The sequence below is a fragment of the Dasypus novemcinctus genome, chromosome 18 (genome assembly GCF_030445035.2).
Source record: "Dasypus novemcinctus isolate mDasNov1 chromosome 18, mDasNov1.1.hap2, whole genome shotgun sequence".
Lineage (NCBI taxonomy): Eukaryota > Metazoa > Chordata > Mammalia > Cingulata > Dasypodidae > Dasypus > Dasypus novemcinctus.
Window position 1 is genome coordinate 41,396,052 of NC_080690.1, and position 288,358 is coordinate 41,684,409.

The window sequence follows — 288,358 nt, forward strand, 5'->3', positions numbered from 1 at the left end:
GGGGGCCAGCGCCACACCAAGCAAAGCCCTGCACAAGGAATGCACCACATCTGTGGGGGGTGGAGTCCTCAACCAGCCTCAACCCGTTGTCCTCGGGTTCCCTCTGGGGACTCTGAGTTCCCTTTTTCTCACTCTTTCTAAGACACCATCCTTTAGAGTCTTTTTTGGGTTCAGATGGGGAGAAAAACAAGTCTCTCCTCAGTTGGTTCTAACTTGGATGGCGATGACAAACCCAATATCAGCACCGTGATGTTTGAGACCTAGGCTTGTTTTCTGATTGCTGGAGTCCTACAAGGGAGGCACTAAATTGGAAGGACCAGGAGTCATGTCAGGAGATGGTGCGTGGCAGGCCATGTCGCCAAGGGCAGGTGGAGAAGGGGACAGTGGGAAAGGAGTTGTTCAGAGGGCTATGCTGGGGTTGCGGGTGAACACTTTTTTTGCATCTATCTCTCCTTCAACCATGTGGGGGTGGACGTCCACGTTCAATCCTGCATCCTTGCACAGCTTCAGCAAGGTCCGAATGTTGTTCTTGGACAGTCTCAGGTATCTGTGCAAGAGAAGACCCAGGGGGTCAGTTGAAGGTGGGGTCACCACATCCTGAACTTTTTATTGAAGAGCGTTGATTTTAGCAGTAGCAAGTTTGGGCTTCCAGAAAGGGCTGCCTCTTCAGACATTGAGCTGAGAGAGAGACCCGATGAAACAGTGACAGAGAGTTGGTGGGAGTTCACACTAGTACAATATTTTGGAAATCAGTTTGGCAATATGTATATGCCAAGTACAAACCACTACCATCATCAACACCCACCCATTCATTAATCATTGACTTGGTAACTTGGGTCAAGTTCTCAACTTATCCCAGGAGAGAAGTCAACAGAAAGAAAATGCTATATACACAAGGGCTGTTCATTCTGGGGTTATGAACAACAGGAAAATGGGTAAACTCCATCAACAGAAGAATGGTTAAGCAAATAATGGAATATCCCATTTCAAGGATTATTCTGCTATAATTAAATCGGCATTAGGAAAAGGAAGGTGCAACGTGGTTGTGATGTTAGGCTGAGCAGAAAGGGAAAAAAACAGATTGCAAATTTTCCTGTGTTTCTGTCATCACTGTCATGTATGCATAATTTAAGTGGTGCCAAAGGCTGGAGGATACAGGAAAGTGGAAATAATGGCTGAGCAAAGATGTAGGATTAGAAGTGGTTATTTTACTTTAATAATATTATTATAAAATTGGGCCATTGGTTAAAAATATAAGCTGAAGTCCTATAATGGAACTGATCCCCTTAGCACTGTGAGGTCCAAAGAGTGCCTGTCACCATAACCAGAGAGCTTCTTATCTCACCATCAACCCTGCCCCAGTTTTGGTAGGAGGGGCAGGTCCTCCACTCAGGCTGTCTGCTGGCAGGTTACTTTGCTATAGATGGTATGGAGAGGAGCTACACGTTGATGGACCTCCTGTAGTCCACCCATCAGGAATGGCTTCTCTTCTCTTTCAGGATCTTCCCAGAGCTCCCTGCTCTCACGGCCAGCTCAGACAATTGCCAGTTGGACTGCCTTTCCTGACAACTCCAGCCACAGTAGACCCCTTCCTCCCTAACAGCCCATGTGGGCACTCTCTAGGATTCCATACTGGACAAATTGATCTTAGATGATTCTTTAATGGTTTCATAGATGCCATCTCTCCAAATACTCTATCTCCCTTCCCTGGGGGCTATGGGCCCTGTCCAAATATCTTTTCTCCCCATCATGGAGCCCAGTTAGGCTGCCTGTGGGCCAGAACCAGTCAAAATTGCCCTGACAACCTGAAAGCTGCAGCCAAAGTCTTCCATCCAGTGAACCAGCCAGCAAGGCTCAGAATCCTCAGTTAATCATTTTACCCAAGAGCGTGGCAGAACTTTGCCATGGGGCCGCTCAGATGCCAGGCATAGGAAACCATTGAAACTTACTGCTTTGAGTTTACTGCTGCCCACTCTACAAGGTTCACTATACTACTTTGTTGCCCTGTTTCCTTCTCCATGCAAGTTCTGAGCTTTATCAGTTATGTTATGCCTTTATAGCAAGGGCGAGGGAAAGGGATGACTGGAATTGGGGGTAAGCAGGCTGTCTGGTGTTGCTAAACACCACTAGGTCCTGATAAATAAGACAGAGCAAGCAAGAGGGGAGACCCTCTTCTAAGAGCAGTAAAATACCAAATGGTTTAACACTTTGTTCCTGGCCTCTTGGGGGTTTAAGGCTCCAAATCTATAGCAGTCCACTGGGGAGGGGGTTACTATCACAGCCTTCTTAGCCCCATCGGCCTAAAGCCACTCATCCATTCCTTTTTAAATAAATTCATAGTTTGTGTTGTGAAGCAGACTGAACTACTAGAAGAGTTGTGTAAGTGTCCACAGGCATGGCACAAATGGCAGCATCCAAACTGCATGTTCATCCAAGGGCTGGTGGTCCAGTGGTTGGTGAGCCTGCTCAGACACCCCAATATCTCCAGCCTGGAGCAGGGAACTCACTGGCAGAACTTCAGCCATGCTCAATCCATCCTCCCAGATCTCAGGGCTCAGTGGTGAAAGCCTGTTCTCCCAGGGTACCCCCTCCCCAACCCCAAGGGGCTTCTCACCGGCAGCTCAGCACCTCCTCCGGCTTCAGCAGTCTGACAGACTCGATCTTGGGCTCGGTGCCCTTCTCCATGAGGCTTTTCAGCTTGCGCTCATATGTGGAATCGGGAGCCTTAACTACCCATTCTCTTGAGAGGGTGGACCTCCGGTTAGAAAAGAAGCTATCCTGTAACATGGGCTCGAAACTTTGTCGACGGTATGAGTTTGACCGCTGAATGGACTCCAGGGTGAGCACATCCTTGATGTCTATATCTGAAATTAAACAGATGCTACCAAGGAGTTAGATGCTGCTAGAGGTGGGAAGTAGGAAAGGTTAGAAGGATGCTTGGGTTTCAAACAACTGTTCTGAGATATGAGTATATGGCCTGGCAGGTTTGTTTCTTAGCATTTGTTTAGTCCTTACTTGTCTTTTCCTCCCTCCTTTCTCACTGCCTTCCCACTTCCATCCTCTTCCCTAATTCTCTGCCTTCCTACTTCCTTCTATCACCTCTGCTCGATCTTTTCTCTCCACCCTCCACAGAGGGAGTTCGCCTACTGGAAATTACATAGAGTGAATTGGGAAGGCTTGAAAGGAGATGAGCTTTAAGCTGAGTTTTAAGGACAAATATTTTGCCACATGGAAAAGGGTGAAGAGTATTTCACACTGAAGGACCAGCATATGCAGGCAGAAAGAACAGCATGTGCAGGCAGAAAGGTACAGCATGTGCAAAGGCACAGATATATGAAATGAAGTGGTGAGTGTCTGGTGTGACCCAAATATGGGGTTAGTACTGAATGAAATACTGTTCGGGCTAGAACTCGGAGCCCTCATTTTTTTCTTCTGGTTAAATTTCTCCTACATATTGTACAGATTTTTCCTTATGAGTATGGAATATTTTCTGCCCAATTCTTTTTCTGGCTGGTTATGGTTAGTGTAGGGAAAAGTCTAAAGTTTTAAAAATACATATTTGTCTAACACTCTAACAACCATACCACATTTTATTTGTTTTTAACTAGGCTTTCTTGAGTTTTGTAGGTATGAAATTATATCATCAGGTGAAATGAAAATATCTTCTTAATATTTATAAAAACAATATACTCTTCTTGTCATATTACGTTGGATAGGTCCTCCAAAACAATCACGATGAAAAGAGTCATTCCCCATTTTGTTCCTAATCTTAATTTAAATGATTTTAGCATTTCACCATTTAGAGTGATATTTGCTGCAATTTTTGGTATATATTTTTATAATATTTTAGCAGTTTTAGGCCTGGTTTACATAGAGTTTTTATTAGTATTAAGTTTTTGATTATGCATAATGCTTTTCTATCATTTACTGTTATGATCACCTAGTTTTCTTCTTAATTTGTTGATGTGATAAATTATGCTGTTGAATATCTTGATGTCAAACCATTACTAATCTGCGAGAATAAATCCCACTTGGTCATGGTGTACTTCATACATTGATAGAATTTATTTGCTAAAATTTTATTTGGATCTTTTTAAAATATCAAATGATATTGGCCTATGGTTTGCATATAATACTTTAATATTAAGGTTATGCTGTCTTCTTAAATCAGTGCAAAAATGCCTATATTTTGCATGGTTTGCATTAGTTGAAGCAACCTTGTGATTATCTGCACTTTAAAGATTACATAGAGCCTAGTAACCATTTCATCTCATGCCTTTTTTAGGGGGAAGCTGTCAATCACCTCTTCAACCTTCACTAAAGTATCTGCTCAGTTCAACTTTTCTACTTTTTATTCTATCAGTTTTGATCATTTATATTTGTTACAAAATCATCCATTTCCTGTACATTTTCAAATATATTATATATTCATATACCTATCTTGTATATCAGTACAATTCTTTTAATGTATTATTTTTTGCTTATATGCTTTTTCTTATACAAAATCTTGTATATTTTTGTGCTTCTTTTAACAAGGCTCAAAGTAACATTTTATTTGTCAATGACTTTTTCAAAGCCATTTTTTAAATGGCTTTTTTTCAAAAAGTTAGCTTTAGATTTATCCTTTTGTTTATTTTTTCTTGCATTTGATTACTATCAGGTGGTGTCTAATGAATTATTTTTTGCTTATTCATATTAATTCATTCTTTATGTTTATTAAATTAACAAAAGTTAGTTCTTTCTTTTGCTTATTTTTTTGTTTTATAAAGACAAAAATAATTATTTACTTTTAATTTTCACTCTAAATGTTCCTCTGAACATAAATGTTGCCTCTATTCTGAAGGCTTCAGTATGAAACAGGTTTATTTTCATTAGTTTTTCTTTGATACAAGGGTAATTTGGGAGAATGTTGATTAATTTCTAATCGTTAAGTATCTTTTAATTTTATTTCTAATTATTGGCTTAGAATAACATAATGTGGTCCTGAATTTTTCACCTTGCTTAATGTTTTCTTTCTGGTGAAGTATATAGATGATTTTTGTAAATATTTTTTGCCATGTAAAAATACATGTTTTCTATTGAGAAGATGTAAAGCTATGGTTTGTTAATTGCATTGTTAGATTATACTACGTATCTCCTGATATTGTCTATTCAGTTCTGAAAAGGTACACAAAAATCTCCCCTATAATTATATTTTTAGCAGGTTCTCCTTGCAATTCTGTTTTTACTTTATTTCTTCAGTGACTATATTTTTTGGTGCATGTAGGCTTGCAGTTATTATTTATTCCTTTAAACATTTTAAAACATTGTTCTTTCTGTTAGCTTTAATTCTACCTCATCTAATATAAATATTGCCATGCAATCTTTTTTTTTTTTACATTTCCTTGCTATTTCTCTGCCTATTATTTTAGTCCATTATTTTATTTTCAACCTTTCTTTGTCACTTGGTTTTAAGTTCATATCAAGATTTTGCTTTTTAGACCAATTATTCCCATTTGGTGCCTCTACACTCTTCTGGAAAAGATGAGATACATGGCTGATAAAACCCTTAAGTGCAAATTCACAATATCACCCATTTATTTTCAGTGGTCTTTAGGTGTCAGTCCACTTCCAGATTAATGCCAATCTGATTCTCTTCGCTGTGTAAGTAAATTATTCTTGTTCCCTGTGAGCTTGCAAAATTTCATCAGTAAAGTTGAAGAATTTTACCAAGATATGCCTGGGCAGTCTAGATACCCTATAATTAAGTAAATGGAAGGACAGTGGCCTGGAGAGGGAATGTGACTTGCCCAAGTTTTCACAATATTTTAGTGGCCGAATTGGACCCCTTTATGCCCAGTATGGTAGTCTGACTTGGCACCTGGGTAATGGTGCCAGGTGGCTTCAGCATTCTTTGCCTGTGCATGGTGGGAATTGGTGCTATGTTCCAGGAAAATTATGAGCTGCATATCCCCTCTGACAAAAGTATAAATGGTAAGGACAATTACACATATTAGCAAATATTTGTTGAATGGCTTATGTGCCCAAGATCCCATAGCTAAATAATGGTGGATTCAGGATGTAAACCCAGGTTGTAAGAGTCAGAGATCTGGGAGCTTTGGGCAAAATGACCCACAGTCTTGGGTCTGTGGCTGAATGTAGAAGTTAGGTTTCTAGTGAGCCAGGTTTGGGCCTCCAGGGGCTAATTCTGTATTTATGGAGAAGGGGTGGGGTTAGTGCCCTCCAGCCGTCTTCATTAGGAATGTACCCTTGGCCTGGCATCTACAGAATGTTTTAGACACTGATGCCCAAGAAGGCAAAGCCAAACAATCTCATTTTCCAAAGTCTAGCTGCACAGACATTGCCAATATTTACTTCAGAAGTGCATTCCAATTATTTTCTCACTTTTACTTGCCTTCTAGCCAAAGTGACTTAAAATTCAAATCCAGCTCTTTAACATCTCTCTTAAAAATTTGAAATGGCATCCCATTGCACTCAATTAGGTTTTTGCTTCAGAAAGGCCAGTCTGAGACTTCTGCTTTCAGCTGATGTGGAGTAGCAGGGATTGGATTTACCCTCCCATCTTAAGCAAAAAAACGATGCGTTTTGTATAGGCACCATGGGACAGTGATCCCTGGGAGATGGTCAACAAGTGCAGTGTGCTCTATGATTGCTTCAGCTTATTGCTGAAAGATTTTTACATATTGCAGTACAGGGAGGGGGAAACCCAGGTAGAACCCAGTGGTCTCTCTGAGTAGGGTAGGGAAAATAATTTGGGTAGGTCACAGGAAGGAGCTGCACATAAAGCTCCAGAGATTGTATCAAAGGTTTCTCTCAGATGAGTACTCACCAGTACAGGCAGGTGAAGAAACTACCCAAGGATGGGGAAGGGACCATTAGAAAGGAGCAGGTAGAACCTTTCCTGGAGTTAGTATGGGGCTGGGAATAATTCACATTCCCAACAGTCATAGTTGAGAAACCTTGTATTTCACAGGAAGACTATTCAGAAGCTTATTGCCTCAGAAATAAGAATATATTATCCCTACACTACATACCACTCTGGCCATGCTTAACAAAGCTCAAGACAAAAGCTTCAAAAAGATTAAGCTGTTTCTAAGTAACTTACCTGCATCCCATAGCAAAGCTCAAAATAATTACAGGAATAAAAAAAGTAGCATCCAACAACATAATGTCTGACAACCAATAAAAAAATCACCAGGCATTCAAAGAAGCAGAAAACACGACCCATAATGAGGAGAAAAATCAATCAGTATAAGCAGACCCAGAAATGCCATAGATGATAGAATTGGTAGACAAGGACATGAAAACAGGTATAAATATACGTTGCATGCTCAACAAGCTGTGAACGTGTTAAGGAGAGACATAGAAGATGAAAAACAATCAAACTTGAACTTCTAGAGATGGAAATTATGATGTCTGAAATGAAAAATACCCTAGTTGTAATTAACAGCAAAATAAAACCAAGATAGAAGACTGGGAAAAAAATCAATCATGAGTTATGGAGCTTCAAATACATGAAAACTTGGTACCCTATAGAGTGGAGGACTAAGGAAAAAATGAAGAGATAATGACCAAAAGTTCCCAAATATAGTGAAAACTACAAACACATAAACCCAAGAAGCTCAAAGAACTCCAAAACACAAGAAAAATAAAGTGACATCAAGGGAAATCATAATGGAGTTACTTAAAAACAATAATCAAGAGAAAATCTTCAAAGTAGCCAGAAGAAAAACACATATTACCGCATTCACAGCTATCGCTTAAACATGTGACTTCTCTTGCTGATTTGGGTTTGGGTTGGGCCCACCTGGAGATTGGTCTGGGAGGAAAGCAAAGGAGCTAACAGATGTTTGTGGAGATTCTTGGGGTGAGTCCTCAGAGGGGCCTGACAGGGAGTGCTAAGAGAGGCTGGAGGAAACTGAGAAGTCAGAGAACTCAAGGGAGGAGAGACCATCAGGGAGAAAGGAGAGACCTGCTATATGGTTGTGACAGCAGACTGGGGCTGCGGACATAGTCATGTGGCAGTGATAGGGATGGTGTTTCTCAGTTCAAGGGGAGGGAGGGGGAGTTTTTGTGAAAATAAACTGAGATGAGCAAGATGAAATGGTCTGCTTTGAAAAGCAAAAAATTCTACCCACTGGAGGTGTTACTCTTGTTTCTATTAGTTAGGGCGATTCTGAAGCCAGGAGCATTACATGTCATCCATTCAAAACACTCTCAGGGGCTGGGATCCAGTCTAGATCTGCTTCCTGGAGGCAAATTCTGAAGAACATCCCCCACCTGCCTGGTCCAAAGTAAAGCGTGGTCTAGTAGGAGGTGGTGTACTTAAGGAAGAGAATGGCTGTGTTGTATAACACAGTGAGCTCTATTGTGGACTATGGACTACAGCTAATGGTACAAGTGTAAGAATGTTCTTTCATGAATTATAATGAATGTATGACACTGATACAAGGTGTTAATAATAGGGTGGTATATAGGAAAATACACCTAATGTAAACTATGAATGATAGTTAATAGTACTAGTTTGATAATCATTTATCAGTTATAACAAAGGTAAGTACTGTTAAAAAATAATGCAATTACAAAAAAGTGCTATCATCAATTGTAACAAATGTTCCACAGCAATGCAAGGAGTTGTATATGGGAATCTTCTGTATGATGTTCTCTAAACTCAACTTCTCTAATAAAAAAAGAATGGACTGTGTCGTCAGATCCCTGGAACTCAAACCCTATCCCTTAGCAGCAGTGTGACCTGGGATAGGCTCTTTCCTTGATTGTCTCAATTTTCTCATCTGTAACATGGGGATGTAGTATTTACTTTCTAGAGTTTATATGATGATTAAAAGTACTTCCATCCCTTTGTCAATGCTCAAAGAGTGTTTTTGTTGTTGTTGTATAAATATTGCTATTACCACCACCCATTGGCACCAATTTGAATCTGCTGTTGAATGCAGATTTTGGTAAAACACAAAAGAGCGGGAGTTAGCTAAGACTACACAGAGGGCTGCAGCACTTCCCTCTCAGACTGTTTTCCCTAAGTTGTCATGTAACTGTTCTGGGGGTGGCAGGGAATGTCCAATGGCACTGGATCATAGGTTCCTGCCTCCTAGGCCACAGAGAACTGTGGCATTTGAGAGTAAAAAGGGTTCACTCTGCAAGCAAGGCACCTGGGACACTAGGGGGTCTGGCTCTTGACAAGGACACCAGTGATTCAGGAGCTCTATGGGGGTGAACCCCCTGCTCTGCACTCCTTATCTCCTTTTGGACACCTACCTTAGCCCTTAATTGGCTCCATGACCTTCCTAAGGCCTGCTTTGTTGTCTACTTGACTCCCAACTCCAGACCTTGCCCGCTCTTTTTGGGTCTCTTGCCAGCTACACAGTAAGCTCCTCGCTGTGCCCAGGCTGAGCCCTGACTCAGTCCTGGGCGTGACACCTGGATGGCACAGGTGGTGCCTGGATGCCTCTGTGCCTCTGCTGCACTTGAGCTAGCCCATTTGCTGCCCCCAGTGGCCATTAGCTGTATTACATCGGGAGGAAAAAGTCCACTTTCTGAAAGAGTGGGTTTGCTTGGGGTTGGGGAGGGAGGGGACTGCAGTGGACCAAATATCTTATAAGTCAGCCTGCCCTGCTGGCATCCTTGTGCAGTGAGATGAAAATAATTATTTCATTTGCTGGTAGAAGAGTTACTCTTAGGGAAGGAACTACCTTTGGGAAAATATCTTGTTAGACTATTTTGAGTATGTAAGGACTTAGTGGAACAAATGAAATAAACAGAGGTCCCTAGGGTGCAAAGTTTAAGGAGGCCCTCACTCTCAGGCTGATGCAAGTGCAGGGTTGGCAGCTGAGAGTGAGGGCCTTCTTAAAATTTGCCTCCTGGGTGCCTGGCTTTCTTCTCCCTCATTTCAGTCCTGGAGTTGAGTGAAAACATCAGGAGGCTAGCCCTGCAGGGGAAATGTAGCCTGCAAAAACTCCTGGGGTCAGGGGACCAAAGGACTTTGAAGCATAAAGGTGTCTCATAACTGACTTCTAACATGGCTGATATATACTTCTGAGATGTAATTCTTACCTTCTCTTGCCCCAACACCTTCAGTAAAATTTGCTTACCTATAAAGGTGTCATGGGAGCAGTTTGGGGAAAACCCAAGGAAGGAGGGCTGTGTTCTGTGTCTGGGGTCCCTGGAGCAGGGAAAAGAGAACATCCACTGCAGGTGAGACTGATGGGGGCTCAGGGGTCCAGCAGGACCAGGACTGTGGAGCCAGCCAGGGCACTGGCAGTCACAGAAAACCTGGAAAGGTATGGGACTTCCCATGGGGCATAAACCAATCTAATTTTATTTTTTAAATAAACTTTTTAATTTGGAATTATTTTAAGAAAAGTTGCAAAGCTAGTATAGTCTCTGTATACCCTTCACCCAACTTCCCCTAATGTTAACTTCTTACATAACCAATGGGACATTTGTCAAAACTAAGAAACTAATACGGGTACAGTACAGAGTTTTGTTCCCTCCCCTCCCCCACCCAGGTTTTTTTTACTGAAGTCTTTTTACTTTTCCAGAATTGAGTCCAGGATCCCACATTGCCAATTCTTATTTAAATCTGATAGTTTGATTACAATAGCTTTGATGTATTAGATGAAAAGAGCAAAAAGGACTTTTTGTTGGGCAGTTTTGTCCAAGAGAACTGGCAGCTGCTGCTGGAAGGCTCTCATCCACAGTTTCATTGGGTTAATTGAAATCCCGTCCAGATTTCTCTTTACTGTCCCAAGGGGTCAGGTATAATAAATGCACCTATTTTTCAAACACCTGAGAATTTTAGCATATATTTTACTTAAAAATAGCTATTTGCTAACATTTATTGAGACCCTACTCTGGGGCGGGCATTGTGTTTTACCTGCATCACCTCAATAAATCCCCATAACTACACTAGGAGGTACTGTCCTCCTTTCATAAGGGAGAATAACTCAGAGCCTCAGAAAGGCGACTTGCGAAGGGTTATGCAGCTGGGAGTTAGCGATGGAGAGGCGGGACAGGGACAGGATTCAAACCCGTGCAGTCCTGGAGCCTGCCCCTCTCTCTGTGCAAGCCTCGCCTGACAGGCTTCAGGCCAGCAGGCTTGGAATTACAGCAGGTTCTGTAATTGACATTGTCACCACAGCATCTAATTGATGAGATCATTCGGAACTCATGAAGTCGGACCCCACCACGGTGGCTTGGGAAGCTGGGACGACCTATGCTGGCTCCCTGAGAGCGCGCGCCAGGCGCAGACCGAGCCTCGGTGTGCCCCGCCCCTGCCCAAGTCACCCAGCTTGCCAAGCCGACCCTTCGCCCCCAGTGTGACCCCCGTGGCACGGACTCCGGTGTCCGTAACGCAGCCAGGGGAGTCCGAGGGTCACGCGCTCCCCTCACCAGATTTCCTGGTGTAGTTGCTGGGGGATATGCTGAGGCGTTTCCCCTTTTTCTCTGATTTATAGCGCCTTCCGTGTGTGGCGGGGTCCCCATCTTTCCTGGACTTTCTCGCGGTGGTCTTGGAGGAGAATGGGAGAGAAGTTACCCCCCTGGTGAAAAGATCTGGCCTCGCCTCCCCCAACCCCAGACGGAGCCATTTCAAGGGTTTGCTTAAGGGACAGGCAAAGGGGAGAAAGGGGGCACCCGGAGAGGCGGCATGCGCTTGCAGACCCACTCCCGCCGGTATCCCCCGCCTCCCTGGGGGGCTGTGAGCAGCCGGGGGGCCGCAGCCCCGATAGCCAGTGAGGTCGGGGCTGCGCCGTGTGCTGTGCCACGGGGGAGGCTCCCGGAGGCCGTGGGGTCAGACGGCGTTCCTGAAGGTTTTGGGGGAGAGGTGAGAGGACAGAGATGAACCCCCGTGGAGAGCGGGACTCTACCTCGGGCACGTAGCTCTTCCCGCCGGGGTGGGCCGGTTTGGTGGGTGGGAGCTGCGTAGGGGGTGGCTCATTTGGGTGAGTGTGGGGCAGGAGTGGATTTTAAAGCCTTAAAGTGCAAAACTAGCTGGACCCTGAGTGGGAGAGGAGTGGGTGCCTCTCAGGTATGGGGACTCTAATGGGGGGGTGTGGTAAGGGGACTGTGCTTCCTTCCCAGGAAAGGATACCTGGCGGTTCCCCGCCTGCGGTTTCAGGATGCCTTTTACTTTCTTCATTTCCTTCACATTTTCTTTAGGGAATGGCTTCACAGGCTTTTTCTGCTTCTGAAAAGAAAAGGGAGGAAAGTGCTGTAGTCACCCCCATGGGCACGGGCCACCCTCTGCCCCCCAAAAGGAAGCCCTGGGCCTCAGGGAAGGGAAGATTCTCTGGGGAAGGGGCACCCTCCATCCAAACCCTGCTTTAGCCACACCCTGGTGCCTGTGTCCCCTCACTGTCCCTCTGTGGCCAGCCACACCCTGGTGTCTCTGACCTTCAGAATGACTTTCCAAACCCCAGATCTGGTCTGGTCCCTCCCCACCTCTGAATCCATCACTAGCTCCCTATTGCCCTCTATGTTAGGGTCCCACTTCCCAGCCTGGCAGAAACTCCTTTCAGCCGCCCAAACATCCCTTCTAACTGTGATTTCCCTGGTAGCCTGGGAGCACAGGAAGGCTGGCCTGTCTTCAGGCAGGTCCTACCTACCTATTCAACCTCTGTCCACCCAGGATGCTCCCTTTGCCCCTGACCCTACCTCCACCTCTGTCTTTCCAGTGTTCTTTTAGCAGAATTCATCTCCCTTTCTCCTAGCTGGGTGCGTCCTGCACGTGTCAAGGAGCTGAGCCCACCATGTCTTTAGTGCAGCCCTTGTGGATCTGCATGGACCTGCGGCAGAAGGAAGCCAGCCTCAAGACGCAGGGGTGGGCCAGCCAGAAAGACTCCCAAGGTGTGTGACCCCTAAAAGGGCATTTGTGTAGGGAGGCCTCGAGAGAAATGCAAAGAGATGGAGAGACTGCGGTGGACTCCACCTCCTCTGGGGCTCTGGCTGTGCAGAGGTAGTGCTAACAGGTAGCCTCCAGGTCAGACACCTGGGCTGGAATTCGGCACTTGCTTAGTGACTAGGTAAATGACTGCATTATGCTCTCTCTGTGGCTCAGTTTCCTTGTCTGAAAGATGGGGATAACAGATCTACTTCTGAGGGTTGTTGTGAGAAATAAATGAATTAAATCATCTTACTGCTAAGCCCTCTGTGAGTCTTAGCGATCATTATGGTGGGACAGAAGGAGTGTGTTGAGAAGTCACTTGGGGGTATGGACGGAAGCTGCCAAGGGCTTGATGTCTTGAACAGCCTTCTAAGGATAGGAGTTCTTGTGAATTTCTGGGCTTTTGTTTGGCTTAGGGGAAGAGGTGATGCAAGTTGGGGCCAGTGCTTAATTTTTGGGTTGAGAAGGGAGAGGATAAGGCCACCTCCAGGGGTCTCCTCTTCCAATGGTCCCCCCACAATCAGCCTCCCTGTATTTTGGGGGAAACTAAGGGGAATTGATGAGGTGATGCCTGAGACCCAAGGAAACTGCCACAGCTGCTGGCACAGCCTCTGTGGCTGAGACTTGGTGATAAAATAGGTAAATCTCAGGATGGCCAGACTTGAGCCCAGTAGAAGGCAGAGGAGGCTGCAGGGGATGGGCCCAAGAAGTGCAGACGATCCTGGTTGTCCCCAACTATCTCCCCCGAAAGGCTCCTGCCCACCCCCTACTGCTCAAAGCCTGCCAGAGAAGCATTACCCTCTTTCCTAGGGGCTTAAAAATGCCACAGGCTTCTTGGAAGGGTAATGGTGCTGCTTGGAGATTTCATTGTACTTCCAATTTAAATTTGTTCCCTTCCTGGGCCCAAAATTATGTACAATAAAAGCCACATATAAGGTAAACCTGTTAAAACATTGTTAGAATATAATCTTAGTGAAAGAAGGTGGGACCAGACATATTTACCATGAAAAGTAACATAATGACTCTGACATATTATTAAATTTAGTACTAAGCTACTCAAGTTGCCTAGAACCTTAGCATAAAATATATTTATCTTGATGTATTTCATTATGACAATTGAATTGGTAGATATACTCTTTCTGACTATAAATGATACATGAGCACATAAACAAAATGGGAGCTTTCCTGAAAGGCTGGAAGTGCTGAACTGGATAAAGCAGGGAAAGGGGAGTCGATTGGCAGACTTGGCCTGACAAAGCCCTTGAGCTTGGGAACTGGGTAAATCTCAGTGAGACCCCTGGCTCTGACTTTTATTAGCTATGAGATCCTGAGCACATGACTTCTCTTCACTTCAGCTGCCTTCTCCTTCAACTGAGGGGTAGTAATGGCACCTCCCTGTAGCCTCTCTGGGAGCAGTTGGTAAGTCATGTGTGGTGCTGAGCACAGTAAGTCCTTAATGAGAGTTAGCTCTGGGATGGGCCTCACCATTCCTACTGCTATTTTTCAGCCATTTTACTCTAGGGATCCAGGGAGTCAAGTTGGCATCCTCCACTGAGAGGGCACCACTTTCCATGGACAAGCTTCTCCACCCATGATAGGCCTTCTTCAGAGCCCAGGGAGGAGCTCTGGGGGAAACTGAAGCTGAATTGGTCGCCATAGTTCCTAGAGAAAGAGGGAAGGGCAGGTTAGAATTAGCTCAGATGCAGGGCTGTAAAGAAGAGATATGTTAGCAGATGTCCTGATGGGGATAGTGGCAGTGAGAATTGCCCTTTGACCTTGAAGCCATCAATGAAGAAGGAAGTGGCTGGGGGCAGTGGGAAGGATCCCATCCTGCCGGCGTGAGGACCCCAGCAGCTGCTGCCCTCGGCCCTTCTTGAATACATACCTGTTGAGTTTGCTTCTTCTTGCCTTGCCTCCGCTCCATCCACTCCAACACCCGCGTGAGGTCTGACATTCTCCTCTCCTCGGCAGTCTTCCACATGGACTTCCGTCCTATGGGCATCACATCCTTGGGGTCCTCTGGTTTTTCTAACATGATGGAGTCTTGTTCGTGCTTTTGGGTGGGGAACATCACTCTCACTCTTGGTCCTTCTGTCTCTACTTGCTCACTTGGCTGATAAACAAGGCAGGGTGTGGCCTCCAGCTGCTGGGGTGTTGACCTCTAAAGGGAGGAGAATCTGGAGGTGATTGTGAGGTCACTGTTAGGCTTGCTGCTGGCCTCTGGAGTCAGGGTGATGGTGGCCATTGGCTACCTTCCAGTTTTTCCCACCTGGCCACTGTCTCCCTTTTGATACCATCTCCCACCTGGACTGCCACAGCCTACCTTATGGCCTCTCCATCCCTACTGCCACAGATATGTGATTAAAAGAAAGGTCCGCTCACCCATTTCCCTTTCTCAAAAACTTTCAGTGGCTCCCTGCTGCCTATCAAAAAAACCAAATTCCTTAATTCAGCATCCACAATTTACATTAACTACAATGAAGTTTTTATAGGCTCAATTCCTTCAATTTCGATCATTCGTTTATTCATTTAACACATAGTTAGCAGACACCTACTATGTGGTGGGCACTGTACAGGACAAAAGCATATGCCCAGACCACTTAAAAAATTTGGGCAAGTGGGAAAGACAAGACAGCAGTCAAATAACAACCTATGAATGCATAATGGCAAATGAAGATGAGGGCTAGGAAGGAAAGGAATGCAATTCTGTGAAAACTTATAACAACACACTAGACCTGGATGGGTAGTGATGGGTCACATGAGCTTAGAGCAGAAAGGTAATAAGTAGGCTTCAATGGGGCTCTGCGCCCCAGGGACAAAACATGCAAAGGTCCTGTGGCAGGATGGAAGCACAGCACACTAGAGGGACACTAGAAGGCCAGCAGGGATGGAAAACCAAGTGTGAGACATGATTGTGGACCGGAGGGCAGAGGCCAGACATGCAGGACCTTGGAGGCCTAGTGAGGAGTCTGAGCAAAGGGAAGATGATAAAGGGAGTCAATTTTTTATTGAAGGAAACAGTATATATAGAAATGTGCAAAAATCACAAGTGAAGATACCTGTGTAACCAGTAATTAGAATTTCCCAGGGATAATCTGACTTATGACTTCACAGATTTGTTTTGCCTGATTTTTTTTAAATGGTAATTTTTAAAAAAATTTATTTATTTCTTCTCCCTCAGCCCCTGTTCTCTGTTCTCCGTGTCCATTCACTGTGTGTTCTTCTGTGTCTGATTGTATTCTCATCAGGCGCACTCGGGATCTGTGACTTTCATTGTTGTGTCATTTTGCTGCGTCAGCTCTCCGTGTGTGTGGCACCATTCCTGGGCAGGCTGTGGTTTTGCGCAGGGCAGCTCTCCTTGCATAGGGGCCATTCTTTGTGCAGGGGGCACCCTTATGTGGGGGTATCCCTGCGTGGGCTGGCACTCCTTGCATGCAGCAGCACTGTGCGTGGGCCAGCTCACCACACAGGTCAGGTGGCCCTGGGTTTGAACCTGTGCACCTTCTATATGGTAGGTGGATGCTCTATCAGCTGAGCCACATCTGCTTCCTTCGCCTGATTTTTAAATGTATTAATATGCCATGTAGTCTTTTGTATCTGGCTTCTTTTACTTTACAGTATTTTTGGGATATTCATCTACAAGCTTACTCTTTGAAAACATCACCTACGACATAAGCTCCAGCCAGCCTGTCTTGTGGCTATTTTTTCAACATTCTACGAACTTTTATGAGTTCAAGACTGTGCTGTTCTCTTAGGTTAGAATGTCCTCCTCTGATTCCTCTACTGTGGAAGCTTTCTTCATTCTCCCTTGTCAAGTTCCGCCTTCTCTGAGAAGCCTTCTTTGGCAACTCCCTTAGCAAAATGTATTTCTTCGCCCACTGTGTTCTTCTAATGCTTTGCTCTTGACTTTTTAAATGGAAACATTTATTTTTTTATGTCAATGTTACAAAATACTCACTTAACACAAGATAGTAACTACAATAATAATAAATCTGCTTAATTCAGCACCAAGGTCAAGAGTTAGTGGTTCTAACTTTTACTCTTAAACTCCTGGATACCAAGTTCCCTTCAGAATTAATCCCACTAGACTTTAACCTCCGTGAGCATGGGGCCTAGATCTTTTTCACTCCATACCTTATCCCAGGCCCCTAGTAAAGTCCTTGGCATACATATAGTAGGTGCTCAATGAATATGTGTTGAAAGAATGAAAGAGTAGATGAATGAACATATTTTAGATATTGCAAACAGATGTTTTAGAATTTAATAGAAATGTGCAAAAAAACCAGATTACTAAGACAGCACTGGAAAGAGCACAGGAAATAAGGCACTTATATGAAGCAGGTAAAGAGAGGGAATAAATTTTATTCATGTCAAATCCTCTTCAAAATGAACTGTCTTTTTTTGGGAGGGGCAAAATAACTTTCTAAGAGCTTAGAATAGAAGGTGGAACCTGGGGACATCTAAATTTTGGTGGACTTACTCTGCATGAGATAAGGGGGGAAGGATTTCTTTGTTGCTCTGAAGAGTTAAGGAAGAGAAAGGAGGAGGGAACCAATGATAAGAAGAAAGACCATACACACTATAATGTGATTGCCAACCCCAACCTCTAGTAAATTTATCAAACTTAATAAATGTTGGGGTGAGTGGATTTCAAATATGGATCAATTTGGGGAAGATGTGGAAGGACAGAAATGGGAAACAATGAAAAGTGTGAGCAGGATGTATTAGTTAGCCAAAGGGGTACTGCAAAGTACCAGAAATCTGTTGGGTTTTATAAAGGGTATTTATTTGGGGTAAAAGTTTACAATTACAACACCCTAAAGAATCCAACTCAAGGTACTGTAAGAAGTACTTCTTCATCGAACACTGCCATGTCTTGGAGCAAGTTGGCAGGTGATGTTTATGAAGTTCACAATGTGAAGTTCAGCCTTCCTCTTCCCTCTTAACACTCCATAGGCCCAGCTTCTTCCTATCTCAGCTGTAGGAGGGCTTATTTCTTTCTGGACCTTCTTAGCTGCTCAGGGTTCTGGTCTCTTCAGCTGCAAACTATCAGGCAAATGGTTCATCTCTCTCTGTGGCCACAGGATCTTCTTCTGTGTCTATGGAGTTCGCTCTCTTTCTCTTGTATCTTCTTCGTGTGTTTCTTCTTGAAGGGGGCTACATAAATGCATGCTCTAATGACATCGCCAAATCAAAGCCCTAATCTTGATTTAATCAAGTAAATGTAAAGCTTTTGAATTTAAATCAATCAAAAGATATTATGCTCGGAGGAACAGACCAGTTTACAAACATAATCTATATCTCCTTTTGGAATTCATAAGTAATATCAAACTCCCACATAGGTGAACCCAGGAACTCATGGAATCCAGGCGGGGCTCTAGATTTTCACATGGCAATGAAAGTGGAACTTGGGTCAAGTTCACCCAAATGTTTGAGGAAGGTGGGGACTTTCTCTGACATCTACACTACTAGGTGACAAATTTTCCAAAGAATAGTTTGATAAAATAAAAGCCCTGAAATGGGCATATTAATAAACCAATAATCCCACTTTTAAGGATTCATTCTATAGAAAATATTAAAGATTTATCAAAATTAAGCTATAAGGATGTTAATCATAGTATTTTTTTTTAAATGAAAAAGTTTTAAACCATAGTGTGCACTCTACTGTGTGGTCATTAAAATACTTTTTAGAAGAATATCTAGTCACAGGAAAGAGTCATCATACTATTAGATGAAAAATGAGTTATAACAAACACACACACCTATTTTCATAAAATGAAAAGTGGATGTGAACCTTCTGCTTCTGCACAAGATGAAGTAACAGGGGCCAAAATTATCCTTCCTGACTGAAACAACTGAAAAACTGGATAAAATATATGAAGCAACAATTTCCAAGACATTGTACATCAGGCCATGAAGGAAGCTTCATGAAAAACAGGACATGAACAAGGTGAGCCCTATGAGTACCTCAGCTCCTGCTGTAAGAGAGTGACCGCCAAGTTGTGGCACAGGAAGGGGAGTCATAGGTGGAGCATGACAAACTCCCTGAGTTGAGGAGAGGGGACTGAAAGTCTAGGGAGGTCAAGGTGGTTAAAGTTCACTGGAAAGAGGACTGGAGAAGAGAAAGCTGCACAGGAAGAGAAGTACGGAGTTCTTTGAGTAGTTAGCTGAATCAACGAACATGTGTGCGGGGAGTTTGTAAGGCCAGGGAAAGAACCCTCTGAAAGGGTAGAAGGAACAGCAGGTAGCACTCCCACAGGCCAGGAATGGTGCCTGTTCCAGGCAGACTGGAAACCTCACAATTCATTGGGCCTTGGGTAAAGTATCCCAAAGTGTCTTAGTAGTGGGAAACGACTAGCCCTACATGAAATGCTGCTCCTATCCTGCCTAACAAATCTGAAATACAAGACCGGATAAGTGGATTATCTCTCAATAAAGGTTTTATTAAAAATAATTCAGGGCCCAAAAGTATCGAACTATTTCTAAGTAATCTACTGCATCCCAGAATAAAGCTCGAGAATATTTATAGGAACACAAAAACCATCTAGCACCTAAGGCAGTAAAGTTTGCAATGTCTGGCACCCAATAAAAAATTACTAGGCATGCAAAATAGCAGGAAAATATGACTCATAACTAAGAATCAATCAGTAGAAATTGACTCAGGTTGACATAGATAATAGAATTAGCAAAAACAGTAAAACAGTTATTTAAAAAAATTTTTTTACAACTTTTTATCTTCCATAATATCTTTTAATTAATTAATTTATTTCTCCCCACTTCCCCCATTGTCTGCTCTCTGTGTCCATTCACTGTGTGTTCTTCTGTGTCTGCTTGTATTCTCATTAGGTGGCTCCTGGAACCGATCCTGGGACCTTCTGGAGTGGGAGAGAGGTGCTCATTCTCTTGTGCCACGTCAGCTCCCTTTAAAACAGTTCTTATAACTACACCTTATGGTCAAAAGCTAGAGATAATATTTAGCATGATTATTTTACATTTTTTAATGTAAGATAAAAAAGATCCAAATTGAACTTATGAAGAGGAAAACTACAGTATCTGAAATGAAATAATACACTGGGTAATAGTAATGGCAGATTGGGTATTGCAGAAGAATAGATTAGTGAACTTGAAGATATAGAAATGAATGAAAATAAAAACATTCATATTTTCAAATTTTTTGAGCCAGTTTTGGTAACTTGTGTCTTTCCAGGCCTTTTTCCATTTCCTATAAGTTTTCTAATTTGTTGGCACAAATTTATTCATTATATTCCTTTATAATTCTATTGGTCTGTAGTGAAGTCCTCCTTTTCAGTCCTAAATTTGATATGCCTTCTCTTTTTATTCCTCTGTCATTCTAGCTAAAGCTTTGTCAATTTTGTTGCTATTTCAAAGCACTCCATTTTTTTTTTTTTTTGGCTTTGATGATTCTTGTTTTTCTGTTTTCTGTTTTCTAGTTCATTGATTTAAGCTCTCATCTCCATTATTTTCTTTCTTCTGCTTGCTTTGGGTTTAGTTTGTACTTTTTTCCCTCAGGATGTATTTATTTCACCTTCTCCTTTTTTAAACAAATCAATTTTATTGATACATATTAATAAAGCATAAATCCATCCAAAGAGTACAATCAGAGTTGTGTATTCATCACTTCAATCATTTTTTGGGCATTTTCATTATTCCAGTAATAATAGTAATGCTCATCACTAATAAACAAAATCTCATCACTTCTTTTTTTTTTATTGACTTTGTAGTAATATTACATTAAAAAAATATATATATGAGGTCCCATTCAACCCCACCACCCCCACCCCACCCCTCCCCCCCCAGCAACACTCATTCCCATCATCATGACACATTCATTGCATTTGGTAAGTACATCTTTGGGCACCTCTGCACCTCATGGTCAATGGTCCACATCATGGCCCATACTCTCCCCCATTCCATTCAGTGGGCCCTGACTCATCCCTTCTTAATCTCTCTATGCTTCCCCATCATACATAGCTGCTATTCTGTATCCTTCTCTCTAGTTTATTTATATTTTGTAGAAACAGTCTTATCTATGCAAAATCACTCATATATGTATTTTACATGAGGTTTCACTATGTTATAGTTCCATGTTATCTTTTTAAGCTCTCCTTCTAGGAATATAAATGTCCTTAGGCTTTCCCTTTCAAGCACTGTCATAGCCATATAATAGCTCTGATAGTCACAAACACCATGATGTACTCTTACCATTTCCATTTATTTCCAAAGATTTACGAACAATTTTTTTAAACCAATTCTGCACAAATTAACCATTAGCTTTCCATTCTCTACCCTCATTTTATTTTCTGGTGACCTATAGTCTAATTATTAGTTCTGCGAGTTTACATAATATATTTAGTCCTTAATAGCACAGTCATACAGTATTTGTCCTTTTGTGTCTGGATTGCTTCACTCAACATAATGTCCTCCAGGTTCATCTATGTTATATGTTTCATGACTTTATTTCTTCTTACCATTGCATAATATTCCATTGTGTGTATGCACAACTATTTGTTTATCCATTCATCAGTTAATGGACACTTGGGTTGTTTCCAACTTTTGGCTATTGTGAATAATACCGCTGTGAACGTCAGTGTGCAGATGTCTATTTGTGTCACTGCTCTCAGTTCTTCTGGGTATGTACCTAGCAATGGTATTGCGGGATTCACGTGGCAAGTCTATATTCAACTTTCTTAAGAACTGCCAAAGAGTCCTCCACAGTGGCTGCACCATTCTACATTCCTACTAATAGTGAATAAGCATTCCTATCTCTCCACATTCTCTCCAATATTTACAGTTTTCTGACTTTTTAAACAGTGGCCAGTCTAATAGGTGTGAAATTATATCTCATTGTAGTTTTGATTTGCATTTCCTCAATCGCTAGTGATTTTGAACACTTTTTTTCATGTGTTTCTTTACTGTTTGTATTTCTTCTTTGGACAATTGTCTATTCAAGTCTTTTGCCCATATTAAACTCTTATTGGATAGGTGATTGTGAAATATTCTCTCCCATTGAACTGGCTGCCTTTTCACCCTTTTGACAAAGTCCTTTGAGGGGCAAAAGTGTTTAATTTTGAGGAGGTTCCATTTATTTTTTCTTTTGTTGTTCATGCTTTGGGTATAAAATTTAAGAAACTACTGCCTACCACAAGTCTTGAAGATGTTTTCTTATATTTTCTTCTTGGAGTTTTATGGTTGTCACTTTTATATGAAATATATTTTATATGTCCTTGATCCATTTTGAGTTGATTTTTGTATAAGGTGTGAGATAGGGGTCCTCTTTCTTTCTTTTGAATATGGATATCCAGTTCTCCCAGCACCATTTGTTGAATAGACTCTTGTGTCCAAGCTGGGTGGGCTTAACAGACTTGTCAAAAATCACTTGACTGTAGATGTGAGGGTCAATTTCTGAGTTCTTGATTTGGTTCCTTGGTCAATCTGTCTGTTTTTATGTCAGTACCATGCTGTTTTTGCCACTGTAGCTAAGTATTTTGAGGATTTTTGCATCTATATTATTAGAGATATTGATCTGTAATTTTCTTTTTTCATAGTATTTTTATCTGGTTTTTGTATTAGGGTGATGTTGGCTTCATATAATGAGTTTGGTGATTTTTTTCCTGTTTAACTTTTTGGATAAGCTTGAACAATATTGGTATTTGATCGTCTTTGAATGACTGGCAGAATTCAACTGTGAAGCCATCTGGTCCTGGGCTTTTCATCTGGGAGGTTTTTGATGACTGTTTCAATCTCTTCACTTGTGATTGGCTTATTGAGGTCTTCTATTTCTTCTAGGGTCATTGTAGGTGGTTTGTATGTTTCTAGGAATTTGCCCATCTCATCTACATTGTCTAGTTTTTTTGGCATATAGTTGTCCATAGTATCCCCTCATGATCTCTCTTATTTCTGTAGGGTCAGTGGTAATGTCCTCCTTCTCATTTCTGATTTTATTTGTTTGCATCTTCTCTCTTTTTTTCTTTATCAGTCCAGCTAAGGGTCTGCCGATTTTGTTGATCTTCTAAAAGAACCAACTTTGGGTTTGTTGATCCTATTTTTGTTGTTGTTGTTCTTGATTTCACTTATTTCTTCTCTCATCTTTACTATTTCTTTCCTTTGGCTTGGTTTGAGATCAGTTTGTTGTTCTTTTTTCTAGTTCCTCCAGGTGTGCATTTAGAACTTCAATTTTAGCTCTTTCATCTTCTTTAAATTTTTTTTTATTTTAAAGAAGCTTTAGATTACATAAATGTTACCTGAAAAATATAGGGGATTCCCATCTGCTCTGTTCCCTCCCCCTCACACACTTTCCCCCATTAACAATATCTTTTATTGTGTGGTATATTTGTTACAATTGATAAGCATATATTGAAGTATTGCTAGTAACCTTGGACTATAGTTTTCATTTAGTTTACCTCTGCCCTGCACAATTTTACAGGTTATGATAAAATGTATAATGGCCTGTATCCTTCATTGCAATGCCAAGCAGGACAATTCCATTGACCTCAAAATGCCCACCTGTTACACCTATTCTTCCCTCTACCTCCCCTTAGAAACTCTGGTGGCCAGTGCCTTTATATTAATGATATATAAATTTATCAATGATAAAAGTTCTTCCATTGCTAGAATAATAATGTCTACTTTAGTCCATTGTTCATTCCCCAGTCTTGAGGATTTGGGGATGGTGATGTCCACTCTGTTACTAATTGAGAGGGGGCTTAGATCATATGGTGCAGATGGATGGAACTATCTTGCTTGCAGTTGTAGACACTCTGTTCCTTGGGATAGGCATTGTCCATCATTATCTCCTTGTTAGTTGTCCTGAGTGAATCCAATTTACTGTAGAGTAGGTATTGCAACTCTGCTGAGATTCAGGGCTCAACTGGTACATGACCAGACTAAATCTATTCAATGTAAGCATTGGGTACTATAAATTTCCCTCTCAGCACTGCCCTTGTGGTGTCTCATAGATTTTGATAGGTTGTGTTCTCATTTGCATTCCTCTCAAGATATTTGCTGAATTCCCTTGCAATTTCTCCTTTGACCCACTGATTAAGAGTGTGTTGTTTGATCTCCATATATTTATGGCTTTTCTGTTTTTCCATTCATTATTGATTTACAACTTCATTCTGTTATGATCAGAGAAAGTGTCTTGTATGACTTCCATCTTTTTAAATTTATTGAGCCTTGTCTTGTGACCCAACATATGGTCTATCTTGGGGAAGGATCCATAAGCACTTGAAAAGAATGTATATCCTGATGTTTTGGGGTACAATGCTCTATACGGATCTTTATTTATCCTTTGTTCATATGTTCTATCCATGAATGACAGTGATATATTGAAGCCTTGAAATATTATTGTAGAGACATCACTTTCTCCTTTCAGCTTTTCTAGTGTGTATCATGTATCTTGGGGCACTCAGATTACATGCATAAATATTTAGTATAGTTATTTCTTCTCGATTAATTGCCCCTTTTATTAATATATAATGACATCTGTCATCCCTTATAACAGATTTAAAAAATTTATTTCTCCCCTCCTCCCTATCCTCCATATTGTTTGCTCTCTGTGTCCATTCACTGTGTGTTCTTCTTTGTCTATTGTATTCTCATCAGGCAGCTCCAGGAACTGATCCTGGGATCTTCCGGAGTGGAAGAGAAGCTATTACTCTCTTGCACCACCTCAGCTCCCCTGTTCTGCTACGTCTTCTTATTTTCTCTCATCTGTGTCTCTTGTTGTGTCATCTTGTTGTGTCAGCTCTCCATGTAGGGTGGCATTTCTGTGCGGGGTAGCTTTCCTGTGCAGGGTGACAGTCCCATGTGGGGTGGCACTCCTGCATGGGGCCGCATTCCTGAGTGGGCTGGCACTCTGTGTGGGTCATTTCAACACATGGGCCATCTTGCCCTCACCAGGAGGCCCTGGGGATTGAACCCTGGACCTCCTATATGGTATATGGGAGCCCAGTTGGTTGAGCCACATCCGTTCCCCCTAATTAACAGTTTTCCATTTAAAATCTATTTTGTCTGATATTAGTATCACTATTCCAGCTCTTTTTGGGTTACTATTTACATGGAATATCTTTTTCCAACATTTCACTTTTAACTGGTTGTGTCCTTACATCTGAGGTGAGTTTCTTATAGACAACATAGAGATGGGTCATATATATATATATATATATTTATCAATTCCATCAGTCTATTTTTTAAAAGATTTATTTACTTTTATTATTAAAATTTATCCCTTCCCCCACTGATGGTTCTCTTGTCTGTCTGTTCATTGTTTACTCACCATCTTCAGGAGGCACCAGGAACTGAACCTAGGACCTTCCACATGGGAGGTAAGTGCCAACAGATTGAGTCACATCCACTCCCCTTGGGCTGTGGCATCTGCTGGCTGGTGGCGTCTGCTTGTTTAGGCATCTGCTTATTGTGGCAGTGTGGTGTCTAGCTAGTTGTGGTGGGTGTGGCATCTGCTTGTCTTCTTTAGGAGACACTGGGACCTCCCATATGGTAGGTGGGTGCCCAACTGGTTGAGCCACATTGGCTTCCCAGTCTATATCTTTTGATTGAGGCATTCAAGTCATTAATATTCAGTGTTATTATTGTAAAGGCATTACTTACTTCATCCATTTTATCCTTTGGTTTTCTGTGTCATATTGTCTGTCTTTTTACCCTTTAATTTACCCTTCCTAATAATCTTCATTTCTACACTCTTCTCCAAGTCTCTTGCCCTTGTTTTTTCCTTTCAGGCTGCAGCACTCCCTTTAGTATCTCAGTAATTCTGGCCTTTTAGTAACATATTCTATCAATTTTTGTTTGTCTGTGAAGACTTTGAACTCACCCTCATTTTTTAATTTTTTAAAAAAATTATTGAAATACATTACTCATACACAAACATACATAAACAATAAGTGTATAATAGTTGTGAACTTACAAAACAAATATATATAACACCAAACAAACATATATAACATCTCACCTTGCTGCCAATAACTTGCATTGTTTTTAAATCTTTTACAGTAATAATTAAAGAGCATTGTCAAAATATTACCATTAAACAAAGTATTTTCCCCTAACCATCCGATTATTATCTTTACATCATTTTTATATGAACATACATAAACAATTAAGTGTATAGTAAAAGTTGTGAACTTACAAAGGAAACATACATCAATCTTGCATTGTCATGAGACGTTTGTTACAAACTATGAAAGAACACTCAAAATCTTACAACTAATCATAGTCCTTATCTTACATTTGGTGTGTTTTTCCCCCAACCCACTCTATTATTATTTTTTAAATATACTTTTTATGACAGAAGTTATAAACTTATAAAACAATCATGCACATGTGCAGAATTCCCAAACAACACCCCTCCACCAACACACCACAATGTGGTAAGTCATTTGCTACAGATAAAATAATATCATCTGATTATTAGCATGTCCATAGTGTACATTTGGCTCACATTTTCCAGGATCAACACAGGACATCTTTGGCATAGATGCAAGAATATTATAGTATTACTACTAACCCCAGTCCATACGTCACCCCAGCTGTATTTTTATCATTCTTCTCCACATTCCTAGCACCCTGCAGTAGTGATATACATTTGTTCTAGCTAACAAGGACACTCTTGCATCTGTACCATCAACCACAATTCTCACCCACCTCTTGGTTTACTGTGCTATCCAGATCCTAGATTATTCTCAAGCATTCTGTCAGTTGGCATTTACATAACTAGACTACCATTTTTAATCACATCCCCATTTATAAACTAGCTGTTACTCACCGTGTGTTACCATCCACTCTATACATTTTCACAATTTTACAGTAAAGCTAATTAAAACTTCTACACATATTAAACATCAGTAGTCCACTCAGTCCTTCTCACCCTCATTTTTGAAGGACAGTTTTGCCAGATACAGAATTCTTGGCTGACAGTTTTTCTCTTTCAGTACCTTAAATATATCATAACCATGTTCTTCTCACCTCCATGGTTTCTGAAGAGAGGTTGGCACTTAATCTTACTGAGATTCCCTTGTATGTGATGCTTTTCTTTTCTTTTGCTGTTTTCAGAATCCTCTCTATCTCTGATATTTGTCATTTTGAATAGTAGGTGTCTCGGGGGTAGGTCTATTCAGATTTATTCTGTTTGGGGTGTGCTGTCCTTCCTGGATATTGATATTCATGTCTTTCATAAGGATCGGGAAGTTTTCAGTCTTTATTTTCTCAAATATTCTTTCTACCCCTTCTTCATTCTTGCCACCTTCTGGGATACTGATAATGTGTATGTTTGTGGTTATGTCATTAGGTTCCCTGAGACCCTGTTTTATTTTTCCATTCTTGTCTCTTTCTGATCTTGTGTCTTTACCAGTTCAAGTGATGTCTTTGAAATTACTAATTCTGTCTTTGAGCAATTCAAATCTGCTCTTATGTGCCTCTAATGTATTTTTAATCTCATCCATTGTGTGTTTCATTCCCTTAAGGTCTGTTACTTTTCTTTGCAGGATTTCAGATTGTTCTTTATACTCACCCACTATCTTCTTAATATCTTTTATCTCTTTAGCCTTATTTTTGTTTGATTCTTTGAATTGACTTAAGAGAGTTTTGTGATTATCATTGATTAATTGATTTGTATTTCTCCAGGATATTTAGTTTGTTCCTTTGGTTGGGCCATCTCTTCCTGTTTCTTAGCATGGCTTGTAATTCTTTGCTGATGTCTAGGCATCTGAGTATGTTGGTAAATTAATTCCAATGGCCAATTTCTCTCTCTTATCTATTGTTTTTTTTTACAGCTCTTCTTTGATATTTGGTTCGACTTATTCTAAGTCTTTAAAATTTCCCAGCCTAAGTTATCAAAATTGTGCCAGGGACTCACTAACAGGGTGCAGATTTTTCCCCCAGGAGTTAGGGAACAGACAGAACCAAAAGCAGTTTTTGTCCATGCAATTTCCAGACAAGCCGGCAGATGGCATTTCGTGGTGCACATTTCCATGGTGGTGTTTCTTAACTTTATTTTGTACATTTAATAATTGAAAAGATAAACAATAATTTAAAAAGAAAAAGAAAACACAATTGAATAAAAATGTATATTTCTTAATTAAATGTACTAAATACATATACATGTTTTTTAAATCATACAATATGTTACACAATATATTTGGCTCATAATAACACAATCATATGGTATTTGCCCTTTTGTGTCTGGCCTGCTTTGCTCAAATGGATCTCCTCCAGGTTCATCCATGCTGTCTTATTCTTTACAATTCATTTCTTCTTACAGCTGCATAATATTTCTTCGTGTGAATACACCAGTTTGTTTTTCCACTCATTTGTTGATGCACACCTGGGTTGTATTCCAACTTTTGGCAATCGTGAAGAATGCCACTATGAAAATTGATGTGCAGATGTCTGTTTGTGTCACTGCTCTCGGTTCTTTTGGGTATATACCTAGTAGTGGTATTGTAGGGTCATGTGGCAAGTCTATATTCAACCTCATTAGGGGGAAGCAGATTTGGCTCAATGGATAGAGCATTTGCCTACCACATGAGAGCTCCAGGGTTCAAGCTCAGGACCTCCTGACCCATGTGATGAACTGGCCTATGCACAGTGCTGATGTGTTAAAGGAGTGCCGTGCCATGCAGGGGTGCCCCCACATAGGGAAGTTCCATGCACAAGGAGTGCACCCCGTAAGGAGAGCTGCCCAGCATGAAAAAAGTGCAGCCTGCCCAGGAGTGGCACCATATACACGGAGAGCTGACGCAGCAAGATGACACAACCAAAAGAGACACAGATTCCCTGTGCTGCTGACAAGAAAGAACACAAGTGGACACAGAAGAAGACACAGCAAATGGACACAGAGAGCAGACAATTTGGGGGGTGGAGAGAAGGGGAGAGAAATAAATAAATAATAAATCTTTAATAAAAACCAAAAACAAACTTCTTTAGAAACTGCCAAACAGTCCTCCACAGTGGTTGTACTATTCTGCATTCCCACCAATAGTGAATAAGTGTTCCTGTCTCTCCACATCCTCTCCAACACTTGGAGTTCTCTGTCTTTTTAATAGCAGCCATTCTGATAAGTGTGAAATGATATGTCATTGTAGTTTTTTGTTTTTGTTTTCTTGGTTTTGAATTTGATTAAACAATTTTTTTATTATCTTCTTTTAAAAAGAGACATAGATCATGCAAAATGTTACAATAAAATATATAAGAGGTTCCTATATACCCCACTCCTCCCACATGGACAACTTCTTTCATTACTGCAGTACATTCATTGCATTTGATGAGTACATTTTGGATCTCTGTTTTCCTGTTTTGACTGACCAGAGCGGAGATTCAAATCTGGCTCTGCTGGCTGAATTCACTAAGGAAAAGCACTGCCCCCTCCCCCCGCCGCTGACTCCCAATTTCTTTTCCCTTGTAACAGCTTACAGGGAGGAATATATCTGTTTCCCTCTCAGTCAGCTGCAGTGAGCCAGTGGTTTTGTCCCAGCTTAATATCTTGGGGTGGGGAAGGCGAGCCTTTCTCAACCACCTTGGGGGTTTGGTAACTCACGTTTGTTGTTTTGAGTTCTTCATCTCTCTATCCCTCACCTTCCTGGGAGTTGCAAAGGACTGTCCTGGTCTGCTGATCCCCAAAGCAGAGCTCTTTGGCAGCTTTTCGCTCTTTCTCCATTGTTTCTGTGAGAGAGTTGAGAGCCCTGCCTGCCTAATCTGATGCCATCTTCCCAAAATTCCTCTGCACTTCTTTTTGTAGTTTAAATTTAATTCTGATGGAATTAGAAAACATAATTTATATGATTCCAATCATTTCAAATTTACTGACTTGTTTTATGGCCTAGCATATGGTTTAACTGGAAAATGTTCCTGGTGCATTAGAAAAGAGTGTGTATTATGAAGTTGTTGAATGGAAAGTTCTATATATGATGGTTATGTAGAGTTGATTGTTCATGTCTTGTATGTCCTTGCTAATTTTCCTTCCTATTGTTTTAAGTATTGAACATAGGGTATTGAAATTTCCAGCTATAATTTTTGAATTATCTTTTTTTTACTTTCAAATTTGTTTTTACTTCATGAATTTTAATTTCTTGGTAGGCAGGTGAACATTTATAATGATATCTTCCTGAATTGATCCTTTTGTAGTTATGAAATGCCCCCTTGTTTTTAGCAATAGTTCTTAAAGTTTATTTTGTCTAATATTAATATAACTGCTCCTACTGTTTTAGCCTTGCTAGGTATATCTTTTTCCATTTTTTTTACTTCAGCCTATTTGTGTCATTGATTTAAGGTATGGTTTTCTTTCAGAATCACAAAGTTTGTGCATTTTTAATAAAATCTGACAACCTTTGTCTTTTTATTGGAATGTTTAGATTTTTGACATTCAATGTAATTATTGATATGGTTGGATTTATAGGCACTCTTTCGCTATTTGCTTCCCATTATGTTGTCATCTTTTTTTTTGTTCCTCTGTTCCTCGTTACCTAAAAAAACCACATGTTTTATACAAGGTATTTTAGTTCTTCTGTTGATTTTTTAACTATATGTTTGAGCAGTTTTCTTATTGATTGCTCTGGGGATTACAATATGCAACTTAATTTACCATAATGTACTTCATATTAATACTAATTTAATTTGAATAAAGTAGAGAAACCTTGTTCTAATGTTGCTGCATTCCCTATTCCCCTTCTTTGCTGTATCATTGTCTTATATATTACATCTATGCACATTATATACATAATGGTATAGTTTTAGAATGACTGTTTTACACAATACTATGTGGTTTAATGAAAAAAGAAGAGATGAAAAAAATTTGTTTGTAGAGTCTTTTATATTAATCCACCTAATTACAGTTTCCGTTACTCTAAATTTTTCATGTGGATTTGAATTAATTTCTGGTGTCACTTGATTTCAGAATGAAGGACTTCTAGTATTTCTCATAATGCAGATCTTCTAGCAAAGAATTTTTTAAGTCTATTTTTATGTGAGAATGTCTTCATTTTATCTAATTTTTGAAGAAAAATTGACTGGATATCTATAATTCTTGGTTAGCAGTTTTATTTTAAGCATTTTGTATGTGTCATATCACTTCCTTTTCTCCTTAATTGTTTTATATGAGAAATCAGCTGCTAATCATATTGTTGTTGCCTTGTATATAACAAATCATTTTCTCTTTCTGCTTTCTGGATGTTTTTGTCTTTATCTTTTAACTGTTGCTTATGGTGTATCTAGGTGTGTATTGTTTTGCATTTATCCCACTTGAGGTTTGTTGAACTTCTTGGATATGTATTTAATGTTTTTCATCAGATTTGGGAAGTTTTGGGCCATTCCTTCTTCCAATATTTTTTCTCCCCTTTTCTCTTTCTTTTATTCTCCTGGAACTCCCATTATATATATGTTGATATGTCTGATACTATTTCACTGTTCTTTGAGGCTATGTTAATTTTCTTTCAGTCTTTTTTTTCTTCTCACTGTTCTTCATACTGGATGATTTCCATTCATTTATTTCAAGTTCACTAATTATTTTCTCTGCCATCTATAATCTGCTGTTGGGTCTCTCTAGAAAAATTTTCATTTTACTTATTGTTCTTTTCAACTCCAAGATTTCCATTTGTTTCTTTTATATAATTTATATCTCCTTGTTTGAATCTCTCTTTGTTGATTCATTGCTGTTATACTTTTCATTACATATTAAAACATTGTTTCTTTTAGTTCTATGAACATATTTATAGTAGCTACTTCAAAGTCTTTGTTAAATCCAGTATCAGAGGACACTCAGAGTTTATATTGACTGCTATTTTTTCTGAGTGTATGTAATACTTTCCTGTGTCTTTGCATATCTTACACTTTTGTTGAAAACAGGATATTAAAAATATTGTAACTTTGGATTTTGACTTTCCCCTGTGAAGGTCATTGTTGCTTTTTTTTTTTTTTTTTCATTGGTTTTGTTTGTTTAGTTACTTACCTGGGCAAAGTCTCCCCTCCTATTTTTTTGTCAGATTTTTAATATTATTGCTTTTATTTTAAAGTCCAGCTTACTAGCAGTTTTCTCTGTGTCTGCATAGCTGATTGGATAGAGGTTGTACTCAAATATCTCAAGCCAATAAACCTGCCAACCATGCTGTTGGATTGGTGTGTGGGTAGTAGAGCTGTATTAGCTATCTGTCCTGCATAACAAATTATACCAAAGCTTAATGGCTTAAAACAATCTTTTTTATCTCACAGTTTCTGTGGGTCAGGAATCTGGGTATGGCTTAGGTGGGTCCACCCTGGGTCCCTCATAGGCTCTAATCAAGGTGTTGTCCAGGTGGCAATCATCTGAAGGCTTAACTGAAGAACCATCTGCTTCTGAGCTCCTCATGTAGTTTTTGGCAGGATTCAGTACCCTGCAGGCTGTTGGATTGAGGACCTCAGTTCTTTGCTGGCTTTTGGCACAAGGCTGCCCTCAGTTCCTTGCAACATGTGCCTATCAATAGGGAAGCTTACAATATGGCAGCTTTCTTTATCAGAGCATCAACTAAGAAGTGCCAGAGAGAGAGAAAGCAGGTAGAACGCACCTAACTTTGGAAGTGACTTCCCATCACTTATTAGAAGTGATATTCTATTTATTAGAAGCAAGTCACTACGTCTAGTCTACACCCAAAGGGAAGGGATTATACAAGGACACTAGTATCAGGAGGCAATGGTCATTGGGAGCCATTTCAGAAGCAGCTTACTTCAGGAACACATTCAAAGTTCAGGCCATTTCCAGTAGACCCCATCTTTTATTTTCTGTTGGATTCTTTCACATTTCCTATGCACATGTACATAGCCTCAGGGTTGTGTGTGCTAGATCGGGCCCTTTCCAGTTTCTGCTATGCATATGTGCAAGTTTAGCCACGAATATACTTGTGCCAAACACACGTGAGGTTGTGAGTAGACCTGTTCGCTCTCCCACTTGACTGCCTTGGAAACTTTCTCTTTAACCAACAATGCTGCCAAAAGTGGGTGTTGCCAACATCTTCAAATTGATGGATCCCCCTCGGAACACAACAGAGAAGTTGCCAGTTTTAGCAGCTTGCCCCATCCTGAGGAAACCTCCCTACTGACTGAGCTAGGGAGATGAGATGGGAGCAGTCTCTGGCTAGAACAGATTTTCACTGTTTTAGCAGTTTCTCAAGCATCCTGCTCCAAATATTGTAGGTCTTTGGTCAGTTTTCAGAGTGCTACAATGGTTGTTTTTGTCCATTTGTTTGCATTTATAGTTGTTTTTAGGAGTAAAGATTTGCTGATCTCTTTGCTCAGCCATAGGCAGAAGCTTTTTCACAATGTTCCTCTTTTAAAATAAATTTTATAACAGCCCCTTTGCTTCCTTTAAATGAAATTCATAAAATTTAATCTATATATGTATTTTTAAAAATTACTATTACTCTCTAAACCAATATAAAGGAGAAAAAAATAGTCTTCATTGGAAATATTTCAATATTTAAGTGCTCGACACAACTAAAAGAGAGGATAACCATCCTAAATTTCCAAAATTCTCCTTTGGGAATGGTACAACCCCACCAAGAAGCAGTGATGCAATCAGCACTGTCTAGACTCTTTATTTCCTGAATTCTGGTGGGGGCAAGTTCTTTTTTGAAATTTTCCATGACTGAAACTTTATCTCCCGTAGTAAAAACTTTCCAAAGCTCTCACCTCAAAAAATATAGAGTCACCTTCTGTATTTACTTCTTTCCCTCCTCTCATTCATCAATGTTCAGTTAATATCAAAGTTTATCCTTTGCTACCAGTCAAGGAAAATTTTGATAACCAGACTTTTTTCTGCTTAGCTTAATAAAAGTAGCAGGTTATTTTTCCTTTGAACGTTTGTATAAATTGATCAATTATTGAAACAGTAAACCATAGTTTTAAAAAGGATATTAAACTTGTAAGTGTAATGTCTTATTGCATCTTTCCTAACTAGAACATCTCAGAGATACCTGGGATGGAAGAGACACATGGAGCCCAGTTAAATTTCCCATTGGGAAGGTTGAAAAAGAGAAGGTCCAGGTTGGCCTTGCCCAGGGAAAAGGAAGTGTTTTTGTTGGGGTCCTGGGCACCTGGGATCAGGGAGTATTCAGAAGGCATCAAAGTTAAACCATGACCTAGGTATTCTTTCAATAGCAGAAATGTTCCTCCAATGATTTGGACTCTCAATTTCTAAGAGACTCTCCTAATTTCACAGATGGGTGTTTCTATGAAAACTTGTGACATCATCCTTGCTTTTCTTACACTTGTTTCTTTCTAATTTCCAATTTTCAAACTTTCTTATGTCAAGTTTCATTTTTTTCCCCAGGAAACCCCTTCTTGTCCTCATCCCCAAATCTTCTCCTGCCACAGAATACACAGAGCACATTTTGGGGTTTATAAACACCCTTGTAGATTAGTTGTTATGTCCATGTTGCAGTCCTGATTGCTTTGAGGATAAAGACCAAACCTGGTCCATTTTCACGTCCTTTCCAATGCTGATCCAAGTAGATGCTTGATAACCATTTTTAAGGTAAACAATTAGCAAATAAATTTGTAAAGAATGGGTGGTTGAATCGCCTAAATAAAACATTGAGTAGATAGAAAAGAGTGAGGGGTGGAATGAATCACAGTTTCAATTTCTGTTCTAGTTAAAGCAGTTTTAGGTACAAAGTACAGAAGCAAATTCAAGCCAGCTCAAGAGAAATGACACTACGGGGGGAAAGCCTTTTGATTAACAGCCCAACAGAATGTTTCTGTTGGGAGAGAGGGAGAATTCCCCAAAAGGAAGTTGAAGAGATGATATTAAATAACTGGACTGGGAAGCCCAAATCAATAAATGTCCCCCAGAAAGCTTTACTGCTTATCTGGAAACTCAAGGCAAGGAGGGACAGCTGGGCCTCAGGGGACAAGAATCAGCAAGTGAACAGATGGGAGCCAAGGCTGAGAGCTGCATCTACCAGGGACCATGTGGTCTTCTCTCATTTCTGTCCCTCTCTCTGTCTGTCTGTCCTTTCTTCTCTCCTTTTATTCTGGCTGCTTGATTTTCTTTGTCTCTATCAGAGCCAGTGTCCTTTCTAGATCATTTTGCCTAGATTGTTTTTACATGATGTTTCAGCTTAGGCATCTACCACTAACTGAATTTTCCTGTGTTTAAATTTCCAGGAAGAGAAATCTGATTGATTCAGGTAGTCTCTTTGGATCATCTCTGGCTTTTCTTGGATCTTATCAAAGATAGTGGGGTGGGTGGAGTCAGGTAGGATACAGCCACATGGTATACTCATGTTCAGCAGGACATGGGGCAGGTAATAATAAAGAGGCATCACTACACTGAGTAGGTGAGTGACTGGGTGGACAACACGTGGGGAATAATTTCAAGCCTCTGAACCTCATGCTTCTCTTTCCTCAAATCTGCAATAGAGACCAGTGGCCACATGTCTCTGGATGTCCTGCCCATGTTGCCACAGATTCCTACTGGGCACTCTTTTAAGGACTGGGGTGGAAATTCAGTTACCAGAACTCTACTGCTGCAAACACCATTAACTCTCACTTTCAGCTGATGGTCATCACTGTCATTTTGAAAGAGACCAGAAGCCAGGCCAAGCAATCCCTAGAGACTTTCTAGTGGGCAGTAGTGGATCCAAGGAACACTTATAGGTTTGCACTTGGTGCCAGGTATGGAGAGAGGGCAGTGCAGAGACTAATTAGAGTCAGCCCCTGCATTCAAGGAGATTATAATTTTCCTGGGAGTCATATGCCTACAAAGCTTAGTGCATGCTATGCATGCTGTGTTGTCTCCCCACATCCCACCCCTCTGCTTCCCCCATTTTAGTTAGGGTGAAAAAACGGCATTCTAATTTTCAGGAAGGGCCCAGATTGGTCTAAACCAATCAGGACATGGCATTCCCCAGGCTAGAATGATTTGCACAAAAGGGGTCCAAACAGCATGAAACTGAGAGCTTTTGCTAGGAATGTGAGAATATACTCTCCCCTGTGAATGGTGTGACATCTGGATGTGAAGTCTGGAATGATGACAGTCATTTTGCCTGATGAGGGAAGCTACTATGAAGAAACACCCCATTCAAAAAGGAGGGGAGGGCCAAGAGCCCCACTGAAAAATGGAGCTAGTGTGAGCTTTTAATGAGCAACCAAGTTTGAGTTATGTTTTCTGTTGCTTACAACTAAAATTTTTTATGTGAATCAAGTAACTAATACAGGTGATTGTAATAGTGCAATAGTGATTTTATAAAACAACACCTTGGGAGCACAAGGGAAGGCATGATGAAGTCTGCCTGGGGAGATAAAAGAAGTTGCCATCAAAAAAGTGTCATTTGAGGTAGGTCTTGAAGGCTGAAATGACCTTGACCAAAGGGGACTTGCACACCATCTGGAGGGCATGGCATGAGCCAAGACATAGAGCTGAGACAAGGCATGGTATATGCAGGGAGGAGGAAATTGTCTGATGTGTCTTAAAAGGGGGGCTCTGGAGACAGGGAGTGGGGAGGCAAGGCTGAGGAATCAGTTTGGAGCCAGAGATTGAAGGTACCTGAATGCCTGACAGACTTGCTTTTACAGTGGGGATTTGTTAGGTTGCAAGCTTACAGTTCTGAGGTTGTTGTCCAAACCAAGGCTTCATTAAGCAATGCTGTCTCCCCGAAGATGGGCTCCCCTTCTCTTCCAGGTTTCGTTGCTTCAGCTTCTGCCTCCCTCTCCCCCAGACTCCATTGATTTCAGGTACTTGCTCTCGTGGCTTTCTCTCACTGCTCCTGTGGCTTTTTCTCTCCTAGATTCTGGGGCTTCCTTTTTGTGTCTCTTGCGTATTCATTCCATTTATAAAGGACTCCAGGAAGAGGATCAGTACCCACCCTGGGTCATGCCTTACTGAAGTCATCTAACCAAAAGGCCCTTAACTGAAGTAACCCAATAAAGAAAGGTCCCACCTACAGTAGGTTTATTCCCACAGGAATGGGTTAGTTTTAAGAACATAATTTTCTGGGGCCCATTCAGTATCAAACTGTCACATAACTCTAAGTGATATAAGAAGAAATGAGGGAGGGGGAAGGAGAATGGGCAGGCTGAACCAGAGAGGCCCAGACATCCACGTGTATATATAGATCGCATCAGAGAGAGCAAAAGTGCTGAGAGGCCCTGGAGACCAAGTCCAGGTTTAGAGCTGGGGTCTAGCTGAGGGCTGGAAGAAAGAGATTTAGCATTGGGATATGGTGGTGGGGCGGAGGGCAAAGCCCCGTCCCCCTCCACCAAAGGGCACTTAGTGAAGCAAAATCACAAGGCAACTTACAGACCTGATGTTTATTGCGGCTTTGATGAAAGGATGTTAGGGGCAGCCGTGTGAAGGAGAGAAAGAGAAAGTGCAGTCCAAGGGAAGAACACTGTCTCTGGGTTTTCTGTCACCAGGACCAGCATGCAGCCCTGCCTGTGGCTGCCCGCACCCAGGCTGGCTCCTCCTGGCCTTGGAGCCTGTGTCTGCTGCTTCTGACAGGGGATGGGTGGGTTGGGGAGACGGAGGCTCGGCGTGCCTCGTGGATACAGGGAGACCGCAGCGCCTCCCCTCCGCCTCCTGGCCTCCTTGGCACCCTGATGGTAGTACACTGCCAGGCATGCAGGAAGGGGCCACTGAGGCACTCAGGGGTCAGGTGCTCTTGGAGGCCACCTCCTACCTGCTCTCATTTCACAGATGGGGGAGACTGAAGCCTAGAGGGCACAAAGGACTTACCCAAGGCCACGGGAAAATCACGGGGCAGCCAATAATTCCATTAATGGTCACGATGCCGGGAATGTGTCTAGGCCTCCCCAAGACTTTTCCTGTCATTTGCAGTAATGAGATCAGGGGTCTCAAATTCAAGCGCCAGGCAGGAAACATATCTCTCAGGGTTCAGGCAGGGACTTAGTAAGGGAAACAGTCTAAGGAAGCCAGGAGTGTGTGGACGGAGGTGCCTGTCCTTCCCGAAAGGGCAGCAGTCCCTCAGCGTCAGCCGATGGCAGCTGCGGGACGATGTGTCCAGAGCTTCTGATTTTTCAGAAAATTCCAGAATTTTATGTGAAAGGAGTTGGAAACCAATGAAAACGTAAAAAGGAAATGCTGATCAGCCTTTGGTCCTGTGGTGCTGGTTGCGGTCTCTGCCTTGTTTGACCCTCGCCCGGCTAGGAGGTGGGTCAAGCTGCTGATGGAATTGGAATCAGGCAGAGCAAGCACGGCTGCTGCTCAAGGCCCCTCGGCCGGGGATGGGAAGTCGGCTGGGACTTGAACCTGGACCTCCTGGCCCCAGCCCACGAGAGTGCTGTGGGGTTCCAAGGCAGAGAAAGCTTTGAGCACACCTCCACCTGTGCTAGCTGGCGAGGGGCGGAGGATAACGTGAGTGCTCGTCCACTTGGCGCTGCACAGTTCCTGGAGAGAAGGGGTGGCTCGCTGTTTTTATTTTGTCCTACTTTCTGGTATTTTACTACCCAGGATCACTGTCATACACGGGGGTCATTTAAAAAATATACAATCATATTAGTGAGAATCAGCTTCCGGGTGGCTGGTCAAAGTTGCAAGAAAACCCATCAGTCCCCAGTCTCAGCAGCCCATCTGGGGCGGTGGAGGGGTGGGGTGGCTCTGACTCTCGAAGTGCCACATCTGCCCTAGTTTTCCAGGACATTTCCGAACAAATGTCTCAATCAGGCTGCAGGATGGATGTGCTGCGGCATGGGTGGGGATTTCCATATTCAGAGCCCTGCAGCCTCCTTCGCCCTGGCAATGGCCTTCCCTTGCTCTGCAGGGCCCCAACAAGCCTTCCCTGGGGTGCCTGCTGGCTTCCCAGGGGTGCCGACCTCGGGGGACGGAGTGGCACTGAACTGCAGGAACGGGGCACGCTGGGGGCCGGGGGCCCAGGCTGCGGCCCACCCAGCTCTGCGTCCATTTGCCGGCTGACTCTGGGCTTGCTATTTGGCTCCTTTGGTCTTCCTCTTTCAACTATAATGTTGAACGGGACTTAGTGGGGGTTGCCAAGGGTGGCCCGCGAGCGAGGTTTGGCTGACTGATGTGTCTTATTCACCTGCAAAGTTTTAGAAATTGGGATATCTTGCCAGGAGTTCAGATTTCTGATGTTGTTATAATTGAATGATTTGTATTACTGGGTCTGAGGAGCACCAGCCCCTGGAGAGGGGGCACGTGCCATGTGCTGTCACCGTTCCCACCTGGCCGGCCTCACCCCTCCCCTCTGCGTGACCTGCCTGCCCGCAGGACTAGGTGAGGACTAATCCCTGGACAAAGTTGAAAACCAGCGCTCTCTCCTCTTAGTGGGGTGCTGGGGGCAGAGTAGATATTCTCATCCCATTTTACAGGTCTGTAGCCCAAGGCTGAAAGGCTCACCCAGGCCTCTGTGTAGTTACTATGGGGGAGGAGCCTGCCTCCAAGCCCACCCTCCCTCCAGGCCATTAAGTAGGGGATTTATCCCCTTTGGACATGCAGCCTGACTGAGGCTACCTCAGGGTCCTTCCATTTCTCACTGCCAAGGAATCCTGACTCTTCACTGCTCTCCCACTGGGACCAGACTACAAGGAAGGTCCCGGCACAGCTGTCCTTGCCCTAGAAGCTCCTCCCAGGGGAGGCCTTGGTGGTGAGTGACTTGCAGAGGGGCTGGCAGGGCAGAGGGCATTGCAGGGTTTGGTGCCAGGGATCCACTCCCTTCTCTGTGGCTTCCTGATCTCGGTTTCCTAATCTGTCAAAAGGTACCAACACCAGCCTTGCTTCACTTGGGGGGATGCTGAGAGGTGCTGATAAGACCACTGAGGACTTGGCAAAGTTGCAGAAACTCAGAGCACCTGATGGGACCCTATCGAGTGCATGGACGCTGGAAAGGAATCCAGCGTGCTTTATGTCTTAACCCCTCTCATCTCTAGATTAACCTCTATAAACCAAAAGTAGTTCCTACTCCAAATAACTTGAGGATTTGATGAGAGGAATGCTTAGCTTATCTAGATAAAGGCTTAGCAGGGTGCTGGGCACACAGTAGATTCTTAAAACATGGTAATAAATGTAATAAATACACCACATGGACAAACACGTACACTTATGGCGGCCAAGGTGTGAATGGTGTAGGAACACTGAGTGCTCAGAACCATGGCCAAGCAGGGCAGACCAGGGGCCCAATGCAGCAGCATAAGCACGGAAACCACTTCAGCCAAGTCCAGGCAATGCTGCCCTCTCCTTTTTCCCCCAGCAGGTCTCTGACACCAAGGCTGGAGCAGGAAGTCAAGGAACTGTAAGGAGGAGCTTTGGGCTTTGGCTTTGACTCTTGGAGGGCTCCTCCTGCTGCCCAAAATGATGGCTCAGGGCTCACTGCCATCCCCCCGGAGACAGCTCAGCCTGGAGGCCTGACCCTAGGGTGGTACAGAAAGTGACTGGTGCAAGACACTGAGTAACATGCTCAAGTGGGGGCCCTTGAGGTCTGGCCATGATGAACTAGCCTGTTTCACACTTGGGACCGCCGGCTGGCAAGTCCCAGCCTCCCTCTGCTGTCCCAGCCCAATTATTATCCTAAGTTTGGCCCTTGGGAATGTGTTGTGGGAAACTGGCTTACCTGTTTGTTATTGTAAATATTACACCTGTTAAATGTTGCAGTTGTTAGATGTTGCAGTTGTTCCCTGTTATATTGTAAATGATGTTGCAGTTCAGATAGCAAACAGCTGCTTAGGAGTTTCCTAATAACTTCGATCGGAAAACTAGAGTTGAGGCTCTCAGTTCCAGGAGTTGTGAGTCCCCTGGTCCCAAGTTTGTCTCCACCTTTATTTCTGCGTTGCCTTTCCTTCAAGCCAACCTATTGTGAGCTGGATGCAGCAGGAATGGGACATGGGGCATGTGGAGGAGGGGATGTGGCCCACTGCTTAGCACGGGGTGAGACTGTGTCAGAAGTGAGCCCTGCAGCACCTTGTCCTTCAGAGGCTGCAGAGCTGGCCTTGTGTCTCTCTCCCTGTAAAGATCCCTGGATGTGGAGTTGGCATGGGTGGGGTTGGGAGGGGAGGCTGGGCTGGCACCTGTCCCAGGGCACTGGCCATCTTGCCCCATGCGAGTTGAGGGGAGGGTGGCTGGACTCAGGCCTGCAGATGGATGGCTCAGTTGAGGTCCTAGGGCTGAGGGGGCTGGCTGCAATGACAAGTCCCACATGCTGGTGGCTAACACGCAGGAATTTATTAGCACACAGTTCTGGAGGCTGGAATCCCAAAACGAAGTGTTGGCAGGGCCATGCATTCTCCAGTCTGAAGTGTTCTGGGGATGGCAACCCTCTGTCACAAGGCGGTCTCTCTCTCTGGCTTCTCCTTCCGTGTCCAACTTCCTTTGTTGCAAGGACTTCAGCCATACTGGATTCACGCTGGCCTCAACTGACTAATAGGAACGTCTTCGAAGGTCCTATGTGGAAAAGGGTTCACAGCCACAGGACAGGGCTTAGACTGTGATCGCGTTTCTGTCGGGGGCATGATTCGATCCCAGCACCAGCTCTCAAGCACTGCCATCTTAGAAGCCTGGCATGCCAGTGATGGCAGGTGTTTTCTCATTTACTTCTCCCAGTGAACCAGCAAAGGAGGCTTATCACCCCCATGCTCCAGCTGGAGAAATCAAGGGTCAGAGAGCTAGTTTGCTCTCTTGCAAACCCCTTGCAGGCAGTGGAGCCTGGGTTCCACCTGATTCTCAGGAAATGGGGAATTCTTATTCTCATCTCACAGATGAAGAGACGGAGGCTAAAAGAAGCCATTGTCCCACAGTTCCAGCAAGTTTGAGGCAGAGTTGAGAATTCAGACAGGTTCTCAGGGGTGGAATCCAAAGCCCTTTCTAGTTAGCTGGTCCCTCCTCTCTGACAAGTTTCGCAGAGGTGCTTCTGCCTTTTCCTGCTCCTCAAGGCGCCTCGTCTGCAACAACCCACAAAGGCTGAGGACAGCCAGGGCTTCTCAGCCCCGTCCCAGGGGCCAAGGGGGTGGAGTGATAGAGGGTGTCCTGGGGCCAGACAGCTTGGGTTCTAATCCAGCTCTGCACTGGATTCCTTTGGCAAGTAAACAAACGACAACAAGAGAATCCTTTCTGTGCCTCAGCTTCCCCGTCTGTAGAATGGGGCCCACGTGACAACTATGCAGCTGGAGACTACTGTGGAGAGCTGTTCAGGCAGGCTCTAGGGCTGCAGTGCTTACCACAGTGTCTGGCATGTACCATGCCACCTGCTAGGAGTTCGGTATTTGCACATGAATAGCGATGGGGGTGGCAGGGCCCCCTCCCGCTCTGGACCTGAGCTTCCCTGCCCTGCTCAGTCTCTCAGCACCTGTTCACCTCCAGTTCCATGTCTGGGTTTTTTGTGTGTCAGGCAAATCCCTCAGGGACCCATTTACCCAGGAATGTGACATTGAGCCCCGTGTGCAGCTGCATGCACCAACACGAGGGCATGCTCTCCCTGCCTGCTCCCCACCACACCTCCTTTCTTGCCCTCCTCTTTCTTTTGCCCTTGAAGCATCTCTGAACTCAGGACATACACCAGGGGAGACAACCCTTCCCTGTCCCAGCGTCAACAGCAGTGGTTCTCATCTGCAGGCAATTGTGTGCCCAGCCCAGGGCTCCTTTAGCCATGCCTGGAGACACTTTTGGTAGTCAGAGGCTGGGAGGGTGTGCTAGTGGCACCTACTGGGCAGAGACCAAGGATTCTGCTAAACCTCCTGCAAGGCACAGACCAGCCCCCACAACAAAGGTTCGTCAAGTCCAAAACGTCACTAGTGCTGACGTGGGAAATCCTGGGCTCCTTGACAACACAGGCATCAGGCCAGATGGTGAAAATGAAAGGCGATAAGGCTGTGACAGAAGTAGAGCCAGGATCATTTGGAGGTCCAGAAGGGGAGGGACTTTTTTTTTTTTTCCAATTTGCAAAACTAGAACATTTATTAGACAATGGTTAGGGAGCATTAGGCACGGTGATGTAATATTAAGCAGGTGTGACTTATTACACATAAGAAAGCATAAATATATTGTAAGTAAGAGGTTTATAAGTACCCCAGCAGAGTATGTACAGATTAGTGCTGCTGTGCATCCGAGCAGGAATTCCTGCAGCAGATCACCAGCTAAAAGCAGTTTCACACACGACAGTTTGAAGGTAACAAATGCTGAGAACATGTGCTAACACTAAGCAGATATCCACGTATGTTGAGTCAGAGATGAGCAAGATAAAGCCTCTTTTTTAAGGGGCCAGGACTATACTTTTCAGGCTCCTTAAATATGTTTGCTACCTGGATTAACCCAGCATGCAGATTCAGTTCCAGTTCCATCCATGCTGGGAATTTCATTTGTACCCCTGGATCCAGCCATGCCTGAAGTCTTGTCCTCTCTGGTGATATGGAGCCGATAGGTTTCTTTATGCCTCACACTTGTTTGAATTGAGTTAGTTATCATATACAGGTAAGCATCACACCCAAACCGGGTGCACTCCCAGAACCCATGCAGCCTTCCTCACTCACACTCACACGCCTGATAGACCCCAACTGAGCGCTGCCTTCTTTCCTCCTTCCAGTGGCTGGTGGCTTCCATCAGGGCTGCAGTAGAGGCAGCGGCCGTGCCAGCAGCATCAAAATATCCCAGCATCAATTGAGTGATTGAAGTGTTCCATCAGCCCAGATTGGGGGAGCCGCGATCAGATGTGCTTGGTGGAACAGCTGCCCATGCAGGGCTGGCAGTTAATTAAAAGCCCCATGTACTTGGTGATTAACTAATCACAGCGTGGCGGCAGTCGGCGATGATGCGGGCGACTCCTCTGCTGGATGCAGCTGGGAAGCTCCAAATGTCTGCCTTGCGGGGGCCAGGGCAGCAGGAGGCTGGGGCGGCGCCTGGGTAGCTGTCCCAAGCAGCTTGCTGAGCCGATTCCCAGCTGTCTTTCCTGCTGAAAACTTACAGGAGAAAAAGTGAACAGGGCCCTCGTGGGCGGGCAAAGACAGGATGGCACTGGAGGGAGGCAGGTGGGAAGGGGCGAGAGAGGAAGGGAGGAGGTGCTGCCGGGATTTGGGAACTGTGGAGGCAAGATGGGGCGCTGGGAAGAGGTCGGGAGGCTGGCATCGGAGTGGGCAGAGTCCTGGATGAGCTTGGTGGGTGAGAGAGGACGCACTGGCGCTTTGTTCCAAGGCCAGGGTCACCTTGGTTAAGGGGGCACCAGGCGCAAGTCAGGGCCAGGCCACATCCAGCTGCATGACCTTGGACACCACTTCTAACTTTGTCAGCTGCAGTTTCCTCGCCAATAACACTTGGGGTTAGTAACAATATTTACCTCCCAGGGAGAATTCATCCACGTAAAGTTGTCTAACACAATAAGCAGATGAAAACTATTATCTAACATTATTAGCTTGCAAAGCAGAGGGTTATTTCCTCACAGGATGGAAATGAAGGACTATGAAAGAGAAAGGTGACTTTGATCCAATTGGTAGGTGCCTCCCAGCCCCCAACCCCAACCCCCTATCCACTAGGAGAGGGACGATGGGGACATTAAAAGCCACTGGCCCTTGAGGCTGGGTGGCACTCACAGGCAGCTTGGAGCTGCATCGGTGCTACCTTCTAAGTGAGCAGATTTGGGGGGCAACTCCAGGGTCTGTGCTGTCATGGGTGGGGGGGACGGGTGCCCTCGTAACTGTGCAGGGGGTGGTGGTGGCTGGGCAGGCACTTTAGGGCCTCTTCCCTGCTGGTGGGCCCAGCTCCCCGACTCCTGATTCTGACCCCACCCGTAATGGTGACTCTCCATGGCTGTGCATCGCTGTGACTTTGACATCACTATTGTCTTGAGATTCCTTATTCCCTAACAGGAAAGCGCCTATGTCTTTGCCTGGCTTTTGTGGTCCCCCTTGCCCCCTCATTATGCCCTTGTGCCCCTTTAGCTCTAGCCATGCTGGGCTGCCTTCCCTACCAAACCCACCCCTTCCTCCAGGGCCAGGCTCTCGAGCATGGTCTGCAGAGGCGAGCCGCTTCCACCTGACCCCGCTGGTTCCCGCCTCCCCGTGCTGCTCTCCGCAGGCCTGGGCCGGCTTGGTGAGTGGCAGCTCGGGGTGTCCTGGAAGCCTCTGCTGAGGACTGACATCTAGGGGGTGGACAGGACCGGCGGCTCCTGCGCGGATCAGGGAAGAGGAAGCAGCAGCAACGCAGGAACTGCGATGGGACCGCCTGGGGTGGCTGAGAACGGATGCAAGGGCGATGAGGCTGGCGGGAGGGGTGGAAGAGCAGGCGCAGGGGCGCTGATGCAGGCAGGATCGTCTCCGTGGGGGTGCAGCGAGGGCGGCCAGCTGGAGACCTGCTGGGTGCCCGGCCGGACACCATACACCTGCGCTTCTCCAAGTGCTTGCAGAAGGGGCTTCTTCAGCTGGGTTCCCCCAAATCGACCCGGCGACCGGGCTGGTTGGTTAGGACGTGTTTCCAGGGAAGATGAGTGGGGGCAGCGGCTGGGCCCGCTCCATGCGGAGGGGGTGGCCCTGCCCCGCGGAGGGGAGGCTGAGCCCACTGCCTGCCCCAGGGCCTGTGCCTGCGTCCTGCGGCAGCCGGAACCTCTCTGGGACCCCAGCCACTGCCTGGGGTTAAACAAAATGGACGTTTAGTGGAAGAATCTAGAGGAGCTTTCAGAGCTGGAGGAGATGGAGAAACAGGTTTTTGGAGCCCCCCGCTAGGGGAGGCCTGCTGGGTGAGGCTGTGCCAGGGGATGACTCGTGGGGGAGGCCCCCTGGGGGAGGCTGGCAGGCTGGCCTCTCCTTGCTCGGGCATGGCTCTCTGTGCCGTCAGGTGGAGATTCGGGTTCTGGGGAGGGCAGAGCTGATGGGCTGAGCTTCTCTCACTTGTCATTAGGAGAGGGCAGGGCACTTGACTCGGGGGTCTGGTTTGCAGAAGCAAGACTGGGGTGCTAGTAGCCAAAGAGTGAAGATTGGTCAAAAAGTGACCTGTGTGTCCCCGTCACAGAGCCAGGCCCAGGATTCTGGAGGAGCATGTGCTGTCCCTCTTGGTGAGGGGGTAATGGGGCCGGAGCCCAGGGGATGCCCTCTTCTCCCAATGCCTGTCCAGGCCCTTCCTCAAGGGGCCAGGTCCCAGCAGGGCAGTGGTCAGCAGGTGAATGCATCCCTTCATGTCCTTCCCGAGTCCACACCCTAGGACCCAAACGTCTGTGGTAGTCTCTGAGCTCTGAGAAACGCCAGTAGAGTTGCCTGGACCGGAGCACAAGGAGGGATCTCACGGTGACAGCTTTGCTGCCTCCTGACCTGGGCGAACTGAGCCTCTGTGTCCTTGCTGGCTGGAGGAGACATGACAGCAGAAAGGACTTTCGAAAGGTCAAGTGCTTGGCCACCACTGGGGAGGCTATCTGCTCACTGGTTTGGAGGGATGCGGTCACCCCTCGGGCTGAAGTGTGGTTTGCTGGCCTGGCAGGGGAGCGGCCGTGGTAGGCCTAATTCCAAGCCGCTGCCCCCATAATAGGGTGGCTGGTCGGACTCACCGCCACCCCTGAAGGGAGCTCGGCATGGGCGCAGAGTGCCCTCGGGTCTCCCCTTCTCGGCAGCCATGCTTCCGCGGCCGCCCCTCCTCCCGGATAGCGCCACACGATGCCTTATGAGGCAACACCCTTCTTCTTCTTTCTCCCTGCACAGGTGCAGGGTGGAAAAATCCAGTCTGCCCTTTTCCCTCCCCCCGACAGCAGCAACAGCCAGGCGTGGGCGGGGAAACTCCAGTCTGCCCTCTACCCCAGCAACAGCAGCCACCAATCCCTAAACCCTGCCCCTTCCCCCAGCAACAGCAACAGCCAATCCCTAATCACCACCCCTCCCCCATCCAGTACCGCCCACTGACCTTTCTCCGGCAACCAATCAGAACAGGGCGTGGCTTCGACCAATCAGCCTTCCCCAGCCCCTATAAAACTGTTGCCTCTCCCTCAATAAAGTGGACCTGCGTGTTTACCTCGTCTCCGCGGTAGTTCTTCTGCCGTGCGCCCTCCAGTCCTGAGAGCCCCTGACAAGGGCCTGGCCTCCCTTGTCCCCAGTTCATCGCCTGCTTCTCCGGGCGACCCCGTCAGCCGAACTGCGCAACCCCTGTGAGACCGACCCCTCGTCTGCTGCCGGACCGATCCCTTGTCCCAAGCGGGACCGACCCCTCGTCCTGAGCTGGACCGACCCCTCGTCCGCAGCCAGACCCCACCTCTACTGACCGAGCAAGCCGCCGCAGAGGGAGTTGTTTCATTTTGCGCCCATCGACCGCCCCTCTCATCCCTCCTTGCCGCGCCCTCGCTCTCCCTCCTGCTGAAGATGCTTCTCTTGGGCCTTCCCCAGTGCCTTGTCCCTTCTCCTGAGCCTGGAGAATGCGGATGTGCCATCAGCAGAAGAGGTGGGAGGCAGGGTGCCCAGGAGGCTGAGGGCCAAGGGGGTTGAGGGGTTGAGGAGTTGGGGGTGGGGGTGGGCAGGGGGCAGCTGTGATTTGATGATGGCTGTGGGTGGTGAGGGCAGACCCTCAGCCATCTCCAGATAAGCCAGTCACTGGTCCCCACAGCTGTGTTGCTGAGTCGAGGACGTCCAGGTCATATTCCCTGTAGAGAAGCTGGAGGGACCAAATTTCTCTGCCAGAATTGCTGGAAGTAAAGGAGACCCTGGAGCCAGGAGACCTGCAGTGATTTGGGAACTCTTGGTTTTAACAGGGCTGGTGACACACCACATATGATCATGTCCATTTTTCCATTTCACAGAGGAGAAATTTGAAGCCAGAGAGGCCAAGAGACTTGCCCAAGTTCACACAGGAGTGACTTAGTGTGATAGAAGTTTCTGTCTCATTTACAGAAATGTGCCTTGGGTGGTCCAGGACTGGCCCTGCCCACGCCAGGGACCCTTGTATCCTGTGTCCCACAATTTTCAGCACCAGGCTCTCTCCAATATGGCAGCTCATGCTCCAGCTATCACACCTGCCTTTCCTGCCAGCAAGATGGAGGAAAGGTAAAGAAGGGGTGCCCCTTCTTTACGGTCACTTCTTTGAGACTGCACATGATACCTCCACATCTAGGTTTGGGGCCGGATCTAAGGTCAGTGGGCACCCCCAGTTAGCAAGGGAAGCTAGGAGGGGAGGACTTCATTCTAAGCAGCCTCTGTCTAGCTAAAATCTGTTAGATCCAGTAGATGTCGGGAAACACATAACAGCTACTGTCACAGCCGGTGAGTGCCAGAAATGGCCTTGACCCCAGTCTGCCTACTCCATCTGTCTGACAGCTCAGTCCTGGAGCTTCCTCTGGGGGGAAGCAGAGAGGTGTACCTGCTGGGGGAGGGGTCCGATGTGAAGCCCAAGGACGTCTGTCTTCATTTACCAGGGTCCACTAAGGTCCTTCCCTGCGGGATGAGACTCTACCTGCGGAACAGGAGGTCCCAGAAGGGTGGTGGAACAGGCAGAGCTCCCTGGAAGGTGTTTTGAGGGATGGCAGGCAAGAGGAGCTTTATTGGACTAAGCTCTTGACTGACAGCTGGGGGCTTGGCTTCTGACTTCCAATGTCACATATAATTTTCTGAGTAAGCTTGGGCAGGTCTGGTAACTTCGAGTCTCCCTCAGGCTTAGTTCCTTCCATCTGTAAAATGGGAGCAATATGAGGAATATCCGTCCAGGACTAGGGGAAGGCATGAGACGTTGGCCTTAGGCATAAAAATTGGGGGGGGGGGGGTGTCACCAAAAAACTCAGCAGTAAAGACAAAAAATATTTTAATGCAATATATTTTAATGCAAAAAAGTCCATGATGAATAAAGTATCAAAACTTTCAATATGACAGGGTCAGTAACAGCACTGAGCTGAGCCATGTTGGAGCTTGAGGCAAAAGGAAAGTTTAGTAGCACTGATCCTGAATTCAGAGTGCCCCTTAAAATGTTGTGCCCGAGTGAGTGCCTCACTCACCTCACCTATCCTGGCCCTGGGGGGTGGGGGGAATTTGATGGGCCTGAACTGAGCAGGTGGGCATGGGAACCTCACCTCTCAGCTGCTGGGACTGGATTAGGAACTGGAGAGAAGGAGGAGGCCTCTAGGCTGAAACCTGGGAGCTGCTTTTCCTCTCCCCCTAATCTTAATTAGCTCCACCAGGTAACTGAGCCTCCTGGACGAGGCTGCTGGTTTATGGAGACAGTCACTGTCTTCATTTCCTTCAAGTTGGTTTGCCAAGTGACAAAGGCAAGCGATGTATGTCCTCACTCAGGCTGGGGATGCCAAGGGATGCCATCTCCGAAGCCACCGTGGTGGGCGGCGCAGCGCTGCGTGCAGGGCTGAGGGCTTCGCTCGAGGGCTGCACAGGCGCCGGAGTGTGGGCTTGGGTGACCCGTCCAGGAGGAAGCCCCTTTCCGGGGCCTGAGCTCAGAGGCCCTGCGGGATGAGACCCACTTAAATCCCGAAAGGAAGCGTCTTCTCCTAGTCAGTCAAGGAACGCTCGGAGCGCCCCTACTGTGCGCCAGACCCTGAGGGAGCAGGTGGGAACGAGAGGCGGACAAGGGTCAGCTGTGGTCCCGGCTCAGCAGCATCTAACTAACAGGTGTTTCTCCATAGGTCAGCTCCCCAGGGAATTGGGGAGTGTCTCAAGTTATTGGGATGGGGGAGGAAAGACGAGGGGTTGGGGAGCAGCTGTCTCAGCTCCCCCCGTCGGCTGGGGAGTGGGTGCGTGTGCGGAGGCTGCCTGAGGAGGGGGCTGCCCCCACCCCCTCCGCTCTGGACTTGTAGCCTGCTATCCTGCGATGGACCAGCAGATGGCGAGAGTGCTACGGGAAAGTGGGGACTGCACGAGGCTAGCAGAGGAGAGGGACTGAGAGGGAAGGAGGGGGAAGGGGACGGAGACGGGGTAAGAAGCAATGAGGGAGGGGAGAGAGAAAGAGACAGGGACGGAAACAGACAGGCAGAGGCAGCCAGGGCGATGAGGGACAGACAGGGACAGAACCTGAGCAAGGCATACATAGAGAGTAAGAGGGGAGGGCAGCGCAGGGCCAGGGCCAGGCACCAGAGGGTGGGGACAGGAAACACTGCCCCCAGGGGACTGGCCCCTCCTGAGCCAGGTGCATGGCCTGCTGGGCTGCTGACGCCCATGGACCCTGGGTGGGCAAGCAGGGTCGGTGGGAGCAGAGGGGCTGACCAAGGTGCTGCTGGCGGCGGGGACGGAACCAGGGCTGGAGGCTGGCCCCAGCGGTGCTCCAGTGCCCCTGCTGGGGGAGCCTGGAGGGCGCCCTCATTCTGACACAGGCTCCAGCGCTGAGCCAGCAGTGCAGGGTGAGGGCAACTTTGCCCAGGCCCCCTGGAATGATCAGTGGTCTCCTTTCCATCTGGAAGGAGCCAGCATTCCCACTTCGGGAACCAGCTGCAGGCTGAGGATGCTAATCCGTAATCGTAATAACAAGAACAATACCGATAGGTGGAACCCAGCCAGCCACCGCGGAGCCTCCTGGGGGTGGGGGGTGGGTGTTACTACCCCACTTTATGGATGATGAAACTGCAGCTCAAAGAACTCCAATGGCTTGTCCAAGCACACACAGCTAGTAAATGGTGGCGCTGGATTCAAATCCAGATCTGTTTGATTCTAAACCCTACATTCCTAATCATGACCCCTCACTGACCCAAAGGCCTTCAGCCACAGAATGAAAGCTGAGGGAGGGAGGGAGCAGGAGGGGAGGGAGGGAAACGGTTCCATGGCACTGCTAGGAATCAGGACTCCTGGTTCTAGGCCAAATTTGCCAGTAAGTTTATTGTGACCTCGAGCAAGTTACTTCTCTCTTTAAGACACTGCATCTTCACCTCCAAAAGCCCATCACTTCCCCCACCCACCAAAGTAGTGACAGACTCAGAGAGAACAGCTATCATGTGTTTTGCCCCTATTTTCTCACTAGGTGACACAGCAACCCTATGAGATGGGATCAGTGTTATTTCTATCCTTCAGAAGTGGAGACTGAGGGTCAGGGAAGTTAAGTGACCTGCCCAAGTTCACACAGAAAATTACTCCCCAGACACATGGTCACTAGATAAAGCTGTCCAGGATGGGACCTCCTCTGGCCTTGGGCCCCTGGTTGGCGGGGCCCTGAAATGCTCTTGGTTCGCACTGCATAGAGTATGCAGGACCGTATGCAGACAAGGGAGTCGCCTCCTTCCCTGTCGGAGACACATGAGGGACACCTAAATCTAATAAGCTAATCTAGACTCCTAGAAACAAGATTAAATTTTCAAATAAAGGCAGGCTCTGACAGCTAAGGCATAAATCTTTTATTTAAAATAGAGTCTAAACCCATTCAAATGCAATCATCGATGACAGATGCAGATAAAAACAAGCTCTGATAGAACAGACACAGCACAGATTTGCTCGCTCTTGGTGACATATCACAAAGGGTGACCTTAAGGACAGTTTACGAGTGTCAGCAAACAGTGGGGCCTTTGCATCCATTTCCATGTGGCCTGTTGGCCCACGGAGATGACGTGAGGAAGACGCTGATGGGCGCAGGAAGGAGTCAGTCTCCAAGGTCGTGGTCCCACTGCCACCTCCCTTGGCTGCCACAAGAGGGCAGGGAAGAAGGCTCAGCAGTATTTGGAGGTGTCTGGGTGTCAGCAAAGCTGCCAGAGGAAGATGGAGCAGGTTGGAGAAGGTGGAGGCAAGAGGAGAGGGTAAATGGGAAAGCGAGAGGCTTTCCCACAGCTGCCAGGGCAAAGGGTGTAGCTTTGCCGGCCCCAAACCAGCCCAGGTCCTCCTCTACCTTAGCCGCCAGTGGGTGGACATTTCTGAGTGCACGCTGTGCTTTCTCTATAAGATCACGGGTTTTTTTTGTTTTTTGTTTTGGTATAAACAACAGGAATTTATTAGCTAATGGTTTTTAGTCTAAAAAAAGTAAAAAATCAAGGCATCATCAAGGCAATGCTCTGTCCCGCAAGACTGGCATTCTGGGGCTGGGCTGCCAGCCATTCTTAGTCCTTGCCTTTTCTGTCACATGACCATGCACATGGTAATACCTTATCCTTTTTCCTCTTGTTCCATTGCCTGCCAGCTTCTTCACCTGGCTTTATCTCTCTACGTCTATACTTCATTCTGATTAAAAAGGACTACAGTGAACGGGTTTAAAGCCCAATCTTATTCACTTGAGCCACAGGTTAACTGAAGTAACAACTTCAAGAGATCCTATTTATAATTGGTCCACATCCACTAGAATGTAGACTAAGACCATGAACACACCCAAACTGGGGTATACAATTAATCCACCAAAGCATCAAATGTCAACTACTCTCTCAAATTCTACACTGAGTTGGGAATGTAAAATGAGCCAAAAGAACATCACTTAAATAGATAGACATCTTGTGTTGGTGATAGATCAAAATTCTTTTTTCTGTTTTTTTTTTTGTCTTTATTTTTTTAAATATTACATTCAAAAAATATGAGGTCCCCATATACCCCCCCACCTCCCCCCCACTCCTCCCCCCATAACAACAATCTCCTCCATCATCATGAGACATTCATTGTATTTGGTGAATACATCTCAGAGCACCACTGTACCTCATGGTCAATGGTCCACATTATAGTCCACACTCTACCACATTCCACCCAGTGGGCCATGGGAGGACATACAGTGTCCGGTAACTGTCCCTACAGCATCACCCAGGACAACTCCAAGTCCCCAAAACGCCCCCACATCTCATCGCTTCCTCCCATTCCCTACCCCCAGCAGCCACCATGGCCACTTTCTCCACACCAATGCCACATTTTCTTCGATTACTAATCACAATAGTTCATAAATAAATTATCAGTAAGTCCACTCTAATCCATACTCTATTCCTCCATCCTGTGGACCTTGGAATGGTTGTGTCCACCACATCTGTAATAAGAGGGGGCTTAGATTCCACACGGATGCTGGATGCAAATCCTTCTGCTTTCAGTTGTAGGCACTCTTGGCTCCATGGTGTGGTGGTTGACCTTCTTCAACTCCATGTGAGCTGAGTGGGGTAAGTCCAGTAAACCAGAGTGTAGGAGCTGAAGTCTGTTGAGGTTCAGGGCCTGGCTATCACATGATCAGTCCAGAGATTCAGGTCCCCTGGGTATATATTAAACCCCAGGACCATCTACAGTTCCGGTAGAAGTAACAGGAGAGGTTTGTGAACAAAGATCACATCTGAGTCCAGCTCCATCACACAGAAACATAAACTCCAAAGTAGGGCCAACTGATATGGCACTGAACTCCATCTGCCATGACCATAGAACCTGTGGGTCTCTGTAGCCCTCAGAAGAACCAATACCTGGGGCTGTATCTACTTTATCTGTCTCTGGGACTCTGCTGAGGTGTGCATAAGGGCAACCCCTCTGATAACCTCCCGGCTCTTTTTGGAGACTCATAGTCATGTAAACTCATTTGTCCTTTCCATTTCTCCCTTGATTCAGGTCAAAAAGCATTTTTAACTCCTGGTATTATATGTAGATTGAGATATTCTGCTGGTCCGAGTTGACCCTTTTATTCAAGGTCATTTTCCAGTTACATCATCAGCTGGTACTTGGTAGTAATCCCTTGGCACCAGGGAGGCTCATCCCTGGGAGTCATGTCCCACACTGGGGGAAGGCAATGCATTTACATGCTGAGTTTGGCTTCGAGACTGGCCACATTTGAGCAACACAGAGCTCTCAGGAGGGAACTCTTAGGCACCCTACAGCTCTAGGCCTTGTTCTTATTTCAGGTGCACGGGCTCACAAGCATAGTCATTAGTATCAAGGGCTCATTGTTGGACCTTCCTTCTTTTTTGGTCTTTGCCATTGCACTTGGGGGATTGTTGCTGTTCCCTTAGGGACTGTGAAGATCACGTTTAATCTTCACATCAAACCCTTTTTACAGATGCTGGATTAAGGCTCAGCCTTGTTACATGTTCACTTAGTTAGTGGCAGAGCTGAGACTCATCCTAAGAGGTGCTGACTCCACTGCCAGGCACTATGACTGACCATGGCTCACAAGCACCTAGAGACTCCAGGAGGCTTCGAGAAAAATACTGACATCTCATTTGTTCTATTAACGTAGAGAAAAGAGAATAATTTCTAAATATTTCCCCTTTTCAAAGTTGTGGATCCCTTCATAGCAGCGCAGATTCTTTGAAAGTCACCACTGCAAACCTACATCTCTTGAGGACAAGGGTTCCCAAATAGATAATCCATGAACTCCAGGGGAAATGTTTAATAGGGAGCTGCAAAAACAAAAGCTCTGATACAAAATAGTGCTTTGGTTAATTAAGTGTGGGAAACACTATCTATTAAAAACTCGGGAAGCAGATCTGGCTCAATGGATAGAGCATCTGTCTACCACATGGGAGGTCCAGGGTTCAAACCCAGGGTGAGCTGGCCCACATGCAGCGCAGATGCACGCAAGGAGTGCCACACCATGCAGGGGTGTCTCCTGTGTAGGGGAGCCCCATGCATGAGGAGTGCGCCCTGTAAGGAGAGCCGTCCAGTGCGAAAAAAGTGCAGCCTGCCCAGGAGTGGCGCCGCACACATGGAGAGCTGACGTGGCAAGATGATGCAAGAAAAAGATTCCCGGTGCCGCTGACAAGAATACAAGCAGACACAGAAGAACAAACAGCGAATGGAAGACACAGAGAGCAGACAACTGGGGGGGGGGGGCAAGGAATGGGAGAGAAATAAATGAAAAATAAATCTTTAAAACAAACAAACAAACAAAACCTCCTCTTGGAGAGCCACAATGGAATATTAAAATCCCTGAGAAGTCCCATAGAAAATAATCCTGTTTAACTTTTTTTAATCTAGCACTTCCCCAACTCATTTGAACATGAAAATATTTTTGTTTCCTTCACTGGACATAATATCGCAATAACCTATGCCCCAAGGAACCCACTTTGGGAAACATTGATATAGAAATATCATTTCACATTGGTCCAGGCATGGTGTCCTGCTTCTACAGAATGCATATTATTATGGTGCATGAAATTTTACCATTAAATACCTAGAACCATTATAGATATACCCAGGGAAGCCACAATTGACATTGGTGGTTCTTTAATTTCTTTGGGTAATTTGATGAGAGTTGTGGATTGTTTCCTGGGTGGAGAGGGGAAGTGCATACATGCACACACCTATACACAGAATGTCAAATTTGGATTTAGGGGATCATGGGTCCTCTGTTGCCCAAATAACTCAGGTCATATGAGTTGTGGGGACAAGTACACTGGAGAGGGAGAGTCATCAAGAAGTTCTGAGTGAAGGGGCCCCTGACCAAAGAGACCTGGAGTCAAAGAGACCTTGATGTGTTCAATGGATGGGGCACCTCATGGAGCCTGGAGGACAATAAAGAGCTTGGTGAGCAGATACTCATCTGCATTTCTGAGGGTCTGCTCCTTCCCACAGGAGCAATGGAGAGCCTCAAGCTCAGGGCTCCTGGGACTCCCAGTTACCGAGTGTAGGGAGGTCTGCTGTTGATGCCTTCCAGCACCCATCCCGTTCCCTTCTTCTGAGAATTGCACCCCAGTTTTCTTGGGGAACCACTCCTACCCCACTCCTAGTCTATTTGCAGTAGATGGAACAGAACTCACCCCAGCACATTATTCAGGGGCAGGGATAGAATGCAGACCTGGTCCACCAGAAAATATCACTTTTCTGGTCATGGCGATTAGTTTAGGGCATATGACTGAGGCCATAAAAATTAGTGCAAAGGTATAAATTATGGAACTTTTGATGAAAAAGAGAAATCCTCTTGGAGCTGTTGTTAGAAAGGTGTGTCTGGCCATTTTGCCCCATGAGGGGAGTCTGCCTGAAAATGGATCCTCCATGGAGGGTGTATTAGTCAGCCAAAGGGATACTGATGCTGTTGGGCTTTATAAAGGGTATTTATTTGGGGTAGAAGATTATAGTCATAAGGCCCTAAAAAGTCCAACTCAAAGTACCATAAGAGGTACATCCTCACCCAAAGTCTGTTGCCACATGTTGACACAAGACAGTGGATGATCTCTGTGAAGGTTCAGCCTTCCTTCTTCCTCTTAAGGCTCCGTGGTCCCTGCTTCTTCCTATCTCAGCTGTAGGCTGGCATAAGGCTTTGTCTCTCTCCTGGGGCTTGTTTCTCTCCTGGCTCAGCTGCTCAGGGCTCTGGTCTCTGAAGCTGCAAATTATCAGGCTAATGGCTCATCTCTCTTCCTGGGGCTGCAGGACCCTGTCTAATGAACTGTCTCTCTTCCTCTATGTTCTCTTTCTCTGTATTTGGTTCCTGGGGCGCCCGCATCAAAACTCCCACTCTCTCCTCTGTGGTGTAGTCCTCCTGACATGGCCCAATCAAAGCCCTAATTATAATTTAATCAAGTAAAAGTGAAACCTCTGAAGTTAATACAATCTAATACACCCAGAGGAACAGACCAGTTTATAAACATAATCCAATATTTATTTTTGGAATTCATGAACAATATCATACTACTACAGAGGATATCTGAGGTGAGAGATGGAGCACTTGGGTGTACCAATGAGACTGTTTGGATCTCTATATCCAGTTATGCCTGAAAATAGACCTACACCTGGCACAGTTACATGAGCCAATAAACTTTTTGCTTAAGGCCATGTGAGTTTAATTTCTGATGCTTGCAACTGAAAGGGCCAGATAATTCCCCTGTGGTAAAGCATATTTCCAGCCCTTTGCCAGGTATAAATCCCCAGGAATGTGGGGATTTTGTACCATGGAGGATGTAAGAATCCCAACTGAGGGATCCAAGATTACTCACCTGTACAACCCAAGCCAACAGAGAGACAGCTAAGGCCAAATGCCTGGCACAAGCCCAGGAGGGAAGATATTTTACATGGTCTGTCCTTAATTTATTCTCACTCTTAAGCTCTCGAATGGAACTAGCAATTATTGTGATCCTGAGAATACCTGTTTTTTTTTTTCATTGTTGTTGTTTGTTTGTTTTACAAGAGGGAGGGACTGCTCTGTGTTTTCCCTCACCTTCCTGTACCCATTGCTAGATGACACTTCCCAGCTCCCTTTATAGGTAGGCATAACCATGGGCTGGGTTCTTACGAAGACAATATGTGCCACACCCAGGTTCAGCTCATAAAAACCTCCTGTGGGTTTTTGTTTGTATTTTCTCTTCTGACTTGATCCAGTCAACACAATGATCTTAGAGTCATACTGGAAGATGGCACACCCATAAGGGGTAAGGAACCTGGGTACAGGATTGCTCTTGGAGGGCAGCTTGAGGATCATCAGAAATCCCTGCTTGGGGCTTTACACCAGTGAGAGACAAATGTCTACTGTGTTAGGTCACTGAGATTTGGGGTTTTATCTGTTCCAGCTCATTTATCTGTTACAGTTGTTCCCTTAACAGTGAATTTTTATAAATTCCAGATAACCTTTCCATCCATTGATTTATCTGTGCCTCACAAAAACTCTGGGTGGCAGTCTGGGAATGGCATTTTACAGATGACTATGGTTGTCCTATATTATGAAGTAGATGGGAGGATAAAAAATGGTTCTAAAAAAGACGATAGTGGAAAGTGGACTTGGTTCAATGAATAGGGCCTCTGCCTATCACATGGGAGATCCATGGTTCAAACCCAGGACCTCCTTGACCCATGTGGAGCTGGCCCATGCACAGTACTGATGAGCGCAAGGAGTGTCCTGCCATGCAGGGGTGTCCCCGTGTAGGGGAGCCCCACGTACAAGGAGTGTGCCCTGTAAGGAGAGCCATTCAGTGTGAAAGAAAGTGCAGTCTGCCCAGGAGTGGCGCCTCACACACGGAGAGCTGATACAGCAAGACGATGCAACAAAAAGAAACACAGATTCCCGTGCTGCTGACAAGAATAGAGGTGGACACAAAAGAACACACAGCAAATCGACACAGAGAGAAGACAACTGGGGGAGAGGGGAGAGAAATAAATACAAAATAAATAAATCTTTAAAAAAAGACGATAGTTTGATACAGATGTAGAGATTATTATGTGTCCTTTAACCTCTGTCCAAGGTCCTGAACACAGTTGTGTTGCCGAGTGGTACAATGGAGTGAGCCTGTACAGACCCGGGTTTTACATCTATGCATATATTACCCTGGAAAGTCTTTTAACTTCTCTGAATGTTATTCTTCTTATCTTTAACATAGGACAATTATACCTTCCCCATGAATTTGCTCTGATGACTAAATAACATGCAGAAACTACTGGTGTGTGGTAGGTGCTCAATTTATGTGTGTTTTTTTTCCCCTTCCCATATTGAACCTCTTCCAGCCCCTCTATACCAAGAGGAGCAGGTTAATTGATGACAATATCATACTTATGTGTAATACTAACTTCAAGGGCCAGCCCTCTCATTCAATGAAGTTTGACTGAATTGGGCGAAAAAACAAACAAGACTCTGGAGAAACTATACCATGATTATAGTTTCCACAGGCTACAGGAAGTTACAAAATATTCTAAGAGTTTAAGGAAAATCTGAGGCTTTAGGGGAAGTATGTTTTTTTTTGTCTCCCAGTTTCTTCATTTGTAAAATGGTGGGTAGGGGGCAGTAGCTTTGTGGTCTCCAACCCTGTAGAACAAGGACAGCTTTTAGTATTCTTGCCACTCATTGCTCCCCATCTTTGTAAAGATTTTTTTTCAACTAAACACGCTGCGCTTATTAAGGAATAACAAATTCATTCTCCCAATTTTATTAATAAAAGACATTTAGAAGTGATTGTGCAATAAAAATAGTATTAAGCTTCCCAGTTTAATGAGGTGGCTGATGCTTTAGTTAGTCTGTGTGGCCTCATTATCAGCTAATTTGTGGCTTCCCTTAGGTTTTCTGAACTTTTGCCAAAAACTCATAGAACCCATTGCTACTTCTGTGAACCTCAGAGCAAGAGTCTGCTTTCAATGGACCCTAAGGATCCTTTAAGTTCTGACCTGATTCAGTTGTGCTCTGATGTACTGAGAAGGGTGGAGCAGAGTGGTCACAGGAGATGTAGGAGGCAGGGATGTAGTAGGGGAAGCAACATTTACCTTGGGAATTGGCACCATAGACATGTTCCTGATATTTGGTTTAATCCACAAAACAGAGATGGACTTCATAATTGCCCCTTGTACAGTATCACCACAAAGTGCATCCTTCACAGTGAATGGAGATTTAGGAGTAGCAAGAGGCATTCTGAGTGTGTGTGTATGTTTAATTGGAAGGCCAGTTTGTTAATGAAAAATATTCCCTCCCTGTTGCACATGGCATGAGAAGCCAACTTGAAATAAGAAGGATACTTGTTGGGTATAAAATTAAAGCTAGGGGAGTTATTTGGATAGTTTTAATGGCATTGTCTTCCAACTATGATGGCCATTGGAATATAACTTTGTAGAGGCTTTATTCAGATTCATTCAGGAATCAAAGACCCCACTCTTCTCCAGCTAATGGTGGAGGCAATCCACAAACATCTTCCTTTGGGCTCTGCTTCCCCCTACTTGTCCCTGCTAGTAGGGGACTCAGCTGAGATACTGCATTTCTTATCTTCTTTGGAGTTCAGCAACAGTTGAGAGTCTATTCCCTTGGCGTGGTGGGGAACTTGGGCTGGCCTTCTAGCATTGGCTCAGAGGAAAGCAAGCCCCTTCCCCATCCTGCTGGACTTCTTTTGGAATATCTTGCTTGCTTCAGATTCAAAGAAGCCATATTCAAGTTTGGATGACAGCCATGGACAACTAAGCAGTAACTAGAAACCTGATCAAGCTTGTTGCAGATTGGAAAGTGAGTCATTTACACTGAAGGCTGGCATGCCTCATTCACGCCCTTCCCTACTCATAAGAGAGAATGCCACCAGGAGAGAAGTGAGGAGCAGGGAGAGAAAAATCAAGGCCTACTTGGAGGATATTGGCTACTGTCAGCAGGTAGTGTCTGTATCTTAAGTTCAGATTCACTTGCAAAGGTCCCAGACTTTCAGTGAGGGCATGCCTAATGCCACCTTCTTTCAAAAAGGACCTGTGATAATATATGCAAAAAAACCCCAGAACCATAAAACAAGATAAAGCAAGTAGATGAGGAAATCAAGACAAAAATAAAAGCAGGGGGAAAAAATAAGACCAGGGATAAGAGTAGCACATAGGTATTCATGACCTAAGACTAGGCCCTAAAACCTGAAAATTTGAGTCTGAGCTTCCCAGTAGCCAAAGGATAGATGAAAACATGATCAATTTCAGGATTTGTAGGATTATAAGGCAGTGTGGCAAGAGAGAGGAATGCAGGGAGTGCTTCTGTGGGCATATAGAGGAATGGCACCTGGCCTGGCTTGGAGGGCCCAGAAAGGCTCCCAGGAATAGGTGAGACCGAAACAGGAGACTCCCCAGGTTTCTTAGCACAAAATTAATTGGCCTCTGCTGGGCTCCCCAGAACAGTCCACGTGAAGGCTGGGAAAGAAGCCTGCATGTAGGTTCCTAAGAGATGGCCCTTGGCACCTTTAACGTGAGAAATTTTCAGAATGATATGTCTTCTATTGCTGCATAACAAAATACCCTAAAACGTAGTAATGGCTTAAATAATAAAAAAAAAAAACACCCAAACCTTTATGATCTCCCACTGTTTCAGTACCTGAGGTCAGGAATTCAGGAGCTGCTTAGCTGGAGGTTGCACACAAGATGTTGGCTGGGCCGCGTCATTTAGGGTTTGACCGAGCCTGGAGGATCTGCTTCCAACATGGCTCACTCACAAACCAGGCAAGTTGGTGCTGGTTGTTGGTGGGAAGCCTCAGTGTCTCGGCATGTGGGCCTCTCCCTAGGGATGTTTGAGTGTCCTCACACATGGCAGCAGGCTTCCCCCAGAGCAAGTGGTCCAAGAGAGAACATGGAAGCTGCAACGTCTTCTATGACCTAGCCTTGGAAATTGCACTCCGGCATTTCTGCAATTTCCTACTGGCTACATGGATCACCCCTACTCAACGTGGGAAGGTGTGACTACCAGGAGGAAGGGATCAGTGGGGGCCATCTTGGAGGCTGGCTACCATCATCATCATCATCACCATCATCACCACCATCATCAAGTAAACCACAGCCAATAAACATTGGGAGCCCTGACTGATCTAAATCTTTCATTGTATAATCCTTGCTGGATCCTCCCAATAACCTGTGGTTTGGGTCCTCTTATAAGCTCTAAACTAGGGAGGAGGAAATGAAGAATCAAGGCTGTAGATGCGTGGCTCAAGATCATGCAAAATAAGTGGATTTGAATTGATGTTCATAGAAATCCAATACTCATTCTCATTGCCTTGCTAAGGTGCCTTTTCCTCAAATTCTAGAGGTACAGCTCCTCCTGACCCATTCTCTATTTGGAAAGCTGAACCAGACGTCCCAAGTAGCTGGAGCTGGAGGGAGCACAGCAGAGAATTTACTCTCAGAGCTCAGCCTCTGCCCTGATTTGCTGAGCTGAGTAGGTGAAAGGCATATCTGGCCTTTTCAGTTACTTCTTCTCCATGTTCATTGTTACCATTGTAGAGAGTAAACTTCTGGTGTGTTTTTGCGACTACTGGCAAACATAGCAGCCCCTGCCTAGGGCTAGATATGTGATTTGCCATGAACCTGGAACTTCTTCATTCCTGTAGCCAGTACACAGCCCAGATACTAAGCAGAGGTGGGCCATGCTTCCTGGGCTTGGGATTGAAACTCTCCCCGCAGGAGTAGATGCTACCAGGGCCATGTGGGGCCATTTAACTTTAAATCTGTTCCCAATAGCCCTCCCTCCTCCCGAACTCCCAGCCCAAACCCCTGCCCCGGGTCTTCCCAGGCAACTTGCTGCATGCCCCCCTCCCACCATCCCAGGCTTCCCAGGGGAGGCACATTCCCTAACCTTGGGGGTCAATGCCCCTGAATCCTTCCAAGCCCGTGTTCACCTTCTCAAATTCTCTTACTAGGAATGAATGGCTCCCTCCTTTGTGATACTGCTCAGTTTGTATTGTAGCTACCCTTCTATCATGACCCCTTTCACTTTTGGCCGTGGGCTTTCTTTATTTGTAGGCTTTTCTTTTTTAAAAAAGCAAGGGGCAAGGTGCCATTGCTCATATTTTGAGAAACTGCAGAACCCACTTATCTTTTTTGCCTTGCTGGATACATTTCTTGTCCCTATCCAATGATGTGCCTAGCTGAGAATGTTAATTTATCTGAGTGGGAGTATGTCAACATCACCCCAAAATAAAGGTGCTGGGACTCTGAGCTGTACTTAGTACAAAACCCGAACTCCAGCCACATGATCTGTCCACCCACTCCCACCCTCACCTCTGACCACTCTCTCCATTATTCCCTAAACTCTGGTCCTCAGATGTGCCAGCAAGCTCTGGCTTCTGGCCTCCGCACCCGCCCTCCCCTCTGCCCAGTGACTCTTTCCTGGCATCTTGGCACAACTGGCTGCTCTCCATCATGTGGCTCTCAGCTCAGTCTTCCCTGACCTCTCCAGCTTGCTCTACCCCCACCCCGTGCCTCTCTGTTATGATACCATGATTTATTGTCCTTGTTACACTTATCAGTTTCAGGAATCATCCTCTTTTTTTTATTAGTTTCATTGTATTATCTTTATTTTTCACTAGGACATAAACTCTACAAGAACAAGGATTGGTTGCTGTACCCTCAGTGCTGGAAAAGAAGCCAAGCACACAGCAAGTACTTCCTTAGTGTGTGCTGGTGTCTACACAGTCAGAGTCCACACACAAAGTGCTCACCAGATGCAAACGTCTGCCCTTCCCCTGTGTCAGGAGTCTTTACCCCAGCCCCTAGCACCTTGCCTTTGGCATGCAATGCCAAATAATGAAATGAATTAAAGGACCCCTCGCCCACTAGGCTAAGCTGTATGTTTCTCTGACCCTCCAGCATCCCGAAGGGCAGCTGCTCAAGGGGCTTGTTGAATTGAACAGGATCCTTTGGAACTGTTGTGTCCACAACTTTGGTAATTGAAGAAGGGTCTGCCTGGGCCCTTCAAATGTGGCTTGTTGGGGAAGCTCGCCCCTGGAGCTCTCATTCTCAGTTGTGGGTTCCGGATTGTGTGAGTGTGAAGGTCGCACCTCGACACCAGACGTGTTGATGGGAAACAGGGAGAATCTGCTTTGGATGCCGAATGTCAGAAGAGTGGCACAATATCCTTCTGACACTTGAAAATTGCAAATTTGAAAGGTTCCTTCTCACTTGTCAGCTGCTCGGGGAGGCTCAGATGGATTCCTGGCTCTCCCTCCCACACTGGGTTTCCCTCTGCTGCCGAGACAACCCACAGGTATCTTGGAGAGCTCATGGAGGGCCCAACAACTGAAGGGTCCTGGCTCTCAAGCTTTAGGATGCTTTATCAGGACTTTTTCAGTTACAAGGGATCTTTCATAAAGGAATATATTTGTTCAAGCACTGAAAAGACACTGAGTGACTTCAGGCCTGGTTGGATCCAGGGGCTCTGCCCTTGCTTAGTTTATTCTATATCGAGGCTCTCCCCATGTAGTGGTGGTGGTGGTGGGGGGGGGGGGCAATGTGGCCCCAGAAACCTCAGGCTCAACCTTTTAGCTTAGTTGTCTAACCATTCTACTCACTCCTTTCCAGCCAGTCACTTTTTTCTGTTCCTTAAATAAATCAGGCATATCCCCTGCTTTAGGATGTTTGCACTGGCTGGAAACCTATCCCTCCCTCCATATCTGCATATCTCACTCTTTTACCTCTTACAGGTCCTTGCTCAAATTTATCTTTTCAGTGTGGCCAGACCTGACCACCCTATTTAAAACTGGAATCCATCCCCCAGCATCCTAGTGTCTCTTCCCTTGCTCACTTTTTTCTCCCCATAGCAATGACTGTCTTCTAACTCCCTCTCTAAGGTACTTAGATCTCCCTTGCCTAATATTCCCCTAGAAAGTCTGTTTTACTCACCAATGTGTCTTAAGAGCACTGCCACATAGGAGTAGCTCAATGTGGTGAATGAATGAGTGAAGTAGAAAGAGAAATTAATTCACTATCCAGACAAGGGAAATAGAGCAGTGAGCACAACAAACAAGACACCTAGCCCCTTAGGAGCTTCCCTTCTGGTGGGGGAGGCAGATAATAAATGAGATTTTTAGGAAGTACTAAACATGGGGTTTCAGGTGGCCACAGTACTGGACAGGAAAACACAGCAGATACCCATGCGCAGGTTGAGAGTGATCCTTGCGCATGTGGAGAACTTAACAAGGATGGAGAGCATTCAGATTTCTTCTGCTGGTTTAATTGTACTCTTTTTGAAAGTGAGAGAGAATGAGCACACTGCTAACAATAGTAATAAAACTTCTCCCAGATTTGTTTACAAGTCATGTTTGCTTTTATTTTCATTCCCTTCCTAATCCAGCAGTGGGCACAGGCAGGCCCTCTGCCAACGCACTGGTCCTCTGACATTTACACTCACATGAAGAAATGTGCAGATTGGCTGGGGTTGCTGGTGTCTGAAGCCAGCTGCGGCTTGGAGAAGCCACCAAACCAATAATCAGGGATTGACTTGCATCGGCATTAATGTCTTTTTGTATTGACATGAGTACTTCATCAAAACTTGCCTGGGGGGTACGTTCATCTTCATATTGAGCGAAAATAGAAGATCTTGTAAGTTGGCTGTGCTGTCCATGGTATAGATCTCTGCATACAGATATAGATGCATATTCAATATTGCATCATCAACTTATCATCTCAATGTTTTGCAAAATAGAACCTGGAGATAAGTAACAAGGCACAGTAATAACATAGAAAATGCAAAGATTTTATCTGTTTCAGTAAGCGCTGAGGGCTTCCTTCCACCGTCCTGTGTAGGCAGCAGGAAAACAACTCTAGTTGTAGGAGGGGTAAAGTAAAAACTTTTGCTGGTGCCCACCCCCATCCTTTTTGGTCCCTTTTATCTCTTATGTGCACCTTCAGTTTCCCTATATTTTTGCCTCTAGTAGTCACCCTTGGGCTTCTGGAACCAGTTCAAGTACAAGAGCAGAGAGTTGGAAGTGCCCGGAAGGGTATGTCTTCCTGGGTGACCCTTAGCCAGAGACCAATGGGTAGGGCACTAGGAGGGCCCAGCTCCCTTGCCTCAGGCAGGGCAACTCTGATTATACTCCAGGAATGTGCTCCAGAGTAACCTACACCAGTGATCCCCTCGGTCTCGGTGGAGGCTACCTCCAGGGAACGTGGCTTCCTCCCCCTTCTTGCCCTGCCTCCCATAACCCTGTACTGCCCCCCCCCCCTTGAAACACTGCCTTCCTACATCACTTGCACATGAAGCTCCAGGAGGGCCTTAGAGGCCACAGCAGGGACTAAGTGTGGCCCCCCGGAGGGGATTTGGTTGGAGGGGCTGAAGAGAGTCGGCTGTTGAGGGGAGGATCTCAGAACAGAGGGCAGTTGGCCCTATGGGACCGGGTGAGGGGCTGCTGCAATTTCCCAGCAAGAGCAGATGGTAGCTTGGACTGGTGCAGTGGCAATAGAGGAGAGAAATGGCTCATTTGAGAGACACTCGGGAGGCAAATCTGACGGTGGAGGAGAGTCAGAGTTTCTGCCCTAGTGGACTTGAAGGGCATTCGTTCTTGCCTGCTCACTGAGCTCCATGAACAGGGTCCTCCCCTTCAAGGAGGATGTTTGCAGAAGGAAGTGTTCCTTCACTCTTCACCCAGGGAATGAAGGGGAGACTCAAGGATAATGCAGTTAAGATACGCGATGTAATCAATCACACCAGCTTAAATTAAATGCAATGTCCAAACACATTGCCTAGCATTTTTCCATGCCAAACAGAGGCCAAGGAAGATACGAAGCATCTCTGGAGAATCACTATTTGATGCTGGAAAAAGGAATCCTCATTATTTTTGGAAGATGGGAAGGTTGGAGGGGGAAATGTAAGGGAAGGGTTAGGGGCTTAAGTTCTAGAAAAACTAACTCTCTGACCACAGCGGGCCACAATGTCTTTGGATGGGCCTGTTTCTGACTCCCTGTCATACTTCTTATGACCTGTGTGACTGAGGGTGGCTCACTTACCCTCTCTGGTTCTTATTTTCCTCATCTCTAAGAAGGGGATGATAACAGCCGCTTCAGAAGGGCTATTATGGGTGTGAAATGAGATCATGTTGGTGAAAGTACTTGGTCAGCTGCAAAGTACTGCAAATATCAGGAATTATCAAAAGTATTTTTAAGCAAATTAATATCCAATTTGGCATATGATTGGATTAATGTTAATTTGGGGGTGCTATGTAGGAGAATGTCTTTATCCTTAGGAGATACATGCTGAAGTATTTAGGACTGAAATGTCAAGATGCATGAAACATTCATATCGTTTAGTAAAAAAAACACCAAAATTGTGTAGCTCAATGAATTATCATTACATATATCCATGTATATATACCCCTATATATACATCTGTCTCTTTATCTACATTATCAATATTTATATTTATATTGAGAGATACAAGGAAAACATGGCAAAATATTAGTTATTGGTGAAACTAACTGAAGGATATGAATGTTTATGAAACTACTTTTCAGCTTTTAAGTAGATTTGAAAATTTTCAAAATAAAAAGCAGGGAGAAATAAATTCCAGGTGGACTGTAGGTCTAAGTGGAAAAGGTAAAACAATAAAGCTTTAGGAGGTAACATAAGGTGTATTTTCATGACCTTGGTAGTGACAGCATGGGTGGTGGGAGAGTGGAGGGAACAAACACCCAGACTTCTCTCTCTGCCCCCTGCCATCTCCTCCTGACTGAACTTAATCAGATACAAAGGTCAAGACCCTGGGAGGTGGAATGGGTAGGGGTCGGCCTCCAGGAGCCTGGGGCAGGAGGCTGGGCAGAGAAGAGCAGAGAATGGACCTGAGCAAACAGCCGGAACATCACCAGAGTCACTTCCTTTGCGGGGAATGGCAGACAGAAGCCAAGATGTTAGATACTCATTTTGCCCAACCTTCCTTATAGTTAACAAATAGGAGAGTGGCACAATCCCAGCCAGCCCTCCACCTGTAAAGTGAAATCCATGGCTGCACCTGGGAAATATTTTCCTTTTTGTTTGGAGAATGATGCCTGAGGAGCTGGTTGCTCCCTCCCTGAATGTGAGTATCAACGTGTGAGGACATGCTGCCTGGAGCTTCTGCAGCCGTTCCTGCCACCACGATGGCCAAGGTAATTGCCGAGTGGCCACTCAGTTCCCACATCATTGAGAAGCTGAGCCAACCCAGAACCACCTGCTGTCAGACTTCTTCTGATGTGAGAAAGAGCCGCCCCTTTTGGTTGGGTAGCTCGTCTCTTGTAGCCATGATCATCCTATCTAATGTCCAGGTCAAAGCCGAAGGGGCCTCCTCGTCTAATTTCCTTCAGGTTCTACCCTACTTCTGACCTTCTAGGATTTTTTTATTCTAATCATAACAAGAAATAAGAAATGGAGAAAAGGAAATATGCACTAAGCCAAAGAAAGGCATGGAGAGGAAATCTTTTGTATTAGAGGAGGGAGATGGAAAAATACACTTGATGTGCTAAGCTAATGGGTTTAGAAGACTATGACTTGGCTTGGGTAGGAAGTACTGTTAGTGCCCTACTCAGATCCCATTGAGTCCCTTTTGCCAGGCTGGTGTACCCACCTCACAGCTCCAGAAGGCTTTGCTGCTAGCAGCAACCTTCTGTGACATTCAGAGGAAGCTCCTTGAGCAATGTCAGAGTGCCCAAAGGGCCTGAGGTGACCTTTAGCCAATGACTGACCATTTGATGGCATGCAAGAGCTTCGAGTCTCTGTCGCCAGCCTGGACAAACTCAGAGCTGTCATTTATGCTCCCAAGCCCCTCATGGATCAGGCTGAATCTGGGGGTTCACCTCAATGACCCCCTTTGCTTGGATTCTTCTCCTTCCCTCTTCTGTTTGCCCCCCCCCCCTTTTAGTGTAGAGATTGAGGTGTAAAGTCACATGGGGGCTGGAGGGGCAAACAGGGTCTTTAGGGTCTTGGTACTTGAGAGCCCCAGGCTACACTCTTGCCTGCCCTTCATCTCTACACAAGCCTCTCCCCAACTACCCACCCCACTTTTCTTTAAGGGAGCGCTTACAGAGCTCACTGTAGCCCTGGCTCTGATTCCTTCTCAAGCACTTCATTGGCAAGTGGCTTGCCCCACCATTATGCCCTCACGCTGAGGAGGGACCTGGAGCCCAGAGGCATTTCTACGAGAGTGGTGTCTGAGAGTCCAGTTCCTCTCCTGTCCTGCTTGGTGCTCTTGCTGTAGGAAAGGAGAAGTCAGGAAGGAGACAGAAGGAGGGGGACCCTTGCCCCAATACAGACTTCTGTCTTTTCCCAGAAAGCTTTTCCCTTCAGACCCAATGAGTCCTTACCCTTTGCTGTCCTCAGGACAGGCTGTGGCCTCGAGCTTAGTAGAGTGTGCCACCAACGTTACCTCCTTTATTTCCCATTTTATCACTAATCAGGAGCTACAGCAGTGCTTCCCAATCCTGGCTGCACATGACATTCACCTGTGGATGTACCTATGCCCTGATACTTGTCCTCCCACCCCCACCCCCTGAATCTCTGGGCATAGGGCTTAGGCCTCAGTAGTTTTCAAGAGCCCAAGTGACAACAGTATGCAGCCAGGTGGAGAACTGCTGCTTCCCAGGGAGGGCTACGTCCTGGAGAGCCACCTGGATGGGCAGAAATTCTCAAGGCCCTTCCTTTTTGGTTCAGAAGTAATGAGGGGCTGCTAGACCCTCTATACTTCTGTCCCACCACTCCCAAGGACACCCCTTCTATTTTGCAAATATCCCTTTTTGCAAAAATTCAAGAAACCGTGAACATTTCTGGAGATCATCACCAACTATTGGGAACTGTAAAATCCAAGGAAGTGGAGTTGGCAGGGCAGTTGCTCTTCCCAGCATGGAAGGCATTTTTTTGAATTTATACTGTGGGTGGAAACTTCTGTTTTCTTAGTGAGGGGCTTAGAGTGCACTGGAAAGAGGGAGGCTGAAGTGTTAGTTTTGGATACTCTGCATAAAGCCTTTCTTAGAATGTGCTAGCTTATTCTTGTGAAGTGCCTATTGCAAACACTGCTTTAAAAAATCATTGTTTATCACTAGACAAAAGATTGGAATAATTTACCAATGTCACAACTCAGGAGTGCCACTCTGAACAACAGTCCTGCCCTTATAAAAACCATTCTCATTTTCCTGGTCTTTTCATCTATATTCAAGGGTGGGAGAACGCAAATTTGATCTTCAACTCAATAGCATAAATCTCAATTAATTACCCAGAAATATTTGCTTTTTTCCAGTCCAGACACTTTAATACCTCATATCAAAGACACTGAGAGTCTGATGGGGAGTTTCGGATCACCTTCACCATCACATTTCAAGATATTCTGACCTTTAAAATAATTTTAGAGGAGATGCTAATTCCTTCCCTTTATATCTTTACCCTGTGGATTCTCATGTTTTCTTTTCTCTCATGTCTGCCAGGTAGGAAAGACGCTATGTTTTCACTAAAATGCTGTATTTGGCTAAGCATACAACATCCAATTTCTGGCTTATACAGAAATATACAGTCATTTGTTTATCCTATGTAGCCAAAGTAGAATCTTCCACTTTTTATCAGTTTTTTTTTCCCTTGGTGATAAATAGATGCAATACTTACCTATTGCGTAACTCTGGGTCATTTGGCCTCCTGCTTCCTAAAAACATTTTCCCCCCTCAGTTTTAGATATGCACTGAAGAGAAATATCACCACTTTCTAGCTCACGCCTGCCAACTGTTCCCTGGCCTTTGTCCCATTGTTTAGCTCTTTATGTGTCCATCTTTCACAAGACCAATGGGTCTCAACCCTGGCTGCACATAAGTAGTAACAATAAGTCACTGCTTGTGTTGTACAGTCCTTTGTTTGTTGTAAGCCCCTGAGGTAAAGGAGTCCCTTTACTTTGTTTCTCCTGTATTCTCAACACTCAGTACAATTCCTGGCACATGGTAGGTGCTCAAGAAATATTTGAATTTGTTGGAAAAATGTCATTTGGATTTGCTGCATTTATCTGAGGGTTTTAGTTTCCCAACCGCTAAAACAAATACCATGCGATGGGTTGGCTTAACAACAGGAATGTACTGCCTCATGGTTTCAGAGGCTAGAAGGCTTGCTTCCTCTTAGGGTCAGTATTTTCTGGCTAGCTGGCGATCTTTGGGGTTGCTTGGTTGTACCTTCACGTGGCAATGCACATGACAGCATCTTTTCCTTTCTCTTCTTGGTTCTTTTGCCTTCCAGCTTCTGGCTGCTCCCTGTGGCTTCTCACTCTGCGATTTCCTTTGCTGAGAAGGACTTCAGTCAAATTGGATTAAGGCCCACCCGCATTCACTTTGGGGATGCCTTAACTAATAACATCCTCAAAGTTCAAATTGACAAGTGGGTTCAAACCCACAGGACCAGAGGTAGGACCTGCACATTCCTTTTGTAGGGAACATGATTCAATCCCCAACACTGGGCACGAGGGTCTTGGACAGCCTTAGAGTTACTGGGCTTCCATTTCCCAAGCACATTCATGTCCCTTCTAATCTTTCTGCCTTCATCATTTTAAATTTACTGACAAGCACAATTGACCAATTAATAGTGCTTATGCTCTTGCTACACCATTTGTAATCCATGATGCTCTTCCTATTTGTAATGGTCTTTCAATTTTTCATGACTCAAAATGGAGGACATGTATAATGAATACAAATAGCAAATTGATTAAATGTAATGCATATTCTACTGCTTGCTGGGTTTATGCCTGTTATTAATGACAGAAATCCAGCAAATTCTCATGAAAACACTGATGACATACAACCTTTAATGCAAGATGTTGGAACACCAGGAGTCCTAAATTTTCCTAATTACTGAGCAACAGCAGACATTACTTTCCCAGACGGCAACCTTTGTAAATAAGAACATCAGCATGGCTGCTTTGTCCAAGTCCTTTTTGCTGAGCACAAAACCCATCATGCAACCCATTTTTCCTTCACTGCCCTATTTGTCTTGTGTTTTTTCAAAAAAGATTCACTTGAGATATTGTCTTATGAGCAAAGTATAAAGGATGCTACTTGTGCAAAATCAAATTTATTGTCTACTCAGGGAGCACAAGTTTTTTTTGGAATGTGAATACACTGTCATACAGATTCCACACAGCATCATCTGGTGTGTGGAGCATTAAAGCATCACATAGGAGTAGGAGATAAATCAAAAAATGAGAAAGAAGATATGGGTAGGAATCTAAAATGGAGAATGTGGGACAGAAGATGTTTGTGAGTGATCCACCTGCCTCAATGTGCAACCTTGGATGCAGATTGCTATTATAAAAAAAGAGCTAGTCTGCAATGAGAGGGTGGCCCTGTTTTCCCCATTAGCTGGAAAACCTTCTGGGAAGCAGGTGTTTTGTTTGACACACTATTGGGTGTGGTGACTGGTTTAGTGAGGCTGGTTCTGGAAAAACAGAGAAGTATTTACTAAGGGGTCTGTTGAGAGGGAGTGAAGGGGAAAGGAGCATTTGTTGAGGCCCCCACATCCTTAGCAACTAGCATCCATGACATGCTGGATGCTAGAAGCCTGACCACTGCTATGAAAATCTTCCTCCTCCAACATAAATTGGCTGTCCTGCAGAAGGAAGGTTGAATGGGGGATGGGTGGTTGTGGTCCTTGTTAACTTAGTTCCATGGACCAGCATTGAATCCTGACAGATTAGCATCCATGACGAGTGGGTGGAATTCCAAACCCAGGGGAAGCAGAGGTTTGCCAAAATGTGCCCTACCAATTTGGGGCCCAGAGGGTTTTGGCAAAACCCAATCTAGGATCCCCTTCTGCATGTGAAAGCTTGTGCATCATCTTTCGTTGGTGTGTTAGTTAAGTTCATGCATTGACTTGGCCAGGACCAGTTGTTTGGTCAAGCATGCACTGGCGTGATTGTTACTATGAGGGTATTGCATGGATTTAAATCATTAGTCAGTTTATTCCATCTGTGACTGACTACATGTACAATCAACAAAGGAGATTGCCTTCAGCAATGAGAGAAGTCTCGTCTAGTCAGTGGAAGACCTTATGAGGAGAACTAATGATTTCCGCAGTCAGAAAGAAGCATTTCTATCCCTGCTTCAGTCAGCCAGCTTCTCCTGGGGAGTTTTCAACTTGCAGGTTTGCTGGGAATTTAACATCACCATTAACTTCCTAACTTGTGGCCTGCCCTACGCAATTCAGACTTGCCAATTCCGATGGTCACACGAGTCGATTCCTATAATACATCTCTTAATAAGTACATATACATCTCTCCTGTTTGTTCTGTTTTTCTGAACAACCCTGATAATTTCCAACCCTAGTAGAGTTGGAAATCCCTGAAGAGACCCAAAGCCAGGGATTTGAGGGCAAGTGGTTTACTGGGAGGTGAAGGAGCCTGGGTGGGCAAGAGGAGACGTGAGTAAGGGAAGGAAAGGTGGCAACCAAGAAAGGGTGCACTATTCAGTCAGTTAACACGGTGAGTGACTGGAGTTAAATCTCACAGGGAAATTCTGGAAAACTGTGCCAAGTACATACCTCAGGATCACCTCAGCCAAGATTTGAGGGGGCTGGGGTATTTATAGTCATACTCAGCAGTCACTGGTGAAGTGTACCCCTGGAGAGACATTAATTTCCATTCTTTCAGTAACCTGCCCCCCCGAGTTTATGGAAAAAGTGGGTTCCAGAAGGCTGAGGTCAACCCCATTCTGACAAAGATGCAGCGAATACAGATGTGGCACCAACAGAGTACTGCAAAAGTCCCCCCCAGGGCTTAGGATTCCCTGGAAAAATCCACACCTGATCCCAGACTTCTGAAGGCGCCACCACTACACTCATGATTAAAATGTGTCATGACTGTACACGGTGCATTAAGCACTCTATTGGATATTATTTGAAACTAACAGTCTTTCCTCACTGACTTTTCTACTCTATGGAGATGCAAGACAGATTTCTTGCTAAAATTTAGGAAATACGCATGCCCTCCTCCCCCACTGTCATATGTCTATGTGAGAGAATAAAGAATTCACAACTAGTTCTAAATAAAGAGCCCAACCAGGAAGAGAAATACATTCGCAGGCCGTAGAGTAAGAGAAGACAGCAGTGTGAACAGAGAGAAGGGCAGAGAGGGATGAGGATTTTGTTTCTTATAATTGGAAAAGGTCCACAAAATGATTTTTGGTACCTTTAAACATTTTCCCCCAGATGAAGCCTGAGGGAAATATAACTGTGCTAGAACATTCTGATTGTCCTATGGAGCTGGTTGTCAGACAGAGCCTCATTTTGTACAGGAATTCATCTTTTAAAGCCAAAGAATTCCTCAGTACCTCCACTTCTTTTTTTATGTCGTAGTTGTGAAAAATCCCTTCTCAATGCATAATAATAAAAATCATAATAATTACCATTTATTTAAGTGTTTATTGTGTGAATTGATTTGCATGTATTAACTCATTTAATATTCACAGCACATATATGAATTAGCTATTAATTCTCCCATTTACAAAGAAGGGAACTGAGACTCAGAGAAGGTAAGTGACTAGCCCAAGAATACTCAGCAAGTAGAGTTAGAAATTGAGCCCAGCTGATCTGACTCCAGAACCCATATTTTTACATTTCTGCATTATCTTTTTTTCATATGCCATAATTACTTATCTTGATAATTAAATGTTTTTACAAATATGAATCCTGCCCAAATTGCTTATATCCCCCAAACATGATGGTTAGAAATTTTACTCCATGGTAAGTGCCACACCTTCATGTGAAAAACGTGCCTTAACCAGTCATCAAGCAGGAGAAAGCCCTTGGCTTCCTAAGGACTGCATCTGGTTCTCCACCAGCATGTCCAGGTTACTGCACTAGCAAAGCCTTCAGAGATTTATCTCACACCCATCTTAAAAAACACTTGCTCTTTACATCTAGAGAAACTCACCGTGGGATACAGGAAATCAATTTTGTTCGCCTCTCCTGGCGACGAGATGAAACTATTCAACTACTGGACTCCATATTGAGTAAAAATATGAAACATGCAAATGGCACTACATTCTTATTAGCTTTTCTTGGCATTTACTAAATAAAAGAAGGATGTCTGTGTGATTATATAGATGGAATCGTTGCTTAGAAAGCACTTGAGCAATTGCTTAGATTCACATTTATTACAGTGTGATCCTGAGTTTAAAAAAGAATTGGCTTTTTCTTTCAGTAAGGATTATAAACAGAGCTAGAGAGACCTCTCTTTCTTCTAAACTGCTCTTCAGGAGGTGATGAGAGGGAAAGCTGATGCCTGGCAGTGCTAAAAGCTTCTAGTTTGCTTTTCCACGTTATTCCTATTACAGTGAAAGTGTGCACGTGGCATATGCACGTATGCACATAAATGCTATTTGCTAAATTTAAAAGATGGTTTTCCCACTTCTAACACTTATGGATTTACAGAAGATAATGTTTTAAGAGCCAGCAAATATCTACTACTTCACATGGATTGAAGACCCTCTTAATTCTCTAAATACTTAGAGGATTGGTCTAGAGAGGGGTCACAGTAGGAACTGCCAAAGTAACACTGGACAGTAAAAGTGCACTATGGTGTGTGTGTGTGTGTGTGTGTGTGTGTGTATGCGCGCACACACAAAAATAAATAATTTTAAGCAAAAAACAGTATTCAAGAATTTCATCACTCTGCCTTGATTTGTTCTTAACACATGTTTGTATTCAGTAATTTCAGCAGCTTTGGGAGTATCAGGTCCAAATCAGTCAGAAGATCCATTTAGAAATCGCAATTGGTCACAATGTGTCTTAAGTGAATCCACACTTCCAACCCTCATAATAAAACATTTCTGTTACAGAGGCTGCTGTGTGAGGAAGTGCAGCATAACCGTGGGTCCCTAGTGAGATGCCCACAGAGCCTTTGCCAGCTCCATAGTTGGAACAGCCAACGTCCCGGAGTGGGGGAGGCAGGCGGGAGTTTGTGCAGAGTCTGAGTGACCTGTCAACGGCGGTCAAGTCTCCTGATGCTGGACAGGACTGGGTTGTACAGAAAACCTCTCTCATCAGGTGACTTGGATTTCAGACTCATCTTTGTTTCAGGAAACTCTTTGTGAGTCCAGCTTGTCTCAAATACCCAGCTAGAAACAAATATAGAGAAGTCACTGTGTAAAGTAGTTCCCCCAAAGATGGTCTTATATATAGATGGAGAGCTCAATATAAATATATGAAGATGAGATGCTTAAAGAAAAAATAAGTCACTATAAATTTCAAAAAGTCATTATTGGAGTCATATGTTTAAAAAATAGCTCTCTTAACAACTTCTGAATAACCTTGACAATGGGATGCTGGGACAATAATGACCCAAAGAGATGATGCTAAATTGAAAATTCTGCAAACACTAAAAACAGAATATATAAATAAACTTAACATGGAAAAGGAATGGATAATCGAAACAGACATCCATGGAAATGGAACATTATAGAAAATAAGGATGAATTCAATGAGTTTGGGAAATACATTTATGATGTTAAAGTTTCCAGATAATAGCTATATAACAAATGTGAGAGTAGATCTTGATATTACAATGGAAGATCCCCAGAATCACCTTAGTGGTGGGGAGGGACCAACCTAGAGGCTGAATCTAAAGTTCAAGGAGGGGGAACTGAAGATGTTGACTAAAGGAAAGATAAAGGAACCAAACACAAAAATAAGCTAAATATGACCCAGCAAGATGCGTAGGAGACAGGAATCATTACTACATAAAAGAATCTAGACAAAGCATTGTTTTACTCTCAGTACTCAACTGATTTCTAGAAATGCAGCATATCAAAGTATAACATATTTTGAGAAAAAAAAAAGACAGTGGAATTTTTACTTATTAGGAAAAAAGATTAGATAAAATGTGGAAAGATGGAATAAAACTTTATTTTTAATGTTATTTTCAAATTATTAGTTTTTAAATTAATGTTTATATGACATTTAGCATTACCATGTACTATTTTAAGCATTTCATAAACTGTAACTGATATAATCTTCATAACAACCCTAGAAAGAAAGTATTATAGGTACCCTATTTTACAGAGAAGAAAACTGAGGCTTGGGGAGATTGAATAATATGCCCAAGGTCACACAGCTGGTATTTTGTCAATTGGTGCACAGGTAATCTTGCTCCAGAATGCTTGAAATCATGTATGCCATGCTTCTTTTATAAGCAAAGGAATTAATAAGTGATATATGTTGATTATTTTATGGTAATTTCTCAGAAAACATGATAAAATGAATATATGATACAATGCCACACTCTTTAGGAAAGGATATGTTTTGAGGAAATTTGATTTTAAAGGATATTTATTTGTTTTTATTAATTACACACTGAACAATAAGGCTTCTTTCAAGGGTCATATTGATGTTACACAAAAGTAAAATAATAGCATATACAGATTGGAAAGATGTATATTTTTCTATGATTCCACAATAATTTTCACAATGAATTCAGGTTAGAAAATGACCAGTATAAATGGCCAGGAGTAAAATTCCCCCAAGTGTTGCAGATACATTTACCAGAATAGTCTGTGACAACATTTTAAGAAGTATTTCCTGCCACAAAGGCAGAAGTAGGTGCTAATGTTAACAGCTACAGAAAAGCTGCAGCCTCAAATAATAATGTCCTGAAAGATAAATTTCATTTCCCAAAAGAGGTTTTAATTAATAGCACCTTTACCTTCACTCCTTTTCTTTGCAACCTTACCAATAAGACAATATCATTCACTCACTCATTCATTCAACAGACATTTATAGAGTTCCAATTTAAGCACTGAGCTAATCCCCAAATAAGTGAGACAGTTTCCACTCTTTAAGAAGTCCATTTAGAGAATCTGAATTTAGACAAATAATTACAAGGCAATGAGCTAAGTGTTAACAGAGGTTCCAATTCCACAAACAGCAGCATTATTTTAAAAAATGTGAAATGCACTTCTGGTTCAATATAGTGGAACAAGCAAATACATCATTGCCCTTCCCTACTGAAACAAAAAAAGGGAGTAAATGCCAAATTTCCACTTCTAGTCAAAATGGAGTAACAGGGATTTGATGTACACTTCCACTTAAAACAACCCCCAAATGGACAAAATTTACAATACACTGGACATTAGCTAACAAAAAAGTGATCCCTTATAGAAGAGGAACAAGTGAGGAGAACCCCACAGTTGCCCCAGCTTATCGTACGGAGAGAGTTTCCAGGCTATGGCACTAAGAGTGGAGCCCAGGGAACTTCCTGCATTGAGTAGATGAAGCTGAAAATCTGAGGAGACTGAGGCAGCTAGGGCTTGCAGAGAAGAATACTATAGAGGCTAGAACTACACAAAGAGAACTTCAGAGATCTGAATAGGGTCCCCTTTGAGTATTCAGCTGAGAAATGCAAGTGCATCCATGTGAGGAAACTTCCCAAGGTAAGGTGAAAATCTATGCAAAAGTTGCTTAAACAGCATTAATAACAGTGCCTATTCCCACTAGTCATATTAGATAACTTCCAGATTCACTGCACTGTGGAGATAAACAGAACAGTTTGCCTCAGTAGTAGAGAATAATTGTCCTTAGACCAAGCACTGCTTTGATTTCACCTAACATCTTAAACACAAGTTCAAAAGATCAAGCTGTTTCCAAGTGACAAAACTGTGTTCCAGAACAAAGCTTGCAAATATTTATAGGGATACAAAAGTATCCAGCACCAACAAGGTAAAATTATCAATGTGTGGAACCCAATAAAAAATTAATTGGTATGCAAAAGAGCAGGAAAATAAGACCTATAATGAAGGAGAGATAAATCAAGCAAAATGAACCCAGAACGGACTAGATGTTAGACATAGTAAAGAAGAACATTAAAAGAGGTATCAACTGCATTCTGTATGATCAAAAAGTTAAATAGCAACACAGAAGATATTTTTAAAAGCCCCAAATCAAATTTCTAGAGATGAAAATCACAATATCTAGGATAATATCTATATTGGATGGGGTTAATAGAAGATTAGAGACTGCAGAAGAAAAGATTAGTCAAATTTAAGACATAGCTATAGAAAGCAATCAAAATAAAAGACAAAAGAAAAGAGAATTTTAAAAAATGAGCAGCACATCAGTAAGCTATAGGATAACTTCAAGCACCCTAATATGTGGGAAATTGGAGGCCCTGGAAGAGAGGAGAGAAAGGACAGAACAGAAAAATCTTGAAGAAATAATGGCTGAAACTTTACCAAATGATGAAAACAACAAACACACAGATCCAAGAAGCTCAAGAAACCCCAAGCACAAGAAACATGAAGGAAATTGCTCAAAGCCGGTGATTAAAAGAATAGCCCAGAGATGTACTCACCAGATGCAATGGATATGACATGATGATGGGGGAGAGTGTTATTGGGGGGGGGGGGGGGGGGGGGTGGGGGCGGTGGGGGCGAATGGGGACCTCATATTTTTTTAATGTAATATCTTTTTAAAAAATGAATAAATTGAGTAGAATTTGGGAAAAATATAAATAAACAAATTAATTAATTAATTTAAAAAAAGAATATCTTAAAAGCAGTCTTATAAAAATTACATATAATATAGACAGGATCAAAGACGAGGATATCCCCAGATTTCTCTATAGAAGCACTGAGAAGAGAGTGGAGCAACATTATTAAAGTATGGAAGGAAAAGAACTATCGACCTAGAATCCTAAGTTCAGTAAAAATATATTTCAGAAACAAAGGTGAAATAGACTTTTTCACACTTATAAAAGTTTTAAAAAATCACCACTAGCTTTCCTCTACTACAAGAAATGTCAAAGAACTTTAGGTAGAAGGAAAATGATAATCAGGTAGAAATGGGGATCTACACAGAGGAACAAAGAACACTGAAAATGGGTTTTATATATAAGAATATGTAAGTTTTTTCCATATTTAAAAATCTCTTTAAAATATAATCGTCTATTTAAACAAAAACAATAATGTATATGGGCTTTATGATATATGTAGGTGTTACATGTATGCAATAATTGTATAAACTTTGGGAGGGGAGAAAAAGAAATATAGTATTATAAGGTTCTTATATGTGAAATGGTATAAAATCATTTGAAAGTAATAAAATCATGTGAAAAGCTAAATATGTATACTATAAACCCTGAAGTAACAACCAAAATAACAAAACAAAGAGTTATAGCTAATAAGTTGCATCATTTTCCTAGGGATGCTCCAATAAGCTGGGCAACTTAAGACAACAGAAATTTATTTACTTACATTTCTGGAGTCTAGAAGTCTCCAGTCAAAGTGTCATTGGCAGGGCCATGCTTCCTTCAAAATCTGTGAGGAAGAATTTGTTCCATACCTCTTCTAGCTTCTGGTGTTTTTCTGGCAATCTATGGAGCTCTCTGCCTCAGTCATCACATGAATTTCTCCTCTCTGTGTACAAAATTTTTCTTCTTATAAGGCACCAGTCGAATTGGATTAAGAGTCCCAAATTCCACCTAAAATGACCTTATTTCCAAATAAGTTCACATTCTGAGGTATTGGGGATTACAACTTCAAAATATCCTTTGGGGGATGTAGTTCAATCCCCACAACATAAGCCAACAAAAGAGCAAAAAGGGAATTTTAAAAAATATTCAATTAATGTAAAAGAAAACAGGAAGAAAAAGGTGAAACAAAGAGCAAATAAGACATATATAACAATTAGCATTTAAACCTAAATCATATCACTTTTTACATTAAATGTAAATGGTCTAAATACATCAGAGATTGTCATATTGAATACAGAAAAGGCACTTGACAAAATCTTCAACATCCATTCCTGATGAAAGCTCCCAAGAAAGTAGGAATAAAAGGAAACATCTTCAGTATGATAAAGGTCATCTACAAAAACCATACAGCTAAGATCATACCTAATGGTGAAAGCCTGAGTATTTCCCCCTAATATCAGAAACAAGACAAGGTTGTCTACTCTTGCCACTTCTAGTTAACATTGCACTGGGGTTTTAGTAGTGAAGTAAGTTAAGTAAATGAAATAAAAGGCTAGATTTGAAAGGAAGGAGTAAAACTGTCATTCTTTAGAGATGACACAATTGTTTATGTGGAAGATCCCATGGAAGGTACAAAAATGGTACTAGAACTAACAAGTGAGTTTAGCAGGTTTGCAGGATAAAAGACCATTTTACGAACATCAATCAAATATATATATGCTAATGATGAATAACTGGAAACTAAAATTTTTTAAAATACCATTTACAAAAGAATAAAAAAATCCGAATATTTAAGGATAAATCTTGCACGTCATTGGGAAATTTCAGTATAATAAAAATAAAGAGAGGATCCTGAGAGCTTCCACAGGGAATACACAGATCACCTATAAGGGTGGAGACTCAGACAGGCTTTAGATTTCTCCATAGCCAAAAAAATAATGAAGCAAGAGCTTCTGAGAAAATGGCAGACTAGAAAGACATGGGACTCTCTTCTGTCTAAGAAAAATAGCTTGAGGTCAGGCAAAAATGGCCTGGAAAAAAATCTTCTAGGGTTTAGGACACCAGAGGAAAGCTGGACAGTGCCCAGAGGAAAGAGGGGCAAAGGAAAATAATTGTGACAGCAAAACTGTGAGTTAAATGCTGCAGCTACAAATGCCAGCATCCTCCCCCACCATAAAGACACTTGAATTCTCAGGACTCAGGGTTGGTGGCTACAGACAAAGGGGACTCCAGACTCCAGAGATCCACCTCCCAGGAAAGGGGGGAGAGAGGGACACAGCTTAAGGCTGACTCAGCTTTTGACTCACGAATTTGGTCTGCTGTGTCCCAGGAGACCTTCCAGGCTGGGTGGGATCACCTCATTGTTTGCCTTGGGAGCTGGCAAGGGGCTAAAGAGATCTGAACCTCTCAATCTCCCTCTCTACCTAAAGGGACCAGTTGCTGAGGACACAGAGGGGAGTGGAATTATTTCCTACCTGGGAAAGGGAGGGGGCTGTCAGGAAAGGTTGGAGAACTGTCTCTGAGAAAGTTGGCCTCCAGGCAGGAATCTCTTTAACAATTATCCAGTCTGTGTTGCAAGCGAACAGTCTGACCAGGCATTGAATTGAGAGGGCTGCCAACAAGCACCACCTGCTGGCAGACCAAAGAAGTGCATGTGAGGAAATTTAAATAATAAGTGAGTCTTTTTCTCCCCTTTTACAGCCTCCCTCAACAAGGCCCTAGGAAGAGGGCCTGCAACACATTACTGGGTCTAAGGCCCAGATTTGAGCAACTAAAAGGGACAATCCTAAAGACTTAGAACACACTGAAACAAGAATCAAAGAACAGCAGTAATACGTAGCCTCCTGCTACTAAAACCCTATGAAAGAGAGAAATTGAGCATCTGAGTAAATTCCCTACCCTAATCAGATGACTGGGCTTCAGCAAAAAATTACAAGTTGTACTAAGAAAATCAAAGAGATGGCCCAAGAAAAGGAACATATCAAGGCCCCAGCAGAGACCCAGGATTTGAGATAACTAATTAATGAGATGCACACAAATTTCCAAAATCAAATTAATAAGTTGAAAGACAATATGGTTAAAGAGATAAATGACATCAAGAAGACACTGAGAAGGAAGTGGATGTGGTTCAGGAGACTGGGCTCCTACCTACCCCCTGAGAGGTTGCTGGTTTAGATCCTGGTACCTCCCAAAAGAAGACAGTGAGCTGGCATGATGGGCAGGCATGGTGAGCTGACACAAGAGACATAGGAAGAAAAAACATAATGAGAGACACAACAAAAGCAGGGAGCAGAGGTTCCCAGTACCTCTCAAAGAAGATAACAAGCTGACAAAACAGGCAGGTGCAGTGAGCTGACACCACAAGATGATGCAACAAGAGACATGGGGAGCAAAAACAGAATGGGAGACCCAACAAAGCAGGGAGCAGAGGTGGCTCAATCTATTAGGCACTTCCCTACCACATCAGAGGGTTCAGGTTTGGCTCCTGGTGCCTCCTAAAGAAACAAGGAAAACAGACAAAGCAAGTAAAAGGCAATTAGAGGTTGGAGAGAAATAAATAGAATGGATCTTTGGAAAAAAAATAGAAGCCATTGAGTGAGTGCAAAGAAGAATTTGAAATCCTGAACAGAAAAGTAATAGAGCTCATGGAAACAAAAGACACAAAAGGTATGATAAAAAACACATTAGGGGAAGTAGATGTGGCTCAACAGATAGAGCATCTGCCTTCCATATAGGAGGTCCAAGAGTTCGATACCCAGGACCTCCTGGCTCATGTGGTGAGCTGGCCCACGCACAGTGCTGCTGTACACAAGGAGTGCTGGCCCATTCAGGGATGCCCTGTGTAAGGGTGCCCCCACACACAAGGAGTAGCCCCTGTGCAAGGAGAGCCACCCCATGTGGAACTGCAGCCCCCCCAGGAGTGTCACTGCACACATGGAGAGCTGACACAGCAAGATGATGCAAGAAAAAGAGACACAGATCCCCAGTGCCACCTAATGAGAATACAAGCAGACACAGAAGAACACACAGTGAATGGACATAGAGAACAGACAACGGCTGTGGGGGGGGGGGGGGAGAATAAATAAGTAAATAAATTTAAAAAACACACATTAGAGGCATACAACAGCAGACTCGAAATGATAGATGAAAGAATGCTACAGAAGACAGAACAGCTGAAATTAAAGAGAGAAAGAGCAAAGAGAGAAAAGAATGGAAAAAATTGAGCAAGGGCTTAGGAAATTGAATAACATGAAACACAACAACATATGTGTCATGGGAGTTCCAGAAGGAGAAGAGAAGGGAAAGGGGACAGAAAGAGTATTTGAGGAAATAACAGCTGAAATGTCCCAACTCTCATGAAAGAAATGAACTTACAAGTTCTTGCTGTCCAAGAAGCACAGCATACCCCAATCAGAATAAATGTGAATAGACCTACTCCAAGACACATACTACTCAGAATGTCAAATGTCAAATATAAAGAGAAAATTATGAGAGCAGCAATGGGAAGCAAATCATCACATACAAGGGATGCTAGGAAGACTTCATGTGGCTTTCTCATCAGAAGCCATGGAAGTGAGAAGACTGTGGTATGATACAATCAAAATACTGAAAGAGAAAAACTGCCAGCTGAGAATTCTTTATGCAGCAAAATTGTCCTTCAAATATGGTGAGTTTAAAATATTCACAAAAAAAACAGAAATTAAGAGAGTTTGTAAAAAAGAATTAAACTCTGCAGGAAATATTAAAGGAAGCCTTAGAACCTGAAAGAAAAAGATGGGAGACAGCGACTTGGAGGACAGTATAAAAGAAAGAATAGCAGAAAGGATAACCAAGAGTAAAAGGACAGACAAAAATAAGACATGACATATGAAAACCAAACACTAAAATGGTGAAAGTAAATAATGCATTTACAGTAATATCATTAAATGTGAATGGATTAAATCCCCAATCAAAAGATACAGGCTGACAGAAGGCATAAAAAGTCATGAGCCATCCATATGCTGCCTGCAGAAGGCTCAACTTAGACCCAGGGTTACAAACTGGCTGAGAAAGGAAGGTTGGAAAAAGATACTCAATGCAAAAAGTAACCTTAAATAAAACAAAAAACAAAAACTAAAAACCAATAACAACAGCAACAACAACAAAAAACCCAAACAACAACAAAAAAAAACAGGGGTAGCTATACTAATATCAGACAAAACAGACTTTAAATGCAAAAAAGGTATGAGATACAGAAAGCCATTATATATTAATAAAAGGGACATTCTACCAGGAAGAAATAACAGTCATAAATATCTATATTCCTAACCAGGGTGTCTCAAAATACATGAGGCAAACTCTGGCAAAACTGAAGGGAGAATAGACATCTCTACAATAATTATTGGAGGCTTCAACATACCACTCACATAATTGGATAGAACTAGACAAAAGATCAACAATGAAACAGAGAACTTTATATGACAAATGAGCTAGACCTAACAGACATGTACAGAACATGGCACCCAAACTGAGTGGGTTATACTTTCTTCTCAAGTGCCCATGGATCTTTCTTCAGGATGGCTCACATGTTAGGTCAAAAAGACTGAAATTATACAAAGCGCCTCCTCAGATCATAATAGAGTGAAACTGGAAATCAATAATAGACAGGAAAGACATAAATTTGCAAATGTGTGGCGGCTGAACAACACACTCCTAAATAATCAGTGGGTCAAAGAAGAAATTGCAAGTGAAATTAGTAAATATGTTGAGATGAATGAAAATGAGAACACAACTTATCAAATCTTATGTGACACAGTGGAGGCAGTCTTGAAAGGGAAATTTATAGCCCTAAACTCCTACATTAAAAAAAGAAGAAAGAGCTAAAATCAAAGATCTAACTGAACAACTGGAGAAACTAGAAAAAGAATAACAAACTATTTCCAAAGCAAGCAGCAGGAAAGAAATAATAAAGATTAGAGCAGAAATAAATGAAATGAAGAACAGCAACAAAAAACAACAACAACAACAACAACAAAAATAGAGAAAATTAACAAAACCGAAAGCTGGTTCTTTGAGAAGATCAATGAAATTGATAAACCCCTGGCTAAACCAACAAAGAAAAGAAGAAGATGCAAATAAATACAACCAGAAATGAAGGGGTGAAGTTATGACTGACCCTACAGAAATAAAAAGGACCATAGAGGATATTATGAGAAACTGTATGCCAACAAACTAGACAAGCTAGATGAAATGGACAAATTCCTTAGAAATGCACAACCTACAAAGACACCACAAGAAATACAAGAGCTTAACAAACCAATTACATTTAAAGAGATTGAATCATTAGGAAAAAAAGAAAATTTTAAAAAATTAAAAAAATAAAGAGATTAAATGAATCATAAAAAATCTCCCAACAAAGAAAAGTCCAGGACCAGATGGCTTAACAGGTGAATTCTACCAAGCATTTTAAGAAGAGTTAACACCAATCCTGTTTTAACTCTTCAAAAAAATTGAGAGGAGGGAACACATCTTATGAAGCCAACATCACAGTAATACCAAAGCCAGATAAAGACACATAAAGAAAAGGAAATTACAGACCAATCTCTCTAATGAATATAGACCCAAAAATTTTCAACAAAATACTTGCAATTAGAATTCAACAGTATATCAAAAAACTTACACATCATGACCAAGTGTGGTTTATTGCTGGTACGCTGGGTGGTTCAACATAAGAAAATCAACTAACTTAATATAACACATTAACAAATTGAAGGAAAAAAAGGCAGAAAAGGCATTTGACAAAATCCAGCATCCTTTCTTGATAAAAACACTTCGAAAGATAGGAATAGAAGGAAAATTCCACAATAGGATAAAAGTCATATATGAAAATCCCAGAGTTAACATCATACTCAATGAGGAAAGGTTGAAATTTTTTCCTCTAGGACCAGGAACAAGACAAGGATGCCCACTATCACCATTGTTATTCAACATTGTACTAGAAGTTCTAGCTAGTGCAATTAAGCAAGAAAAATAAATAAAAGTTATCCAAATAGGAAGAGGAAGTAAAACTCTATTTGTGGATGACATGATCCTATATTTAGAAAATTCTGAAATGTCTATGATAAAGCTACTTGAGCTAATAAATGAGTTTAGCAAAGTGGCAGGATACAAGATCAACATGCAAAAATCAGTAATGTTTCTGTAAACTAGTATTGAACGACCTGAGAAGGAAGTCAAGGGAAAAAATTCATTCACAATAGCAACAAAAAACTCAAATAGCTAGGAATCAATTTAATGAAAGAAGAACAGGACCTACACGAAGAAAACTACAAAACAATGCTAAAAGAAATCAGTGAAGACCTAAACAAATGGAAAAACATTCTGAATTCATGGACTGGAAGACAAAATATCATGAAGATGTCAATTCTACCCAAACTGATTTATAGATTTAACCTAATACCAATCCATCAAAATACCAATATCAAAATCAAAATACCAATCAAAATTCCAACAGCCTACTTTACGGAAATAGAAAAGCCAATTACCAAATTCACATGGAAGGGAAAGTGCACCCAAATAGCCAAAAGCATTCTAAATATGAAGAGTGACATGGGAGGAATTTCACTGCCTGGTCTTGAAACATATTACAAAGCTACAGAGGTCAAAACAGCAAGGTATTGGCATAAAGATAATCAGTGGAATAGAATTGAGAATCCAGAAATAAAACCTCACCTTCACAGCCAACTGTTTTTTGATAAATCTACCAAGTCCATTTTAATGGGACAAAACAGTCTCTTCAATAAGTGGTGCTAGGAGAACTGGATATCCATAACAAAAAGAATGAAAGAGGACCCTTATCTAACTCCCTATACAAGAATCAACTCTAAATTGATCAAAGACCTAAACATAAAAACAAGGATCATAAAACTACTAGAAGAAAATGTAGGGAAACATCTTAAAGACCTTGTAGAAGGTGATGGTTTCTGGGACCTTACACCCAAAGCACACACAACAAAAGGAAAAATAGACACATGGGACCTCCTCCAAATTAAACACTTTTGTACCTCACAAGACTTTGTCAAAAGGGTGAACAGGCAGCTGACTCAATGGGAGAAAATATTTGGGAATCACATATCTGATAAGGGTTCAATATCCATAGTATATAAAGAGATGCTACAACTCAACAATAAACACACAAACAACCCAATTAAAAATGGGCAAAAGACTTGAATAGACATTTGTCCAAACAAGAAATACAAATGACAAAACAAACAAACAAACAAACAAAATGATAAAAATGTTCAACATCACTAATAACTAGGGAAATGCAAATCAATACTACAATGAGATATCATTTCACAACTATCAGAATGGCCACTATTAAAAACAGATAACTAAAAGTGTTGGAGAGGATGTGGAGAGATTAGATCACTTATTCCCTTTTGGTGGGAATGCAGAATGATACAGCCACTGTGGAGGACTGTTTGGCAGTTCCTAAAGAAGTTGAATATAGACTTGCCACATGACCCTACAATACCACTACTGGGTATATTTCCAGAAGAACTGAGGCAGTTACATGAATAGTCATCTGCACACAGATGTTCATAGTGGCATTATTCACAATTGCCAAGAGACAGTAACAACTCAGGTGTCCATTAACTGATGAATGGATCAACAAACTGTGGTACATTGACATGATGGAATATTTGCACCTGTAAGAAGAAATGAAGTTGTAAAGCATATGACAACATGGATGAACCTGGAGGACATTATGTTGATAGAAGCAAGCCAGACACAAATGGACAAATACTATATGATTGCTCTACTATGAACTAAATATATTGTGTAATCTCATGGAGTTAATAACTTGAATATAGGTTACCTGAAAATAGAATGAAGTTAGAGAATGGAAAACTGAGGGTTAACTTGGGCAGAATTGATAAAAAGGATGTGTATTTATTTTTGAATATGAATAGAAAAGATGAAAGCTCAACATAATGTTTGTAACTAGCAGTACTATTATGTGGGTATGAAAGCAAAAGTCTAAGGTCATGTATATTATAAAAGGAAAGCTAAAAAATGTAACATGGAACTGTATAGCTTAAGTAAAATTGCATGTGAAATATGAATATGGGTAAAATTGCATGTAGAAGATCATTTTTCTTTGAAGCTGAACAAATGTATGTTAAGACTACAAGTTGTTAATATCAGACAAAAAACATTATGCTAAGTTAAAGAATCTAGGCACAAATTACTACATATTGTATGGTTCTATTTATACAAAATGTTAATATAAATCAGCTTATAAAGATGAAATTAGATTAGTGGTTATGCAGTCTTGGGGAAGACTGCTAAGGGGTGTGGAGTTTTCATTTTGGAGCAATGAAATTGTTCTAAAAAGTTTTGTGGTGATGAGTGCACAACATTGTGATTATACTAAAATCTATTGATTATACACTTTGGATAGACTGTATGGTATGTGAATATATCTTAATAAAATTGCTTAATAAATAATTACCAAGAATAGCCAGAAATAGCAGCTATGTACAGTAGGGAAAGCATAGAGAGATTGAGAGGTAAGGAATTTTCTTGTTTGTTTGTCTGTTTTTTTGTATATTACAATTACTGAAATAATGAAAATGATCTAATAATGATTGAAGCGATGTATGCACAACTATGTTATTATAGCAAATACCACTGATTGTACACTTGGGATAAATTGTATGCTTTATTAATATGTATCAATAAAACTGATTTGTTTAAAAAGGAAAAAAACAAAAAATAATGAAGTAAAAGGACAAGGGAAGGGGTGATGGTATTAATTAAATTCTCACCTAACACAGCATTGAGTCAAAAGAAATTGTTCAAAGGTGGTAAATTACCAAATAAGAGTATATACATATTAATTAGAAATGTGGAGGCAAGTTCCAGAATGTCTGTGAATTGAATGGGTTAAAAATGACTGCCTCTGGGAGATGACTGGAGGAAGAAAAGGCAGGAATGGAGAATAAATGCAATCATTTAAAAGCCCTATTCATATTACTTGTTTTTTTTTTTACACACACGATTTCAAAATACTTAAAAAATACAAATTACAGTGTACAAAATATAAGAGCATTATCATAAACTGTAACAACTGTACAATACTATTACATGGCATTAATAATGGGGGCGGTGCATAGAAAAATATACTAAATATAAGCTATGGACTATAGGTAGAAGTAATATTTTATTCTGCATGTTATACATGATTGTTTTGTAAGCTCACAACTTCTCTAATTATAGATATAATACAATGTATACAGGCTGACATGAGCCCAAAGCCTAGGAGACCTTGACATCCCATGTCAATGCCAGTAGACAGATGTGTTTTTCCCCCAAACAGGCATCGATTCTTCTGAATCTATTCTGCTTTCTTTCTTTCCTCCGCACTCCTCTGATGAACAGCTTTGTGGGGAGTATCTAATCCAGATACATGCAGCAAGGTCCTCACACCAACAGAAACAGGAGAGCACCCAGAGGTCTGCACAACTCATCTAGTAATTCTAAGTTATTGGGGAAATGCAACAAAGAAATGAGTGTTTTAGAGGAAGACAACTTGATGTCAGAATCACCAGGCAAGCAGGGTGGTGGGGAGGACACCGACCTTGCACTTTCTCTAGATGAAGGATCCTCATTTACTGGGATACTATAATCCATACCAATACTTTCCTAAATGTGGGATGATGGTTTTTTCCAACGTGATTTTAGCACATGGACACAGTATCAAGTGTGTCTCATAGGAAGAAAGTTATACCATTTTCAATTCATTTTCGGTTCTTTTTATATCAAAGAGAAAGTCTTAGCTTGCTACCTGTGGCAGTCTGAAGCTGTGCATCTCAGAAGATCATGTCCTTAGAGCTAATCCGATCCTGAGCATGTAAACATATTGTAGATGGGACCTTTTGATTAGATTCAGTTCATGGACCTTCCTTTTGATTAGAGCATTTCAGTAGGGCATGACCCAGGGTAGGTCTTAATCCTTTTACTGGAGTCCTTTATAAAAGCAGGAATAAAAGCCACAGACACAGAGAAAAAACTACAGAAATGGAGTTCAGAGAGGAATCTAGGAGAGAGAAAAGCCACAGGCAGCGCAGCCCAAAGCGGAACTTGCAACAGGGCCTGGAGGAGAGGGGAGGGACAAGCAGACCAGTATTGTGTCCTGCCATGTGCCTGATCCCCTGCAGCTAAGCTCAGGGAGAAAGTGGGCCTGAAGGAGAAGGCAGAGACCCTGACGGCAGACGCTGCCATGGTGCCTTGCCACGTGGCAGGAGTCCAGGATCTGCCAGCAGCTGACCTTCAGTAAGACAGCATCTCTGACGATGCCTTTATTTGGACATTTTCACAGCCTCAGAACTGTAAGCTTTTAACCTAATAAATTCCCATTATAAAATCTGACCCATTTCAGGTATATTGCATCGGCAGCCTTTAGCAAACTAAGACAGTACCATTACGTATTTTTTTTTTTCCATTATGTATTTAACATCTTTCTCTGTGTAGCAGTTACTTCACCCTGCTACCTCCACCTTTTTAACAAGAGATAGCAGACCCTAAGCTGAGTCTTGGGCAGACAACAATCTTTTGCTAACAAGATATTTGTTATTTTTGTGTTTATTTTCATTGTTATGGTTTCTTTTATATGGCAAGTCTAACTGGATTTCCATCTGTGGTAGTGGTAAAGGTTTCCTTTTAAAATAAATTTATTTATGATTAAAGAGTAGGGTGCTGCAAGGAGAATATTAAGTAAACAACAGCATAAGAGGAAAGTTATGATGCTCGAAGTTTGAGAATACGAGTCTTTTCAAAGATCTGTCCCTGGTTTACCTCCTTTGTAGAGTTCCTTTCAGGATAGCAAAACAGGAAGGGAAGAATGGCCTCATTTAGGCAGGACACCAGCTGCATTTTCTGGGTGAGAAACTCTGAATTTGCCCATGTTTTTTTAATAATCTCCCAATTAAATGCAACTGTTGTGAGATATGTCCCAATTTGAAGTGTACAATAAAACCTAGAATACAGCCTTGGGAGCTGCAGGCCCACCATTTCTGAAAAAGAGATGGCAGGTAAACTGCTGAGCTGGGTTTTTTTCCTTCCCAATTATACCTTTAAAGAAAACCTCCCACATATAATGCATTCACCATTCCCACATATATGTTCCCCCAAACTTCAAGCCCTCAACCCAGATAAATATGTGGGAGAAAAGGTTTCACATTAAAGTCATTTTAACATCCTAGGCTTCTGGAATAGGATTTTAGTAGCAAGCACTATTCATTCCCCACATGGGACTTTTCTACAGCTGTGACTAGTAAACGGGAGTGAGGTCAGCAAAGAAGTCTCAGCTCCACACTTCAAATGAATATGACTATTTGGAAAAATAACCAGTGTACGATAAATTTAGAATGAAAATCAGCATATTTACAAGGAAATTTGGAGAAAAGGAGAATAAGTGAGAAAAAAAACAATCTAAGTAAAAAACAATGGTAACAAAAGGTACCATATGCAAATTTAAAAGACAGGCTATGGCCTGAGAATTTGCAACATATCTAACACGGGGGATTAGAACACAGAAAACACACACACACATGCTTGCACACACACTCATGTATGTGCACAAACGCATGTGCATACAACACATATTCTCACTAACCCTCACACATGTGCACACTCACACTCATTGACACACTCTCTCACATATTTACACATACACATGTGTACACGTGCACACACACAGTAACACACATTCATGCACACTCACATAAAGGCTACGAATCAATAAGACAAATAACCCAATAGAAATATGGTCAAAGTGTTTGGATTAGCAAATCATGGGAGGAAGTACCAAAAGCCAATAAACACGACGAATGGTTCAATCTCATTAGAAATAAGAAATGTACATTAAAGCAATGAGATGCCATTTTGCACCTATTAAAATATCACACATTTTAAAATTTGATAATATTAAGAGTTGGTGAGTACAAGGGAAACAGGAAACCTCATGCCTGCTGGTGGGAACGTAAGTTGGTTCCTCCATTTTGGAAAGAAATTTGTCCTGCCTATTAAACTGTGAAATGTGAGTATCCTGTGACCAAACATTCCACCTGTTGGCATAAACATAGTAAAGCACTCATGTGCACAAGAAGTAGCATAACACTGAGGCATTTTTTTGTACTATTTTTTAAAATTATCTTTTTTCAAATTTAATAGATCACACAAAATGTTACATTAAAAAACATAAGAGGTTCCTATATATCCCACTCCCCACCCTCCACCCCATCAACTTTTTAAATTGTATTTTTTAAAGATACATAGATCACAAAAAAGTTACCTTAAAAAAAAAATAAGAGGTTCCCATATACCCCCTACCCCCCTCACCCCACTCCTCCCACATCAACAACCTCTTTCATCACTGTGGCACATTCATTGCATTTGGTGAATACATTTTGGAGCACTGCTGCACTGCATGGATGATAGTTTACATTGTAGTTTACACTCTCCCCCAGTACATTCAGTTGGTTATGGCAGGATATATAATGTCCAGCATCTGTCCCTGCAATATCATTTAGGACAACTCCAAGTTCCGAAAATGCCCCCACATCACATCTCTTTTTCCCTCTCCCTGCCCTCAGCAACTACTGTGGCCATTTGCTCCACATCAATGCTACAATTTCTTCCATTACTAGTCACAATAGTTCCATAGTAGAATATCAGTAAGTCTACTCTAATCCATATTTTATTCCTCCATCCTGTGGACCCTGGGATGGTGATGTCCACTCCATCTCCATTTGAGAGGGGACTTAGATTCCACATGGATGAAGGATGCAATTCTCCTGCTTGCAGTTGTAGGCACTCTCGGTTCCCTGTTGTGGTGGTTGACCTTCTTTACCTCCCTGTTAGTTGACCTGGGTAAGTCCAACAAACCAGAGGGTAAGAGTTGCAACTCTGCTGATGCTCAGGGCCCAGATGGCACATGGGCAGCCCAAAGATTCAAGTCTCCTGAGTATACACCAACCCTAGTACCAACCATAGGTTCAGTAAAAGTGACAGAGGAGGTATGTGTAGTCCAACTCCATCACACTCAGGAACAAATTCCAAAGTAGGGCCCACTGACAAGGCACTGAACTTCAGAGCCATCTGCCATGACCATATACTCTATGGGTCTCTGTAGCCCTCAGGAGAACCAGTACCTAGGGTTGTATCTACTTTGGCTGTCTCTGGGGTCCTGCTGAGGTGTGCATAAGTGCGACCCCTCTGATGACCCTACCACTCTTTTTTGAAGACTCTTAGCCATATAAACTCATTTGTCTTTGCCATTTCCCCCTTTTATTCAAGGTCAAAAAGCAGTTTTTAAACACATGATCCTACATGTAGGCTGAGATATTCTGCTGGTCTGAGTTGACCCTTTTATTCAAGGTGTCTTTCTAGTTGCATCACCAGTCAGTGATTGGTAGTAATCCCTTGGCACCAGGGAGGCTCATCCCTGGGAGTCACGTCCCACATTGGGGGGAAAGTAATGCATTTACATGCTGAGTTTGGTTTAGAGAGTGGCCACATTTGAGCAACAAGGAGGCTCTCAGGAGGTAACTCTTAGGCCTACAGCTCTAGGCCTAGTTCATATTTCAGGCACAAAGGTTCATAAGCATAGTCATCGTTATCAAGGGTTCATTGTTAGACCATCCTTCTTTGTTGGTCTTTGCTGTTACACTTGGGGAATTGTTGCTGTTCCATTGGGGAATGTGATAGAGCTCCCCTGGCCAGGTACTCAGCACTCCCTCAGTTATCATTTGTAACTGTAACTACTATGAAAATATACCCAATATATATCCAAACATTTTTATGTACCCTACATACATGTCCTGGAGAACCCCCTCCCAACCATGTGCCCCCCATCAATAACACCCCACACCAGTGTTCCTCCCCTGCCATATTTGAACCTCTCTGTGGCCCAAAACTTCTTTAAAAATGAAGTCTAATATATTACCAAATTCAATTAATAGGAAAATGAAATATAGTGATGGGTTTAAAGATTAGAAATAGAATATATAGTAATTTAGAAAAACTAAAATAAAAATAAATTGGAGTATTAAAAATGAAAAATATTATAAAGCTTTGTTTTTGACATTTTGTCTTTCATCACTGTAATAGGTATTGCCCTGAATGTACAGTGGCAAGGCAATTTCTTTCATTTCTTCCTCAGTGTCTACATCTTTTCTTTTTTTTCTTCTTCTAATTTTTAGTTTTGTCTTCACAAAAGTTTTAGATCACAGTAATTCACATATACAGTATAGGGGACTCCCATATATCCAACATTAAAAACCCTTTTCCCCCTTCCCCAGCAATGATCTTTTTACATATTCATGTTACATTTGCTGCAGCTGATGTACAGATTTTGAAACATAGCTTTCAAACATGGTTCCATGTTGGTTTAGGTTATGGCATTTTTAATAGTAGAAAACTGGAAGAAGAATTAGATGGCCCTGCATAGTAGAAGAGCTAAATAAAGTACACCATAGCCACACCATGGGCTATTAGGAAGCCGTCTTTAAAGATGAAGCCAATCTATATGGATTAACATGAAAGGATCTCCAAGAAATACTACTGAGTGAAAAAGCAAGGTGCAGAAAGATGCATATACTATTATATCTATATAGGGGAAAAATTACAAATGATGCTATCTATTTGTGTATACTCTACTTAAATGTATAAAAACATTTCAGAGGGTACAAGTTCAACTGATAAGATTTACTTAAAGGTTGGAAGGTACAGGGAGAGGAAGAAAAATAAGTACCTGTATTTTGATGGAGGTGGCTTTAGCTTATCTGTAATGTTTTAATTTTTTTCAAGGAGTTGATATTTATGCATTATTTGAATACTTTAAAATTCATAATGAAAAAAAACTCACAAAAAACAAAAAACAGTAATGCCCTAAGAAGGACTGAGAAAAAGGGCCAGAAAAGTTAGCTCAGCAGTTTAGGGGGTGTCTATTATTTTATTGAAATTCATAATCACTTGCCTTAAATTCACCTTGGAGAAGGCTGCCCACTCTGGGCAAATGCATCGTCTCCCCGTTTTAAATGCTTCGTCTCTTAGACCTGGCAGGCCTCACAGACAGAGGCCCACGTCTTTCCCACTCCGTGTGAGAAAAGGGGGAGACTTCACTAATAAGACTCAAAGCTTCAGTCTAGGAACGCTTGACTGGAGGAAATTCAAAAGGGAAGGACAGGCACAGTGCAAAGGAATTTTTTTTTTGTTTTTAGTTTTGCTTCTTTATTAAATTGATATATCCACATATAGCACTTTAGCAGCCAAAATAAAGTCCCCTAATGTGGTCTCATGGTAACGATATTGTAAAACAACACAAAAAATGGCAGTAATTCTACAGTTCCTATAGGTGGAGCTCTGGAATCTGCAGTGCTGTCCTCAGGAACCACAATTTGGTAAAAATGCAGAGCCATTAGAAAGCAGAGCCTCTTCCTAAATGCCTGGAAATTCATGTCCTTTTTAATTGCCCAGAATTCATGTCACTTGTGTGAAAAAGCTATAAACACACACAATCATAAAAACACATTTAGACACCCCAAACAAAATCAATGCCATATTATTTTAGTTTATTATTCCTTGTAGAGCTCACACTGGTCTTCCCACTTTGATATTTATTTATACCAAAGAAGCAAAAGAACATGAATGCTCCACTTGGGATAACTCTGATGCTGGAATTGAGTAGAATACATAACTCTGCCTTAATTTAAAAAACTAAAGCAGTTTTTATGAAGCAACCTCACATAATACAGGACAAATTGAAGGTCACTATATTATTCATTTAAAAAGGCACTGATAAGGATTAAAATTAAGGTTGATGAGATTTGAGGAACTGTTAGCTTGCATAAATGGCTTGTTCCTTCTTTATGGCGGGAATAAACCGAATAAGAAAGAATACACCCGCCCCTCCCTCCCCCCCCCACCCCAGCGCTTTGTGTTTCTGCTTTCTTTGGAACCTCTAAGTACTTTATTCAAGAGGTCTTCTGCTATTCACAAGTTTGCCATTCTTATGAAAAATTAATGATTGCTTTCTCTTCAACAGAAATCCGCCTTATTTTGCAGAAGATTAACAAAGAGGACTCCGTGCAAAATCGAGTCCCTCAGCGGGAGAAGCTTTTCTCACACCAGCGCATTTATGGCTGGGGAAAATACCCCCTGTTAGTTCAAGGATACCAAGTAAATAGTCTGGTACAGACTATAAAACAAGGACTACAACCTTCACAAAAGGCCTGTGGCTGTCTCCGACAGCCAGCTGACCCCACAACCTGCTCATTGGTTCCTTTATGCCAGCTTTGAGTGCCATGCAGTGTTTGCAAGCTATTGTTCAGAAGCGAATTTTCTGCTAAGGGGTTAACAGGTGAGAGAAGTTATCCCATATGGAAGAGCAGGAACAAAATAGAAAGGATGCTTTCAGTTAAGCTGCCTATGTCTGGAAAACACTTCTGAAACATCACAGCTCAGTATGGCATCATTCTTGAATGGAGGAGTTGGGGGTGGGGTTTGGTGGGTACTTGTTTCAAAATGATTTACCAAGGTAAGGAGAGAGTGCAGGATTGCAAAATATAAAACAATTCAGATTCACAACCTGTCATATGTATCCTATGACATACATATGTACAGACTACCTTTTAATATCCAGTGTGTCATCCAATTAATTTCTGGTGAAATTCCACTCTCCCCACTTAAAAGCTCTACATTTTTACATCACTTTCCCTATTGGTCTCACTCAATCTTCATGATGCTTAATGATTGTATCTCCCTTAGAGTTGAAGAAATTGAAGTGTAGCGAGGTTATACCAAAGCTGGTAGCAGGGCCAGGTCTCAGCTTCAGCCCTTCTCCCTCCCAGCCCAGAGCCCTATGCAGAGCTGGGGAAGGGGATCCGCTGTCCAGGACTCCATCCAGCAGGAAATGTGGGCAGAACGACGGCGGGAAGTGTGGCAGCAATGAAGAGACCCTCGTCCTGACGTTAAGTACATATCAGTGAGGGAACTGAACTCTTCCGGAGCTGCCTCTGCCTTCACAGAGCTTACGCTCTGGTGGGGGAGGTTGCGCCAAAGGAAGGTTTACACAGAGAACTACGCAACCACCCTCAGGAAGGGCAGGCCTTTGGAGATGTGGCTCGGGGTATCTCATTTGTTTTTTAGGTTTTAAAATGTTTTGGTTTTTTTTTTTAAACCTTTGGCGTAAGCAAGCACAGAGCTTGTGTAATGGGGAACCCATAAAGACAGTTTCATATTGATCAGCTGATTTCCGCAGTGTGGCTATTTTGTCTAGTTTTCTGTATCACTAATGGCATAGGAAATGATGGTTAGAGAAGTAGGCTGCTCTTTAACTTGAATATGCTTTTCAGAAGGCAATAAATCTATACTGTTTTTCCTCATTTATAAGAATCTTAAAATATCTGAGGGCCAATAACTGCCAGAATTTGTGTATGCTTTCTCTCCTTTATGATGTTCTATTTAATCTCCTCAGAAGTTCAAAGAAGCTAGTATAGTTTCAGCTCATTCTACAGATGGAGAAACTGAGAAACATAGGATTTAAGTAGCTTGCCTATGGTTTCCAGTTAGTAGGTGATAGAGTTGGGATTCAAAGCTGATAGATTGGCTCCAGTCTGCTATGCTATTCTGTCTTGTGGAGAGAGATTTAAAATAAGATTTCCACATGTAAAATTCATTTTCAGCACAATTCTAGCTAGCAGAGCCCAACAACTAGAAAAATCCAGAAAAATAGTCTCAAATAAACACTTTCAAAGAGTATGCAATGAAAAGCAAAATCAATTCTTGCTTTAAAATCTATTACAAGGATTTTACCACTGTCAACATTTTATTATCAGATATCAAAAAATCATTACCACGACAACAAAGCATTCACAAGAGCAACATAAAAATGAACTTTGTTCCTCAAGGAAAATGTTATAAATAAGAACAAGAAAATATTTTTCTATTAGAAATGGCAATTAGCCAATAAAATACCAAGTCATATGCAACAGATTTTGTCTCTTTCCTAGAACTTAACACATGAGGATTTAGTAGGACGTTTGATCAGTTCAATAAGAATTAGAGAAGAGTGTTAGAAGCCACCGTTAAAACCTCAGACTTAAACTTCTGTATGACAAAATAAATCATAAAAAGGTTGAGACAAGCTACAAATAAGGTATATTTCCATATGTAATGAACATAAGATTGTTTACCTGAAATCAATAAAATAACAACCCCATAGCAAAAAGCATAAATGATTCAAGAATTCAAGAACTTCACAGAAAATGAAATGTAAGTGGCCAATAAACATGGGAAAATGTTGAGTAACTAAATTAGGGGCACACAAAGTGAAACCACAGTAAAGTACCTGTCTCAGATGGAAAAGAAATTTTGTGGGAAAAAAAAAACCCACATTAGTGTAGCTATCAGAAATCGAGAGGAAATTTGGTGGTTTTAAAATAAGAACCTAGTAAAATGGAAAATGAACACATTCTTTGATCTTAAAAGTATCTGCCCCAGGGAAACACATGCTCTGATGCACCAGGGATGTTACTGTAGCATTATTTGAAAGAGTGAAATATTGGACAAAACCCAAATAGCCATCAGCAAAGGACTGAATAACTAAGTGGTGGTATATGCTTATAATATTGTAGTTAAGGACACTATTCTAGATCTATCTATCAAAATGCACAGAGCTCAAAATAACAATAACTGAAAAAGTTGCAAAACAAAACACATAGTGTGATATCATCTATATAAATGTTAAAAACACCACACAAACAGTATTGTGTTTCTGAGGATATGAATGCATATATGTAAAAGTATCAGAAATGGACAAGAAGGACACATACCAAGTTATGGTGGTATTTACTTCTGAGGAATAAGGAAAGAAGACTGTGATTGGAAGGATGGGCAAAGAGAGTTTAACCCAATATAAGAAATAGTATACACGTAGAGAAAAGACTGAATCAAATACGCCAATTATTTCTGGGTGGTGGGAATACATGTGATGGCTCTTTACCTTGCCCATTTTTTAAAATAGTTTTATATAACTTTCAGCTTCCCAAAATGAAAAAAAAATTATTAACTTAAAAATGCATAGAAATGTAACTTGTAATTTCCAGCAGAATCTGCAGTGTCATGCTCTACCTCATCATTAGTTTTTCTTTATTTTTATCTCACACAATCATGCTCTTAAATAAGGACAATCAGAGTCAGAACACTTTGCTTCTCCATTTCTTTCAACAAAAAAGGACAGAATGTATTTGGACAGCACATTGTTTTGGTCTCAGAGAGCTTTGTGACTAGAGAGACATATGTTTCATAAGTTATGGATCACATTGTTAGAAATCCTTCAAGCTCATGGCTTGCAGCCATTTCATGGAATCTCACAAAGATGTTACACCTTTGGGTTAAAATAACAGTTGCAACATCTCTTTAAGTGCTTTCTCACTCTGCTAGTCATACCTAAAAACCTGTGTAGTACAGTGGTTTATAGTTGAGTTGTTCAATATAATAGCAATATGTTTCTATTTAAATTTAAATTACTTAAAACTAAACACAACTTAAAATTCAGTTCCTCAGTCACACTAGCCACATTTCAAGTGTCCCATAGCCACATGGCTAGTGGCCATCCTATTGGATAGTGCACACATAGAATATTTCCTTCACCATGGAAAGTTCTATTGGACAGCACAATGAGGAAAATAATTAAAACCTTTCTCAGTGCATTGTAGTGAAGATGGCTTAGATGGTAGATGTAAAGCTTACACAAACATCATAATACCACATCAATAGCTAGATGTTATGATTATCTTTCAGCTCCCTTATTGGTGGTAGGAAAGTGCCATATGGCCCTTGTCATCTCTCACTTCCAGAGCATCAGGACACAGCAGAAGAAAAGCAAGAAGTTTGTCACTAGAAGACTTGTCTTCACCTGTGGGCTTGATGGTTGGTGTTGTTCTGAGTGTGTTTGCAACATTAGGCCATAGTTTGATACCTTTTTCAATTGAAATTCGGAAAGTTTCCATTTGTTCATTCAATCAACACATATTTATTGAGCACCTATTTTGTGTCAGGCACTATTCTCAGCACTGGACCTACATCAGTGAACAAAAGAGACAAGTCTACCCTTGTGGAACTTATATTGTGGTAGAGATGAGCAATAAACATAGTATATAAGTAAGTTATATATATGATAGAAGGTAATAAATACTATGGAAAAATAGAGCAGGCTAAGAGAAATCTTAAGTTGGAGGGACAGTTTACAATTTTAAAAGAGAGGGTGTAGGGTAGGGCTCACTATGAAGGTGACATTTGAGCAATGACTTGAAGGAGTGAAGACTGAGCACTGCAGATATTAGAAGGGAGCTCATGCCGGCAAGAGCACAGAAAAGAAGCCATGAAGCTAGAGTGGAGTGAGGGTGAGGAGAGGGTTAGGAGTGAGGCGAGGAGGGTGGGGAAGTGACAGTACAGAGACCTTCTGGCCATTGTAAGCACTTCGACTTCCACTCAATGAGATGTGATACTTTGGACAGTTCTGAGCAGAGGAATGACATGATCTGACTTACATTCCAAAAGTTCATTATGATCGGAAAGAGGATGTGGTTCAATTGATAGAGCTTCCGCCTACCATATGGGAGGACCTGGGTTCGATCCCTGCGGTCTCCTGGTGAAAAAGAAGAAGAGAAAGCATGCCCACGTGGCAAGCCAGGGCCCACGCAAGTGCTCGCATGGTGGGCGAGTGCCCACACGAGTGCCTGCATGAGTGCCCGCATGGTGAGCCAGTGCCCTGCGCAAGTGAGTCATGCAGCAAGATATGATGCATCAAGAGAGAGTCAAGGTGAAACACAGCAGAAACCAGGAACTGAGCTGGCACAATTGACAGGGAACCTCTCTCCACATCAGAGGTCTCCAGGATTAAATCCCAGTGAACCCTAGAGGAGAGAAAATGAGAAGAGAAAACAACACAGACAGCAAAAACAGCAGGGTGGGAGGAGGGGAAAGGGGGAAAATAAACAAAAATAAATTTTAAAAAAAGTTTATTATGGCCACTGTTTTGGAAACAGATCAAAGTGCACCAAAGATGAAAGGAGGACAACAGTGAAGAGGTTATTGCAACAATCCCAGCAACAGACGGTGGACTTTGGGCCATAGTGGTAGCAGTGGAGGTGATGAGAAGTGGTCAGGTACTGCATTTTGAAAGTATATCCTGACATATTAGATGTCGCATGCATGAGAGAGGAATGAGAATATGCAGGTGTTTGAAGCTTTTCCTTATTTAGTACTTTGAACCAAAATCCCAATTTAAGGATTTGTATTTGCTACTTGAATATAATCCCTAGGACATATTAAGTGAAAACAAGGAGGAAAAAGGCGTTTATAGTATGCTACTGTTTAAACAAGGAATAAAAATATGTAGCCACATTTTTTACATTAAAAAAGTAAAAGGATAAATCATATTTTAAATGGTTATTTGTAAGAAAAGAAAGGGAAGAAAATGAGGGAAAGCTAGGCTTCTTTGAATATACTTTGTTTTATAGATTTGACTTTGCAGCCATGCAAATACTTTTACAATTATAAGTTAAAATAATAAAAATTTGAAACAAAATAAAACAAGTGAACAATGTAACACAGGGAAACAATTCTAAGTGGCTCTAAAACACAATAACACAATGATTTGACTGTCCCTGGAACATACTCTGTGGACAAAGAGAAAACAAAATTATCTGCTTTCATTAATCCTATTGTTGATAGAAGTTTTTGTATAGTTACTCTGAGGCTGATTGTATGTAGTGCGGGATGGAGCAAATTAGTAATTACTGTGGGATTATTAATACTGGGATTATTTTTTGGCATGGGAGAAAAGAGATATGGATATAAGATCCTTGAAGGTAAGTAAAAAGACTGTTGTTCTGAATTTGAATTGGACATATCAGCATGCATTAAGTACTTTATTTTATTAACTCCCCCCCACACAATTGTTACCTTCGTCCACTGTAAAGTCCTAGAAGCAACAACTAACCCAACATTAGTGAGCACCCCTGGTGCTCAGATTGTGGTCTCTAAATAATACTCCCAATTGAAAGGAACCAGGGATCCTAAATGTCTGGTTCCAAGTCTGGGGTGGGATATAACAAGATGATCCTGGAGCATATCAGAAAACAAGGAAATTGTCAGAAGCTCTCCATAGACAAATTGATTAGGATTTCATTGGCCAAATACAGAACAATTTAAACTTCAATAAATATTAACTGCAGTCAACTCAATATATAAAACATATTAACTCACAAATTCTTAATGATACTAACAAAACAATAGCAATAAACACAGCATGCATTGGCCACCTTTGGAAGATGCCAGGGAAATAACATTATTTTGAAAACTGGTATGTAAAGGGAAATACTACAGCATTACCCCACTTTCCCTATATGAACTGTATATACCTCAAGGTAGTCAAATGTAAGAAGAGGGAAAGTGTTTATAGAACATTTCAGTTAATAAATGAAGAAGAAATTATAGAATTAGAATATAGCTATTTTTGTAATTTCTAGCAAGTGAATGGATATAGACAATAATCCTCCATGACTGCTAGCACCACAAACATAGAGAGTAAAAGACACTATGAATGTCCTGGTGGAGGTTAAAAACACCATCTATGAAATAATCTTGCAAAAAATAAAAAGCAACAATGTAACCCCTGTATGCTGTGTCTGATCAAACCAATTCACAAAAAATAGAGGAATGAGAGGAACAAGTTAAATGACACCAGGCAGATGCACTGAGCATAACCCTGTCACTCTATAGAAAATATAACCAGTTTCTGCAACAACAATGACAACAACAACCAAATTGAAAAAAAAAACAAACAAGAAAGATAGATGGGGGGGTTAGAAGAGACAAGAGAGATAGCAATGAATTCAATATAGAAGCCAACTTAGACCTCAATCCAAACAAACAGGCACAATTGTAAAAAAAAAAAAAAAAAAAGGACAATCAGAAAAATGTGAATACTAAATGTATCCCTGATGGTACTAAGGAATTACTATTAATTTCTTTGTTTGCATTCTTTCTCTGTTAATGGTTTTTAGATATGCTAATTCATATTTTACTTATTTTAAGGGGTGCTTTTATTTTAGAGTTTCAGATGAAATTATAAAATATCTGGGATTTGTTTTAAAATATTCCAGTGTGATTGTGGGCAGGGGTATAAATGAACAAGACTGACCCCTGAGTTGATAATTATTTAAGATGGGCAAAGGGCATATAAGTAATTTTTCCATGTAGTTTTGTTGCTGTTGTTGTAGCTGCCTCCTCTGATTAGAGGCTACAGCCTCCTAAATTCTCACCCCAAACATCCACTCTAATCAGCAAGTCCTGAAAACCCTACATCCAAGACCTTCTTCATTCCATCCCATGGCTGCCACCTCTCAGATGAACCATTTCAGTAGCTTCCAACCAAGCGTCCTTCTCCTTTGTTGTCACAAGGAGCAAAGCATGTGTAGAGGGGGATGCAACCATCAATGATGCTTGCTTGGATGGAGCTTCACAAACGTGAGACTTAAAGGGTGAGGGGAAATTTGGAAGACAAGATGAAGGTGGGGCATTCCAGGTCAAGGGAATGGTGCTTGCAAAGGCAAGTGGGGTCCAATCAGCACCATGTGAACAATACAGGGATACTGAAAATCTCAGTGTGGCTGGGGTTCAAGAAAGGATGGGAGGGAAACGGACTTGGCTCAATGGATAGAGTGTCACCTATCATATGGGAGGTCCAGGGTTCAAACCCAGGACCTCCTGACCCATGTGGAGCTGGCCCAAGCGCAGTGGTGGTGTGTGCAAGGAGTGCCGTGCCATGCAAGGGTGTCCCCTGTGTAGAGGAGCCCCACGCGCAAGGAGTGCAACCTGCAAGGAGAGCCGCCCTGTGTGAAAAAAGTGCAGCCTGCCCAGGAATGGCGCCGCACACATGGAGAGCTGATGCAACAAAAAAAAGGATTCCCAGTGCTGCTGACAACAACAGAAGCAGACCCAGAAGAACACACAGCGCATGGACACAGAGAGCAGACAACTGGGGATGTGGGTGGAGGAAGGGAAGAGGAAAGAAGGAAGGAAGGAAGGGAAGGAGGGAGGGAGGGAGGGAGGAAGGAAGGAAGGAAGGGAGGGAAAGCTGGAAAACAAGATGAGGGGTGAGTGACAAAAGGCCTGGAAGGTCATGTCATGTTTTGCTATTAACTGGAGGGTGACAACCGTTTACTGACAAATTCTCTACAGGAAATAACATAGTAAGATTTGTACTTTCAAGAGAGAACTCTGGGGACAATGCAAAGGAGGATGGGCTGGTGATGCCTGGATTTGGAACTGAGAGGCCAATCAGGAAATTGTTGTATTCCCCCAGGTGAGAGAAAATAAGTGACTTCAGCAGGAAAGTGGCAAAGAAGTAGACAGGGCAGGGTATTTTTAGGACAAAGTAGGATTTAGTGGTTGATTAGATGCGCAGTCAGTGAGTAAGGCATCTAGGTACCTGGTGGGATGTAGAGCCATTAACTAGGTTAGTACATTCAAAAATAGGATCAGGTTTTTGTGTGCACGTATGTGGGGAGAAGGTCCAATGAGTTAAGTATTGCACATGCTGACTTTAAGCTGCTGGGAAATTCAGGCTGAGGTATCCAGGAGGCAGCTGGATATTTGAAACAGTATGAAAAAGAGGATTCACTTGAAAATTTATTTTTATGTGCAACATGTAGCCCAAAGGAAAATATTAGATGACACTGGTTGTTAGCAAGTTCCACAGTGAGAAGGCAACAACAAAGAAACGATTTTAGGTAGTAAATGTGGAAGTCTCTGAATAATTTTAGAAGCAGCCCCAAGTGGCTTTTAACTGTCTTTTAACTTCCTTCCTTCCTTCTTTATTGTCTCCCTGCCTTCCTTCTTTCCCTTCACCCTTTTTCTAATAAATATTTATGGAGAGTTTAATATATGCCAGGCATGGGGCCTTCCCCACTTTGTCCTTATGTCTAGATTGGAAAACAACCATTAAACAAATACAAAAATGAATATTTAACTACCAGCTATGACAAGCCCTAAGAAGAAGAGCTGGGTGGAAGAGTGACCCTCATGCAAGGGGCCTTACAGAGGACTTCACTCCAGGGGCAATGATTTAACTGAGATCTGAACGATGGGGAGGAGCTCTTACTAAGTGAAGGGGATTTGAGGAGCCTCACAGATTATCATGTGCAAAGGTGGGGTGTGGGGGGGGAGCATGCCAATTTTGAAGAACTGAAAGCAAGTCAGTGAGGCTGGAGGTCAGAGAAAAAGGGGGAGCATGAGTAATGAGGCTGGAGAGGCCAATGGGGGCATCCCAAGCAGGTCCTTCTAGGCTGGGTTGAGTGTTACCTCTCTTCAACCAGAAATGGGAAACCATTGAAGGATTTTAAACAGGGAGTGATATGATCAAATTTGTATTTTCAAAATATAACTCCTGGGTGGAGAACTGATGAGAGGGACTGACACTAGATGAAAGGAAACCAACTAGGAGCTACTGCAGGCTTCTAGGTGGTAGAAGATATAAAGAAGTGGATGGATTCCAGAGAATTTTTTGAGGAGGTAAATCTAGAGGTTTTGGTGGTGAGGAGGCTGTAGGTGATGGACAGCTGTCAAGGGCGGGCATTCGTATTCACCCAGGGTTGATACTTTGCACAGTTGTAAAAAGACAGAGGTTTGGGATTTCGTAGAATGATGGAAGGGAAGGACCAAAGAACTCAGCTTAATGGTTGTCATATGGAACAACTTTCCAGTCCTCCAGGACCTTAAAATCAGTTAAGATGAGCCTGGTACCAAAGACACAGCTCATTTACAGGGCTCAAGTCCAGCTAAATAAAGGGTATATGATTTAGAGGTCAAGAGAAGAAAGGAGACAGGTCAAGGAGATCCACCTGTATGATGAAAGAAGCACATGAAAAACTTTCAAAATCCTTGTGACCCATCCCTAAAATCTATGCAGAAAATGCAATGTGGTTGGTATAATACTAGAAACAAGTATAGGCAATTTCACATTAAATATCAACCATACCAATTTCATGGATACTGCCTTCTATCAAAAGTTTATATATTCTGCTCCTGGCAAGCAACTGTGTCTACAAATGTCAAAACCATACCTGGGAATTTGATATTTTAAATATTTATTAGTAATTTCCTTCATCCAAGCTTTTTTCTTTTTAAACAATGAAGCATATTCCTATTTTGGACAGAAAGTAACAAAGTAGAACTGTACCATTAGCAGTTAAAAATAAATGAATGGACAGAAGTAGCTCAGAAACCTCTTGCAAGAGATTGCTGTGTGACACATAGCAGGTCTGCAGCTTTGTAAATGGTTTCTGTACTTGTAAAGTGAGACCCAACCTGATGTGCTTTCTGTTTTAGTTTAGATACCCCAGGGTGGCCTGGGCCTTGAGACAGCAGCAGGGTAAATACTGTTTTAAAAATCCAAGCAGAAGACTCCATCCTTGAACCCCATGTGGGCATAGCACATAATAACCTGGAGAGAAAAATCTTTGTTTTGGCTGTACTGCTAATATTAGGGATGGGTGAGGAGAAGAGGGAGGGAGAAGGTATATATAATGGATGACTTTTACTGTTTGTTCTATGTACTTCTCTATCATCCCCATTTTGAATAATATTTCTACTCATGTAATTTATTTTTAAAAAGTAAAAATGAATATTCTTTTTATATCTAAATATCTCATGATACCCTTTTTATTCGTCAGCCAAAGGGGTGCTGATGCAAAATACCAGAAACGGGTTGGTTTTTAAAAAGGGTATTTATTTGGGGTAGGAGCTTACAGATACCAGGCCATAAAGCATAAGTTACTTCCCTCACCAAAGTCTATTTGAAGGAAGATGGCTGACGACGTTTGCGAGGGTTCAGGCTTCCTGGGTTCCTACGTTCCTGGGGCTTGCTTTTCTCTGGGTTCACGTTTCCTTTCTTCCTGGTGCTGGCTTCTCTTTCCTCTGGGTGTTGACTTTCTGGGTCTTTAGCATCAAACTCTAACATCAGAAATCCCCAACTCTGTTCTTCACCATGCCCTAATTATAACTCAATCATGCCCAGGTACAAATTAGATTACAAGCATAACCCAATATTTCTTTTTGGAATTCATCAATTATATCAAACTGCTACACCCTCAATTCCCTTAGTTGAGGTTTCTGGGGAGATGATAAACAATTGGTTTCCATATTCTGCAAAGGAACCCATCATTTAATGAAGAAGATGATAAAGCTTTCCCCTTAGCATTCTTGCTTGGAATAGATAGTGAATAACTGGTTATTTTAGCACAAGTTGCAAATAGTTCAAAAAGGATTAGGAGTTATCTTGTATAACTGCTGGTAATGGTCTGGGGCTCATTTTAATGCCAATTCTTAAACATGCTTTACTTGTAAGGCTAAATAATAATGCTAAGGAGGAATGAGTATTAGAAATTTCAAATGGTGAGACAATACATAGAATAGATACACGAAGATTTGGGAGGGGAGTTTCTTTACATTGCATGTGTGCAGATCACATTTCCCATCCCTTTCTTCCAAGTCTGTGAAAGAACAACAACAAAAATAGCAAACAAGGGAAAATAATGTCTTGTTAAATTCAATATGGGGAAGACAATTTAAGATCATTGATCTTATGGGCTAGGCCACTGAAAATGTAAAGTGACACCCCCAAAGGAGATACTGAATAAAACAAAATGTTGATGACATATGGATGAAGCCCCACGTGTTGGATATCTTCTGTTTCCCCTCCAGATTTACTCCCCACCCTTCTCCACCGTGACCAGTCTGAATGGGTTCCCTGGCCCTCTGGCTTCTGTTTGGGGACAATGGGATACTTTGGAAGAGGTTTGCAGGAAAAGCAGGGAGTGAGGGTGGGGCGTTTACTCCTCTCATTCTCTCCCAGTTGCCTCTTTAACAAGGTCGCAGCTTTGGCCAGGTGACCCTCTCCACACAGACCCTTTCTGTCTCCAGATTAACGTGTTCCCCCCACCCCAGCCTGAAGGGCCTGGGGTGATAACAGCTCCCCATTGTTATTAGCCCTAGAACACCTCATTGTCCCTTGTGGTTTCCCTATACCCTGTCCATCCTCTTTAAATATATCCTGTTACTAAAGTCTCTGCAAATCATCCAATTTGAGCATGCCATTCATTTTCTACTTAGACTGAGACATCAAAGGAAACTTCTCATTAGGTTCTCGGTCTACTGGAAGAAATTTCTAGTGGACAGTTGTCATTCTTTCATTCTTTTTGCACCCACTCTTCTACCTCACACCCTCTCTACTGCCCAGCATTTAACTGACTTTCTTTCTGGGGACTTACCTGCCTCAAGAGCCTTGATGGGAGGCAGAGACTGACTCCTCCATGGAAGCCAGATGCTTCCTTTCCCAGGCTCCCTGGCAGCTGGGGCTCAGGCATGGGACCCGGGCTCCACCACTAGATGGACTCTGATTCATGATATGACACGGAACCAGCAGAGACTCCTCCATCGTGGCTGGGGTGGTGGCCACGCCAGGGGCTGCAGAAGCAGCAGAGTCCATGTCAGTCTGGGGTGCAGATCTGATATCTGCACCTGGCAGCAGCAGAGGTGCTGTGTATTGTTCTAGTAATGAGACCTCCAATGAATGACTCTATGGCCCTCCCAGAGAGTCCACGAGCAACTCATCAGCCTTAATTCATTCCTTTCCTGCTTGAATAAGCCAGAATTGTTTATGCTTCTTGAAACTAAAACCCCTGCCTGATATGAAAACCAAGCCATATATTTTTGACCCATAGATTCTGGCCCCCTAAAATTCTCATCTCATCTCATTTTAACTTAAAAAAAGAAATTCATGTTTTGAGCATCTATCCTGTTTCAGGTACTGTGCCAGGTGTAACAAAGCTGATTAAGATTGACAAGAAAATAACTATAATCAACATGGTAAACACTATATTAGAACTTTGGCTTTTGGAGGTCAGATGCAGAAGTGATTTATCTGCCTGAAGGGTTCTGCAAAGCGTCCCAGAGATGGTAAGCTGGGCAGAGGGAAGAACATAGAAAGGGAAGTTGGCCTGTCCAGAGAACGTCAGTGAGCTCAGGGTGACTGAATAAGGCAGAGATGGGGTCACTGGAGGAGAGGTTAGAAAAGTGAGCCAAGTGCAAATAGAAAACTCTATTCTCCAGTCAAGAATCAGAAGCCACTGACATGGGCTCTGAAAGATGGATGGAAAAGGGGGACGAAAGGAAGCAGGAGCCCAGATGGGTACCACAGAGGGCTATGACCACACCAGAGGCCATGGGATTGACAAGTAAGGCACAAATCTGAGAAATGTTCAAAAAGATGGATGTGAGTGCTGGCTGCCCTGATGGGTGTGGAAAGCCAAGGAGAATTCCAAGGTGGCCTTGAAGTTCCAGCTTGAGGGAGTGGGTGGATGGTGATGCTTCTAACTGACGGAGAGAACTCAAGTAGTACAGGTTTGGGGTAGGGTGCGGGGGGTAGGAATGGCATTTGCTTTAGGCATACCCAGATCCTTTCTTATCTTAGGGTTGTGCTAATACATAATTCCACACCGAGATCTTGACTCTAATCACTGCTCAAGACAAGACAGGTTGGGGTTGTTTCAAACCTGGTTGCTCTGATTTGATCTCCCTGCTCTTCAGAGGGCTATTTTACTTGCTATGGGTATACCATAGCATTAAACTTGATGATCTTCCGCAATGTCCCTAGAATGGCAGTAAGGAAAATATAATTCTTTAGAAGGACTAAAAGTAAGCTGTTTAAATTCTCTCCACACTAAACTCTTTCTCACCTGAAGGTGTAAATATGACCTAGATCCACTAACCTACTTCACTGCCAGACCCAACTTGAACCTTTGGGCGGTCACCAAACCCCAACACTAGCCCTCTCTGTGATCAATCTGCTGTTGACCTCCATTCCACTCCTGACCCTGACTTCTCCTGTGGAGTTCAATTTGAGAGCTGACAACAGTGAACCATAGTTTCCCAATACATCCTTTTTATGTAATCTTATAAGCTTCAAGAATATATTTGACTCTGCCCCCTGTGGCATGAAGCCTGACTCTTGATAGCATTTTGCCTTTGTTGTAAATTGTAAAGTTCTTCTAGTTAGCTTTTTGTTAAAGAAGTGTGTGGCCCTGGGGTGTGATGACATCTTTAGACTTGGACTCTAAAAAGGCACTACCACTGTGCACTTGGCTAAAGGAAGCACTTGCATTTACTAGTGAATGACTTTCATTTATCAAATTCTCAGCTAGTACAAAAAGCGAAGGTCATGAAATGAGTACTGTCCTACAACACTACGCATTTCTGAAAGCACAAAATGATGACTGGTAGCTTTAGAGATATTTTCTGGAAACTGAATGCAGGAAGCTTTGTTATCCACACCTAGGGAAACAGAGGATGTATACTGCTTTATTTATTTGTGCTTCCTTCTTGAATGATTGTCACTAAAGTGGTGTGATTCTCTATTAAACCATGAGATCTTTGACAGACTCAGGTTCAATCTGTTTCAAAACCCACTTAGAGGGAACAATGACTGTTACATAGTAGGGGTGTGTATTAATCAGGGTTTTCCAGGCAAACAGAACCAACAGGATATATATATATATATATGTAAATATTATGAGATTTATTATAGGAATTGGCTCATCAACTGGCAAGTCTGAATTCCATAGGGCAGGCTGCAAGGTGGGAACACCAATGAAGGTTTCAGCAGGAGAGGCTGGCTGACTAATATAGAGAAAGAACTTGTTTCTGACTGCTGAAATCATCAGTTCTCTCTTTAAGGCCTTCAACTGATTGGATGGAGACTTCTCTAATTGCTGAAAACAATCTACTTTGTTGATGGTAGATATAATCAGGCACAGATGCAAGAGAATTCATGAAATATCTTCACAGTAACAATTGGCCAGTCTTGCTTGACCAAACAACAGGAAACCATAACCTAGCCAAGTTGACACATAAACAACACAGTCCACCCTTTGTCAACTTGGTACCCATATACATCTCCTTAAACCATACTTAATCTCTAAATAAAAACAATAAGTCATATTTTTACCTAGCATAATCAACTGTCCTATCCATGCACAATGGAAAACATACTAACACTTTCCCCAAAAAGAGGATTCAAGTGTCACACATTTACTCTTAAACTTGATATTTTATCATTTAAATGCCATGAGATAAAGCTAATTCAACTTATGTCATATGATAAGGGGATAAGATATGGAAGAAAACAAAGATAACTGCTTTAAGTATATATATAAACTTATTCATAACAAAATAAGAAATACTTATAACTATTACAGTCCTCATTTCTGCAACTTGTAATGTAGTTGTAGCTCATATTTTTAACTACCTTCTTCTACTATCCTTTCTATATTTGCTTTACCCTCTCCAAACACCTCAACTAGTCTTGGTTTTTTGCCTTGTGGAGTGACCCAAACCTTCATTCCTAAAAGTTCTGCCTTTAGTAGCCATTAGTAATTCTATGTGGATTGGGCTGTTGCAGTTTTCTTTTGCCTTTGATCAGCAGGCATGGTAGTTCCAAGAGACACCCTAAGGAATCTCCATATTCCAAGCAAATTCTTTACTTTCATTGTGTAGCTGCAGTCCCATTTTCCCTTGATAATCAGGATCAACCACCCAAAGTAATAGAGTAACTCCCTTCTTTGTCTGTTGATTCAGAGGCGTGAGGGGTCCAGAGTGGCTGGGTGACAGTCTTAAATTCCAGTTCAAAGGAATCATTGTTGGGTTTCCTGGTGGAAGCAAGTATCTTTTTAGAACTAAGACCTATAGACCAACAGAGCATAAATTTGTAGGGACAGGAAGCAAAAGTTTTTCCAGTGGATTACAAGAGGCAATAGTGAGTGACACCACTCCAATTTCCACCCCTTGATTCCTGAATGCATGATTTCTGGCCATGGGAAAAGCAGAACCATACAGTGGATGCTGATTTATAGCATACATAGCCTCCAGAAGAATACTGCCCCACCCCTGCAGTAGTCACCTAGTTGGCACCATAATTGAGTCTTCAAGAGGCCATTCCCCCAATCCATAAACCTAGCAGCTTAAGGATGATGGCGAACATATTAAAACCAGTGAGTTCCATGAGCATGTGCCCATTTCTGCATTTCATTTGCTGTGAAGAGCTTTCCTTGATCAGAAGCAATGCTGTGTGGAATATGATGGTGGTGGATAAGGCATTCTGTAAGTCCATGAACTATAGTTTTGTTAGAAGCATTGAATGCAGGAAAGGCAAATCCATATCTAGAGTATATGTCTATTCCAGCAAGAACAAAATGCTGCCCCCTTCATGACGGAAGTGGTCCAATATAGCAGGCAGATCACCTTGGGGAATGGTGCCATTTCAGAGACTGAGTGATGGTCACTGCTGCTGGCAGATGGGGCATTCAGCAGTTGCTGTAGCAAGGTCAGCCTTGTAAGTGGAAGTCCATTTTATTGATTCCAGGCATAACCTCCATACCAGTGGACATGACTGTAGCTGGGGAAAGAGGCTGACTGGTAGGCACAGAATGTGTCATACGACCCACTTTATTAAAACCCTCCTCTTTGGATATTGGAATTATCCTTCATGACATTGCAGTGATGGATACAGACCATTATACATTTTGTCAAAACCTATAACATTGAGCAGTGCAAAGCGTAAATTATAATGTAAACTATAGGCCATGGTTAGTAGCAATGCTTCAATATGTGTTCATCAATTGTAACAAACATACCACACTAACGAAAGATATTAATGGGGAAAAGCATGGGAGGGGTATGGGTTGGGGTATATGGGAATCCCCCTATATTTCTGATGTAACGTTCATATAATCTAAAGCTTCTTTCAAAATCAAATTTAATTTAATTTAAAAAATAAAAATAAGATAAATCCTAAAGGATAAAAAAACAAAAACAAAAAACCCTCCTCTTTGAAGTCACCCTCTGGTGAGCAAACACATGGGAAACATATATCTTCAGTTTTTCATCCATTCAGAAAGCTCTACTCACATACCTCTCCCTTGAACCTCTTTGTCACCAATCACATTCCTTCTAGGTCTCTGGCCATCCAGTCAGACCATTGCCACAGTCCATGAATCAGTATACATATGCACTTACATCCAGCCATTTTGCCTTCCGAACAAAATGAGCAAGGTGCTATGCTTCAGGTTATGCCAACTGGATTTTCATTCACCACTGTTATTCAAGGATGTACCAGAAATGGGCTACAGTGCTGCAGCTGTCCACTTTCAGGTGGTACCTGTATATGATGCAGAGCTGCCCATAAACCAGGCCCAAGTTTTATTGTCCTCAGTCAACTGATCATAGGGAACTGCCCACAAGGCCATGGCTGTGGGCTGGGAAGGGCAGGGTAATGTGGATGGGCATTTGGGCCACTTCCTCACATAACTTATTTGTGCCTTCAGGGTCTGCTTGAGCTGGATCTTGTATATACCACTTCCATTTGATGATGAAGTGCTTCTGTGCACACCCAATTTTATGGCTTGGTGGGTCTGACAACATCCAGTTCATGATGGGCAGTGCAGGTCTCATGGTAACCTGTTGGCATACAGTTAAGTGTTTGGTCTCTACTAGGGCCCAGTGGCAAGTCAAAAGCTGTTTCTCAAAAGGACAGTAGTTATCTGCAGAGGATAGCAAGGTTTTGCTCCAAAATCCTAAGGGTCTATGCTGTGATTCTCCTGTAAGGATTTGCTAAAGGCTCCAAACAGCATCTCTATTTGCCACTGGCACTTCCAGCACCATTGCATCTGCTGGGTCTTATGACTCAAGTAGGAGAGCAGCTTGCATAGCAGCCTGGACCTGTTGCAGAGCTCCACTAGCAGCTTTTTGGGTCACTCAGTAAATGGGCTCAGGTAGCACACCCAGTGGAATATGTTGTCTCAAAAATCTAAAGATACCAACTAGGCATTGTGCCTCTTTTTTGGTCATAGGAGGAGGCAGATGCAACAGTTTATCCTTTACCTTAGAAGGGATCTTGACATGCCCCACATCACTGGACACCTAAAGATTTCACTGGGGTGGAAGGGCCCTTATTTTTTTTTGTTGTTAGATATATCACCCACCTTCTGACAAGCAAATGCCTTACCAATAAGTTGAGTAGTTGTTGCATCTTGCTCACTAGGTTGAAACAGCATAACATTATCAATATAATCGACTAATGTGATGTCTTGTGGAAGAAAATAGTGATCAAGTTTCCTGCAGAGTTGACGTATTCCTCAGGTAGGACAATGAAGGTGTTCTGCTGGCCTTGCCAGCTGAAGCCAAATGATTTCTGGTCATTTTACTAACAGGTGTCAAGACAAAACATTTTTCAGATCAATAGCTGCATACCAGGTACAGCTGCAATTGGAGTCACCACCCAGTTGCACTTTCAACCCACTGGCATTCTCCAAGCTCTATCTGTTTTCTGTGCAGGACAAATAGAGTTGAATGAGGCATGTCCTCACCCTTGCATCCTTCAAGTCCTTAATGGTGGCATTAATTTCTGCAAGTCCTCCTGGAATGCAATATTGCTTTTGATTTACTATTTTTGCTAAGTAGGGTCAGTTCTAGTGGCTTCCACTTGGCCTTTCCTACGATAATAGCCCCTACTCTGCAAGTCAGGGAACCAATATGGGAAAGCTGCCAGCTGCTACATATGTCTACTCCAATTATGTGCCTGGAACTGGATGGGTTTGGGGACTCATGGACCCACTGTGAGACAGACCTGAGTTAAAACTTCATTGAGTTAAAATGAGAGGACAGAGCTGAGGTTTCCCTTTCCCTGAATCAGGTTCTGAAGCTCAGAGAGAACAGAAGTAGAAACAGGCAGAGGTGGGATTTGAACCCAGACATTTGTGATAACAATACCATGGGCCAAGTGTGATAGTTTAGACAGTGCTTTCATATAAGTCTGCTGGTAGAATGGGCCCATGAGTCACTTCAGTTCACCTTCACAATCGCCTTCTGGCTAAAGCCAGCTGTGCCTGCTCTCTGGGAGCTAACAGGGTCTGGTCTCTAGGGACAAGCTGGGGTTTACTGCTGACTTTGCTACTTTTTAGCTGTGTGACCTCAAGCAGTTTACTAAACTTCTCTAAGCCCTGGTTTCTTCTTAAGCCAAAAGTAGTGGGAGGGGAGCCCCTGATTTTAGAGCCCAAAGGAGCCCCAGAACAGATTATCACACCCATTCACAGGGAATCCAATTTCATGCCTGATGAATTGAGTGACATACACCAAATTGCCATGGTGGGGAAAGACATCAGATGGATTTAAACACATCCTCCTAAAAAGACAGAGGACCAAGAAAGAGTGACCTCCTGCACCTTCTGAGTGTCCCCAGGACTCTGTCTTTGTGGCTCAACCCTGAGGATGCTCAGAAGGCAAAGGATGCGCCCCTTTCGTATAGACACTGAGGCTCGGAGAGGGACCCAGGCAGAGAGTGCAAAGGGGGACTCCACCCTGGGCTCCCACGCCCCAGGTGTCAGACCCGCCTGGGTTTCAAGGCTGACCCCAGCCAAGAGGGAATCTCTGTGTCTTGATTTCTCATGAAATAGAATCAACGATCTCCAAGGGCTGCCTTCTTGTGGGGAATAAAGGAGACAATGCATGTAAGAATGGATTAGAGTGGACTTACTGATATTCTATTCATGAACTATTGTGATTAGTAATCGAAGAAAATGTGGCATTGATGTGGAGAAAGTGGCCATGGTGGCTGCTGGGGGTAGGGAGTGGGAGGAAGAGATGAGATGTGGGGGTGTTTCTGGGTCTTGGAGTTGTCCTGGGTGATGCTGCAGGGACAGTTACCGGACACTGTATGTCCTTCCATGGCCCACTGGGTGGAATGTGGGAGAGTGTGGGCTATGATGTGGACCATTGACCATGAGGTGCAGCGGTGCTCAGAGATGTATTCACCAAATGCAATGAATATCTCATGATGATGGAGAAGATTGTTCTTAAGGGTGGAGGAGCGGGGTGAGCAGGGTGGGGGGTATATGGGGACCTCATATTTTTTTAATGTAACATTAAAAAAATAAAGAGAAAAAAAAAGTGACCCAGAGGTTTAGTCAACCGCTCGATACTTAAGACTGTTTAAACTTCTGTGTGGCACCTGGCACATAGTAGGCCCTCAATAACCTCAGTTTCCCTTTCTTACATTAGGCTTTTCTCCCAGCCTCCCATATGAAGCCTTCTGATGCTCTTCAGACCTGTGTTCCGGAGCCAAAGGGAGCCATCCTGTTCTGCCGCATGGGGGATTTTGACATTTTCCTTTCTAAAGGCAAATGGTTTTCTAGAGATGCCGAATTCATTCCCAGTTTGTCTAGCAAACCAGAACAGAGATACTTGGAGGCCATAAAAATGGGGACTATGCCTCTCCCAGATCCACTTTCAGAAGCCAGACATTCCTTTCACTCCTGCTCTCGCCTCCTCACTCGCTCGTTCATTAATCCATGAATTCATTCACCAAACATTTCTTGAACACCTATGACATATCAGGAACCAAGCTAGGCATTGGGGAACCAGGCAGGAGCAAGAGAGGCACTGTCCAGTAACTACAGGACTGCGTGTTTAAGAGTTGACCAGGGTCCAAAGCCTTAAAAATACAGTAACTCCAACGACAATACATTTCTTTTTCTTACTGAATTTAGACAGCGAAATGCTCAGATCTTAAGTGTGCCTTTCAATCTATTTTGACAGACACTTATCAAGATTTTTAATCCCCCTGTAAGTTCACTCATGCCTCTTCCCAGTCAGCCCCCACCCCGCAAGCAACCACTGTCTTGATCTATATTAGCACAGGTTGGTATTGCCTTCTCCAGAATTTCATATAAATGAGATCATACAAAATGCACTTTTTGTGTTAGACTTCCTTCACTCATTAAAATATTTTTGAGATTCATCTAAATCTCATTACCCGAATCAGCAGTTTGCTTTTTTAAATCGCTGAGTAATATTTCATTGCACAAATATACCACAGTCTTTTAAATCTGTTTTCCTCTGGGGGGATGTTGGGACTGTTTCCAGTTTGGGGAGATTATAAAGAAAGTTGCTTTAGGACTTTGTATGGACATGTTTTCATTTCTCTTGGATAAATACCTAGGAGTGCCGGGTCATGGGGTAGGTGGATGTTTGACTTCTTGAAAATCACTGAACTATTTTCCAAAGTGATTTGCCATCTTACATTTCCACCAGCAGTTGATAAAAGCCCCAGCAATGCCACGTCCTCACTAACATTTGGTGGTGATGATCTTTTAATTTTAGCCATTCTGGTGGGTGTGTAGCAGTATCTCGTAATTTTGATTTGCATTTCTTTTGTGGCTAGTGATGTTGAGCACTTTTTCCTGTGCTTATTGGCCATTTGCCTGCATTCTTGTATGAAGCAACTGTTCAAGTTCTTTTTTAAAAACAATTGAGTTGCTGGTCTTGTTATTGAGTTGTAGTTCTTTATATGTACTGGGTTACAAGTCCTTTGCCATTACACGTTTTACAATGACAATAACAACAAAGCTCCATTGATCACCAGACCTGAACAAATCCTGCTCTCCTGGAATTAATGTTAGTTCTGAGCCAGTGTCTAATAATCCACAAAATTTTTAATTATTTCCTTTTCCCCAATGCACAGTCATCCTGATAACAAGTCTCTTTGGGGAAGGCTGGGAGGAAGATTAACGGTATAAATTTTTGGTAGTGTAGCAGGGTCCTTCCCAAGGGGACCCAGGCTTCTCCTCATTCAAGTTCTGAGTTTGCAAACTGTCTGAAGTCTGTGAATTGAATGAGGGGCCATGACTGTTTTCGTGATTCAATTAGACTTTTTGTTCACTTGAACTTGAACTCTTATTCAGATTAAGAAAGAATTCAGTAGACTGTCATTCTATATCACTTCAAGGTACCCCACAATCTACTAACCAATGCCATAGGCCTCGACAAGTCAGACTATTCTAATTACTGCTTTGACTCTGCTCTCCATTATGGAAGTCACACCCACCTTGTATGTGGTGATCAAATGCTTGTCACTTGGCTTCTGCCATCCTTCATTCATCCCCATTATGCTTAAGGATTCAAGTTCAATGGCAGCAGTTCCTACAGTAATATCTGACCCACAGAGAAGAATGACCACAGTGCTCTTCAGGGAGGATGGAGGTAGTCTCACACATATATTCCTCACAGTCCTGGAGAAAGGCGTGTCCTCTGGACATTCCTGGGGTAGGTGAGCAGGTCTTGCATGTTAAATCCACTGTAACATTCCAGTCTCTCTAAGTCTTTGGATCCCCTCAACTACATTATATCGGGGAAGTTTTGGCATTTCACTTCAGATAATGTAAGCCACCTTTATGTCCATGCTCAGGTCAATCACTCGAACAAACTACCAGAGCCCTTTCTAACCCCTCAAGCTACAACACTGAATCCAGAATGTGTGCTCAATGGGCTCATAGCAATAAATCAAGCCCTAATACCTACTTCCATATATATCCCCCCGATTTCTATGCAAACTGGAAAAACCATGCAGTTTTTTTGCATGACCCTCATGGGCCATGCTCTGTGCCTCACCTTTTAGGGCCTGTTGGGACTTCAGTCTAGTTACCAGCCTGGAAAAAAAGAGGGGTGGAGGGGGGCATGAGAGTAGTTAGCAGTGTCTTGCAAGCCAACTACCTCGGGGCATTCCATTACAGTTTCTCTGGTGAAACAGGGTTAATTTCTTCAGATGGGCTGATTTCCTCCAGGAGGCAGTTACAGGTTTATCAGGCATAGCAGGGTCAATCTCTTGAGGTGGAGGCAGAATGGCTGATTCCTCAAAGAAGAATATTACAGGTTTATCTGGCAAAGAAGACTGAGAAGAATTTAGGGTTTCACCATTATCAGCCCCTATGTCTCCATTTCAATTTTCAGGATCCCATTCCTTCCCAATCAATGTCTTTACTTTAACAGCAGTCTTCCTGGAAGGCTGGGAAAGAAATTTACATTGTAATTCAGCCACTCACACAGTGAGACTCTGGGTCTGGATTTTCAGAAATCTCATATCTTTAACTACAAGAAAGAATAGTTTCTTTTAAAGAAGACATAGAACACTTCACGTCCTTTATGCAGTGCTTGGGTTGGGAATTCGAGGCTTGAACTCATTCCTTTATTTAACATCTGTATCCAGCATATTTAGCAACAAGCAGCCAACATCAGTATATTTTTAACTCCACGAAACTTTGTGAAGGAATCAAATACACTGTCACCCTAGAGCTTTGCCTCTTATAAGCAATTGAGGAGCAGTATCCAATAGTGATATTTTGTGTATCACTATTGTCAGTGCACACCATGGACTCTCATTGCCAACTTGATCATTGGAAAGAGAGTCATTAGTGGCTTTTAATCTAATCAGATTAGAGTACCAAACCCCCTAGAACCAACTCAGAAATCTCATCCTTAAGATTCTGTTTCTCAAGAACTACTCTTGGCACCCAATCTATATTAGTCAAGGGTTTTCCAAGGAAATGGAACCAACAAACATTATAAGACTTATCATAGGAATTGGCTCACATGACTGTGGGATTGGCAAGTCTGAAATCTGCAGGGCAGGCCATAGTTTGGGAACTCGAGTGAAGGTTTTGATGATATTCCTAGGAGAAACTGGCTGAAGTAGAGACAGAAATTCTTCTTTCTGACCGCTAAAATAATCATTTTTCCCTTTAAGGCCTTCAACTGTTTGGATGAGACTTCTCTTATTGCTGAAGGTAATCTCTCTTGTTGATTGTAGATATAATCAACCAGCTGACTAATGATTTAAATCTATGAAATACCCTCACAATAACAATCAGGCTGGTGCTTGCTGGACCAAACAACCGGACGTCATAACCTAGTCAAGCTGACATATGAATTTAACCATCACAAGGTCTAATAAAATTTGGTTGAATTAATCAAGGATAAATGAGAGGGACAAAACTGGTAAAGAGAGGGGCAAAATCCCCTAGGCCACTATGGCTGGCCAAGTGAAAGTGTTTTGCCATTGGCAGCACTAGAAGCAGAGTCAGTGACAATTACTGTGTAATATGAAAATTTCAAATAAATGGAGACGCTAGACTCGTGGATGAGCAATGCAGTCATCAACCAACATTGTCACAATGATTTTTTAAAAGTCATAACCACACTACATAAGCAATAAATTATGAAGGCTGAGCATGTGAGTAAAATTTAATGTTGTTATAAAATTTACAACAGTTAAACTGACACATACTTAATGACTTGCATAATCATTGTTATGCAGCATTGTAATCAGACATTCATACTAAGCAATCCACATCAATGACTGTAAAAGTCTTTACTTGTGTTCAGCCAAACCAACTGCTTTGTATTTTTCCCCTTCTTAGTCGTTAGTTCTCCAGAAAACCACTGGTGTGAAAGGCTTCTGTGATGACAGGAATAGTTTGATCCTCAATGCACAGATAGGGAAACCATGATCAGAGTCCGTCCCAAGCAAGTGAGGCTCTCTGCATTCCCTCTTCCACCTACAACCCCTGAGGCTGAAGCATGCGGGTGCTCTGCCCCGAATCCTTGAACCTGCTTCTGCATGTTCCAGCAACTCCCAACTCTATTATCTGGGGCCCTTTGCCTGAAGGCTTTCTCTGAAACTAAAGGAAGCCCCTTATAACCCAAAGAAGCACACTGGAATTGAGAGCAAATGAGCAGCCTCCAACCCAGAAGCTCTCTCCAATGACTCGAGAGAATTGGTGGATAAAATCCTCATCCGTCACTCTCAGGGCAGGGCTTATGTTCAACACTGACTCCCAGAGCTCGCTAGTGGTTTATCCATAGTAGTAAGTGATTTAACGCACCAGTATTTCATGGAACTACTTGCACTTGAGTCTTTACCTTCAGGCCTGCTTCTGGGGGGTCCAAACTAAGATGGCATTCCAGTGTTTGGGTGAGGTCTCTCTGGCCTCCTCATGTCTTCCCTTCCTCCTCACTGTCCTTTTGTGCTGTACAACAACCCCACCCACACTCCACAGGTCACATCCAGGTTCCCTGAGTACCAGTAAGTTGCAGGTGCTGGAGACATGCACTATAAACCTGTGGCTATTACTGAGGGTGACTCAGTCACTGCCATGGCACATGGAAAGAGAAAGAACCCTGGAAGGATGGAGAATGTTCTCTGGTTTCCTGCCAATGTGGAAGGAGATGGAAGGCAGCAGTCACTTGGCTCAGGCATAGAGGGAGAGAGCATGAGCTGAGAGTCCCACTACTCCAGATTCCAGATCTGTGCTCCTGGCAATAGGTCTCTGGTGGTCCCGATGTCTAGACCAACAATCCCCAGTACATTCTTCTCAGGGAGGGAGCCAGGATAGTCCAAAGACTTTCATTCTGCAGTTAGAGAAAAAGAGTTAGGCACAAACAGCCTTGGTGAAGTCACAAAAGCACATTCATGCTAAAGTGTAAATGACTCACAGGTCCTTTTCTATTTTTATGGTGGGGAGGTGCTTAAGAACATAAGGGCACTAAGGAACTAAAGAGGAAGGGAATGTTCCTTTCGAATAAAAGGCGGAGAAGAGGAAGCCAGTGGTGACCAAGACAAATTGCTTCCTTTGCATTTGGCCAGCTCTACCTATATTCGCCCCGGGGGCGGGGTGGGAAAAAAGAGATGCTGTAAACAGAGGAAGCTTATGTCATCCCTCCTGCAGTAGGGTACAGCTTAGAGGGGTCACTCATTACAACAGAGACCCAAAGGGTGTTTCACTCTGAACCAGAAATACAAACATGTAAAATACACCCTCTCTAGGTTGGTGCAGCAAAGAGGAACACTGGATATGGGAAATCAAGCCTTACGTACAGTCCTGGTGCTACTCATTGTTCTGAAATTTGAGGTAGGGCATTTGAAGTCCCAGGACCTCAGTTTTGCCATCTCTGGAATAGGGATGATAATACCCATCCTGTGCATCTCATCAAGTTGGATGTGAGGCTCGCGTGATGCCTGGGAACCATGTACTGCACGGTAGTGGAGAACATAGCCTCTGGACCATGCCTGAAGCAAGAGGAAATCCCTGCTCAGTGCATTACAGAGGGGCCCTGGGCCAGCTATATTATCCTTACTTTCCTCATCTTTAAGAAGACACAATAAAAGTATCTACTTCATAGGATTATTGTAATGATTAGCTGCAATAATGCATGTAAAAAATCATAGCGCGGTGCTTGGTACTTATTATATTAGCTATTAAAAGAAATAAGTGTAAAATATAAGAGTATTGTATGGATGTGTAGGGCATTGAAAATAAACTCTTTGCTGCAGTCATCCTCAGCCCTTTCAGAAGGCTAAAGTTAGAACATAAAAGGTTAATGATTTCTATATGTAAACGTGGCCTGCTTCTCTCTGCTCTGGATACAGAGGGCTTTACCCTCTTATTAAAACCTGTTTAGTGGAAGTTGAGTTACCATGAAGCCTAACATTTAGTTCTAGTTAGTAGATGAAATATTTGCTTTGAATGGTTATTTGAATTGCTGGGATCTAGATTTTTTCTGGTTGGTAAGGTCTCCCTTGTCTTTTGTAAAGTGGTTGTAATTGGTATAATGACTACAGAACAGATGTGCCATTTTTCAAGTTATATTAAAACCATGGTTCACTATAACATTGTATCGGTTGGCATGGAACTCAAAGACTAAACTCAATTTTCTTTATTTGGTAAAGAAACATTGAGTGAAGAGATAGGACATGATTTAATATTTTTCATTATCAAGTAATTCTGTTTTAAACACGTTATCATTCTCTTTCCACCTTGCTTCCCACTACCTTTCAGTTTGCTAAATACACGAATCAGTACACTGATAATTCATGGAGTTTGTTAACCAAGGAAAATGTAATTTGATATCCAAGTAAACCATAGGCATTGTCAACTAAAAACCACACAAATACACACGTGACAACACTGACTTTCACTAAGGCAAGCTGACCTATGTGCTCCACTTGGTACACGCTTTCACACCAAGGTTCTAACATAACATGAAAATAAGGCAAATGCATTTTGGAAAGCAAAACCAGAGCAAAATAAAACCACACATTTGCCAAAATCTTACATATCTCAAATTCACTGTGAACTAAGTTTTAGTTTCTTAGGTTAAAATTTTGGATGCTTGGTGTTCCTACCCAAAAGCAGGATCCTTGAAGGACTTCCATGTCTAGGTAATCCAATTATCACATGACACTTTCCAAAATTACTAACTGAACACATCATATGAGGAAAAGTCAAAGTCCACCTTCTTCAAAACAACAAGGAAAATGAGGCTGGTCTTCACAAAATAAAGCTCTCCCTGGATGGGGCGAATCCACTCACAGCTGGAGAAAGGACACAGGTGGGCACAAAGATGGGGAGGGGGTGTGCGGCAGCGGGATGAAGAGCGTTGTGTGACTAAGTGATGAGCAAGAAATACTAACAGCATATTGCAATAAAATAGGATTTAGAAATACTTGAAACTTAAAGCTTCAAAATGACAAGGAACATATAAATGATTCACAAATTGTCCATAAACTAATTGGGTCATCCTGTTAAATTTCTAACTGGGAAGAGCAGTATGTGTAATCCATAAATTTAAATCCATTGGATCACATTACACACTTGGTGAAATGTCCATTTACCTCTCAATATGTTAATAATATATGTTTTACAAAAGGACTTACCTATTTCTAGCCACCATCAAATAACACGTAAGCATTATTCTTGTAGTTAAGAATTAGGGCAGTGTGAAAATTAGAAAAATAAATGCCCTATCGTTACGTTGTGACCCAACTTTAAAGCATGTGAGTTTTATCTTTATGCAGTGAAAGATTAAAACCTAGATATGAAAAAGAATTGCAATATTAGTAACACATTGCCCCTCATTTCCTAAAATGTTAGATCACAAAAGTATCACTTATATAACAGCTTGTAGTTTATTCTTTTGCCATCCTCTTTTCACTGTGCATTTTGTAACAATTTTTAAAAGTGGAAATATAATTGTTCCCAAGAAGAGAGTTGTAAAAAATAATTGAAAGATATGGAAAAGCATTACATGAATGCCAATTATATGGCAGTAATATAGATAGAACCTCATTTAAGGGCAAAAGAGGAGAGAGAAGAAAGGGAAAGGGGTTTATCATGTTTAAGTGTTTTCAAACAAAACTTCATCGATTAACATGAAAAGGAAGATTTCATGTTTTATGTTAGAGTTAACTACTAGCTGAAAACATTACATCACTATTATTCAGTTCAGCAGGAATTTATGTTTAGAGGAGTAATGTTGCAGGAAAAAGTGGGCAGATTTTTAGAGCAGGAGGAATAAAAAATAATCCCAATTTCTATCAGTTGCATGACCTCGGACAAATCAGTTTACCTCCACAGACTACATTTTACCATCCCACAATTTGATATTAATGACCCTGTACTTATCTGTGAAAGCTGTGTTGTTTTTTAATAGATAGCATTTCTGCAAATGTGTAATTTTTAAAAAACTCTGTCAATTGTCAAATACATATAATACTACATTCTAAAGAACTATACATACCTGTGGAGGCTTCTAATGGTGTCTTTTCAACAGTTAAAGGTTTGTGAATAAGATGACTTTCCTAATGGGATTAACTGATGCTTTTCTTAAGCATATAACCTTGATTCCACCCTACAAAATAATGCTTGATTAGAGCAATCCACATAATAAAGGTTTATCCTAGTTTCTTATATATCAACCTCATTCAAAAAAGAGAACTACCTCTGAAAGAGATGTATTTGTGTTGGGAAGAAAGGATTTCTACTTCTAATTATGAATGATTAATGGGTGAATGCAAACCATAAGCCTGAGAGGCACTTCTATGAGCGTCCTCGTATGTAGCTTGCAAGGTTAAAGAAGGAAAATCACCTCAATGGTACCAAGACATTTTATGTGGATTTTAATATTCTAAAAGGGCAAATTCTTTATAGGCACCCAAGAAAATTATATTTAAAAACATTTACTGACATTGCTAAAACTCAACAACAAAAAGACAAATTAAAAATTGCGCAAAGGATTTGAATAGACATTTCTCCAAAGAAGAGATACAAATGGCCAATAAGCACATGAAAAGATTCTCAGCATCACTGGTCGTCAGGGAAATGCAAATCAAAACCACAACAGATAATTTCAAACTCACTAAGAAAATAAGTGTTGGTGAGGATGCAGAGTAACTGGAACATTTAAACATAGCTCATGGCATTGTAAAATGGGTCAGCCACTGTGGAAATTAGTTTGGTGATTCCGAAGAAAGTTGAAATAGAATTATTACATTACCTGGCAATCTCACTTCTCAGTATATATCTCAAAATATGAAAGCAGATCTCCAATAGATATTTTTATACCACTGTTTATAGCAGCATTATTCACAGTAGCCAAAGGTGGAAGCACCCCAAATGGCCATTGACAGATGAATGGATAAACAAAATGTGGTGTATACACTCATTGGAATATTATTCAGCTGTAAAGAGGAATGAGTTCTGATACATGCCGTAATGTGGATGAACCTCAAAGACATCATGCTGACTGAAATGAACTGGACACCAAAGACAAATATTGCATAATCTCTCTTATATGAAATACCATGAAGAACTAAATGTCATAGATTACAGGTTACCAGGGTCTGGGGGGCAGGGAGGAAAAGAGGGAATTATTGCTTGATGGGTGCAGAATTTCTATTTGAGGTGATGAAAAGGGTGGGCTAATGGATGTTTGGGGATGGTGTGGCATAACAACATGAATGTAATTAATATCTATGAAACGTATACTTGAAAGTTTTTCATTGTTTATGTGTTACTACAATAAAAAGTCTTTTAAAATACATTTACTGAGATTTAGGAGTGGAGGAACACCAAAACTATTTTTTTTTAAATGGTAGAAAATACTGCAGCTGGGAAACGGACTTTGGCCCAGTGGTTAGGGCGTCCGTCTACCATATGGGAGGTCCGCGGTTCAAACCCCGGGCCTCCTTGACCCGTGTGGAGCTGGCCATGCGCAGTGCTGATGCGCGCAAGGAGTGCCTTGCCACGCAAGGGTGTCCCCCGCGTGGGGGAGCCCCACGCGCAAGGAGTGCGCCCGTGAGGAGAGCCGCCCAGCGTGAAAAGAAAGAGCAGCCTGCCCAGGAATGGCGCCGCCCACACTTCCCATGCCGCTGACGACAACAGAAGCGGACAAAGAAACAAGACGCAGCAAATAGACACCAAAGAACAGACAACCAGGGGAGGGGGGGAAATTAAATAAATAAATATAAATCTTTAAAAAAAAAAAACAAAAAAAAAAAAAAGAAAATACTCATAATCCTAACCAAAGATAATAATCACTCAACTTAATATATACTCTACCAGTCTTTTTCTATATATAGCTGGTAGAAATTTTGTAATTTCTGTAAATACGTTCTATTTTTCTTTTAAAGATTTATTTTTATTTATTTCTCTCCCGTTCCCCTCCCTCCCCCCTCCAGTTGTCTGTTCTCTGTGTCTATTTGCTGCGTCTTCTTTGTCCACTTCTGTTGTTGTCAGCGGCACGGTAATCTGTTTCCTTTTGTTGTGTCATCTTGCTGTGTCAGCTCTCTGTGTGTGCGGCACCATTCTTGGGCAGGCTGCACTTTCTTTCGCGCTGGGTGGCTCTCCTTACGGGGTGCACTCCTTGTGTGTGGGGGTCCCCTACGCAGGAGACACCCCTGCGTGGCACGGCACTCCTTGCACGTATTAGCACTGCGCATGGGCCAGTTCCACATGGGTCAAGGAGGCCCGGGGTTTGAACCGCGGACCTCCCATGTGGTAGATGGACGCCCTAACCATTGGGCCAAGACCGCTTCCCTGTAAATACATTCTATAAAAACAATTTTTGCATCTTGCTTTTTTCCCCATTTCATATCAAATGGACTTTTAAAGGCATAACCATTTGGAAAGTCACAAATATATGGGGAAATAATTCATTAGGCAATGGAGATATAAGAGTCACAAGTATGTCCTATCTCACTGTATAGAAACAAAAACACTCTCATTAAAAATGGCTGCGAATAACCAAACTGACTTAGGCCTCTGAATTTATCTTCTAGTCAAAAACGGTGTCCCATCTAGCAACAATAATATGAGGAAAAGGAGAAAAACCTCTCTAAATGTGCACTAGGGTTATTTCTTCAGATTACGAAAGCCTATCTATTTACCAGCTCCAGGCTGCAGGCCTACATTCTTAAATCTCTTTGCGGTAACTCAAAGAATTTTTGCCAAATGACACAAGGGTTCTTAACCTTTTCTCGTTCCACGGACCCCTTTGCCAGTCAGGTGAAAACAACAGACCCCTTACTAACCCACACTATACTGTGAATTATTTAATAAATATATCACACCTGTACCAACACACCCACAAGAATTTTTTTTGAATTTCAATTCAAGCTCACGGCTGCTTAAGAACCCCTGGACTAGGATATAAGCACTCTTTCGGTTGCACAATGAGACATATGTGCTTAAGAAAACTGGCTCAAAAGAGACAAGTAGATTTCTGTAGAGTAAATAAGTACCCTTGTAAACAGCTTCGCCCGTGTGCTCGTATCTGAGCTTACAAGGTAGCTCTTTGTTTCATCTTTGGGTAATGGAGGCCCATTGTTGTCCTGATTCCTTACACTAATGAACTGCTATAAATTTGTTTTCGATATTCCAGAAAGCCCTAACTTCAGCTTCTGTGCAATGCTGAAGATGCACCCTCTACTCCAGACTCACCTTTTATAAGGTGTACTCTCAGCATTGTGGGCTATTTCCTTGGGAGGGTATTCTATTTAAAGAACAACTTCCCCAGCATAATACAAGAAATCATTTACAAAGATGCAAGACCTGGAGAGCTCTCGATTATGTTTACACAAGCACAACAGCAGAGCCCCACTTCCCCACCCTCCTGGGAGGCTGGGGAGGAGCATACTCACCGGTAAGAAAGGGAATACAGAAAGTATTCAAGTAGTCATAGGAGTGGAAAACTGAAGCTCGTCAAAAGGGGTGTACACACACACACTTCTTTAACACAAGAATGTGCTGTAAGGTCAGACAGAAAGGTGTGGGTTCATCAACGCAAGGGAAGAGGGAAGGAAAGCTAAACCAGAAAACGAGTCTCTAAGCACCCTATTTTTTAAAAATTTTACCTCAAACCTAGACATCAAATTCTTCTTCTGAAAGCATGTTTTAAAATGGTATATTTATAAGTCAAAGGATACTTAAAGAATATTAAATTTTATTTTAAAAAACTTTTCTTGGACTAAAAAAAAAAAAAAGAAAAGCAAACCACTCTTAATGAGCAAAATGAACCAACGCAACATAATGGTAATTACCTTCACCTTTAATTTATAGGCAGCCCGATTCACAGTCCTTGAAGTCTCTTAAATTTAAAAACTGAAATGACAACATAAAATTTATAATGTTCATGATTTTTCAATTAAATCCCAAGGTAGAAATGAAACAAACAAAAAAATTAAGTGTCATGTAAAAAAATGGACAGCTCCTGAGAAGTGAGGTGTCTTTTTAAGGGTGCTTTGGCAGGGAAACCGCAGCTCTCAAAATTGTGTAAGAACCTGGGTAATCAGTGGAATGGGGAACAGTTTAGTTTTACTATTTACAGTGGCAATATTAATTATGCAAATAACATGATTGCTACAAAACCAAAGCTCTTCCTCAAATACCTTCTACGGAGGGAAGAAAGTTTTATGGCTTTTTCTCTGATGTATTCCCAGTCTCCACAAGAAACAATACCTGCTCCAAAGAAGGTTCACTGAACGATTATTGAATGAATAAATGAATATACTAAAAGGAATGACGGGTGTGTGTGTAAAATTGTGCAAACTATGTGTATATTGCTATGGAGGTATATACCAGTCTTTGTTTTAAAGTTGGGAATGAGGACTTTTAATGGAATACAGCTATGAAAATCAGACAAAAAATGTAATAGCCAGGAGTTTTGCACAAAAAAAGAAAAGCCATTGATGAAGAGCTGCGTATAAAAGGACCACTGTGTTTATATATGCTGTTTCAGAGGAATTTACCCTTCCTGGGCCTCAGTCTGTAAAATGGAGGCAGTTAACTCCACCACAATTAAGGTTCAACAGTTAAGTATCAAAGCACTCCAAAATTCTGATCTTTATGGTCTAAAAAGGCCAAAGTAGTCTTTCTGTAATAACACCATTTTACCTTAATACTATTGATGCAGTAAAATATTGGGACCAATTTCATAGTAATTTAGGACAGAAAAAAATATACATGAAATTTTATAATAATGTGGCAAAGCCATAAATAAATCTCAATGCATTGATAATTACCTAAAATGGTTAAAGTATATAGTATGTTATCCTAACAACCAGAAGACATTGAATCAACCTGTTCTTCTACACCAGTAAAAAGCAAGATTAACAATGTTTTCATTGAATTGATTCAAACTTTGATTGCCATCTATATGTAATCTACTTGTCAAAGATTAATTTCTAATTGTTCCATGTTTCCTAACTAGCTTTTATTACTCTTTTGGTAAGGACCTTACACAATACTAGGCAGCAGATATGAAATGGATAATTACATTGAGTGGATAACTAAAAGGATTCCCTCATAAATATTTATATATTGAAATATACTTTATTGTGCTTTGCTTTTAACATGTTATTTTTAAATCTAAAACATCACTGATTTATATAATCACAGTAGAATCTTTATTTGTTGAGAACATGCACAGATTAAAGCCTACAAGCTTTAAAAAATGAAATAACAGCAATTGTCATGCTTTCCCAACAATAAAACACATTTCGGTAAGATTTTATTTTAAATACTCAAAATAACTTTATGAGTTCACAAAGTAATACTGTGTTTTTCTCAAGATATTATTAATAACATATTCTTGTACTAAAAGGATATAGGATGAAATTTGCTTGGCAATTTAGCATTTGTTACATTAAGAAATGCTTCTTTGAACACTTTTGCTTTAATATCCTGAAAACTGCATAATTATGTTTATCAGTAGTTAATTTTTAAATCTTATGATGAGTGGCTTTATTTTAAATCTATAACTTTGGTAATGTCATGTAGCTAATGTGAATTTGTAATAACTCAGGGTTTAATTCATAGTGATTTTTTTTCTATGCTATGACCCATGATTAAAGAATGAATGGTTACACAAGAGGACAAAATGAAACAAATTTGTTATTTCTGAGGGAAAGGCAAGATTTTGTACTGATTCAGCATATCACTGTAATCCCCGGAAGAGAAAGAAGCTCAAGATAGTCAAAGGGAGAGCTTTTAATGAAGAGTAAACCTACAGAGGCGTGGGCAGTGCCCAGGGAAGCAGTATAAAGCGGTGAGAACCCAGAAATTGGCAAACCTCCCACCCGCAGGCCTAAGATACCAGAAGAGGAAACAGTATTGCTGGAGTGAGAGCTGGAAGCAAGGGGAGGAAGAGGCGGTGAGGCCCTGCTCAGTAGCTGCCGACCTGGCAGGGGGAGGTCACTGAAGCAGGGAGAGGGCAACTTCTCTCTCCTCCCTCACTCTGATCTTCTGCTGGTGCCTTCCACTGACCAAACCCAACCAGAAGCCAGGCAGCAAGGGTCAGCTTCGGGGGCAAGGACAGGGAAGAGGAAAGTGGAGGATGGCTCTGTGGTGGAGGAGCACACCCACAGGGGGGCCAGCTGTTCATTGGGTCTGAATAGGGCATGGAAGGACCTGGCCCACTCCTCTAATTTCTAAGACGTCTACTAGAAAATAGCATTTGGGAATTTTTCCACTTAAAGAGTTTTTAAAAACACAAATCCACTCTTCTGTTTTCTACTCTTCAAGTTCTGTTTAAATTCTTCCTTTCATTTATCTCCTGGTATCATAAAAGCCTGTGGTTCCACAAACCTCCATTTAACAGACTTTTCTCTAAGACATCCTTCCCCCCTCCAGGGTCTCTGAATTGTGGGAAGTCTTCACATACAACCGTTAATGAATGTAAGATTCATGAAATTTCCCTAAGATATCTATCAAAACTGGTGATAACTTTTTGCAAATGTTAATCCAGCCACTCACAGATGATAACAACACTCATGGGTTCTTTGATAAATGTCAAATGCACACAAGTCCATACCTGAAGCGCTTGTTTAAATGTTCTCTAATCTATAAATGGTATAATTGTGTAATTTTTGCATACTTCAGTATATTTGTATATCTTTTGATTATAAAAGTCCATAAACGGAAACAAATATAAACAATAATCAAAGTACCTCTTTCAAGAAGCCTTGTTAGTGGAACCAAAAGGGTCTTAAATGGAGGTACTTAGAGGTACCCGCCTCTGACTAGTGCTACACCTAAGGGCAGGGATCATGTTTGATTGCCTTTGCAGTAGCCACAAGCCCTAAAACAGTGTCTTGCACATTGCAGGCACTCAGTAAATGTTTGCTGAATTAGCCAAACCTTGGTTTGTCCCCATAATCAGCCAACCCAAACACGACACAAATAATTACCTCTTGGAAAAATTCCAACCAGTGTTTGATGTTACCTATGTGGCTTTTCTCAAGAGCAGCTCTGTAGGATTACATTATTTGATGTGTTTTCCTTTGACCTTAATGTCACCTACTTGAATAATAGCTTGACACAAAATTTCTACCGGCACAGATGAGAGTAGATTCAAGGCATCTTCTTAAAAATGGTGCCAGCATCTCTTAATTGAGAAGACATAGTCTCTACCTATGAACACAGGCTAAGGAAATGATACTTTTGTAGTAACATAAGAGTTAAGGACATTAAATAAATATATATATATATGCTTTGATTTTTTAAGAAAAAGATTTAAAAAATAATCCAAATAGTACCATAAACCTGGCTTTCGTTAAAAAATAATTTTACATTCTGCATTTAATAAAAACATCCATTAAAAAAAGTTAATTTTGTAATGTAACTTTTAAAATTTGAACAGCAAAAATGTTGCATTTAAAATCAATCTGAATAGCCAGATTTTGATGAATGTTAAAATATCATTGCATACTTCACACGAATTAGAATCATTCCCACATTCTACTGCTTAGATCCAAGCATTAATTTGAAATGACCTTGACTTTGTTGAAATCCTAAATTTAACACTCCCCAGGACAAAGTAGCCTTTCTCTTCTGCTTTTGAGCAAATGAACGAAATACTGAGCAATGGTACTGTCTGGGCCTTTGAAACAAGACCAAAAGGGATGAAATATGGTTTGATGTGAGTAAACAGAGAATCCATTGATTTAATAAAAGGATGAGTTTGTTTCATATCCTGTGGCAATATATTCCCCTTTTCCTGAAAATGTTCTCTTGCTTCAACAATAGAGGGTCCCCACCCCCCACCCCAGGAGGGGTAGAGCTGCCACGAATATAACAGCTATCAAGACAGCTGTTACATCCATTTCTCGAATTGCACTGTGGTGGGGAGTTCAGAGCACAGTGAGGAGACATGAACCTTTGACTTCACCAAAACATAAAGCTGCATTTAAAGACTCAAGTAAAGGACATAACAGCAAGAGTATGAATTCATTATTTGCTATCGGGCATTTCCCTAAATCTCTATAACACTTTCCTTTAAGAGCTTCCCTTAAACACATGGTTTTATAATACTTGACTGATATTTCAATACCTGAGAAAGCAAGTTAACCCTATGGTCTTAAATTTCAGGAATGACCTAATGCAATTCTTTTATTTTTCAGAATTTATCTCTCAAATGTTCATTTGTTTTCATTAATTGAAGAATAATGAGCAATTTTAGGTACCTATCCATAAAGAAATGGAATTTTCACCTTTCTATGATCCTGAAAAATGCAAAGAGAAAAACCAACTCCAACAAAATGTTGCCAAAGAAATCTTTTAGGAGGGAATCACTGCTATTAATATAAGCATTTATTTACATTCATCTGGCTCTACAATTTGAAGTACATTCAGATTTCAAAGCTACCTCTCAAAGGCTGTCATGATGGATAGTGTCTGACTTTGCACAGCATGCTTAGCTGAGGCCTTGACGCCCGGCTCTGACAAACAGACATCTACTGTTCTGGCTGCTGCGTCAAGCAGCACCGCTACTCTTTTTACCTGGCATATATTGCAGCTGACCCTCTGAGAGGAACTAAAGGAGACATCTGTTGTCTCTGCCTGCCCATTCTTTCCCTAATTTTGCTTTGGAGAACCAACCCCTTCTAGATCACGTGGAGTGAGCACACACCCATTTCCAGGGGAAGCCCCTGGACCCAGGCTGAGCCATCAGAAGCATCCACTTCCCAGCACCACAGAGATTTGAACCGGGAAAGGAAGTGACTCCTATCACCCCTGGAAAGAGCAGCCTTGGCACTTTTGCTGCAAATATGGAAGAAAAGGTGCTTTTTTCTCCTGCTAGGACTAGGGTGGTAATAACTTCTAAGGGGTTATCATAAGGAAACAGCCTGGCTGAAAATGAAGCCACAGTTGGAAGTCAGGTCCTGATAACCCTAAATGATGGATCTAGCCATGCCTTAACTAGAAATACCCCTACGTTTTTTGACCAAGCAAACAGAGTCCTTTTTACTTAAGCCAATTTGAATGGGTTTTGTCACTTGCAGCTAAAAGAATCCTGACTAACAATGTGACAACACTAAAAATAAACATGAGCAGGCGCTTTACAGACTGGATGGATTTTTCTCCTCATATACATTATCTCATTTAATCCTCACAATTCAGGAAAGCAGTAACTATTAGTATTAAATTAATACTCATTATTTTTAAAAGCATACTATGTGGAAGAGGGGCAGGGATTGACAGAAGAGGGGTCAACTTGAAATATGGTGGCCAGGGAAGGCCTCATTTACATGGGAGAAAAGTAGGGTTGACATATCTCAGGGACCTCAATTACTCAAATATTCATCAAATGAAAAATTAAACAGTCTACAGGCATACCACATTTTACTGTGCTTCACTTTACTGTGCTTCCCATATAGTGGGAGTTTTTTTTTTTTCCACAAACTGAAGGTTTGTGACAACCCTGTGCAAAACAAGTTTATCAGTGCCATTTTTTCCAACAGCATGTGCTCAGTGTATATCGTTCTTTTAGATGTAATGCTATTGCACTTAGTAGACTACAATTTAATGTAAACATACTTTACATGCACCAAGATACCAGAAAATTCGTGTGGCTTGCTTTATTGTGATGCTCTGGAAATGAGCCCATAATATCTCCAAGGTATGCCTGTATAGCAAAGCCAGGAGGTGGTCCTAACACTGTTCCCTGAATGGTGAATTAGGGGGCTCTTGCAGTAGCTCAGGCCAGAGACAGTGAACCCCAAACAGGCAGCCCTATGAGAATGGTTTGAACAACAGTCTGCAGAGTCAAGACAGATGTGGGGTACCCGGAGTTTTCCCATCTGCTGTGTGCAGCTATTGTCACTGGGATAGGGAAGGTGGGAAGGGGCACAGTTTGGGAGGAAGTGAGGAAGACAAAGCCTGGGTCAAACATGCCTGCAGTAATATAAGCAAGGAAGTCCAGCAGGTCTTCAGAAGACAAGTCTGGGCCTGAGAGAGGATGAGACTGGAAATATGAGATGGAGACTCATCGGCTCATAGAGGCAGTTCAAGCCTGGGCACTGTGTGTGATAGCCACAGTCATGACAGGAAAAAAGGACAAAGGCGCTGGTGACCACCTTCCTCTCTCTGTCTGATCTCTGTCCTTCTTGCAAGTGCCATGAAGCAAGACTCCCCCGTCCCCATCTCTCGCTTTGGGATGCAACCCAACCGGATGTGTGTGGAAGCACCTGGAGGGCTTGGACGCTGGCGAGCACGACGCTGCTTCTCGGCGGACTATGTGCTCCACGGAACCTCGACCGTTAAGAGCTCCCGGTCTCGGCTGTGATACTAAATCTAGTCTCATTATTCAAATATCACCTCTTAGATTAGTTCTTGCTCTAACATTAGGTGTAGACACAGCTGACAATGCTTTCTGGGGATGTTTCAAAAAGACCTGAGTTGAAAAAATATTTTTGTGTCATTTTCATTTAAAGTAAAACTACTGCCTCTTCCTTCCGTCTCTTCCTCGTTGCTTCTCTCCTGGGCCACAGAGTGACCAGGGCTGGCCTTAGAACCGAGGCGGCAGCGGATGTGAGGTTCCCCGCACTTACTCAGAAAACAGCTGTCAACTCCAAGTCTCCAGAAACAAAGGAGGCCTCCAAGCAGAAAGGTAAAGCTGCTGGGGATCTCTGGGCGGCGTTGCCAGAGCGGAGCGGAGGACAGAGCATGTCCTAGGGGGCAGCAGACCCCGTCGCCGAGGCCGGGGACCAGGCAGGTGCGGCTCAGCGCGCGGCCCCTCGTCTTTCCTTATCCCAGGGCTTCGCAGAGTACGCCAGGTTCAAGGTCGCCAGGTTCAAGGTCGCCCGGCGGGGTCCCTGCACCCCAGTGCGCAGCATCCTGCCCCTGCTTGCGGCCCAGGACCCGCGCTTTTGCTAAGGATTTGGCCCTCCCACCCTGCCTGGCTAAGCACCGCTACCCACCCCCTACCCCCGCGTGCATCCATCCCTCCTTCCCCGCCTTCCCAGGCTGCGAAGCACCCTTTCTAGTGCACACAGACGCAGCCCCTTTCTTCCCGGACACTCCGCAAAACTGGATTTTCACTTTCACTTTAATGACTGCGTGTGTGTGTGTGTGTGTGTGAAGTCCCAAAGTCTACCCGTTAGGGTAAAAAATACCCTTGGAAAAGCGCCCCTAAACCAATTAGGCGTCTCCACTCAAGGCAAAGATGTGCGGGTAAACGTGAATAAAGCATGCTGTAAGGTACACGTGAACAAAGGACACAGAGGCAAAATGTGAAATTTTAAGTACAAAAGAGAAATGTGGTCAGGTAAACAAGCCTGAGTGCGACGCCAGCGTCCCCACGCCTGCCTCGCACGCTTAACTGCAAAGGGCGCGCAGGCGGGCCTCGCGAGCAGCGAATCCTGCGCGCCCGGCTCAGCGCCTGGCACTCCGCCTGCATAAAGGAACCATCTACCTGAACAAATGAACCGACGGAGGCAAGAATGAGCGCTCGAGCCGACGCTTCGCGGCCGCGTGCAGGACAGAAAGGAGCGGGAACCCGGACCCCACGGGCTCCACCGCGACACGCGGGCCTAGACTCCCAGCCCGCGGCGCTCTCCTCCGCTCCACGGGCACCTCGCCCGCAGGCCGCCGCCCGCGCCCCGCCGCCCGCGCCGCCCGCGCCGCCCGCGCACGCGCCCGGCAGCCCCGCGGCCAGCCGAGCCCTCGCGCCACGGTCTGCCTCGCGCGCCTGCTGCCCCTCGCGCCTGCGCCCGCTGGGGGGCGCTCCCCTCCCGCCCCGCTCGTCCACACGCGGACGCCACTGGGCGTCCCGCCAATCTCCCCGGACCGTGGGCCCGCGCGCCCCCTCCTACCTGAGAGCTGGAAGGGAGGCAGGCGAAAAGGGCCGAGGGGGGGCTGCACAGGCCCGGGCTTTAGGCGAGAGCCGGGAGAGCTAGCGGCTCCGGCAGACCGTCCGGGCACGGGCACGCGCACGCGCGCTCCCGCCCCCGCTCCCTCAGTCGACTCCGGGCCAGAGCCCAACCCAGCTGCGGCGCGCCGCCCGCCAGGCCTCGCCTAATAACAACTGCGCCCTAGGTCAGGTGGCCGCGCGCGGACAGCGCCGCCATTGGCCGAGCGGGGAGCGCGGCGCGTCGGGATTGGCCGGAGGGCGGAGCCTCGGCCTGTGCGGGGGCGGGGCTGCGGAGGGAGGCGGGCCGGGAAGCAGCGGGGGCGGGGCCAGGCCGCGGTCCGCGCCTTTGTGCCCGGTGCGCGCTCTCCGCCGGCTCCGGCTGCAGCGCCGGCTGCATCAATAATTCAGAGCGGCAGCAGCGGCGGGTGCGGGCAGGAGGCGGCGGCAACAGCGGGCACCCGGCGGCAGCGGCTATGCATCCAAGTGCGGCTAGACAGCCGCGGCACCCCTGAGGCCCGGGCGGGGATCCGGGAGCATCGCGTCAGGGGACGCTTGCCCGGGAGCGCTAGCAGAGCGGTGGTGTCCAGAAGCGGCGTCGGCGGAGCTGCGCCCGGAGCTGAGGAGGGGATTTTGGAGCTGGGCTGGGGAGGGGGGCCGGTTGGCGCAGGCAGCCCCCGGGGCGGGGGGCGGGGTGGGCGCCGGCGCCGCGATGCTGGGCGTCGTGGAGCTGCTACTGCTGGGGGCGGCATGGCTGGCAGGCCCGGCCCGCGGGCAGAACGAGACGGAGCCCATCGTGCTGGAGGGCAAGTGCCTGGTGGTGTGCGACTCCAACCCCACGTCCGACCCCACGGGCACGGCTCTGGGCATCTCCGTTCGCTCTGGCAGCGCCAAGGTGGCTTTCTCTGCCATCAGGAGCACCAACCACGAGCCGTCCGAGATGAGTAATCGCACCATGATCATCTACTTCGACCAGGTGAGTGCTCCTGTCTCCCTGCCAGGCAGCTCGGGGGTGGGGTGAGGGAGGAGGGCTGATGCCCGATCCTCTCCCAGGGCTCTGCGGAGGTGCGAGGATAAGAGTCCGGGACTGAGCCCTGCCCACTCCCCTCCGTTCCCGTCTCGTTATAGGTACTAGTGAACATCGGGAACAACTTTGATTCAGAACGCAGCACTTTCATCGCCCCGCGCAAAGGGATCTACAGTTTTAACTTCCACGTGGTAAAAGTCTACAACAGACAGACCATCCAGGTCAGCCGCCGCCCCGAGGCCAGGCTCCAGCCCCAGTAGGGGTCTTTTTTAGCTGCAGGGGTGCGCGGGCTTTATGGGGGTGGGAGAAGTGGCTGCTGCATGTGCCCAGGGCTGCTTGGAGGGAAGAATGGCGGGCTTCACGGTTCTGTGGCTTCACTGCTTCCCCTGTCGCTGATTCTTGGGAACCAGCCGCCTCCCTAGAATTTCCTGCCTCCGCCCTCTGAGCCCCTCCGAAGAGGTCCCCCACTTCCTACGGAACTCTAGGGACTTCTATCGCGTTTGCTGTTGGCATCACAGACAGCTCATGCTCTTGGAAGTCAGGGCGACGGCCCACTCCCCTGCCTTCAGCACCACGGACAGGACCGCAGAAGTCATCAGCACCACGGACAGGGGTCCCGGCGTCCCGTTGGGGAAAGACTCCGAGTTTTTAAAAGACGAGCTTCCACCCCTGGCGGGTGAGGCAGAGAGAAGGGAGGGCCTGGTGCCACTCCCTCCCGGCTGCAGCCAGCCCTGGCCGGCTCTTCAGGACCCCCGAAGGTCTCCCGGTTTCTGTTAGTTTGAGACAGAAGGCGGAACGCGCCTCTGGGGAAAGGGCGCCCGGCTGTTGGCTGCCGATGCCATCGCAAGGGCAAATCCAAGCGGTGGCGGTCGCGGGTGGATCTGGGGCGGGGAGGGAATCTCGGGTTTGGAGATGAAGCACAGAGTGCAGCTCCGCGAGCGATTTCTAATTCGCCAGAAGCCCTACCCCGCCTCCACTGTGTCCTAAGGTGGAGAGGCAGCTGGGAGCGGGAGGAGCCAGAATTTTTGTTGTTGTTATTCTATTATTATTTTTTCCCTGTGGGGCGCTGGAGCAGCGTTGCCTGAATTTCTCTTTGAGGCTGGGGGAGACAGGAGAAAGGCGGAAAGTCCACCTGCGGGCTCATTAAACTGGATAAAAGAGCACAGTCGGGAGCCGCTTGGCGGGCTCTGCTTGAGAAACCAGTCTGAGGACGACTCTTGTTTTGGGGGTCAGACCTTTCCTCTCGCCCAGATGTGCCATCTTCCGTCCCCACTGAAATCTCAGCAGATGAGTAGCAAAGCCCCTTGCTCTTACTCTACCTTCCCTCCACTACCCACTGCTTCCGGGCCTTTTCTGCTCTTGTTCCAGCAGCGGGGTTCGCGTCTTCACTGCTGCTTCCGAACCTCTGAGCTGGCCTTTCTCTTTCTCAGGTGAGCCTCATGTTAAACGGGTGGCCCGTGATTTCAGCCTTCGCTGGTGACCAGGACGTGACCCGGGAGGCCGCCAGCAACGGAGTCCTAATCCAGATGGAGAAAGGCGACCGAGCATACCTCAAGCTGGAGCGAGGGAACTTGATGGGGGGCTGGAAATACTCGACCTTTTCTGGATTCCTCGTGTTTCCCCTCTGACTGGCTGCTCGCCAGAATGGAGGCAGGGAGAGGCCAAGACAGGAGAAAGGCAGGAGGGGGAGTGAGAAAGAGGCTGCAATTTAGAGCGCGAGAAAACCCTACATGTTCCTCAGCTGTATTCGGGTAAAAGGCGCGCGCCGGCGGTAGGACAACTTTGTCCATTTCCTCTTTAGGAGAAGTAAATTCCGCTTAGTTTAGCGCCCTTCCATCTCCAAAAATAAACTCGCCTCTCCCAGTCCAGTTGAGTAATCAAGAAAGAGGCAGCCTCGTCATTGTTTCTTATCCCCACGTTCATGGTCCCTACATTTTCCTTAAAAGAAACTGTATTTCACCATATAATGTGAAATATTTTTCTCCCCTTTTCCCTTCCGAATTCTTCCACCTGCTGATATCTAATATGCCCCCTCCCCCCCTTTTTTCGGTTTGGAGAGGGGGTAAATTTTTTTGGATGGGGTAGTTTTAATTTGACAAGTGTTAAACTTCTTAAAACACCCCGAAGATACTTTGTATCCTCGGCTGCTTGGTAGCAGAGAAAGGACTCACCTTAATGGTGACTGGTTTAAAAAATTATATATATATATAAATATATATCATTTCTACACGAAGAACTCTTCCCAGTGGAAAAGGACTGTATTTCCGTATTTCTATGTCCTATTTGGAGTGATCGTGAAATCTAAGACTGCTTGATGTTCTGATGCTTGTCAATGCCGTCGTGGTCTGTGGCTCCACTAAACGCCAAGAGATTCTTTCGGACACTTCCTCGTCCTCTGTAACATACGTGTGAATAGCCAAGATTTAATTTCGCTCTAATCCAATAAAGTTGAAGTGGAAGTTTTATTTTTCGGAAACAGCTTTCTAAACTCCGCATCTTCTCCATCTACGAGGCTGGGGTGGGGAAGGTGCGGAGGGCAAGGCTCAAAGGGACAGCGGACTTGGGAGAACTCAATCCGAGAAAGGTGCGGGCGGGAGGGCTGCCTCCGCGGCCCGCGGCCCGCCCAAGCCGGCCCTAAGCTCCTACCTGAGGGGCTCCAGGCCAGGGGACAGACTGCCTTCGCCTGTGCTCCCTGCTTTGGCGCAAACGTAAGAAATCTGGCCGAAATCCTGCTAGGCCAGGCCTACCCGCTTCCCCGTGGAGCGCAGCGTGGGTTTCGCAGCCCAAATGCACTGGGAATCATCTCGGTTCGAGGACCCGAACCAGCCTGTCCGGAACGGCAGGCTGCCCGCTTGCCTTCTTCCCCAACCCGTGCGCTCCGCCGTGCCGGAAGCAGCTTACATTTACCACCACCGCCTCTGAAGGCCAAGGCCGCCGGCCGCGTCGCCGGGGCATCCGGGGACCTGGGTTTGCACTTATTCGCAGGACTTTTATTCAAGAGGTTCGTCCTGGAGTTTTGATTGTATCGGATCGTAATGTGAAAGCAAAATTGAAATAAACGACTTGGTTTGAAGCCTGGAAGCCTGGCCCAGTGGATTCGGCCGCGGGGAGATCGGGCGCCAGAAACCGGGTGGGCTGTCAGGACCCAGGGGCCGGGTGGGTCCGTCTGACTCTAGTCGTTTTTAGAGGCTTTTTCCAGGCCCCAGCTTCAGCGAGGAATTTAATGAGCTCCTGTTGGGTAGGAGAAGGGGATAATAATAGCACAATAAGCAACCTTTCTCGATTTATTCCCGCGGCCTGTCTGGGTTAGAGGTTCACCGAGCACTGGGCCTCTGCTGAAAGCCAGGCCTTGTTTCTCCTGTGTGCGCAAGCCAGGAGGCGGTCGAGCGTCTCAGCTGACGTGCGCCCGGAGCCCCAGCGACCTGTGGTCCCGCGGGGGAATAGGTAGGTACGCCGGAGTGAGGCGTGGGCCCGAGTACCTTTCTGTTCCTGCCCCACAGTTCCTCTTCCCCCGCCAGCCAGACCCCAGGAAAAGGGGGAACGACAAGGAATAAGGAGCCCTAGAGGAATCTTAAACAAACAAAAACCTCTGCTTTTCTTTTTAAAAAGAGACAAGCTTTCCCCGCAAAGTTCCGGTTGGGAGGGGTCGGAGACAGCTGGAACCTTCGGCAACGGAGTTCTCTGGAACCAAGTCCTTGCCTACGCAGAGCCAGCGCGCCAGACCTGCATCGCGGTCCGCATAGGTGCGAGCAGCCGCCACCCAAGGAAGCTGGGTTCGCAACGCGCTTGGCGCTCACCCTGCGGGTGGGTGGTCACAGCTCTTGAGGTCGGCAACACCAGCTTCTGGTTCCCGGAGGCTTTGTGGTTCTCCGGGCTGAGGGGCCACCAGGCTGCATCCCGGCTGGGTGACTTTGGCACACCCTCTCACTGAGTCTCAGTTTACCCATCTGTGTAAAGAAAGGGAGGAATCTTTTGCCTCCGTTATTGAGTCCTGGCTACGGCCTGCGGTGCGGCAGCCCCGGAGTGCTCTGTGCCTTGAGTGCCGCAGCAGTGTGCCTGAGCAGGACTCGCGCTTGTCCGGGGCCCGGACTCACTTCCTGAGCTCTGGCCCTGGGAGCTAGGATATGAATGCAGAGGGGAACAAATGGGCCTCAGGTGGGAAGAAGACAGGGACGTTCTTTCTTGGGTCTGCTTAGGCTCTAGCTGGCCCCTTCCTGGTGAAGGGCCCCTGCCACCCCAAAGCCCCAACCTGGCATGGGAGGTGCTCGATCTGGCTTCATTCTCCTCCTCCTCCACCTGCCGATGCCTTTCCTCTGCCTTTCGGTGAACCCATCTCTCATTCCTCTCTCTATGCTATTCGTTTGCTTGAAGTACCCTTTCTCTTCTCCACTTTTCAAAAACCTATCCTTCCGGAGACCTAAGAAGTCTGGCTAAAAGGCTGCCTCCTCTGGAAAGCCACCCTGTCCATGCAGCACAGGGCACTACTTTCCCAAGATTTTCCACCCTTACCCGCCTCCTCCCAGACTTTGTTGGGCCCTGTGTTCCCAGCCCGCAAGCCCTTGAGAGTGCTAGGTCAGTCCTCTGGGCCAGAGAGCTCTGGGGAGATGGGGCTCCCCAGCCTCAAACTGCGCTGTCCTCAGGCCTGCCCCCACCCCCATCCTGATTGGGCAGCTCTCCCCATGGACCTGGAGGTGAGAGGCTAAGCTGGCAGTAGGTTGTGGCAGTTTGGTCACCTGTCCCTCCTCTGGGATGCAGGCTGTTACATTGCTAGGAAATTGTGCTCCCACTGGGAGGGAGTCATAAACTCCAGTTGGTGGGGCAGGGAGGGGAACAGAGATGAAGGGCTCTGCACTTCAGTAGGGGCTACCGCCTTTCCCCAGCCTGAGAGCAGAGAGGGGAATGATTCTGCAGCCTGCACCTCACAGTTGCTTCCTTCAATGCTTAGCAGTCGCGGTCGCCGGGACCTTCCAGATCTAGCCCTGCCTCCTGCTTTCACCTAAAATACACTCCCCCCACCCCCAGCAGAAGGGATCCTGCAGGCATTCCTGGACCACCCAGGCATTCAGCCTCACCACCGGCCTGAAGGGTCCCTCCCCCAACCTGGGTCCTCTACCTTACTTCCTTCTCTCCCACCCCAATAGTAAATGTCACCTCCTCCCAGGGAGGAGGTGCTCACTCTCGATAGGCAGAGCGCTCACCCTTTCTCTAGCCTCCCTCTCTGGAGTCTATGATGACTCCCCTTACCACACTCACCGCCCTCCCATCTCCACCCCTAGTCTCTGAGCCTACCCTGTATTCCACACCAGGCCAGACCCAGGGGTGTGGTGCAAGGGACTCTGCGAGGCTTCTAGAAACCAGAGAGTCCCGATCTGACTTCCCCGCGGGTGTGATCCAGGCGATGCCCAAACCGGGGAGCTGCGGGGCTAGGGCTGGATCCCCGAAGAGGACCCAGTGTGTAGAGCAGTCCGGGTCACCGTAGTCTCTGCTGTCTGCACCGGTCCGGGGCTGGTCCCCCAGCTCCCCGCGCCCCGGAGTTCATTGCTCCCTTGCCGCCGTTTCTCCCGTTAGCGCTAGGAGCGCGCCTAGAAAGGCGCACAGGAAAAGTAGCGCTCCCAGCCCCTGCGGATCGGTTCCTAATGAGAATGTAATTACCCAGATGGAGAGGGAGCGTCGCCCCGCTTAATTGTTGCCTTAATAGGAAAGGAGTGGGGAGGATAAGAGGGGTGGGGGGAAGGAGTGGAGGGAAGGGGAAGGATGTCCCCGCAGACCCTGGGTGGGTTCCTGGAGCCCCTGATGAAGGGTAAAAGACCCGGAGCTGGGGCCGCACTTGGCCTCCGGCTTGATGTCGAGCTTGGACTGCGCTCTTCCCCCAAAGCCTCCTCTCCCTCAGCTCACAGATGCCGGGGTAGGCTAGAAGACGTCTGGGGTTCCTTCCAGGTGGTCTTACTTTTCTCATCAACTTGTCCGTGAGCCTCAGCCTTCCCCTTCTCCCACCCAATCACGCAACCACAACGCCCCCGCCCCCCGCGAGCGCTTGGCGTGGTCCTCATCACCCTAATGGGCATTCAAACGGAACAGTGAAGACGGTTACTGCCTCTGGAGGGTGGGAGTGGGCAGCGGTGCCACTGGACTGAAGGTCAAACCCCAAGGGAAAGCGCAGCTGCACGGCCCTTGAGGCCAATTCGATGGAAGAAAAAGTTTCCCAGGGGCGATTATTGGCTTAAGGCCACGGGTCTTTGTAAAGGGCCCCTCCTTGAAGATGCATCACATACTCCCTCCGAGGTCAAATGAGTTTCCTCATATTTAAAAGGGGGCATAATACTTTGCCAACAGAGTACTGTGAAGACTGCTAAAGCCTGTGGAAACTGCAGTCTGGCAGGTAGTTGGTGCTGGAGAAATGGGAACAGCAGCAAGAAGCAATAGACACTGGAGGCATCACATTGTCACAGCAGCAGGACCTAGGGGACATCTTTGAATATCTCTGGGTGAACCCGGGGAATATTGGCACCAGAGACAGGGAGCGGCTGGCTTAAGGCTACAGAGCAAGTGGAAGGTAGAATTGGGAAAAGGACCCTCTGTTCTTTCCCCTGCATGCTCCTCTCCCAACTGAATTATGGGAGCAGGTGATTTGACCCTTAAATATCTTTCACCTTTAGATCCATTACTTACATATCCACACCGACCACTGTGGATAAACGTTTTCTACGCATTTGCATGCCCCCTCCCCATTTGCATGTCTGTCCCCTGTTGGAGGGGGCATCTTTCTCAGCCCCGTGCTTCCCTGGTGCCATGAACTAAACTGGACTGTGCTTGGTATGCAAGACAGGGGGGCACAGTCAATGAAACAGCCCTTCGGGAGGACGTCCTGGACCTCTCAGCTCCCCTTCCCCCACCTCACTGACAAGGAAATGCTCACAGCCTCTGTGATTGCTGAGATGCCTACATGGCACCTGCACTTCCTCTCAACTCTTCTTCATTTACTTTGAGGCCAGCTTGGCTCCAGGAAGTCCTACTCCCCTTTTGGGGGTGCCCTGAAGGCTGGGGTGGCCACATGCGGGGACAGTGAATAGGCTGCTGCGATTAGATGTGTGGTTTGGTGTTCTGATTGTCACTAGGACTTTTCCCTGGTAGAACGTTTTCCTGTGTGTCAATGAGGCTGCATGCACAGAGGGCAGCAGGGAAGTGATTCAGTGCAGCTGACACCAGTAAGCAGAGCTTCCTGATGACAAAGATGGGTCTTCCAGTTTTGTAGCCACAACCCAGAACCGAAGGAGGTTTTTGTCCATCTTGCTGAACTCTGCAAAATTCAGGAAATCATTATAGGGCAGAAGCCCAGGACTGTCCCTGCTTGACCTGAGAGCAGTCTCTAATCTGACCTTCAGATCAGATGGATAGGCCCTGCTCTCTGCTGACCTCTCACTCCTAACTCTCCTATTAGATGGCTATTCTCTCCTGGGCATCAATCTCTATGAGGACTGGGTCCTCATCTGTGTGTGTTCCACAGTGTTTGCACAGCAATAGCACACGGTATCTGCTCTAGAAATAGTCCTTGAATGAATGAGTGTGCAAACACATGAATGCATGCTGGCTGGATGGATGAATTACTGGATGCCTTGTGAATATATTTGCTGGTTCCTCCAGAGTGTGAACTCCTCAAATGTTCACACTGCCTTATTTACAGTGCCTAGCATAGTGCCTGGAATACCCTCCAAATGAAAACAGGGTTATGAATGAGCGAATGGGTGAATGGATGAGGAGGTATAGGTCCCTCAGGAATGGGACTCATTGGATTGAGAGATTCTGGAGTGCAGACTCAACAATGTGCTCCTCTATAACTCCCCATTATCTCTCCAAACAGCCACATTATTTTGGAATGGGATTGAATTGTACCTATTTTCTGCATTTACCTTAAGGCATAAATTGGTATTGTGTGCTGCTCTGTTCTGTGTGTTTCTCACCTCACCCCAACCCTAACCTTCCCTGAGCTGCTTAGAGGGCAGGAACTGCCCTCAGCACCTACTAACATCATTCAGTATTGACTGATGGGTTATTTAACCAATCCAGAATCAAAGCCATTAAGTCTGGCTCTGGGCCGGACTGAAGCCCCTTGTGACAGTGGTAAGTAATAAAGAGCAGATGGTGACATCAGCTGTCCAAGCCCAGCGGGTATTTCCACAATGCCAGCAATACTAGCCAGGTGTGAACACCAGCCACACAGAGTCTTGGGCAATGAGGGAGCTGGTATTTCCCTGGCAGACCCTTGCTTATGGCTGGGGATTTTGTTCTAGCTGAAAGCAGAATGACCTCTAAAATCCCCTCACAGCTCTGGGGCCTGCTGTAGAGCATGGGGTTAGAATGGGCTCAGTTGGTTTCCTTTAAAGAAAGTCAAGGATTCACCAACTCCCTTCCTTCCTAAGAGTCTGCTGGGAGTTCAGCTCACCAAAGAGTTATCTGGAATGCTCTACTAGCCAGCAGCAACTTGCTTGCTCAGGTGAGGCTCCCAGAGCCTTTTCTTCCATCATCAGAAATTACTGCAGACTTTCAGGGAAATTTTCAAAGAGGGGAGAGGGAATTATTAACAAAGGAGAGACAAGTGGACATCTCTTCCTCCATCTTTAAAAGGAAGCTGTGTGCCCTGCCTAGATTCTGCCTTGGAAAGACTCTCCTTTGTATTCTGAGAGAGTAAAAAATGAACTCCCCAACGTGTACTTCTGCTCAGAAGTTCAGATGATTTTATAATGACTGAGTGGCTCCAAATAAAGTATTAGAATGCAGCTGGTGAGGAGTCTGCTATTTTACTAACTCATCTTGATCAAAATCGGTCAGTTTAGGTCTCAATAATGTTCCAGAATCTTTCTCTCCTTTTGAAGGAGTTCATTTCAGGTAGATGGATTATTTACTTATTCTGAAGATGCTAAGGAAGAGGGCTGTTAGCAATACCAACTGAGCTGTGGGTGCAGACTCTCAGCTATTTCTACATGTGGCGTGTGAGTGTCTGGTGCTTTTCTTTCCTTCTCCTCTGGGCTCTTGATGCTTCCCCCATTGGGAACTTGCTTAGCAGTTTCACCAGCATGTGGGGAGAAATCATCTTCCACATCAAAATGAGTGGCAGTGGTGCTCATGGAGGTTGTGAAGTTTGCATCTGTTTTCCTTGATTGCCTAAATGTGTCTCTGTCTTGATCATGAGAAGCTGGAATGCAGGATGAGGATAGAAATGAGCCTGTTCTTCCAGGAGTGAAACCATCTGACTTTTGTGGTCCCATTCTGGTTAGAAGTCTATGAAATGCAAGATTCCCCAAGTGGCAATTGCAGTCTTCATGTCCCAGTTTTCAGCTTAATCTTGTTATTGTCACTGGAAGCCTGCCTTCGAGCCCCAGCCTACAGCAAATGCCACCTGATGACAAGCACTTGGAGCTGTGACATCAGTCTTCTTTTCACCCCCTTTATCTAGCTGTTTTTCCTTCAGTAGCCAGTGTGAACTTCTAAAAACATAAACCAAACCACATGAATCCTCTGGCTAAAACCATCCAGTGCCCTTACAATGCACCATGAGCGAACTCAAACTCTCCCTGTGGCGCACCAGGCTGCCATGATCTGCCCCTGGCTGACCTGGGCAAACTCATTTTCTATTGCTTTCCCCCCTATTGCCAAGTAGCTCATTCTGGCTTTCTGTGAGTTCGCAGACTATGCAAGCTCTCTCCTGTCTCAGAAACTTTGCATATGTTGATCTTTGCAGGTAAGGTATGCTCTTCTGAGCCCCCCTCTGTGTAGCTATTTTATTCTACGTTTTCAGGCCTCAGATGCAAAGTCACTTTCTTAGAAAAGATCACCCCTGATTAGTCTAATACTGAGCCTCTTTCTCCACTAATCGTTGAGCTCCTTTACTCTGCCCTGCTTTATTTCCACATAGCATATTTTTAAAAATAATTTTCTTCTTCCTGATTTTAATGGAAATGATTTTTTTTTAAGATTTATTTTATTTATTTCTCTCCCCTCTCCCCATCCAGTGCCTTCTTTCTGTGTCCATTTGCTGTGTGTTCTGCGTCCCTTGCATCATCTGGTAGTACTGGGGAACTGTGTTTCTTTTTGTTGCATCATCTTGCTGCATCAGCTCTGTGAGAGCTCCTGGTTGAGCGGCACTTTTTTTTTTTCACACTGGGCGGCTCTTCTTGTGGTGTGCACTCCTTGCACATGGGGCACCCCTACGTGGGGGCACCCCTGTGTGGCACAGCACTCCTTGTGTGCAGCAGCACCGCATGTGGGTCAGCTAACCTCATAGCTCTGGAGGCCCTGGGGATCGAACCCTGGACCTTCCATATGGTAGATGGATGCTCTATCAGTTGAGCCATGTCTGCTTCCCATATATAGCAGTTATGACCCTGGAAAATTTTCATTTATCTCTTTACTTATTGGACCCATCTTATGTCTCACTTAATCCCCAGAGTTTGGAACAGAGCCTGAAATGGCAGGTCTTGATTCATCAATTAATAAATGAACTGCATCCAGTCATGTTAACCATCAGAGCCATCTCATTGGTCGGGAGTTTGGGGGATGCCATGGTCTAAGGGGAGCTGTCACACATGTCATCCTCCAGAAGCCACATCCATCCTGAGGGGAAGCAGGCCAGAATCCATGAGATCAAGGATGGGCACTGGAAAACTGGTCTCTTATAAGCCACATGCCCAATGAATGGACTTTTTTTGATGATGGTTATTAAAAGTGCATAATTCAGTTGAACCATGTTGTTGGGTTAGGGAAAACTGAAGTAGATTGTGTTATTGAAGTTTTCTTTCTGTTACGCTACAGCAGGCAAGCACAAATAAGAGAATAAGGAGAAAAAGGAGTTTAGTTTGGGGCAGAGGTAAAAAGCAAGTATTTTTTCAGGATGCTATTCCTGGAACTGTAATTTGGCTTAGAGCAAAGATGGATAGTGAGGTAAGGATGGAAGGAGGAAAGTGAGGGCCAGACAGTCAGAGGCACAAGAGGGAAGACAGCCTCTTGACTCTCCCCATGATGGGAGAGGGCAGCATAGGGGGAGAAGTAGCAGCAATGAGAGTCTAAGGGTGTTTAAAAAATGTGTGCTCTCAGACTGCAAAATATCTACCACAGAAATGGCCAGGGGGCCTAGAGCTGTTAATCACACTATTCAGCAGGTACCTACCACACAATCACTGCATTCGCGCCCAGTAAAATCCTTGGTTTTGTAGATCATAGAGAAGAACTCAGGGGCTTTCCTTATCCACAGTCCAGCTGAGGGGAGTGAAGGACAGAGAAGAATGATACATTGGAGTATGGGGTTAGTCTATTTTGCTTCCTTAATCCTCTCCCTCCACATCATTATGAACATCTCATGGTACAACTCAATTTTCACTACCTTTGGATTTTACCCTTCTTTTTATGGGGTAGAGTACTGATTGAGAGAACAGGCTTTGAATTAAGCAGAGCTGCCTTTGGGGCTGGCTGTATCAAGGTATTCATCACAACTCTTGTGTTTTCCAATGACAGAAACTCAACTCAAATTGGCCTTAGTACTGCCCTCCCAAAAGATTTTGTTGGATGCCATAACCCAAAAGTTCATGGGTCATTGGATTCAGGTATGGCTGGATCCAGAAGTTCAGACAATGGCATCAGAAATCTGCCTCTTTTCACAGCTTGATTAATTTCCAGAGCCCCGATTGTGGCAATTTGACTCCAGCAGCAACAGGCCAGCATCCCACCAGTATAGTTTTACCATCAGGAAGGGAGCATGTTTTCCTCAAAGTTTGAACAAAAATTCCAGAGCTGATGCTTATTGGACTAACTTAACATCTTGTGCTTTACCAGAATCAATTGTCATGGTTAGAGAAATACAGTGTGCTAATTGGCCAGACCTGGAGCCATTTTAGGGGTGGGTGGGAGACGCAGCCGTATCTGGGAAGAGCTGTCACCAAAGAAGGGGAAATGCAGGTAAGCTTAACAATAAATGTCAACCAGAAAGATGAAAGATGTCTACCAACACAGCCACTTCCTGGCTTTGACTGTGTAACTTTAAGCAAGGCGCTTAACCTCTTTGAGCTTTGGTTTCCTCATCTGTTAAAATAAGTAGAGCAATAATAGCTACTTTTATTAGGATTAATGAGATAATACATATAAAGGATTTAGCTCACAGCAAATGGTAGTAATTTTAATTGCTCCCATGACATTTATTGCCAATTCTTATGTGCCCAGGCATTGTTAGTTATATTACAAATATGTGCCTTTTTCCCCCAGGAAAAGCACAAGTTCCTTGTATCCTAAGAGTGAATATTCGTACACATAGACCACCTGGAGCTCTTTTTAAAATCCACGTTTTCATTCCTCAGGTCTGGATTGGGGTTTGAGATTTTCCAATTCAAACTACTCTCATGTGATAGGTTCACAGACCACACTTGAGTGAGATGATATAGGATCATGTGCATACCATAGTTCTTCCCCAAAACTGGTCCACATATGTCTTGTATGAGCATCACCTACAATTTTTTTGGAACAAAATTTATTGGTGGCTCACAGAACAGAAAAGTATGAGAGACAGATAGCTTCAGGCATAACTAAATCTTCTCTTCGCCTCCACTCCCTATACTCCTCATAGCCCCAATATAGTTGTGGAAGCTCCAACCCTTTCATTGTCTCTGCTTCATATCCTCTGGGGAAGGGTGCTTGCTTCTGTCTCAGAAGTCTTTTTGCAAAATTCTCTTGGTATCTCATTCATTCTGAAAGAGTCCCATACCAATGTCCAATTCAATTTCTATAGAAAGTCAGTGAAGGCTCTGACTGGTCAGGTCTGAGTTCTATGTCCCTCCTGAAACCAGAGAATGGGTTCTGCTTTACTGAAGCATCAAGAATGAGAATGTGTATGTGTGTGTGCGTGTGTGTGTGTGAGAAAGAGAGAGAGAGAGAGAAGGTTGGAGGTTACCAAAACCCCAAAGCCCATCTCAGAGTCAGACACAACTGTCCACACCACATTGCTCCTCAGATGACTCACAGGCATCTCATATACAAATGGTCAGAATAACTCCCTGATCTCTGCTCCCCCAATCTACTCCTACCACAGTCTTCCCATCTCAGTTAATGGCAACCCATTTCTAGTGGCCCAGAAACCCTGAAATCGTCCTTGCCTCCCCCCACTCTCTTATACCCAACATCCAATCCATCAGCAAAATCCTATCTACTCTACCTTTAAAATAAATTCAGCCATCAGCTGACCCAGGCCACTGTCTTCACTCCCTTGGACCATTGCAGTACTGTCATCTCTAAGCTTGCACTCTTGCTGCCTTACATCTGTCCTCTTCAGAGCAGCCATGTTGCTCCCTCTAAGCTTTGGATCGGATCTTGGCATTCATCTGCTCAAAACTTCCAAATAGGTTGGTTTCCTGTTAATTTAGAAGAAAATATAAACTATTTTCATGGCCCTTAATATCTGTCCCACATCCCTCCCCACCCCGCCAATTCTCTGACCTCATTTCTTGCCATCTACCCATGACCTTGGATAAAATGCACCAGTCTATTTCCTGGCTCTAAAGATGTTGATGATTCTGATTCGTGTAGCTCTGGGCTGGATCCTGGGGCTCTGCAACTTTACAAGTCCCTTGTGTGATTTTGATGTGCAGCCCACTTTTGGCAAACAATTTTCCCTAACACCTGGACGGGGATATGCCATAGAAGTAGTGCATATGTCTGCTGAATCAGCATCTCATCTTTCTCTCTGTGTTTGTGTGTGTTTTCCAGGGTGAAGAAGAATATGGTAGAGGAAAAGTTTCATTTATTATATCCTGTAGTGAAATTGGATTATACAAAAGATGTTACTTCTATAATACCGAGGAGATCATCTGAGAAGTATAATTAACATCAGCTCACTAGGCAGAAGAAAAGGGAGTCCTACCCATGTTGGCTAACACGTTCTTTTCTCAAGGGGATGCCTGGGAATCTAGTTGATGACTACATCCTTTACTTTCTGCCTTAACAGCGACAGTCCACTGCAGCAGACACTGTGTTTCTGCCCTGCTTCTGCACAGATGATGAAGACTACTTCACCATGGTCCTTGTACAAACTGTACCCCTCAGAGAACCTGCCCCACTGACTCTTTTTTTTTTTTTAAAGATTTATTTTTATTTATTTAATTCCCCTCCCCTCCCCTCCCCCGGTTGTCTGTTTTCTGTGTCTTTTTGCTGCGTCTTGTTTCTTTGTCCGCTTCTGTTGTCGTCAGCGGCACGGGAAGTGTGGGCGGCGCCATTCCTGGGCAGGCTGCACTTTCTTTCGCCCTGGGCGGCTCTCCTTATGGGTGCACTCCTTGCGCGTGGGGCTCCCCTACGCGGGGGACACCCCTGTGTAGCACGGCACTCCTTGCGCGCATCAGCACTGTGCTTGGGCCAGCTCCACACGGGCCCCACTGACTCTTTTTAATTTAGCCCTTTGCACTACCAAAGCCACCTTGATTGCTGTCCCTTTCTGCCCATTGCCATACTTAAACCTGCTTGTATTCTGAGCTGTGAGCACTACCTTCTTTCCGTCCCCTCTCTCTTTTGGGCTGTGCATCCCAGGTCCTCCTGAGCTGGGCTTGGGCCCCACCTCCATCACTGCTTGAGCTATCCTATGAGAAGCACTGAGCTTTTTTATTAGGATGCTGGCTTAATTTCTAAGTGTAAGAAAATCTGACATGGAACATCAAAGACCCTGGTCCATAATCATCTTTTTTTTTAAAAAAATAGATTTATTTATTTATTTATTTCTCTCCCCTTCCCTCCCCCCCACCCCTGTTGTCTCTGTGTCTATTTGCTGCGTCTTCTTTGTCTGCTTCTGTTGTTGTCAGCGGCATGGGAATCTGTGTTTCTTTTTGTTGCATCATCTTGTCTGTCAGCTCTCCGTGTGTGCAGCGCCATTCCTGGGCAGTCTGCACTTTCTTTCGTGCTGGGTGGCTCTCCTTATGGGGTGCACTCCTTGCGCGTGGGACTCCCCTACACGGGGACAACCCTGCGTGGCAGGGCACTCCTTGTGTGCATCAGCACTGCACATGGGCCAGCTGCACATGGGTCAAGGAGGCCCAGGATTTGAACCGCAGACCTCCCATGTAGTAGACGTATGCCCTAACCACTGGGCCAAGTCCGCCGCCTGATTTGAGCCTCAAACCAGAGTTCTGGGGAATGCCTTTGGTTGCAAGGAACAGAGGTTGGCTATTTTAAGCAGAAAATGAATGTCTTTGTAGGCTCTCAGGCAGGCAAGGAAGGGCTGGAGATTGAGGCTGAAGATTAGCCACAAAGCAGAATCAACCGCTCTCTGATGCATAGCCACTTTGGGAGCCCAACTCTGGATGCATCAATGAGAATAATGTTCATTATTGTGTCACTAGGCTCAAGCCTTAACATCCCTGGAGAGAGGTGTACATTATAACCTCACCCCTTAGGAGAGGACTGGACATCTTGATGTACCACCGCTCCAAGGCTGTAGACAAAAGGCTGAGTCTACAGGACTAACCACTTCAGGATGAAGTGGTTAGAAGCACGTCCCAGCTCTGCCCTGACCCACAGCTCAGTCTTGGAAATTTAATTACACATATTTTTCTGGGCCTCAGTTTTTTTTTTTTCCATCTGAAAAGTGGGGATAATAATGGTGCTGACTTCATAGAGCTTAATTGAGTAAATATATGTAAATTGTTAAATTTACATATATGTAAATTCTTAAATGTACCTATGTAGTAGGCACTCGATAAATGTTAGTTATTATTAGTAAGACCAAAAAGGAGGGGGTGTGCATGTATGGATACTGATTGGTCAAAAACTGCTGGTGCTCTCTCCATGGGGTTTTGCATCTCCTTCCCCTTGCTCAGATTTCCACCTAGCTTATTTCCATGTCCTTCAAGTAGTGAATGGTTAGGAAGACAGAAGCCTCAGGACCTTCTTTGCCCATTGTTCCCATGAGCAAAGAGGAACAGGGCAGTACAAAAGAATGACCAAGAGCATGGGTTTTAGATGCAACCTGGTCTTGTTCAAATCCCAGCTCTCCTATAAATAGTTGCATGACCTGGGTAAGTTTTGAGTATTTCTGAGCTGTATATGAAGGAAGATGATAAAACAGACTCCTTACAGTTGTTGGGAGTATCCATTAGTTATGTAAAAACCAGTTTATGAGAACCTACTATGAGCTAGGTGCTGTTCAAGTGCTTGGATCAGCTCACGAACCAAACACACTGAATGCCTGCCCTCGAGCTAATAGGCATACCTTGAACCAATGGTCATATATATTGTGTAGTTACAAAGAATTATACTTGCAATGGAGGAAATGCATACCTAGGAAGCTATGAAGATGTTTTATAGGTGAACCTAAACTCATCTGATTTTGAGCTGAATTTTGAAGGCTGTCTGGGAATTCACTAGGCCTGGGCTTTGGGGTGGAGAGGCAGAAGGAACAGCATGTGCAAGACCCCTAAGGTGGAAATTATCATGCAGTTGAGGAAGGGCCAGTGCTGCCTGGAATGGGGTCAAAAAGAGGCTGGAGAATAGCAGGGGCAGATCGTGTGAGGCCTCATATGCCATGGTTGCCATTTAGATGTTTATTCTGAGAGCAGTGGGTGCCCATTGAGATATTTAAAGCCAAGGAGTGTCAAGATGGTCCTTATGTTTATAAACATCAGGCTGACTGCTGCAAGCAGAAAGACCTGGCAGGAGACAGGAGTGGAAGCAGGTAGATCTGCAATGAACCTGCGGTGGTCACCCAGGCTCAGGGATAACAGCAGCAGGCACTCGGGCAGTGGCAATGAGTTTGGAGAGTGGTGGATGGATCTGAGAGATATTTAGGAGTGACAACTTTAGGATTTCATTATGGGTTTGGGTGTGGAGGTCAAAGAGAGGGGCTATCAAGGGTGATTTCCCTGGTATCTCCTAGACTTCTGGCTTATGCTATAAGACGATGCCTTACCACTCCAGGAGAGGAGGCTAGATCCAAAAGGAGGGGAAGATTGTGGGGTCAGTTTGAGCCATGATGTATTTGTGGTTCCTCTGAGATATGCTTGTGTCTGGCAAATACTTAGAAATAAGGGTCTGGAGACCAGAGGTCAGGTCAGAGAAGGAGAAATAAATCTGGGTCTTGCCAACACTAGGGGTGGTAAAAAGGCCTAAGCAGAGATGAGCTGGTCAAACGAGACTGAAACAACACCGGGAAAGCTCTCAGCAAGTGCCCTCGCATTACAAAGCCTTAAATGATTGCTTGCCCTCTAGCTCTCTGTTTAGCCAAAGCCATCCTCTTGCAGCTGCTGCTATGACTGGCTTCTGGTTGGGCAAGCTGAGATTGGGACGTGATTATTTGATTAGCTCTTGTTGTTACCTAATAAAGGTAAGATCCCACAGGAGCCACATTTTGGTGGGGGGGGGGAGGAGAGGAAGAAGACGGGGGCATGGAAGGTGGACTTATTAAGCTCCTCTCGCCTACACCCCAACACACAAACATTTCAGAGCTGACACTTTGATTGAACTTAATTCCTTTCTTTCTAATGCCTTCCTTGGAAGAATTACGAGCCCAGCTTCCCCTGACAGCGCCAGGGGGAGGACGGTATTGGCAATGGCATAAAAGCTGAGGAGAGAGGGAAGAGCAAAAGACTGGAGTGTTTCTCCTGAGCAGGTCCTGGAGCACCAGCCACCTTTTGAGCGAGACAGAAAGAAACTAAGGGCTTTAAAAATAGAACTGCTTAACTGCTTCAGGTGTGGTAAACAACCCAGGCTGAAGCCGACTTTCCTGGCTCTAAGCAACTGATCTAGGGCCCCTGAGCCCCAGAGAGGAGGGAGAAGGAGGCTGGCAAGTGGAGAGGGGACTGAATCCGACTTGGGTCTGGAGGTTTGTCCTGGAATGGACCGTGGTGTTCCCAACCTCTGCAGGGAGTGCCAGTCCCCAGGAGTGGGTACACGTCTTCAACAGAGGCAGTGTCTTGAGATGGCAGCAGGCAATAGGGCAGGGCTGTTGCAGGAACAGACCAGTACATCTGCATGCAACCCACAGGTTGTTAGTGCCGAAACATTTCTCAGAAATGCAGTCCGTTTTTAAAAAAATGATGGCAGGGTTGCAAAACTAAGGATGACAGGGTTGGTGCACTAGGAGGCTTATGGGCTGGTAGGGGTAGACTTGGGGAAATGTGGCCAGTGCCATGGTAGAAGGAGGTGCCAAGTCCCATGGGATCGTGAAGGAAGCAGAGGGTTTCAGGAAGGAGGTGACTTTTAAAAATATATACTTTATTATTATTACTTTTTATTTCTCTCCCCTCCACCCCGCCCCCCAGTTGTCTGTTCTCTGTGTCTATTTGCTGCGTCTTCTCTGTCCGCTTCTGTTGTTGTCAGTGGCATGGGAATCTGTGTCTCTTTTTGTAGTGTCAACTCCGTGTGTGCAGCACCATTCCTGGGCAGGCTGCACTTTCTTTCGCGCTGGGCGGCTCTCCTTACGGGGTGCACTCCTTGCACGTGGGGCTTCCCTACACAGGGACACCCCTGCATGGCAGGGCACTCCTTGCGTGCATCAGCACTGTGCATGGGCCAGCTGCACACGGGTCAAGGAGGCCCGGGGTTTGAACCACGAACCTCCTCATGTGGTAGACAGACGCCCTAACCACTGGGCCAAGTCCGCTTCCCTACTTTATTTTTTTAAAACACTTTTAGGTTTGCAGAAAAACTGCGAAGATAGTACAGAGTCCCAAATACCCCCTCACCCAGTTTCTCCCATTCACATCTTATATCAGTTGGTACATTTGTTACAACTAATGAACCAATATTAATACCCTATTTTAAACTAAAGTCCATCCTTTGATCAGATTTCCTTATTTTTAACCTAATATCTGTTTGTGTTCTCAGGATCCCATCCAGGATACCACATTATATTTTTTTGTCATGTCTCCTCAGGCTCCTCTTAGCTATAACAGTTTCTCAGGCTTTCCTTGTTTTTGATGACCTTGACAGTTCTGAGGATTACTGGTCAAGTATTCGGTAGGATATCTCTCTATTGGGATTTGTCTGATATTTTTCTCATAATTAGATTGAGGTTATGGGTTTTGGGGAGGAGGACCGCAGAGATAAAGTGCTATTCTCATCACATCATATTAAGTGTATATACTATCCAACATGATTAATGACTGATGATGTTGACCTTTATCACCTGGCTGTGGTACTGTTTGTCAGGTTTCTTGATAATAAAGTTCATCTTTTATTCCCCTTTCATTACTGTTTTCTTTGGAAGGAAGACACTATGCACAGCACACACTTAAAAGTGGGAATTTATGCTCCTCCACTTTGAGAGCAGAATATCTACATAGCTATTTAGAATTATTTTGCAAGGGAGATTAGTCTTTTCTCCCCCATTACTTATTTATTCAATCATTTACAGGCATACCTTGGATATTTTGTGTGTTCAGTTCTAGACCACTGTAATAAAGCATAATCACATGAATTTTTTGGAATCTTAGGGCATTTACAGTTATGTTTACATTATATTGTAGTTTATTAAGTATGTAAGAACATTATATCTTAAAAAACAAAGTACATACCTTAATTAAAATATGGCACAGAGGCAGGAAGTGAACACATGCTGTTGGAAAAAATGGTGGCAGTAGCCTCACTCAATGCAGGGTTGCCACAAACCTTCAATTTGTTTAAAAAAAAAAAGAGTATCTGTAAAACACAACAGTAAAGTATAATAAAGTGAAATATCCCTGCATTTATATCAGTATAGATTCATGGATATTTATTTTTTACTTTGGATTATATTCCAATATTCCTTTATTAGTTTTGCTGCCAAAATTGTTCAGATTTTGTCAGTGGGAGCTTTCTCAATTGACTCACGTGTCTCTGTGACATACTTCCCATCAACATACATTTTTTTTTTTTTGGTGCATCCTCACTTTTTGGCATTATAAGATGCCCAGGCTTATCCTAGAATACGCCATTTCTCCAAGGAGTTAGAACTTTTTCTTTTTATTGGAAAATGGTATTAGAAACCAAGATCTGGTCACTAGATGTGCTCGTTGCTACTTGTGTGTCGTTGCTTCTAGGACTTCTCAGTGGACAGAGAAAGGGAATAATGTATACATACTAACTGACATACACACATATCTATAATATTTCTATATGTAACCATCTCTACCTATGTTTAAGTTAAAGAGTTCATACTGATGTCTCCAACTACCTTAATCCAGTACTACATAGATCGTTGTGGCCTCATTCCTAACTTATCTGAAAATTCCCACTCCAATGGTATGAAATGTGGCTCCCATCATCCACCATCCATTTACTTAATCGTTCAATTCCAGTGTACATGTTTAGCACTATCAGATTTGTTAAACCTTCTCCTTGTAGGAATCAACTTTATCAACAAGAGTACAGTGCTTATTTGAAATTCCTTTTGTCTTCTGTCTTACAGACTCCACTCATTTCCAAAAGTACTTAGTTCAGCACATATTTTCCCTCAGGCCCAGTGAGATTTTTTTCATATATTTGTAATACAGTTAAATTCTGTTATGGTCTGCATTCCATACTGGAATCCCCCAACCTCCTAATTTAAAAAAAAATTTTTGTCTATATTAAGGCCCACACTTTGTGCATTAAAGCTCTATGAGTTTTGACAAAAGCATACTGTCATGTGTTCACCATTACAGTATCATGCAGAATAGTTTCATGACTCAAAAAAAAATCCTCTTTACTTCACCTATTAAACATTAGCCCCTTGCTTCTCAACGCTTGGCAAATACTGATTGTTCTGTTCCCTCTTCAGTGTTGCTTTTATAGAATGCTATATAATTAGAGTCATTCAGTATGTAACCTTCTCAGACTTCCTTCTTTCACTATTAATATGCAGGTAAGTCTCATCCATGTCTTTTCATGCTTGGTAGTTTATTTGTTATTATTGCTGAATAATATTCCGTTATATGGAAGTACCACAGTTTGTTTATCCATTTACCTATTGAAGTGTGTTTTGGCTTCTTCCAGTTTTTAGCAATTATGAATAAAGCTGCTATATATATTTTCTTGCAGGTTTTGTATGGACATAAGTTTTCAGATCATTTGAATAAATACTTTGGAGCACAATTGCTTGGCCATGTGGTAAGAATATATTCAGTTTTGTAAGAAACTACCAAATTGTCTTCCAAAGTGGCTGTAGCATTTTGCATTCCCACCAATGATAAGTGGGAACTCCTGTTGCTCTACATCCTTGTCAGCATCTGTTACTGTCAGTGTTTTGGATTTTAGCCATTCTAATAGATGTGGTGGTATCTCATTGTTGTTTTAATTTGCAGTTTCCTAATGACAAATTATGTTGAGCATATTTTTATATACTTATTTGCAATTTGTATGTATTCTTTAGTGAGGTATTTGTTCAGCTCTTTTGCCCATTTTTAAATTGGGTTGTTTGCTTCCGTATTATTAAGTTTTAAGAATTATTGAAATATTTTGGATACAAGGCGTATATCAGATATGTGTTTTGAAAATATTTCTCCCAGCCTGTGGCTTGTATTCTCATTTTCTTTACAATGTCTTTCACAGAGCTAAAGTTTTAAATTTAATAAATGCTAACCTATCAATCTTTCTTTTGTGGATTGTGGTTTTAGTGTTATATCTAAAAACTTATTGCCAAATTCTAGGTGACCTGTATTTTCTCCTATGTTTTCTTTTATAAAGTTTTGAATTTTGCATTTTACGTTTAGGTCTGTTATCCATTTTGAGATAACTCCTGTGAAAAGTGTAAGGGCCATATTTACATTAATTTTTTTGCATTTGGACATAAATTTTTCTAGCACCATTTGTTAAAAAATTATCCTTCTCTACAGAATTTTTTAATGCTATTTTGTCAAAGACCAGTTGAATATATATTTGTGGGTCTATTTCTGGACTCTTTATTTTGTTTCATTGATCCATATGTCTGTTCTTTCACCAATACCACATTGTCTTGGTTGCTGTTGATTACTTGATTACTATAAAGTCTTGACAATGGGTAGTGTCATTTCTCCAACTTTATTTTTCTTTAATACTGTATTGGTTCTTCTGGGTCTTTTGTCTATCTATATAAATTTTAGTGTCAATTTGTCATTATGTAGAAAATAGTGTGCCAAGAATTTGATTGGGATTGCATTAATTCATGCTGGGAAGAATTGGCATATTAACAATATTGAATCTTCTGTTCCATGAACACAGAATTATTCCTCCATTTATTTAGATCTTCTCTGATTTCTTTCCTCAGAATTTTGTAGTTTTCCACATATAGATCCTATACACATTTTGTAGATTTATATCTAAAGTTTTTTTTTTTTTTTTTAGTTTCCTTGGTTGATCAAGCAAAACTGTGCAAAAGCATGGCTTGAATAATGGGGGATTTAATGGTTTATGGTTTTTAGGCCAGGAAAAAGTCCAAATCAAGGCATCCTCAAGGTATCACCAAGGCACCAGCAAGGTAATGCTTTCTTCCTGAAGATTGGCATTCTGAGGCTGGCTGTCAGTGATCCTTGGTCCTTGGCTCCTCTGTCTCATGGCAATGCACATGTAGCCTCTCCTGGTCTCTCTCTTCTCTTTTGGATTCTGCTGAGTTTCAGCTTCTTGTTTCCCATGGCTTTCTTTCTCTCTCTATGAATTTCATTCCACTTACAAAGGACTCCAGTAGTAAGATTAAGACCCGTTCTGCTTGAGGTGGCCCACACCTTAAATGAAGTAACAAAGGTCCTACTTACATTGGGTTTACACACACATGAATGAAGTTTAAGAACATGTTTTCTGGGGTATATACGGCCCAAGCCACCACACATTGGATCCTAGAAAGGGGACCAGCATAGGGTAAGAAATGCACTGAAGGGTTAAAATGGTCTAGAATAGTGTGTCTCAAAGTTTTATCCCAGAATCACCAGGGATGTTGGTTTAAAATTCAGATTTGGGGGCCTCTAAAATGAATTGATTAAAATGCCTGTGAGCCAGAAACTACATTTTAATGTGTTCCCAGGTAATTCTGAAATTTGATAGTCAACTAACAAGTTGACAAGTTGACTTATCTTGACAAGTAATAAGTTGACTTGACAAGTAACAAGTTACTGATGTGAGAGACATTAACAAGAACAAGAGAAGAGGTTGACAAGAGAGCACTGTTCCACTCTGAGGCCCTTGGATGTTGTCAGCATTTATAGAGCTTCTACTATGTTCTAGGCACTGTACTAAGTATTGGGGATGTAATGATGAATATTCACATTACAGTGGGGAAACAAAAAAATAAAAAATTTCAAAACCACATGGTAAGAATATCTATAGTAGTATTTAATATTTTATGTGCTATTGTAAATGGCATTATGTTTAAATTTCAAATTTCAATCACTCATTGATGGTATATAGGAAAGTCATTGAATTTTTTTAGAAAAGTTGTGAGCTTTCAAAACAATCATGTATAACATACAGGATCCCTATACATCACCCCAATCACCAATACCTTGCATTGTTGTGGAACATTTGTTACAAGTGATGAAAAAATATCATCAAAATATTACTGTTAACTATAGTCCATAGCTTACATTCAGTGTGTTTTTCTATAAACCAATCTATTATTAACACCATGCATTAGTATTGTACATTTGTTTTAGTTCATAAGACAACATTCTTATATTTGTACTGTTAACGACAGTCCATCGTCCACCCAAATTCTTTGTGTTATAAAGTCCTACGCCTTCCTTGTACGTTCCATCCAAAGGTTCACTCAGTGGCTCTCAGTTTCATCACAGAGTTTTGCTGTCATCATCTCAGTCACTCTTAGAACATTTTTATTACTCCAATATACAAAAGTCAATTACTGAGGTGATGACAGTAATTGACTTTTGTATATTAATCTTGTAAACTGTGATCTTACTCACTTCCAGAAGTTTTCTGGTTGATTCTTTGGGATGTTGTACAAAGAAAATCATGTCATTTGCAAAGAAAAAGTTTTATTTATTTGTTTCCAATTGGTATACTTTTAATTTCCTATTATTTTATAGCACTAGCTAGGATTTTCAGTACAATATTGAGTAGGAGTGGGGAGGGGAAACATGCTTGCCTTGTTCCCAATCTTAGGGAGAAAGCATCCAATTTCTCACCATTAAATATGATGTTAGTCATGGGTTCTTTTTCGATGTTCTTTACTGAGTTTAGAACATTTCCTACTATTCCTCGTTTGCTGAGAATTTTTTATGAAGAATGGGTGTTAGATTTTGTCAGATCCCTTTTCTGATTCATATAAAATGATCATATGATTTTTCTTTTTTAGCCTGTTGATATGATAGATTATATTAATTGACTTTTGAATGCGAAACCAGCCTTCTATACATGGAATAAATTGTACTAGGTTGTGGAGTATATTTATTTATAAATATTATTGGGTTCAATTTACTAATATTTTGTTAAGGATTTTACATCTTAATATCAGAGATATTTGTAACTTGCTTTTGTGTAATGACTTTTTCTGATTTTGCTAGTAAGATAAGGCTATCCTCATAGGATAATTTAGGAAATGTTCCCTCTGTTGCTGTTTTCTGAAAGAAATTATGGAGAATTGATATTATTTTTCCCTTAAACCTTTGGTAGAATTCACCAGTGAAACCATCTGGGTCTTGTGCCTTCTTTCCTGGAATGTTATTAATTACTGATTCAATTTCTATAATAGATATGGACCTATTCAGATTATCTACTTCTCCCTTTGTGAGTTTTGGTAGTTTGTGTCTTTTAAGAAATTGGTCCATTTCATCTAACTCATCAAATTTGGGGATATAGAATATTGCTTTATTATCCTTTCAATTTCCATGGGATCAGTAGTGATGACCCCTCTTTCATTTCTGATACTAGTGCTTTGTGTCTTCTTTCTTGTTTTCCTCATTAGAATGGCTAGAGGTTTTTCAATTTTATTGATCTTTCCAAAGAACTAGTTTTTGGTTTTGTTAACTTTCTCTATTATTTTCCTGTTTCTGATTTCATTGATTTCTGCTCTAAATGGTATTTTATTATTTCTTTTCTCTTGCTTGCTCTAAGCTTAAATTGCTTATCTTTCTCTAGTTTCCTAATGTGAAAGCTTAGATTATCGATTGTAGATCTTTCTTTCTTATATATGCATTTAATGTTATAAATTTCCCTCTAATCACTAATTTTGATCATTATACATATTTTTTAGAGTTGTATTTTCATTTTCTTTGACTCCAAAATTTATAAACGTTCACTTGTGACTTCTTCTTTGACCTATATGTTATTTAGAGTTGAGATAGTTGTTACAACTATCTTTCTGGTATTGATTTCTAGCTTAATTCCACTGTGGTTTGAGAACATACTTTGTTTGGTTTCTATTCCTTTAAATTTCTTAAATTGTGTTCTCTGGCCCAGAATGTGATCTACCTTGGTGGATGTTTCATGTGGCCTTGAATAGAATGTATATTCTGTTGTTTTTGGATAATATATCCTTTAAATGTCAATTAGGCCATGTTGCTTGATAGTGCTGTTCAAGTGAACTCTATCGTTACTGAATTTCTGCTTAGTTGATCACTGAAACAGTGCTGTTGAAGTCTCCAGATATAATAGTGGATTTGATTATTTCTCCTTGAACTTTATCAATTTTACCTCAGGTATTTTGACACTGTTGTTAGCTTAATACATATTAAGAATTGTTATGTTTTCTTGGATAATTTATCTCCTTATCATTATGTATGTATTAGTCAGGATTCTCTAGGGAAACAGAACTGACAGGAAATATCTGTAAATACTACAAGATTTTATAAAATTGTCTTATATGACTATGGGAATGCATGAGTCCAAATTCCGTAGAGCAGGCTGCAAGCTGGGGACTCTGATGAAGGTTTTCAGTGAATTCTACAGGAGAAACTGACTGGCCAAAGCAGAGGTAGAATTCTGTCTTCTGACTGCTGAAATGGTCACTTCTTTTAAGGCCTTCAACTGATTGGATGAGGCATTTCTCATTGTTAAAGGCAATCTCCTCAGTTGATTGTGGAGATGTAATCAGTCATAAATGCAATCAACTTCCTAAAGATTTAAGTTCACAAAATGTCCTCACAATAACAATTAGGCTAGTGTTTGTTTGACCAAACAAACGGCACCATTACCTGACCAAGTTGACACATTAGCCTAACCATCACAATGCAATTCCCCTCTTTATCCCTGATATTTTTCCTTATTCTGAAATTTCCTTGCCTGAAATTAATATAATCACTCCAGCTTGCTTTTGATTAATGTTAGTGTGGTATATCTTTGTCAACCCATTAACTTTTAAGCTCTATGTGCCATTATATTTAAAGCATTTCCCTGTAGACAGCATATAGTCAAGTCTTATGTTTTTTAAAAAAACTCTAGTTATCTGTCTTTTAATTAATGTATTTAGGCCATTTACATTTAAAATGATTATTGATGCAGATGAATTCATATCTACCACATTTGTAATTATTTTCTATTCATTGTACATGTTCTTTTTTCTCTCTCTCTTTTTCTGCCTTCCTTGGGATTAATTAAGCATATTATATGACTTCATATTCTCTTCTCTCTTTCCATATCAATTTTTCTTCTTTAAAAATTTTTAGTGGTTTAGCTAGAGTTTGCAATATACATTTTCAATTAAGTCTACTTACAAAGAATACTAAACTTCTTCATGAGTAGTGTAGATACCATATAACAAAATATTCCTAATTCTTCCCACTCCTTCCCTTATAAAATTGCTGCCATTTCTTACACTTATCCATATGGTATAATCATATAATACATTGTTACAGTTATTACTTTGAAAAACATTTGTCTGTTAGATAATCAAGAATAAGAAAAAGGAAAGATTTTTATTTTATCTAAATTTATTCCTTCTCTGGTGCTTTTCCAGTTTTTGTATAGATTCAAGTTTCTGACCTATATCATTTTCCTTCTCTCTGAAGAATTTTTAACATTTCCTTCAGGGCAGATCTGCTGGCAGTGAATTTCCTCAGTTTCTGTTTATTGAGAAAGGCTTTATTTCCTCTTCAAATGTGGCGCATGGAAGGAAAAATAATTCATTTCATGAATGACCTGGATGTAGAATTCTAGGTCAGTGGTTTTTCTCTTTCAATATTTAAAAATTTTCACTCCACTCTTTTCTTACTTGCATGGTTTCTGATAAGTCCATGGTAATTTTTACCCTTTTTCCTCTACAGGCAAGTTTTTTGCCTTCTGATTTCTTTTAAGAGTTTCTTTGTCTTTATTTTTCTGTGGTTTAAATGCGATATACCTAGATGTAGTTTTTAAAAGAGTATCTGCTTGTCATTCTTGGTTTTTCTCTGAGTTTTCTGAAACTGTGGTTTGGTGTCTGTCATTAATTTTGGAATGTCCTTGGCCATTATTACTTCAAATATTTTTCTGCTCTCTTCTCTCTTTCTCCTCTTTCTGGTATTCTAATTGCACATATGTTAAACTTTTTGAAACTGTTCAGTTCCTGAATATTCTCTTCTTTTCTATTAATTTTTTTCTTCTTTATATTTTTGCTTTGGAAATTTCTGTGGACATATCTTCAAGCTCATTGATTTTTTTCCTTGCTGTGTCCAGTCTATTGATAAACCCATTAAAGGCATTCTTCATTTCTGCTACAGTGTTTTTTATTTCTAGCACCTACTTTTTTTCTTCTTTATTTTCTTTTAAATGCTATATTAAAAAAAATGAGGTCCCCATATACCCACCCCCACCCCCCATACCCCACTCCTCCCACATCAACAACCTCTTCCATTATCATGGCACATTCACTGCACCTGGTGAATACATTTTGGAGCACTGCTACACCACATAGACAGTGGTGTATATTGAAGTCTACACTCTCTGCCATTCCACCCAGTGGGCCATGGCAGGACACACAATGTCCAGCATCTGTCCCTGCAGCACCACCCAGGACAACTCCAAATCCTGAAAGTGCGCCCACATCATATCTCTTCTTCCCTCTCCCTACCATCAGCAGTTACTGTGGCCACTTTCTCCACATCAGTACTACAATTTCTTCCCTTACTAGTCACAATAGTTCCCCAGCAGAACACTAGTAAGTCCACTCTAGTCTGTACTCTATTCCTCCATCCTGTGGACCCTGGGATGGTTAAGTCCAGTCCCCCTCTACATCAAGAGGGGGCTTAGATTCCACGTGGATGATGGATGCAATTCTCCTGCTTGCGGTTGTAGGCACTCTTGGCTCCCTGATGTGGTGGTTGATCTTCTTCACTCCCTGTTAGCTAGCCAGTGTAAGTCCAATAAATTCAGAGAGTAGGAGCTGCAAGTCTGTCTAGCACCTACTTTTGATTCTTTCTTGGAGTTTCCATCTCTCTGTTCAGCCTGTTGTCATCATGCAGCTTTTCCTGCATATTGTCTACTTTTTCAGTTAGAGCCCTGTATTAATCAGCGTTCTCTAGGGACAAGAAGCAACAAGAGATATCTGTTAATAGTATGCAATTTTATAAGAGTCTCTCATGGAGCTGTGGGAGTGCACAAGACCAGGTTCTGCAGGCAGGCTGCAATCAGGGGCTCCAATGAAAGTCCAGTGAAAGTTTTTGATGAGTTCTTGGAGACATTGACTGTCCAAAGATGAGCTGAGAAATTCTCACTCAATGCTGGAATCACTTACCCTTTTAAGGCATTCAACTGATTGGTTAAAGCATCACTTGTTACTGATGGCAATCTCCCTGATTGACGTAATTGTAGTCAGCTATTTATGATTTACTACTTCAGTAAAGTCAATTGTGACTAAAGTCCATAAATGCCCTTGTATTACGTTAGCCCTGTGCTTGCTTGACCAAACAACTGGACACAATTATCTGGCCGAGCTGACACAATAGCCTAACCATCACAAGCCCTTAACAAATTAATCATAGTTATTTTAAATTTCCTGTCTGATAATTCCAAAATTGGTATCATTGTTGAGTCTGTTTCTGATGCTTGCTTTATTTCTTCACACTGTGTTTTTTCCCTGCCTTCTATCATGCCTTATAAATCTTTGTTGAAAGATAGACATAATATACTGGGTGGAAGGAACTGAGGTAAATAGGTTTTTAGTGTGAAGTTTTATATTAACCTGGCTAGGAGTTGGTCTGTGTGTGTAGTTGTAGGTACCAAAGTGTTCCTGTAATAACCTTGTTTTTGTATCCCCTGTTTTCTTTGGGTTTTCCTAAAAGTTTCCTTTTAAATAGATTCTAACCCTTGAAACTCTTTCATCTATATATATAATCTGCTATTATTATACAGTTATCAAATCTGTTGATATAGTGTATGTGTATGTGGGGTTCTATAATGTTCTGATTGCATTTTGGCCTCTTATTGGGCCTGTGTCCCTGAACTATGATGTTCACAAGTGTTTCTTACCTTTTTTTTCTGCCCACATCCCTTATGTGATACAGGGAGGCTAGAGCGGGCTGGAGTTTGGCAATTGCCCTTCTGCCTGTGTGAGACAAGTCTCTGGTAAAGTCTCTTTACTGAAGAGTACATCTTTTTTATGTAGAATGCACTAGAAATATTTAAAAATGGTTACTTTCCCCCTCCCTTACCAGAAACACAAAGGTTTTTCTTAACATTCTCCCTGAGAACCCCATGGAGTTCTTGCAGATAAAACTCACAAACATGTGGGGTTGCCCTAAGATTGCAGCCACCAGGAGCTTCTCACTTTCAAGTGAGCCTCCAGCAATTTGCCAAAATTACCATTTAAGTGTTCCTGCCAGTTCATGTCTCCACAAGCTTCTCCAGGTAACTGTTTCTCTATAACCGCCTGTCTCTCCAGGTTTTGAGTTGGTAGTTTGCCCAGAAACCTCAATTCTCTGATGGGTCCAAGAAAAGTTGTTGATTTTCAGTTTTCTTTTAAGAATGGGAGTGATGACTTCCAAGGCTTTCTATGTCAGGGCTGAAACCAAATGTCTAGAGAAGTGACTTTTGAGCTGAGTTTGAAGGATGCGTTTGATTTTCCCAATGGATGAGGTGTTTGGTTACATGCAGCTGAGAGCACAAAGACCCACTGATCCATCAAGGCCAACCTTGCCACACCTTGTGACCTGCCATTGTCACTGAAGCTGTTCAAAGTGATGGGGCTAGGAACTTGGCAAACCTCTTTAGGCCTCTGGCTTTGGGGTCACTCCCTTCACTTTTCAGTGTTTTAATCTCAGGGGGTGACCAGAATCCTCATTCATACCTGTCTTCTTTGGGCAATGCTGCTACCTTTCCCCACTCTTACTCTCAGGGAGTCATCACTCAGGAATTTACATGCCAAAGAAAATCAGGTTTTAGCAGGCTGGTTGTATTTTTACCACCCACCCATCTGTACACTCTACCTTTTGGAATAGCCCTCGATTTTCAATTAGAGCAGCATTTTGTGTGCCTTTGGTGAAACCAACTTCACCCATCCCTCCAGGCAGGTGATTTTGACCTAGCCAACCAGAGTCTTGAGTTCAGGGATGTTCCCCTGACCCCACTGGAGCCAATGAGATGTGAGAAAGAAATACGTGCTGGAGTTATTACTAGCATTGTGGAATCGGAAGGGAGAAATCTGATGAGAATTGCACTAACATGGAGGAAAATGTATCTGAGCAATATGAAGTAAAACCATATCCTAGTGATATTATTTAATCTTCTGCTTCCAGCTGTGCCTGAAAACACTTCCATTTGTGAACTTTTCATTCGCGGGATCCTTTTGTTACAGGATACCCTTTTTGTTTAAGCTCTGTGGGCTGGGTTGACTTTTTTATTAAAGAATTTGTGAGTTTATAATACAATCATGCATAACATACAGATTTCCCATACACCACCCTACTGCCAACACTTTGCCTTGTTATGAAACATCTGTTACAAATGATAAAAGAATATCATCAAAATATTACTGCTAACTATAGTCCATAGCTTACATTTGGTGTATTTTCCCTTAAACCTACAATAAATGTATGTCATTATCACAAGGTGTTACATGGGAAAACTACAATGAATGTAACTTATGAACTATAGTTAAAGTATAATATTTTTGTATCAATGGCCAAAAAGCTAATTTATCAGTGCTAAGGGTCAACATTAGGGGGTTTAAGGAGATAAGAAATTTTTCCTTTTGGAGTAATGAAAATGTTCTAAAATGGACTGAAGTGATGACAGCTGGGTTTACTTTTGCTGTCTACTGAAAAATGTCTTAAGTGATAAAGAAATCTATGGTCAATTGACTATACTATGCCAAAGCTTTAACTAAGAAGATGATCCTTTAATGGGGGACTTTTATTTTTTTTTATTTTTTATTTTTTTCAGTTTATTTATTTATTTATTTTATTGACTTTGTAATAATATTACATCAAAAATATATATGTGAGGTCCCATTCAACCCCGCTCCCCCCACCCCCCCCTCTCCCCCCCCAACAACACTCGTTCCCATCATCATGACACATCCATTGGATTTGGTAAGTACATCTTTGGGCACCTCTGCACCTCATAGTCAATGGTCCACATCATGGCCCATACTCTCCTCCATTCCATCCAGTGGGCCCTGTGAGGATTTACAATGTCCGGTGATTGCCTCTGAAGCACCATCCAGGGCAGCTCCATGTCCCAAAGACACCTCCACCTCTCATCTCTTCCTGCCTTTCCCCATACCCATCGTCCACCATGTCCACTTTTCTCAATCCAATACCACCTCTTCTATGTGGACATTGGATTGGTTGTGTCCATTGTACCTCTATGTCAAGAGGAGGCTCAAATTCCACATGGATGCTGGATGCAATCCTCCCATTTTCAGTTGTAATCACTCTAGGCTCCATGGTGTGGTGATTGTCCTTCTTCAACTCCATCTTAGCTGAGTGTGGTAAGTCCAATAAATCAGATTGTAGGTGCTGGAGTCTGTTGAGGCTCAGGACCTGGCTATCACATTGTCAGTCCAGAGATTCAAATCAATGGGGGACTTTTAGACCTCATAAGCAGAGATGCAATTCAAGTCCTGCCAAATTCATGGTCACACCCTGGATTACCGTACCTGCCAGCATGTGATACCAGGATGAGGGCTTGCTTGTTGAGGCATTGTATATTTGTTCTCTTTACATCACCTAATTACCTATTCTTTATCCAAAGTTCATTGAGCAGTTTCCCCAGCATTCAATTCTTGGTGAGCCATTCATGCATGGGGTTTTCAGCAAAGACTTTCAGAATTCCAATTGGGAACTTGAAGATCATTTAATCCAAGGGTTGGCAAACTTCAGTCCAAATCCAGCCTCTGAGTTAAGAATCGTTTTTACATTTTTTAATGGTTAAAAAGAAATCCAAAGCTATACCTATTTTGTGACAGGTGAAAATTATATGAAAATCAAATTTCAGTGTCCATAAATACAGTTTTATTGGAACACAGCTGTGATCATATTTTTACATACAGTCTATGGCTACTTTCACACTACACCAGTAGAACTGGGTAGTTGCAACACACCATGTGCCTAGAATGCCTAAAATATTTACTATTAGGCCCTTTACAGACATAGGTCGCCAATGCCTGGTTAAATTAATTAACTAGAAATATATGTGTCAATATGGGTAAATCTCAAAAATATGATGTTGAATGAAAATGTAAGCTGCAGAATGAAAAGCACAACATGATAGTATTTATGTAAAATTCAAAATACATAAACTGAGATCATATATGACAGATATCTATGTCACATGAAATAATATGGGTTATAAAAGTCTAATAACATAAATTGGAATAATACACACCAGCTTTAGTAGTGGCTGTCTCTGGGGAGGGGAATGAGATGAGAAAGAATATAAAATAGGTCTAATATATTCCTAAGAAAAGAAGAATCTGAAATAAATATATCAAAGTGTTAAGATTTGTTAATCCAGGGGTCTTCACACATGTTCATCATGATAGTTTCAATTCTTTTCTGCAGGTTTGAAATAAATAAGTAAGTAATTAATTAATTTTGAGAAGAAAAGGTTGTTAGCACATCAGACCTGTATAATTACATGGATATTACAAGGCAAGGAAAACAGCAAACTGGTTTAAAGTCAATTTAAATAAAAATATTAAACCAAAAATAGCACAACTATTATGTGGATATGGCAAACATTCTGTACAAAGTACTTCAGTGATTGATGTTTGGCAACACTAATTTACCCCAATGACTTCATTTCAGAGATAAAAGGAGAGGGATAAAGGGATATTTCACCCGAAGTCCCACAGCTGGATGGCAGTAGAGCCAGGAATTCCATCCAGGAATAATGGTACACTGATTTGATAATTTCTTCCTTCTGCTATGGACAAATGAATATCAGGTATCCTGCCAAGACCACCTCATGAAGTTAGGGGGAAATTCCTCCCCAGATGTGGGACCTGCCCCCTAGGTTGAGAGCATTGGTGCCTCCAAAGGTGCCTCTGAGGCAATGCTGACTCATAGCACTCACAGGATCCTTTGTGCTGCATGGCATCTGTCTCTATTCCTCCCATAAATTTTTCTGGGCAAGAGGATCAATCACATCCTCCACCCGGACTCTGGGCAGGACAAAGTAACCAGTCTCTTCTCCCCACCTTTCAGTCAGTCCCAGCGATTTCTCTTCAATCCAAATGAGTTTTATCATCTTAGTAGAGTGATGATGGGGAGAAGTTGTGGCATTGAAAATGCTACTTAGCCAACATTGGCGAAACATTGTGCCTGTACCAGATAGTGCACTGAGCTGACCGAGTCCACCTCATCCCAAGAAGAGAGCACAGCCTAGAGGGCCAAGGAGAGTAAGACTGGCCTTCGACTTGGCAGTTTATCCTTGTTGTCTTCTTCTCTCTCAAGCCCATTTCACTCCTATTGCCCTCAGACCACCTAGAATCCCCTATCCAGATCTCCTGTGCCCAGAAAATGCTCCTATGTACTTACCTGATGCACCTCACAACATCCCATCTCAACCTGCCTTTAACTATGTGTCTCTTGTAAAAGTGATCCTGTAAACTAGGGAAAAATGAGATGCTAGTGAGGGCTAACTGCTGAAAGAACAACCTCTTGCAGGGAGACAGCTTAAGAGCCAAATGAACAAAAACACAATGGTGGAATCTGAGGCATTCAGGAGTGGCTGGTCCAAGGGTTCTTTCTGTTGTCCTTCTCATTGTACAAGAAGGGGTCATTCTTACAGGTCCTGAAAGGGGCAACCACTGGAGAGGTAGGGTCCTAGCTTAATAGAAGGCCAAGATTAAAGACCCAGGCTTTAATTCTGACAGTGGCCCTGAAGTGTCACACATCCTTGGAAAACCCCTTCCTCTTGCTGGGCCTTAGTTTCCCTAGCTGCGCAATGGAAAGGACAATTCCTTGTCTGGCTCAACCATCCAGCAGCACTGAGAATGAATGTCATTAACGGGGAGAAAAGTGTTTTCGATGGAAAATGCCATAAAGTAAATTCAAGGTGTTATTATTTTAAGGTGCAAAATCAGAACTTATAAAACCAGACATAAAAATGTCCTGGCGGATATATTTTCATTCTGGAGAAAATTAATAGCTACATCTTGGGCTTGAATTTTTCCACAGATTCAGACTCAGAATATCGAAGTTGGAAGTGCCCTTAGAGATATATAGTCCTACCCTTTGCAATGGGGATTCTGAAGCCCAGAGAAGGAAGGCTCTTGCTCAGGGTCACACAGCAAGTGAGGGACTCAGCTGGGACTGGACCCCGTGGTCCTGACACCATCTTCTCCATTCCATTCTTCTTTTTCATGGGGAAGGCAGAGCGTGATGTGACAGACCTATGTACCATCTCTCAGTAATACCTAAGACTGTGAGATCCCCTTCCACACACCTGGGCACATCTGTTCCTCATGGAGGCTTCTGACTTTGTGCACATCATAGTCTCAGAGGAAATTCCTGTCACAGTTGCTGACCTCAGCTCCTCAGCACTATAGGCTGGGGGGACCCAGAAATTCTACTACTGGCCTCCTCTCCCCTCTGGGATGCCTCCTGTACAGTGTGGTTTGGTCTGGTTCGAGTGCAGAGGTAATTGCAATATATTGAGGTTTGGTATTGTAATAAAAATAGGGGCCATTACAGCTACTATTTATGTCATTAGTATTTAGTGGTGGTGTGTTGCAGCTTTTTTAGTGCTCATAAAACTGTCGCTGCTTGCAGATATGTCACAGCACTGATATAAATTTAAAGGGTTGGAAATCCATAAGTCATAAAAACGAGATAGTAAATAGCAACAAAACAGGATGGACAAGAACTGTTGCATTAGGCATGCAAATGTTTATGGATTTGCATGTCTAGTGCTTGCATTAGCATAAATGAGAAGCACATTCACATTACGGATAAACTTGATTAACTAGGCCCTTGTAAATAAAGTCCATTCAGCCTCAATAGGAGATGCTTGGGCCCCAGAGAAGGATTGTTACAGGGCCCAAAGGCCAGGTGGAGTATTTTCTTGGTTCTTCTCTAATTGAATCACATCAGAACCACCAACAAGGCCCAGATGGGAATGGATTTGGACTCATTCGATATAACAATTCCTAACATGCATTGAGAGCTTACTATGTACTAGCCACTGTCTTAAATGCTTTACATATGTTATCTCACTTCCTCAAGAAAGCTCTATCACGATCCCTGTTTTACAGATGAGGAAGATGAGGCACAGAAAGAATAAAGGGATTTATCAAAGTCCAACTATTAATAAGTAGAAGAATCAAAATATAAATCCAGGGGTCTGGTTCCGAAACCCATGCTCTTAACCACTTCACCAGCTATCTCGTATTCATTCATTAATTCATGCATGCATGCAACATATATTTATTAAGCATCTACTACATACCAGCTTCCATGCCACCATGACAGAAAGATAAGTAGATAAATATTTCTCTCCTCAGAAAGCTCAAGTAGTCTAGTGTAGCAATTGAGAAGAAAGAAAATATTCCCACATTGTGCTTAGGTTGCTGAGTAGGATGTTTTACCTCCAGGGAAGGTGGTCAGAGAAGGTGTGGAAGGTTGAATTAGGTACCCCAATTTAGACATGTTTTTAATCTTAATCTGCATCCCTTTGGGTGTGAACCCATTGTAAGTAAGACCTTTCGAAGATGTTAATTTTTTGTAAAGGTGTAGCTAACTAAAGCTGGGTGGGACTTAATCAGCATTACCGGGGGCATTATAAAGAGAAAGTCATAGGGAGAAGTAGGAAGTCAGTGGAAACCTGGAAGTGAAAGGAAGGGACATTAATATGTAGATGGGGAAGGCAAGGAACTCCAAGGATGGCCTGCAGCCAGCACCAGAACACTATTTGTAGGGAAATCAAGCCTTGCTTGATTTTGTACTTCTCCTAACCTCAAACGATGAGGCAATAAATTCTCATGGTTTAAGCCAAAACAAGTGTATAGTATCTGAAATTGCAGTTTCGGCAAACTAACAGAGAAGGCTACTCAGAGGAGGTGGCCAAGTCTTGAAGGATGTGTAGGAGTAAGGCAGGTGAGGAAGAGCAGATGGGTCACTCAGGCTTAGGGAGTAGCAAGTGCAGAGCCATGGAAATGGGGAGCACTGGGTGTGTTTCCGATCCTAAGTTGCACCTTCAAGCCTGGGGTGTGGGGTACATCTAGATATGGACCAGAAGAAGCAGGGGCTTGGCATGAGAATCTTGTAAGGAGTGTGAACTTCATTGTGAGAAAATGGGAAGACTTGGAAAGGTCAACTTGGGGTTTGATCATCTGGATTTATGATCCTCTCTAAGCAGTAACCTCCCTCTAGATTAGGTGTTAGGATTTGCATCTTGAATAACAACTCCTTATCATTAATTCCTGAATCAAACCCTATTTCAAAATCCTGTGTCCCTTCCATTATTTCATAGATCCATAAATTCCCAGAATTGGTTAGGACATCATGATGACTTAGATCAGCCCTTCCATGTTGCAGGAATCCTGCCACAAGCTTTTAATAACCCATATTTTGTTTGGTTTCTACCTGAGAAGTCCCCCCACCTGTAGTCGGGCAGGAAGGGAATCTGAGCTATCTCATTCTTGGGAACCTAGTTGAGTGAGAGGTCCAAGGAACAGCCAATATTTCAGAGTATCCTCTGTCCCACAAGCCCAGGAATCTCTCTTTGTGGTAACAGCTTCTAATAGTTAAATGTAGTTCATTCCAGGTACAAAATGGAAGCCTTCCATAAATAAAGTTAAAGGTGGCAGACAACTTGGGGAATTCCTAAGAACTGACAGTTCTCTTTGAACCACCCTCTTGGAATATTTTGGACTCAAGGTGGGCAAGAGTTCCATTCATAGGCCTGCTTTGATTCTCCCTTGAGCCTCCAGAGAACATGCAGTGTAGACTGTTTTTAGACTGAATCTTCAGAGAAGCCATCAAAATGTATCATCTTCACCTTTGTTTGGAACATTTTCTTTCTCTTGATGGTGGCTGGGGTCTTCACTGAGCAGGCAGAAGCAGGCAATGAGTGTCAGGGAAGGACTCTGCACTTAGGGCAGAAACCCTTAAGTGAAGTCAATAGGAAAGCATCTGAGAACAATGATACATGGGTACTTCCAAATCAACAAAGTATCAGGGAGAGATATGCAAAAGAGTCCCCCACACAGAGCTTTTTCAGGGAAAAAGCAGAAGATTTTTCTGGGGGTTCCACTGGATCATCGTGCTCCTTTTCTGAGAAGTTGGTCTCCTCCTCATCCCACACCCCCACTCTTGGCAAAGTCTAGGCAGAGCCCACTTTGCTTTCTGTAGGAAAGCTGCTTTGTGCCCAAGACAGATCCCTGAGTAGCTGAACCTCTGTTTCCTGGGGTTTACTTTCTTGGGGGTCTCTGTGCCTCCAAGTCTCTGACAGATGGGTCTTCCTAGCAGTCTGCAGGCACTGTCTCCTCTGACCTGCCTCCTTCCACTCAGGGCCATCAACACAGTTGCAAAGCTTGGCTTCGTAGTGCTGACTTTGCATTAGCACTAGGCCTGGGGTGATGGTTTCCTAGTCACTTTGCTTCTGGAAGGTGCTGGACATGTGGTCCAGTAGAAAGATATATATTTTATAACAGTGTGTCAGTGTGACAAGTGACATATTATTAGTGTACGTGTATATACATGTCTCTCTCTGAGTATACGTGCATCAGTATATCTCTATATGTGTATATGTACTCTGTGTAAGTGTATATGTGTGCATATTTGTATATGTATCTTTCTCTGTATACTTCTGTATGTGTATACAGGTACTTATGCCTGCAAACACATATTTCTAGCTGTATATGTGCATCCATACAAACATGTGCATACCTGTGTACATCTCTGTGCACATGCATCTGGAAATGCTGAGGAGTGTTAGGCAGGTACATGAGGCAGGTCTAAGGTGTTAATTTCTTCCCCGGAATTTCAGAGCCTCTAAGGAAAAAATCCCTTCATAGGAGGTGAAGCATGAGTTTCCAGCTGGGTTGCAAATCATTTTTATGTTGCCCAAGGTCACTGTCCAAGGCACTGGCCCTGGCCTGGAAGTCTGGGAAGGTATGGTAGGAGCTAAGGGAGCTGCAGTCACAGGGCAGGGGAGCGGACTTCCTCTCTCTGTGCCTCCTCTTCCGCATTAACCCTGGCACAGAAATACAGGGGGCAGGCAGAGTGACAGTAATTGTGATAACAAACCCTCATTAAACTAGGCTTTACATGTATCAACTCATTAGAGCCTCACAACAGCTCAGTGAAGATAGCACACTTATTCCCAATTTCCAGATGAAGACGTAAAGTTATATTTAAGTAATTTATCAGGATTCCACCCAGGCGGTTTGGCTCCAAACTCTGTGCTCATATGGGCTAAATTACTCTGGGAGGAGAAAACCCACACAGACCTGAGGTTTCTTGCTCCCAGGGACCAGATGTCATTCCTGGCCAAGAAGTCTTCTTTTTGCCATTCTCCCTCTCCTGCCTCATTCTTCTTATTGCTCTAAAGGTGTCCACATTTCATCCCCTGATGCCCAGAGTTTCCCACTGTGCTGAGACCATGCTAGAACATGTCCTTCCAGCATGATATCACCCCCAAATCCTTTATCTTCATCAACATTGTCCTGCTGACCACTCCCTTACCTCACTGTCTGCTTTCCAACGTGTTTCCATACTGAACAAACTAATCAGTGCACAGGTGATTATGGTTACTAATGAATTAAATACTTCACTTCCCATGGGAAGAATACAGGAAATAAAAGTGTACTTCAAGTTCATGAAATCCAACTTCCTCTCCTTAGGCTCAGAAAAAGGAGGGGAACTATCTGTGTTACATAGCTAATGAGATGGTATATTGGCCTTGAACTCAAGCCTTGTGGTTTTACACCCAGTACTTCTTCCTTGTTTCCAACTTAAGGTTTTATAGTTAATCAAAAAGATGTGATGATAGTGGGAAACTCTGACTGGTTGATGGTGAGTGAGAGTTTGGATATACTGTAAGTCTCTGTCTTTGAGCAGAGCTTACATTCTCCAAGTTTTGGGATGGATTCAAAGTAGCAGTTTTTCCTCTCCTGGATACTTGTCTAAGACCATAGAACCCACAACTAGAAATATGCCTTCTTGCACAAAATCCAAGATAATCACAAGTCTCAGCCACCCAAGTGTCAATTTTATTTTAACGATAAGATACAGGAAAGTGGCATAAAGATTAACGTTTATAATAATAATTTGGGGTAAATATTTGGTGCAGAAACCAAAACTCCAGCCTGTTAGCCTGAGATACAGAGAAAGTAAATAGTAGGAAAGATTTGGCTATTGTATGTGACCCAATTCTCCAACAGGTTTCACCTACTACCCAGTTTGTGAATCCCCTATCAGTAGCAGTTCCCATAATGTTTTATTTTTTATTTTTTACACTTTTAAAATTAAAGTTAATAGATCACAAAGAACATTACATTAAAAAACATAAAAAAAATAAGACGTCCCCACATACACCACTCCCCACACCCCCACTCCATCATTTTTGTAAATTGTATTTTTTTGAAGATATATACATCACACAAAAAAGTTACATTAAAAAATATAACATGTTCCCATATACCCCCCACCCTGCCACTCCACTCCTCCCACACCAACAACCTCCTCCATCATTGTGGTACACTCATTGCACTCGGTGAACACATTTTGGAGCACTGCTGTACCACACAGGTAGTAGTTTAACCCTGTAGTTTACACTCTCTCCCAGTACATTCAGTGCGTTATGGCAGGACATATAAAGTACAGCATCTGACCCTGCAATATCATTTAGGACAACTCAAAGTCCTAAAAATGTCCTCACATCACGTCTCTTCTTCCCTTTCCCTGCCCTCAGGAACTACCATGTCCACTTTCTCCACCTCAATGCTACAATTTCTTCTATTACTAGTCACAATAGTTTTCTAGTAGAATATCAGTAAGTCCACTCTAATCTATATTTCATTCCTACATTCTGTGGACCCTGGGATGGTGATTCCACTCCACCTCTGGATCAAGAGGTGGTCTAGATTCCAAATGGATGATGGACACAATTCCTCTGCTTGCAGTTGTTGGCACTCTTGATTCCCTGGTGTGGTGGATGACCATCTTCACCTCCCTATTAGCTGACCTGGGTAAGTCCAATGAACCAGAGAGTAGGAGTCACCACTCTGCTGAGACTCAGGGCCCCAGTTGGCACATTGGCAGTCCAGAGATTCAAGTCCCCTGAGTATGCATCATCCCTAGCATCAACCACAGGTTCAGTAAAAGCGACAGAAGAGGAATGTGTAGGAAGGTCACATCTGAGTCCAGCTCCATCACACTCAGGAGCACAAATTCCAAAGTAGGGTCCTCTAACATGGCACAGAAGTCCAAATCCATCTGCCATGACCACATACCCTGTGGATCTCTACAGCCTTCAGGAGAACCAGCACCTAAGGTTGTATCTACTTTGGCTGTCTCTGGGGTCCTGCTGAGGTGTCCATAGGTGTGATCCCTCTGATGACCTCCTGAATCTTTTTGGAAGACTCTTAGCCATATAAACTCATTTGTCTTTGCCATTTCCCCCTTTTATTCAAGGTCAAAAAGCAGTTCTAAACACTGATCCAACATGTAGGCTGAGATATTCTGCTGGTCTGAGTTGACCCTTTTATTCAATGTCTCTTTCCAGTTGCATCACCAGTTAGTGATTGGTAGTAATCCCTTGATGCCAGGGAGGCTCATCCCCAGGAGTCGTGTTCCATGCTGTGGGGAAGGTAATGCATTAACATGCTGAGTTTGGCTTAGAGAGTGGCCACATGTGAGCAACAAGGAGGCTCTCAGGAGGTAAATCTTAGGCACCCTGCAGCTCTAGAGTCCCCTATATTGTGCATGTGAAGTACTGTGATCTAAAACTTTTTTAAAGAAAAAATTTAAAAAATTAGAAAAAAAAAGGATGTAGACACTGAGGAAGAAATGAAAGCAAGTAACTTGCCACTGTACATACAGGACAACACCTATTATAGTGATGAAAGGCAAAATGTTTGAAACAAAGCTTTATAATATTTTTCATTTTATTAATACACCAATTTATTTTTACTTTATTTTAGTATTTCTAAATTATTATGTATTCTATTTCTAAACCTTAAACACATCACTATATTTCAATTTCCTCTTAATTGAATTTGGCAATATATTAGGCTTCATTGTTGAAGAAGTTTGGGGCCACAGAGGGGTACACTGTGGCAGGGGAGGAACACTGGTGTGGGGTGCTATTGATAGGGGGACATGAGTGGAGGGGCGAGTTCTCCAGGGCATGTATATAGGGGACATGAAAATGTGCTGATATATGTTGGGTATTTTTATAGTAGTTACAGTGACAAACATCAGCTGAGGGAGTGCTGGGTTCCTACCCAGTGTGGAACTCTGTCACATTCCCCAATGGAACAACAATAATCCCCCAAGGGCAATGGCAAAGACCAACAAGGAAGGATGGTCCAATAATGAGCCCTTGATACTGATGACTATGCTTGTGAGCCTGTGTGCCCATAATGTTTTAAATAATCATGGACATCTGTATCACCTGGTTAGAAGCACCCTTCATTCATTTTCTATAGATGACTCTGTCCTGAGTGGAATGTATTAAAGTACATGGCAGAAACAGTAAGAATCCCTAAACTCCAATGTGGGGGAGAGAAAGCTGGGGGCAGCTTCTAACAGTGAGTTCTCTACCTGCCTTAGTTAGGGCCCCAGGATCCTTACCATACTTCAAGGGGTTCAGGTCACCAGGGGACCCAACTGTACAATTGCCCTCAATGTTTTTCCATCTCCAAAAATTCATGAGCTGCTTAAAATGAATTTCCAAATATGTGTTTAGACTGGATTTATGTCTGAGTTTCTGCATATTAAATGCTAATTATTAAAAACATTTGCATGGTGCTTTAACAACGATAGATTATGTATCTGTTACCTAAGTCTCAGTGAAGGCTTTATTAATTCATTATTATTTCATCAACATACAATAAACTGTTCTATTTAATCTAAATTAGACAGATATTTGGGGGAGGGATAGTCTAAAAGGACCTCAGCTGAGACTATCCCCCGGGGAAGGATTTAATGAAGTTTCAAACAGTTAATAACCCTCCGTTCATAAATAAACCATGGGTATTTAAAGACCTGCAAAATACTAAAATAAGATGTTGAGGCTTAACAGAGGAGGTATATGAGAGCAGCCTTGGAATTCACCCCCTCATAACTCACAGACATAAGCTCTACCTTTGGACAGTGTTTATGGGGAACCTGGGAATACAGGGCACTCCTGGGGATTTTACAGTGAACACTGACCTTGGTCCCAAGTTCACAAAGGAAACTGGGAGAGAGGCAGGCCTTGAAAAAAATGTCCTCCTTCTCTGAAAGAATTCACTTTTGATTAAAAAACAACAATTGTTTTTATATGAGAAATGAGAGATGAGAAAGTGAGATTCTGCTCTGATGTGAGAGATGATAATTCCCATATGGTAAATGGAAAACCAAATCTCATGCCTGCTGACTCTGGAGGCAAGACTGGCTATAATTTACAGATCCTAGTGCAAAATGAAATGGATGGCCCTGTGTTTAAAAACTGTTAAGAATTTAAAGATGGTGACAGCATAACATTAAACCAAGCATGATGCCTTCCTAAGTGGGAGCCCTATCTGCTGCACAGATTACATGACCATGAAACTGGCCCTGCTCGCAGTTTCCTGAGCAAGACAGGGGGAGGCCCTGAGGTAGGGAAGTGCTGGTGTTCCACTGGGACATGTGAGTGTAGAGACTTGGAAGAAATGTTGTAGAAAGAACAGATCAGGGAAGGGGTAAACTAGGACCAGATCAGGAATGATCTATGTGCCATGGGAACAAGAAAGTTATGGGAAGTTTTGGACAAAATGGTTGTGAACTCAAAGGTTCATGGAAGATAAGCAATGAACCTCAAAGGTTCATTGGGGGCCAAGGGACCAAGGACTGAAATTTGGGAAGATTTCTTTCTATTGCAGTGACCTGTGTTTCCATACTCATTCAGCCAGTGACATTGTTCAGAGACAACTGGTATTTTTTCTTTTCAGCTTGAATTTACAACAAACACCATGTGGTTTCCTGAGTAGTTTCTAACTACAGTGACTTAGTCCTTTATTAGTTTGGGTTTTCCTGAATGAAGAGCCTGAGACCCAGAGTTGTGTAAGTAGTTTAATTGGGGGGGTGGGGAGGGGGATAATCCAAGTGAGCACAGTGAGGCTACAGGGAGAGTAAGACAGAGAAGAAGAAAAGCCAGTATAAGATGTGTCATTGAGTGGATTATCACAGTGGACAATTGAGGTTGAGTCTTAGTGGGGACCCTCTGTGGAACTGTGTAGAATGCACCACAGAATTGTCCCTCTAAAGAACAGGAAGCTAAGACAATTACCAAGGGACTCCCATCTCTTGTTGGTTGGGGTGCCCTTAGGAAGTGTTGCCTATCATGCACTCTTGGGTTATCCCTGCTCTTGGCTGTAGGGCCTTTGTGGCTTGGATAACATGTTGGTTGAGGAAGAAATAGAGAGACAATAAGGCACACTTGAGGTGGGATTCTGGCTGTATAGTCAGAACTGCCCCACAGCTTCAGGGAAATTGGGTTGGCAGAGAGGATGTGGCATGGGACACAAAATACTCCAAGGCAGTGGAGTGTCTGAAAATCTTCATGGTTCCACCTACTTAGGATTCAGTCTCTGTTAAGTGGAAAAGTTTTTGGGGAGCAATTACTTGGCCTTTCCAATATCAATCATGGAGGTAGATTATGTGTCCTACATGGAGACAAGTTAAAACATAGGTAGACCAGAAATCTGCCTTGGGGGTACACTGAATTCTCCCACAGCTCTTTCGTTTGAATGCTTGTGTTGCACTTCTAGTTTTTCTGTGAGAGGATTGCCTTTTGTTTATTTAAAATTTTAAAAAGAATTTTTTTAATTAAATTATCTTTTTTTTTTTAAAGATACATAGATCACAAAAAATGTTACATTAAAAAATATGAGGGAAGTGGCTGTGGCTCAATCGATTGGGTTCTCGTCTACCATGTGGGAGGCCCTGGGTTTGCGTCCCAGGGCCTCCTTGTGAAGGCAAGCTGGCACACGCCCGCAGAGAGCTGACAGCCCACGCCTGCGGAGAGCTGGAGCTGCAAGAGGACACAGCAAAGGGAAACAAGCAGACAAGCAGAAGAATGCATAGTGAGTGGACACAGAGAGCAGACAGCAAGCAAGCCACAAGGGTGGGGGGGTGGATAAATAAAAAAAAAATAAGAGGTTCCCACATACCCCACCCCCCAAACCCCACTCCTCCCGCATCAACAACCTCTTTCACGTTGTGGCACATTCATTGCATTTGGTGAATACATTTTAGAGCACTGCTGCACTGTGTGGATTATAGTTTACATTGGACAGTGACAGTGGAGATGGAAGGAAGTGGGTGGGTTTGAGGGATATTTTGGGAGTAGAGTCCACCAGACTTGCTGATCGTTTGGATGTTGAGGTAGAGGAAGAGGGATCAGAGATGATTCCCTGGAGAAACTGTGGTGCCAGTTACTGAGGTGAGGAAGACTGAGCTACATTCTCATGTGAATGTGTGGAGACCAACAATTGAACATGTTGAGTTTGAGATGTCTATAGGTCCTCCAGGTAGAGGTGACAAGTAGGTATTGACTATTTGTGTCGAGAACTTGGTGAAGGGAATTTGACTAGAAGCTAAACTTGGGAGTCAATGGCATAGAGAAGCTTTTGAAAATCTTGGGGAAAGACATGATCTGTAAAGTGGGAACAATGAGTACTACCTGCAGAGTCAGACAGAGTTCAGGAAATGCAAATTCCTTCTCCCATTCTCTATGCTTCCTTTCTTTCCATGATGGAGACTAGTGGGTTCACTGGAGGCTCATGAAAAGGCTGGAGTGAGGAACCAAAGCCCAGAGTAGAGGAGCAGAGCAATTTTGGTTCAGCCCCAACCACAGGTTAGTCTAACCCAAACTCCTGATTTCTGAGAATCATGACTCACTGGGTTGTGCTGGAGGACTGTCATAAACAAGATGGATGTGGGCCTTTGACACTGTACTTATTCTGAAGGTAGAGGTCACATTGATTCATCTTTCTCTGAATGCAATAAGCTGGGGAGGAGAGGTAGATCCCTCTGTCAGAAACTCACATCCCACACACAAGGCAACCACGAGCCCATTTGACGCTTTGATGACAAAAGGCCTTGGTTGCTAGGAAGAAGGCAGTGGAGAGACCCCACACCGGTTGTTTTGCCAGAGTGGATTAAATGCACATTGAAATATGAATCATTGGAGGCCTTTTAAAAACTGTCGCTTGACATATAGAAATCACATTTCTCTTCCAATGGAAAATGGCAGCAGGCGTCAATTGTTAGAGAATGCCAAGTGAATGGCAGGCTTTGTGCAGTGCTTTGTTTCATGTGTAATGTTTCTATTGCACAATGAAAGTTTCTGCACAATGTCTGCAAATGTCCATGGGCAAAACCACATGCAGGCGCACATACACACATATAGAGAGTCACTCTGGATATTCATTTGTAGATATTTTAGAGCTTCCTTTGAATTCTTATTATTAGAAAAGATTCGTTTGGCTTCAACTGCCTTTGCCTAGCTCCCTAAAATGTTTCTACTACTGAAAGAGTTTTCAAGTAATCATATATCATCAGCCCCAACTATAATATTTCCTAATATTGGGTTAAGAGTCTTAGCTTTGGACTTGGTTAGATTTGAGTAGGAATTTTGACTATGCCACTGTGATCTTAGACAAATCACTTCATCTTTCTAAGCCTCCATTCCTTATATATAAAATGGAAATGAGTATATATTATCAGTCTGTACAGGGTTATTGGAAGCAGTAAGAGGTTTAGTACCCAAAGAGTGCTTAGCACAGAGCCTAGGATGCAGTGAACACTCAGAAAGTGCTGCCTGTTACTTCCATTCCAAACCCTGATTTCAGGTGAGTTGACAGAGGTCACTAAGGTTAAGTGACTCAGGCAGGGTCCTACAGCTGCTATGGCAAGTCCCACTGACACTTAACTTCTGGCTCCAAATCTACATATGAATTTCAGATAAGCCCTAGGAATGGGCTCAAAGCATCCATTGGTGTAAAGGAGATTAAGAAGTGGGCCTATCCTTTATTTCATTTTAGTCTTTCTTCTTGTTTTCTGTGGGGGTCTGTGTTGTCAAACATATGCAGTTTCCTCACCCAATGCTACTGTCGAGATGTGTAAACTTGGGTATGGTAACCATACTCAACATTCACTCAATTCACATTTAGTGTTCATTCTTGTAATGTTTTTTTCATTCAACCTAAATCAGTCAGAACTTATTGAGTTTCTACCCTGCACAGGGCCTTTGCCAAATCAGGGCAATGTAATCTTGCATATTCTGAGGGTCCTATTACTTTGGGGTTCTTTTGCAGCATAGTCAGGGTGTGAGGCACACCCTCCCCATCTGCTCTCCTTCCACGTCCTGGCACCACGTACACACCAGGTCAGGGTGTGCTCCATCCTGCTTTTTTCCTGGGGTCTGGTTCTAGTCTATAGCCTCTGGACTGTCAGTGTTTCAGTGTCTCACCTGCTTGCCCAAGCACTCCTGGATCCCCATATTGGTTTCCTATTTATGCCATAGCAAATTACTACAGATTTTAGTGTCTTAAAACAATGTAAATGTATTCTCTTATTGTTGTGGAGGTCAGTTGTCTGAAATGGATTTCAATGGGCTAAAATCAAGGTACCTCTTGGGGTCTGCAGGGGAGAATCCATTTCCTTGCCTTTTCCAGCTCCTAGACACTGTCCACTTTCCTTGGCTTGTGGCCCATTCCTCCATCTCCCAAACCAGCAACATTGCATCTCTCTGACACTTCTGTAGTCACATCACCCTCCAGTTCAGCCAGGAAAGGGTCTTTACTTTTAAAGTCTCATGCGATTCAATTGGGTCTACCTGGATAATTCACAAATCTGATAATCCCTCCCTCTCAAGGCCCAAAGCCTTAACCCCATCTGCAAAGTCCCTTTTGCCATAGAAGCTAACACGTTCACAGTTTCCAGGGTTGGGACATGGGCATTTTTTTTGGGGGGGGAGGTCATTATTCTGGCCACCACAATCCTCAGCAGGTCTCTGGACAGGGCCAGCAGCACATGGCATACTCAGGGCATCTGTTGCTGGACTCTGGCAGGCTTGAAGGAGCGTTTTATGCCCCAAGCTAAGAAGAGCAATAAGTGGAAGTTAAGTTTCAGTGCATGGACAGAGGCTCTTCAGTCAATCAAATTATAGCTCAATCAGTTCATTTTAATCACTCCTCTGGAGAAAAGTAAAACCCTGTGTTGAGGAATACGCAGCAATTTTATTGATGACAAGTTTAATTGTTTCAGTTTTCCTTACTGTCTCCACCACAGTCGACTTTTAATCAGTGGGAGCTGAAGTTATAATGAAGTAAAGTCCACTTTTCCGCAGTTCACAACTAGCTGGAAATAATTGGGCTGAGACTCCCATCCAGACACTGCAGAGCCACTGGCATTTTCCTGAAAACTGGGCTTAATTGCTTTGCTGATGTTGTTAAGTAGTCCTGAGGGTGTGCAAGTAGTAATGCCGTCCACATAGGCTGGGAAACAACACCCCAAAATGTCTTAAAAGGGTCCTCAAAGTCTGTCCAACTGGTAGCAAGAAAGAAAAAACAAAAACATAGTGTGTTTTCTGCAGGCAGGGACCTGGGGGAGCAAGTGGGAGCTGCAACATAAACTACTGCAACTTGATAAAGAGCAAAGATATCAACATCAACAACTTTTTTTCCTTTCTCTGAAAGCCAAGGGGGATTCTGAAGGCAGGTGTGGGTGCATGAGTGTGCCCGTGTGTCTGCGGTGCAGTTTTAAGGAATGCACGAGGTTTTGAGGAGCAGGTGGCTGGGAAGGGAGGGCTTGCAATGGGAAAGCTGGAGGATGCAAGAGGAAATTGTCTCAGCACTGTGACGAGGCTGAGAGAATGGCTGCTCTGGGGAAATTCTAGAACCATGCAGTGAAGGAAGAACCAGAGAGGTCTACTCCTTATTCTCACCTCACCCCTCACCAGCCACACACACACATGCTTTTACTCTACTTGACGGGAATAATGATGATAATGATTACAGTGGCAAGGATGCTGATGGTTTTTTGGTGGATGGATACTTGGGCTAAGTACTTTAAATAGATTCTCCCTTTAATTCCTCAAAAGAAAAAGAAAATCCAACAAATCAGGCACTATTATATCCCTTTATTACAGATGAAGAAGACAAGGCACAGAGTTGTTACAAAATTTTCCCAAGGCCACAAAGTTGCAGAATTTAAAGCTAGATCTGCATAACTCCAAATTCAATTCTCTTAGCTTCCACACCACAATTATAGCCATAGTAACACATGACTAATAGGTAACCTTCACTGAGGACTTACTATGTTCCAGGCTCCTACTAAGCGCTTTCTATATATGAACTCATTTTGTCTCAAAATGTTCCCATTTTGAGAATAAGAATAAAGGAACTGAGGTCTGTTGTGAAGGAGCCACTCCAAGGCCACCTGTCTGGGACTCTAACACAGGTCTGTCTGCTTCAAGACCTTGTGCTTTAACAGACAGCACCCTGTTGGAGAAAGGACCCAGTCTTGATGGGAGTGACCTTGGAGACCTCTCAATCTATCCAAACCTGAGTTTCCTCAATTCTATGGTTCCTGGACTGGATGAGGATAGTTGGGACTCAGGGAACCTCTTTAAACTTCTGAGAAGAGGGAAAAAAAACCAAATCAGAGTTTTTACCTAAACACTATGGTTTTGACATTGACCTTGGGAAGGTAATTTAACCTCTTTATTGTCTGAAATGGGACATTGTGAGGATTAAATGAGATCCAGTATTTTATCTTAGAAATATTTATTGAGCTTGTCTTCTTTGCCAGGCACTGTTCCAGGTCTCAGGAATGTAGCAATTAATGAAGCAGGTAAGTTCCCTGGTCTTGTGGAATATGCATGTTCAGATAATAAACAAGAAAGCAAATCAATACTAAGAGAATTCTTGCTTGTGAAAGGTGCTACACAAAAGTAATATGGTAGAGGGTAACTCCAAGGTTTTGAGGAAGTTTAGGTGGTCAGGGAAGACCTCTGAGGAGAAGGCGTGAGATCTGCATTATTTACAAGAGCCAACCATGCCAACATCTTAGGGAAAAGCCATTTAGGCAAAAGTAACAAATCATGAAAATTTTGAAGCAGGAATAAGCTTGGTCTGTAGAAGAATGGAAAGAAGGCCAGTGATGGGGAGAGGGGTAGGATATGAGGTTAGGAAGAGGCTGTGTAAGACCTGAAGAAGCAGGATACACAATGTGGATTTAGTTTTCATCTTAACAGGAATACAACCCAGTTTTTCAAACAGGAAGCCTCCAATTTACTTTTAAAAAGGGGGTGGGGGCAGTGGGGTTGATTGGGACCTCGTATTTTTTTAATGTAATTCGTAAAAATAAATAATTTTAATTAAAAAAAACAAAAAACAAACAAACAAAAAAACCCAGCATATTGGGAAACCTAGGCCAATTTATACATTAAATAATGTTAGTAGCAACTTTTATGAATAAAATTAAGTTTCAAGTATTACTGAAGGTGTGGTATAGGGAGCCTGGCCTTTAAAAGGTGGAACGACAACAAAATTTTAAAAAATATTTCTGAAATAAACACATTGAGTATGTAAAAAATATATATATATATTTATTTTCCTTTATTAGAAAAGTTGTGGGTTTAAAGAACAGTCATAAAATACAGGATTCCCATATAAAGCGCTACTGATTTTTTTGTTTTTTTAAATTTATTTTTATTTTTTAGAAGATACTTAGATTACATAAATGTTACATAAAAAATGTAGGGGAGTCCCATATGCCCCACTCCCTGCCCCTCCCACACTTTCCCACATTAACAACATCTTTCGTTAGTGTGGTACATTTGTTATACTTGATGAACACATATTGGAGCACTGCCACTAAGTGTGGATTATAGTTTACATTGTAGTTTACGCTTTCTCCCACACATTTTTGTAAGTTATGACAAGATATATAAGGCCTGTATCCATCACTGCAAAATCACTCAGGACAATTCCAATGTCCCAAAATCCCACCATATTACACCTATTTTTTAAGATACTTAGGTTACACAGATGTTACATAAAAAATATATGTGCCCCATTCACCACACGTCCCATATTTTCCCACATTAACAATATTCTTCATTAGTGTGGTATATTCATTGTAATTGATGAACACGTTTTGGAGCATTGCCACTAAGCATTGATCGAAGTTTACATTGTAGTTGATACTGTCTCCCACCCAATTCTGTAGGTTATGACAAGATATATAATGGCCTATATCTTTGTGGCAGTGTCATTTAGGACAATTCTCAAGTCCCAAAAATGCCCCCATATTACACCTGTTTTTCCCTCTCGCTGCTCTCAGAACCTCCAGTGGCTACTGCCTCCACATCAATGATATAATTCCTTCCATTACTAGAATCACAATAAACCTATAGTAGAATACCAGTAAGTCTACTTTAGTCCATAGCTCATTCCTCAGTCCCAAGGATTCTGGGATGGGGATGCCCACTCCACCTCTAATTGAGAGGGGCTGAGATCCATTAGGGCTGATGGATGGGACTCCCTTGCTTGCAGTTGTAGACTTTCTCAGTTCCTTGGTATGGTGGTTGTCCATCATCACCTCCTTGTTAGTTGTCCTGGGTGAGACCAATGAACTGGAGAGTAGGTGTTGCAAATCCATTGAGACTCAGGGCTCAGTACGGTGCTACTGTTAATACCTTGCATGGATGTGTGGAACATTTGTTACAACTGATGAAAGCACATTTTTATAATTGTTCTAATAACTATAATCCATGGTTTAACTTAAAGGTCACTGTTTGTGTGCTATAGTTCCATGGCTGTTCTGATTTACTTTTGTAAAAGGCATTTTTGGTTGACTTGATATGGCAAATTTAGAAATAGGAAACCCAGTGGGAGGCTCCCCATTGTAGAACACACTGAGGTTTCAACAAATGATTGATTTTTATATTTATTATCATCCTAAAGGGGACACATGGTTAAATTTATAGGTAGCAGGAGAAAAAGGTATTGCCAGCCATCTAAAATCTAAGATTGGAATTTTTAGATACAGTTTTCCGAATCATCATGTTTCTTTATGAATTGAAAACTGGTGAGTGTGGGAAACTGAAAAAGGAGAGGCCTGGATGATAACAATGAAACATGAGTGATCATGCAGTGCCCATGTCTCCTGCAACTATGATTGTATGCTTGCCAAATCATTTCAACAATACATAATCAACAGGGCTCTTAAGTGATTGTACCTGAGAATCAGCAATGTCATATGATCCTTGTTCCTTTAAATTCATAGCGTTCCAGGTAGCATCCCAGCATTTGACACCATACTTCCCAAACTGCATTGTTGATGTCTCTGAGTCATAAAAAAGAGATGAATAAACTTGTGAAGAAGGTAATGTGAGAATTGTTTGTGTTTGTATGTGTATATATGTGACACTTCTCCCCTTATCCCAAGCCATTGTAGCACTTTTATTTGAATTCTTTTTTCTGCTATTATAGCAGATTAAAATACAATAAAATATGATAGAGAAAAAAATTCAAAGGAAGAACAACATTTTTTCTGGCATTTGTTTCAAGGCTACAAAATGCAGAGTGTCTTGACTAGATCAAGAGAGATTTTTCTCCTTTAAACTAGGTGTCAGAAAATGTGCTTCATTTAAGCAAATCAATATCTTTAATTCTGGCCTGTTGCTCTGGATTTAGTGCCTGATTTCCAGGGAAATGTAGAATAAGTCAAGCCTCATAACTTCGCATAGTTTCCATGAAAAAAAGAAAGCAGAAGAATAGGGTGATGCAAAGCTAGTTTCAGGAACCTTTTGACTATGTTCTGCTTCTTGGTAGGACATGGGCCATGTGATGATTCATTCAGAACAATGTCCATGAAGCCATAATACGTTGAATTAAAACACATGAAAGAAGGGGATAGGAAATTTTGAGAGTGGGGATGTAACTGTAAATACTGTGGCCCAAAAAAAAGCCTCATTGAGAAGGTGACATTTAAATAAAGACATAAAGGCATTGAAGGAGTAAGCCAGGCAGAAATCTGGGGGTAGAGGATCCCAGGCAGAGAAAGCAGGAAGAGTAAAACTCTTGAGGATGGAGCAAGCTTGAGTGTTAGGAGAAGTGAGGTCCAATGTGGCTGGTGTGGAGGGAGGAGAAAGGCAGTGTAGGGGAAGAAGCCAGAATAAGGTCTTCTATATCATGCAGGTCCTGTGGTTTGTTTGAATGAATTCAGCTTTCACTCTGAGTGAGATGGGAAACTCTCAGAGGATTATGAGCAGAGGAATGACAGGATTGAGTTTATAGATTACCAGGATCACTCTGATGCTGTGCTGGTATCATACTGAAGGGGAGCAAGGAGGAACCGGACAGAAGAGTGAGGAGGCTGTTGCAGTAATCCAACTGAGGGTTCATGATGGCTTGCATCATAACTTGAATCAGTGAAAGTGGTGAGAAATTGTACTATGTTGCAAGATAAATTTTTTTTTTAAAAGTAAAATCAACAAGATTTGCTGATGGGTCGGATGTTGGAGTGAGAGGAAGAGTAATTGATGATTTCAAGGGCTTTGGGTGAAGCAATTAGAAGAGCAGAGAGGAGCATAGTTACCATTAACTAATATGGAAGGAGACAGTGGGAGGACCAGGCTGCGGGGCTGGGGACCAGAAGTCCAGTTGGGACATGCTAAGTTTGAGATATCCGTTATGCATACAAGAGGAGGTGTTGCATGGGAAGTTATTAATAGATGTATAAGTCTAAAGTATAAGTAAGAGGTCAAGGCTAGAGATACAAATTTGGAAGTTGGCAACATTTAGATGATACATAAACTTATGAGAATAGATGAGTTTGGCAAAGAAGTGAGGTTATATACTGAAGAGAAGAACTTCAAAATCTGGGTTCATGGGCCCTGCAATGTTTGAATGTAATTACCTTAATTATGGGGGAATTTAGGCAATTTGAGGAGATGAGAGAGTGAATGCAGGAGGTGGAGGAATGAAGACAGACCTCTAGAGAAAGAAGAAACTGTTGATCTAAGTTCTCATGTTGAATTTTACATGTCTTCAAGTGACTCACTTTTCTTTATGCACTAAGGCCAGTGGTTCATCCATCTATTAATCCATTCATCCATGCCTTTATTTGTCATGATATATGTGAAAGAACATTGATCATTTTAGAAAACTGGGATTATCAAATGGACTTTGTCTCTGGTGAATTACCCACCTAGCCACCCCAATGTCCTTGGCTTGGTTTCCCCATCTGTCAACTGAAAGATTGTTCTAAGAGATATCCAAAAGTATGCACTGCTCTGACATTCTATGATTTTAGAGATCTAAGAAAATTTTGGGAGTTTTTTCCTGAGTTATCTAACATGGATTCAAATGGGCAAATATGGCAAGTAATTCCCTTTGCTTTTTTTACCACTTCATTTATTCCTGATTGTTTTTGAAAGGGCACACATACAAAATAATTTGAATCCTCTGAGTCCACAGAGGTTACAAAATAACATTTTATCATGATTCCTTGAGCTTTTCTCTGCTCTGAGGATGACTTTGCTGTATTGAGGTGCTGACATGCAAATGTTGGAAGGTTTGCTGAACAGGCAGTTTGGAAAGGAGTGAGTGTGACATTGTCTAGGGTGGGAGTGGTAATGGCAAAGCACAAACATTTCTCACTGGGACCACTTGCTGATGGACATTCGCCAGTTGGCTCATCTCTTCTTGTGGTATTATTATTTTAGAGACAAGGAAAGGTCAGCAGGTTTTAAAAATATGTATCTCAGAAGTCTCCTTTGCCATCAGTCAAGATGCAACAGTATTTATCTATATGCGCGATGTAACACTATTTTGTCACTAAGTCTAACCTCCAGGGTGTCTTCTTTGGATAATACAAGTTGGATCTTCCACAGGCATAGACCCTTATACCAATCCTGTCCCCAATATCTGACCAGGTTTAAGGTTTAGAATTTAGAGTAGGGTCCTTTTTGGAAACTTCATATCATCCTAAATTCACCTTTATCTTCACATTAATTGTCCTCTGACCTTCAAGACATCTGCTCATTGTCAGGTACAAATTACTAAAATAAGTGACCACACCCAACATCTGGGTAGAGCAATCTTAGCCCTGAGTCACCTTGATGTCTGCAATTATTGATAATATATTGGAAATTTTGGCATGGGTCAAGGAAGATGTGCCTAACTATTGGCTATTGGCTTCCAGGCAGAAACTGGGCCTCTGGCCATGAGTATCTTTATTTATGATCTTCCTTTCAACATCTCTCAGAAAAAGGAGTTGTCACAATAGAGTAGGTACAATTTATTTTGGTCTTGGCAAAGAAATGTCCCTTTTCCCCAGGCTTTCATCTTCTTTCTCCCTCTTTCTTTGACATTATTTGTCAAATGATCCAAAGGTAATTTTTAAAACCTTTACATCACACTGAAGCTAAATTCTGGTGGATTATAAATGATTAAATATCTTCTAGTCCTCCACCTGCACAGTCTGTAACAAATTATCCCTAAAAGGAGATAAATTTCATTATAATTTTCAATACAAAAATGACAAAAGAATATCCTGAAGTCTTTAGAACTGAACCCAAATCTCTCATACATCTGGGAAATTGTTGGTTTTATGGAAAGGGCTAGAATTTCTCTTTCAAAGGTCATTTAGCAGATATTTCCTAGGGGCCTCATGGGATATTAGCCTTCTGTGGGGTGCCACAAAATTTGGGTATCAGAATCACATGGGGAGATTTTTAGACTTGTAGATTATTAACTGGCCCCACATCAGACCTATTGAATCAAGGTTTCCATGAATGAAGCCCAGGAATAGACTTTTGGAAAGTCCCCCCAAGTAATTCTAATATGGCCAGTCCATAAAATTCTTTTGAAATCTCTGCTAGGTGACATATGAGGAAAAGAGGCAGGTCCCTTGTCTGAATAAGGTTCATGATCTTACAGCGTTGTGGGATTTACCCAGGATGCATGATCAAGTAATGAAGGTCATCTGTGGTTTAAGATAACAGAATAGAAAGTGCTTTTTTTTTTGAGGAAGTGCATTTTTTAAACTGTGACTGATGTAAAGATTGAGTCAATAATATAAAAAGACTGTTCTGAAGGGAAAGAAGAATTAGGGTGGCTTTATAAGGGCATAGAAAAATAAACTGCTCACTAAAAATGGGGGTAATGAAAAATTAAACTTTAAACTATCCAAGTGCACAAGGAAGTGAGAGTCTGCTATGCATCCATTTCTCTCTCTCAATATCTATCTAATCTATCTATCTATCTTCCTATCAATCTGTCTATATCTAGCTTTGGTTTATTGGGCTGGCTTTAACTTTTATTACTAATCATCTCTCTCATATACATGGATATGAGCAAGGGGCAGAAAATCTGGATTTGAGTCTTAGCTCTGCCTTGCTAGTTGTTTGGCTTTGAATGAGTTGGTCTTCTTCTCTAGGTCTCCATTTTCCTATATGTAAAAGAGATTGGATTTAATGAACTCTAAGACCACTTCCAGCTCTAACATTCTGTGAGACTATATGAGACCACTTTCTTTTCTTAACAAGGACAATCTGGTGGCCATTGTGGAATATTTCCTTCCTATTGAAGGATCCAGAAAGAGCTTATGTCCTCATCCTGAGTTTTAGTCCCCATTTATCAAGCATTGAGGTGGAAAATGTATTAGAGACTTGGCTGAATATTAATCTATCACAGACCAAACTATGGGATGTGACTTGTTCAAAAACTATTCTGAACTCTTTTCTGAGCTCTCAAAAGCAAAAATACTAGTATCTTAGATAATTTCATAGACCTTGATCATCAGTGAGTTGATTGCATAGATGGATGATTATATCTATAATCAACTAAGGTGATTGCCGTCAGCAATGAGTGATGTCTCATTCAGTTAGTTGCAGGCCTTAAAAGAAGTGATTCCAGCATTCAGAGAGAGAATCCCCATCTCTATTTCAGATAGCCAGCATCTTCATCTGAGTCCCTGGTTTGCAGCCTGCCCTATGGAATTTGTACTTGTGCCACACCATAGTCATGTGAAACAATTTTATAAAATCTCACTCTATTTACAGATCTCCCCTGCTGGTTCTGTTTCCCCAGAGAACCCTAACTAATGCGGATTTCATACTTAATTTGTAGGATATTCTACTCATTATTTTCTATAATGATGGAGGGAACAGTGTCATTCACCAAGTGTTTGCTAAGCATCTATTATTTGGCATGCTCACTGCTATTTCGAATCAGCAAGTATAATCCCAAATTGGAATGCTTTGGAAATTTTCTTTGCTGCAATTTTTCTTTTCCCATTATGTCATATAGACAAATGGTAAGAACCAGCTTATACTCCCTGAGCCACTCAAACTGATGAAGCTGGTTTGTGATAGGGAAGCCTCCTGATGGGTCTCAGGCCATTCTCTTTTAGTTTCTTCTGCATGGGCCTTGCCCAGTAGCCCATTTATGCTGTTGGTCCAGCCACCTATACACTGGAAAATAATCTTTTTAGCCTGGTCAAATCTAGCTTCTTCTTGTCACGTAAATCCTATCTCCTCCACGAAAGCCCCTGTGGTCCATCTCAGTCCAAAGAGGTCCCTCTTGTCTCTGCTATTTACAGAGAACCTAATGTGTGCTAACCACACATCTATGTAACATTACCTTGTCTATGATGGAAACACTAAGATATCACCTGCATTTTGCAGAAAAGGAATTTAGAGATGTTAATACATTATCTGGGATCCCACAGTTATAAGGAGGTGAGTTAAGATGGAAACCCAGGTTGAGTCTGGCTCTTCACTCTCCTGCTATCTTTTAGGTAGACCCCCTCCCCACTGCCATAATTACCCTATAACCACTTTGGCACTTCATCTTCATATTGAGGCTGATTCATGGCAGTTCAGCATATATGGGGGAGTCAACATGCACTCAGGTTTCTTTGTCTCTTCTACAGTACTGGATTCAACACTGGATGTCCAGTCCCTTTCTTAGTAAGCATTTGTGGAATTGAATGGAAGTAGTACATTGGTTGCCATCAAGCTGGGTACCTGGCTTAGAGGGCTGAGAGAAAAATGCTTGGAATTCCACTGAGGTATATGCCCCTGCTCACTCCCATCAACTTTACCAATGAGTTGTACTCAGGCACCCATTGAAATGAAACCTTGGGAACTAAAGCATTCAGCTCCTGAACAAGGAAAAGTTAAATATCTGCCCTTTAATAGGAAGCAAATTATTGCTGTCTGTCTTTGTGTGCAATAAAGAGTACAGGTGGGGAAACGTGTAATCATTCCTTTGAGTAAGAAATAAGACATCTGAGCTTACTGGCAAATTATCTTTTTCCTATAGAATTAATCTAATCATCTAAAGAAAAATTTACTTATTGCGGACCAATTATTCCAGTGATTCAATAATGTCTCTCTCTCTTTTTTAAATGAAAGAAAGACAACCTTATTATGGAAAGGAAATTAGCTTCAAATATTAGAAGCCTGGGTGCAGGTCCTTTGAGCCATGAGATTTCTAGCAGATAGTTATGATTTGATCCTGTGCAAATGTGGAGTTTAAGTAGACAGGCTGCTTTAAAGATCACTGCTATCCCAGCAACTGCAAAAATGATGAAGAACAACACTTTATATGGTTTGTATTTGATGTTAAGTTAACACAAATTTTTTGGAATCTGGGGAAGTTCAGTTTCCAGAAATCAGATGCAATATTATAACAACACAAGAGTTTCATTGCCAGCACTATTTATATAAATTTAAGGATTCAATGCAAAAGCGAATTAGAAAATGCCTCCTTAGAAACTGTTTGATTATATTCACAGGGAGACAAACACCTCAAACTGCTACGTTTTTGCTTGTTTGCCACAGAAATGAATACTAGACCAGATATGCATTAGCAACTTGAAAAATGTACTGGGGTTTTATTTTGCATTCAAGACAAATGGTGCCTCTTTTGTTTTGCATTTAAAATCAGAATGTTGCATCAGTAACTCCAGCCTAACCTCACCTAGCACCTGCAAAGGGAGATGGAAAGGCCAGCATAAATGAGTATGTGACTCTGCCTCTAAACAAGGGACAAGGGCAAATGTTGTCCTTCCCTTGTAAGGGGCATCTGGAAGAAGACAACACTTTTTTTCTTTAAGGGTTATTGAATTCTTTAGTTGAATTATTTGACTTCATGATGCAGACCAACAATTTAAGAAGTGAACTCGAAGCCATGGTATGGTACAAAAAGGCTTACAGTAGCCACAAAAAATCTTGACCCCTATTCAGTAAGGCTGAGGAAGTTTTACCTGTATGCACATGCTCACACATTCTCTCCATGCTTTTGTGACAGCAGTTTGGTAAGAAGAAAAGTGGCTTTTTTTTTTCCTTCCAGGAAACGAGGTCCTTGAGACCTAATGAGGTGAAAAGACTTGCCTATGGTCACACAACACATTGCTGGAAGTAGCGGGGGTGGGGGGGCACAAGTGGAGGGGGGCGGAGGTATACTGAATTAGAACTGAGGTCCTGTTGGCAGAGCCTCCACATCTCTTCTCCACTTTTCAAGGTGATGGAAGCTTACTCTCACCCTGCTTTGCTTAGGGCATGGCTTTCATCTTTTTCCTACTAAAGCTTAACCGCCTTGAATCCTTAGTCTCCTAGGTGAAACTTGATAAACTGGGATTAAATATTAAGAGGTGATGATTGGTTGCTTGGTCTGGTGGATAGACTCTGGGCTTTAAGATCAGGCAGAACTAGGTTTCCTTTTTGTGTGACCTTAGGCAAGATATTTAACTTCTTTGATCTTGGCGTTCTCAACATTGAAATGGAAATAATAGTATGTGTCTCAGATGACACAGAATAGTGTACATTAGGTATGCAGCAGTCAACCACTGTGAGCCCCAGTACCATATTGTGATGATTGTCTTTAGCAACTTAATACAAAGGAGTGACTTGAAGATGAAATTGCCAGTAGCACTGTGAAGACAATTTTGGGGGTGAGGTTGAGATGGTGACATCATATCTCATGGGTGACTGCTTCTTACCCCCTCAGCTGAGGCGGAGAAATGGAATTTCACAATAAGAAAGATTGTTGGGGGTCCTTATGCAATTCAACTTCATTTTGTGCATGGGATACTTAGGCTCAGTGAGAGGAAGGGACACACAGAATAACAGTGACAGAAGAAAGGCATGAGGAGCAGGTTCCAAAGCCACTGGGCATAGCCTGCAGGCTGGCCCTCCTGACAGGAGTGGGTGGTGCCTCTGTGGAATTAGACAAAGACTGTGGTATGCCTTCTAACCCCTCCCGGGGGGCGTTCTCAGAGCCTGAAGAGTGCACGTGAGCTGGCCGAGACCCTGCAGGATACCCAGTGTAAGCTGGGATCTAGGCTCCGTTGGGGTGAATCCCACTAACTCTTTGAGACTCGGTTTTGTTTTTTTATTTAAAGAAAATAACTTTTTCACTGTTCACAGGTCTGTCATAGAATCAAATGAGCTAGTAGATGGCAAAGATGCATGTACATTGTGAAACGGGGTTATCTGCCTCCAGTGTTAGAGCATCCCCTTTCCCCTGGATTTCATTCAGTGCTCCTTTTATCAGCCTTCAAGCCTAACTCAGGTTAGCTTCCTTTTGTTCTGGTTGCTTCCCTTATCTCAGGGACTCTGAGATTACCTTCCTTACCTCTGCTCTTTTAGTATTCAAGTCTCTGCTGCATATATCTGGTGGTTATTAACAAGGATGGTTTGGTTGTAAGTGACAGAAACCCAACTCAAACTGACTTGAGTGGGGGAAAAGAGGAAGCATTTATTTATTCATGAAATTGAACACTTTAAGGGTAGTGCTGGTTTCCTCTCTATTTCTTGGCTTTGTTTTGTCTTTTTAGACTTCATTCTCAAGCAGGTTATCCTTGTGGTGGCAAAGAGATATGTCTGGCAGACTTAGGCTTGTGTTCTACAATCTTGGAAACCTGCTTAGAAAGAGGAGTACCTTATCCTCAAAACACAAGCAAAAGTTCCCAGGATTGAATCTTATTAGAGTCATGTTGATTCCATGCTTTGTCTGAACCATCAGTGTGGCCAGGATGGTGGAATATGCTGTTAGACTAGAGATGAGTAACGTTTACCCCTCTGGAGCAGATTTTGGCATCATTTCCCTTCACACATGTACTGTGTATATGTGTGTGTGTGTGTGTGAAAGATAGAGCAAGAGACTGTGAGGGAGAGAGATTCCTTTAAGGCAGAAATTTGCTTAAAATTGAAAGCAGTTTTAATGAACTATATGTCTCTAAAGGAAACTAAAGTTGTTGACATGTAAGCCAACCAGAAGATAGAGAATGAATATCTAATAAAATTTGTTCCTCACAAGTTGGCTTCAGTCTAGCCAGAATCAGAGCTCATATGGGCACTTGCCTTTCTTCTTCTTCCTTTTTTTTCCCTTCTTCCAGAAATCAAAGAGCTCTTTTCCTGGCCCTTTGATTTCTGCTTTTTACCACCTCTCCCTCTCCTATTTTCCAGGTTCCTGTAAGACTTTTACGGCAGATGTTGGTGCCCATTGGGGCCCTCAGGGCTTCTCCCTCTCTGTGGGGGAGACCAAGACCTCCATGGAAATCCATGGCACCAACACCAGGGACCATTTCCTGGATCCCCCCTCCCCCATGTGGATCCCTGGCACTGTGTTATGGTGTTTCTGTTTCTATCCTAGCATCTCAGACCTACCTTCCGACCCCAACTTCAAAAACCTTTTCTTCGCTTCACACTTCCTCCCAGTTACTATCTGAATGTTCTGTTCCCATTTCAGCAAAGGGTTTCAAACCTGTTATCCATGGCTGCTGTCACACTTTCTCACTCCTATTCGCCCTTCTTTGTTCAAAGCTCCATCCCCATGAGTCCACTGAAACTATTCTTGTCAAGATCACCAACAAGTTCACATTTCCAAATCCAGTAATCACTTTCCATTCCCATCTAACTCAACCTCTCAGCATCCCTTTATAGGATTGATCCCTCCATCATCCTTAAAACACTTTATTCACGTATCTTACTGGTTTTCTACCAGCTTCACTTGCTACTGCTCTTTGGCGTCTCTTTCTCCTTATCATAATTTAGTAAGTTTGTAATGCTCCAGGGCTCAATTCATGGTTATTTTCTGTATGTGTAGTCTCTTTGGATATGCTTTTACCAGCTAGATGTTATGACTTCCAACATCTATCTCCAATCCAGACTTCTCCCAGGAATTTCAGGCTTGTATTTCAAACATTTTACTTATGTCTCCACATGGATGTCTAACAACCACTCCCTTAACTTATTTCTCCCTGAGTCATCTCATATTAGTAAATGTCACCAACATTCACCCAGTTAAACCAAAAATCTAGATATTATCTTCTCCTTGCTGACCGCATATACAGAATCCATTAGCATGTCTTTTTTTATTTTTTTATTCATTTTTAAAATATATTACATTCAAAAAATATAAGGTCCCATTCAACCCCACCACTCCCACCCCACCACTCCCCCCACAGCAACACTCTCTCCCATCATCATAACACATCCATTGCATTTGGTAAGTATATCTCTGGGCATCGCTGTACCTCATGGTCAATGGTCCACATCATAGCCCATACTCTCCCACGTTCCATCCAGTGGGCCCTTGGAGGATCTACAATGTCCGGTAATTGTCCCTGAAGCACCACCCAGGACAACTCCAAGTCCCGAAAACGCCTCCACATCTCATCTCTTCCTCCCATTCCCTGCACCCAGCAGCCACCATGGCCACTTTTCCCACACCAATGCCACATTTTCTCTGTGGACCTTGGATTGGTTGTGTCCATTGCACATCTATGTCAAGAAGAGGCTTAGATTCCACATGGATACTGGATGCAATCCTCCTGCTTTCAGTTGTAGGCACTCTAAGCTCCATGGTGTGGTGGTTGACATTCTTCAACTCCATGTTAGCTGAGTGGGGTAAGTCCAATAAATCAGAGTGTAGGAGTTGAAGTCTGTTGAGGCTCAGGGCCTAGCTATCATATTGTCAGTCCAGAGATTCAAATCCCCTAGATATATCTTAAACCCCAGCACCAACTACAATTCCAGTAAAGTAGCATGAAAGTCTTGTGAAAAGAGATGCCATCTGTGCCCAGCTCCATCACGCAGAAACACCAGCTCCAAAGAAGGGCCAACTGACATGGCAGTGAACCCCATCTGCCATGACCATAGAGCCTGTGGGTCTCTTTAGCCCTCAAAAGAACCAATACCTGGGGTTGTATCTACTTTATCTGTCTCTGAGACTCTGCTCAGGTGTGCATAAGGGCAATCCTTCTGACAACCTCCAGACTCTTTTTTAGAGACTCATAGCCATATAAACTCATTTCTCCTTTCCATTTCCCCCTTACATTAGGTCAAACAGCATTTTAAACTCCTGTTATTATATGTAGACAGGGATATTCTGCTGGTCCGCGTTGAACCTTTAATTCAAGGTCATTTTCTAGTCATTAGAATGTCTTGATGACTCTACTTCTGTTCTCTTTTACTAGGCTGCTGAAATGCAGAAACTGAAATGGGTCTGCTTTTACAGTAGGAATTTATTATTTTACAAGCTTACAGTTTTAAGGCTGAAAAAAAATGCCAAAATTCAAGCATCATCAGGCAATGCTTTCTTCCCAAAAACTGGCTGCTAGCAATGCTGGGTTCCTCTGTCACTTGGCAATGCACATGGCAGTGTCTGCTGGTTTTTCCCTTATCTTCTGGATTTTATTGCTTCCACCTCCTTGCTTCCATGGCATTCTCTCTGTTTGTCTGAATTTTATTCTATAAAGGACTCCAGTAAGAGGATTAAGATCCACCCTGGGCCACACCTTAACTAAGTAAACTAATCAAATTTCCTCCTTACAAGAAGCTTATACCCACAAGAATAGATTGGCTTTAAGAACAAACTTTTCTGGAGTCCATACAGCTTCAGACCATCACAACTTCCATAATATATTCCTAATCCATCTACCTCTCCATCTCTCTACTATTGCTCTAGTCCATGTTACCACTGTCTCTTCCCTGAATGACTTCAGTTACCTCATACAAGTTCTTCATCCTTATACCTTGTCTCCCATCCATCCCAATCCATTTTTTACACAGTAACCAGGATAATCTTTTACAAATGTAAATCAGATTGTATCACTTTATAGTCTAAAACACTTTGAGGTTTACATGCCTGGTACAGACCATGACCAAGGTCATGTATAGGGGCTCCCCACTACTTGGACATAATCTCCTATTTCCTTTCCTCTCACGCACTTTGTTTCAGCCACAATGGATTATTGTTGTTGTTCCTAAAATAAACCATCCTTGCTCCTGTTTTAGGGCCTTTGCACTTACTGTTTCATTTGTCTGGAAAGCACCTTCCTGGGAATTTATATCTGGAGTTTCCCAAAATTAGGTCTCAGCTCTAATACCTCCTTAGAGAGGGCTTTCCAGACCAGTAGTCATTGTTCATCTGATTCAACAGATGGGAAAAGAAAGACCCAGAAGTTTAACACTTTATCTGAGGCCACAGATCTGGTGAGCATAGTGGAATTTTTGATGAGAAGGCAAGGTTCTAGCCTTGAAACTCCAGGCCTTCTCTACATTAATACACTGAGTAGATATGCAAACACTAGTTCCTGTCATCCTGGGGGACGGGGGATTATTTAAGCCTCTTCTCTTTCTCTCTCACTATGAAAGGGCCCTGTCTCTGAGCCAAACCAGTGGGATGCAGTTTGCATTTCTCTTCCATCCATTTGGTTTGATTATTACTTGATGAGTGACAGGCTCTTGTAAGATTACTTGCTTGAGCGAGTGAGATGCAGAGCACTATGGAGCATCAGAGTATCAGCCAGATATCAAAAACAGCCTATGGAATGGAGTCAGTCAGAGGTATTCTTGCTTTCTCATGAAGGTAGACACAGCCATAGATGCTGAAACTACTTTTGACATCATACAGCCTGCTGGTCTACCTGAAAATCCTCTTCATGGAGCACTAGATGGACTTCTTTGTGGTTCTAACAGCAACACACACACACACACACACACACACACACAAACATGGTCACAAAAATTCCTCCAGTCACTCTGGCAAGTCTTGACCAATCACTCCTATATTCCTCCTCCAGGGCAGGCTCAAGAAGACCTCTGCCCTTCCCCCCATCCCCCACCTTTTGATTCCTATCTCTTTAGTAGGTTACATCCCACCTTCTCCAGAAGGATTCCCAGTGATGTTGGCCTTTAGTTTTGGTTCTGCCTTAATCTGTGCTCCCACACCCTTTCTTAACGTCGATGATGGCTATGCCATGTGCTTGGTGGGCTTTCCCACTCACCACTGCTATAGGCTGGCAGAAAGCAGCAGGTCTTGGACACCCACAGGGCCAGAAGATGAATGGGAAATGTTGTTAGGATTTTGTGCTCAAAGGTAGGACTGTGCCCAAACCCTTGGAGTATCCCCCAGTGGAGGAAAGCTCCCTAGCCCTGGATGAGGACATAAAATTTGGGAACTTGTCTACTTTGTGTCTTAAATGCCTCTTTGGGTCAGGGCTTGTCAGGGGCAAAGGAGCTGCTGGGAGGTTTTATCCAGCATTTTGCTCCACTCCCCTATCCTGAGTCACTGATTGAGAATCACTTAGCAACCAAAAATGATGGAATTGTTCAATATCATGGATTCAGAGGGCACTGACCACAGCAATCATCCCCTGGCACAGCTGCTGGCTCCTTTCTGGCTTTGATGAACAGAAGAGCAAAAGGCCCTGCCAAGCACCAGAAAAGCAAGGTTGGCCCCTCTGGAAGCATCTCCCATATTGCTCTGGCCTGAGGAGCCAAGACCAGTATGCACATCAAGGACACTTGCTGCTTGCTGCCTTGAACGGATTCATTCTTTCAAGCATTCACCCATTTGTTTATTCATTTATTCATTGAGACGCTCCTCCATTCTTTTCTTTTTTCATTCTTTGTCTAAGGACATGATATGGGCCTGGCATTATGTTAGGTATTGGGGATGAGAAAAGAAAAATTCTGCTTTTATGGGACTTACTAATGATTAGAGAAGGCAGACATTAATCAAATGATCACATTAATGAATGTTCAATTGGGAACTGGATAATCCCTGTGAAGGAGAGACTGCAGTCCTCTAAATGCACATTAATGAAGGAGCCAGGTTGGGGGGAGCCAGGCCCTCCCCCACCAAACCTCCCTACACTTCAACCACTCTGGCCATTTGAAAACCCTGTCTTGCCTCAAGACTTTCACATATGCAATTTCTTCCTTCTGGAATGTTCTTTCCTTCATTCTTAGCCTGGCTGATCATTACACATCCTTTAGGTCTCAGGCTTCATGTCTCTTCCTCTGAGAAGCCCTTCACTGACCTCCTCTGACCAGGTCATGCCTTCTCACTCATGAACCCCACTCTTACTTGCTGGCTTGTCCTCCTTGGCCCTGGCCATAATATGTAAGACATATTATTTATGTAACTACTTCTCTACTTGCTGCTTCCCCTACTAGCCTCTGAGCTTTCTGAAAGCCGGTCTAGTTCTCCTGTGTCCTCAGCCCAGTGCCTGGAGCATGGTGAGCCTTTAATAAATATTTGTTGAGTGAATGAATTCACTGATCAATTAATGGGTCCCGGGCCTGGGTGAATGCCACTCCCTGACCCTGGGGTTATATTCCCATAGTCCTCAGGGCACACCCACAGCTGACCTGTGCATTGATACTGACACTTACCTTACAGCATAGCCAAACCCTGAATCATACTGTCTCTTTGTTCTCCTTTACCTTTCCACCTTGTCACCTGTCGCTAAAAAGCAAGAACTTCTTTTTCTAATCAACGTCTCTCAAGAGGATCACATAAGCAAAGCCACGCTGTGGGAAAAGGACACAGGTTGGGAGAGCAAGGACCTCATTTACCACTTGACTACCCACTTTGTGTCTCAAAGCCTTGTTTTCCCATCTATAAAACAAAAGGGTTTTCACTAAGTAGTTCACTCCTTCATTTGCTTTTTGAAAAAGTTAATGCATGCATATCGTTTTTTTTAAAAATGATACCAAATGTGTGAAAAGGGTAAATCCACATCCCTGAGTAATGGAAGTGGCCTTGCATAAAGATGTATAAATTCACAGAAAATTAAGGCTTCTAAAAATGTCGTGTTTTAAATTTTCATTAGTAGTATAAATTTATCATAGAAAATTAGAAAATATAAATAATAAAAATATTTAGAGAATGCCACTATTAAAATTTTAGTGTCTAGCTTTCTAGAATATTTACTGTATTCTTCTTCTCTGGAAAAAAAAGCTTCTAAAGTATTTATTGATCAGGTATGATATAGCAAGCCTTGCACTTGCTGGTTTCATAAACCTTTATCTCATTTAATGTTTGTTGACCATGTGAAGAGAGTTGGGTCTTCCCCACCACATTTTACCAGGGGAGTGAACCGGGATTTAGGAACCTTAAGTCACCTAAAAGCTTTCAGATAGCAATGGGGCTCCGTCAGAATCCACGCCCCGGTGTACTCCATTTCAATCCCACAGGCTTCCTCAGCTGTTCCTAAGATTGTCTGGAGACCCTTCTGGCTCCCACCAGGTCCTAAAGCTCCTCTTCCTAGAACCGTGAGCAGCTAGAAGGGTGGACGGCGGCCTCGGAGGAAGCATCCTCCCCGCCATTGCGGCGTGTGTGTGTGTGTGTGTGTGTGTGTGTGTGTACACGCGCCCGCGCTTGGGGGCGGGGGGAGCGGGGCAGTCAGCAAGTAACGGATAGAAACGATGTCTCGTAGTTTGGAAACTTTGCTTTACCAGAGGGGTCTGGCTGGTGCTTTGGTGGAAGTTCCATTTTTAATCATTTTGCTGGGGTCAGGGCCTGGGTACATAGCACAGGAGCCAAGTGGACACCCCACGCTGCACATTAAGATTTAATGGGCCTTCCTTATTTACACCTAAATGAGGTTTTTAATGGTTTCATTAGCAAAATATATCAGTTTGCTTCTTTAAACCTTGCCTCTCAGAGGTAGCACTCTTAGCCATTTCCAGTGTTTAATAAAAGATGAAAACCTTTATTTCTCTCAGCTAAGGAGGCCTGTAGCTGCCTCCATCTTCTTAGCACATACTTGGGGTACCTTGGAGAAGCCAAAATCAAAAAGTCAGTCAATGGTCATGTTTCAGGCTGGCCACGGTGAATTTTTTATCCAGAAATTTTTGCCATCAGCTGTTCAATGCTCATTTGAATCCAAATTAAATCCAAAAAGACTAAAAGGAAAGTCTTACAAATGAAACCACAGTCCATAGGGTCGAGGGTCTTTGGTTTAATTTGAGGAACATCCTGTAGAAATTCTGCAAAGCGAGTGTTAGCATCATCACTCAGATAGCGGCGCTGCTCACCTCACTCTGACACTGCACAACAAAAACCCTCTGTGCATTCTGGATTAAATAGCCTTTCTTTCTGGATGTAATCCAGAAAATTGGGGCAAAATTACTTTTAATGAATTCAAGCATTGCAATAAATTATTATTTTTGGTTACAATACCGCAAATAATTAAAATAGCAGAAGTCTAAGCTAAAAGTTGCTCACAAACTTATTTCCTAATCAAATCAATATTTGTATTTGAGTTTGTTACATTATAACTTGTTCACACATATTTAATTTGTATATATTTGCAGTAATATTGTAGATAGTATTTTATGCCTTGTGCTTTCACTTATGCCATTTTTCCAATTTGCAATGAACGTTCATTCTTCCTTTCATACCCCCTCCTCTTGCCTCTCTTCCCCCGCAGCTCCCTCCCCACCGTGAATGAGTTATTTGCTAACTGCCTTGTGTCAATGCTTCTGGGTCTTTTTTCAAGCTCAGACAATGACAAACATAGATACTATTTTATGAGCTTTTTCTTTTTTACTTCTTTTTATTTTTCACCCAAATGGGGTTACACTATACACAATTCTCTACAACTTGCTTTTTCCCAACTTAAAAATAATACACTATGAACGACAAGTTAGATATAATGCAGTGTTTCACCATTCGTCCTTTTTACATTTAGATTGTCCATCCCCTTGGAATTTCTTGCAGATTGTCACCTGAGATAGAGGTCTAATTTTGTTTTCTTCCAGGCTTATAGTCAATTGTGCTAGCACCATTTATTAGCCAGAACATTCGAATAATTCTCTCAGCTGCCCAGACCTGTGCTTGGATCCATCCAAAGTGCTTCGTTTAGCTCAGATCCCTTGGAGCCTGAAGCGGAAATGCTCCTCGGTTTGTGATCCCATCATCGGCTTCTGGAGTCCAAGACACTGAAAGAGCATTTGGCCTGCAACACCCATCTTACAGATGATAGTACTGAAGTTCTCTGTGGGGTCCTCCCTGCTCATTCTCACCCAAAGCAGCACACCATTAGCTTCTATTCTCCCTGTTGAAAGGCTCTCATTGTGTGTGTATGTGCAAGTGTGTGTGTGTCTCCTGAACGGAGAGGGAAGAATAAGTGTAACATGGGGCATTTTTGGGACATGGGAATTTTTCTGCCTTATATTGCAGTTATAGATACAGGCCACTATACATTTAGTCAAAACTTATAAAATTGTACAGTGCAAGGTATGAATCATACTGTAAACTGTAGACTGTGGTTAGTAGCAATGCTTCACTATTTGTTCATAAAAAGGGAAGGAACTGCAATGCCTCTTGTTTTTCCTGATTGGGGGCTTTTCATCTTCAAATATTTTTTGCTTCTTTCTTTGGGGAAATTTAACATTGCTTTATGGACGTTTGTCAGCCTCATTGGGTATTTACAATGGGACTGACAGAAATGTGGCGTGCCTCCCTCCATCCCTTTGTCCCTCCCTCCCAGGCCATAGCAGGCATCACAAACTGATGACAGAATGTTTTTCTGACAGGATCAGCCTCAGAACCCTTCCTAAAGCCATCTTTAATTAGTGGACTTGACATGTGAGATGAAACCTTTGGGTCACCTCTGACCTTCGATATGCTAGACTCAGGATGCGGACAACGCAGCACATATACATATTGCTCAACGTCCAGCACAGTGTCTCCTAGCCTCACCCCCCTTGATCATGTGGATTCTGTGTCTGAGGGGTGGTTTTCAGTCCAGCACCAGAGGGCTTCTTAGCGAGAGAGCAGAAAGCAAACCTGCCTGCCCGGGCTCCAGGCTTTCTTCCCCACTTCATCACCCAGTGGGAGTCCAACAATGCCTCAGCCTGAGCGTGAGCATATTCAAGGAAGTAGCTTGCCTGTCTTGTTTGCAGGGACATTGTCTTCACCCAGCACGGTGTAAGCGCTGCTTCAGCAAAACCTGCCAGACTGTTAATCTTGAGATAAAAAATGGAGAGGTGTAAAACCAGAGAGCACTTGAAACATTGTAGTGACAGCTGTGAGTCACAGTGACAATTTACTCAGGGGAGAAGGGGAGGCTAGGGACGGGAGGGACCCATACTCATGGGGGAGAACCCCAACTCCATTCAATTCTGTTCAGTTCCAAACCATTTACTGAGCACTGACTGTTCCAAATCTTGTTCTGGGCATTGAGGGAACCCAGATTCATTAGTCATTCTAGGAAACTCCACTAAACACCTGCTATGTGCCAGAGGATGTGCTAGTCACTGGTGACGGAGACATGGGCAAAGGAGCCAAGCCCCTGCACTCATGGAACCTATTTTCTACTGGGGATAGTAGACAAAAAGTAAAGAAATACACGTAAATATACAAGTCCAGATAGGCTAGGTTATGTTTCAAAAACAAACCAAAAATCTCAGTGGCTTAACACAACAGAAATTCATTTCTTGCTCACTCAAAGTGCACTGCAGGTCGAGGTGAGTCCTGAGGACAGTTGTCCTACTGGTGTTGGCTCAGCTTTCACGTTGCTTTGCTATTGTGGCACCCCTATGTCAGCACATGCTTCAGTGATTGCAGGGCAGGGGAAGAGAGAGCTCAGAGAACTGGGCAAAGCCTCTCAAATGCTGCCACCCAGAAGGGAGGTGTGTCACTTTCACTCATGTTTACTCCATCAAAGCAAGTTAAGGAGCATTCCTAGCCACTGGGGGCTGTCCAGGGAAGTCCAGTCCTCCAGGCCTGAAAGGGAGGAGGACCAGAAATATTGGTGAGCAGCTGTAGTGTCTACCTCAAGTGTGAATGTACAGAGTAGGATAAGTATGTAAAGGAAAAGAACAGAATTCCATGATAGAGTGGAGCCCAAACTCTGCACCTCGATGAGCTTAGAAAATTGAGATGTGTAGGCCAAATGAAGAGTGGAGAAAGAGTAATCAGGGAGAAAGAATGGTGGGTGCAAAGGCCCTGGGGTATAGAGTGTGGGCTAGAAGACCTCATAATCTGATGGAGAGACAGTGTAGCCTACTGTTATTACACTGCCATGGTGAGTGTGAGCATAGGGCAGCGGGCGTGTTCTGATGGGGGTCACTCATCCTGGCCTGCAGATGGGCAGGCAATGGGGAGAGTTGGTGGGGAGGCTGTCTGAGCTGAAACTTGAAGAGTGAGCATCATCTGGGAAGGGTGTTGGGTGGGACCTTCCCCGGAAAAGAGGCGAGAACAGCCTGACATGTTTGGGCTTCCACCACAGGATGGGGTTTCCCATAGGGATCCACACCAAAGACCACACACTCCCTGAGCTCCCACCAGGCTCACAGTACTGAGCCAGTGCGAGGTACCATGGAATGAAAGCTGCAACAGGGAGGGGAAACCTGGGAAAGAAGATTAGTTGTGGGGGGAAAGTGGGTGGAAGTCAGGAAGTTTTCTTGGAATTAGTGATCTGAGTTGGATAGAAGGCAACCAGCAGAGGGGGTGGGGTGGGGTGGGGGTTGCTCCCTGTGGACAGGAGGGTGAGCAGAGGTCTACTGGGTCTGGAATTCTTGGGAGGTGGCCCCATTCATCACAGTACTCTGGGAGAGAGATTCTCTGGAAAAGGATTGCAATATTTGAGAGCCAGGCTCAGGAGGAAGAAGAGCTGGACTTTGGTCTGGGGTCCTAGGCCCCAAAAAGACGTCAGGAGGGACAATCATTTCTGCTCTCAGTTCTGCCAAGGAATAGGGCTAACTTGGAGCTAAACTCTTGGATGGTTGCAACATTTCTGTTTTCAAGGCCCCTTCCATCCATTTGACAGAATTCCTATACTGGGGCCAGACCCAGGGCTAATAAGCATTGAGTGTTTACTATGTGCCAGATATCATTTAAAAAGTATTTCAGGGAGCAGATGTAGCTCAGTGGTTGGGTGCCTGCCTCCCACACATGAGGTCCCTGGGTTCAATCCCTGGCACCTCCTAAAAAAAAGTATTACATCTATGATCTCATTTACTCCTGGGGCAACCCTCGGGAGATAGGGTTTATGAGTCTTTCTATTTTTTTTACATGGTATAAACCTAAGCAGAGAAGTTAAGTAACTTGCCCAAGATGACCAAGCTAGTAAGTGTAGATCTGGGGTTACACAGTCTGGCTCTAGATTCTCTTTAGGTAAGAAGGAATTACAGTTTTGTGCTGAGTCTGGCCTGGCAGTCCTTAATGTCATAAGGAAGCTGAGACACTGCACTGTTCTGTCGCCTGTTGCTTAAGAGACAGCAAAGGACTAATCTCATTTGTTGAGCTGGGACACGCTGAGGCCTCTTGTTACAAATGGCGCACTGATCCTTTGCTCAGGAGAAAGCAGGGCTCCCTAAGAACCAGAAGTTTATATTTATGGCCAAGCTTTGCCCTCTGCCCTGTACTTGGAGGCACCGCACCATTTGCACGGAGCTCAGCCCTGCCTCACCAGGAGGACCACCCAGGGCAGGGCCAGCTTGCCCCATTCCCGTCAACCAGTTTGCATCCTGGCCTTGCTCTCAGAGGTGAGGGGTTCTCCGAGGCAGGGCTCCAGGAAGGAATGAGAAGGGCTTCTGTGGGAAGATGGCAGAATGCTTTCCCAGTCCTAATTTCCGTTGAGGAGCATCTTTATTACAGCCCAAACCCATAATCTGAAGAACTCCTGTAGAAGAGAAAAGAAAAAGTCAGGGTAAGGACCTGGTGGAGAGCATGCAATCAAGATAGATTTTAGTGAGGGGCACTATTCATGCATTTGATAAATATTTATTGGACTTCTTCATGCCCGGATGCTGCTCTGTGCCCTGAGATGCAGCTGTTCCCAAGACAGACAAGGTCCCTCCTCACCCAGGGCTTGCATTCTAGTATGAAAGACAGCAAGTAAACAAGTAAATATATAGAAGATAAAAATTGGCCATGATGGGATTTGAAGGAAACGACATAGATGGAAGTGATGGAGTGGTCAGCCTGGGGAAGCTGCTTTGGATGGTGTTCCTTGGATGGCTTCTCTGGGGAGGTGATATTGAAGAATCAGCTGTGAGAAGACAATGTCAGAGCGCTCCAAGCAGGATGAGTGCAAAGTCCCTGGGGCAGGACCAAGCCAGGTGCATTGGAGGAAAATAACAGCTGATGGACTAGAGCAGAGTGGGGGGAGGAGGGGGCGGTGGCTGTGACTGGTAGAAAATGAGGACGGAGCATGGGCAGGGGCCTGGGTGCCATGGCAACAGTGCATGGAAGTCATTGGAGGGCTCTAAGAGGGAACCTGGTAAACTGCCCTGTGTTTTCAAAAGATCACATTGGCTGCCTCCATGAGAAGACTGCAGGGAGCCAAGAGAAGGAAGCAGGGGGATGGAGAAGGGTGGCTGCGGTCAGCCAGTGAGGGTTGCTGGGGTAAATGTATATTGGGAACTGGAAATTCATCTTCCAGTCCATTCTGCTCCCCTGCATTTTGCTGTGCCTCATGCCGTGAATGCCCTCCTGGCACTTGCAGGCAGTGGGGTGTGCTCGGTACTATGGCGGGGCTGTGGGCAGGGGCTGGGCTGGCCCAGGCAGGGATAGGGAAGGCATGGGCAAGGTGGAGAGAGTTGCCAGGGGAGGCTTCTAGATGCCGCAAGAAATCAACAAGGGGGCCAGCTGGAGCCCCCTCGAGCTGCAGGTGCCGTGCTAGTTTAGAAGAAAGAAAAGGCATTCCCTCTGATGGAGGAAGGATGGATTTTGGAGACCACCACACACTCTGCCAAAGACATGGGTTCCTGGGCCTCTCAGCTTCACCAAGAAGGATGCTGGAGTCAGTAGGTCAAGTCAGCTGGCAAAGTGCTCCCTTCAGTTTCTTCCAGTTGGCTTAGCCATTTCCCAGAGGTGAGAAATATTAAAAGTCGGTTTGAGTAATAGAAGATAGGGAAACGCCTGCTACCTGTTCTCCTGTGGTATTACTTTCAACCTATTACTTAGTAAATTGAGGAGAGGTGAAGGGGGAGGGAGTCAGGGCAGAAATGTTCCTATTGTTTTTATTATTGTTACTAATAATGATATTCATTGAGCATTTACTAAGCACATATACTATCTCATTTGATTCTCACAGTAACCCTGTAAGGTACATACTACCACTATGCCCAGTTTTCAGATGTGGAAAGAGTTTAAGTACCTTGCACAGAATCAGACAGCTAGTCACCACCAGAGTGAGAACCAAGCCAGTGCCTGGCCTTAGCAGAGGCAGGAGAGGAGTCTGGGGGTGCTGGGCCCTTTGGGGGTGCTATTTGGAGAGATGGCACCAGCTGAATTGGCAGGTGATTAGTAGGGGAGGACCAGGTGGAGATGAGTGAGTATACCAGGGGCCAGGGGCAGAGGAGAGGATTTTGTTAGAGGATGCTACAAAGCGACAGGAGTCAAAGGACCATCCACACTGCCCCTCACCTCCCACCTCAGCACTGCTGCCTCACAGCACTTGAGGGAGACTAAGGACTTGAGTATGGAAAAAGCTTCCCTTGGGTGCTGTGCTGCTGGGGGACATCAGTTGTTTCTGCCTGCCCAGCACCAATCTTCCTCCTTCACCTTTCCTTGGGGAACTCCTTGCCCATTAGGTTTGGGTGGGGCTGACTCTCCTCTTAGCTCAAGGGTAGGCACATAGTCCAGTTATGACCAGTGAGGGCCATAGCTAGGACTTTTGTGAAACCACCCAGAAAGAAGTGCCCTTTTTTATCTGGGGTCCTAAACTGGTAGGATGTGAGCTTAGAGGTGTTTCTTCTGCCCAGAAGAAACCAGAAGAGACAGATTCCTGACAAGATTGCTGGATCCAGCTATACCAGCAGTTAACAGCACACCTGGACATTTGTGCTATATTAGTAAAATTATTTCTTTTAGTGGTTAAACCTGTTTGAATTGTGTTACTGTCAATTTTAGGTGAAAGATACAGATACAGGAGCCTCTCTCCAAAGCAAGCCATTTCCTTCCAATAGGAACCCAGGGTGTGCCTTCTCTTTTCTCCCTACCCCTCCTCCTGACTGTCCCAACAACAGTTGTGCGTGTGTGTGTCTATGTGTGCATGTGTGGGAGAGTGGGGTGTGATGACTGGTGCTCCGGTGGGCCTGGGGTGCCCTTGGAGCTCTGGATGCAGGTTCTGGAGCAGGAATCTAGTGCAGGTGATGTTGGATTATGCTCCTTGGGACTTTGGGTTTTCTTTTTCATGGTGACTGCACTGGGTCTGAGCCCAGGGCTGGATCTGCCCCATGGTCTCAGTCAGCAGTAAAGGGATTTATTACCCAAAACCATGGGACTTGTATTGAATCAGCCCAGAGCCAACATTTCCAACACAACCTGGGCTTTGTACTGCTAAATCTTTTCAAGAAAGAATAATTCTCAACTTCCTTCAATTACCTAGACCCGTGGTTTGAACTGAGGGTCCACTCATCAAATGGAGTCTATAGACCTGCCTTGTTTGATCCAAAGAATGCTTAAAATTTGTTAAAAATAAGCTGCCAATTTTGAAGAATCAGGGAATTACACTTTTAGAAAAATTGTTATTTTGGACTTCTCTTGAAAAAATGAGATGATCTGAGAATACTAGTTTTGTGTCGCCAAATGGCAAAAGTTAGCTAGAAGTGAGTAATGGGGTGTATGCTCTCGGCTTTGCCATGGACCCCATTCTTCACACACCTACTCTGTGCACACATGCTTAGACCTGACAAACTCTCATTTAGGCTACTGCCTGGCCCTATAGGCTCTGATTTTGTAGAACACAGACTGTTAGAGCTGGGAAGGAGTCCAGCCCCTCATTTAAAGAGGATACCACACCCATATTCACATGGAAAACTGAGAGTGCTGGTGGGGACAGGTCTAGACCTCTGGGTTCCGGAGTACTTTCCCAGGGGAGACCCTTCCCAGGTGAGCACCTACCCAGGGAACAATTAAACATTGTAGAGTGTGCAAAACTAGCTACCACCCCTCAAGTAATTGTTAGAGGCTCAGCATACTGTGCAGGTCTTGGCAGTGAATTATTATTTCTCACAATGTGAGAGCGCAGTTAGATAACCTAAACAAGGTCATAGAGAAGGTGGCAGGAATGGGATGTGGGCCTTGGTCTTTCTGACTGCAGCCTGGATTCTTCCATCAGATGCTAACTTTGTGAGCCCTTCTACCCCTACATGCTTGAACTTTCTGGACCATTTTTCCATTGTTTCTCTATTTCTCTCTTGGAATTTGGTAGAACCACACTACTTTGCTGCAGAGATGGTCTCTAAGATCAGTTCTAACTGCTATCCACAACTACTTACAAGTTTCAAAATTCTTCCAGGTCAACCCTGGAATTGAGGGTGGTTGGAGGAAGGTAGTTGTGGCAACTATGGCCAGCAAGGACAGGTGCAATTTAACCTCAATTAATGGTCTCCCTATTAGTCTGCCAAAGGACTGCTGACGCAAAGTACTAAAAATCTGTTGGCCTTTATAAAGGGCATTTATTTGGGGTAAAAGCTTACAGTTACAAGGTCCTAAGGAGTCCAACTCAAGGTTTGTTTCTCACCAAAGTAAGTTGCCTGGTATTGAAGCAAGGTGGTTGCGGATCTCTGCCTGGTCTCTCCTCCTGGGCTTCCACTTCCTCTTGAGGCTCCATGGGCCCAGCTTCTTCCCAATCTCAGCTATAGGCTGGCACAGGGCTTGTCTCTCATGGCTTCCTATATCAGTCTTGACTCTCTTCCCAAGGTCAGCTGCAAACTGTCAGGTGAATGGCTCATCTCTCTTCCCAGGAATCCAGGATCCAAAATGACAGAGCTCTCCCTCCCCTCCCCTCCCCTCCCCTCCCCTCCCTTCCCTTTATTTCTCTCCCCTTACCTCTCCCCCCCACCAGTTGTCTGCTCTCTATGTCCATTCACTGTATGCTGCATGCCTTCTTGAGTGAGTGTACATTTATATCAGCCCACCAAAGGAAGTCAAGCTGAGTCATGCCTTACTGATGTGGTCGAATCAAAGCCCTAACCTTAACAGGTAATTAATTCAAGGGTCCCTCAACTGAATCCAATATAATCAAAGAGTATCATAACCAGAAGACTAGTTTACAAACATAATCTTTCTCTTTTGGGGATTCACAAAAATATTCTCAAACTGTCACAGTCTCAATATGCACAATAATAATTTAATGTAAGAAGTCAAAAGTGGTAAAAGAACTTTATAAAGATGTCTAGTGATTTGATAGTAATCATAATGGGAAATAAATGAAGCTGGCTATTAGGGAAGAGTTTTATTTTTTGTTTCAGTCTTTGAGAATGAAGATCAAGCTCTCATCTCCATCAGTAAAATTCCTGAGAGCCACAGATCTATAGGGTGTTGGAGCAAGAAGAGTCTTTGGATACCCACTTCTTCCAACCCTGCCCAAAGGGTAATTGAATAAGCCACTGAAGCATGACTAAAAGATAGGATCCCAGGCTGTGCATATTCACCCTCAGCTCTGAGAAGCTCATACTCTGAGGTGCAGACTAGTCCATTATGTTCTAAAGAGATGGCTCTTTGTTGTTAAGAGTGTGGCCTCTGGAGTCAGACTCTCCAAGTTGAAATCCTGGATCTACCACTAGTTTGAGTTCCTTCCTAATTCTCTCCATGCTTCTGTTGGCTCGTCTGTTAAATGAGGGTAATTGCAGTGCTTACTTCTCAGGTTGTAAGTACTCAGGAAGGTGGTATATACAATGCACCTGCAATGGGAAGCACCCAGTGAATATGAAACCCGATTGTTATTATTAATTCTACCCTCAAGATGAGCTCTGTCTTCTTGCATGGAGCTTGATGTCAGAGAATTTCCTGTGGAATTCAGTATTCAGTGAACAGGTAGGAAGAATGAATAATTTCTAGGCGCTTCACCCCATCTTCTATGAGAAAGGCCTCAGTATTATCTGTTTTACACCTTTGGCTTCTACTGATACTTTCATTTTGAAGAAAAGATTCGTAGCTAAAGCTATTTGACAATTGTTGATTTTGTTTGGCTCCATTTCACAGATGAAGAAAGTGCAGAGCAGAGAGGGAAAGGGACTTATGTTCCCCAGGTAGGGTTGCCAGACTTAGCACATAAGCGTTTAGGATACCCAGTTAAATCTGAGTTTCAGATAAATGACAAATAACTTTTGGGCCCAGGTCTCCTGAGTGTCACTTTGGCTCTTTTCACTGTATCAGGGGCTTCAAACACCAGGTCTGTGCACTTCCACTCCCTTCTTCCTGCCGAGAGCAGACAGCATGAGTTCCTCCCTCTTGAGTCTCACCTTGTCCTACTATGGTTTGTAGACAGTCACTACTTGATCAGGGTTGGCCTCCCATATGAAGTCTGCCATCTTAGCACTAGATGAAGCCAACGTGCCCACAGAGTCAGCTGCATTTTGTTGCATGAAGGCTGTGTCCACATCAGCCCTGGCCTCCTCAGTCTCACCCAGTGGTTGTACTTGTGTCTGACCCCTTCTGTGCTGAGAGCTCCTGTACCAGCGGCCCAGAACAGAAGTCAGTAAAGTTTTGCCAAATGAGCAAGCACAGGCTCTGGTGGCTTTCCAGAGGAGAAAAGCATTTCTGACGCTATTTTTCCAGGTGAGAACCAGGCAATGAAAGCTGTGAGCACCAGCTTCAGACCTGAGATGGGGTCGGGGAGGCCTTCTTCTGACTGAGGCTTGAATGGAACTCCTTGTTCCAGGTGGTCACAAACATGCCTGCCTGTGAGTCCAGGCAGGGAGGGAGGGGAAATGGGCCAAATGAGGAGGGCCACTGCAAACCCCATGCACATGCCCCTCAACCCCTGAGCTCCAGCTGCTCTTTGCTCTTGGAATACCAAACGAGCCTGGTTTTGCCAGATCCTCCTGTTTTCTTAAAGAAGCCCCAAACCTGGATATTTATAAGAAACCCCCTGTTTTGTAAATGTTATCAACTATTTCAAAATTTCCCAAGAACACCATGTAAGCCAAACAAAACTGTAGTGTTCAGCCATGGAGGGAGGGGCTGGCCATGGCCCTCTTTTAGCCCCTCCCATGGAAAACTCCGCTGCTGATCAGTCCTAAATTATCCCAGGCTGGGCTCCCTGGAGTCCTCATTCGTGGTTCCCTCTGCAGGGACACTGGGATAGGATGGCTCCCGCGACAAAGCGGAGAGATTAATAAAGATTCCAGTCCTGCCGATCTTTCATCTTCTGGCACCAAATTACACATGTATCCCATTATCATTACAGAGCTTTTGGGTTAATTGCAAATCAGGGATTTAAGATTATTAATGTGAGTGGAAGCTTATGGGGGTGAGGGGAGGGTTCGGACCCAGCTGGCTTTTGTCCTGGCCCTGGTCCGAGGACCCTCCTGCTACCTGCTGACTGCCTGCTTACTGCCCCCCCCCCCATCAATGATGTTCCCTAGCTCCCCCCGTTGGCTTGTGCACGTGCCTTTGAACCATTTCCCAGGAACTCTTTGTAGCAGGAGCATTAAAAGCAAATGTGCTCATTATACCTGATGGCGCACAATCCATGCAGAGGAAATTAGTAACGATTAGGGCGTCATTAGAGGGAGATGTCTCTCTTCACCCAAAATATTGACGGCAAAAAACCCAGCAGTGCAGATAACAAATGGATGAGACTTAGAAACACAAAGCACTGTTGTGATGATCAATGCTTTCCTGAATGTACCCTAGACATATCCAAAACAGAACAGTTGGCAGATGTTCCAGATCTTTTTGGCTGTTGCAAAAAAAGTACTTCGATATCCAGACAAATTCTTTTAATTCGGTGTTTTACTAAACTTTCCAGGACATGGCAGAGGAGTAGAATGTCTGAGTGATACTTATTTTTCAGAGATCAAAACCGCTGGCCTAATCTGGCCTCCTTATACATTTTGGTTTGGCTGCACTAATGCTTTTGATAAAACCAGAATAGATTACCTATGTGCATATGAACATCTAGCTTTCTAGCTTTTCTATGGTGTAACCCTGGGCCATATCTTGACTTAACAGTGGTTTGTTGAAGGAGAGTACTGACTGCCCCATGAACCAGCAGTTTACTGTAGTTCCCACCATTTCCTATTGTCCCCCAACAGAATGGTAGAGCATTGGTTCCCTTTTAAAAGAGCACTTACATCACTTGGTCCTCTTCCTTATTGAATGCCTGGCTCCAATCTGTGTTCAAGTTCATCCTCTTCCATAAGACAACAAGACTGATATTTCTTAAAACACCAGGTAGAATGTGTTACCCATTTCCTCTAAATCCTTAGAATTCCTCCAAACACCCCACCATCTCAACCACCACCAAGTGCCTATAGGACAAAGACCAACCACCCATTCAAGGTCCTTTGCAAACTGAACTGTCTTACCTGTCCACCTTCATCTCTTAAGGTGCTCCATGTACTGGGTATCCAGCTGTGGTGCTTTAAAGCTGTACATACCCCAGAAAAACATGTTCTTAAATATAATCCATTCCTGTGGGTTTAAGCCCAGTGTAAGTAGGACCTTTTGATGAGGCTACTTCAGTTAAAGTATAGCCCATCTCATTGAGGGTGGGTCTTAATCCTCTTTCTCGAGTCCTTTATAAATGAAATGAATCCAAAAAGAAAAAGAAAGCCATGGAAGCAATAAACTGACATCAGCAAAACCCAGAAAAGGGGAGACCAGGAGATGCTGCCATGTGCCTCGCCATATGACAGAGTACCCAAGGAACACTGGCAGCCAGTCTTTGGGAAGAGCATTGCTTGATGATGCAGTAATCTGGACATTTTCTCAGCCTCAAACTGTAAGCCAATAAATTCTCATTGTTTAAGCCAATCCCTTTCATGGTTTAGGCAGCTTAGGAAACTAAAACTAAAGCTAGCCAGGACTGTTTCCCAAATGGAGACACATCAGGCACCCTCATGCCTTGGGCTTTGCTGTTGCAGTCTCTTCAGGCTGGAATGCCTTTACCCTTTGGCACTTCCTAGGGAACACCATCCTTCAGGACCATCCTCCACTTTCCATTCAGAATGGCCCCCCTGAGCAACCTGCTTGCCCGAGTCATTCACAGGCCTCCTTCTCCCACCATATCACAAGCATCCCAAAGGCAAGTTCTCTTCTTCCCCATTGCTGCCTCCCCAACAGGATGCAGCCAGTTTTGTCCTTAGCAAGTTCTCCATAAGGCTCTGTTGAATGGATGCACTTGGCATCAGACTTCTAATTTCTTTTTTCTCACTTAAGATGTGATCTCTAATTGAGTTCCTAGATTTTGCTAATGTTCAGGAAGAGTGTAAATTCTCACCATGTGCTTGTGCTTTCCTTTGGTCGGATGGCCCTGTCTAGGACTGGCCAGCATCAGGGGCTGATGGTCTCTCCCTCACTTCCTGCTATGGTCTGGCTGCTTACTTTGAGACTGACTCTTCTTCCCACGACCCCCATTTTGCTGAGGTGTTTTCTGTCTTCTACAATTAATCCATTTAATATAAGATATGTTTACCAGGTACTAGAATAGTTTATGAAAAGAGAATAGATGTGGCTTAAATTGACCCCTCACAATGTATTGAGCAATCATTACACTAGCTGGTGGAAGAAGATTTCAACGAGGAACTCATGGAGTTGTCTCACGTATAGAAAAGTGCATGTATTCTAAATATATGCCTCAATACTTTTTTCACAAACTAATCACACCTCTGTAGCAGCACCCAGATCAAGAATCAGAACATGGTAGCACCCCAGAATCCCCCAGAATCACTAAACTCTTCCCCAAGTGTAACCACAATATTGATTTCTGATAGTTTTGCCTGTTTTCATACTTTATATAATTGGAATCAGAGAGTATATTGTTTCTTTCACTCAATATTACCCTTAGAAGAGTCATTCATGTTTTTGTGTGTAGTTGTAGAACATCCATTCTTAATGCCATATTGTGGTATTCCATTGAGTGAATATACCACAGTTTATCCATTCCACTGTGCTGATGAACACCTGTCCCCTGCCTCCCTCACTTTTTGGCTGCTATGAACATTCTAGTCTGTGTCTTACAGTAAACACGCATTTTTTTTTGCATTTTTGTTTGTTTTCCTAGTAGCAGAGTTACTGGATCATTTATTAGTGTATATTCAGCTTTGGTATATTCTGCCAAAAACTTTTCCAAAGTGGTTGTTACTCATCAATTTTTAAGAGTTATTCCTTCTTTATTTAATTATTCCAATAATAATAACACCTGCTTTGTGCAAGCCATTGTGCTAATTGCTTGAGAAAATATAAAGATGGATAAGAATTAGTCATAATATTCCCTGTTTAAAAATCATCAATGGGTACTCACTGCTTGTAGGATAAAATCTAAATGCAATAGCTTGGCACAGAAAACTCTCACCAATCTAGAGTCATGTTATTTTACCAGGTCAGAGATCTGAAATTTGTATGCCTTCCAAGGCCAGGCAGGTAACATGAATGATTGAAGAGAAATGGGTGGGGACTGTTGAGAAATGGAGTTCCCATGTTCCATCTACATGAAACAGTTATTGTGTAATTTCAGTTGATGATAGACATCGGGGAACACGGATCCACAGGACCAGAGCTAATGTTTTAAGAGAGGCTGCATATTTGGGTTTGATGTAAGATCTCCTAACTTTTTAAAAAACTGAAAAGTATTTCAAAAATTAAAACACCATGCTGGTCAAACAAAACACAGGTCTAAGCCAGATTTGGGTGCAGATTGCCAATTTGCAAAGTAGGAAACAAACTTTTTTTTAATCTCAGAACTTTCCCTCTATCCCCTATGCCCTAGTGTTCATACTTCCTTCAATACCAGCACACAAAACTAAGCCCTTCTTTTTTATGTTTCTACCCCATTTCCATGGGAAATCCTCACCCCTCTTCTTGAGCCTGCAGTGGCCTCCTCTTCCTTGAGACACAGTTCAAATGCCCTCCTTGTCTCTCTCACGAGCTTCCAAACTACCCTGTCACATACATTTATCTATTTTCCTCAGTTCCTCCTTAAGGGCTGAGACCATAGAGCTTACTTATCTTTGTACTTCCAGCATCTGGTTCACAGAAGGGATCCATAAATGTTTCCTGAGTGAATCAATTATCTCACAAGCATCCATTCTCCTTTCCTCCAGCTTAGTCCCTGGCTTTGCTTTTTTTAAAAAAAAATTCTATCTCCTATATAGTGGGTAGAAGCCAGACTAAAGATCACCAGGGAATTCTCTTCACCTGACTTCAGCATTGGCTCATTGTGGCAGGTGATGTCATCCCACCCAGATAGAGGGAATTACAGGGCTTTTGTGACAGCTTCCCAACAAGGAGTGTACTCTTCTCTGTTGGCCTTAACCCTGGGAGGATATATGTGGCTGGAGCATGTGGAAGCCATCTTGCTACCAGGTAAAGTCTGAGATTGGAAACCAGAGACAGTAGAGTTAAAATACAGGAAGAGATTGCGTCCTGATAAGATCACTGGAGCGCCTGAATCCATCCATGCCTGAAGCCATCACTTTCCTGGTCTTGTAAGCAACATGAGTCAATAAATCTATCTTTTTAATCCTAGTTAAGTTTCTGCCACTAACTGATAGACAGAAGTCACTAAATACAAAGTAGAGTGTATGAATCTCATCAAATATTTACCTGATAACAAAGTATATGTTGGAATTTAGAGAAGTTAGAAACTCCATCCAAAAGGGAAATTACAGTCATGTTGAGTAAATGAGGAGTAGCCAGGAAGAGAGTAAAGACAGCGAAGTATAGGGTTCTGAGACCTTGTGTGGGGTCATGAGGATAAATGAGAGAGGGGGAGAGATAGGTATGGGTGGAGTAGACTGGAAAGACTTTATGGGGGCAGGTGGGACTTTATTCATTTGTTCATTTATATATATATATATACACACATATATACATATATGTGTATATGTGCATATGTGTGTGTATTGAGCTTACCATATACCAGGCAATGTACTAACATCAAACAAGACAAAGTTCTTGCCCTTAAGGAGCTTATATTTTAGTGGGAGGAGACAGATCAAAAACATGTAACCAGACAAATAAAACAATTGCATATGTATTAAGTGCTAGGAGGGAAATAGACAAAAAGCCATGGGAAGATCTAATTTTGTTTAAAGAGCTCAGGAAGACCTCCTTGAGGAAGCGTCATTTAAGCTGACGTGTGAACTATGACAAAGCTCCAGCCATGTCAAGAGATTACCTAAGTGCTGTCTAGGCAGAGGAAAGAGCCAGTGCAAAAATCCTGGAGCGGAGGTGAACTTGGTGTATTCAAGAAAATAAAAGACTAGTGGGGCTCATGCATGCATGGTCAGTGAGGGAGAAAGATCTGCGCTCTGTGGTTGGAGAGTTAGGCAGGGGCTAGATCATGCAGACTTTGTTGGCTGTGGTAAATAGTTTGGATTTTATATTATGAGCAATAATAAGATAGTGAAGGGTTTTGAGCAGAGAAATTATGTGATCTAATTTGTGTTTTTGGATTATTCTGGATGTTGTAGGGGAGAATAGATGGCAGGACATAAAAGTAGGTGCATGGAGATCAGATAAGTGATTGTATTTTCGGATCATTCTTGGTGATGGTAGCATAGAAACAGACATTAGAGAGAGAGAAGTTATACATTTGGGATCTGTTTGGAAGTAGAATAAACCATGGATGACTAAAAGATAGGAATTGAGGAAAAGAGTAAAAGCAAGGGTGCCCCCCAGATTCTGGTTTGAGCAATTTGGTAGATAGGGGTTCTATTTACTGAGTTGGAGGAGACTTGATGAAAGGATATGATAAATTTGATTGATAGCAGAGGGACCATGAGTTCAGCTTAAGGACTTGGCATGGGCCTTGGAAAGAATAAAGGATTTGGACAAGGAAAAAACACATATGCCTGAGACCTGGAGGAAAGCTAAGGAGGGCGTGGCACATATTTGGAGATTGTTGGGCTAGAGCCTCAAATGATTTTGATTATCCATGGGGTTTAGCCATGTAACCTTTGTTTAAACAAACAGGGTTTGACTTGTGCTAAGGAAAAAGTATTTGGGAAGATTTGATCAGTAATTCTTTTCATGCAGTTAAACACAACAGCCCAAGAGTGAGTGATGGCATAATTTAATAATGCACAACATGCCACTGAGATGCATTCTGGCTAACAGGAGTGATTAACAGCTACATAGTGCAGCTGTGACTCACATTCAATGATGGCATGGGAAAGGAGAAGACAGAAATTCCCGTTATGCCAAATTAAAGGTCTAGACTTTGGTATTTGATGCCATATCAGGCAAGATCTATGGTGCACACGACAAGATCCCCAAATTATATACCATGTACACAAACATACACACACACACATACATACAAACACAAAGCCCCTGCAAGGTCAGAAAACTTAAGTAAGCCAACTGTTCGAACTCTTAACTGGATGTGGTAGATGGCAGAGGGCAGACATTGAGTCAGGAGACCCCAGTTCTTGTCCCGTTTGAGCCAGTAAGTCTCCTCCCTGTGACCTTATGCAAGATATACATCCTCTAAGTCTCATTCATTTCCACAGTCTTTCAGAAAGTATTTATTGAGTAGTAATTGCATACCTGTAAGTGTGAAGGCACAGAGGATGTTTCAGTGAGCACAACAGTTTCTGCTCTTACAGAGCTTATAATCTAGTGACTATTCAAGTTCAAATATCCCCATCTGTTCATTCAAAGACCCATTTCCTTGCAAACTTTCTGAAATTCAATGTAGGGATTAAAAATTATAAACTATTTCTGAAGGCTATTCATTATTTATCTTAAAAGTATCTATTTAAAGTTTTATCATTAAAAAAGTATTATTTTCTCTCTGTAAAACTTTAAATATGACCAGAAATGTATCACTACATTTCACATAGTCAGGAAATTCTATCATTTTAAATTTTGCTAGTAGTACGAAACTATTTATATTTTTGTTTTCAAAAGTTCTATGACCTGCATTTGTTCATATTTTAATATTTCCCAACTAGAATGTGTCCTACAATTGCTATTAACAGACAGCAGTCAAGATGTTGCTGTCAGTGTTTGCACATGCCCATCAAAGCTTGCAGCAGAGGTGACAGCAGTCAGGAAGAAAACTGTAATGATAATAATGGAATATTAATTTAGTAAGTTATGTCTTACTAGCACTTTTGATGGCAAACAAGACAATACTGCTAAGAAAAACAGAGTCATTGATGATTCTGAGGTAAACTGATTTGACAAGATTTGAACTTTAAGTGTGAAGAAATTTTAGGGATACCTTAATCTGTTTATGTACCTTATGTTTCATTTTTATATAATTCCAAGAGTGACATTTGGTAAAAATGAATATCTAAATATGTATAATATGATGCTTTTCATAAACATATAATAAAAATTCTAGATGTCAAGAAAATGTTGTGGAATTTATCTCAGGAATGGAAGATAGGCTTAAAGGGATAGAAGAAAAAAAATATATGATCATTTCATTAAATGCAGAATAAGCACTTGAGAATTCAAGACAGTCCTGATAAAATTTCTTAGCCAACTAGTAATAGAAAGGAAATTTCTAAATCTGATAAAGGACATTGCAAAAAAACCTACAGCTAATATCAGACTTAGTAGTAAAATACTAAATGTATTTCCCCTAAGACTGGGAACAAGGAAAGATCTGCCTATTCTTACCACTACTATTCAACATAGTACTGGAAGTCCTAGCCATTGCAATGAGCACGGAAAATAAATAAGACATAAAGATCAAAGAGGAAGAAATAAAACTCTTTGCAAATGACAAGTGTTTACTAAAAAAAAAAATCTATAAAAGCACTACTAAAACTATTAAGTGCATTTAGCAAGTTTTCATGATAGAAAGTTAATACACAAAAATTAAATCTATATTTTTATATTAGTAACAAACAGAAAATGAAATTATAAAACAAATTACATTTACAATAGTTTAAAAAACCATAAAATACTTAGGAATAAATTTTAAAAGATGTGCAAAATCTACAAACTGAAAGCTACAAAATGTTGCTGAGATAAATTAAAGGAGATCCAAAGAAATGGTGAGTTATGAAATATGAATTATGAGTTAAATCACATTCAGGAATGAAAGACTCAATCTTGTTAAGATATCAATAATACTCAAATTGTCCTATGGATGAAATGCAGTTCCAAACAAAATCCCAGCAGGCTTTTTTAAAAATAGAAACTAAGAAATTGATTCTAAAATTTAAATGGAAATGCAAAGACCTAAACTATGCAAGATGATCTTGAAAAAGAAAAAGAAAACTGGAAAACTTCTACCTGATTTCAAGGCTTACTGTGAAGCTACTGTAATAAAGAGAGTATGATATTGGCATAAGGACTGCAAATAAGTAAATGAAATGGAATAGAGAACCCACACTTATGTAGTAGTTTGACAAAGGCAAACAAGTAAGGAAATGAAAGTCTTTTCAATCAATTAGTACTAAGTACTAGAAGAACTCTATATCCATACCATTCAGAAAGGAACCACAATTCCTACCGCAAACCATCCCCAAAATTTGATTCAAGATGGATCCATATATAATGTGTGTTAAAACAATAAATCTTTTAAAGAAGTAGGCAACAGATCAGAGAAAGCAATTTCATAAAAGAAAGAAGATCAATGGACTTTATCAAAATTAAAAGTCACCAAAAGATAAACTTATGAAAATGAATAGGCAAGGCACAAGAAGAAAACATCATCAAAACATAAATCTGGAAAAGGAACGGTACACAGGATATATGAGTAAATCCTAATATTCAATAATAAAAAAGACAGTCAACCTAATTAAAACAGACAAAATATTTGAACAGACATTTCATAAACAGATAAATGAATGGCTAATAAACACATGGAAAAATGGGCATTATTTCATCAGGGAAATGCAAGTCAGAACCACAGTGAGATACCACTTCACATCTATCTGAAGAGTTAAAGCGTAAAGACTGGCAGCTTCAAATGTTGACAAGGTTTCAGAACAACTTGAACCCTCATATAGGAATGTAAAATGGTATAACCACCTTTGAAAAACTCTGGCAGTTTTAAAAAATATAACTAAGCATATACCTATCCTGTGATCCAGTGATTTTACGTCTAAGTATTTTCCCATAAGAAAGTTCACAAAAAAGCCTATACAAGGATGTGTATAGCAGCTTTATTCATAATAGCCAATAACTAGAAACAGCCCAGGGGTCTGTCAACAGGAGGATGGAGGAACAAACAGACGTATATTCATTCAATGGTATATCACTAGGCAATAAAAGGGAATCAACGGTCACCACATGCAATAATATGGAAGAATCTTAAAATATGAGTTTGATGAGTTCAATAATTATTTATATTAAAATTCTAGAACAGACGAAACCAATCTTTGGTGGGGGATAAATTAAAATAGCAGTTGCCTTTTGAGGAGTAGGGGTGGGAATTTACTGGAAAGAAGCAAGAGGGATCTTTCTGGCAGTGATGGCAATGTTACATGTTTTGATATGGGCTTTTGGTTATACAGGTAGATACATGATAAAGCAAGTGTAGTAAAATGTTAATTGTAGATCTAGAAGGTGGGTATCTCATGGTTCACTGTAAAATTCCTTCAACTTTGCTGTGTGTTTAAGTATTTCATAACAAAATACTGGATATTCTGAAAAAAAAATTTTTGAGGTACAAGGGCTGGGAATCGAACCTGGAGTCTCATATGTGGGAAGCCAGTGCTCAACCACTGAGCCACATTGGCTTCCCTGAGCTGGTTTTATCATTTGTTCTGCTTGTTGTTTGTTTTTGTTTTTTTTCAGGTGGCAGCAGGAACTGAACCCAGGACCTCCCATGTGGGAGGCAGGCACTCAACTGCTTGAGCCACATCTGCTCCCCCTGAAATATTTTCTTTTTTAAAGAAAAGAATTCCAGAGTAGTCATTCACTTTCTAAGTGACCTTGGCCCTTGATGTCTCTGAGCCTTCTAGAGAGTGATTGAAAGGACATGTAACTTGTATGTGAATGAGAACTTTGCAGCCCCTAAAGGGTTTTTTGTTGGTCACTGAACTCTGAAGAGCAGGCTGCAAGCAGCCTGTAGCAAAGTCCACCCCACCCCACTCAGGACCCCAGCCCTCTCTCCCACTCCTGTCCTTAGAACAGCTTTGATGACCACATAAAATAACCCAACAGCAGACACAGACGGCACTTTACAGAACATAGCTTAAAAGCTCCCCAATTACATATTTACGCCAACCTGTCAGAAAGGAGATGGCTGCAGGTCTGTAATGAGGGCTGTTTGAAAGTTGAGTGTTCAGCAAATTTGGCTGCTGGGCACTTAGGGAGTTCTAGCCTCAGAATTGCCAAGTATAGCAGTACCTGCACCTTCTACTTGCTCTGCCCACCCCCATCAAAGCACTCTGGGTTCACCCCAGCCCCTAGGCTCACCCAGCAGCCTCCGCCTCATCCTTGGCGCCTAAGATCCTGGAGATAGTTACCTGGGCCTGGGGTTTCTTGTGTTGGGTCCCCAAGGTGGGTGCATGGTCCCAGTGCTGGGTGCAGGGGTGTGAGCTGGTCAATTAGCAAATGTAAGGAAAGCCAGAAGCTGAAGTTCCAACAGACTGCTCCAGTGCATTTTCATTAAAGGGCCCCAAGCCGATGAGGGCCAAAGTCTGCTACTGGCTGGAGTCAGAGGGGCACCTCTGAGAGGAAGGTAGGGGTCCTGTTTTGCACCTTTCTCCCTGGGTGATTTGCGGCATGTCCTGGGCTCCAGTGTCCCCTTCTGTAAAATGAGGGTGTTTGGATTCATTCAGTGGTTTCCACTGTGGGACTCCTAAGACTCTGTGATCCATTTTCAGTATTACCTCAAACCCAAGAGATGTCACACATTTAAGCCTGAAAGCAGCACAGGATAATAAGGCTTCTAGAGTCATTGCTTGCCAACTCAGGGTGGTAGCTCTGGTCATCACCGCCCGGCCAACGTTCCCATTGGTGGTTGCAGGTGTCTTCTTTTAAAAATTTCAAAGTGTATTTCTTTCATTTAGAAAAATACTGTCAGCACCTTACAAAAGGGGATACGATACTGAACTGCCATGTGCTAAGGCCTTTACAGACATCATCTGATTTAAGTAAGCAGCCTTTATTCATAGGCCTCCTTTCCATTTGACGGATGAACAAACAGAGGTATGGAGACGGTGATCCCTTGGGCAAGGCAACACAGCTCAGTGAGAAACTGAGTGGCAATTCCAGCGTTTGCGTTTTTTCTCCTCTGCCACGAAATCAATCTTGCCACCCTCCCACCCCCCCACCCCCGTCCAACCTCTGCTAGCATCTTCATAAATATGTATCACACGTTTTCTAGTTAAAGACGTATATTCTGTGTATGCCTTTCATAAATTAAGATGTGAGAATGAGTTGTTAATAAATGCCGTTTGGTACAAATGTCAGTTAATGGGAGAGGAATAATAAAAGCTGTGCTGTATCCTGGTCAGAGAAGCCACTGGACCAGTTGGCTCAACCCCATGGACTTAGCTGGCTCAGGCCCGTTACAGCTCGCATCCACCAGTGCAGGCTGGCGGGGTCTGTTTTCAAACAATAGTTGACCTTAATACTTCTCCAAGGACCACTGTTTTATTTCCAGATTATGTTCAGTGGATCTTTAAATTGCCAAATTGCTTCCTTCTACATTGCACCAAGTGAAGTAAAAGAGAATGAAAAAAAAAAAAAAGAAAGAAAAACACCATTCCTCTCTGTGTCCTTAAATGCCAAGTTTAGCTCTGTGCAGGTTTTTATGGCCGTTATAAACCCTCCACCTCAGGCTTACAATAGAGGCAGATCTTCAGTGCGGTTACACAAACACTGCTGCTGTAATAAAGCACGTCTTATTTGATATTACATTGTATCAGAAACATTAAATACACATTAAAGGGGTGTTTTAAGGCTCTTTGCAGTAAGTGGCAGATGTTATGAATAATAACCTACAAAATCCTTCTGAATTCTAAAAAGGTGTGTTCCATAAAGCTTTCATATAAATCTTTAATAGAGCAGAAACACATCGGCAGTGATTAGAGGAAATCTCTAATCGTATTAAGCTATTAGAGATCACTTGAAAAGAATTGGTAGGCTCAAAAATAAAATAAAACAAAACAAAACATGAAAATGGACACATCATGGATATGAAAGGTTTTCTGTTTAAACCTTTGATGTTCCTTTGCTGGAGTGAGCCAGGCAAATCTGTGCAACACACAAACACACATGCAGTGTAACCCAAACTGCCATAATTCACTGAAATTTATGTAAATGAATATGCATTCCCCTATATGAAAAATCGGCAACATCTGCGCTCCATTTAAACAACCTGATTTAATGAAGTCACTGAAATAAAGAGCAGGGTGTGTGTAGGGGCTGGGGGCTGGGGGTGGGTGACCTCATCCACCCACCCCTTAGAGTAGCTCGAAAAACAAATAAAATAAAATATAGGTTACAGGCAAACTAAACAGCGTTGAAAATATTGTCCCAGAGGACTTCTGCTTCCCAGGAAGCAGAGGTGTTTAAGGAGAAAGACAAGAGCCAGCTGCAATAAACTCTGGCTCAATAAAACTTAATTAACCCCTTGGGGCCTTTGCAAGGAAGCTTGTCAGCAGAGAGAGTGAGCAAGCACGGGATCCCAGTGCTGGCACCAAGGGGTTAAGCAGGCCTTGGGCTGATGAGGGATTACCAGAGCTACAGGCACGAGTGAACCTGTGCATATACACGGGCACATACTTGCACACATGTGCGTGTGCATGCACACGCCAAACTTGGGTGCATATAACTCTTGCCTAGCGTTGGAAGGATACATCGTAAAACAACTTTGAGCTCAGAGTTTCAGAATCATAGTATTTGAGAGCCATAGGTCACAACTAGGTAATCTCACCTAAACCCCTGTCCACTGAATGGGGCCTCCCAACTTCTTCTTTTGAATACTTTCATTACCAGGGAGCTCATTCTCTCTCATGGTAATTGATACCAGTCTTGGGTCCACCAGACTGAAATTAGCAGTTTTTCCTTACATCTTTCTCCTTGTGACCGTCAAACAATGGTTCTGTTTCTACTGCAAGTTCCTGTGCTTTTTCCTCTGGGAAACCCAACCGAAATGCCAAGTGCTGGCTCTGTGTCAGGCTCAGTCTGGACATTTAGATACAAATTCTTATGCATAAATAGATATTAGTGGTCAACTAGATGTAATGAAGTTTTCAATCTCTTGAGAAAAAGAGCCTATGTTCACAAACACATGTAATGTTAAGTAGAAAGTGCAGAGGGTCGGTAGTTAGAGGAAAGGAGAAGTCAAAAGAAGACAGAGTTTCCTGATGGGCAATCAGGGAAGGTTGCTTGACAGAGGTGGCACTTGATTTTAGTCCACGTTCTCCAAAGTATAACCATGTGAGATGGTTGCTGGTTTTAAGTGGTCCATGGCCAAATTTTCTGAAGTTCTTTTTCAGTTCTTCTTACTCTTCCAAAAGAAAAACGTCAATTTGGTGCCCGGATATCATAACATACTAGACTTCAGGTTTACTCTTCAGCAGACAACAACATAGAGTTAAAATATAGCAAGCATTTTTGCTTTTCTTATATTTATTTCTAAAGCAAATGCTATGTGTTTTTCTAACCTATGAGAGTGTAAAATTTCTTCCACAATAAATTTAACTTTTAACTGGTAAGATAGTGAAGAAAAATATGAAGTAAATAATCCAGGTATTATGTGGTCAATCATAAGAGTGAGGTACACGTAACTGGAGTTTGAGAAGTGCATTGGTGAATCGTGGAGAAAGGGGTGTTGGAACAGTGCTCTCTTCTTTTAACTTGACTGTCTCAAAGTGCATTGCCCTTTGGAGGTGGCTGCAAAGAGTGGAATTTGTGCCTTGGGCCCCTCCTTTCTCCACCTGCCTCATAGAATATGTGGGCAGGCTCCTGCTGAGACTGCAGCAGAATCTACAGCTCCCTGAGCCCTGACGGATCAAAGGTTTATAGCCAGGCTGCCAGAGGGTGCCCAGTCCATGGCAATAAAAGTGAGCTAATATTATCCAGAAGCAAGCAGGTTCTCCTGAGCCAGCAGATCTGTGGGCCTCAGGTCACCTGGACAACTCAGGAGAAGGTGGGGCAGGGCCCAACTGTGTCATCTCTGCCCATCGTAGGGCCTCAGGGAAGCGGCAGCTGCTCCAGCAGGGTTTGCTTCTTGGCCAGGGAAACAAAAGGAAGAGCCACTGGTTTACTCAGCCTTGTTCCGGTCTCTGCCACTGACTCACTCTGCAGCTTAGCACCAGCCATTTGCCTTCTCTGTGCCCACTTTGCCATCTGCAAGGCAGGCTATTATTGGAGCAAGATCCCGTTCAGCTTCTCAGCAAGCTCAAAAATGGTGAACTCCCAGGGCAGCCAGAAAGAATCATTTCTGGACTGTGATTCCACAGAAAAAATTTTGGCCAAGTCTCTTCTTTCTCAGTGGCTGCCCAGCCTCTCAGCATATTGAGTGACAGCTTGACTGTTTTAGAGCCTGGGGGACATCTTCCTTCCTTTTGTTTTGCTTCTCAGGTTTCACCACAGAAGTCAGAGCCTATCTTTCCTTTCCAGTTTCACACTTGGCCCACTAAGTGTCTTTAGATTTCCTCCTGTTGTTCAAAGAAGCAGGTCTATTAGGTTCATCCTGAGCCCCAGAACTATTGAGTTGAAGGCCCTAGCTTTCACCAAGAGAGTGAGATATGGGCGAAGGTCCAAAGTGGTCCATCAGGGTACACACTGTCTTACCTGGACCTTATTTAGTCCAACAAGTAGTAATGCCTCGTTTTGGATAGTTGCACCTGAGACTTCTTATAGCCAGTGTATCCCTTTGGGAATTCCACAGATTCATCATTATGGTTATGAAAATTTTGCTTTTATGTAATGAACCAGTTTTGATGAAGCAAAGACAAAGACTCCTTAGCAAATTAAGTAGTTCTGTCCCTCCTATAGAATGACATTGTTCTATAGGCATTTCTTATAATATGGGGGAAAATATAAGCTCTCTGAAATGATCCTAATCTTTCTACTTCCTCCACCTCTAGGTGATGGAAGATTTATTTTTTATTTTAAAGATTTATTTTTTATTTATTCTCCCCTCCGCCCCCCCCCCCCCAAGGTTGTCTGCCCTCTGTGTCCATTCGCTGTGTGTTCTTCTGTGACTGCTTCTATCCTTATCAGCGGCACCGGAATCTGTGTTTCTTTTTGTTGTGTCATCTTGTGTCAGCTCTCGGTGTGTGTGGCACCATTCCTGGGCAGGCTGTACTTTCTTACACTCTGGGTGGCTCTCCTTATGGGGCACACTCCCTGTGCATGGGGCTCCCCTACATGCGGGACACCCCTGCATGGCACAGCACTCCTTGCGTGCATCAGCACTGCACATGGGCCAGCTCCACACGGGTCAACCATGAACCATGGTAGGTGGATGCCCTATCCATTGGGCCAAGTCCGCTTCCCTGCCACTTACTCTTTATGCATATGTTCCCCCCCCCTTTTTTTTTGTCTTTATTTTTTTAATGTTACATTAAAAAAATATGAGGTCCCCATATACCCTCCACCCCCTTACCCCACTCCTCCGCCCATAACAACAACCTCCTCCATCATCATGAGACATTCATTGCATTTGGTGAATACATCTCTGAGCACTGTTCACCTCATGGTCAATGGTCCTCATCATAGCCCACACTCTCCCACCGTCCACCTAGTGGGCCATGGGAGGACATACAATGTCCGGCAACTGTCCCTGCAGCACCACCCAGGACAACTCCAAGTCCCAAAAACGCCCCCACATCACATCTCTTCCTCCCACTCCCTACCCCCAGCAGCCACCATGGCCACTTTCTCTACACCAATACCACATTTTCTTCGATTACTAATCAAAGTATTTCATGAATAGAATATCAGTAAGTCCACTCTAATCCATATTCTATTCCTCCATCCTGTGGACCTTAGAATGGTGTGTTCCCTTTCTAAATCCATAACTAGATGGGTGATCTTGAACAAGTGGCTTGCCCCATTACAGCTTTAGTTTCCTCATGTGTAAACTAAGTTAAGTAAATTAGAAAAGCTTACAGACTTACATGTTAAGGGACCTTCAAGGTTTCTCAATTGTCTTTCAATTCATTGTTGAATGTCCCCATTGACCTGGAACAGTTGTCATGCCATTCTCAAGGAAATAAATAGGCTCTTATTCCTAAGGGTTCCTAAAGGTAAGGGACTGGCTATCTCTGAGGGTTTAGGTATTCCTCATTCACCCATCCCAAAGGGAGTTTTGGAGTCAGGTTATGGGAGTTTGCAGATTATTTCTATGAAGTAATATTCTGGAGTAAGGGTATCTATTGTGCCATCAATGGATGGAGCTGTCATCTTTGGAGTTATCCAAGTGCAAGTGCTCCATAAGACAAGAGAACAAACTGAGTGATTGCACTCTACCCCAAGCAAGACTCTTCTCCATCGACTGGGAGGGAGTCCTGAATGGTTTATGCCTACCTTACTGAAACATTGTAACTATGTGCTCCCCTGCAGTGCCCAGAAAGACAGTAAAGCAAGTGGTGTAGAAGAAGAATGTGGGGCAAGCAGAGTGGTGTAGAAGAAAGAGCCAAGAGTACTGGCTGGCAAGTGGGAAATGTTGGCTCTAATACCTTCATGTTGTGTGGCTCTGGGTCAGTTATTAACTTCTCTTGCTCTCAGACTCCTGATCTATAAAATGATAAAGTTAATAATTCTTGCCTTAGTAGTTTCTCATGAGGACCAAATGAGATAATGTGTGTGCAAATGCTTCGTAAATTGTAAGGGGGATGCACATGTAAGGGATTTTGTTCTTTGTAAGGGTGGGAGGTATTGTGCCAGCTGGGGTCCTCCCAGTCCCAGAGCTTCCTGTATGGATCAGTCTCAATCAGTAACATTCCAACACATGGAAAACAATGTGAGCTCGAAAGCTAATAACCAGATCAAAAACGACAGGCTTGAGGAGGGAGGCCAGCCTGGGAAATGTGTTATGAGCTGATCAGAAAGAAGAAAAGAAATAAAGTCATTAGCTTAATTAAGGGGCAGGAGGGAATGATGAAACACATCTCCAGCAAAACCAAATTAAGCATTTAGAAGATATTAAAAATGCATTTGAACTCCACTGGTACTGCTGTTCTAATAACATTTTCTAGGGCTACAGTTAGCTATCTGGTCAGTCAGAGATCAAGAAAAGACACCATTTCTCACCATTTCTCATGTCCCTGCTACCTCTAAACCTATTCCCTGCTTAATCTTCTGAGTTCTTGTCCTCTAATATGGTCTTCTAAGTACTCCTTTACCTAAAACCCTCTTGGGTCAGTCATGTTGTTGGCACAAATTTTCAACTCTTGGCAAATCTGGCTGGTGTTTCTATTTTCTCAGGACCCTGATTTCTTTTAAATGTATTCCCATTTTGAAGCAAATCTGAAAGATTCAATATGATCATTTTGTGGATAATCATTCTTTATAGTGCTGTATGCTTCAGTGCCTGTGTTCAGATATATGTTTATGTTGCCATTAGTATGAAGTGGTAGTTGTAGGAACAGGTAGCTAGCATTTACTGACTGCTTACTATCTGCTTGGCATTCTTCTAAGTACATAATGCACCTCAACTCATTAAATTCTTTCATGAAACTCAAGAAGTAGATATTTACAGTATTTTCATTATTAATACTGGTGAGAAGGCTGAGGCATTAGTATTTTCATTGTCACCATCGTATTTGTGATAGTTTGAGGCTTTTATGGACCCCAGAAATTGCCCTTATGCACACCTGAGCAGAGTCTCAGAGACAGATAAAGTAGATACAACCCCAGGTATTGGTTCTTTTGAGGGCTAAAGAGACCCACGGGTTCTATGGTCATGGCAGATGGGGTTCATTGCCATGTCAGTTGGCCCTTCTTTGGAGCCGGTGTTTCTGTGTGATGGAACTGGACTCAGATGGGATCTCTTTTCACAAGACTTTCATGCTACTTTACTGGAATTGTAGTTGGTGTTTAAGATATATATAGGGGATTTGAATCTCTGGACTGACAATATGATAGCCACGCCCTGAACCTCAACAGACTTCAACTCCTACACTGTGATTTATTGGACTTACCTCACTCAGCTAACATGGAGTTGAAGAATGTCAACCACCACACCATGGAGCCTAGAGTGCCTACAACTGAAAGCAGGAGGATTGCATCCAGTATCCATGTGAAATCTAAGCCTCCTCTTGACATAGATGTGCAATGGACACAACCAATCCAAGGTCCACAGAGAAAATGTGGCATTGGTGTGGGAAAAGTGGCCATGGTGGCTGCTGGGTGCGGGGAATGGGAGGAAGAGATGAGATGTGGAGGCGTTTTCGGGACTTGGAGTTGTCCTGGGTGGTGCTTCAGGGACAATTACCAGACATTGTAGATCCCCCAGGGCCCACTGGATGGAACGTGGGAGAGTGTGGGCTATGATGTGGACCATTAACTATGAGGTGCAACGATGCCCAGAGATGTACTTACCAAATGCAATGGATGTGTCATGATGATGGGAGAGAGTGTTGCTGTGGGGGTAGTGGGGGGGGGGGGGTGGGGTTGAATGGGACTTCATATTTTTTGAATGTAATATTTTTTAAAAAATGAATAATAAATAAATAAAAAATAAATTAAAAAACAAATAAAAAACAAAACAAAACAAAACAAAACAAAACAAAAAAACGATGTCCTTGGAGCTCCATTCCTGGCAGTGTAAACCTATTGTAGGTTGGCTCTTTTGATTAGGTTACTTCAGTTGGGGCATGGCCCAGGGTGGGTCTTACCCCTCTTTCTAGAGTCTTTTATAAATGGGGTGAATACTGAAAGAAAGGCAGAGACAAAGACACAGAAGCTGAGAGAGGAATCCACAGAAGCCAAAAGCTGAAAGCAACAAAACCCAGAAGAGAAGGGAGAGACTGGCAGATGCTGCCATGTGCCTTACTGTGTGACAGAGAAGTCCAGGATATCTGACAGCTGGTCTTTGGGAAGAAAGCATCACCTGATGATGCCTTGATTTGAATATTTTTCTCAGTCTCAGAACTATAAGCTTGTAAGCCAATAAATCTCTATTGTAAACGTCAATCCATTTCTGGCATTGGCTTTGGCAGCCCAAAAGACCGAAAGAGCTACAGAGAATAGAATTGAGGTATCTTTAACATGTACCATGCATCTGATTTTGTTGAAGTCTTGAACTATTATCATAGAGACATCTATTTCTCCCTTAAGACATTTTGCCAGTGTTTGTCTCATGTACTTTGGGGCACCTATGTTAGGTGCATAAATATTTATTGTTGCTATTTCTTCTTGGTGAATTATCATATATAGTAACCTTCTTCATCTCCTATAACAATTTTGCATTTAAAATCTATGCATCTGATTTTGTAGTAAATTAAACAATTGTGGGAGCATATGGTAAAATGGACATACCATTTCAAACTGTCCAAAATTTGCGTAATCCATTTTAAAGACCTTAAATATGACCTATTAGTTCTATTTCCAAAAGATATTCGGTCAGTCCACTTCTGCTCATCTCTGTGTGATCACCATAGTGTATTATGTGGCAATTCAGAGGAAGGCAGATCCTCATGACATCCATGGTGTGAAGCATTTGGAAGAGCTTCATGGGTCTTATCCTGGACTTTGGAGCCTAGACTGAATTTTGACACATTTCCTGGTAGAAATTCAGGCAGAGAAATTCTGTGAGCAGGGAAATAGGAAAAACAGTCTTATGGAAAAGAGAGGTGTGTGAGGCCTCTTTCTGCTGCAAATGACAGAAACCCATTCAAATTGGATGAAGAAACCAATGGAAATTTATTAGTTCAAGAGGCAGAGACTTTGGCTTCAGGCTTGAATGGATCCTGCAACTTAGGTGACGTCCTCCAGTCTTGCTCTTTCTCTCCCTACCCTTCAGCTCTGCAATCTTCTGTGTTAGCTTCATTCTATGCAGGACCTTAATATGAGGTGGCCCCTGGCAACACCAACCTAGGACCACTTAGCTCCACAACCAGAGTGCAGACAGTTTCTCTTTCCCAATAGTTCCCCCAATCCCAGAATCTTACCTTCTCATTTACATGACTCCAGCCATATCTCCATTCCTGAACCAATCCCAATATTTGGGGGAAGGAAATATTCAGATTGGTCAGAAATGAGACATGAATCCTGTCTTACAACTTCCTTTTAAGTATGAAAGAAGGGTTGTTTCACCAAAAGAAAATTGGGGTATCATCACTAGAAAAGGGAAGGGAGATGCTGGGCAGGCAAAGCAATATATGTCTATGATAGGAGTCCATCATGATGCAGGAGAGGGTTTGACAATTTTTAAAACTCTTGACAGGTGCAGAGAGTATATGCAATTGTGTTCTGAAGACCAAGGGAAATGCTGCACATAACCCCAGGGTGGAGAAGAATTTATGATAGAAATACCTCCCTGGCAGTGTAGGCTGTCTGCCCCAGACTCAGTAAATGAAGTCCAGCTTAATTGCTTGCAGTCTTGGATGAACTTCTAACTCTTTAGCCCTAGGAGAGGAAAAATTGCATAGACAACGTGCTTTCTCTTCTTGTCATGCTGAGACTCTGAGAAAGTTATTTAACCTTTCTCAGCAGTGATTCCCCAGCTGTAAAAATAGGATGACAATCCTTGCCCATTCAGAGCTGCAGGAAGAGCTAAAGAAAGCAGGGTCTATGACAAAAAGCTTTCCAAGTTGTGGGCTAGACAGCATTTTAGAAACGTAGCATACCTCTGGAGTTTGGGGTTTTCACAAGTTTAGTCATCTAAAGGGTTTAGAGAAACCTTCCCACCAACTCTCAAAACACTTGAAAATGTTCTCTATACTTCTAGTGATAATGAGAAAATGAAATTTCTTGAAAACATGTTTATTTATTAGCGTTTTTTTCTCCCAAGTGATAATGTCAAGGTCAGAATACTGTCTGAAGATTAATCTTGAGAAGGTGGTTGCATATCCTAGAACAGAGGAGTTAAGCACTGTGACTCTAGAGAAATATTTTCTTGTACAAGACTTCGGTGAGGGAGAAAAGAATAAAGGCCTGGCTTTAAGGAGCTCAGAATCTAGTAGGAATAGACACAGAGAGCAGACAACTGGGGTGGTGGTGGGGAGGGGGCTTGCGGGAGGAAGGAAAGGAGGAGAAATTAAAAAAAAAAAGAAATCTTAAAAAAAAAAAGAATCTAGTAGGGGAAAGAATGTACAATTACTCTGTAGAACAAGGGTTAGCAAACTATGAACCACAGGCCAAATCCATCCTGTCTTCTATTTTTGTATGGTCTATGAACTAAGAATGTCTTTTTTTTTATTTGCTAAAATTCACATAACATAAAACTACCCATTTTAATCATTTGAAAGTGAACAATTCAGTGGTGTTTAGTACATTTACAATGTACAACTGTCACCAATATCTAGCCCCAGAATATTTTCATTACCCTAAAAAAGAAACCCATTTCATATTAAACAATTGCTCACTTTCCTTTTTCCCCTCAGCCTCTGAAAACTACTAATTTGCTTTCTGTCTCTATGGTATCCTATTATGCATATTTCATATAAATGGAATCACACAATAAGTAGCCTTTATGTCTGCTTTTTTCACCTTTTCAAGATTCAACCATGTTGTAAATTGTATCAGTACTTCATTCCTTTTTATGGCTAAATAGTATTCCCTTGAAAGAATAAAATACCACTTTTGTTTATTCGTTTATCAGTTGATGGCTCTTTGGGTTGTTTCCACCTTTTGGTTATTGTGAATAATGCTGCTATGGTTATCTGTGTGCAAGTTTTTGTTTGAACACCTGTTTTTCATTTCTTATGGATACATAGCAAGGAGTGAAGTTGCTGGGTTATGGTAATGCTGTTTAACTCACTGAGGAACTGTGAAGCTATTGTGCAGAGTGGATGCACCATTTTACAGTCTCACCAGCAAAGTATGAGGGTCCCAGTTCTTCACATCCTCACCAAAACTTGTTATTTTCTTTTTTATTATTTTTATAGTCATCCTAGGAGGTGAGAAGTGGTATCTCATTGTGGTTTTGAATTGCATTTTTCTAATGACTAATAATATTGTGCTTTTCATGTGCTTTATATGTCTTCTTTTTTTTTTATTAAAATTATTTATTTATTTTTAAAAATTACATTAAAAAAATATGAGGTCCCAATCAACCCCACCGCCCCCACCCTATGTCTTCTTGGAGAAATGTCTATTCAAATCTTTTGGCCATTTTTAAGTTGGGTTGTTTGTCTTTTTGGTGTTGCATTGTATGAATTCCTTATTTATGTTAGATATTAAACCTTTATCAGATATATGATTTGTAACTATTTTCTTCCATTCTGTGGAATGTCTTTTCACTCTTTTGACAGTGTCCTTTGATGAAAAAAATTTAAATTTTGAAGAAGTCCCTTTCATCTATTTTTTTCTTTTGTTGCCTGTGCTTTTGGTATAAAGTCAAAGAAATAGTTGCCTAACACAAGGTCATAAAGCTGCTTCCCTAGTTTCCTTCTAGGGATTTTATAGTTCTGGTTCTTATATTTGAGCCTTTAATCCATTTTGAGTTAATTTCTGCACATGGTTTCAGGTAGGGGTCCAATGTCATTCTTCTGCATTTGGATATCCAGTTTTCCCAACACCATTTGCTGAAGAGATTATTCTTTCCCCATTGAATGATATAGGCATGCTTGTCTAAAATCAATTGACCAAAGATGTATGAATTTATTCCTGGACTCTTAATTCCATTCAATTTATCTATCAATCTGTCCTTATTCTGGTAGTGTACATTCTGATTACTGAAAGTTTTGTGATTAGGAACTATGAGTTCTCCTACTTTGTTCTGCTTTCTCAAGAATGCTTTGGCAATCTGGAATCCCTTGTAATTCCATATAAGTAGTAGGATCAGCTTTCCTATTTCTGAAAAAATGACTTTTGGGATTTTGATAGGGATTGCATTGAATGTGTAGGTCAATTTGCAATGTTTCCATTTATCTCAATTCATGAACATAGGAAGTCTTTCCATTTATTTAGATGTTTAGTTTCTTTCAGAATGTTTTGCAGTTTTATGTGTACAAGTCTTGCACTTCTTGGTTACATTTATTCATAAGTATTTTATTCTTTTGGATGCTATTGTAATGACACTGTTTTCTTAATTTCTTTTTCAGATTGTTCATCCCTACTGTAGAGATACCACTGATATTTGCATGTTGATCATGTATCCTGCAACTTTATCAAAGTCATTAATTAGCGCTAATAGTTTTTCTTCAGGAGCAGATTCTTTAGGATTTTCTATATAAAAGATCATGCCATCTGCAAATTGATATAGCTTTACTTCTTCCTTTCCAATTTGGATGACTTTAATTTTTTTCTTGCCTTATATATTTGGATGGAACTTCAATATAACGTTGAATAGAAGTGGCAAAAGTGGACATTCTTGTCTTGTTTTTCATATTAAGGGGAAAGCTCTCAGTCATTCCCAATTTAGGATGATATTAGCTGCTGGATTTTTATATTGTATGAGTTCCTTATTTATGTCGGATATTAAATCTTTATCAGATATATGATTTGTAGCTATTTTCTCCCATTCTGTGGAATATCTTTTCACTCTTTCGCCCTTTACCATGTTCAGGAAGTCTCCTTCAATTTCTAGTTTCCTGAGTGTTTTTATCATAAATACTACTGGATTTTGTCAAATAATTTTTCTACATCAATAGCCCTGAATATGTGTTTTTATCTTTCATTACATGTGGTGTATCACACTGACTGATTTTCCTATGCTTAACCATCTTTGAATATCTGTGATAAATCTCACTTGGTCATGGTGTATATTCCTTATAAAATGCACTAGATTTGGTTTGCAGTATTCTGTTGAGAATTTTTTGTGTCTATATTCTTACTGGGTATTGGTCTGTAGTTCTCTTTCCTTATGATGTCTTTATCTGGCTTTGACATCAGTGTAATGCCTGCATTTTAGAATGAGTTAACAAATGTGGCCAGTCTCGAAGCCAAACTCAGCATGTAGATGCAGTGCATTCCCCCCAGTGCGGGACATGACACCCAGGGATGAGCCTCCCTGGCACCGAGGGATCACTACCAAATACCAGCTGAAGATGGAACTAGAAAATGACCTTGAATTAAATGTTCAATGCAGATCAACAGAATATCCCTGTCTACATATAATAACATGATTTTAAAATGCTTTTTGACCTAATGTAAGGGGGAAATGGAAAGCAGAAATGAGTTTATATGGTTACAAGTCTCTAAAAAAGAGTCTGGAGTCTGTCAGAAGGATTGCCCCTGTGCACAGCTGAGCAGAGTCTGGGAGACAGATGGAGTGGATGCAATCCCCAGGTGTTAGTTCCTTTGAGGGCTAAAGAGACCCACGGGTTCTATGGTCATGGCAGACGGGGTTCACTGCCATGTCAGATGGCCCTTCTTTGGAGCTGGTGTTTCCACGTGATGGAACTGGACTCAGATGGGATCTCTTTTCATAAGACTTTCATCCTACTTTACGGAATTGTAGTTGGTGTTGGGGTTTAAGATATATTTAGGGGATTTGAATCTCTGGACTGACAATAGGATAGCCAGGCCCTGAGCGTCAACAGACTCCAGCTCCTACAATCTGATTTATTGGACTTACCTCACTCAGCTAAGATGGAGTTGAAGAAGGACAACCACCACACCATGGAGCCTAGAGTGCCTACAACTGAAAGCAGGAGGATTGCATCCAGTATCCATGTGGAATCTGAGCCTCCTCCTGACATAGAGGTGCAACAGACACAACCAATCCAAGGCCCACAGAGAAAAGGTGGCATTAGAATGGGAAAAGTGGACATGGTGGCTGATGGATATGGGGAATGGCAAGAAGAGATGAGATGTGGAGGTGCCTTTGGGACTTGGAGTTGCCCTGGATGGTGCTTCAGGGGCAATCACCGGACATTGTAAATCCTCCCAGGGCCCACTGGATGGAATGTGGGAGAGTATGGGCCATGATGTGGACCATTGACCATGAGGTGCAGAGATGCCCAGAGATGTACTTACCAAATGTAATGGATGTGTCATGATGAAAAAAAAAAAAAAAAAAATAGAATGAGTTAAGAAGTGTTCCCTCCTCTACTTGTTTTTGGAATAATTTGAGAAGAATCAGTGTGAAGTATCTATTGTAAATTAAGCAATTGTTAATTGATAGAATTTACCAGTGAAACCATCTGGTTCTGGGTTTTGTTTTTTGTGTTCTTTTTTTTTTTGGTGGGGGGAAGCTTTTGATTACTAATTCAATCTCTTTGTTATAGGTATATTCACATTTTCTACTTATTGAGTCAATTTTGGTAGTTTCAGTGCTCCTAGGAATTTGTCCATTTTGTTTATGTTATTTAATTTGGTGGGGTGCAAATGTTTATAGTATTCTCTTAAAATCCTTCTAATTTTTGTAAGGTCAGTAGTAATGTTGCCACTTTTGTTTTTTTATTTTTGTGATTTGATTCATCTCATTTTTCTTTCTTAGTCTCTGTAAAAGTTTGTCAATTTTGTTGACCTTTTCAGAGAATTTACTTTTGGTTTCACTGACACTATTATTTTTTATTCTATATTTTATTTATATCCACTCTGATCTTTAGTTCCTTTTGCTAGGTTAGGGTTTGGTTTTCTCTTCTTTCCATAGTTCCTTAAGTATAAAGCCAGGTTATTGATTTAAGATCTTTGTCATTTTTTAATGTAGTCATTTCCAGTTGCATCTGGGCATTGCTGCCACTATATCCCTAAGTTTTGGTATACTGTGCTTTTGTTTTCATTCATCTCAAGATATTTCCTAATTTCCCTTATGATTTCTTTAGGAGTGTGTTGCATAATTTCCACATATTAGTGTATTTTCTAGTTTTCCTTCTGCTATTAATATCTACCTTCATTCCATTTTGATGGGAGAAGAGGCTTTCTATGACTTCAATCTTTTAAAATTTAGACTAGTTTTGTGACCTGACATATGATCTAACCTCAAGAATGTTCCATGTGCACTTGAGAAGAATGTATTCTACTTTTAGGTAGAGTTTTCTGTATATGTGTGATAGGTCTACTTGGTTTATAGTGTTGTTAAAGTTCTCTAGCCTTATTTACCTTCTCTCTATTTCTTTTTATCTGTTATTGGAAGTGGAGTACAGAAGTCTTTAGCTGCTACTGTAGAACTATCTCCTTTCAGTTCTGCCAACTTTTGCTTCATATATTTTGGGGCTCTTTCGTTATGGGTGTATATGTTTATAATTGTATCTCTTCTTGATGGATTCACCCTTTTATCAATATATAATGGCATTGTATTTATCTTATACCAAACGTTGGCTTAAATTCTATTTTGAATGATATTTGTATAGCCGTTCCAGATATCTTTTGCACAGAATATCTTTTTCCATCCTTTCACTTTCAACCTCTTTGTGCCTTTGAATGTAAAGAGAGTTTTTTATAAACAGCAAATAGTTGGATTATATTTTATCATCCATTCTTCCTATCTGACTTAATTGGAAAATTTTTTTGAAAATCAGATTTTTTATTGTCTTTTATTTTTAAAGACACATAGATCACACAAAATGTTATGTTAAAAAATATAAGAGGTCCCATATACCCGACTCTGCACCCCCACCCCCACCCCTCCCCACATCAACAACCTCTTTCATCAGTGTGGCACATTCATTGCATTTGATGAATACATTTTGGAGCACTGCTATACAGCATGGATTAGAGTTTACATTGTAGTTTACAATCCCCCCCAGTCCATTCAGTGAGTTATGGCAGGATATATAATGTCCTGCATCTGTTCCTGCAATATTATTCAGGACAACTCCAAGTCCTGAAAATGCCCCCATATCACATCCTTTCTTCCCTCTCCCTGCCCTCAGCAACTCCAGTGGCCACTGTTTCCACATCAATGATACAATTTCTTCCATTGCTAAAGTCACAATAATTCTATAGTAGAATACCAGTAAGTCCACTCTAATCCATATTTTATTCCTCCATCCTGCAGGCCCTCTTTAATACATTTGCATGTAATGTAATCACTGATAAGCTGCCATTATTCTATTTGGGTTTTTTTAGCATGCTTTTTGTTCCTCAATTCCTTTATAACTGCTTTCTTTTGTGTTTAATTTTTTTTGTAGTGTGCTATTTTGATTCTCTTCTCATTTCCATTTCTGTGCATTTTAAAGATATTTTCCTAGTGGTTAATTTAAGGATTACAACTAACATCTAAATTTATTATAATCTAATTTGGATTTATACCAACTTCAGTAGTATATAAAAACTGCTTCTAAATAGCTCTATTTCTCCATTTATTCACTTAAAAGTTGTCTTAGAATTTTTGGAATTTTTAAATTATAGAAGTTGTGGTTTACAGTGTAAAATAGTCCAGAAAAATTAAAATCATGCATAAAATACAGGATTCCCATATACCACCCTATTATTTTTTTTTTGAATATTTGCTATGGACTTTTTTTTGGTCTTTATGCATTTTTTAAATATTACGTTAAAAAAATATGAGGTCCCAATATACCCCTCACCCCCCTCACCCCACTACTTCCACCATAGCAACATTCTCCTCCATCATCATGAGACATTCGTTGCATTTGGTGAATACATCTCTGAGCATCGCTGCACCTCATGGTCAATGGCCCACATCATAGCCCACACTCTCCCACGTTCCATCCAGTACCACCCTATTATTAACACCTTAAATTGTTACAGTGCATTTATTAGAATTGATGAGAACACATTTTTATAATTATCTATTAACAATAATCCATAGTTTAATTTAATTCACAGTTTGTGGTGTACAGTTCCAGGGATTTTTCATTTTGTTTTTAAAAATTTGTATATCATATAAACAATCTAAAATTTCCATCTTGTAATCATATTTAAATGAACATATTTAAATGTACAATTCAGAGCTGTTAATTATATCCACAATGTTGTGTTGTCATAACCACCATCTATCACCAAAATGTTTTCATCATCTCAAATAGAAACTCTGTACATTTTAAGCCTGAAATTCCTATTCCCTATACCCACCATATTACCTAATAACCCATATTCTAGAATCTGGCTCTATGAATTTGCTTATTCTAATTATTTCATATCAGTGAAAATTATACAATATTTGTTCTTTTGTTTCTGGCTTATTTTGTTCAACATGATGTCTTCAAGGTGCCATGTTGTTTGATGTATCAGAACTTCATTCCTTTTTATGGCAGAATAATAATCCATTTTGTGTATATACCACATTTTGTTTATCTATGTATTACTTGATGGACATTTGAGTTGCCTCCATCTTTGGCAATTGTGAATAATGCCACTATCAATATTGGCATGCAAATAATCTGTTTGAGTCCATGTATTCAGTTCTTTTGGTTATACACCTAGAACTGGGATTGTTGGGTTATATAGTAATTTTATACTTTACCTCCTGAGGAATGGCCAAACTGACTTCCACAGTGGCTGCACCATTTTACATGCCCACTTTTTTTAACAGCAGTTATAAAGGAATTGAAGAGTTTTTATTTCTCTACAACCTTTCCAACACTTTAATATTCAGAATATATAAAGAAATTCTTCAACTCAACACCAAAAGGACAAACAACACAATTAAAAATGGGCAAAAGAATTGAGTAGACATTTCTCCAAAGATATACAAAAGGCTAAAAAGCACATGAAAAGATGCTCAACATCACTAGCTATTAGGAACACACAAGTCAAAATCACAATGAGATACCACTAGAATGGCTACTATTTAAAAATGTAACGTTATAATAGGATTTTAATAGAATAGTTGTCACAAATTATGTCTTTATACATTATGCATCCATTAACATTGATTTATAATTATTGTATGCATTTGTTTTAAAAAATCATATGAAAAGTAGTAGTTACAAACCAAAAATACAATAATAATAGCTTTATATTTACCTATATAATTACCTATATCAATTCTTTATTTCTTCATATTACTTTCAATTAGTGATTAGTGTCCTTTTACTTCAGCTTGAAGTCCTCCTGCTAGCATTTCTTCTGGTAAAGATAAATAAAACTCAGCTTTTATTTATTTGGGAATGTATTAATTTTTCTTCATTCTTTGAAGGATAATTTTGTTACATATAGAATTCTTGGTTGATAGCTGTTTTCTTCAACACTAAAAATGCCATTCCAGTCTCTTCTTGCCAGCCATGAGAAATTGGCTGTTGATACCATTGAGGCTCCCATGTAAGTGATAGGTTACTTCCTTCTAGCTGCTTTTGTGATTGTCTCCTTTTCTTTGTCTTTTGACAGTTTGTTTATAATATGTCTGGTGTAGATAATTTTGAGTTTATCCTCCTTACTATTTATGGAGCTTCATAGATGTGTAGATTCATGTATTTTATCTGATTTATAAAGTGTTCAGTCTTGTTTGCCCCCATTTTTCTCTTCCCTCATCCGGGACTCCCTTTATGTATATGTAGGTGTACTTGATGATGTCCCACAAGTCTCTTGATATATATTCATTTTCCTTCATTCTTTTTCTTTTCTACTGCTCAGATTGGATAATTTAAATTGCCCTCTCTTGAAATTCCCAGAATCTTCTTCCTACTTGAATTTGTCATTGAATTCCTAAAGTGAAAATTTTCTTTCAGTTATTGGAATTTTCAACTCCAGAATTTCCTTTTGGTTCCTTTTAAAGTTCTTTTTATCAATATTCTCTATTTGGTGGGATATCAATTGCCTATCTTCCTTTGTTCTCTGTCTATTGTTTCCTTTAGATTTTTGAGCATACTTAAGATAGTTAATTTCAAGTTTTGGCCTAAGTCTAATATCTGGACTTCCTCTGGGATAGTTCCTGTTCATTTTTTTCCCCAGCGAATGGGCCATACTTTCTTGCTTCTCTAGAAGTCTCATACAATTTTGTTGAAAACTGGACATTTGAATATTATAATGTGCCATCTCTTCAAATCAGATCTCCTGGTCCCCAATAAGAGCTCAAATAATATCCAGAAAAGTATGATCCAGCTGTCCTGGGAAGAGAGATGACCCAAGAGGTTCTCAGGGATCAACACAAGTGACACCATCTGGCTGTTGGGACTTGGGTGCCAAGTTTGGGGATGAATGGAAGTGATCTTTCTCCTGGAAAGCTGCATTTTTTTCTGTCGGAAGGGTTCCTGTGCCTGGAAGAAAGAACTCTGCCCAAGGGCACACGATTGTTCAGTGCTCCTTCTATCTTCACCCTCTCTGGCTGGCCACCTAAATTTCAGGAAAGTTCACTTCACTATGGGAACTCATAATATATTTTTATCCCTGATTGGAATAATGTAATTATATTCAAATCAGCAAGCTTTCAGGGGGTGATACACATTCCCAGACTGATGTGAGGGGCTGCTGGACCTTTGAGATGAGGAGAAGGTACAGCTACTCTTACCCCACAAAGGGCTCCAGATAAAACTGTCATGGAAGAAGAGACATGTAGAACAGACACAGCTATTCCTATCTGTGTCCAGGGACTGATGAAGGTGAGACAGGCCTGAATCAGAGAGATGTGAAGAGTTTCTTATTGGAGGGCATTAAAAGGAATTGGTGGAGGAGGTTCATGACAAATTCTTGCCTTCTGAAAGTGACATCACAGAGTACATCTGTATGGTTCCTTTATAAAACCTTTTAAGCATGCCCTGGAAGATAGGCTGAGCTATGATATTGTTTTCCTGATATTGTTTTAATCATCCTCTTCAGTAAATGAAGGATGGAATCTCTGTCTGAGAAGATGATACTATAAAACAGCAAAGTGGCGCTACACAGGGCCAGAAAGACCCAGGGTAACACTGAGTTTGAGAGTCAGTGATTCAGATTGATTCAGCTTGAGCATTAACCCAAAGAGAAGATAAAAGAGGTATGAGTTAATAGTGTGGAAAAAAGGCAATGTGAGATTAGAAGAGAGAAACCAAGTTCAAAGGGAAGAGTGGAGGCAGGGAGTCAAGAGTGAGAGTAACAAATGCTTCTATGGGCCTATGTGACCTCACCCATGAATGGGGCAAATGCTGTAGTGGTTTTAAGTTAGCTTAGACAGTTATTTTGATGAAGTTAATCTGCCTGTATACATATTATTGTAAAGTTTGAAGATGTGGCTAGGATTGGAAGAAATTAGACCTCAAAATAGTACCACATTGAGATAACAAATATAAGAATGTTATTCTAGGATCTATACCACAGGTACATCACTAGTACAGTGTGATGATAGCGGGGGGATATAAGGGGAAAATGCACCTAAAACATGGATGTGTTCATGCTGTCATAGGTATGTTTTCTTGGTAGACAGAAGCCCACACAGAAGCTAGCAGAACATTTACCTTCCAACCTGAGGAAGTCCTACTTTCTCAAATGAAATGGCAAAAATCTCTGGAATACATAAACTATGCCTATGAAAAGAAAACAGACCTATATGCCAAGCCCTCGATCTTAATGTTTGCACTTGTGAACTTATTCCTGTAAGAATGAAACTTAGCCTGATTATAATTAATGCCTAAGAGTTACCTTCAGAAAGCCTCCTTGTTACTCAAATGTGGACTTTCTATAAGCCAAACTCAGCAAATAAACACAGTACCTTCCCCCTGAAATGTGACATGACTCCTGGGGATGAGCTTCCCTGGCACCAAGGGATTATTACCAAGTGCTAGCCAGCAATGCATTTGGAAAATGACCTTGACCAAAAGGGGGAAACATTAAATAAAATAGAATTTTTATGATTAAGAGATTTCAAAGTGAGTTGGGAGGTCATTCCAGAGGTTACAATTATGCAGGTCTTGGGCAGATTTCACTAATTGCCATAGTAAACAAAGCCTCAAACAAGAGTGCTTCCAAGGGCTCTACAGACATCTAGACACCAGAGGCAAGGCACACAGCCTCAAGAAATCAACACCCCTCGGTGAGTCCTATTTGGGAATATATGATAACCTATTTCCCCAATATAACATAGTTATACTTATATATAGTTCCCCTACTCATAATTATTCTACTACTTTTATTCGAACCTAAAATTTTCAGTATATCTGTTAAATATATTTCTCAGAGACTTAAATCTTCAGATTTTTCATATGCCAGTTGAGCCCTGAATCCCAGCAGAGTTGCAGCCAACTCTTCCTCTCCAGTTCTTTTGGCTTGCCCTAGGCAAAAAACAAAATGATGATGATGGACAAGTTCCATCCCAAAAAACAAGGAGTATATACAACTACAAGCAAAACAATTCTTTCCATCTGCCCCATAATATCTAAGTCCCCTCTCAGCGTGAAGCAGTCAAAGTAGATATCATCCCAAACTCCTCAAGATTGAGGAATGAACAAACATAAGGGAGGAGTGTAACCATGGACCAAAGTAGATTTACTGTTATTATAGTTATCTTGTGTTTATGGGAAAAAATAGTAAGATTGATATAATGATACTGTTTGCCCGGGGTTTAGAAGGGAGAGTGAGGAATGAATAGGTGGAACACAGGACATATTTAGGGAAATGAAACAGTTCTGTATGATACTGCATTGATAGACACATGACATTATATATCTGTCAAACCCTATAAAACTGTACAGCAAAGTGTAAACCATAATATAAGTTATAGACTTTGGTTAGTAGCAATGCTTAAATATAGGTTCATTAATTGTAACAAATGTACTACACTTATGCAAGATATTACTAATAGGGGAATCTGTGTGTGTGTAGGGGGTTACATAGGAATTCCCTCTACTTTCAGCATAATTTTTCTGTAATTCTAAAACTTCTCTAAAAATAAGTTTTAATGTTACAAAAAATATTGCCACAATGAAAATTTTCCTAGTGTCTCTGTCAGCAGTATGTCTGGGAATCCTTCAAAAGCATACCATAGTATATCATCCACTTGATTGGAAAACTTGATCTCAGAGTTAACCCCAGTTGCTAGTGTGCTGGAGTTGGCTTACCTTCACTTGTAAGAGATGGCTGTGCACAAATCTTCCCAACTCTATGTTCAGTGATGTCACATTTGGTACCTTGGAATTGGCCTTAATGTCTTTGTAGTATTTACCCACAGAAATAGTTGAATGCTACAAATAGGCTTCCCAGCCCCATGCAAGAACCCATTGTTGAACATTCACCAGGACATCACACAAATGGGTCTCAAAGGGCACACTGGGACTCTTTGGCTAGGCAGTGACTGGACAGTAACCAAGTTGTTGTTTGCTTCAAACTCTTTCAGTATTTAATAAATTGTTCTGAGGGTGATTTCTTGTCCAGCTCAATGTAAGATGGGGATGGTAGGAAAGTTTAGGGAGCCATTAGCAGGAATTTATGTCAGATGGAAAGGAGTTATTTTTTTAATAGAAATGACTCTTCTAGGGAAAGTGATAAAGTCCAACTTTATCATTTATTTCTTTATTTTTCCCACTCTGATCTGAGCAACTGAACAAGCAACCTGTTGCCATGTACATTTGGTACTAAGATTTGAGAACAGGACAGAGATAGAGAATGCCAAATAATCTACATTAAGACTTCATGTCTTATTGTAAGACATTTCTTAATATCTTAGGCTAGATGGAATCTGTAGTGGATACTGGATGTTCTATCTTCCCTTTTCAAGACCAACACATCCATCCCTTTGTTACTGGGATTGTCAGCTGTGTTAGTTTATGGCAGCATCTCTCACTGAGAGTTGCCTTTGGGAATGGGGAACATGCCCTCCTAGGGGGTAACCCACAGCCTATAATTGGCTGGCGCAAAATGCCAGAATCTTGTCTCAATTTTGGGACAACTCTGAAGGGTCATCTAGTTTCAGAACTCCCTTTAAGATTGGCTGCTTCCTGAGCTGAAACTTCATTTTAGGTCAGCTTTTCCTTCTGTTCAATCTAAACTTCCTTATTATTTTACAAATGTATTTTCCAAGAGTACTCTTTAACAAACCTTCTGCCCACAACTCATCTCACTCTCTGTTTCCATGAGACCAAGTTTAAGACAGAACTTTAAATTCGTCCAATTCATAAGTCCCCTCTATTGCTTCCCAAACTGGAGAAGTTTAGTTCCTGCTTCTTCATCTAGTGAGAAGAACTTACCACACCTCATGACAGTTTTCCATCCTCACACTTGTTGAGAAGTTCAACTTGTTAGAAAGTTTGTCCTAAAGTTGAGTTGAGAGCCATCTCTCTGTTTAGAGAAACATTTACTTTCTAGGTACATATCATATGCTAAATTATTCTAGCCAACATTGCTTTGGACATATAAAATGGATGTGGTAGACAGTCTCCATCTCTGAGGACCTTTCTAGGGGAGAGAAGATATGTCATCAAAATGTGTCCTTGCCATTGAATTCAGAGAAAGGAGAGAGCACTATGGAATGAAGAGTGGTGGTAGAGAGGCTTCTTGGGGAAGGAAGCACTTGAGCAAGACCCACAAATATATGTAGGGTTTGTACAGACTTGGTGAAATGTTTTTCAGAGGAGATAGTGGGCATGTTCATCAAATGAAATGCACATCTGCTTTTTTATCTACTTGCTTTCATTTTCCCTTCTGCTTATAGCTCTCCATCTTTCCTTTGAGCGTCTTCTCTCTCAGTTCTTGTAATTAATATAGAGTGGCCATATTCCTTGGCTTCAGGAATGAGCTTGTGCCCAATCAGCTTTTTCCTCCTGCTTGACCACAGTGATAACAAGTGACCTAATTTATCCAAAGAGACTCAATTCCAGGATTTTTACCTTTTCCTAAGAAAAGAGAAGCTCTAATTTTTTGGTGGGGGTGGTGATTGCTAGGCTGCATAGGAGGAATCTGGGAGCTTCTGTGAGTCAAACACAGAGGGAATCAGACTTGGCTTAGGGTGGAAGTTAAAGAGATGGAAGGCAGGAAAGTGTGTGTGAGAGAGAGAGAGAGAGAAAGAGAGAGAGAGAGAGAGAGACTTTTTATTTGTTGATATTGTTAGTGTCCTGCCTAGATTTTACATTTGTAAGAACTTGAACCAAAAATTCTTTTTGTGCTTAAGCCAATTTGACTTTGATTATTTATCACTTACAAAAATTACATCTAACTAATATAGCCATAAAAGCAATACTTTAGTCTGATGTCAAAGCCCTGCTCTTCAGAGCAAGGGACATGTCCCAGAAAGCTTGATGGGGGAAGAAGGCTCCTAATGAAATTGAGCCTACATGTCAACTAGGAGAAGTCTATGAGTAGCTCTCCAATTCCTCCCACTTATAAAAGTTCAGACATAGTTGTTGAATAAACTCCACATCAACATTGACGAAGATGCTACATTTCCTCAGTGTCTCCTGAAATCACTGCCAAAACTAAAGTTTTAATATGCTACCAGTTTTTCTTCAGTGATCTCTGTACCAGATCTCCTGCAGAATCTTCATCTTTTTAGATGAATTGCTTTTAAGGCAGCCCTCTCTTCAGCCTTGTTATCAATGAGTTCATGATGCCCAAGTAGTTTAAACAACTGCTTCAAAAATGATTCGCAATTTGCAGACTATCTTAAATCACGAGAAATACCACACTGGTTTGACTGCATAATTCTGTGATGTGTGAATTACAGGACACTGGGGACAGAGGGCATCTCTCCCCTATTCATTGCATCCCCTCCAGAATTTCACAGACTTTGATCATTTCTTTCTCTGCCTTTATATTTCCAGAACAAAGTGGCCCATTTTGATCTTCCTTGAATGCATCCTTGTCCCCAACCTCCTTGATCATTTTCGTTGTCCTCCCCTCCACTTCCGCCAGCTTCTTTATGTCTTTTTAAGGTATGCCTAGAACTACACACAATATTTCCAGAGATCAGAGAATCAAGCTTTTATCTTTGTTCATTGATGTTAAAAATGTGTTCTTCATAAAGTGAATCATTCTGAGGAATTTGTATTGGAATTTAAGCCCAAAGTCATTCATTCCTTTATTCCCTCACTGATTATCTCATTTAATAAGTAATTAGGAAAAAACTAACATTTAGCCAAGACTGTGCTAGTCTGCCCTTATGGAATGTGCAATAGAGCTGGTAATGCAAGACCAACTTATAAGAGACCTATAATATCTTCCACTATAAACTTACATGAAACACTGAAGGGCATTTCCATCCATTATCTCATTTGATTCTCACACCAACTGCATTTTAATGATGAGATGTCCAGAGTCAGGGAAGTGAGAACACTCAGGATTCACACACAAACAATCTGTCTCCAAGTTCAGAAGCTTTTCTTCTGGACAAGGGCTGCCATTACTAGTCACCCAGGAAACGTCTACACTCTGAATGTCTGAGTATTGATTACAAAGACCTGAACTCTGAAGTGAGTTACAGCCTGAGATAAATTTGAGAATAAAAATCTTCCATAATATGAGTTCCTTTGGAGGGCTTTTGAAATAGAACTATCTCCGTTTAGAGTCTTTCTTGAATCTTACTAATGGATGTAGGATGGGATGGTTCTACTTTCCATATCAACCCCATTCCTGGGGACCTCTACTGCCATTCCATTGTCTGTTATGGGTCATTTCCTTTTCATGCAGATACAATAGCTTGATTTTAATTGAACAAATATCCCTTCTTTCTCTCTGTTTAGATTTGAAAGACTCAGCCTCAGTCTTTGAGACTGGACATAGAGCCTGGCCCTGGCTACTCAAACCATCATTGTGCTCATGAAACTTTGATCAGTCCAGAGATGAGTGCATGATTTATGAGCCAATTGAAGACAATAAGGGTGCATACTGTGATTTCTTCTGGGAAAGTTTGAAAAAGCAAGGTTCTAAATGGGTTGGAGGTAAGCAGGAGGATGCTGGAGGTCATTTTAGCACCGTATGAAAAGAATCAGTCTAGAATAGTCTCACAGAGGAAAGCAGAGTGTGGAGGTGGAGCTAGATTGTTGATGAAATATACTGAGCATCCCATTCCAGCCCTGGATGTTCAATTTCATGAGTCAATGATATTATTCCTTTGCATAAGCCAATCTGAGTTGTGTTTTTATAATTTGAAACCAAAACAAATCTTGTCTAATATTCCCATCCATATACATATTACCTCCTGGTGGCACGGTCTTCTCCTTTTCCCTTTTCCCCCTATATCACTTAGTGTTATCTTAACCGTCACCATGACCTGAGCTCTATCGCTATCTCTTCTTCAAATTCACAAGACTTAGAGCTCCTTGAGAATTGGTGCCTGGTCTGCTTTATATAACACTGAATATCAGCAAAGTTGAGTGGTAGAATAAACTCCACATCAACACTGAGGAAGATGCCACATTTTACAGTATTTGCTGAAGTCACTACAAAAATTCATTCTAAGGTTTCAAAAATCACATATGGTATTGCAAATAATGTTTGGCCAAAAATAGTGAAATTAGATAAAATATTTAAATTTGAAAATCATTTACCTTTGCATAGCCTATGATAGATGAAAGGTTATCCCTATAGCATTACTGACACTAAAATTGCAACATGCTTCCTTAAATGAGAATAAATAGGAATACAAGGCATTTTGAATAACCGAGAACTTTTCAAACTATGCTACAGCCTGCAGTGAGTGCCCATTACTGAGTTACATGTTATATTTATCAAATCTCTAATTGTTTTAATGATTTAGGGATTTTTCATCAAATACTGTCATGCAAACTGGAAAATGTTCTGCATTGTTATCCATCTTTTGGACTATGGGGAGATATCTTGGGAATGAGAGTCTAATATAGTACCTTTAGTTTCTGCTCCTTAATCTGGAATCCGAATTGCTTCAAAATTCTAGCCCCCAGTTTTTTTCCCTTTTAGTTACCATTTCCTAGGACAACTGATGCATTTTTATTACCTGTCCAGCAAACATATCACACTTGGTATCACCATATTTCATACTAGTTCCTTGACCAGAAATTCTTCTCTTTGTATTTTTCAATCCTTCTCATCCGTCAATACCCAGGCATTTCTCCCCTCCAACATGAAGCTGACTACCATCTCTCCAACCCAGATGATCTTCCCTTTCTACTTAAAAAAAATTAAGTTTTAAAAAAAATTTACCCATAGTAAAATTAACTACTTTTCCTGGTATATAGTTCTATAAATTTTTACAGACTTACGTAACTACTGTCATAATCAGGACACAGAACATAACAAACAAACCAAAAAATTTACTTGTGATGCCCTTTTGAAGCCAAAGCCTCTCTCACCCTAAATCCCTGGAAACCACTGAGTTAGTCTCTATCCCTATATTTTTTCTTTCACAGAATGTCATATACATGGAATAAAACAGTATGTAAACTTTGAGACTGCCTTTTTTTTTTTCACTCAGCATAATGCCCTTGAGATTCATCTATATTGTTGGAGGTATCACTAATTCATTCCTTTTTATTGATGAGTAATATTCCACTCTACGGATGTACCATAATTGCTTGTCCACTCACCTATTAATGGACATGTTCACGGCTTCTAGTTTTTAGCTATTATAAATAAACCTACTGTAAACATTTGCATGCAAGTCTTTTTGTAGACATATGATTTCATTTCTCTTGAATAAAAACATAGGAGTGGATGGGCTGAATCATACAGTAAGAAACTAATTGTTGTCCAGAGTGACAGTACTATTTGTATTTCCCACTAATAATGTATGAGAGTTCCAGTTGCTTTGCATTGTAATAAGCTCTTGATATAGTTAGCTTGCTTTTATTTTTATTTAAAAATTTTTAGCCATTCTAATAGGTGTGCTGTGTTATTTCGTTATGGTTTTAATTTACATTTCTGACAGATCTTCCCTTTGCTTTTCCTATTAATGGATTCACATTGCCTATAGATGTTGAGAGTCTCTTCATGTACTCTTTTGTCATCAATATGTCTTCTTGCTGAAGCATTTCTTCAAATCTCTTGTCTATTTTTTATTAAGTTATTTTCCTGCTGTTGAGTTTTATTAGTTTTATATAATCTGGATACAAGTATTTTGTTGAATACATGATTTGCAAATACTTTCTTTCAACCTGTAGCTTGAGTTTTTGTTCCCCTAATGTTGTGTTTTGTAGAACAAAAGTTAATGATTTTGATGAAGTCTAATTTTTTCCTTTGATAATTATCGATTTGGTAATCTAAGAACTTTTGGCTTAACTCAAGATCATGAAGACTTTTCCCCTCCTAAATGTTTTATAGTTTTATATTTAGATGTATGGGTTAGTTTTAGAGTATAAATAAGGTGTGAGGTATGGGTCAATGTAGCAGTTTGGTATTTTATTTATGAATTCCAAAAAAGAATTTGATTGTTTGTAAACTGGTCTGTTCCTCTAGATGTGATACCCTTTGATTGTATTAGATTCAGCTGAGATGTCTTTGATTACATTATGTTAAGATTAGAGCTTGATTCAACCACCTCATTAGGGTATGCAGGACAAAGTCCCTATTTCCTTGATGGGCTAATAAAACAGATTCTCACACGTAAGTAGATACACAGAGAAGAACACAGAGGAAGAGAGACAGTTCATTAGACACAGCAGAGACCCCAGGAAGAGAGATGAAACTGATAGTCTACAGCTGGCCTTGTGAAGAGACCAGAGCAGCTGGGCCCAGAGAGAAACTAGTCCCAGGGAGAGAGTCAGGCCTTATACCAGCCTACAGATGAGATCAGAAGAAGCTGGGACCACAGAGCCATAAGAGGAAAAAGGAAGGCTGAACACTTGCAGATATCACCTGTCATCTTGCTTCAACACATGGCAAATTACTTTTGGTAAGAAAGTGCCTCTTATGGTATTTTGAGTTGGACTCTTTAGGGTCTTGTAACTGTAAGCTTCTACCCCAAATAAATACCCTTTGTAAAAGCCAGCAGATTTCTCGTACCTTGCATTAGCACCCTTTGACTGACCGATACAGTCAAGGTTCTTTTTTTTTTTTTGCATAGGAATGTCCAATTGTTCCATCGCTATTTCTTGCAAAACCTCTAACTGAACTGACAAAGAAAAATAAAGATAGAAGACACAAATGACCAATATCAGCAATGAGAAAGGATTTATCACCTCAGGGCCCACAGAAATTAAATGGTTATTTATTCACATGAATAGATAAAATTTACCAATTAATTTCTTGAAAGCAAGAGACAAGCAAAACATGTTCAGGAAGATCTTTTTAACCATCATATATGTTTTAAAGAACTTAAGTTGAGAAAAAAAGAGTCTCTTAAATTTACCCAGATACTTATCATTTCTGATGCTCTTCCTTCATTCCTGAAGTTCCAGGTTTTCCTCTGGTATCATTTCCTTTCCACACTGAGAAGTTTCTTTTGCATTTATTGTAATGCAGGTTGACGGATGATGAATTCTCTCTGTTTTCTTTCATCTGAGAATATTTTTTATTTCAACTTCATTCATGAAAGGTGTTTTAGCTAATATAAAATTTGGGGCTGAAAGGTGTTTTGTTTGGTTGCTTATTTGTTTCTCCTTTTTTTCAGCACTTTAAAAATGTTCCACTACTTCCCATACTCCCATGATTCATGATGAGAGATCATTAGTAATTCTAATTGCCTTTCCCTATATATAAAGCTTCTTTTTACTTCTGGTTACATTTAAGATTTTTTTCATTGTCTTTGGTTTTCAGCAGTTTTTTTAATCATGGGTCTTTTTTTTAACAAATCAATTTTATTGATACATATTAATAAAGCATACAATTCATCCAAAGTGTACAATCAATGGTATTTGGTATAATCACATAGTTTGCATCATCACTTCAATCATTATTAAAGCATTTTCATTATTTCAATAATAATTATAATAAACAAAAACAGACAAACAAACAAGAAAAATTTTCACCTCTCAATCTCTCTATGTTTCCCTTGCTGTACATAACTGCTATTTCTGGCTATTCTTGCACAATTATTTATTTATATATTAAGCAGTTTTATTGAGATATATTCACCTATTATCTATCCAAAGTTTATAACCAGTGGCTTTTAGTATAATTACAGCCTTGTGCATTCATTACCACAAAAAATTTTAGAACCATTTCATTAACCCAAAAAGAAAAACTTCAGACCTCTTAACATAATCCAGCCCTACATAACCACTAATCTAATTTCATCTTTATCAATTGATTTATATTTATATGTTATAGAAATGGAACCATACCCTATGCCACACAATATATTTAGTTCATAGTAGCAATCATACATTGTTTGTCCTTTTGTGTCTGGCTTGCTTCACTCAACATAATGTCCTCCAGGTTCTTCCATGTTGTCATTTGCTTTATGACTTCATTTCTTCCTACAGCTGCATACTATTCCATTGTGTGAATAAACCACAGTTTGTTTATCCATTCTTTGGTTGATGGCCACCCGGGATTTTTCCAACTTTTGAGAATCTTGAATAACACTGCTATGAACATTGGAGTGCAGATGTCCGTTTGTGTCACTACTCTCAGTTCTTCTAGATATATACTCAATAGTGGTATTGCTGAGTCACATGGTAACTCTATATTCAACTTCTTTAGGAACTGCCAAACAGTCTTCCATAGTGGATGTACCATTCTACATGCCCCCCAACAGTGAATAAGTGTTCCTATCTCTCCACATCCTCTCCACTTGCAGTTCTCTGTCTTTTTAATAGTGGCCATTCTAATAGGTGTGAAATAATATCTCATTGTAGTTTTGATTTGTGTTTTCCTAATCATTGGTGATATTGAACACATTCTCATGTGTTTCTGCCATTTGTATTTCTTCTTTAGACAAATGTCTATTCAAATATTTTGCTCATTTTTAAATCAGATTGTCTGTCTTCTTATTGTTGAATTGTAATATCTGTTTATTTATCATGAAATTATACCCTTATCTGACATGTGATTTCCAAATGCTTTTTCCCATTGAGTTGGCTGCCTTTTCACCCTTCAGACAAATTCCTGTGAGGTGCAAAAGTGTTTGATTTTAAGGAACTTCCATTTATCTATTTTTCCTTTTGTTGCATATGCTTTGGGTATAAGGTCCAAGAAACTGCCACCTACCACAAGGTCTTTAAGGTGTTTTCCTACATTTTCTTCTAGCAGTTTTATGACCTTTTATATTTTGGTCTTTGATCCATTTTGAGTTGATTCTTGTGTAGGAAGTGAGGTAGGGGTCCTCTTTTATTCTTTTGGTTATAGATATCCAGTTCTTCCAATACCATTTGTTGAAGAGATTGTTTTGCCCCATTAAAATGGGCTTGGTAGGTGTGTCAAAAACCAGTTGGCCATAGAGGTGAAGGTTTATTTCAGGACTCTCAATTCTATTCCATTGATCAATCTGTCTATCTTTATGCCAGTTCCATGCTGCTTTGAGCACTGTAGCTTTATAATAGGTATCAAAGACAGACAGTGAAATTTTTCCCATGTTGCTCTTCTTTTTTAGAATGCTTTTCACACTTCAGGTGCACTTTCCTTCCAAATGAATTTGGTAATTGGCTTTTCAGTTTCTTTTAAGTAAGCTGTTGGAATTTTGACTGGTGTTGCATTGAATCTATAAATCCATTTGGATAAGATTGACATATGATGTATCCTTGTGTGGATTTCTATGAGTTTTTCCTGTTTTGGATTCACTGAGATTTTTTTTTTTTAATATTTATTTATTATTATTATTTTTTAATTACATTAAAAAATATATATGAGGTCCCATTCAACCCCACCGCCCCCGCCCCCCACTCCCCCCACAGCAACACTCTCTCCCATCATCGTGATACATCCATTGCACCTGGTAAGTTCATCTCTGAGCATCACTGCACCCCATAGTCAATGGTCCACATCATAGCCCAGACTCTCTCACGTTCCATCCAGTGGGCCCTGGGGGGATCTACAGTGTCCCGTAATTGTCCGTGAAGCACTATCCAGGACAACTCCACGTCCCGAAAACGCCTCCACATCTCATCTCTTCCTCCCGTTCCCCACACCCAGCAGCCCCCATGGCTACCGTTCCCACACCCATTTCACATTTCCTCTGTGGACATTGGATTGGTTGTGTCCATTGCACACCTATGTCAAGTGAGGGCTTAGATTCCACATGGGTACTGGATGCACTCTTCCCGCTTCTAGTTGTAGACACTCTAGGCTCCATGCTGTGGTGGTTGACCTTCTTCAACTCCATGTTAGCTGAGTGGAGTAAGTCCAATAAGTCAAAGTGTAGGAGCTGAAGTCTGTTGAGGCTCTGGGCCTGGGTGTCATATTATCAGTCCAGAGATTCAAATCCCCTACATATATCTTAAACTCAGCACCAACTACAATTCCAATAAAGTAGCATGCAAGTCTTGTGAAAAGAGATCCCCTCTGAGTCCATTTCCATTACGCAGAAACACCAGCTCCAAAGAAGGGCCATCTGTCATGGCAGTGAACCCCTTCTGCCATGACCATAGAACCCGTGGGTCTCTTTATCCCTCAAAAGAACCAATACCTGGGGTTGTATCTACCTTATCTGTCTCTTAGACTCTGTTCAGTTGTACATAGGGGTATTCCTTCTGACAACCTCCAGACTCTTTTTTAGAGACTCACAGCCTTATAATCTCATTTCTCCTTTCCATTTCCCCCTTACATTAGGTCAAACCGCTTCCCGAAGTCATGTTATTATATGTAGACAGGTATATTCTGCTGTTCCACATTGAATCTTTAATTCAAGGTCATTTTCTAGTTGCTTCTTCAGCTGGTATGTGGTAGTGATCCCTCGGTGCCAGGGAGGCTCATCCCCGGGTGTCGTGTCCCACGCTGGGGGGAATGCATCACATCTACACGCTGAGTTTGGCTGTGAGAGTGGCCACATTTGAGTAACATGAAGGCTGTTAGGAGGAAACCCCCAGGCACAATGCTACTCTAGGCCTTGTTCTTATTGCAGGTGCATAGGCTCAAAAGTGTAGCCATTAATATCAAGGGCCCACTGTTGGGCCCTCCTTCCTTCCTGGTTCTTGCCATTGCACCTGGAGGATTGCCGCTGCTCTCCCAGGGCCCACAACAGTGACCCCCCGGCCAGGAGCCCAGTACCCCCCCCAGCTGTTGTTTTTAATTGTTTCCACTATGAGTATATATAGACATTACCATATACCCTGGGCATATGCCCTGTATAACTCCCTGTCAACCATATATATCCTGTCAATAACATCCCATATCAGTATTCCTCCGCTGCCATTGTTGAACCACTCTGTGATCTAAAACTTCCCGTAAAGTGAATCCCAACATAATGTCAGCTTCAGAAGAGTCTTAGATCACCAAAATTCATATATACAATATACAGTATTTCCCCAGATCCACCATAAAACCTTTTCCCTTCCACAGCAATAATCTTTTAACTTATTCATATCATATTTCCTGAAACTGATGTACAGATTCCGAAACTATAGTTTTCAAACAAGGTAACATTTGTGCTTACTATGTGGTCCATACTTTAGGTTGTACAGTTTTCTAAATTTTTTAGTTATCCTATGTTTTGTCTTATGGTTTTCATTATTAGTCTGTCGTCCCCTATATGTTTTTGGTGTAATATTAGCTGTTTTATATTCATCCTCGTGTACTCTCACATAACTCCTCTTTTGCCCCCTTATTTACCTTTGTTCTATCCATTGCACGTCCATTTTCCCCTCCCCTTAGGGCCCACAACGCCTGCCAATCTAATGCCCTGGGAGCCGTCCTTTCTCACGAGAGATACAGCTCTCTCTATTCGACGGCATTAGTCTTCCCCAGGATATGGGTCCACCCCACCCAATGGTAGAACCCACCTTGGCAAAATGAGCCTTCAGCTATTCCCTCCGGAGTCCGTCCCGCATCAGACCATACCCCCTGAGCGTCCTAACCAGGTGACCCTCCTACTTATACTTTGATACGTTTTACTCAACATTTAGTTCTCAACAAACTTCTGGCACTCTCCCATGTTTGTATGTTGCCCCTCCCTCCCACCTATTTCTTGGACCATATTACCCCTCTTCCCATCCCCAGCCCCCCTCAAACCCAGAAAACCCCACCCGAAGGTAACCCCTTGCCCCCATTTTTCCCTTCTTTGTGCTCATACTTACCCCCAGCTCATCACAGATTCCACCCCTACAGACATTAACTCACATCCTTCCTCCACCCCCCGATTTCCAGTAAGCCACTTTTCCAGACTCTAGCTCTCTGAGGCAGTTAACTTATTTCATATCATTGAGGTCATATAGTATTTGTCCTTCAATGCCTGGGTTGCTTCACTTAACATAAGATTCTCAAGGTTCATCCATGTTATCACGTGCGATTGTAGTGTATTGGTTCTTACAGCTGAGTAGTATTCCATTGTGTGTATATACCACATTTTATTGATCCACTCATCTGTTGATGGACTTTTGGATTGATTCCAACTTTTGGCGATGGTGAACAATGCTGCTATGAACATTGGTGTACATATATCGGTTTGTGTCCTTGTTTTCAGATCTGATGGGTATATACCCAGCAGTGGTATTGCTGGGTCATATGGCAAATCTATGGATAATTTTTTGAGAAACTGCCAAACTGTCCTCCAGAATGGTTGGATCCTTCTGCATTCCCACCAGCAATGGATGAGTGTTCCCCTTTCTTCACATCCTCTCCAGCATTTGTATTCTACTGTTTTTTTCATGGCTGCCAATCTTATGGGAGTAAGATGGTATCTCATTGTAGTTTTGATTTGCATTTCCCTGATAGCTAGGGATTTGGAGCATTTTTTCATGTGCTTTTTAGCCATTTGTATTTCTTCTTTGGAGAAGTGTCTGTTTAAATCTTTTTCCCATTTTTTAAATGGGTTGTTTATCTTTTTGTTTTCGAGATATATGAGTTCTTTATATATGCAAGTTATAAGTCTCTTATCAGATATATGGTTGCCAAATATTTTCTCCCATTGTGTGGGTTCCCTTTTTACTTTCTTGACAAACTCCTTTGAGGTGCAGAAGGCTTTAATTTTGAGGTAGTCCCATTTATCTATTTGTTCTTTTGCTGCTCGTGCTTTTGGTGTGATATTCATGAAGCCATTTCCTATTACAAGGTCCTGTAGATGTTTCCCTACACTGCTTTCTAAGGTCTTTATGGTCTTGGCTCTTATATTTAGGTCTTTGATCCATCTAGAGTTGATCTTTGTATAAGGTGTGAGATGGTAATCCTCTTTCATTCTTCTACATATGGCTATCCAGTTCTCCAGGCACCATTTGTTGAATAGGCCATTCTCTCCCAGTTGAGAGGGTTTGGTGGCTTTATCGAATATTATATGGCTATATACATGAGGTTCTATATCTGAACTTTCAATTCGATTCCATTGGTCTGTGTGTCTCTCCTTATGCCAGTACCATGCTGTTTTCACTACTGTAGCTTTGTAGTATGTTTTGAAGTCAAGAAGTGTGATTCCTCCTATTTCGTTTTTCTTTTTCAATATGTCTTTGGCTATTCGGGGCCTCTTTTTATTCCAAATAAATTTCATAGTTAGTTTTTCTAGTTCCTTAAAGAAGGCTGTGTTGATTTTTATTGGGATTGCATTGAATGTGTAGATCAGTTTTGGTAGGATAGACATCTTAATAATATTCAGTCTTCCTATCCATGAACAGGGAATATTCTTCCATTTATTTAGGTCTTCTTTGATTTCCTTGAACAATCTTGTATAGTTCTCGATGTATAAGTTTTTTACCTCTTTAGTTAAATTTATTCCTAAGTATTTGATTTTTTTATTTACTATTGTGAATGGTATTTGTTTCTTGATTTCCTCCTGATCTTGCTCATTATTGGTGTATAGAAATGCTACTGATTTTTGTGCATTGATCTTATAACCTGCGACTTTGCTAAACTCATTTATGAGTTCTAGGAGCTTTGTTGAAGATCTCTCAGGGTTTTCTAGATATAGGATCATGTCATCTGCAAATAATGAAATTTTGACTTCTTCCCTTCCAATTTGAATGCCTTTTATATCTGGTTCTTGTCTCAGTGCTCGAGCCAGTACTTCCAAGACAATGTTAAATAGGAGCGGAGACAATGGGCATCCTTGTCTTGTTCCTGATTTTAGAGGGAAGGATTTCAGGACTTCGCCATTGTAAACAATGTTGGCTTTAGGTTTTTCATATATACTCTTTATCATGTTCAAAAAGTTTCCTTGTATTCCGATCTTTTGGAGTGTCTTTATCAGGAAGGGGTGCTGTATTTTGTCAAATGCCTTTTCTGCATCTATAGATATAATCATGTGGTTTTTTTCTCTCAATCTGTTTATATGGTGTATTACATTGATTGATTTTCTTATGTTGAACCATCCTTGCATACCTGGGATAAATCCCACTTGGTCATGGTGTATAATTCGTTTAATGTGTTGTTGAATATGATTAGCAAGTATTTTGTTAAGTATTTTTGCGTCTAGGTTCATTAGAGAAATTGGTCTGTAATTTTCCTTTCTTGTGGTGTCTTTGTTTGGCTTTGGTACTAGGGTAATGTTGGCATCATAGAAGGAATTAGGCAGTGTTCCTTCTGTTTCGATTTTTTGGAATAGTTTCAACAGGATTGGTGTTAGTTCTTTCCGGAATGTTTTGTAGAATTCACCTGTGAAGCCGTCTGGCCCTGGGCTCTTCTTAGTTGGGAGATTTTTAATGACTGATTCTATCTCTTTGCTTGTGATTGGTTTGTTAAGATCATCAATTTCTTCTTTCGTCAGTATGGGCTGCTTATGTATTTCTAGGAATTTGTCCATTTCCTCTAAATTGTCGTTTTTGTTGGAATATAGTTTTTCAAAGTATCCTCTTATGATAGTCTTTATTTCTGTGGGGTCAGTGGTGATATCACCTTTCTCATTTCTTATTTTGTGTATTTGCATCTTTTCTCTTTTTTTCTTTGTTAGTCTCGCTAAAGGTTTGTCAATTTTGTTGATCTTCTCAAAAAACCAGCTCTTGGTCTTGTTTATTTTTTCAAGTGCTTTCTTATTTTCTATTTCATTTAGTTCTGCTCTTATCTTTGTTATTTCCTTCCTTCTTCTTCCTGTTGGGTTACTTTGTTGTTGTTTTTCTAATTCCTTCAAATGTGCAGTTAATTCTTCAATTTCTGCTCTTTCTTCTTTTTTGATATATGAATTTATGGCTATAAATTTCCCTCTCAGTACCGCTTTTGCTGCATCCCATAAATTTTGGTATGTTGTGTTATCATTTTCATTTGTTTCAAGGTAGTCATTGATTTCTTTTGAGATTTCCTCTTTGACCCACTGTTTTTCTAAGAGTGTGCTGTTTAATTTCCAAATTGTCATGTGAAGTCTGGGTCTCTGTCCCTTGCAAATTTCCAGCTTGACTCCACTGTGGTCAGAGATATTGTTTTGTATGATTTCGATCTTTCTGAATTCATTAAGCCTTTCTTTGTGGCCTAGCATATGGTCAATCTTGGAGAATGTTCCATGTGCACTTGAGAAAAATGTATATCCTGCTGTGTTTGGGTGTAATGATCTATATATGTCTATTAGATCCAGCTCTTCTAATATACTGTTCAAATGTTTTGTTTCTTTAGTGATTCTCTTTTGAGATGTTCTGTCCAGAGTTGATAGTGGTGTATTAAAATCCCCCACTATAATTGTAGATGCATCTATTCTTTCACTTAGTTTTTCCAGCGTTTGCCTCACATATTTAGAGGCGCCCTTGTTAGGAGCATAAATATTTATGATTGTTCAATCTTCTTGACAAATTGTCCCTTTCACTAAAATATAGTATCCTTCTTTGTCTCTCACAATTGTTTCGCATTTAAAGTCTATTTTGTCTGATATTAATATAGCTACTCCTGCCTTTTTTTGGTTGTTGTTTGCTTGTATGATTGTTTTCCAGCCATTCACTTTCAACCTCCATGAGTCTCTGGGTCTAAGATGTGTCTCTTGTAGGCAGCATATAGATGGGTCGTATTTCCTTATCCAGTGTCCCAGTCTGAATCTTTTGATAGGTGAGTTTAATCCGTTGACATTCAGTGTTATTACGTTTAAGAGTTATTTATGGTAGCCATATTTTGGTTGGATTTGTGTTTGTTATAGTTTGTTTGTATTATTTTCCCCTTCTATTTTTGTCTTTCTTGTTGCTTTTACACTCTCCTCCATCTCTGACTGTCCTGTTTTTTCCTTTCTTCCTGCAGAATTCCCTTAAGAATTTCTTGAAGGGGAGGTTTCTTGTTGATATACTCTTTCAGTTTCTGTTTATCTGTGAATATTTTGAACTCTCCATCATTTTTGAATGCTAGTTTAGCTGGATAGAGTATTCTTGTTTGGAGATTTTTTTCCTTTAGTACCTTGACTATATCATACCACTGCCTTCTTGCCTCCATCGTTTCAGATGAGAAATCAGCACTTAATCTTATGGAGTTTCCCTTGTATGTGATGGTTTTCTTTTCTCTTGCTGCTTTTAGAATTTTTTCTTTGTCTTGAGCATTGGATAATTTGACAAGTATATGTCTTGGGGTGGGCCTGTTGGGGTTTATGACCAGTGGAGTGCGCTGTGCTTCTTGGATATGTACATCTGTCTCTTTCAGTAGATTTGGGAAGTTTTCATTCATTATTTCCTGCAACACTCCTTCTGACCCCTTTCCCTTCTCTTCTCCTTCTGGAATGCCTATAATACGTATGTTTAAGCGTTTTGCGTTATCATTCAGGTCCCTAAGTCCTATCTGGATTTTTTCTACCTTTTTATTGACCACTTCTACTATCTGTTTGATTTCCAATGCACTGTCTTCCACATCACTAATTCTCTGCTCTGCCTCTTCTAGTCTGCTGATATTTGCTGCAAGTGTATTTTTGATTTCTTGAATTGTGGTGTTCATTTCCATCATATCTGTTATTTTTTTGCGCATGTCTGCAATTTCCCCTCCAAGTGTTGTCTTCACACTCTTAACCTCTTTCATTACTTCATCAAATTTGTCGGTGATAAATGTTCTGAGATCTTTCATTGCTTGTGCGAAGTCCTGCCCCCCTTCCTGATTTTCAGTTTGTTGATTGGATTCAGCCATGTTTTCCTGATTACTGGTTTGGTTTGTAGATTTTTGTTGCTGTCTTGTCAACATTTTTTCTTGACGGGTTTAATCAGTTCCTTAGCTTCTTTGTCTAGTCTTGGAGATTAATTAGCTGTTGTTTTTGCGTAAGTGTTATATCTTCTCTTTGTCACTTTGTTCTTCTTATTCCAATTTCTTATTGCTAGTTAAGCTCACTTTAAAGGAAAGTATTAGTGCTGGGGAAAGTCAATTGTGTAAGGAAGGAAAAAGTGTGAAGTAGTATTGGTGATATATGTTTACAAAGCAACAATATAAGTTCTGGGAGGATGGAGGTTAGATCATGTAAATTGTGTAGAGTTATAGTAGTAGGAAAGTACCTATAATGAGGTAGACAACTGAATATGGGAGGAATGTGGTACGTACTAAGAGGCTATTGTTTTCATGAGAGAGGGAAAGAGAAAAGAAAGGTAATAGTTTCAGGGACGAATACCAGATGGAAAACTAAACAAAGGTATTAGAAATTAAGAGTTAGACACTTTGTGGATCAAAGAAAGGGAGATGGAATATAGGAGAGATAGCAGATGGTGGAGGATATCAAGTTGTAGGGGAAAGGGGATAGTGTAGATAGGCTAAATCTATTCACAGAGAAATGAGGCAGTGGAGGGTGAGGAAACCCAGCAAATGTGAGGTATTTCCTGTAGGACCTATTGTATTGTTAAGGTAAAATAGTATAAGAAGAATATTGGGGACAAGAAAGAGAGGATTGAAAAAAAAAAAAAGAACAACAAGAACAACAACATCAACAAAAAATAAAAAATAAAAAAAAATAAAAAAACAAAACAAAACAAAGAACAGAAACCCCGCCGCCAGGCTCGGCTGGGTTCAGCTGGGCTCCGGTCCCCCGCCCGCCGCCCGCCGCGGCTCAGCTGGGCTCGGCTGAGCTAGGCTTTCCCGCCCGCCGCCCGGCACGGCGTGGCTGGGCTTGGCCCCCCCGCCCGCTGCGGCTCAGCCGGGCTCGGCCGGACTCGGCCGGACTCAGCTTCCCCGCCCACCGCCCGCCGCCGCGGCGCAGAGCAGCTCGGCTCTCCCGCCCGCCGCCCGCCGCGGCACGGCTAGGCTCGGCTGGGCTTGTCTCCTTCGCCCGCCGCCCGCCACAGCACAGCGCGGCTCGGCTCTCCTGCCCGCCACCCGCCGCGGTGCTAGCTGCCTCGGCTCCGCCTACCCAAGGAGGGAGTCCTCCACACGTAGCTGGGATCTCCGTGTATATTTCACAGATGGATCCTCTCTGTTACCTTCCCTCCAAATCAATGTCCAGACACCTCCGGACCAGGAAAAATCCCGAGACAGCCGGTCCCATAGAGTCTCCGACGCCTCCCAGCCGATTCCCCCCAGGAGCTAGTAACCGGGAAGTTCACTCAGCTGCCATCTTGCCTCCCCCTCCTGAAAAGTCCCAAATTATATCTTATAGACCAGTCCTTTCCGTTACCTTCCCACCAAATCGATGTCCAGACACTTCCTGCCCTGAAAAAATCCTGAAAAAGCCTGGTCCCGGAGAACCTCCAGCGGTGCCCAGCTGCCTCTTCCCAGGAGAGACGGCAAGGCAAGCTCACTCAGCCACCATCTTGCCGGAAGTCTCGAGATTTTTTGAATATGCAAGGTTATGACTTTCACCAAATTGAGAAGTTTTTGCCATGATTTTTTCAAATATTTTTTTCTGTACTACACTCATTTTTCTCTCCATTTGATACTCTGACAACAAGAATATTAAACCATTTGGTATTGTCCAATAGTTCCCTTAGGCACTGTTCTTTTTTTCCCCCCTTTCAGTTTTCTCTCTTTTTCAGATTGGATACTTTATACTGATATATCTTCAAATTTACTGACTTAGAAATCTACATTCTGTTATTGAGCCCTTCAAGCAAAATTTTCATTTACTTTATTGCATTTTTCATTTCTAATATTTCCATTTGATTTTTTTATAGCTTCTATTTCTTTGCTGAGACTTTCTAGCATTCCTTCTGTTTCAAGAGTGTTTGTCTTTATTTCTTGGAGCATGATTATAATAGCTGCTTTAAAATTTCTGATAACTTCAACATCTTGGTTATCTTAGGATTTGTGTCTGTTCATCTTTTACTTTGCAAGTTCTTGCTCTTTATAAGTCAAATAATTTTGGCTTGTATCTTAGACATTTTGAATATTATATTATATGATTATGGATTGTTTTAATCCTACAGAGAATGTTGATTATTTAAAAAAATTTTTTAACAAGGCAATTAACTCATTTACGTTCAAGCTGCAATCAGACTTTAATGAGCTGTGGTTCCAATATCAGTTCAATTTCAAAGGCTTTGTAGTGCTGTTTAGATTTGCTCCACCTGGGTGCCACTTTGGGCAGTGGTATGCCCTATGATTCAGCTCTGAAAGCTTCAGGTCTGCTGTCAAGGTCAGATTTGTTCATCCATAGCTTGTGGGTGAACCTAGAAGATCATACAATTATATGGGAAGTCTTTCTCAAGCTGTCTTCAATCTCTCTGGTACATGCTGGCTCTCAGAATCTCCTTCCCCCACCCTTCTTGATCCTCTGGCTAGAAATCTGGGCCTTTAGACTCCCTGCTCTGCTCATAGTTCCCACAACTGAGCCTGCCTCTGATATTAAGTGGAATCAATAAATATGTTTATATATACTGTATATATACTGCTACAGGGATTCCTCCTACCTTGTTTAGATGACAGTTCTTCTGGGCAGCAATAGAGCATCCCCTCCCTGAGAGTTACGGATGCCTGGTGGTAGCCAGTAACCATGGATTTGGGCCATGTTTGAGTCCAGGACTGGAGAATCAGAAGGAAAAAATTTCTAGAAAACTCACTGTTGGAAAATATATACTTCAAATTCTTATTTTCTTCTCCACTCTGTCTGCTACCATTTATTTTTTAGAGTCCTCAGATAGTTGCTCCATGCATTCTGTCTAGATTTTTAGTTGAGTTAGGACAATGCACTGTGGATTCTGATTTGTCCCATTAATCCAGAACTGGAATTTCTGTGCCTCCACTTCTTATCTGTCCCAGTTGAACGTTAGCATCTGGAAATAACTGACCTTGTGTTAAACATTCTTGTAATTCCCACTGTTCCTAAACTACGTGCCACACATCAGGATATGCACTTCACATGCACTATATAAGTTCATCTCCACGGCAACTCTAAGATGTTGATATTACTTCCATTTTTACAGACCAAGAAACAAGCCTCAAAAGAATTAAATAACCCATTCAAGTTCATACAGTTAATAACAGACGGAACCAGAACTCTCATTCAGGTCTATAGACACTTTCACTTGTGCTAGAGACATAATCTTAAAAAAATATTCAACAATAATATTATTATTAGTTTCTTCTTATAAAGTAAGAAACATGCTCAGAGATGCAATATGACAAGCCAGGATTCAAACTGCAGAATTAAAAGCTAAGCTCTGTGTTAACTACTCCATAGGAAATTTATGTGACTAGATATATAAAAAGTTCTCACTAAATGTTTTTTTCAAAATAGGGATCTTCTAAAGAAAAAATAATCTTCAAGCCAAAGGGATAATAATAGGGAAACTGAGTTAATGCTTTAGGTTCCCACAACATTGCTTATTAACTTATGTGTTCTTCCATTTCTTTATAGATGCGTTTTTCCCTTCTCCTTATTTCATGGGTCAGAACATACCAATTTTCTAAAATTTTCTGTGTTTGTAGCTGGATTTTAAAACAAAATTTCAACCTGGATTACCCACATTATTCAGGCAACAGTAAACAAAAAAACACGGATATTTCCTCTATGTACGTTAGTCTCCAGCCTCCCCAAGCAGGGCTGGTGTTGCTGTAAGCCTGGGATCATGTGATCACTCTCATCAGAATGGAAGAGATGATTGCATCTGGAATTTACACAAGACTCCATTCAATGAGGCTGACCCTCCCTCTAGATGGGAACCCATTCACCATGGCCTTTGAGTCCTTCAGGGAGAATAAAGATGTTTCTATAATGATAGTCTATGAAATGAGATTAAATATAGTGGCCTTGCATCAGAGAGCTTTCTGTAGCAGAGAAGATTATAATAAAGACAGAAAGTGCATTGCGACCCCCATCTTGCTGCATTTCCATAACAACACAGCTTTGTGGCTCCAGTGGGGCGAGGAATAAGGCAAGGGATCTACAAATGTTTAATCCGTGTGCAAATTTTTAGGTGTCAGGGAAGGAGGGAGGACTTCACTCAAGTATATTTTCCTAGGTAATTGATGAAAGTTAAATTTTGTAATCTATTACCAGCTGATTCTCAAACTCTCTTACCAGCAATTAAAAAATAGCAGTGACCTGTAACACCAAAGCAAAAATATGTCACTGAAATTGAATGCTTTGTAAGACTACCGTGGTGACTTAGACATGCTCTACGCTCTCCTCTGAGCTGTTCCTTTTATCTCTTTCCTTTAGAAGTTGTAATTTAAGAACACAGAGGATATTCAGATGTGAACAGCCAATTCAGTGCCTACCCTGAAAAAATTCCCTTTCCCTTTTACATGACACCATTGTTAACCAATTCTAAATGAAATATTACACATTACACAGTTCTGTAAAGCAGGCATGGAAATACTTTTCCTAAAAGTCTGGAAGTGGGTTGACTTTTCACCCTCTGAATAGATGGTGTGATCAGAAATATTTTCCCTAATAGCTTGGAATTGTAGATATCAGGCTATTTAAGGACAGAAAATGGGATCTAAATCAAATGTCCATCAAGAGTTAATCTCTAAGACCTCCAATTGGCAACATTCTGGCCACTTGGAACTTTTGAAGTTGATATCCTAGAGGCTATTTACCTTGAGCATGGATGCAGACTCTTTAGAATTATAAAGGATATTTTTAAAAAGAGAAAAAATGATCTGGCAATAAGTACAAAAAAACAGAATGTAACCCCACTGTGTTTTATGGATTCTAGTTACAGGCAGTGAGCTCACAGATGGCAGAGAGTGAAGTCACCAACTGAGGGGAAGAGCCTGGCTTGTGCCAGAGAACTACATGGTCATACAAAACAATGCCACACCAAGCCAGGTGTCCCAAGTTCTGAGCACTAAAGTCAAGTTATGAATCAGTTCAATTGTTGATTTCCTTGCAGAGCAAGACCCCTGAAAGTGAGCAGAATATCAGTGCATCCTGGAACAGTGTGATGAGAACTACCTCAAATGTTCATAAGGTTCACTTCTATTTTGTAATATGCCTCTAACACCAATTTGCTAACATGCCCTTTCACTAGAAATTTGGAATAGGTCATGTAGATAAACATAAAACAAAAAAGATGAACAAAAGCAATGAAATATGAAGAATTGCTCTCTTTTCATTTCCAGGTGTTTTGTTTTTGATGGTCTCACTGCTGTGTTACTTTGTATGTGACTAGACCAATTGTTATTAAAAATAACCATTTGGGAATTTCTGTAAATTGTACAATTAACCAACATTCTCTACTTTCCCAATGATATGTTTTTTCTAATACTTATTTCATTTGTTCAACAATTTATTGAAATTTGGCATCCTTTCTTCTATGTATAAAGCACTCCACTAGGCATTTGGGAGTAATATGGAGAGGAATGAGATATTATTTTTGTTCTGAAAACATTTAAAATGTATAAGAATAGAAGCAAAATGAAAATGAATAAGCAAGATGAAAAATAGATGCAATAAATGTTAAAAGATATTTTGATAAGTGACTTGTTTGTTTAATAAACCCAATTTTAAATACAATGTCTGGTTCAGACTATACCGCCTTTGTTCAATGAGTGAATTGGTAAGTAAATGATATGACTCATTTAGATGAGTGTTAAGAGAAGGTAGAGATTATGTTGAGTCAGAAGTCAGGGAGAATGATATGGAGGGGTTGGTGTTTGAGCCTTCATTGTTGAAATTTCTATATTTGGAGAGGAAAGGAAAGTCTTTCTAGGACAAGAGAACAACATGAGCACAAGCTCAGCAGTGGGATAATGAGAGATGTGCTTGGCAATGTGTAAGCCATCCAGTTCTGCTGAGCAACTATCACAATGTACATTGAAACACTTTGGAACAAAAATAAAACTAAATAGGCAGGTATTTGCTGCCCTGGCAGGGTTAGCAAAATGTGGGCTGCAGCCCCACTGGGAAGTGGTTTGTCATTTGAAGCAGGCCAAGTCCTGGAAACATCAAAGTCAGCCAAAATGATATTAAGAGGTGGGCCAGTCATCTAAATTCCCTGAATCTTGATTTTTATCATCAACAAAATGGCATTAACAACACCCATATTATAATATTATTTTAAGGATTATGTGACATTATGTCTATAAATTAGCAGCATATAATAGACACTTATAAGTGCTTATTATTTTTGTCAATAATAATAACAATAATAATAGCAGACATAATTTAAACAGATGTGGCTACACATCATAGTGTGAACACCGTTCATTTGAATTCTACTGGGGTTATGTAATTATAGACAATATGACACGTAAATGACTTGTCTATTATGTTCACTCTCTATTTTTTAATTTACCTCATGCATTGATCTAATCAGCTGCATCTGGTTATAAATGTTAAAAACTGCCATGACTAGAGATTTAGTGCATCTCTTATAGATGAGCATAACATCAAACGATGTCAAAGGAAACAAGGTAAAGAAGGAAATAGGAAGGTGTTGGTAAAGATGACAAAGCCTTTAGCACCAAATCTAAGTTCAAATCCCTGCTCACTCACTTACTATCTCTGTAACCTTTGGCAAATTACCTAACCTTTCCAAGCCTTGAGTGTTGTAAAAGGCAGATGATGATGATTATGACAACAACAAACAACAACATAATATCTGCTTCACAGAGTCATTTTTAAAAGAACAGAACCTGGTATAAAGTAAGTATTTTCATTGTTTATTATAATTTTATTTCGTCTATATATTCTCCATAATAATTTCAACACCAGGTGACAAGAAGTTGTGAGAAGTATGAATTTCCATATGTGGTGATGGTGGAGAGAATGTTTGCTTTGCTCTTGGAAAACCTGAACCCTGATCCTAGCTCTACCACTAGTTCATTGTATGAGCTCAATAAAGACAATGTCATTTACTTAAATTCAGTTTCCTCTTTTGTTAAATGCAAAAGTTAGACTAGCTGAGTTCTATCTTCAAATTCTGTCATTTTAGGGTTCTATCCACCTACTATTATAAAATTTCTCACCAAACAGTGTCTGTGCATATATTTCAGGAGATAACTAGAAAAATCAATCCAAACCAGTGCGCCATTTCACATATTATATTAATAAATGAAAACCTTGCAGAAATAGGAAAAAATCATCCAGAAAGCCACTGTCCTAATGGAAGTTGTCTCAGAGGAATCCATGCCCTGCTCTTTAACTTAGGTCGTATTCCAGAGAAGAGTTGTATTTTGTATGTCAAAATTAATTGGGAAAATTTTAGCCTATTTGGAGTTTTGGTAGCATGAATGTAGACCATTCTGGTTGTTTACTGAGGTTTTGGCTTATTAATGGGTTCGGTAGTAATGGATAGAATCAGACTGACTCTTAAAAAAAAACCTGCTAGATTTCTAGAATGAAAGACATTACAGGAATGTTTGAAAACTACTGGATATTCCTGCTGGAAACAATTTGGAGAACAATTTTTAAAATATAATGGTTCCGCAGTTTTGGGGAAGTTGCTGTTTTCAGTTTTCCCCAGGCACCTGAGAATGCATAGCACCTGTTTGTCAGAAGCCAAATGGCAGAGACGCATTCTGTCTGGTTTTCTTGGTGCATTTTGGAGTGCAGCCTGGACTCTGTGGTGTGCCACATTTCTTAGCTGCTTTGTACCACAAGCAAAGTGCTATGAAAAACTGGGGCTACAAATAGACAAAGGAAACCAGAAATACGCGGTTTATAAACAGAACTCTGGACCGCGAACAAGGCTTGGAGGCTCTTCCAGCACCCTGGACAGCTCATATTAAGCCAGCCCTCTGTGCTCTTCAGCTCTCAATGTCTGTCCAGGACGCGGACTAGTCAGAGGCAAGAAATGAGCCTAGGGTGCACCCCAGAAGTGAGTGCCTCCTTAAATTTTGCCCCATACGTGCCTTTCTTGCTTCATCCTAGTCTTGACCTTGAGGCTGTCTATAGTTTATTCAGTGAGCTTTAACTGAATTCCTAATAAGTGCCTGTCACTGTGCTACATACTGGCAAAACTAAGAAAACAGTCCCTCCCCTCAAGGGGTTTTGTTTCTTCAGACAACTGAAACTCAGTATAACTGGAATAGTTTTGTAGAAGTGGAGTCATTTCAAGAAATAATTTTGGGAATGAGTAGGAAACAGGACATGCATGTCCTTGTGGGTCACACTTAAGGGTATACATTTTAAAGATCCATCACTATGTCTGTTTTGTTTACCAGTGTATACACAGTGCCTAGAATAGGTAGATGCTTATTATTTATCTTTTAAATGAGCAAATAATTTTATGCTATGTGTGATAGTGAGCCATTGGGTTTTAGGGAGGGTAGTAGCTTGTCCCATTTTGCATTTCATAATGCAAAAAAAGGCATTATGGATGATAAAGAGAGGCTAAAGTCAGAAATACTAGTTACAAGATGATTCCAGTGGTTAAAATGAAAGATGATAAGAGCCAAAACTAAACTCAAATTAGAGATGAGCAGCAGAGTAACAATAAAGTAAGTGTATAGAAATCATGGAAGTCTAGGAAGAGATGTAGATTTTGTGGGAAAGATCGTTCACTTTGGAAGAGCTTGAGTTTGAAGTGCCTGTGAAAATACAAAAGCGAAGGTAATCAGGGGACAATAGTTCTGGAGGAAAGTCAGATGTCTGGGTTGGTGAATATATATTTGTTTCAGAAACAGTTATGGGATCCCAGTTATGGAATTCATGGAGTTATTTACTCTGTCTCATGAGACAACTAGCTGTGTCTTGAAGTGTAAAGAGAGGCCAAGACTAGGCTATTCATGTCAATTACATTTTCTTGGCATACCTGTTTTTTCATCCATTTAATAGTATTGGTTCAGGTATTCTCTTTGTTCCTTGAACACATTATCTTCTCTGTTATCCTAACTCACAGTTTTAAAAGCTGAGGTCTACAGAGCCATTGCTAGCTTTCTTACATGAGTGAGACTGGCCAGGTGGAAATGATGCTAATATAGAGAGTATATGGTCCACTTAAAGGAGTTACCCATTACTTATCTCCAGATAATAGTGGATTTCCCCATGTGGAAATTTAAACTGTTGAAGATGCATATGATGTCCCATTTTATAGCCTCATGGCCCAGTTCTTATTTAAACTGTAGGGGACAGATCCATGCAAGCTCAGTTACCTTGTGATGACAGCAACCTATCTTTCTGCCTCAGTATCTTCCTCAAAGTTGTGGGAATGCCTGTAACTTGCACACAAGTGAACTATAAAAGAGTGGGCGAGTGAGTTAAAATCCCTCAATCAATGGGGGTGGGAGCTCATGGATAACTCTTTCAGAATATAGTCTTTCAGGTGGACAATTCTAAGAGGAATTCTGCAAGCTTTCCAGAGATTGGAGTGGAATTGAGCCCCATTGCCTTTAGCAGAAATCTTGAAAATTCACTCCTAATTTCGAAAATGCAGAAATTCTCCAAAGCAGTTTTATAGTGATGCTTATCTCTTATGGTTGGAGGGCCGAGACAGAATATGCAGTTTCAACAGATTTCCTATGTTAAAGTTAAGACAATGTTAGCAAAGGAGTGGGACACTGAGATATGGTGTGGGGACATTTGAGTAGATGTCTGTGAAAGACCTGCCTGCCATGATCCTCCTGAATTCTCTTGGGCGATAGATGCAACCCTTTTTCTCTTATTAAAGCAAACTTCTCGTCTCCAAGTAGATCATTTTTGGAGTGGTTGTTTTTTAAAATAATGATTGTATTTCAAAAGATCAATCCCTGACTCCCCTCATTGTTTCCATATCAATAATTAGACCAATAACAGATTCCAACATAGATCAAATGAGTAAATATATTCTCTCCTCAGAAGAAAAAGTATACTTATTCAAAGTGTTTTAGGACCTTGCTAATGTGTATCAGTAGGAAACAGAGAAATGTGTATGGCAGAAGATCTTGAAAGAGTTGGACTCATTAGGGTAGATTACAAGGCTGTATAAAGGTGAATTTATTAATATGGACACACTTTCCTGTGAATTAAGATTTAGCATTCTGGCAAGGACATCTGGCGATGGACATATTAACCTACAGGGATAATTCTTTGAAGCTTGGGCATAATAGTGGATTACAATAAATTAGGTGAAGATGTTGGATATACTTTGGTAGAGTATTGTGGAAAGAGTAATAAGCCTAGGGGAAGTGCAAATATTAGAATGGAGAACCACTAAGTAGTATCTACGTTACTGTTTACCTGTGAGTGTTCAGAGGTTATACCCCTCATGGGGAAATTGTGAATACACTTGTGAGAGGACATCAGCATGACTGAGAAGCTCAGTGGTGACTGACTGCTGTAGACCAGGCCTAACTGTAGGAGACATTGCCATGGAGCTGGGATCCAGAATTGCAGAAGTCAGCTGGCAGAACTTCACAGCAGATGAAAGGTGGAATAATGACCACACTTGGCAGCAAAGCTATGTTGACAAGCAGAGTTCTTTGACTCACAGGGATCTGTTAGAATGGCTAATGGGTGATGATGTTCTTAGGGGTGAAGTAGTTGGGAAACTGACTAGGGTATTGCTTAACTTGTGTAAATGGAAATAATTGAGAATTGGTGAACTCAGCTATAGCAATGGAAAATTGAAATTCCTCACTTGGTTTCTAGATGCGAGTCAGTAATCAGATGCAGGGCCTATTGGTTGAAGGATGGTTCCCCTTGAAGAAAGCCCTTGAAATGCCACTGCAACTTTATTCAATATTATCTTATATGAACTGGCAGAAATTAGTCAGAGTATCTGTAAACAGAAAAAGAAGAAAATTTAGAACTTACTAGTGCTATTGCACATGGAAAAAGAAATCACAGTGATACTAGAACAAAAACACCACCACGGCCCCATTAATAGAGTGAAGAGTTAGGAGAACAGATGATAAATGAAACCCTTGCCCAAGTCGATCTTACAGTGTATCCAGTGGGCCCAAGGATATACCCAGTCTTTGAATATATGACTGGGATGGATATATTTAACTGTTGGCATAACCCTCACATCAGTCCTTTCCCTAACGTATGGAATGAGAGCCATTAAAGTAGAAAAAGCCAACTGGAAACTTAGAAAATGTTCAATTTTTCAGATAGCATATCAGAAAAAATATCACATACCAGGAGGAATTTCAGTGAATAACTTATGATTTGATAGGTGCAAGAGGGAGACTGTAGAAGATGCTTTTGGTACTCTGTCATGTCTACATGTTTCACTTCTGATTTTAGCTGCAGCTGTGGTGGACAATTATAACTTAATAACCAAAGACAGATTCTCATTCTTTTTTTTTTTTAAGATTTATTTTTTATTTATTTAATTCCCGCCCCCCCCCTCCCCTGGTTGTCTGTTTTCTGTGTCTATTTGCTGCGTCTTGTTTCTTTGTCCGCTTCTGTTGTCGTCAGCGGCACGGGAAGTGTGGGCGGTGCCATTCCTCCGCAGGCTGCTCCCTCCTTCGCGCTGGGCGGCTCTCCTTATGGGTGCACTCCTTGCACGTGGGGCTCCCCTACGCGGGGGACACCCCTGTGTAGCAGGGCACTCCTTGCGCACATCAGCACTGCGCATGGGCCAGCTCCACACGGGTCAAGGAGGCCCGGGGCTTGAACCGCGGACCTCCCATGTGGTAGACGGACGCCCTAACCACTGGGCCAAAGTCCGTTTCCCAGATTCTCATTCTTAGCTTGTTCTGCATGCCTGGTTTCAGTCACAGAGTCATGGGAGCACAACAAAACCATGGGCACCCAGCCTATGAGCAAACCTGGCTCAGAAGTGCAAAAGTTGAGAAAGTCAGTGCCCTGAGAAGAGATGGGCACTGGTGCAGAAATAAATAATCCAGCCTCTTGTCCTTTGGGCCATTGACTCTGGAATGTATTCTGCTTGCATCCCAGAAGTTCCAGTGCAATCAAACCTCTGTTGCCTATAGCAGTAATTACTCTTTTAGTCACTTTTCCTCCTTGTCTGTTTCATCTTCCTGCTCCCTTACTACTGATTTTTAGGATCAACTTCCACATAAACTACTTACATCCAACCCCTTATCTCTGTGTTTGTTTTCATGACATAGGTCTGCTGTTGCCAGATTTCCTTATTTTAGAAGAGAAACTGGAAATCTGGATTTCTATGAAAACCTCTTGAGTTTTAAATATGAACAAGTAATTAATAAAGAAAAATCACTATGTTGACCAATTCTAAGGTATTTTCTATATGTCCTTGCCCCAAAAACAACTAGTGTACTTTTGTTCTACATAAAGCTTTGTATCATCTCGGTCTGAGACTTTGGTGGCATAAGCGATTGGGCTGATAGGGTAGGGAAAAGGGAATTGCACTCACGGCCTTCCCCCTTTTCTCAAGGAAAAAAAGAAACCAAAATTAAAGGGAATGTTTTTAGGACAGTCTATTAGTTATGAATGACCTGGGACTCATGATTAGAAGAATGGGCAATTCATTCGTGGTCTCTCTCATCTGTCTCAATAGTACACAGACAACCAAATGTGAATTAAGGTGCAGTAACATCTTCCACAGGCTAGTGCATAGTTTTCCTTGAACTTGGAGTTAAACATTTGGCTTTGGGGTTGGGTACCTTGTCCCCTGGGAGTTTGCATCTGGCCCCAGAGATCAAGCCTTTGAACCGGTTGTCAGAGTCTCAGACCATAGCTGCTTGAGAGTGAACAAAACATGCAGCTGGTACCTGAATCTGCAATGCCTGTGTCCCCTGGGAGAGTCCTGCTTGGTCATGTGTATCAAAGCACACAACCTTGGTTACCCAGGAAACCAAGGCCAAGTGGGTTTGGATGCATTCTCCACGGCCCTCATGTTTAGCAGCTGAGGTATTGCCAGAGAAGCTCAGCTGTGAGCATCTTGTAGATGAGAGATTCATGTAGATTCCTTCACAAATGTGTGTGATGAGAGTGATTGGGGTCAATTTGTGTCAAGAAAACTGAATACTGGGGCAAACTGCCATTATTCCAAGGTCATATGCCTTGGTATACAAAATGAAGATGGACATTCATTCATTCTTTCCAAGATTTATTAAGTACATACTATGCAACAGGCAATGTGCTAGAACCTAGGACAAAATAGTAGATGAGAAAGACAAGGTCCCTGATCTTAGGACCTTACATTCTGTTGGGAGAGATGGACATTAGGTGAGCTAACAAATAAATGAAAACAATAATTTCAGTTACTAACAATGGCTATGAAAAAAATAAAAACATGGAGATTTGGAATAAAGAGCCTAGCATGTGTTTGTGAAAATAGGAGAGAAGCTGCTGTGTAAAGAGAGTGCAGAGAGGACCTCTCTGAGATGACATTAGATCAAGAAGTTTTCAGTTCCAGGAGAAAGCCAGTCAGCTGACCTCCTGCAGGTGAAGCATTACAGGCAGAGGGCATGTGTAAGACCTCGAGGTAGCAATGAGGGCTTCCCAAAGGCTTAGTAAGCTTCTACCAATTTAAACAGGCCCATATTCTACCCATAACAAGGAAAGGCTTTGGAAATAGAGGAACTGGGATGTCAGAAGAGTATGGTGGAAAGAGCTGTAGGCCAAAGGGAAACTCCTGGATCCTAGTGCTTGCTCTGCTATCTGCTAGCTGGATTGCTTTGAGTAAGTCACACTCCTCTTTGGGCCTCAGTTTCTCCATGCAGAAATGAGGAAATTGGACTACCCAGTGATTTCCTTTTGCTTTCTTTGTTGTAGAAACTTTTGTTCAGAGGACATTCCATAAGGCTGTTAATGTATAAAACAATGGTATAGAACACTATTAGGAAACCCTGGAAGAAATGATGCTTAAAGAACCTCACTTTCCCCCACCCCTAGCCCTGGAATTCTAGAATTGCAAGAGTCTGAGACCCCTTGCTGAACTCTCAGATCCAATAAATTTATTATTAGTGGCTCTGATTTTTTTTTCAATGTCTGGATGTTGAACACCCACCCCAAAGTTTGCCCAGTTGAGGTACCAAATCCCAGAACACTGTTTGACTGGGCATCTTCATCTTGCTTTTTATGCTTGCAGTGAGGTGCTAAGCTGGGGGAAATGGTTCCTTTTAGCAATGAAGCACGATGGAACCCAGGCCCAAAAGAGAAATCCGGGAGGTTATGCCACTTCTAAGACCAGAGCTGAGCAGTTACTAGGTTCAGTGTCACAGATAGACTGTCTTCCCATCTTGATTAATCCATGGAACATGAAAGTTGTGAAAGGAGCAGGTGCTCTTCCCTGGGCTACATGGAAAGCATGCAGTGGCAGATGAATGTTATTTGTCCTTTCTATTCAACACTCCAGATCTGTAAAATGGGGGATGAGTACTCCTCAAGCAGTGGACCTGTTGCCCTCCTGTACTTGCCACTTTGTTCTCTTTGACTTTGCCACTGTCAGCCCAAGCAGAACACAGCCAGAGGTTGCATGTAAGCAGAGCCAGTGCTGCTACTCCACTGGAAACTTTCCATTGCAAAGCTCTGGGAGGAATTGCCTCATTCCCACCCTAGAACCGCACACTCCTAGGTGAGTGATGGAGAGCCCATTAAATGTTTAAACATGAAATATTGAGTTACTACTGCATTTTGAATTACTTCCTACAAGTATGAGGGGAAAATCTGATTATGTTAATTATGCATAAATCTCTAATGTAAAAAGTAGACTTTCAACAGCCCCAGTAACTTATATTGAGCCTTGGGTTTGGGATGTGAAGAGAAAGTTGATTTATTTATTTTTAATTTAAATTAAGAGAAGAAGAAGAAAATAGTGAATGTTCTGAAGAGCACTGGACAAGGAGTCTGGACATCTGGGTTTTAGTTCTTTGTGACCTTGGAAAAGCCCTTTGCTTTTCCAGGCCTCAGTGTGCACCCTCCCCACAACCACGCCTCAGAATTCCAGTCATTAAGTTGTTCCTGGTTTCCTGATCTCACCCAAAAGAGTTATACTCTTTCAAGATGTAACTCCCACCATCACAGGCAATGGCTCTTTAACCATCTTGAATCTCTTTGAGAATCTGATGAAATGTGAAATTCCATACCTCAGAAAAATGCATATTTCCACATTAATATGTAGTCTGTATACAATTTTAAGACCCTTAGGAATCCCTGTGTACAGTTGTGAATTCCTCCACCGAAGTTCAGAATTTGAGGCATAGACCCCGCTTTTCTCTCCAACTCCCCTCAAATCGCTTTTCTTATGCTCCACCATTAGAATATCTCAGTCCTTCATCTTAGCTCCCAAGGGTCTTGCTAACATTACTAATTAGTTCATATAAAACAATATTAGGACAATAATACATTAAAAATGTGAAGCCCTTAGAAATGGCCCCCAAAACACTCTCATACATAACAGCCCTTATGAGGCATGTGGGCAGTAACTAATATCCCATTTTTTTCTGATGATGAGATTGAGTGTCAGTCCAAGGAGTTACTTGCCCAAGGTCACTCAGCTAGGAAAGAACAACATCCAAATTCCTAGTGCCATTCCATGCTACATTACTTCTTAGGGACATGGCATGCCAATGGTCGCAATTCCAGATGGGGGATGTTTGTTCTGTTTAATGAGGAGCAGGAAGGTCAGTGTGGCCATATGGAGAACAAGAAGAGTGCTGGGAAGTGGACTTGGCCCAGTGGATAGAGCGTCTGTCTACCACATGGGAGGTCCTCGGTTCAAACCCCAGGCCTCCTTGACCCGTGTGGAGCTGGCCCACGAGCAGTGCTGATGCACAATGAGTGCCTTGCCACACAGGGGTGTCCCCGCATAGGGGAGCCCCATGCACAAGGAGTGTGCCCCGTTAGGAGAGCCGCCCAGTGCAAAAGAAAGTCCAGCCTGCCCAGGAATGGCACTGCACACATGGAGAGCTGACACAACAAGATGATGCAACAAAAAGAAACACAGATTCCCATGCCGCTGACAACAATGGAAGAGGACAAAGAAGAACATGCAGCAAATAGACACACGGAGAACAGACAACAGGGGCGGGGGGGAGGGGGGGAGGGAAGATAGAGAAATAAAAAAAAAAATAGAAGAGAGTGCTGGTAGTTGAGGTCCAGAGGTTGGAATTCCTTGCACATATACAAGCTTGGAAGCCTAGACTCCCAGAGGCAACTGGTGGAGATTGTCTGTAATATTTTAGGTTTAACCTCATTTAAGAAACTCCCATCATTAATTGCATGAGTATATATATATCCTCCTCCTCTCCCTCTTCCCAAAAAGGAAGGGATCTCAGAGTCTTTCACACAGTCCAAACTTAGAATTATTTACACTTCATCTTAAACATGCTAGTCTATACCTTTCACAGCAAAATACAACTTGTTGAATTTTATTTTTGAAACAACTAAGAAAAGATTAGACAGTTGGGGAGATGATGCTTTTTGAACCAGTTCAAGAAATGTTGGGTCCTAGGACCAGAGGTTGGTGAGTATGAGAGATGACTTAAAGTTGAATTATATTTCTTGAATTTTCAAGAAATATCAGGGGAAACTATTTCACTTACCTGGTAGACTCTTTTTCAACCCTCAGGGATGAGCTCAACATTTTTTTCTTTCCTGCCCTTTTCACTCTAGAAAGAAATGTTCTCTCATTTGTCTGTTCTCTACTGCCATAGAATTGGAAAATACATCACAGGAAGCCCACAGTAAATTGTAATCTAGCTATTAACTCTTCTTTTTTTATTTTTCTACTCAGCTGTGAGCTGCTTTAGGTTGGGTATGTGCCTTATTTCTCTTCTCTGTGCTGTTTTCCCACCCCAACTTCCCAAAATCCACACAGCACAAGGCCAGTGAGTATATTTTGAATTGGGCTGCATAATTACAGAACAAATAGCAATGTTAATTGTCCAAGGTGAACTGTAGACAAGGGTCTTCAGAGGTATGTGTGTGTGTGTAGAAATCTAGTCACACCATATGATACTTTTCCTTTTTAAGGGTGAAACCGCCAATCTGCTAAGGGAGAAAGTTAATCTCAGGCACTTAATACAGTGCTAGAAACTTAGCAACTGCTTAAAGCATTACGCTGCTATTATTACTCTTCTAGTTATTGTTATAATATTACTCCTTTGAGCAAAAGCATTGCTATGGAAAGAGATTCTGAAGCTGCTATAGACCCCTCCCCCATTTCTGTGGTCTAGGCAGTTGCACTGCCCACTATATCACTTAAACAGAGAAAAATTCCTTTTAGTTCTCTAAGGAGAATGGGCCGCAGAATGTCCTTGCTCTGAAATATTTAGCTTTGACTGGCCTGGGAGCCTTGGGATTCAATAAGCATATTTCTCTCCTGTAGGATTCAAGGTAACGGAGCACATGTCTGCACTGTTACCATGGTTCCATTGGCGTGTTTGGTTTTCTGTGAGTGCATTTCCAACCTCAGACCCCTTCTGTATTTAAGATTGTTCTGTTATCTATTTGGGAACTGGAGAGGGGGACATGGCTGGGCACTGAGAGTCTCAGTGAGTGGAAATGAACAGATTGGGGACACTGATCTGATGCCAACACACACACAGCTCATTTGTTGCATGCTAATTCTGCTCTTACAGGTCACTACTTTCTTGTGGGGTACACAATCAATATGTAGGTCTGTTTCAAGTAAAGGCCAGAGCTGAGTTTCATTTCTTGTAGAAATGGCTGAATGGTGGCTTAGTTAAAAATCTTTTGATTGCAAGTAACATAAACCAACTCATACTAGCTTAAATAGTGAAATTAATTTGCTGAAAGTAGAGTGGGGCCTCTTACGGAGAAAAACGGAATAATCACTTCTCTAGAAAAGGCTGGAGCAGAATACCTTTGGTGACCTTGAATAATGTTGTCTTTGACTGTTCAACATTCACTCCCCCTTCTAACATCACCCCAATTTTCTTGTGAAAAAATTAGCTTTTCCCTTTTGAATGCAACCTGGCAGAATTATAAACAAGGGCTCCACACTGCCATAGTTAAGGGGGAAGCTACATGATCCAACATAGACCAATTGGATGCTCACTCCCTGGAATTTGAATCTTGATCAGAAACAAGGAGATTCAAAACAGCTCACAGCTGACTGTAGTTCCTGGACCAGCTTGTTCTTGCCTTAAGACCATTCCCAAAATTACTACTTCTTAACCCCCAAGGGTTGCCTTGGTTCTGTGATTTTTAGGGCCTTTTTTCTTTTAGCTTTCCCAACAATTCTCCAAGGTACCCATATTCTTCTAATAGATGGCCATTCCAATAAATAATCCAAAGTGAGTTTCTTTTGCTGGCAATAAAAGAACCCATGGGCCATCCCTCTAGAAAGCTGCCATTGACTTGAGCCAGCTTATTACCCAACTCTCTATAGCTCTCAATAAGAATTTTTTAGAAGATAGACTCTGGCATATTTTGGTGCAAGTGTTCACTTGGTCCAATCAGCTAGACCAAAGGGACATACCTGCCAGCAGTTAACCCTTGTGGGAAAAAGGCAGTTCTTGGAGAAATAGATGGGATAAATGGACTGGGCCAACACTCCCAAAGTCATCTATTAACAACTGGTCAGTTTGTATGGTCAGGATGCATGGCTGCTTTGGAAATGGTACTGGGTTCTGGTTTTGAGCAAGTGACATTAAGATGTCAGATATTGATTAGATCTAAAGAAGGGTATGTTGGTTATGAAATCTATATTTTGAGAAGAAATCCATATTTTGGGTTGAAGCAGTCCAGAGGCTCTGGTTTGTATGATATATTGCAGAAGGACAACTACATTTTGTCTATCCAAAGGGTCAATCTAACTTTTAAAGGTCCAATGCAGAAACACTTCTCAGACAAAAGGCATGATCTTCTAGTGTTAGACCTCAAAGTTTTGGCCTCTTTTTCTCTGAAGATATGTTTCTTCTTATTCTCATATGGCAGCCCAACCCTGTGATTGCAAATTAAGGATGAATTATATAGATATTTGGTTTAATTATTCATTTTACTTAGGCAAGAATAGTCACTAGTTTTTTTCTTCCAGCAGAATTCATTTTACCAGTTTTTGGTCAGGTTATTAAGGGGAAGAATCTTGCAAAATCCCAGATCCAATTATGTTTGCTTTTTCTGGCCTGTTTTATCCAAATATTTGTTCTCACTCTCCTACAAATAAAATTCTTCTGCATGCTTGACTTGGGCATCTTTAAAAAGCTAAATTTCCAATACCTTTGAAATGAAAGGCCACAGAAGCAGTTAATTCAAAAGAAGTCCTACCTGCTTTTGAAGGGGATATCTCAGGCATGCTTCCTTAGCTTGGTTGGAACTGAAAATTGCAACACCTCCTATTTTCCCCGCTAAATACAGACAATATGTAAAGATACAACATTGAGGTCATTTCTGACTCTTCTCAATTTTTCCATAGGATACTAAGTCAACTTGCTCACTTCATGGCCTGGTGGCTGCAGGTTGTCAGCACTGTAGGAACCCAAATTCCCTGCACTCTTAGTATTCTTGACATACATAGGCTTCATTCTCTTCTGTGCAATGACGCTCATGGTAGAGTTTATAAAATCTTTAAAATCAACATTTTGCAACCATCAAAGCCCAGATTTTGAAAAATAAATCAAGTAACCAACAGTATCTTGTGCCTAGTCATGTGCAATATTTTGTGGGAGAAATGAAGAAGATGCACTCTTTGTACTCAAATAGAAGTCTTCTGTTGAGCACTTGCTATGGACAGACCCTGGGCTTGCATTAATCCTTATGTCAGACCATGAAGGAAACACTATAATTGTACCCATTTTACTGGTGAGGAAACTGAGGATTAGAGAAGTTCATGTGACTAGTGAGTAATAGAGCTTGGATTCAAACCAAGGGCTTTCTGATGGCAAAGACCATGTTTCTCAGGAAACAGAAAATGACTCAAACTAGACAGGGTGTCGTGGAGAACTAGGGAGACAGACACAGAGCACTGGGGAGTTGGAAGGAAGGGAAAGTTCAGGGTGGTCAAGAGGAAGAAGATAAGGTTTCTTGAAGGAGGTAGAGGTTTCTGGATCTTTGAAGTTTGTTTTGAAAAGAAATTTAATTAACAATATTTATAAATAAGGAGATTTCATTTAAAAATGGATTTATGTTTTCTTTCAAAAACTCGGATCTGGGAACCCCAAGCCTCCCTCTTGAATGGTGACAATTGGCTGCACTGAGCAGGAGTTCCTCCCTTTAAAAAGGCATGTGTTTTCTGGCTTGCCACTCAGTACCCTCCCTTTTGGGGTTGCTTCATACTTTGGCAATTCCTCTCTGGTCCCTGAAGGCTTTGAATTTGGGACAGTTTTAGTTTCCTCACTGCCAAAACAAATACCATGCAATGGGCTGGCTTAAACAGTGGGAATTTATTGGCTCACAATGTTGTGGCTGGGACAAGTCCAAAATCAAGGTCTCATTAAGGCAATGCTTTCTCCCAGAAGACTGGCATTCTGGGGCTGGCTGCTGGAGATCCTTGGTCCTTGGCTTTTCTTCACATGGGGGCCTCTCCTGGTCTTTCCTTTCTCTTCTGGGTTCTGTTGACTTTCAGCTTCTGGCTGCTCCCTCTGATGTTCCCTCTCTCTGTGACATTCTCTACAAAGCCTTCAGTAATAGGATTAAGACCCATGCTGATTCAGGTGGGCCACATCTCAACTAAATAACCTCATTGAAAGGTCCTATTTACAAGGGCTCACACCCATAGGAATGAATTAAGCTTTAGAACCTGTTTTTTCTGAGGTACATAGCTCTAAGCCACCACAAACCCCTAATGCCCCTTTTACTCTCTCACCTTGTCCTCAGCCCCATGCTAGGGAAGTGTTAATTAATTACGGCTCAAGGACAGAGCTTGGGCCAGCATGAAGGAGGAGAGTCACTCAATTGATGTAGGAAGTGTTAAGAGCTTTTGCCTCCGGTTGGTGGGAATGTTTGGAATTCCTTACCTTAAATCAGAATGTCTCAATGGCCATTTTCAAGATCAGACTAGTAATGAGGCTGAGCAGATAAATATGAAAGATCTTAAATTATTTCACAAGAAATTTAAGTCAGAAACCAGCAAGAACATCTGGCCTTTAGATAAGAATGGATATGGGCTGCTGGAGGATTTTCTTCCTTGAGAAACTCTTCATACCAGTTCTGCCTGCCATCCTTATCCCTACCCAAGCCCATCAAATAATCATCATAATGATGGCCTTAATGATAATAGCATCCACTACCCTTTGCTGAGCAATTATATCATGATAGATACTTGACCAAGGGCTTTACATCCTTTACATAGATCATTTAGCCCTCACAACAAGGCAAAAAGGTAGGTATTGACATCCCCATTGTATAAAGACACTGAGGCTCAGAGAATTTAAGCAGCTAGGCCAAGAGACACAGCTGGAAAATGACAGAGGCAAGACCAGACCTAGCTCATGTCCTTAACAATGATGCAGTGCCTCTCAAAGGGTATGGGCCACAGACTCCCTGCATCAGAATCACCTAGAACGGCCTCACTGTGAAAATGCAGGTTTCTGGGCCCCATCTTGGATCAGAATTTGCAGATCTGCTGGGGGCAGTGGTTCCTGATGCTCACTAAAGCTTGAGGATCCTCAGATGCCTGACTCCCTTTCCCTCCATGACACACCTCTGCCCAGACATCTTCTTGTCCTTGAGAGGGCTCAGCCTGGCTCTGAGTGCTGCAGGCTGATGAATTATCACATCACTTCATGGGACCAGAAATAATTTTCAAGAGCATCACCTTTCACTTTCATCTCCTTTTATTTAGGAGACAAAGGAACTCAGAAAGGATGGTGACTTGACCCAGGTCACACAACAAGCCAGCCACCTTGTCTCTCTATCCAATGTGCTCAGCCTCCCTTGCTTCCTCCAGCCTTTTCTTCCCCCTTTTCAAGGGAAATGCTACTGCTTCTCTCCCCAGCAAGGTGGACTGAGCCAAAGCTTTTCTTTGGGGCTGGCACTTGTGCAGACAGAGAATACCCACAACTGGGTCACTTCCAGAAGGGCTCAGGAAGGCACATGCACTGTCTTGCACTTGTGACAGTCGGTTGTCACCTTAAGAGCGTGTAGCCACAACATTTGCATTTGGACTGCTGAACACAGACAGAATCCATCCCCATCTGCAAATCAAGAATTTCACCCAATTTGCCTCCCTGCCCATGTCATGTGAGCCCTGAGAGTCTGAATCCCTTTACTCTTAGCAGCCTCTGCCTCAAACCTTTAAAAACCAACAAAAATCTTTACATGTCACTTTCCCCTGGCTTTGGCCCAAAAGCCCACCCCCTCTTTTTCAGCTGTCTTCCAAACAGAGAGGAGAAGCCTCTATTTGGCTCTGACAACAAGATCTCCCAGTGCATTTTTTGCATTGTGATTTACTTCTTTCATTGATCAATAGACTCAAATGCCAGGTCTCCATCACAGCTGCAGACTTTGATTGCCCAAACTGTCTTGGCCCAGCGGAGCTTGTCTGCTTGAGTTCTGATGCTGAGAAATGTCAAGGGAGGGAGGGGCCAGTCTCTGTCAGCATGCCAGGGAGGGGGCGGTGACAGCTCATTCAGGGCTTCTCCAGGCATCCTACAGCCCCCGAGGGTTACCACAGGCTGGAACCGCTTCCTGTCTGGGGCTGTTTGCAGCCACAAATGAAGTCTGTCACAGTGCAGGCACTGGGTGAGCGAGGCATCCCATGGCAACTAAACCTCGTTTATCTGTCGCCATGAAATCCTTAAGGAAGAGGACTAAACTAGGAGTCTCTTGCATCCTGGTCTCAGCTGGAACACTCACCAGTGGTGTGACATTTGACCTGTCACTCAATTTATCTGAGCCTCTATGTCCATAGCCCTAAAGCAGCTCTTCATCCTCACCAGATGAGAAATAAGACAATAGATGTGAAACTGCTTTGGAAAGTGTAGAGTGCTGTGTGAGTTGTAAGGTTGTCATTC

At 42.1% G+C, this 288,358-nt stretch overlaps 2 protein-coding genes across 2 annotated transcripts; one reads left to right on the forward strand and one right to left on the reverse strand.

The window, feature by feature from the left end:
* Positions 1-247: 247 nt before the first annotated feature.
* On the reverse strand, positions 248-135,883 carry C18H16orf78 (chromosome 18 C16orf78 homolog). The gene is made up of 6 exons (XM_012522246.3): positions 135,691-135,883; positions 14,784-15,059; positions 12,107-12,202; positions 11,407-11,524; positions 2,615-2,864; positions 248-547 (listed from the first exon to the last, which is right to left on the reverse strand). Exons 2-6 carry the CDS (start codon positions 14,967-14,969, stop codon positions 400-402), a joined length of 798 nt encoding a protein of 265 aa, XP_012377700.1. The 5' UTR covers positions 14,970-15,059; positions 135,691-135,883; the 3' UTR covers positions 248-399.
* Positions 135,884-136,065: 182 nt separating this feature from the next.
* Positions 136,066-139,833, forward strand: CBLN1 (cerebellin 1 precursor). The gene is made up of 3 exons (XM_004450589.4): positions 136,066-136,701; positions 136,854-136,973; positions 138,183-139,833. The coding sequence occupies exons 1-3, from the start codon at positions 136,438-136,440 to the stop codon at positions 138,378-138,380; spliced, it is 582 nt and encodes a 193-aa protein (XP_004450646.1). The 5' UTR covers positions 136,066-136,437; the 3' UTR covers positions 138,381-139,833.
* The last annotated feature ends 148,525 nt before the right edge of the window (positions 139,834-288,358 follow it).

Excerpts from the sequence above, each read along its gene's own strand:
- C18H16orf78 (XM_012522246.3), bottom strand. The coding sequence starts at position 14,969 with ATGTTCCCCACCCAAAAGCACGAACAAGACTCCATCATGTTAGAAAAA. Across the intron at positions 11,525-12,106 it reads CGCAGGCGGGGAACCGCCAG|ACCACCGCGAGAAAGTCCAG; the intron begins GTATCCTTTCCT and ends TTCTCCTCCAAG. Across the intron at positions 2,865-11,406 it reads CAACTACACCAGGAAATCTG|ATATAGACATCAAGGATGTG; the intron begins GTGAGGGGAGCG and ends GTTTAATTTCAG.
- CBLN1 (XM_004450589.4), top strand. The coding sequence starts at position 136,438 with ATGCTGGGCGTCGTGGAGCTGCTACTGCTGGGGGCGGCATGGCTGGCA. Across the intron at positions 136,702-136,853 it reads TGATCATCTACTTCGACCAG|GTACTAGTGAACATCGGGAA; the intron begins GTGAGTGCTCCT and ends GTCTCGTTATAG. Across the intron at positions 136,974-138,182 it reads ACAACAGACAGACCATCCAG|GTGAGCCTCATGTTAAACGG; the intron begins GTCAGCCGCCGC and ends TCTCTTTCTCAG.